General features: G+C 38.3%; 1 protein-coding gene and 2 long non-coding RNA genes across 4 annotated transcripts; 1 reads left to right on the forward strand and 2 right to left on the reverse strand.

Annotated features, from left to right (window-relative positions):
- The first annotated feature begins 421 nt into the window (after nt 1–421).
- On the forward strand, nt 422–185980 carry SHISA9 (shisa family member 9). The gene is made up of 4 exons (XM_054212582.1): nt 422–1103; nt 8324–8451; nt 166481–166636; nt 185610–185980. Exons 1-4 carry the CDS (start codon nt 496–498, stop codon nt 185978–185980), a joined length of 1263 nt encoding a protein of 420 aa, XP_054068557.1. The 5' UTR covers nt 422–495.
- Nucleotides 185981–246409: 60429 nt separating this feature from the next.
- LOC128914051 (uncharacterized) lies at nt 246410–264186 on the reverse strand. 2 transcript variants are annotated; one of them, XR_008468171.1, is made up of 4 exons: nt 264127–264186; nt 262802–262947; nt 255468–255562; nt 246410–246499 (listed from the first exon to the last, which is right to left on the reverse strand). It is a non-coding gene; the product is annotated as an uncharacterized LOC128914051 (long non-coding RNA). The 2 variants fall into 2 exon arrangements; XR_008468172.1 differs by lacking the exon at nt 246410–246499 and adding an exon at nt 253914–254025.
- Nucleotides 264187–269812: 5626 nt separating this feature from the next.
- Nucleotides 269813–279841, reverse strand: LOC128914050 (uncharacterized). Its single transcript, XR_008468170.1, has 4 exons — nt 279695–279841; nt 275392–275510; nt 274893–275078; nt 269813–269945 (listed from the first exon to the last, which is right to left on the reverse strand). It is a non-coding gene; the product is annotated as an uncharacterized LOC128914050 (long non-coding RNA).
- Nucleotides 279842–288358: the final 8517 nt, after the last annotated feature.

Below are 288358 nucleotides of genomic sequence, written 5' to 3' on the forward strand. Positions count from 1 at the left end.
CCAGGCAGGGCTGGGCGGGCGCCGTGGCCGGCTGAGGGAGTTGTGCGAGAGACCGTGCCGGGCTCCGCGGGGGAGTGGAAGGTGGGTGCCCCCGGCGGTGCGCGCCGGCACCAGGCGGCGCGGGGAGGCTCCTCGCTCGCCCCGCTCTCTTCCTTCCCGCCCCTGCAGCGCCCTCGCCTCAGCACTCCCGCCTCGTGGGCCCCCTCCACGCCCCTCTCGCCAGCCCCTTCTCCCCAGCGCGCTGCCCCGCGCTCCCGCCGCCACCTCCACCCCTCGGTACTACTCCTCCTCCTCCTCCACCTCCTCCTCCCGCCCGCTCCCTCTCCCGCGCACTCCACAAGTGCCGGCGCGCTCGTTCCTCCGGAGGGGAGCGGCGAGGGGCGGCGGAGGCTGCCCGGGGGGGCGGCGGCCCCAGCCCGGCCCGCGCGGGGCTGTCCGTGGTGCTGAGGGCGAGCGCGGGCTGAGCGGGCGCCCGGTCCCTGACGGAGCCCCTTTATGTTCAGCTCCTGGCGCAGCGCAGCATCCAGCAGCTCGAGCGGCGGCGGCGGCAGCATCGCTGAGCCGGGGCCGGGAGGCAGAATGGAAGGCTTTATTCGTCTGTTCTTCGGCTACTTGGTGGCGGACCTTCTCACACTGGTGTGTCGGGCTCAGGAGAAAACTGGCCAGCAGCTGGGGAGCTTCGTGGTGCTCTCAGGAGGAAACCACTCCAGCCTTGGGGAACAGCTAGACCCCTCTGAGCCACCTCCCACCCCGGACTTCTGCAGGGGCTACTTTGACGTGATGGGGCAGTGGGACCCCCCCTTTAACTGCAGCTCGGGGGAGTTCATCTTCTGCTGCGGCACTTGTGGCTTTAGGTTTTGCTGCAAGTTCAAGAAGACAAGGCTGGATCAAAGCACCTGCACAAACTATGAGACGCCATTGTGGATGAACACTGGGAAGCCTCCTTCCCGCATAGACGACCCTCTGCACGACCCTACCAGGGATAAAACCAACCTCATCGTCTACATCATCTGTGGGGTTGTGGCAGTCATGGTGCTGGTGGGGATCTTCACCAAACTAGGGCTGGAGAAGGCGCACAGACCCCAGCGGGAGCACATGTCCAGGTAAGGCTGAGTGCCAGGCAGCAGCATCCCCTTCCCCCCTACCTCCTGCCCAATTCCTAAAGAGGAGAGAGTACCCCATGTGTTCCTGCTAAACGAACAACTCCTGCCAGGCAGGCTGCATTGCCCTGCAAGGCAACCGAGAGAAGCCAACTTTGGAGAGCAGAGCTCCTGTGTTTCCCTGAGCCCAGGTTATCAAAATACATGCATACTGAGGAAGACTAGAAATATTTGTGGAGTGTGCACAGACAGTAGTCCATTTTTATCTGCAGTGTCTGACCCTCTCCCCAGCAAGATCCAGCAAGTGTTCCCGGATATTCTGTGCATGAATAGGAAAACAAAAAAATCCTGAGACCAGCAACACTGAATTAGAGAAAGCCTGATGGGTTCCCTCTTCCAACTGTTTCAAAGCTTGGAAAATGTTTTTACTTCTCAACAGAAGGATGTAAACAAATGTCATCTCACCCTCCCTCTCCAGCTGCAAAATGGTTTTGGCAGGACCTTCCCTACTCCCCCAGCCCTTGCAAGTGTGTGAGCTATTTGTAAAATTTCTAAGCTGTGAAAATGAGCCAGGGTGGAAGGGAAGAGGGAGACACAAAAAGGAAAAGCTACTGTAGAATTTCTTAACATTTTTGTCAGTTACTGTTGAGAGGTAAAAAATGGAATATGAAAGTCTTGTCTCACCCGTATATGTGTGTGTTATAGTCTGTATCCAGAGTGTAATGGCTGAGTTATATCAAAGAGAACCTCCCCCACCTAGAGTTAGGCATGCTGTGTACCATCTACTCCAGATGCTGGCTGCCTAGTGGTTGATAGGCAGGTGGGCAACTCAGGACAGAGCCCAATGGCTTTAACAACATATTCCGAACCCAAATTGTCACAGCAGTTCAAAATCAAGGCATAACACATTTGTCAAGTTTGCAGTCTGTCTGATTCTTTATGCTAATCCCAGGCACATGAAAGTAAAGCAGATGGAGGAAAGGCATTAAAAAAGGCAAATAGCTCCATTAAAGAATCTAAATAGGTTCCAGCATATTAGTCAACTTCAGTGATGAACTGCAATTAAAAGGATACCTTCTACTGGACATGCAGTGTGGCAGAAAGCTTCCTCTTGCCCTAACTGGTCATGGTGTAGTTTAGAATCTTTGAAGCTTAGATGAAAAGTCATCCTTTGAAAGATAGTCCAAGAGATCAACTCAACACCTTATTTTTTACTGAAGTTTCTGCATGACTTTTCGATTAACTGCTTATCCTGAAATGAACAGAGAAAGCCACAAAAATACTCCAGCAAATGCATCACCAGTTCACTAGCAATTACTTGCTATTTATAAACTGGATTATATGGTTATGCTTTTACTACCGAGGAACAAAGCACATTGCAGAATTTTAGTCAACGTGGTGTGTCAGTGACACTTCTGCAAAGATGTTTTTTGTTGAGCAAGGTATAAATTCTTTAGACATTTTGAATATTCTCAACTACTGAACTGAGAAAAAGAATATATGGGTCCCAATTTCTTTTTAAAAATCTTACTCTTAAACTACAGACCTTGTTTGGAGAAAGCTCTCCCTTGCTTCAGCCCCTTTCTCTAGTGTCTTCATGCAGGCAAAAAGGCAGGGCTCATAACAGTTACAAAAAACCAGAACAGAGTGAAGTTGTAGCCTTCCCTGCTTATATATGGCTTAAATAGCAAATATTTCTACTAGTAGAAATAGGACCTATCTCAAGTACAGGTGTGAAGTATTCTGAAAGGATATTCTGTCTTAGTTTATGGAAACAGAATTATAGGGGATTGGAAAATCATTCTGAAATCCTTCAGTCATGTATGCATAAAGATTAGGTTTCTGAAGTGGTTCTTAGAAGAGGTCGTCTGTTACCCTGATTACTTAACAGTGTCTGAGATCTTGTACTTTTCTTGCCATGAAAATGTTCAAGTCAGGATTATATAGAAACTTGGAAAGTCATGATCACATGGAAAAACAGTCACCCACTCAGTACACATAATAGCTAGTCATGTTCTGAAAAAGCAGCACTATAGCTTTTTTTTTAAAAAAAAAAGTTCTCACACTCCTATTACAGCTGTGGGGTGGGCTTACCGTTAATTTGAAAAGGAATTTGATGTGTGTAAATCCCTTCGGCAATCTAAAAATCTGTTCATTGAGTGAGGAATTGAAGTAACCTTTTTGTCCTCGAATGTGTGTTTAACTATAATATTCCATCCTAGCTCATTTTACACTACTAATGTTCTGAAAAAAGGCTGCAATGCTTAAGAAATAAATAATTCATCTGTTTAAACCGTTAACAGTCCCAACAGTTAAAATAATATGTAACCTATATTCATCCTCTTTTGTAACACTCATCACTATAATGTCAAAAAATCAAAACAAGAAAGAACACTTCTTATGGTTATTTTTCCTGTACAGAACCTTATTAATAAGCAGAAATATAATGCATTGAGAGTGTCCGGTAGGCCAAACCAGAAGTGCTAAGTGTTACTCCATTTTGGCTGGCAGCAAGAAACACATGGAGGCTGATTTGTCATCTATTTCCTTAGCTAAGATTGTCTCCTTTCCCTTCCCTAGCCAACGGCTACATGAAACACTTGAATCCTCTTCATTCCTATGAACAAATTCACCTATGGAAGGGATGATGCTGCTTATCAAAACAGACAATGCATAATGTAAACTAATCTTTTTAATGAGGGCTGATTTTTTTATAAAAGTGAACAGAATACAACTGGTGTAAGTTATACCTTTCCATTTTTGATTTACTAATAGTATTTTAAAATATGAACAGAGGCCTGACACATGGGAATAAGAACATGACTTATAAATAGGAAGCAAAACTGTGTCACACTCACTAGTTTCTTGCACTATTTAATCTTGCAGCCAGTGGATCTGCTGCTGAAGTAAGACACTGGTGTGTGTAAAAGTGGTACAATGTTAATAAAGGAAACTTCTCGGTCTTGGTGAGTGTACTTTCTATGCTCTCACCTTTCCTTACATTTTGTTTACTGCTATACCAAAACAAACCAACAATGCTCCATTAATTTCACTGAATTTTCCTAAATATTTGACAATGAAAAAGCATTAAGGAAATGTATTTACTTAGTGAAAACAATCCATGAGAAAAAATCTCTATTGGACAAGTCCTTTTAAGAAAAAAGAGTCAAAATTTGTCCTTTTTTAGAGAGCTTGTTACTTCCTTTTGTTTTGAGAAAAAAGGCCAAGTGTGGCACTGTTGACATTTTCTTTCTTGTTAGATCAGTGCTTTTCAGTAAAACACTCTTACTGTTGGCATGGAACTGTAAATCTGGAAGATGGAAACGGAGAGCGGAGTACAGTATTAACTCTACATGGCATATTTCGCTTTAGACATCGTTAGGATAATGTTTTGTTTATATCATTCTCCTCATTTTAAAATTTGATACTTGACATTAAAAGGAGATAAATATTTCCTTCAGCAACAGTGTCCAAGAACTAAGCAGTAATAGTAGTATCCAAACAGAGTAACTCTTCCTTTACCCTTCTGCTTTCTAAGAGAATAAGGGAATTAGATGGTGTATGTTATCGGATATGGCAAAAGGAATGCATGTGGCAGTATTGTGCCTAAAAGGAAACAGAATTGATCTGCCTCCTGAAGCAGACCTAGAAGTTCTGTTAGGCATATGAGGGCAGCATGGTCTTGCTGCTTAAGACTACATCAATGGGAATTCCAGGCTCCATCAGTTAAAGTGGAGAATCCTCTCTTGAAAATGAGTAGGAAAGTGAAAAGCTATACTCCTGTTTAATGGAGGAGATTTTTCTGTAAATAAAACTGCACCTTTTCCTTCTTCCCTGATCCTTGTGGAGAATGTGCGAACAAACCAAGAACTGAAAGGACAATATTTACAATCATGCTTGTACACTATAGCTCCTGTTCTTTTGAAGCAGTGCTTCTGACAGTATCTTAGCAGACTTCCACAATATTGTGAACTGTCTGAGCTCTTCTTTCTTCCTTCACAATGTGCTGAGCTCATGAGTTAAGTCTTTTGTTCATCATTCAAAAGGCATGTACCTGGGGCCAAAAATAGTCTGGCTTGCCAAAATCCTGAATTCTATGTATGAAATTATTTCCCTTATGGGTTTTGACCCAGTTTTGGAGGCAGAAAATGACAAGTGACCTTTCATGAAATAACCTATGTTTCAGCTTCTTCAAGCTTGTACCTATAAGCGAAATGCCTGGCTCCACATGCTTTATAACACCTGAAAATAGTATTACATATTCAAAGAGAAAAATCTTATGGCAAGAGAAAAGCTGAAGTTTTGTCATACTTGGGTAGTTCTGGGCCATGAACCCCTATGTAGGTAACTTTTGTAACACTGCAGTCCATATCAATACATGGGACTTAATGATATCACTACCTGATTAGAAGGTTATCTTGTATTTTGCATTTCCTTAAAAAAATCATTCAATATAGCAAAGGTGTCGATAAAGACCCTCTACGTATATATAATTTTTCAATGGGACCCACTCTAACAATTTCTTCAGATAATGAACAAAATCTATATGATGATACTAAGGTGAGACAAATGCATCTCACTTATCAGTCTTTTGGCCTGTGTGAAATTTTTCAAAGCAAACGTGTTCAAGGATTTTGTCACGTTCTGGGGCACAAACCTCCCTTTATCCATTTCATTATATGGGCAAATACCTAACAGAACAAAATGCAGGTACAACATTTCTTTTGTACTTCAGTGATACAACTGCTACACATTTTTAACTCTCCCTGACATCAGTGGAAGATAAGGACAAGTTCTTTGTTATACGAGCTATTCTGCCCTGAGAACATTGTACAACTTTGGCTAACACAATATAAACATAGGTGCTGCTAAAAATAGAACTTGATGGTGAGTAGTTCCTTTTTTCTTAATATAGTGGGAGTTGGACAGTTAATCCCTTAAAACTGCTTTGAAAAAAGCCACCCTAAAATGGTAGAAAACTTAGTTGGCATTTTCACAGACAGGCAGTAGTTAATCTGCTGTCATATGGGGTGTTATTTAAAGTCTACAGTGGACAATATTTACCATCAGATTAAGGGCAATGAGGAAAGCATTTCTGAAAAACCATTCTTACAAAGTTGGGAAATACACTAATCTGTGTATTATGAGATCTCACAGTTTTAACTCCCACATTGAAGTTAGGAACTTTCATTTGCTTTTCTTCCCTTCCCAGAAATGTGTCCACCTGCCCCTGGAGTTAGGAATAATATTGATGTCAATAATTTCCTTTATATAGAGACATATTTGCATAAATTGACTAGATATTCAAGGTTTGGATGCCCACTTATTTTAAACTCTGTTTTGCAACATAATGCTTTACTTTTGCATGATTTTCTACATACCTTTGTGAGGTCTCTTCTATTGAATTTTTATTATTCTGCTATGTAGGCCAGCTCTGCTATTTCTGCTGTATAAGCATTGCTTCAAATGGGAGCATTGCTCTGACACCATTAATCATTTGGTTACTGTCTTCTGACCTTTTACAGTATCAACAGTATTCTGTAACATGTTGATCACAACTGTAACTAATATTTTAATAACATAATGCTAGCCATAAACACAATGAAACATCAGTATCATTCAGCTGTGTACCAAAGCAATGCTCCTGCAATGTGAAAGCAAGATCCAGCTCAGAATTCCTCTCTGTCTGTAACTTAAATGAAGCTTCATTTTAATATTTAAAAGTGCAGCGCTTCTTGATCAAGAAATCATCGTGTCACAGTGGAGGAGCTAGATGTCACTTGCCATAGGTTTCACCAGTGAATGTGCTTATTTTTCTTTATTTATTGGTTTATAAGCTAGTCTTTCTTGATGCAGTATCTGGGACACTGTATATAATTTTGTAGAAAATTAAACTAAACCGGGCACAGTGCCCAGAAAATGCATCCATTCCCTTAAAAAAAAAAAAAAGCTCAAGGGATCTAAAAGTTAAAACTAGTAAAAGAAAAAGGAGCCAAGTAACGGTCAGTGATGTGTTGAACCCTGAAGATACTAGTAACACATTCCATAGCTTTCCTTTGCCTAAGGCAACAGCTTCTGCAGGTGGGCCAATTATTTTGTGTGGCACAGTAGTTCAGCAGGTAGCTAGCTATATGGCACATATACCGAAGGACTAATCCTGCTCCTACAGAAGTCAATGGTAAAACTCCATATCCCAGAATCACAGACAGAGTTAGATGTTGCCATGCTGAGAGTTTCAGAGCTTAAAACTTAGTCACTGACTCTGGATCCACTACCTCTGGATACAGGGGTGCGTGCTTATCTGTATGCCTGAGAATGGACTTATACTCAGCAGGACACTCGGCAGTGAAACTAGTCCTTAGAAAATACACCAGAGTGGGATGAATCTGTCTCTTTTTCAGGTATAGTTACTGCCTGCAGCTCTGCAGAAAAAGTCCATTACCAGCATCAGGTTGGGCCTGGCCTGGAGGAATCCTTTTGCTTACTCCCTCTTTGCTAGCATAAAGCTTTCATCCTGTGTCTGAACTGGCTTCAAAGCAGCAAGGAGTGTTCCTGTGGAAGCTTTGCTCCATCTTAATGACTAGGACACTCACAGAAGTTAGAAAAGACATTTTTGTTCTCCCCTTCTTGATGGGAAAAGCTTAAATCCCTGATCATGGAGAATGTTATGCCTTCTGGGTTTGCACATGAAAATCAGGTGACCTTTCAACTTTGGTGACATTTTTTAATGAAAATGGCCAAGACCACTGCACTGTGTTGTACTCTGTGCAAATGCACTTGTGAGGATTTATTTTGATAGGCCCTGCTGGTAATCTAGGTATGAAAATAACTAGACTGTGAAAGCTATAGAGAGGGGCTAGGTGCTGAGGTGCTCAGCTTAACCAAACTGGCAATGTTGCTGAGCACATGCAATGGCAGAACTCTACAAGCTCTCAACAAGCTTAAATTATGCTTCTACAGAGCCAAGACAGCTAAAGAACTTAATGTGTTTCTGCGTATTACTGCTAGCACACTGTCTAAGACAACATAAAGTGAGCCTTAGGTGCGAAGTCTCACAATGAATCTGATTCCCTGATTATGCTGTAAATGGAGCTGGTTTCTCCAGCAGACATTATGATGGACTGCATCTCAAACTAAAAAAAAAATAATCTTGGCATATATTGGTAATGCCTTACAAATTTTACAAGTGGTTCATTCTGGTTCTGGTTTTGTTTGGTTTTCAGGGCTCTTGCTGATGTTATGCGACCTCAAGGTCCTTGTACAACAGATCATATGGAAAGAGATCTAAACATTGTAGTACATGTGCAACATTACGAAAACATGGAGACCAGACCTCCTCCAAACAATTTACGTAAGTTGCATTATAACTTTATCAATATCTGGAATGCTGGTACTAAAATGAGCATTATGAAACAAATATTGCTGGTTTTCAAATGAGGACTGACAGTACATGGGTTCTTGAAAATTAGAAATGTTCTTTATTTCAAAATCAGAAATCTTTAGGATTTCCTAGTGCAAACAGTGCAATACAAAGATAAAGCCATTTTGAATAGAAAAATTAGATGATATATTTATTTTTAATTAGTTGTCTTGGTTGACTAATACTGGTTTTGTATCTTTGTCTCATTCTATCTGGTATTTTTGCTCAGCTCGTCAGGCTATGCCTTATTTTATGTTTTGTTATACCAAAATACAAATAGTTAAGCTTACAGCAAGATTTAACAAGATGTTTCATAGGTCTGTATCAACCAATAAGAAAGCAGTCTCATTAGGCTGTTATATCATCTCCACAAGCAAAATTGTTAAATACTTTCGTGAAGAGCATAAAGTTGTATGTGGTTTTCACTTTCTCATTTTTTTTCTCTCTAAGGGGAAGGTGAGAGGAAGATTATTATTTTAAGTTTTAAATAATATTTTTATTCTGTATCTGCTGTTACATGTTTATGTTATTGAAGGCAAGTGCACTTTGGAGCTTCAGAGGAAATATGGTGACATTTCAAGTTGTTCTGAAGTCCTAGTCAACTTATTTCTCAGTCTTGTATTAGACCACAGTACTGATCTTTCTCATGCTCAAATACATTTTGCTTTTGTGATGAACAGTTCCGCTGCAATTTGAATTTGGATATATATTTTTATTTTATATTCATCTATATCTTAAATATATATATGTATACAGGCATACAAATTATACATAATATTTTTATAAATTCAACTTCAATATATTTATAAAATAAAAGGATATCATTCGGGAAGGTTTAGACTGTTAGGCAGTGGATGGCTTTATTCTGTGCTGTAGATCAAGATAGATGTGCATTTTACTGCAAATATACTTTTACTACATTGGTATTTGTGTTTTGAAACAGTTGAAGTATATGCACTAGTCTTATCCTTATTTTCTGTAACTATAAAAAGCATAAAATTTGCTTATATTTAGAAAAGAATGAGTTTTATTTGGACTATACTGGGCAGTTATTGTGAGATTTTACTGCTTTCTTTTGGGGGAAGGGTGGAGAAAGAGCAGATTCATATGCTGCATTCACTACTGATACTTGTTTTGTGGTAGAAGCTGACTGTGATTTCTTATGCACATGGTTACAGAGTAATAGGAGAGAATTAAAGCTGTGACCTCTAATAAAGATACCACATATAGTGAAGTGTGACATCTAATCTGCCTGCCCTGCTCTCCAGCAAAGTACTTCCACATGGGCCTGTGCAGTTCTACACTGCAGAGGGGAAAATACATACATACTGCAGCATTACATCCCTAATTGTATAAAAAACCACCACTTCTGGAGGGGAACTTATGCTTCTCTCTCAATCAAAGGTGCCCTAGCCCCCTGGAGCTGAGGTGGTGAACTCCTGAAGGTGTGAGGAGGATGGGAATATGCACTATATCTCTCTTTGCTCTGTGTGTAAGCCCTTTGCTGATCTCTGTGACCATGTTTTCAAGAAGAAAGATGCCAAATGGTAATGAAGTTAGGGTGCAATCCTTATTTTCTCTTATATGTATAAAGTTTACTCGAAATCCTAGTTAACAAAGGAGACAAAATAGATTATTACTGCACTGATTATATCTAGATTTTTGTAATCATCACACAGGTATTATGCTTAAAACTCTTTGTATACTACAATATATGCATAAATCAGCAGATCTTTAAACTCATTGTTTCTTGGATTTAAATTCAGATTTAAGCCTTGCTTCCATAAACTCTTGCATATAAATGCAACTCAGAGCCACATAGTTACTGCATCAAGGAAGAAAAAAAAAAGATACATTTAATAATACCTTAGGATCTTGGCTTATGATGACCACAGACACCTGTACCACCTCTGTCTCAGAATTTGGCCCTCTGGTACAGATGGAAGAATTATATGTGGTGCTCTTGCACCACTGCAATTTACAACATAGAAGCACTACTGCTGCTTTGGAGCTATGTAAATCCATTGGGTAATGAATAGGGGCAGTCCCAAGGCTGCTTCACATGCAGCTCAGGCATTCCTGCCACAGGAAACCTCAGAAGCAAGCAGCTACAACGGTAACTGTTTCAGTCTTTAATCAGCCTTATGGATTAAGTCAATCATTTTAGTTTGTTCAGTACAGACCTTCAAGTGGTGAAATTACTCAAGGCATTCTATAACTGGTATTACATACATTTACTTCATAGCAAGTAGATCGTTATTCTATATTTGTTGCCATTATATTCCCTCATAAACTTATCTAAAACATCACTAAATGACCTACTAGAATTAGTCAAGAGCATCATAAATGATTAAAGTCTCTTGAGAGCATGTGCATTCATGGGGCAGAAAAAAACTTCATAACGAAAAATTAAAACAAATTTTCCAAGTCCAGTATCTTAGCAATTTGAAATTTTATAGTGAAGTTCTGAAACACTACTTGCAGAAACTATGGCAGGGCAGCATTACCTACTACTGGTGCTGGAAAAGTGACAGGCTTTTTTGGATATTTTTACAAGCAAATAAACCAGAGTGAATTACGGCTTTCATAGAAATTCTATTCCAGAGCTTTACTTATACAGAGAAAATGAAATGGTACAAAAATGTAGCATCAGACACTTTGATATGCATTTTTTAAGTTTTCTTTTCTAAGTTAACCACTGTCTATCTACTAGCCATCTCAAAATGAGACTTAAAAATTTGAGAGCCATGTACTTTTCACATTGGTCCATAAATATGAAGAGGCAAGGAGGAATTTCTTAGGCATTATGTACCCCTTCTGTATTGTGTCTTTCAGAATACTGAAGACAAACTACTGAATGCCAAACATCATTAAAAATGTCCTAATTTGAATGTTTATTTACTCTTTCTGCCCTCTTGAAAAACATTGTGCTGATGCTGCCAACCCATTCTGAAAGTGTTTATGAAGGGAAGCTCTGTCAAAATGACAAACTTTGCATGATCTCTGACACTGAAAATGAGTGTGGTTTTGTTTCTGGACTGTTTGCTATCAGAGGACAAAGATTTTCTAAGTTGCCTGCAGCTAGCACAGCTATTTGCCAAAACTACCAGTACAATGGAAGGCCACAAGTAGAGATCTCTTTTCAGTGTCTTGCGGTTAACTCAGTTTCTTGTCCCTTCTTTTCTGATACTCAGAAAGGAACAGACATATTGGAAGTTTGGAAAAACGTTTTTCATTTCTTTGCCCATGTGAATCCAGACAGCCTAGATGCTTTTTAGTAAAAGCTATTTTGTCCTTAGCTGTTGTTAGTTGTCATAATTTTCTTCCAGTACTTTACTGGAAGCGCTTTACTTAGAACTACTTTTCTGTTATTTCCCTTCATTCATACACATTAGAATGTAGCGGTGCTTTGTAAACAAGCAGCAGATATCTACCAAGTTTTCTAACATGGAATGTTAAATAAAATAAAATTTAAAAAAAGAGAGGACATTTAAAAGTTATATTAAAAATATAAAACCAAATGCTAACCATCCTGCAGAATCGGGGTTGTTTTGTTCATCTCTGACTTTCATGAATCTTAAGAAAGCACCAGCATTCAAGATTTTCTTTTTTCTTCTTTTTGTTAGAAGTAAGCAATTTATTTAACTTGTTGGGATCATAACATTGGTGCAGTGGGAGGCTTTGTAACTACATCCTCATTTCTGAAACGTGATTACTGCTATTATTTCTAATTCATAATCTATGACAGCAGAATGAAAAAAGTACTTAAGTTAGTTCTATCTGCAGTCACTTTTCCTAATGATCAGTAAATCTCCATTACTCTCTCCTCAATAATAACTAGCCTTGCACTAGTATATTTAAAGCATTTATGCAGACTCCTAAGATAAAGGTGACTTTAAAGGGAAGGCAATTCTAGATTATAGAGGTTTTAAGATGAAAAATGCTAGCTTTTAGTTAGTTTGACATGTATGGATTATTTCTCTGTTTTGAATTTAACATTAAAAAAAAAGAAGTGACTTGTAAACACACCACTCTAAGAAGGTGTTGCACTGTATCAAATGGCCAATTTTAATACTGGCCAGGGATTTGCAGCACATGTGATTAAAATGACTTTTTCCTCTTCTTAAATATATGCAAGGGAATAATGTGTTTGCTGCTGCATTTGATTGTCAGTTGTCCTGGATACTTACTGACTATAAATGCTAATGCTGAAAACAAAGCCAAGACATTTCTGTAACTGGTGCCTTATGATAAGTTAACTTTTGTTATTTCTTTGTTTCTGTGTTAAGACAGTAAGCATTTAAATAGGAGGGTATTATTTGGAGTTCTCACATATTAGAATAAGCGTTCTGTATTGCGTATTCCTGTGCTTTCCCCCATTTCTGTAAATAGAAGCGCAGCCTCTGATCTTCAGTGAGAGAAACTGTCACTAGTTTGACACTGTGGAAATACAGTTAGAATTTGCAAGATTTTTTTGCTGTCTCTTTCATCCCTAGTGAATATGCTTTTTGTTGTTGAATACAGTGGTTCTTGGCAAACTAATTGTTTTTATGTTTAACATACATAAACATATTTATATCAGATGATTCATTGTATTGCATTGCCTAAGCGTAATTCCTACTGTTGCTTATTGGAAATAAACATACGGGCATATCAAGAAAGTTTACTAAAGAGAAGTACTATTCTTTGAAATGCAAAGCTCTTGAAGTATATAAAACACGGTAACTAATGAAGTTAGACAGTACCTATTGGCCACTGAATTGCATAATATTGAAGAGGTGGTCATTGAGAATGTGCAGGTATTACTGTAACAATATGCTTCTGGTGATAGGGGCCTTGAAACATCGCTAAAAACCTTGTTCAGACAGAGGGCTGCAAAATCCAAAGGACTGCACAAATAACTGTATGTTTGGCCTTGTTGGTATCTTGGTTGCTTGAATACAGTAAAATGCTTTTTTTTTTAGGCCTGGCTATATGCATGGGTCTGGCCCAGAGAAACTGGACTATATTCTTCATAAATTTCGTCTGTTCGCCTCCTCACTTGGAAGGACAAAGTACAGTCAGAAAAGCTGAGCTGTACAGACAGAGCCCCAGCCATGTTTTACGAGTGAAAAGATAGACAATACTAATAAGTTTTCAGCCAAGAAAAAGATAGTTTTAGCACAGTGACAGAAGGAGAAGTGAAGAAGTACTGCTGATGGAGTGCTCCAAGACAGTGAAGAATGAGGGAGAATAAAATGTCTAGCTTAATTGGAGGATGTTCTTAGTTCACAAGAAACTACAGTGCTATGACAGAGGGAAGGGACTGTAGTCAGTAAGTATTGGGAATTTGTTTCCATTTAAAGCCTTAGTCTTCACTGCCAGTATGCAAAAACTCATTTTACTGGGGTTTCTATGAGCTATCCAGGAAGCACTTTAACACTATTCAAAAAAATCTGATAATTTAGATTAAATTCCTGAGCTAAAAGCTAACAGACTTAAGTTAACCCTGGGAGAGGGCTACTTAACACACTTTGATTGTAATATACAACAAGGAAGACAAATTCCACATTTAAGTTATACACTTTACAAAAGTAATCATCCAAGTAAAAGCCCACACTACTATCATCAGCCCTGTCAAAAGAAATACTGTATTTTTAAAATATAATTTCTGTTTGAGGTTAAAAGCTACAAGCTGCTTTGTCAATAGCTATCTTGAGACCACTTTTTAAACTACTTTAAATTAATTTCTAGATACTGACTTCAACTGAAATTATGCTACCAGTAGAACTTCAAAGCATTAGCAAATTGGTGATAGAATTTTTGTTAATATAATTACAGCTATAGCAATGCATTCCAGAGCTCCAAAGCTTCCACGCTGGAAACAAAATTTCCCATATAAACTTAGAGTATGAAGAGGCATTTCTCTTGTAACTCAGTCAGTCACTGTAAGACACTAATGTTTAATCAGTTCTGAATGTGTGTTTAGCCTCACAATCATTAATATAAAAAATGTTTCTAATTTACATTCAGTTTTTAATTCAGATGCATGATGCTGATTTATGAGAAGATGCTATGAAACTTCTTGAAACACCAATGAGTATTTTCAAGGAAGTTAATTACAACCTGAGAATGAGAGCTTCTGAGTTCATTTAGGAAAGACAAAAAGTAAAACAAATGAAATATCTAATTTTTCATTGTTTGATGTACATTTCATCAATTAACTTTTTTTTAAAAACAAGATGATTTTGAAAATGTTAATATATATCATACATGATAGCTTTTTATTAATAACTACACCAGTCTGCACCAAGTGTAATGTATCAGAACTCTAGCAATGCTTCTACCATACAATTAATTCTATACCTTTGGAATCACCCTGTTGGCTTAATCTGGCAAATGAGAAAAAAATCTAAAGCAAATAGTGAACACACAATTTTGCATGAACAAGGACTGAGGGATTGCATCCTGGATCTATAATCAAATAAACTGTGACCTTAACATCATTATGTATGTTCAGTGTGTCTCCTCTTTATTATAAAATATTTCTTGTCAGATACAATTTTATTGGAAGCTCTATGAGAATGTTATGCACCCTACCTACAATTTTAGTCAGTGGAATATGTTTTGAACCATATTGGGTAGGTCTTCATAAGCTCTGCTTCATATAACCATTTCCATTAAGACTGAACAATGAACTTTTCACTCTATCTTTCTTCATTTATTGTACAATAAGAACAATTAGATTAGATTGCTACCTTGCATCCTATCATTTACTTCTAGTCAGCTTTTAATTAAGATAAATTTGACATATCTTAATAAAAATATTCATCAGTGTAAAATGTATTTGGGAGAAATACAGTTAATCACTGACATTATCCTCTAGCGGCAATAATTAACATTATGGCAATAAAAATTATTTAGAATATATTTTTACACTTTATAATGTAGTTTAAAAGGCTGAATGATTATTTAATAAGACAAAAATTATTGTCATAACAGAAGAGAGCATTGCTGTAATAGACTATTATATAGGCAGCTTTGAGTCACACAATAGCAGACTTGAAAAGCACATATAAAGGATGAGACTCATTGTGCTGCCATTGGGGTGTAGGTTAAAGTACTTTGAAATGTTGCCCAATAGTACAGGGATGTATTTACCATCTACAAGATGAAAAGTTCGGTATCTAAATGTGGTTTGGCTTTGGAAAAGAGTTATGCATTTCCCTTACTTCCGTACTACCAGCATAATTATGTAATAAGGGTTTAGTTCCACAGGTGTTTTTTATTAGGTATTGATTTGTCCTGTCATCAAATACTCACCTGAAAACAAAAGCAGTGCTTAGAAGAATAAGCACCCTCTACTCTTTTGGCACTTCACAATCTAAGTTTTACTTACTAGATTGTATTAATGAGGTGCTATTCCCATTATATACTATGCAATTTAATGTCTAAAAATGTATTTTGTCTTCAGACAGGCACATTGAATAATAGTATTCTCAATGTTCAATAATTTCCAGTGCAAAATATTCCCACTATTAACCACAACTGTCAGCAAGATCAATCATCAATGCTTCATGCCTGTTGCAATCTTTCATTTCAGTGGGATTCCTGTTGTCAAAAACTGGTATAGGAGACAATGCCAAACTAATAGGAATCATATTTTGAAAAAACCCCAAGCCCAATAACACAGCCTTTTAATGATTGTATTCTGCCAGAGGACAGAGACTGAGATACTTTTTTATAATATGGCATGAGTCACCTCATTGAAAGGCAAAGAAAAAGCACCTTTTGCTTTCACTGTTGGTTTGCCAACACCATCACAAAGACAAACTACATTTGCCTTTTCCATGCCAAAACAATATCATTTTTAACTGTTGACTTACAGTTTAATCATCTTTCTAAATCCATACACTCCCACCCTCATATTTTGTCTCAAAACCCATAGATTTGTAACACAAATGATAAAAATATAAATTCATTAATACATCAGTTTTTGTCTATGCATTCAGGTGCAAGCACTAACTATTGCAAACATATATCCACAGCTAAACATACACATTTTTTTATCACTCTGGCTGTGTGAAACTTTGATATTTTATTTTAGATGTTAAAATGCTCTTATAAGAAATTCAACGTTCTGTAAAATGTCTTCCCTCTTCATTTTTTAATCAGTCATACCAACTTTGCCAAGCAGAATCAGTACAGTGGTTACAAAATAAAGTAGAAGAGGTTGGCTGCATACATTAAAAAGCTTATGAATACACATCCCAGTATTACGAGGCAATTGTGATATGATATTCAGTGAGAGATATTTTCATAAATTTCAATCTACAGTTTCAATCATAAATGATTTTCAGTACCTTTGTTCTATGTTCTCTGCTTTAAATCATAACTTTCCTTGAAATGTACACATCAGCTTTGACTCCAGTTTTATTATCATAAGGTAAAGTCAAGAAGGGAAGGGAGTGTGTTTAATATTTATGAAATACCTTTGTTGATTTTTATAATAGAAAAAACAGTTGGAAAAAATCTCCGGAACTATGATACAAAAATATATTGATAATCATTCCCAGATGATTACAATGTGGATTTTAATGTTTTCTTAGGTATTTTCTTAGGTGGTTTTCTTAGTTACCACATTTAAATAGCTTTTAAGAACACTTCAGTAATGTATTTTTGTTTTTAACTCATACATTCAAGAATCGTGTCCATATACCCAAGCGGAACGCTATAGCTATACTTCTGAATCTGTAATGAATTTGTAACATAATCTAAAATTATCCAATTGTCTTTTACCATCCACTCCTTACCAATTAAAGGAAATCCACACTTGATAAATAGTTATTTATACCCACACACAAGCATACACAAAAGAAAGCGTGCATGACAGAATCTGGACACCACTGGAGTTAACAATTTGTTTAGCTAGAAGTGTCCGCAATAAATTGTCTGAAACACAGATCTGTTTTTTACCCTGAAAAGTTTGTTCTCACTGTGTTAGTTCGCCTTTTACACTCTACAGCACAACCCAGGCAAAGAACCCCAGCCTTTCCTATGTAGACAATTGCTCTTCCAGGGCTAAACTGATCATTCCTTATCACTTTTGAACTGCTTTATTGCTTTCTCTAAAGATCTTCTCCATGCATACTAAACCGTGTGCTTCCCATTGTTGTCTCTTCTGCTGCCTGTAACAAGCTGGTCCTCCGTGACTACAAATACTGTTTGATAATGCTAGTTTTTGTTGTTTTAGAAAGTCTGTGGTCAGCTATTCTGGACAACATATGAAAGAATATCGCAACGTAGAAAACTATGGCAGATGTCTACTAGCGTTTCATCTTATCAATGGGGCACTGAAGATTGACTACTTTTAGCCATAAATTACAAAATGGTAGTAGATGCAATTCAGAGGTGGGGGTAGATACAGCGAGTCTCGCAACAAAAGCAGGATTTTGACAGTGCTCACAGTAATGGCTAGTTTAAGCTAGTTTAAGAATTCATCGTCTTTAATGGCTCAAGGATTTTACCCAGGGTCACTACAACTCACTTAGGACGTCATGTATTTCTTATTAAAGGGAATTGTGGTTTTATTATTAATCTTGAATAAGGAGAGAGATAAAGGGATATGCAGGAAGTTTATCTTACGGCTTCACGAAAAAACATTATACAGCTTAGAGAATTCAGTGTTGGAGAAGGAAAAATCCATGCTCGTTGCCAAGAGTAATAAAAGCTAGTCAGGGGAAATGCAGTGAAAACTACCAAATAATTTACCAAATTAAAGCCTCCTGAGAAGTGTTTTGAGAAGCCAGGAGGCTAGAAGTAGTTTCCATCTAGATTTTTGTTCTTATTTCAGGAAAGTTTGGGAGTCTGCAAATGAGGAAAATGTCCCAGCCCTTGTCACACAGGAGAAAGGGAACCTTTCGTGCTCTTCTTCCACGTTCCTCCCCTTTAGCAGCACAGCTGCTGTAGTTGAGCAACTGTTGTCACCCCCAGGATGCAGGACAAGCCTCTTGAAGGGCTTGTGCAGATACTGAAGTCTCAAACACTGAATCCTGGCACAAAACAGAATTGCAGGTGGCAGCTTTCACTTATGTAAACGGTCTATAATTTCTCTGGAACCTTATGTGAGTAGACAACTGAGCACACTGGAGATTTGTTTCACTGAGGCCCTTCCAAGTATGGAGAGATCCAAGTTAACACATTTGCGAGGGGTTAGTTGTCCAAGAGTGGACTAACTGGTCTGATAGTCTGGCCAGGTGGGTTTGGCCTACGTAAACCAATATGCTTGTATCATTGGGAAGCAAATTAATAGATGAGTTCTGGAGCATCCCTATGTTAAAAAGAATGAGGCCTACTGACGGTATTTTATAAACAGCTTCCGAAAAGGAAAACTAGTCCTTTCAGCATCATTCTCATCCAGCAGTTAAACTAAGGAAGCTGGTGGTGATTTATATATTTTTGCTCTTTCTTTTATAGATCTGAGGGCCTGAAGAAGTTGCTGTGCAACATGCTCTCAGCAATTCCTGCTGGGGACTGGGCTAAAATCAGGAATGTGATTTTTTCCTAAAATCTTTGCTTTACCTCATCAAATGACTAATTCTAGTTTAAAGAATATATTTTGCATTTATAATAATGGATGAAGCTATTTCTCATTTTTTCCGAAGCTGTAAGGTTGGAGAACTACATTTCTCCTATAGTAATCCAGATTCTTGTTAAAGTTTCAAGTTAATTTCTGAACAGCCAGCGGTGCTGTAAGAAAACATTCCTTATCCCTTGTCAAAACAAACCTGACCACCATTTCGATTAGAACAGTTTCAAGTTTCTAGTCATAGCTCTGTAGTTAAATTGACATGAAATACTTTACTTAGTTAACTGAACTCCTATAAGGAATTTTTAAGCAAAATTATTTACATTTATGATTGATTACTTCTTTCCCATCATTCTAACACTTTATTTTTCTTTGGTTCTTGCTTTTCCTGCTTGCTTAAGGACCTCCACTTAAGAAAAGAGGTCTGTGAAACAGAAGAGTTTCTCTTGGAAATAACTGTCCCCAGCAAAGGTCTTCAAGAAACCACAGAAAATCAGAAACAAAGCGTTCACTCTGTGGGATAAGACATTTGCAGAACGTTTTTGCATAGACATTTAACTAGAATAAAGATCTCTTTAAGAGTTGTAATAAGCAACATTCATTTATAACAGCCATCTCTTTATTCTCTAGTGTGGGTCTGGGGTTTATCTTGCGTCTGAAAGCTCTTGCATCAAAAACTAAAATTTTACCTTGGGAACCCAGTATACTATCCCTTAACCATGCAAAAGTATGATTGTGGTGATAGAGAGGCCAAGGGCCAAGCCTGGATAAAACTGTTTGTAGAAAGGCAGTAACAATTACCAGAAACTTCTGAATTTTGAAGAATATTAAAAGTAAAATTATTTATGCTTCTTTAAAGATGTCCACATTTTAGCAGAAATATTATAGAGGATAAGTATATAAAATACAATTTATATTATTAGGTTAGCTCTTTCTCTGACTTGTTCATTGTATCAATAATTTAATGCACCCATCTAAGAATTACCTAACTCATGAATTCTTTTTCTGACTGTGATCCTACACCTCTTATAGAGAGGAACTATATGCAAATAGATTAGGCTTATTTCCTCTCAGAGTAAGCAAATTACAATAGAGAAAAGAACACCAGTGCTGCAGGATTCTTTTTAAGCGCATACAAATGACACACTTTAAAAGATGATGATCTTACATTGTTATAATCTAGCGTGTTACAGCCATTAACATTTACTTGTGAAAATCTGGTTTGAAATATTTATTTGCAAGCTACACCTTATTTCCTAGATGACACCATTTCTACAAACATAGAGACATAGATGAAGATATCTCTGAAACCAGAGACACAGAGATACAGTTATGCTGGGAAGTGTGAATCACCTAGCACCCAAACATTTTTAGAAGGGAAGGCAAGTGGTCCATGAAAATCTGGTCTCTGAAACTTAGCTTTACTCTGCTGAAATTGTCCACTGGAATAACACTAGGGTTCCCCTTTCCTCTTTACCACCTTTCATGTCCGTTCATCACAAAGAGGAAAGATTGTGCCTCTCCACTCCAGTGCCTCTGTATCTCAATAACCCATACGCAATACCTCAGGTTCCTCTTGCATTTCTTGATTTTTGTCTGGACAAAGAATAATATTCTCTGGCTTTTTCAGAATTATCCATTCTGGTATACATACACTGACTGATTGGCAAACAGAACAAACCAAGCAAACAACTACAGAGTTTGTACTGCAGCCTTTTCTGTCCATTCAGCCGTTTGTTTTCCTAACAGCTGTAGAAATGTCTCATCCTTGTGATCTCAATAAACCAGAAGGGGCAAATGAGTTAAAAGTTACTAGAGGGAGTAACAGATAGCTAGACAAAAAAAAATGACATTAGCCTTGTTCTCTTTTAAGAACAATAAATCTAGAGTTATTTACTGAGTGCAATAATATGCTACAGGTCATTGTGAGCACGAAATATGGATCCAAAATGAAATAAGTATCAAGAGTCTGTAATCAGCAAATAGGGAGATCTAGTCATCAAAGGCTGTGAATACCAGGAAAAAAAGAAAAGAAAGCTAGAATAATCTATGGCACATCCCCTTCCCTGCGGATCAAAGAAGTTATCTATCAGGATGATGCCTGGTTTGTAGTGTCTAAATTAATTGTATAGGAAAGTTTGAAGGGAGTTGGGATATGTCGGAAGATCAGATCATAGAGGAAAATACAAGTTCAAAACTTGGCAGATGATTTATTAATAGCTAATTATTCCTATTTCAATTCTACATGATATTAAGTGTATGCTAGAAGCTTCCAAGTGGAAAATCCACACAATAGTTAAGGCAGTTCAAAAGCAACATTAATCCTCCTTTATGACTTGCAACACTCTTTGGAAAGAAGATATTGCACAGGTTCAAGCATGCAAAGTCACTGGTGTTAAGCAATCTGAGGCTAACTAGCAGATTACAAAGGGAGAAGCCCTAAATGCTTATTTCCCTGTGTGAAATCTACGTATGTAGAAGTGGATTTGCTTTCCACATATACTTGTAGCCTATATAGAGCTTGAGATCAGTGCACCCTGGAAGTTGGTGATTTTAGGGTGAGCTAGTAACTTTAAGGATACTCTTCTCATATCGTTACTGACAAGTCTTTTCAGCTTTGAAGGAATTAACAGAAGAGGAATAATTTTATCTTAACTATCATCCCAGTAAATGAAAACTAAAACATATGCATGTCATAGTTCAACATCACAGGCATGACTGAATCCTGACAGTCAGTATGTCACGATCAATACTCTATCATCTGAAGAATCCTTTTGAAATATTCTCATAGTAACTTGCCACAGATTTCACTAGATTTGACCTGTGTGAAATAATTGCAAGTGGTATGCAGTCTGCTTGCTCTGTCTTGCAAATTTGATATCCATGACAGCTCCTAACTCTGTCATTCTCACCAGCTTTTCTCTGATTAAGATTTTCTGTGATTAAGATGTGTACTTTTTTACATCGTACACAGGACTAAAACAGGCACATGCTTCCTCTTGCGTTGAAACAATTCCTGATACCCCCTCCATATGAAAAATGGTGAGGCCTTAGTCTGGAGCTATGTCTGTATAAAGCAAATCTGAGCTTCTTTTCAGTCTGACTGCATGCAAGCTGACTGCCTCTGAGCATCAGATTATCTTTGTGCTTCATATTGTGGAAAGGTGTTGCAAAAGCCAGTGCAGAGCTGGCTGTGGTCCAGCAATACAACATTATCATATTTATGGTTAGATACCTACAACTGGATAGTGTAGATTGCTGCTGCCACAGCTGTCTGAAGTTGTATCTACTGCTATCACTACCAGTCAGAGCAAACTAGGTTTGGCAAACTACAGTATACAGTATCAGCAAGACTGGCAGATCCAATTCACAAATGAGGATCAGCATAGCCTAACATAAAGAAATGCCAGATGAAAAGGTAACTTGCTCAGAGCGGATGTGTTGGAACGTATGGGATGAGAGAAGCTGTCAAAGGGAGATGACAATGAAGAGCCTCACTTCACAAGGAAGATGTCAGAAAGCACACAGAGGGAGTGGGTTCGATTTAAAATGCTCCAGAGATTCTTTTTTCAAAAAGGATTCAAAATTTCAGAACTAGGTAGTATGTAATGCCTGGACCTGCCTACATAGCTCACTCAACTTTCAAAGCAGACTGCTGTGCCTGCAGAACAGTCATTACCCCCATGGGTAAATTTAGCTGGACTGACAATTTGGCACTGTATAAACTAAACTTGTTTCGTAGATGTTTGGATGTTAACCATATTATATTTTTCTTTTTAAGCCACAGATAAATAATATCAGAAAGAGTAAGCAAAAATGAGCCTGAAAACCAAAGTAATTTTCCAACAATAGTAATAATAACTTAATGATTTACCCAGCTGCAACTCAAAAGCAGGCCAGGCAAAGTCTCATTCTCCGCACCCCGAGGAGTATCTAGTGGATGATACCATTGTTTCAGCTCAGTCTCTCTCTCATTTGATCTCTTTCTCGCCCATCAAAGCCTTTTTTTGCCTTCATGTTTGTGATTCTGCTTTTCTGTGCCTGACAGTTGTAATGAAGATATGCCACAGTTAGCGACAAGGCAAGTATTCTAGAAAAATACTGCCAGAAGAGATGAAATGAAATACCTGACATCTGTTTCTGGAAGTGATCACCAATATGTAAATTTATGTCATGGTCTGTAACTTACAGAAAAAACTGTATGTGTTTAAAGGTCATCATTAATTTAAAAAAATCAATGAAAACACTTATAAATGCGTGGAAGAAAATAACTCACTGTTAAAGTGTCATTGCAGCATAAGGATCCATAAAGGTGATATGGAAAAGACAGCATATGTTTGTCTCAGTTTCAACACCAATTCTAGCTGAAAAAGTCTTACGGATTTTTAAAAGCTTGAAGTTGTGCTACTTGGCTTAGAATAACAAATGTGGGGTTTTTTTAAACAAATAGTTGCATTTTCTTACGCACTTTAACATTATCACTTCAAGATACTGCAGCTCTCTCTATATGTTCTATGATGGAATATTACATTTCTCTTCTCTATCGAATTTCTGAATTTAGGCCACTTATGTACAAAGTATATGTGTAAGCTACCGCAGTATACATAGTAACATACATAATTACATATACCCTCACATATGCTATATAATATGCAATATGTATAGCACATTATGTTCTCAGTGCACCATTGACATTGGATCAAAAGGGTGAGTGGAGAGTAACATAATGCTTTTTTTCCTCAGCTGTGTAAGCAATCCTCATTTTGCTATTGCCTCACCTCTAAGTATTAGCAGGGGAAGAACCTGTTTGTTATTAATACACCTTTATAGGAATATATAAACAAAAAGCATGTTCTGAGAGATGTCTTTTCTAATATTATCTGTAGTTACTATTACAAGATTCGCTGAACTAACTCATTGCACATTCTGAAGCAAACAAATGTATTTTAGCAGCGGCAGCATGATCTTTTCACCCATTATTTACAATGCTTTATAATTATGGTAGCGATTAAATCTACAGGCACAGAAAAGTCAAGAAATGTGTATCTTCATACCTTAGGAATTAGTGCAAAATAACGTGAAAGTTACAATAGCATACTGATCCTGATACAAAACCGAGGAAAGTCAGGTATTGTCTTTCATTGTCTTTGACAGTCTTTGAATTCCATTCACTATGTTTTAAATAAATACGCTTGAGATGCGACAATATAATTTGTATCAGCATGACACTATAATAATTTCAGAAATATAATACAATAAACACTATCCCTGTTTACATAATCAAGATATTCCCATCTCATAATCCAAGGATGCTTGTAACAATCTGTTGTATCACTTACATTAACATTATTACCTACCCTGGGTACACTGAGATGTAATTTAAAACAGAAAGAACAGAGTATTGGGGATAAGGAAATGCTGATCAAAACCTTAAGGATTTCTAGAGGTCACAAACATCCTGGCAGTCTGCCAGGATCACAGTTGCTGACTAGAGAACACTTTCCAGTTCCCCTGCAACTCCAGCTTAACGCATTTATTAAAATAAACACTTTGAAAAAATTAAGAATTGGTACTAATCAGAAGCTCATTTTGGGGGGAGAATGGGAGAACCCTAAGTTTTCTAGTATCTATAGTGCTTCAAATAAGAGTCTTAAAATATTAAAAAAATGTAAAATGACTACCCAGACTAATTTATTAATTTTTATGCAATTCACTAAAGAAATGAGCTTAGTTAGCAATGGTGGTTCAAAAATCGGACATAAAATCTGAGCATACATAAAAACTCTTTCTCGTGAAGTGGATGTAGGCATTGACTAAAACATACTGTCGTGAAAAGAAAAAAGCCTTAAGGGACTGGATGGTGATTAAATAGAACTTTTTTCACATCTAGATCCCTAGTTTAAATACAGCCACAGTGAGTGTAACGGTGGCCAGTTTGTTAGTTTGCATCCTAAACTATCTGTCACTAGATTTCTAATCCTTGAGCATTAAATATTCTGGAGACAAATGAGTTTGCCAGTTTCTTAATAGTGTCAGTAACCTGTTCTCTTAAGCAGACAGACTTGCTAAAAACAGAGGTGAGAGTGTTTATTAGCAAATGTTTAATTTATGAACACATTTGGTCTTACCAAAGAAAAATAAAGGTCTTTTAACAGAAGCATGTTAGCTTTATTGATTGACTGAATTTCGGGTGAAATCGTTACTTGGGGGAGCTAATTCTGTGACAGACTGACAGAGTAACTGGGCTATCTGGTAAGGTGGAGGGCCTCTGCCTTCCTTCTCTGTCACTGTTGTCGCAACACGCTTGGGGCTAAAACAATGTCAGTGGTATCTAAGTTCCCTCACTGTGGGAGGAAGACAGAAAAGCAAAAGCAAATGGGCAAAACTGTGACCCACGGGCACATGCTCACATTGGCCAGCCTCCATCTCTGACCAACTCTTAGCTGCACAGAGCTTTTAAAGAACAAATGAGTTCTATTAGGTCTATGATCTATACAGACACCCCTGTATGATACAAGTCCTATAATTTTACTCAGCAGCTCCTGTAACCAGTGTGTGGGCTGTGAAGCCAAACTGCTGCTATCCTTCTGTACTGAAGGTTGTATTTTAGTCACGATTTTTTTTTTACTGATAAATGCTTGTTTAATTTTTTTTCTTTATTTCCTTTGGTATCATATATTAATACAAACCAGAAGTGTAAAATATGCTTATAATCCTGAGAGCTCTGTTAAACCCTAACTGATAGTAGGAAAAAGGAGAAGAATACTAATGGAAACAGTGTATACTGAAGATTTTGCTTTCATGCGAATGCAATTAGAGCTTTTCCCTTAAGCTAACAGGATAAGTAACTATATGAGGAAATCCACAGATACTGGAAATGTGCAGGAGGGGAAGAGTAGCACTTGCTTGGTGTTCAATGGTCCATGTGTAATAAGCTGGCAGTTCCATCTAGTTCCTACTGGACAAATGTCTACATCAGAAATTCCTGTTTCTCCCCTCCAGCTGTAGGTTTGGAAGTTTCAGCAGCAAAGCCAAAGGCTGAATTAAGAGAGACAGGGCTACATTTTCAAAGCTATTTTATTTTTCATTCTATAGATAAAGATACGCACACAAATAAATTCCTATCGCTTATATGGCACTAAGATTCAGGACATCAGTTAATTTCCTGAATATCTGTGCATGACTGGTCAACTCTCATGCCTTTTGCCAAATTATTCTATGAGATCTATTCTGATATTCTTAAACTTTGGTCTTCTAACAGCATTTGCCAACCTGATATAAACAGATTAATACTCTGTCTCTTGAGAATAAAATAATTTTTTAGAGTTTTCAGTAGTTACTCTGATTCCTGGAGGACAGACTTTTAATAAATGACATACAGGATGGATCGCAGCTCTAATTCATTTTTTAAAAGATGTTGAAATGATTCCTTAATAGTGGTAGTTGTTCTATAGAAAATGTAGCGTATACATAGTATAACACAAACAAGTAGTGAATACATGGTAGTTTGGTATGGCACGATTATTGTTGGCATTAATTTGGTGTGTCTTATTTTTGTTTTTTGTCTGCACAAATAATGCACTTCAAAACCCATATCAACACAACCTCTGCAGCAAGCCACAGTTCCATGTGGCTCCCGGACTTCTATATACAACCATCAGGAGACCGTCAGTCTTACTTTGATCCATAATATTTTAGCTTGATCTTGGCCAGGACGTGGACTGGTTTTTGTAATGTACCACATACAAACTATGGAAAAATTTGCCAGGCCCAATCCTGCCCAACTGCATGGCTTGGGGTAAGAAGGGCCAGGAACTTGGTGCTGTTGGCAAGAAGTTCCCTTAAATACCTAGAGCTGCACTATCCTTTTTAGGAACTGTAGCGAGCAACAGGGCATCGCTGAAGTTGCCCTTGTAACAGCAACCTCAGGTAGTGCTTTAACTCGCTAGGGACCAGGATGGCTGGCATAGCTTTGAGGCTGCTGTAAAGCACATCGTGACTGAAGAAAATACAGAATTAGGATGTAAATCGTGGAAACACAACAGACTCTTTTCAGCTTTTCCTTTCGTTATGGACAGTTCTTCGTGACAATGAAGTCTAAATACTATATATACAGTGCTATGGATTTATGACTCAACAAAAGCTAGCAGCAATCTTTTTTTTAAATCTTAACATATTGGAAAACAACACAATTTTTTAAAAGAATTCTTAATGGAAAGGCTCTTTTCACATAAAAAGATTTCAAACACTATATATGTTCTTCTTTCTCATGAGACAATGGCTGCTGACTCTCCAATGTGTTCTGCCACAGCTAAAAATTCACAATTCTCTATTGAGTCTGTAAATCTTTTCATGCCTGTTAGATTTTTATTGGTTTTTTGTCCTCCAATGTTCTTTCTAGTGCTTACATGTGATCCTTGTGTGCAGCTGATGTTACTGATCTAACCCAGAATTTATGCTTTTTGCCCTCAATACCTGCAGGTTTGAAACCACGTTTAGCATGGTTGGAATGGGGGACATTAGAATCATCCATCCTTTTATTGCTATAAATGGTCCCTACTGTATGAAATGTGTTTTAATTTGTGGGCAATATCTTGCTAACCTAACCGACTCCCACTTTCCTGTATAATTTCATAAACCTTAACCTCACTCTGTGCAATCTCTGTAATTGTTTAGATGCATAGTGTCTTGTCATTTGCATCCCATGAAGCTTTTATAACAATAGCAACTTCAATTAAACTATGCCACTTGGCTTCATCATACTTCCCCCAAAATATCTTTGCCATCAACATTTCTCAGAGTGGCAATTCTCCTGAGCTTTCCAGAATTTATAGGTCACAGGTAAAACAGCGCATTCCCTGCAAATGTTAATGAGTTTACAAACTGCTGAGTATTATAATGATAAATTTGATCATATTTCTCTACTGACTTTACACAGTCTTGGCACTGCAATATTTTTAGCTTATATCTGCTCTCAAAGGGCCCAATCCAAAGCTCATTGAAGTCAAGGAAAAGAGGTGTATTAAGATTAGCAGCTTTTGATCAAGCCTGAGACAGTCAGTGCTGTAAAAACATTATCTGTGCACATCCCTTACACACAACTGACATCTCCTTGCACCACTGCGAGTTACTGAATCTCATTTTCTTTAGAGCTTTCCACCTGATCAGGGAATCTATTAAAGTCCAAGCAGTCAAGGCAGCTGTCTTGAGTCAGATAATTTCCAGCTTCCTAAATAAAGGGAACTAATATAATATCTACTTTATGCCCACATCACTGTCATAACTCACATAGTATTGTGGAAGGTTTTCAGAGGGGAGGAGAGCAGAATGCAAGCAGCGGTGATTTCTAAAGGCCTGTCCCCGGCCAGTCGTCTTCCGCAATAGGCTCCCTCTCCTGCTCTTACAGATATTTTCACCAACCTTCCTGGGCACAGTTCACTTTACAAAGTAATTGCTGTAGCTCTTAAAGGTATCCTTTCATACCTACAGGGCTATAGTGCATACTGTGAACAGGGGAGAAGGCTGCTTTGCTGTTTAGTGTCTCTGTTGATACCGGTAGGAACAGAGAACTATAGTCTGGTATCTTTCCTGGGCATTTTAATATATTTACAGATAGAAAGGTGACCTTTGTTTAGAAAGTCTTTATTTCAGGGAGGTACAGTTTTTTGTTATGGTAAATGATGGCATTAATATATAGCATTTGAAGTGTTAGTTACCAGACCTACTTTTAGAGAGAAACAAAACAGTTTACACCTGCTTTGTTGAACAATCTTCTACAACAGGTTCACTTAAAAGTACAGATGACCAAACTAACATTTTTCAGATGTGAATCTCCATGAAATACAGACCAAATACTGAAAATGCCTAGTGGTAACATATCAACTATCCTTGTCACTGAAAAATGTGTCTTAAACACCAAAGCCCTTAGGTTAGTCTTCTATCAGAAGGTCAATCACAAAATCATTAAAGCCATAAAGGCAATTGTTCACTGTTACTTGAAGCTATTAGTATACATGTGTGAAAAAATAATATTATTCAATAGTTCAGTCAGATACTCTCAATTATGTCAAACTTTAAAATCCACGTGACCTTTTTTGGTATAGGATATGATTTACAATCTACCTTGCCTCTGACATTTAAATATGGGGTACTCTACCAGTCATTTATTTACCAAGATAAATAGAGATTAATGAAAGATGAACAAAGTAAAGTGGACTCTTACAGAAACAAATTAAATTTTTAGAAAGGAATGAATAAATAGGACTGCTTCTGGTTTGGGTTGCTTCCCCCCCACCCCCCAAGTCATTAATTTTACTTTTACATAACTAGATAAAAGTTACTCTAAGCACCTGTCACCTCTGCCAAATAAACTATTGTTTATTAATGAAATAAAATTTTATAAGGGTTTTGGTATCACACTGCTGAGTGTCACTTGTGGAAAAGGTTATTATCTAACATGCCTAAATGTTACCGTGTATACTAAGTCTTATGCAAGCATTAGCAACTTCCCTTCACATTACCAATGAACAAGATTTTTGTTGTTTGGTTTAAGACACTTGGTGGACTGCTTTGGAGGTCCACTGAACATTTAAATAATAGATTTTATTTTTAAGTTGAAACTGGTTTTGAAGTACTTTAGTTTGCGGGCCCTGGCATGGTCAGGTGTTTCTGAAATTCAACTATATGACTATTTTACAGTTTCCTAAGAGCCTGTTCTCATAGTAAGAAAAAGACATAGAAGATGAATGTTTCTATTTTCTGTTTTACATTTTTTGCTAATACCCTGGGAAAACGAGTAGCACAAGCAGTAGTCCTTTCTATGCAAAAATAATCAAAAAGCCTCCTCAAAGGACAATGTTAATACTTCCCTTTTCCATTCCAAACAGCTACAGTGATGAGCTAAAATACAAAATCACTTGTCCTCAGTATTAGACAAAACTAAAAATACATTTTCTGATGTCAGACTCATGTATTTTTCTTTTCTCCAAAGCATAAAAACACTGTGTACACTCCAAGTACTTTTTAAGGATCCACTGAAATGGCTTTTTCTTTTGACTTTTTCAGGGCATAGGATGAATGTGCAGTGAATTCACAGAAAAAGCTGTATGTGGAATTTCTGAGATGATATTGATAGGTGTAATTTATTTTTTATTTACAATTTCTCTGGGCCTTATTTTTCTTTTCTTTCCTGCTGTCTGAATTCAATATCAAATAACTTTGCAATCCCACAATGCTGCTTCAAGCTTTTAAAAAATGGACTACAGCCAATGCCAATTTTGGGCAACTATCCAAAAATTACACACCAGCTACATAGTGCAAAGTAACTTTTATTACCTTGGTATCACGTAGCCACAACTACTTCTTCTCCCCATTCCCTTGAGGAATGACTTCCTTGTCTGGGTTGCTCCCATCTAGGAAATGTGCTAATTGTTATTACTTTGCTTCTTAACATGAAATATGTTTAATCCTATGCCTGTTAAGTACCTGAACAGTAGTTTTGTTGTACATCATATACTGTTCAGAAAAGTAAACCATAAGCACTGTTCAAGGTAGCATATGGTACATGATCCTTTTAGCTCTTTGTTTTGAAGGTGAACTTCCAGAAAACGGCATTCATTATCTTCTATTTCTTAATGTATTAGAAACTTCTGTCCTAGTTTTGGAGAGATACTAGAGCCTACTGGCCACAATTCTGACATCTTTAAACACAACTTCATTAGGGAACTAGACAAGCCAGCAACATACGCAGCAACAGCTATACTGGCTGTTTCAGACACAATTAGAAAGTATGTTTCAGGTCTCAAAATCTCAACATTCACAATATACCAATCCTGATTTTTGGAAACACAAATAAATACCACAAATAACCTATTTCTCTAACATATACTTAAAATATAATGTATTGTGTATCATGAATTGTTTGAGTTAAAATAAGTGAATAATTGCATTTCATGAATGATCAGTGGATTTAAAAATAGTTCCAAACCAGTAATTTTTTTATACTAACTTTATATAGCAAGATAATTACATAAATGAGAACATTTAAAAAAAGTTTAAGGTCATATACCACGTACTTCTGAACAAGTTTATGGCTATAGTTTACTACATCAGTGACATTACTGTCAATTAATTGTTTCTATTTACAGTGGCCATGGCAATGCTTTCAATATGAAATATCAGAAGAATTATAAAAATGAAGAGGTACAAATATTTCTCAAATGATTAAGAGGCTTTTCACAAAATCTATAACAAGTCCATATCTACAACATCAACAGTCAAATAAACCTCAGACATACAAGTCTAAGATTAGCTAACAGATCCTCTGCTTCACAGTAACTGATACTTCACATCTTAAGGAAAAGAAAAAAAGCTTCATGGATTACTAACATTTCAGCAGAACACTGTTGTAAGTTAACTTTATGAGGCAATGTAACCAAAAATATTTCGGCATGTCTGATTCCATATTATATATGGCAACGGTGAACATAATCCATAAGCTGAATGTCTCCACCCAAAGCTCTTATATTTTTCTCCAGTCCTTTTCAATAAATAAGCACTTAGTCTGGCCATAGGCCATTAGTTCATAGGGGAACTGCTGCTGGTTCACATGGGAGTATGTAGGTACCCCGGTCAGTAGATACCTGCGATGCCCATACCAAAAAGCTATTCAGTAGGTCGTATTACGAGAGAAGTTGAGCTGGAAGTAGAAAACAAGACTTATGGAGTAAAAAGCATATGTTTACGTTGGGTTTAAGAACACCATCCTGCTCACATTGTGAAACACTAGTGCTTCTCCTCCAGCTCCTCCTGCAAAGCTAAGCAGAACTTTGCTTTTTGTGTAGATTTTGTTGAGGACTATGAGGGGGTAGTATGCCTTCCATTTATAGTACACCCACAGGTTTTGTTATTGCTCTTTTATTAAAGGCATGATAGACAGAATCATTAGCTGTGCAAATTATTTTCTTACATAAGGAGAGAGTGTCATGTTGTGATGGTTCAGGGGTGACTAGCAGCCCTGGTACCACCTGCTGCTGTGTGGGTACTCCCTTCAGCTGCCAGGCCCTGCTTCTGCTGCTGGGTCAGTCCATCTTTTCTCTGGATCACAAGACTTTGCAGTCACCCTGTTCCCATCATCTTACCATGAGAATGCAGTGAGTGGTGCCATGGGTCTCTGGCGAATCCCTCAAAACTGCCCTCTTGTGCATCCTGCAGTCCTATTGGTTTTTGGACAGGCAAATCTCCAAGTTTTCTGACCTAGGTCCAGCTGTCTCATGACTACCATATTTGCCATACACCATTGTCTCCTCTACAACCCTATGATTACAATAATCTACAGTAGCTCCTTTGAAACAACACACCATCCCTTAACACAAAAAAAAACCAGAGACACCTAGCAAAAATATTAAAATTATGCATGGTTTGTGTGTCTGGCTCATTTTTCTTGATACCTCGGTGACCCACATGCCCCAGGTATAGCCCAGGAAGCCTGTGGTTCAGGCAAGTTATATCCTTCTGTTCTTTGTGGATGTGATGCCACCAGACAACATTTTCAGCAATAACACGTCTCAGAGCGTGCTCCTTTCAACCCCTAGCCATTTTCCTTTTCCTGCCTCTTTATTGAGGAGTATCACCCTCCTCCTTCCCACCAATTACAACAGCATCGCTGCTTCATGGCTGTCTTCTCAGTCAGACTGAAGGGCTGCTATGACTTTAAAATAACTTAGCAAAAAACCCCCGTATATGTAGTTAAAGCTAGAATGGTTCCCTCACCTAGTCCTCAGCGTGGCTTCACAAAATGGGGCTGGAAGTACACCAGGGCAGCCGGCTACAGCTTGGGGGTATGAACAAGCTCTTTTGTTGGCATCCCTCCACTTTCAGCTGCAGGCAGCTCATATTTCTTCTGTAGACACAAGGCTTCTTGTCAACAATTTAGTGTCCTTCTGAGTTTGAAATATGAGAGAAACAAGCCTGCTAATCAGATTTGAGCCAGGAAGTGGGCACCCCTAAATTAATGGCTATTTTCTTAAGGACTCTTAGTTCTTTTAAGGACCTCTGATTTCCTTTCTTGCTGATTTCTCAATAGCTCAGAGTTAAACAAAGCAAATCCATTCACATATTTCAATATACAAATAGAAGTTGCATAGTGATAAAGTAGTTGTACATTAATCCCATGTTCTTCACGTATGTATACAGACATAATAGACTAGGCAAGTAATTCTTCCTAGAAGAGCTAATCAAAGGTTTTAATTTAATCAGTTCATTTTATGTTTATTTTCTTGTTTTGTCAGCCTAATATATGTAATAAAAATTTAATCTCTTCATTGTTCTAGTAATGTGAACCACTATTTTACAAAGAGTACTTGACTGACAGTCATAGCCAAATGAAACAACATACTTGCTTGCCCTCACAGGGATTTTAAATAACCGTTTTAATTCTATGCCTTGAATAAAATAGTTTTCCCTCAACAACAAACGAGAAATGTAAGGCTTCTGTTCATATTTTTTGCCCCCTCAGTTTTCTGATATTGGCTTAGAAATCTTTCAATATAAATAATTCCCAATATATGCATAAATTGTCTACTATGCCGTGGTTTTACTGAGTCTCCTAGGAGCTCTGTGAGGCAGGTAGTGGGAAAGGCAGTGCTATAAAACCCCCAAATAATCCTGTTTCTCTAACTGAAAACCATTAGCAATCATTAAAATAGTGGTCAATAGAAATGAGGTTTCAATCCAAAAGCCATAAAAAAATGAATGGGAAACAAAACGATTTTTCTTTCATGGCCAATGACCTTTCATTTATGGCCAACAGAGCACCACTAACGGTAACGCAAGCCTGAGAAACTACTGTAGGGCTGTACGCTCCAGCGCGACAATGCTTTGCCCATCAGAAGCTTTCACAGAACACACTGAAAATAAGTAAATGATCCCCTTGCTGTGGAGCCCATGGACGAAAAGAACTGTTTGCCTTGGTTCCTTTTATCTTGGAAGATGTAAACACGGTCTTTTTGATTATTTTTGTCTTTCCTTTCAGCCTATGCAGGCAATCAGGCAACCCTGGAAGGAACTCAGCATCTCAATGACCGCACTGTGGAAAGCGGATATTCAGCCTTTCCATGAAAATGGAAACAACGATGTTTTCTAAATAAAAACAATAGGTTCCTTTCTCCTTTTTTTTTTTCCTTGTCAGACAAGCCTTTCTAATGGCATTTTGATCAGTGTTAGTAACTTTTGAACTTACATTTACACCATCTTTCATAGCATTACCATGGAACATACTGGTGAGAGAGAATCTTCTTTCCATAAGGCTTTTCTAATAGCATATTTCATAAAGATATTGATTTTAATTAATTGAGCAGATTAATAGCAGAACATTAAATGCAATCGACTGATGGATTAGATGAAGCCCAATAAGCCATTCATAACTTACGCCAGGATTCAGACTAATTCAAGACCTGGAGAGCTGAAAGCCTCCTTTGTTCTGCATATAGCCAGGCTACAAGATGCAGCCCCTTTACAAAAACAAAATTACAAACCTGCTGCATTTCCTGTCAGAAAAGCTGCCTGCAATTAAGATCTTTGGCTACCAACAGTGACAATAAGAGTGGAAGTAGGAATACATTCCATGACCTTGAAATGTAGTCAGGTATCATTATCCCTCACATTTTATTTAGTGGTATGAAAGAATTAAGCCTGCTTGTCTCAAAAGGAAAAGTTCTTGAATATATATATGTAGTTACTTGATACTATTTGCATTAGCTGTATAAAATATATTAAATCACTAAATATTGTACTACAATGATGTGTGCACACACACATACATATTTATATATACATTTATATAACAATAATCCTATTTAGACTTCAAAAGATGAATTTAGCTATATTTCAGAGAAGTTACCAATCCATAGTCAAATCGTGCTACTTTATAAAAGATTTTTCAAACTGCAGAGTGAAGCAAGAGAAGGGCACTTTGAAACGACATACGTATTTAAAAATAAGACACTTCACTTCCTGCTGCTAATAGGCTCTCTGTTATCTTTTAGTGTTGCTATATAAAATTGTCTCCCACATTTTTCAACCCTGATTGTAAAAATGCTATTTTTTGCTTTGGCTGGCGCAAGATTCTTTTGCTCCAGCCTTTATAGATAGAACAAAAAGAACCAGTCTGACATAGAAAAGCTCTTAAAGACTCAGACTTACCCATAAGAAAACTGTCCCAGTGTAGGACTGCAGAAAGCATGCTTTGCAGAGTGTGCTGAGACAGCCTCCCCATGCTAAGTACTACAGACTGTGGAAGAAAAATGGGCATTGCAGCCAGCTAGGCACTGCCACTACACCTCTGCATTCCTTTTCTGACAAGCTGGAAGTCTTAACACAACATGCCTGTCCTGTGAATACAAGATCATCTTTTGCAGTGTTCCTAAGGTTCTTGTTACTAAACTCAATCCATTTTAAGACAGCTTTCCAACTCTCCCTTTTCCACAGACTCTCCTTGTTACAGAAAATGCCTATAATACCAGTAAAAATATGCAATCCAGGCACATTAGCTAGCTGAGCAGATTGAGACCACTGATTGTTATTTAACAACTTTGTACAGGTGCTACATAAAATAAGTAAATGATTTAATAGCTTGTAGGAAAAAAGTTAGAGGGCTTGACTTCAGTTCCTAAAGTCTTTATAACTGACTTTATGCTTTCTAGTAATGCTGAGCTTGTAATACCATTAGTCAGCTCCTTTTTTCACGGTACACTAATTTGAACACATTTATTATTTTTCCTGGAATATGTGTATTCTGCAGGCACAGTTTCAGGTCCTTTCCCATTGTTTTGTGTCGCTGTACTCCTGCGGCTGGAGATGGCATTTCTGAGAAAGCAGGTGTGTGGCCAGAACGTCCCCATGACTCAGTAATCTCTGGCTGCCAGAACTATCCCACAGGACTTTCGGCTGCCAGTTGTAATTAACTTTAAATCCATTATTCTTTTGTGAGTGGAAAAAAACCCCCAACCTTCCCAGGCTGGACTGAAGATACACCTACATAAACAGATCATGTTTATATATCATATGGAAGGGAAGAATGGTTGTATTAGAAAGGTTTCTCGGTATCAATTTAGAATATTTACAAGTGAGTTTTAAAAACCACTGCAAATAGGGATCTAATATTACCAGAGAGGAAAGAATAGTAGTAGAAATTTTTTACAGGTCACTTGTTTCAAGACTAGCTTTATTTCTGTATCGTGGTGCATAATAACACATGGAGGGTCTTAGTACCAACCCTTGCTATGAAGCCAGTTATTTCAGGATTTCATTACTTATTATTTTAAAGGAAGATATCTACATTGCTATAGCTCCTAGTCTTTAAGATGAGGAACCCATTTTTAAGGACTGTGGCTTCTAGAGCCTTTTCTCATACTTCTCGTACAGTTAAGGTTATGCTGCCTTTTTATCTCCTAGAAGTTGCACAAACACACCAATCAGTGAGAAATTAGAGAATATAAAATATGTTTGTGTCAATACCCTGGAGCTGAAGTCAATGAAATAGTCCTTTTTCAGAGTGGGAAGAGTTTTCTAACTCACAGAAAAAAAAAATTAAAAAAAAAAAAAAATCACATTGCAGTAGCCATCCTATAGATCTTCACATAATAATTACCTAAATTAGTACAAATTTTAAAAATACTGCATCCTTCAAAGTCTTCATACATACAAGGTGCACTAGACAATAAGCAACATATATATATAGTCATAGAATCAAAATTTAGGGTGGAAGGGACCTTCAGGAGATACCTAGTTCAACTGCATGCTCAAAACAGGTCTAAATAGATGAGGTTGCTCAGGGCCATGTCTGGCTATGTCCAGCTGAGTCTTGAACACCCCAAAGGACAGATTCTGTAATCTTGCTGGGAAACCTGTTGCAATTCTTAACCACTTTTCTGCAGAGTGGCAGCCTGCAGCTTGCACTGTTGCATGAGATTGCAAGACCTCATTCTTTCTCTTGTTGAATTTCTTGAAGTTCTCTTGAAGTTGCTCAACCCAATGCTCCAGCCTGTCCAGGTCCCTCTGAAAAGCAGCCCTGCCCTGCAGTGTATTCACTGCTCCCCCCAGTTCAGTGTCATGCATGGACTTGCTGAGAGTGTACTTCGTCCCATTCTCTAGGTTATTATTGAAGACGTTAATAACATTGGTCCCACTGCTAATCCGCGAGGGACCCCACTAGTTACTGGCTGCCAGCTGGATTTAGCACCACTGGTTACAAACACTTTGATCCTAACACTCCAGCTAGTTTTCCACCCACCCTGACTATTTATCCCATCCATATCTCATTAATTTGGTGATAAGTAGACTATGGCAGACTGGGACAAAGGTCTTGCTGAAATTAAGGTATACAACATCCACTGTTCCCCCCGTCTCTACAGGGCTGGTAGCCTCATCTGGGAGAGCACAATAAGGTTGATCAGGCTTGATTTTTCCCTTTCTAAATCGCAACTGGCTGCTCTCAATCACCTTCTTGTCTTTAATGTGTTTAGAAATTGAGCTAATCCTGGTAAAAGCCATAACTTTACCAAGGACCAAGGTGAGGCTGATTATCAAATTTATTACAATAAATTGAGTGGTTACTGTTTCACTTGCATTAAGTGAAAAAAAATAATCTACCATAGGATAAATTACTTAGTAAGTTTTATGTACTTTAATACTACAAGTCAGTGGCTTCAAGTATGGGAAAAAGCTACAAACCTGTTTGTAGCAAGAAACATCTCACTGACTGAAGCGGGATGGAAGCAGCATATTACCAAATATATGAGATAACCGCGAGTCAGTTAATTTCACAGACTGCTATAATGGAGGTATTTTGCTACTACTGTGCAAAAGTTATTGAGGTACTTTATTAAAAGGCAAGTAAATAACATCCCATTTCTTTTCTGAGGATGTGTAAATAAGAAACAGTTAAAAAAACTACCTAAATTACTGTTAGTCTTTGGGACTCATCCTGTAAAGTGCTGAGCAAACACTGAATAAAATTCTAATTAGAGTAATTGAGCTTTGATAACTGCTATGTCATTAAACATAAATTGGCTTTAAACTAATTGTATTTGCATTGTATTATGATTTCTATTAATGATTGCATTAATGTTTATACTCTGGAAACTCTTTTGAAGTAAAATATTAAAGCCTATACCACTTAATCTGAAGGGAAATGCCCTTTGAATACAAACCTGGCATGGCACTGGTGGAAAAGGTTCTGTAAAGGAATATGGTCCAGATCTTTGCTGTTTATGATTAAGAGAAGAGGAAAGGTGCCTGTCACCTTTTTGGGCTTCCTCCATTGTAGACAAGGGGAGCTGTGCATTGGTCTCTGCAGTGTAAATCAGGGTACAGTGTGGGGTTCCTCTAATTTGGGCCAGCTGCCACCAATCCTGCAGAGTCTATGGTGCAGCCTCACTAAACTGCTTGCTCTAACTATACTTATTCTGATAGTAAGGTGTACAGAGGGACCCAATAGTTTTAGATATAGTGAAAGACAGAAAAATCATACAGCCATTTTCCACTTAAAAAGCAGAACCGCCCACCAACCACAAACCCAATCCAAAATAAGGAAGTAAGACATGTAAAGTAGTACTGAATATATCATCACTGAACTACAAAATGCATTTCTTTTTGTGGCATTGAGAATAAATACCATGAGGTCAGTGCTAACACAGACCTCTCCTGTTGGGCAAGTCAGGAAATCCCTATTCCTTAGCGATGCCAGGTCCCATTGCCAAGCCTTATCAGCCTTGTCTAGAGGCGAGGGGAAGGCAAACAAAAAAACAACACACCAAACCCTAAAACCAGCTTTATGCAGTTTTAACCTGAAGGGGAGCCTGAGGCCGTGCATAGTGGTGTGTTCGGAATGGCTACCAGTAACTAAGCATTTGCTCTGACAATTCAACTTAACACATAAAGCCTCCTTTTGTACAGTTGGTCTTGCCTCATTTAATTTCAGTTGCTATCACCAGACAATAGTCAACAAACATAAGAATTATTTGCCTAGTTGGACTCAGAAACATGAAGCCTGTGTTGCTGTTCTTGTACCTGTGGCATATAGCTTGCCACTGCCCTTTGACCAAATTATTACAATTTCTGCTGTAAATTTACAGTACAATACAAAATGCAAGAAAAAGCAATAATCCTCTAAAAAACAAGTCTTTTCATCAACAGTCCTAATGTTGACCTTATTCACTGGAATATTTGCAGAAGGCAAGAACCCGGAGAAAAGAACATGGACACAATCTTGTTTAAATAATCACATGAATATTCATGAACAGGTGTGCATTATTTTCTAGTTATTGCTTCCATGAGGAAAATGATGCGAGTCATGAAAGTTCAAAAGCACACAGTAATAAAAGTATAAGGGAAAAATTTGGAGTTTAAAATCTGCTGCTTTTCTATTAAAAATGATTGCCTGAGGCCTACTTTTCAGGAGTTTACATTTCCAAATTCAAGTAGACTAAAATAAAATAATTGATTAATTATATGACAGCTGACCATTAATTTTGTTTCATAAACCAAATCATCCAATTTTCTGATTCAAATACATTGAATATTCAGTGGCATCCCATAATTCTGGAATGTAATGCAAGGATACGAAGATCGCTTTTTGTCTAAATAATTCTAAACAGCTGGATATCTGAAACTCCATTTGTTAAACACTCTAGCACATTTCTGAGAGTTTATAATACCTTACATGCTACAGGACAGATCTCACTGTTTCTGTCCTGAACAATTGCTGGTGTTCAGTATTTCTGGTAAGCCTTTCAAGATAATCCTAGTTTAACTCACTAACTGGTACCACACTAGTGCTGATATTTGGACTTCCAGAAATTTGGAGCCTGTTATCTTTTTGCCTAGGCACCTACTGCAAATATTTTAAACAATGAGCGTAGTTGCTCTGTAAACTCAGACCAAAGATAATCCTCTACGGAGGTGAGTTTCATCTTCAGGGTTTGGCCCAAAGCCGAAGGTGAACTTCTCTGGAACTTAGGCCTTGCAGGGAGGTTTTGATTTATACTCAGCTGGTATTCTCAGCCACGTGAAATGAGGTGAGGATGTTATTACTGTCACAAATGATAAAGCCAAAGGCAAACAAGGGAATTTTTTGACAAAGCGGTGCCTTACATTTTGAACTTTAAAGTGGAAAAAAACCCAGACAATGGATGTCTTATTTGCTACACATATTTTACTTGCATAGCTTGATTTGCTCTCTCAATATTTTTGACTTTTGAGTTTTTGACAGTTTTATAGTGAAGTCTAACTCATTCAAGCCACTGCATAAAGTGGTGTACAAATGAGGGGCACCTCTACCCCTGCTTCTGTGTAATGAATGATGCATTGCACTTGAGGCATGCAGGCAGCAGCTCTTGGAAATCTTGGGAGAAAAGTAGAGGTGGACATACTACTTAGCTAGTCTGATGCCTTTAAGATATGCTGAACTCACAGTGCAATTTACTGCTCTTGTGCATGCACCTGTATTTCTTTTAGCATGAGTTAGACTTACTGTAGACTTGACTTCCAGAGATCTGAAATTCTAGGATGATATGATAAATCAGTCTTTTTCTTCTTAGATAATATTTGTTAACATCTCCAAGGAAACTCACTGGTAAAGAAGCTGTGAATCTCCAGATGGATATTAATATAGAGGTGGAGTTGAAGTGGTGGAACCACCAAGTCTCCTAGCATTTTAAGAATGACAATTCAGATGTGCCCAGTGGTATAAGCATACCTTTGACACCTATTGAAAGGTCAGGCTGTCTTCATAACAAGACTTTCTTTTCTAGAATTATGCTGTATATTCCAATAGGAAGCTCTGCATAATTGCACATTATTGGTTATTATAAACAAATGTAACACAACATAACCAAATATAATACTGTAGTTTAAGTGTAATGACTTAATTTTACTCTTTCTACTTTGAACATCTGGCAATTTTTTCTGAAGTGCTATTGGTCTAAGAGAGCACTGAGAAGTTTTTTCAAATGAATACCTTGTATGTCAGAAATACGCAGTGTGGTTTACTTAGTTCATTACAGTGCTGTATGGAAGTCTAAGTGATCCTTCATGTATTCTTCAAATATGCAAATAGCATAATCCTTGTTTTTAAAGAAATAGTTACACATACTAATTCAGGATAAAAATGTAATCTTACTGCAGCCTGATGAAGAACATCAAACCTGCCTCCCTACACTATTCAGTTTTCACCAGAAGAGCTCTGTTGACTTTACTGAATTTAACCTGTGATTAAAGCAGTGTAGGAAAAAACCTGTGACAAATACAGCTTATACACCACAGATATAATAATTTATAATTTTTTCATTCAGGAACGAGGATAAAACACCTTGTAACAGAGACAAAGCTAGTTACTGCCGTTTACAAAAGGGACACATTAGGGCAAGGGATTCTTAAAGCTTACAAGACGACCAACAGAACAAAGGAATAGTGGGTGAAAAGTGTGCTATAAAAGGAACTCAGGAGAAGAGACAGTACAGAAGATAGAGTGCTGCTTTGGTGTCATGTCAGCCATCCCATTCTACAGTCTACATTCTAGAATTCTGCATCCCCTATATGAAAACACACAAGAAGATCTGCTTTCTGGACTGTATAGCTGTCAGTTAGATGAACAGAATTCTTCATAACAAATAAAAACCTACTATTTTGAACGGTGGTTTTAATAACAAAATGGGAAGTGTAAATGGTCTGTACAACGTTCTACAAAGATTAAAGGTGACAGAAATATGTTCGAGTTCAACAGATTGTCTTATGGTGAAAAATAACTTTGTACAATAGCTTAAGTGCTGAATAAAATGTTTTGTGACAGAAATTTCCTACAAAGGAAAAATTGAAGGAGGCATGTTTCCAGTGTAGGGTGCATATATTTGACATACTGTAAAATTCACAAGTATTTAATTGTTGTATTTGTAAAATATATGCAGTGAGCTCTCTGCCGTTTTCAGCCAGTGTCCTGTCTGATTACACTATTTTGAGCTAAATGTTTAAAAAGTCACAAGCAGCCTTTGCTAAATGATTATCAATATCAGCCATACCTACCTGATTATTAGTGACTTCACCGGCTAAAGCACTATGTGCTTTTGGAATATTTACCCCTCAGGGCATTGCTCAGGCTGTAGATACCCCCACATGACTTTTTGCTCGTTTGCAAACGACTACACAACTGGTGTGAGCCTCAGCTCTTGCCTAACAGTTGACATTTGATTAGCATCACTACAAGGTTTGTCCTTTTCCACTCCAGTGTTTGCAATACCCTTATATCATCTATATTTAGGAACTATAACAACTTCCATATATGTATTGCTACTTTGCATTGAAAGGTCTGTCAAAATCTCATCCTCAATCTAATAGGTACAGCATTACGTTATCACCCAGCAGCATGGTGATAGAGAGGGAAAACTACAGCTTTTCAAACAAAGCTAAGTTGAGAATAATTTAGTTTGGATCACAAGCTGGATCTACTGGTAAAAACTAAGTTTCATCTAACTTCTGGGCATTGCATTTTGTGCTTGTCTTTAGGAGGGAACACGAACATAAGTTTTTATAAAGAAAATAACGTCCTGCCCATAGTTTTCTGTCTTTTGTTAAATGTGTCATGACTGGTGGCTTCAGATATATCATTTTGTAAATGTAATTATTTTTTCATATCAGTATTAGGAAAGAAAAGTAAACAGGATTCAATCTAATTTATGAGACACTTTAGAAGATGATTTGAAGCAGACTGATTACAGTGTATCAATCTTAATTACAGTATATATAAACTAAATAATAGGAAGTATTAATCTGCTGTTTTCAGACCAAAGAATCAATACACAAAATGGAAGTTCATTTTTTCCATGCACTTAAGTCAAGAAATGAAGACAGCTTTATGTAGTTTTAGGATAGTTCTGGAATTTGACAATTGAATTAAAACAAGCAAATCCCATTCCTCCAAAATAAAAGCAGAAATCTTCAGAACTAAGCACTTGACTGCTTTTTTAATTGCATTTTTAAATCAAATCTATTTTTCACTTACTTCTTGCAATGCTAAATAAAAGCATAAATAATTTAACTGAAAAATTAAATTAAGGAGAATCAATTTGTGACAGATTTATGAAAGCATATAATGGTTCTTACACAATATTGAACAGCTATACTTCTTACCTAAAAAACAGATTTCACACACATTCATAATGAATGATTCCAGAAATATTACGCATTCTGTTTTAGTTCTCTGGTTCTGGGATTCCCTCTTCTTATTGACACCCTAAAACCATATCTGTAAAGCTCAGCCCTGTGTTGTGCTCTGCAGAAGACTCCGATTCAAACGTAGAACTTCCTGGTGCACAGGGAAGATATTCTCCATGATTTAGCCCTTAGACTTGCGGCCTATTTTTCCCCAAGTTTGGGATTGAAACTCTTTTCACTTGTGTTCCTCCTGGGCACTGAATACAAGTTTGAGTCCTTGGTCTCTAGGATTTTAAGACTTGAGGTCTTAAAATATATATACCACATATACTGTGCTGCTCTTTGTGCTCTCCTCCCCAGCACACCAGTGGAACAGTGAGCACCACCCTACCTGCAGTACAGAATGATTGGTCTCAACATGCAGCAGAATTTCTTAGAAAGAGAACTAAAACATTCAGGTTCGAGTTTCTAAAAAGTATTGTATAAACCAGCAACTGAAAACCAGGATTTCACAGTGGTTTGAAGTGGTAGAGAAAACGAGTCAGGTTTTTCTATAGTATATGAGTAAACAGAATGAACTGGAAATAATTTCCTGGCTTGAGGTCAAATGGTACAGTAGAGCACATGTCCACACAGCTAACTATTCTCAGATCTCAGACAGAGTGGCACCATCCAAACTGCTTGCTGGGAACAGTTTGTAGCCTGTGCTGTCACCCAACTCGTGCGGGTCGGTGCTGCCGGCCCATGCCAAGTCCACAGAGACTGTGCAAACCAGTGAACAGTACGGACAACTCTGTGCTAATGCCATGGCTGACACAGAGGCCCTGTTTAATTCACTGCTACAGTTTGATTACCTGAAGGATTCACACTTAAGCAGAAAGGAGGTCCAAACAGATTTCAACCAATGAAGTATAACTACAATAGCCTAAAATTATCACAATTTTAATCTCTTAAGAATTTTGTGGCTTTCTGGTATGCAGCATCTCAAGATATGCATGCATGTTGGGCCAAATTAATCAGACTCAGGGACAGCACATCTCCCTTTCTAGACCAGCTGGTGCTGCTAGATTACTCTATCAACACTAGATTATTGTGTGCCTTCCATTGCCCTCTGGGGCTGGCAATCATGACAAATCACAGAGACATGACCACAGTGCTGAACCTGCCTCCTCCAACCTGCGCCAGTCCCTTCTCTCCTCACATCTATTTACTGCCCCATGGCTTCTCTGAAGGTCAGCCATCCAGTTTCCAAAGCACTACGATTTTGTGACAAGCATTTGGCATTTAAATTGGATATTTATTTTATTTGCAAGGCAACACTTTTACTTTTTCTCTTTGAGAATTAGTTACTCAAAAATGTCAAAGAATTTCCAAGCAAAAAAATTATCTTTTTTCCTTTCTTCCTGTCTCTGTATCCACACACACAGAGCTATTTTTCTCTGTATTCTTTTCTTATACTGAGGATAAGTATACAGGTTGGGGTTATTGGTTCATTTGTTCAGCCAATTTTGCAGAACTGTCCTTGGCATTCAGGGACAAATAATTCTTTCCAATCAGCAAAAAGGAGACAATACAGATAATCCAATACTGCATTAGATTTGCAAGCAGTTCAAGGTCTTATCAGGCTTAAAGATCTTTTTTCAAAGACATGTAGGGGTTTCTTAAAGAAATATATAGAACATTATAAACTTGAAGTAATAGTTCTAGCAGCAGAGACAGCAGAGCAGAGGCAGTATATGATTTCCTTTCAGATTCTGATGACCTTGACACTGTAATTATGAGCAAACAGTCCATTATTGTTATGTCTTTAAAAAGACAATAATTGCCTCTAAATTTCTTGATTGCCAAGAAAAGGGATTTTGATGCTCATTTATCAATTACTTGGAAACACCTAATACCAAGGTTAGTTCCAAATTCTGAGTTCAATTTGCTGAAAGAAAAGCTGCCAGTACATTTTCAATCTACCAGCTTTGGTCCAAGATAGATCTTATGATAGCACTTAAAAAAAAAAAGAAAAAAAAAAGACATAGCTACCATTTCCTATCTACCAGCAGATGCAATTTTGTATTTTTTATGCATAATAAACAATTTCCCTGAACTAAGAGTGAAATACATCACTGAGTTAACATGTAAAGCACGAAGGAATTGCTTAGGAAAAGATACAAGGACTAGGCCTGAAAGTGCCAACCATCCTTTCTTCCTATTGGTTTTAGTGTTCAGCATTTCACAAGGTTTGACCAGGGCCAAATTAATGAACTGCATTTAAATACTTGTATTATTTCACTCCAGTTTATGGATGTCATGCTTTAGCATGAAGGGAAGCCTGAAGAGAATTGCATCATGAAGAGCAAGAGCGCAAAAAGTAACCCAAAACCCAATCAGATCCTGAAATTAAATGCTTTCTCTCTCTCCTGCCTGCTAATATCTGCAAAATTTTCTTTGAACTTCTAAACACAGATGAGATCAATTTAAAGGCAACATAAATAGAGGTGTCAGTCAGTGCCTGCTCTTGATCTGTTACAGTAGGTGTACCTCACTTGGACAAAATTCGTATTAATCTCAAATTCTCTGGGAAAAAGAAAAGTAGGTGTTGAGATTGCTTTCACCGCTGGCTTGTCCTGATGGCCAGCATAACGTCTGTGCATCAGTAATTTCTAAAGGCAGGTTTAGATGGAGCTGAACACCTTCCCTACTGGCAACATGAAGTGGCCAGACATGAATCAACCCCTGTCAAGAGCCTGTGTACTCCATGAGCCATTGTCTACTACAGCAAGTTCCCCCTGATGCACACACATGCTTCTTCCCTTTTTAATATTTTAAAAATAAAATGTTGAGGCTTTTTTAATTTTTTTTTTTTTTTAAGACAACACCCTTAAAATGAAACAAATGAAAATAAAGCATGAGGTGAGAGATTCTACCTCCCCTTATATGGCTTCCTGTAGTTTCCACTCCCTTTATGAATGGATCTTGCTCTTTTTCCATATTTTTATTGATATAGTATAAACCAACAATAACCCTGCTTAGCAAAGGTCTTAACCTGCATACTAAGCAGCTAGAGTTGTACCATGTAAAGCTAGATGCACCTGCTTCCAGGGAAAAGAGGTAAATCTGCTAAATGGGTTTATAAAGGTTCACTTGCTTTTGCTACACCTCTCAGTTCATAACTCTCAAAAGACATATATGGAGAAGCCTTCTTCAGGTCTGCATATTTGAAACACACTATGCATATTTCATATGTATATGAAATTTTCTGATTATTTGAATCATACATTTGAATGCTCTTACCAAAAACAGTGAAATATTAGAGTAAAATAACTCTTTAGACACAGATATTGTGAGGCAGACGCACATTTGCGGCTTTTTAACGTTTTCATAGTTCCTTTGCTTCCAACAGCCTGACTCGAACACTTCACACACAAAACACACAAACATGTGTTTGAAGTACTTTTTAAAATATAGACTTCTAGAACGTAGATCTAAACAAGAATTCTTTGGCCAAGAAATAGTCATCCCGTCTTCCATTTATGAAATAAAAAATGATCTTACCTCAGCCCTTTCTCTTCTGAGGGACAGAAATTTCCTGTTTCTGCTTGTAAAGAAACTGGTGTCAGAGGAGTTTCCAAAGAAATGACAAGCTGTAAGAAAACATATTCCTTGTGAGGTGAAGTTCGTAGTCAAGAAAGAACAATAAATTTCCAGGTCTCCTGTATTAAGCTTTTCAGGTAAAAACAAATCTTCTTGTACCAAAAAATAAGATTCAGACACTCATCCTGCAAAAAAATAAGAAAAGAAGGGTGGTTTCACATGTCATATTCAATTCTATAAAGTTGCTAGACTTTGCAAGCACTTGCAAGACATGAATAAGGTTTAAAAATCTCCATCCTTTTAAGGAGCAATTGCTTGTTTTAAATTAGCTCAATATTAGAAATAAGAAGGATTTTGCTTTATTTAAAGAGAAGGCTTAAATTGATTTAAAAGACATATGAATACTTTTATCTATGGATTCAAAAGCAAGTCCATCAAACTCAATGGAGCTGTGTCTTTTCTTCAGGCTTTGGATCAGGCTTGGTTGCCAGTTCGATCGCAAAGGCAGTGTTTGTACTGAGAGCACTCTAATGCTACCTTACTGCAAACAGCTACGGTTTTTAAAAGAAAGAATTACAACTCTCTGCAATGAGCAGAGAATCCTCAAAAGAGCGTAAGAAAGTTGTGATTCTGAGCAGATTTGTGTTGGCATGTATTCCTCTCATTTGGAGAGACTTTGATGTCAGGAATTGGGTGGGCTCAGAGCTACCATCCCTGCCATATAAAATCCAGTTTTGATCCCAAGAAACTCAGAGGTTTATCAGAGTTACGTAATACTAAATTATATCTTTTAATAAGGAAATCTGAAGTTAAAATCCTCAAGTTTGCACCCACTAGTGGCTTTCAGCATTTCTTATGGCCCTCTTATGGCCATCCAGGATCACACCTAGGCTTTTAACGAGCTCTTTGTTTCTTCTGTTGATCCTGGAGTTGATGTTACCTTCGACAGCATTGTTTGTTTTCACCAAAAACTAAGTTTGGCAGTTACATTCTACCACAAAATCCCATTCGGCTCTTCATAAAAGGGATAAGTAATACAACCTCTGTTGAAGACCCGATTCTTGTTCTTGGCTTTTTTGTCAGCTGGTTGTAACTGTAGGCAGCTCTGAGAAAAGCCATGTGCCTCAAGGGCTTCCAAAACTTTTGCCTCCCCTGGGCAAGGAGATACAGTTTGACTTAATGGTTCCAGATGGTTACTAGAGATTAGAATTGCTTAGCTATATTGCACTGATGATCATTCTCAGAGCAGGCAAGCAGTAATTAATTGATTCCATCTGTATCTACATTTGGGCAGAGTGTGATTTATAATGACCATTGCTACAAAGGAACACAGGGCATACGATTAACAAGTCAGCCCTGATGGGTTATAGGGGTTTTGAGAGACTGACAGAACTGATAAGGCTTTCCATAAGAACATCAATATACAAGTTAAACTACTGCAATGAAATTACTATAGCTTGAAGTTTGAATACAGTATATGTAACCTTGCTATGCTATTCCGCTGTAAGAATTATTTCATGATAAAATTTGTCCAAATACAGAGGCACTGAAAGTAGTATCTGAAACTATTGTGTAATTTCCAGCTAGAAGGTCACATCACCTCAGAGAAGTGAAGCAGTTTCTATTAAGGTTTACCATTTAAAATTGAACCAGAGATTCTCTGTCAGTGACCTATTTTAAGAAACACACAGTGCAACTGAAGTTGTTTTTCATTATTATTTTTTGAGTACCTATTATTCTGATAGGTTATTGTAATTACATATTCATGAAAGAAAAACAGAACTTTTCTGACTGCTACAGAGGTTCCAAGATTTACTGTAAGCAGGGATCTTCTAGAGATCAAAATTCAAAGACTGTTCAAAACTTAGTCTCATAACTGTCAATACCCATGGTCAGAGTTATGAGCCATATCGTGTAACATTCTTATTCTGATTCATTCAAGATGTAAAGGACTTTATAGGATTTGCATAAGAGTTGTCCAAATTAGTATTTTTGGAAGCCGTCGTCTTGATCTTGAGAAGCCCCACCAGAGAACCAAATTCTTCCAATTCACCTGCTTAATCCATAAAACAAGATCTGTGGACAGTTCCTTATTTCTGTAAGGCAATTTCTACGGTATTGAATTACACAGTTTTGATGCATTTCATTGTTTGTTTCCATAGATGTGGCTCATTGTATCACAAAAAAAGCATTTGAAGGACAAATGCAGAAATGTTCTTGTTAGCGGTGGCAGTTTTTTCTCAAAGAAAAACTTGCCGAGATTAGTACTTGAGTACAGTCACTGGTCCTAGACTGATGGGTGAATTTCTCCTTGTGAAGGTTGGACTTTGGTTCATCATATTTTAAATGGGTCTTTCTAAATATTCTATACACTTTGAATAGAAGTCTAACAGATTCTGTAAGTGGATTTACTTGATCACAAACCTGCTAAAAAGAGCCAGCTGAAAATTTGATACTTGAAAATAAGCTAACTATGTGAAGGCCAGCACTCTTAGTTTTACAAAGGCAAACATAGCTCATGCTATCATTTACCACTATTTTGCAGTCCCAGTACAAAACAGGTGACTATAGTATTTCAGTGTAGGCCTATCTATAATTAAAATAAACTTGCAAGTCATCTTTTCTGGCTATGCTGTAGTAACAGCTGTCAGATTGAGCAGCACTTTGTAAATCACCTTCTCTTTAACATGCAAGTGTTAGAGTTATTTATAACTATACCATATAAACGTCACAAAGGATGTTTGGTGATTCACAGATGATAACAAAGAACATACTGTGGGACAGACATAAGAGAGAAAGCAGCATGTTTTTTGAGACAGAGACATTTGGAGTTCTTCACACTATTCCTGAGCTGTCCCCAAGGGCATCAGCATCGCCACTGGATTGGACTTTTACTCACTCTACCTGAAAACCCAGCTCTGCTGAAGCCAGCAAGATTTTTGCTCTTGTTTTTCTAAGAGCCAAACTTTCTCTGATGGCTTTATGTGACAATTAATACTATATTACCATAGAACAACCAAGTGAAAATTTGAGTGTGGCAGGTTTACGTCAAGTGCAATAATTCCCCAGATTCTATCTACTTCTGAACCATCAGGTACTGCTGATACATATGACTAAGTGACATATATACTATTTTGCTAACTATGCTGTAGATGACAGCAAAAAACTGGCCCAGGAGTTCCACCAACCTGGGGAAGACAGGCAGGTTTAAACCTGTTCTGGCAAACTCACCTAAAACCGTGCAAAGCAAACATGTTTCTAATTGCATGACTGTGATCTCTTTAACATCAGGATTTTCACAAAGTTAGCAAAATTTTAAATAAAAATTTTAAGTCTGTTAGAATATCCTAGGAAATGAAGGCCCATGCTGTTTAAAGCTTGATAAAACCCAGCTTTCAAACAGATTGTCTCCTCTCAGCTTTTTGACCAGAGAAAGCATCCGCCTTGAGGACCTCAACACCACTACATAGAGAGCTAGCTTTGGAGTTCACTGTTAAATGTATAAGATAATTCAGGACAAATCACAGTTGTTTCCTCAGACTTTCAAAATCTGCATGCCCCTGACTCCATGGTTATATGTTGTTGAAGCATCATTGCAGTCTCAAGGCTCCTAGTCATCCTTCAGTCTCATATAGCTTACATACTTCAGAATGTAAAGTAGGTCTACACAGAGAAATTAAGGTAGTATAGCGAATGAGAAAGCAACAAAAATGAGGGGTTTTTTAAGAAAATAAATATTTATCAGTTAAAAATTAATTCTTATTAGTTGTTTCCAGTTGTAACCAATAGCACATTAGTATTTGCACTACTTTGAAATTAGTAGGGATATAACATTCTGTCACTTACAAGCATTAGAAGCAATTGTTAGAAGCATTCCCTAGCCACTGGGTGAATTGAATTCTCTGTGGTTGACAGAAGTAGTTTTGACTGTAATTACTGGACATGGCATTGTGGATAGCCAAAATTTTCAGATGGAAGACAAACTTAGAAATAGTATCAGACCTACAATTCATTGATGGCCATTACATTTTTCTTTATGATTATAATGTAACAGAAAAGCTACAGCTGCATCTAGATCTTTTTATTTCTTTTCAGCTGTAGATTTTTTTTCCTTTTAGTCTTCTGTTTTACTTATGTTTTATAGCAACTCTCAGAGAAAACATATTACAATAAATTTGTCTTTTCAAAGCACCTCTAAAACCTCATACCATTACTTGGTAGCTAATGCAAACCTAATCAGCTCATCCAGCATAAGTTTTCATTGCTTGTTGAAATAATAACTCATAGTTGCTCTTGGACAACGTAACTACTGTCTAAAAATTGCAAGCTCCAAACCCACCTATAAATGAAGTCAACAAACAAAAAAAACCCTACAGGCTTCATAAAGGCAGAAACAATCAATCAGATCCTGACAAAATAAACCATATAAATGTTATGTTTATTTAAATTCTTCACACTCTTTCTTTGAAATGAAAGGGCAGCGTCCACATATCCTTCACAGTTCATTAATCTTACCAGGATGCAATGGCATATTAATCAAAACTAGTGAAAGGAATGCTGTCCACAGCTGACTGTAATATACACAAGGTGTCTCATTGCATTTCTGTGGAAAAGTATGTTTGTACAGCAGAGTATCCTTAAGGATTTAATTCCAAACATAGGCATCCCCAGCATTTGCCTAAATAAGAATACAAAGGATCTTTTGCCAAGAATTCCTTTGTTTTACTTAAAGTAACTCGGTTGTTGAGGGAAAAAAACCACAAGACCAAAATCTGGAAAATTCTGTTACACCTCTTTAAATTTCACCCAGGAGTTAAATTATAACTTCATCAAGATGGGGAAAAAGAGATGGGATGGAGACATCTGCTGAATAAATGTCTCACAATTAAAGAAAAATCAAAATTAGTATTAGAAAACAGAGCTATTTGTACAGCTTGACAATTGAAAAATGTATACTAAAATACACAACTTTGGAGCGTAACCTGGAGTTAGCAGACTAACTACGATATAGGAGTTTGGGAATAATGATAACAGGTTCCTTGGCTTGGCTTTCTTGACTTTGACTGATGGCTAGAAATCAATACCACAGCTGGCATAGAAAGTAGTGCCATTGACTGTGTGTTCATTGCTTTTTCTGTCTTCAGGAATTAGATTTTTGAAGTTACATGCCATCAATCATTAGTTTAATCATTGTTTTGCTGTTTTACGTTTTATCAAGCAACAGGTATTGATCTCTGAAGTTTTTAATTTTTAATGCAGTTTTAATTCATAGTAGTTCTCTGCATTTCACCAATATATATATTTTTCCCCACACAATTATAGTTGCAAATAGAAGTCCATATAGCAAATCTAGAACCTGTCCATGAAGCAGTAACATACGAAGCTTTGAAACGCTTGCTTAGAACAAATACATTTTAAATATTAAGAGGCATTAAGTAACATCATAATAACAAAAACTTAGAACTAGACTTTAAAGAAACTATATGCATACTGTTAATTCTTGCAATACCATACTCCAGACTGTGTCTAATTTACTGTATTTGTTTGGTTTAAAAACTCTCCCTTTCTTGCCTCCTTCCCCCCTCATTTGGTTCATATTCACTTTGTCTAAGCATGTGTCTTTCCTAGGAGACCTAACTATTAGTCTTGAGCAAGTCCTGATAACAGGCACTCCTCAAACTGTGATTTTCTTTATGTAAATAGCACAGTTAATGTGCTTATGTTAATAAGACATTTTCAGTGCCTTAAAAAAACCCAAACAACCAGTGCAAGAAACCCTATAATTTTCTAGACTTTTCAGAATTAAATATAGGCATAAAATTCAGAATCCACTTCAATATAAGTATTGTGCTTTGGCACAGGTGTTGCAGTACTAAACTACTAAAGTAAAAACAAATATAAGATAATACCCTACCAGACATGAATTTTGATGATAGCTGCGTCTCTGATTCTGAGTTTCCATAAACAGCTACGGACTAAGGAAACCATTCCAGCCAGCCACCCAGACCCTGCAGAAGCACTCTCCCCACACTCCCATCACAATCCACCTGACAGACACCTGGGGCCTGTCTTTAAATTAGACTCAGCCAATCCTCCTTGAATGGGAGGCCTATGAAATCTGTAGGCATTAATTAAATCAAAATAGCATTAGGGTTCCTCTCATTTTACTGGGATTTGGGAGATCTTGGGAGTGAGCAGATTGACGAAACCAAGGTGCAACAGTTGAAAAAATCAGTACAAGCTAAAATATATTTATAAGAGTTATATGAAAACAAATCTGCAGTGTAGAATTAAGGTAATACACCAGGTGTTTGGGCTGTTTTAACTAGCCTTTAGAGTCTTTATTCAAGGAACAATCTGCTATTTGCAAGTGCATAGGAGTATGGAGTCCATACTCCCATTCTGGGTAATAGGAAGATTTGGAAACTAAGAACTTTTGCTTAAAATATACATATTTGACAAAACTAGAGCATATATAGGTGTAATTTTTTTATAATTTTCTCAAAAATTTAAAGAATCTGTTGATTGATATCTGTAGGAATATGTTGTATTTTAAATATTTTCTGTGTTTTTCCCTTTAAGAACAAAAATGGAAAAATATACTTAATTTTAGTTCTTGTGTTGCTGGGATTAAAGTTTAACCGATTCAAAGGATGTACATGCCAGAGAAGACTGTTTTATGGTAGGAGTAACTGGACATGTTTCCACGTTAATCTAATTGAAGAACAACTCTTTCTGATGGCAGCTTGCTCTTAAAAACTGTGTCTTAAATCCAGTTCCTCACAAAAGGAGAATTAGAGTGGGAGACTATGACTGTTCTGAAAGGCAGTTCACACATTGCATTACATTAGACTTGTTTTCAAAAAGACAAGAAACACAATCTCTTACGCTTTTGCTACTATGCTGTTTTGCCTCTTCAGCATAATAATAGGTGCATATATCTTATTCCTTGTAGATCTTTTTAAAGTACTAGGGAGTGCTATTAAGCAAATGCAGTAAAACAATGTAAAGCAGGAGTGCGAGGAATGTGGACAAGATCAACTCATGCTTTAGTCACATGAATCACTCTTATCACTGAATTGTTAATCTATAGTTTGGTAAAGAAACGTATTTGTTTTACATGTAGGACATAAGAAGGCATGGGGTCAAGTAATCTGTTCCTTACCTAGCATGGATCTTTGGGAAAGAGCCAGGAGCACTTACTGCTCTGGGACAGCTCTGCCGCTTCTTACCCCTGTGCTCAGAACGTTATCCTCCCTCCACTAGTCTGTAAAAGCAGATAGGAGAGGTGTCTGGGCACTAAGGAAGAACATGCCGTACCCTTTCTAAGTGAATGCAGGAAAGTGTCCGTGTGTGAGTTTTGTCTCCTCAGCTGCAGTTGAAGCAACAGGGTTTCTGCATCCCCAGCTCAACTCTGCACTCGTGGGCCCTTGCCTGCAGCCTCTTACAGTCAATGGGAGTCATTGCAGTGACTACACTGGGCTTTGAATCCAGCCCGGGAGAGGAGTTAAGGCTTCACTAGTCAGCGTAAAGAAAGGCTGAAAAACCTAGTGAGCAAAACAATTGCTTTGAAATATTTTTTCATTAAATTCTTATAGCAGGGGCTCTGTTATCAAACACGTGTGGCATAAGGAAAGAACAAGACTGTATTTCCCAATTCATGAATTGTCTGATGAGTGTTAGCCTTTCAACTACTGGGAAATAATTAGCCGATTCCCCAGTCAACAAAAAAAGTTGCTAAATAGCAAATACTACATAAAAATCACATTACATTTAGGCATGTTGAATGAAGAAATCTATGTTTATTCGTTACTGTAAGCATTTTTTTTCCTGTGTTGTTATATTTCTTTACTGTATGTTCTTCTGTTTACGTGACAGTGCACTTGTAAAACAGAGCAGAGATTTTAGCCAACTATTACACATAGATTCACATTAATTCATGCTGAATATTTTTTAAAAAAATCTATATTTCAGCAAGATGAATTTTTAATATGGCTAGAACTAAATTCTCTCATATGACATTAGGTTTTTTCATTCATCACCTCTACAGTTTCCTGCCTTTCAACCCTGCAGTTTATTTGTAGTTACCAATTTTATCTGCTAGTAACACTCACCCTTAGGTCCTTTGTACAACTAATGTCTTGGGGTACTAATAAAAAATTATTTGATTCCCTTATCAGAGATGTAAAATGTTGATGTTGCTCTACTCTTTCCCACAAAAAATGGGAAAAAAATGAAGGTCAGTCATTGAATGGAAACAAATATTCAAGAGAGAGAAGTGTTACATTATGTAAAGGATTTGGTTCTTGTCAAACTCCATTTGCTAAATGAAAAGACTTTTTGAAAAGTCTTGCTAAAAGAAAATGTTTTAAAGTGAAATGACTGCGGAAGTCTTCCTATCAAGTAAGATGTGAAGTATTATTGTTTCCCTTTCACAATCCAAGAAAATAGTTTCACTGATTTTAAGTTAGCCTCTTTGCTTTCAAGCACTGGACAAATCAAATGCAGCCACATAAAACCCCACACGCATTCTGAAACAAACATCATTACAGAGGCCTGGAGATAATAAATGCAAAACATGAATATTTAGGAATTAGGACTCCAGAAACTACTTGCCAGAGGTAAAATGGTTTGCCACAGACAAAGGAGATTTAAACATGAGTTTAAATTACTCACAGACGTATCCTCGGGCTCTGTGTCCGATTCTCCTTTGTGTTGTCCAAAGAGGAGCACAAATGCGAGCTGGTCTCAGCTCATCCTTATGCTACCAGATTTTTTTTATTGCATCCTTACTGGCATTCTGGCTTTTTTTCCATTTATCTAAGCAAAAAGTTTAGAAAAGTTAAGTAAGAAATCTCTTAATTTGTTAATTGGAACTATAAAAATACTCTTTCCATCCACAAAGAATCTACTAGATCTACTCCTCAGCACCTTTTGGCCAAGGTATCTTTTTAGTGAGTACAAAGAAAATCAACAGAAGAAGGAGCTGCTCTTCCCCACAAACAGGCTAACATGTTTCAGAAAGTGAAAGCTGTTAAGAAAGAGCACATAAGTCAAACATTTCAGATCTTAGTCAGTATTGATTTTCTTGGACTTTTTTATTTGAGGTTAAAAATGTTTTAGAAAACAAAACAATGATTTAAAAAAATGCCTGGACGTTTATTCAGGAAACTTTTCATCAGTGTTTGCTTTTAGGTGGTTCTTATATGGAACAGCCAAAGCAGGCAGTTGCCCAAGGCAGCAAACTGGGACAGTAAAACAGTCATTGCCCTCCTGCTTACTTTTCCTCTACCAGAGCTCTGAAAAAGAGACCAGGTCTGCTAGTAATGATATGCTAAAGATGTTACAAACTGATGAAGGAGGTTGTAACAGCCCACCTTACAGAATGCCTTTGTCTTCCGATGCGAAAGGATTAAGGCCATTTGAAGGAGGCAATGAGTCAGAGTTTGAAAAGAAATTTCATGCTGCAGATGGGAGATCCAAGTGGTCAGCCACAAACTCTGGTTGATGATCCCTTTAAAAGCAGTTTGCTGTGCTCCTGTAGAAAACCAGACTGTCCTTCAGGCAAAGCAGCATATACAAAATACGATACATTTGCTAAAAATGTGCCTTTCCCTCTTTGAAGCTGCCTGTAATTACATATCTAGGGAATAGTTTGATGTTTACATTTTCAAGTATATGGCTGGTTGTATTTAGCATAATATTTTTCATCTTTTCCCTTTCTTGTTGCACTCTTTGTGGTCATAAATGAAATTATATTATATTACAAAAAGAATGAGAATTGAGTGCAAGTAACAGCAGCCCTGAAACAAGAGGCCAACAACCAGCACGGCATTTTTAGGTGGTGGCCATCTCCCCTGAGCCTTCTGAAAGAGACGCCAGCTGTCTCTCTCTCACAGTTTCCATTCAGAAGAGAGTCTGGCTATTTCCCATGATGTCTGATGCCCAAAGGGATCTGCTGAGTAGCCTGACATCACTTCTTGGGGAGAAAAGCTGGGCAGCTGCCACAGCCTCTCCCCCCTGCAGCCAGACCAAATGTCTCTTGCTTGATAAAGCTGGCTTTGGGCCCTTGAGTTAAATTCTGCTCTTGGATTTAGAAGCATAAATTCTGAAAGCCTTAGTTGGTTTCAAAGGAGGTATTCCAGATTTACACCACTTTTCCTGTGATCAGAGGCCAAAGTGAGGTCTAGAGTACATAAAATAAATCCAGGCTTTTGGTCTAAATTTATAAGGCTCCTTCATAAAGCCTTCAAAGAAGATTTATCCTCTGGTTAAAAATACTTTTCAGTTGACTTCGTCCTTGTCGGCCATTGAACAACATCCTAAAAACCTTCTTTTGCCACTAACACAGCATTTATTATTTATATATGTGTATACATGTGAACAGTACCATGGAAATAATTTCAACTATAAATTTACTGTCTTCTTTTCACAAAATAATTGTGGCTTTATGATTTTTCTTGAATCCATTTATTGCTTTCACATACATTCTTTAAAAATTTTAATAGAGTAATTTATATTCTTTAGGTAGGTAGTTAATTTTCTTCACACAAATAGACTGTTAATGCAACTTTATGGTTGCAGACATGAGCTCCAAATAATGGCCTCTAGGAGCAATGTATTGACATCAGTGGGATTTGCGTGTGTTTCTGCAGGCCAAATGTCACTCTATGTTATTGATTTTGGGGCAATATTTGTTTGCACATTTTGGTTTTCAATATCTTGGGCATTAGAATTAGAGAAGCTTAATGATGCATATTATAGTTTAAGTCTCTGAATACTTAACATATTCATTAAGTATTTCCATATACTTCCTGGAAAAATTCCTGCTTTTTTGTCAGATCTTTTAATGAATGGTTAGTATACATGCTATTTCGTGCTATAACGGACATCAGCTGTTTGGGACAGCATTTAGATATCCTGGACATTTTTAAAGAATTATGCTATTGGCATGTTAGTAGGTCCGTCTCTTATTAAGGTTACTTAACACGGCTTTGTAAGAGCATATTTTCAGTTGCAAGCACTGAGAAACTTCAAACATGTGAGTTGTATTTTCTGTTCTGTCTGCTTCAGGCTACTTACCTTTAGCTACAGAAAGTTCCAGATGGAGCATTTCAGCCTTTAAAAAACATTTAAACTAGATAGGTGGGAGAAGGGCATAGGAAGTGGCAATGGGGATGGATAAAAGTGGGAACCCAAGGGAAGGCAACTAGTTTGGGAGACAGTTACTGGGAAGGGAAAAGACAGCTCAGAGGAGGATGGAGGAAAGCATTTTACCCACCAGTGAGGTCTGCATTAAAGTGAATGACAGAGATGAGTTTAAACTGGAGTCTTGAAAAGTGAGCTGACAGAGACAGAATAGAACTGGACAAGGAAGCAAAAACTGAGGAAGAAAGTTTTTGGAGAGACAGGACAAGTCTTGGAAGTGGTTTTCAGGAGGGCTTTCTCCATTACCTTCCCACAGATCATGGTGAGGCTAACTAGCCTGTAGTTCCCTGGATCCTCCTTCTTGAAGAGAGCAGTGACATTTATTTTCTTCCAGTCTTTGAGAACCTCTCCTGATCACCATGATCTTTCAAAAATAACAGATAGTGGCCTCGCAATGACACGAGCCCCTGCCTCGGCACTCATGGGTACAACCTGTCAGGTCCCATGGACTTGTGCACATCCAATTTGTTCAAAAGCTCCCTAATCTGTTCCTCTTCCACTAAGGGTGAGTCTTCATTGCTTCAGACTTTCCCAGGGGTCTCACGGACCTGGGATTTCCAAAGGATGGTCTTACCAGTAAAGACGGAGGCAAAGAAGGTTATTCAGTACAGCAGGCTTTTCCATGTCCTTTGTCACCAGGGTCCCGGCCCTATTCAGCAGTGGGCCCGTGTTTTCTCTTGTTTTCCCTCCATGCTGATATACTTGAAGCCTTTCTGGTTGCCCTTCATGTCGCTCATCAGATTCAACTCTAGGTGGGCTTTGGCTTTCCTAACCCCATCCCTGCAAGCTTGAACAAGATCTCTGTTTTCCTCCTGGGTCACCTGTCTCTGCATCCATATTTTGCATGCATTTCCTTTATGGTTGAGTTTAGTAAGGAGCTCCTTGTTCATCCTTGCAGGCCTCCTGCTGCCTTTGCTTGATTTCCTGCTCACAGAAATGGAATATTCTTGAACTTGGAGGTGGTGATCTTTGAAAATGAGGCAGGGGAGTTACTGGAAAAGAAAACACATTCCAAATGTTAAATGCTGCCTCAGAAAATCACATTATAGCTCTGCATCTGTCAAAGGTTTTCTGTCCTCCTCTCATTAAGCAAGGCACTTAAACCAAATTTTTCATAGCCATTCTTTTCTTATTTCCTAGGTGTCTATCCTGAACTTAAGTTCTGATTGACAGAAATGGTGAGCACTGTTTATTGCAACTGAGATGAATAACGATTTGTAATTTGAACATAAAGAGCTTTATTGTCCTAAACAGAGCATCTCAATAGCACACCTTCAAGTTAGGGGATACTTTTGACCTTCATCTCTCTGTGCCTCACTTAAATGCCAGCCCTTATCTCACAAGAGTTTGTGAAGTTAAATTAATTAGTCATTGTGAAGCCCTCAGGGAACAGTAGTGATAAATGAGACAGAAAAGTCTATGCAGGAACTATTTCTCTTCTGAGATGGTTTGAACAGTGAGAAACAAATAAGACTGGTGTCACACAGCATAAAAAGTGTATTGGAAGGTGCTGAACAGCTTTTTTTGAGAACTGTTCACCCTTGGCACTTAAAAAGGCAAGGGTCCTATGGAAAAAAGTTCTGAGAGATTATGAAATGTGTATGCATGAAGAATGCAAGTACAGCTACATAGACAATCTTAAATTTTGGCATTTTCCGATTTTAAAATGATGATTTTGCAAACTTTGAAGTGTTTCTACATGCAGTTGTGACAGTGTATTTGATACCTCAGCACAATAGGTGGTGACATCCGAAGGTTTTGTTGTTTGTCACAGCCCTTCAATTTTTCTTTACTTTGTGACTCATATTTTTATTAATACGCTTTCATTATTAACACTCAGAAGTTTTTTCACTAATGAAACTACAAGAGTATCTCTGGTAGCATGACGGTCTCATTAGAAATAACACGTTTCTTAGACAGAAACTGAATGTGGTATATAGTTAATTATCTTTCCGTGTTTTTCTCTGAAGCGAAATATATATCTTAAATGGTCTCTAATTACTCATTTCACTCAGAGCTTACACTGTGTGCATATCTTGATTACTGAGAAAATAAGGTAATGGAAAACATCTATATTGCAAGGAAAAATACATATTTCATTTTCATTAACATAATGCAACAGATTTTCTATAGAATTATGGTACTGTATGGTACTGCAGCTTTGTCACATATTTTGTTACATTCCTTTATTTTCACAAGTTTAAAGCTTGGCTATAAGCCTAAACTAGAAAATTAAAATATCAACACTCTCCCCTGTTATCTTTCCAAAAAATCAGATTCTCTAGTGACAAATTTTTAAGTTCCAACTACATGAAGTTTTCTTCTTTTCTTCTTTTTAAAAGATGGGACATGCACTTCTGATCCAATATTTGCCATTCAGACAGCAAGGTGAGAAACTTTTCTCCTATTCACTTCAAAGAGATTTAGAATTAATGAACTTCCCAACTGAGAATACAAGCCATTTGATAAAAATTTTGCTGTGGTTAAAACCCTGTTGAAACCATGGATTCAGCATGGTTTTACAGCAAGCTGAGACTGAAACAAATGGGCTGAGTCAGTGCCCCCATGCTGCTGGACCTTCAGTGCTTCTTCAGTCCATCTAAACACGTGTCTGTCTCTGACACTACTGTAAGGCTGTTGCACGAACGAACTTCTCTGCTAGCTGGAAATCTGCTTCTAATTTATCTGTTGTCAGTTTACAAACAACTGGTTCTGTGCTGTCCCTTCTTCCTCTATGGTATTTACTTTGCAGATATATTTTCCAAGAGTTATCACATCTCCTCTCAGCCTTCTTTTACTGAGCTAAATGAGCTAAACTGTTAAACTGCCTGTCACAGAATAGACTTCTTGTGCCTGTGCTTTTTGGAATGCCCTCTTGCACTCCCCGTGTTTTGAATTCAACATTTTGATATGGCTGTCCAGAATAACAGCGTAGAGAAAGTCTTTCAAATACTTTCCATAGAAACACTGGTATTTCCCCTTTTCCAGCTGCAAAACACTTCATCGGTACTTGTAAACACTGTACTGCCTAGTAAAATGCATGTTTTACACAGCTGTTGCACGTGAAGGTTTACAGGTGTCCTAAATCTAACATGTCCACATCTTTTTCCTCATCTGCTATTCCAGCACAGAAGAGGAGACTGGGACAGTACCTTGAAGCAAAACTGTTGCGAACACAAGCAATATGCAGTGAAACCCTGAACCAGACCTAAATTCTTCTCACCCAGAGTCAAAGCAACTCATTCTTTATTGCAAAAAAAGAGCATAAAAGAGCACATAAACACATAACATACAAGAAAATTATGTAATATTTAAGAATTCCTCTGAAAAATTATGATTACTGCCTAGAAATGCTAAGAGCAAAATTGTAGAAATGAACTTAGAGAAAGCCAGTCACATTTCTGCTGAATGTATTGGAGGGGTAGGGAATGGTGGGGATGGGAGCAGGATTCGAGTTCCGTTGCTTCTTATTAATTGTGGGATATCAGGAACACATGTAGCACAGCTCCTGAGGCAGCCCCGCAGTACTGCAGTTCCCTGCTACGTCAGTCCCCCATGAAGATTGCCACCTGCCCCTCTGCCAGCAGCCCTGGGTAGAGACTTGTGTGAATTACTTCTTGTGCCTGGAAGAGGCTGCATGACTATCTGCATCCTTTCTGTGTGACCTTGCAATCACCACCAGTGAAGAAAAGTTTATGCTAGTCTTTTATGTCATTTATACGCTGAAAACTATTACTCCGAATTGTGACAACTGTCAATTTTCACATAATTAAAAAGGGCTTGATGTAGCAGAAAAAATGAACATGTTTGTACTTGTGCTCGCTCCCCTACGCCCCCTCCCGAGAAACAAGTATTTCATTTGACCAGATTCTTTATGAGGGAAAAAGTGGTACTCAAAGATAGCTGGAATTTGAACCTTCAAGTTTTACCATGACAGTATAAAAAATAATTTCTCATTAAAGACAATAAATATCTGGTTGATGTCTCAGGTACTTCACAGTCTGAGATCTGTTAAAAATGTAACCAGCCATGGAGGTTTCAAGAGGAATCTGTATATATGGCATGCTCCAGTTGATGACAGAAATAAATCTTTTACATACAATGTCAAAGGCAGAATTCTTCAGCCTACACAGACACAATGAAAAGCAGGATGATCCTAGGTGATATTTTTAAGTCTGTACCACTATTCAGGATTACGCAATAATTCATTTGATTTAAGAAAACGAGAGATAGAGATGAAAAGACCAAAGAAAGGGATGAGGTCTTCACAGCTGCCCAGTTTATTAAAGGTACCAAAATGTTGTCTGAAAAGGCCATACAATTAAGAGAACTAAAGAACAGTGAATTTAGTGAACTGTGAAAAATATGACTGTTTCTTTCAAGTCCCGTAGGTCTCTTTTAACAGTTGTGTGAAACAATTTTCCTTTGTGGGGGATTTTTACATTTTTTAATGAATGGTTACAATTATTTTTATTCTTGATAAAAACTGCATATCCTGTGGGCATATTTCTGTCTTTGAGAAACAATTCTGAATGTTCACACATTTCTTTTATGCAAAAAAAAAATCACCTTTGCAAAAGCATTTTGCCACTGTCAACAGGTTTTAGTGAATTTTTTTTAAGTCAGTGATGATTTTGAACATTAAATCATAGAATCATAGAATGGTTAAAGTTGGAAGGGACCTTAAAGATCATCTAGTTCCAGCCCCCCTGCCATGGGCAGGGACACCTCCCACTGGACCTGGTTTCTCAAAGCCCCATCCAGCCTGGCCTTGAACACTTCCAGGGATGGGGCATCCACAGTTTCTCTGGGCAACCTCTGCCAGTGTCTCACCACCCTCAGTGTAAAGAATTTCTTCCTAATATCTAACCTAAATCTACCCTCTTCCAGTTCAAAACCATTACGCCTTGTCCTATCGCTACACTCCCTGACAAAGAGTCCCTCCCCAGCTTTCCTACAGGCCCCCTTTAGGTACTGGAGGGCTGCTATAAGGTCTCCATGGAGCCTTCTCTTCTCCAGGCTGAACAACCCCAACTCTCTCAGCCTGTCCTCACAGGAGAGGTGCTCCATCCCTCTGATCATCTTTGTGGCCCTCCTCTGGACTCGCTCCAACAGGTCCCTGTCCTTCTTCTGTTGGGGGACCCAGAGTTGGACACAGTACTCCAGGTGGGGTCTCACCAGAGCGGAGCAGAGGGGCAGAATCACGGTGATACCAGGATGGCCATTTGATCTGGGGGGTGGTCCCATGGCGCCCTGCTTGCCTTGCTCCCACTGGTGCAGAAACTGGTTATGCTTCTTGTGTGATATGGTCAGACCGGTGGGTTTGGTTTATTGTCTTGCTCCAGCTATGGCAGTCAAGTGCAGGGCTGCCCAACAGATAGCCTAGACTGCACTGATCCTATCGTTTGTGTACTTTACTATCCCTTTTTCTTTTTCTGCCTTTTACCAATTCCTCTGCCCTGGTCTCCTCCGCAATACCCACCTAATTAATTTTTTCCCCATCACTCCCAATTTTGCTACATCCATCCCAAATTTTCCGTTACCTAGCTAGGTAATCTTGGCCTTTTGTGGTCTTAGTGATGCCGTTACCTTGGTTCCTTGCAAGATGTTACTCCCACAAAGGTCTCCAGAACACCTCCCCAGTTATCTGTGAAGTTGGGCCTTTTGTTCCATTTCTCACAAAACTCCCTCTTAACCACCTGTGAAACCCAGCCATCCTGTACAACGCTATCTGTAACTTTAGTCATTTTCTCACACGCTTATCAATCACGTTCAGCACTTTCTCATGTAATGTCCAGTAATTTTCCACATCCTGTTCCCTTACCTAACCTCAGGCCAGGGCTTAGTCAGTGGCCTAGTTTTTGCTCTAATGTTGATTCCCTAAAATAGGTTTTCCGTATTTCTTTTTCCCATCCTTTACTCAATCCAGATGGATCTTCTTCAGTTTCCTTAATTTTCAAATCCCACTGCATCATTTACCTATAAGCTTCTTCCTTACTTATCTTCCCCCCTTGCTCAGCTAATCCGCTTGTTCTGTGGATTAGGGATGTTACAGGATGAATTCTTTCGTTTCACCTCGTCCTATCAGCCTGTTAAAATCAGAAGACAGTTGCTGGCCTGAAAGAAATTTATTTAACCGCATAAAGACTTAAGCAAAAAGAGGGAGTCTTACTGTCAGGCAGAAGCAAATGGAAGTGCTTATCTCAAAACCAGTGGTGTAGCACTAGTTCTTCTAGTACACATTCTTAACTAACTCCGTCTATTCTTGAGTACAGAAGTACAGACTGACGCAGGAGGATAACTCTATGCTTTTGCATGCATATTACAGGGAAGAGATGGTATTGGCTTAAGATTAAAAAAATTAGGTGTCCTTAACCTGAAGCACTTTGAAACACCTTTTTTTTCCCCACAAATTTCTACAATTCATGGTTCTTTGAAGGATTTCAAGTTAGGAACCCAAAAACTGACATATCCAAAATAACTAGAAACTCTAAAGATTTTGTTAATAACAGTGAAACATTATGGACTTGCTCTTTTGTATTCCCATCACAGGGCAGTACTGAGGCAGATACAGCACTCTGCATTACAGCTTTTTGTCACTTCATATTTACTGTCTACTCAAAGCTAGATCCAACCAGCACTCTAAGTCTCTGCCGTGCTGAGTTGAACACAGCATTCCAGCAGCAAGGAGAGGATCTGCAGAGTAGGAGGAGGCAACACAATGTGTTTGGAAGTAGATGTTGTACTGATGGGACTACTTGGGTAATTAAAGCAAGCAGGGAAACTGAAGTGATAATACAGGCATCAAGATGACTCCAGTGAATTTGAGATTGCTATATTGTGCTGAGATGAGGCTTGTCATTTTCCCCTTTTCAGTGCTCCCCCTCAAATTTATGCAGTATAACAAAGATTTGAGAAATTAATTATTCCAATTTCATTAATGTCTTCTGTCTATAAGCACACATTTTGTAAGAAAAAAAATGTAACTTTTGGATGGTCTGTAATGTTGTAGGTTTTGATGATTCAGAACTTTCAGTTGGTTTCATACAACTGAAATCTCAACTGTACCTTCAACATTCATATACAACCATATATTTCATTTCTCCACCCTACCTAAATCTTCTTTTCTTGTTTTTTAAAAAACAGTGCATTTTTTCCCATTAGGTATGGATTTACCAGTGCAGCATGTACTCCTTTCTGTCATGTCAAAGTGGAGATGGTTCTGCCTCTTATTCAGATGAGGCTGCATCCTACTCTGTCATTAATTATCCAGAGTTACAAGAACATCCCCTTTTTAACTGCAGTGTTAAATTTTGTGATATTCTGAACAAAACCGCATTAAAAGCCCCATACTAAATGCAAAGTAATGCTGTTCTCTCTTAAATGTGTCTGGAATTTCCAGTACCATGAACTTCTATAAATTCAAATCTCTTATTACTATCCCTTATTTACATTGGGCTGGGGGATAAAAATGGAATTGAAAACAGAATAAAATACATTTTATCATCTTATCTTCATATTCAGCATCCCAAATCTGCCTCTCAGTTCTCCCAGCCTTCACAAGAGAAGGCGGCTGGCATAGTAAGGCAAATCTCCTGAATAGGATGGCTTCAATGAGAACAAATCCAGAGGCACATAAGGCTTTAAAACTTCATGACAGCACGGTGTTCTCAGATACCTTTCATGGCGGCAACCACGGCATGGTAATGGGATGGTTGTAGCTTTGCCTAAAGCGATCCTGTTTCTTCTCTGAAGTCAGCTAAAAGCTAGATCAGGAAACTCCAGAAAAATTGTTCATTGGTAGGCGGGCAAACTGACATTAGCATTGAGTTAGGGGCCTTGGATGAAACAAACTGCCACCAGAGGTTATAAAGGACTGGAAGCTTTGATGTAGCTGGAGCAGGGCTCCTTTGTTTTCTGTTTGTAAAAAGCTCCCCTGTGGAGTTTTTGTTTGGGATGTTAAAATCTGTTTAACTCAAAGAGCTGACAATAAGCACTTGGGAGCAAAACTGTCTCTTTGAAAGTCTTTTTGCTGTTCAACTGCATTGGCCAGCCCTGCCAATTTATAGCTCTGTTAGCTCTCACTGCTCCAAAGGCTGCTTAAGCAAACAATTAAGCTTTGCTGATCACTCTGAGCATCAGAGTGGCACTTTCTCTATAGCCTAGAAGACACCCAGAACAAAAACATTTTTTTGCTCACTGTTCCCCATGCCACAGCATTAGGCAGCTTGAGGTGTCTTGTTTTAGTAGTCAAGGGCAACCTGTGCTTAGCAAGGACTTCAATTTCTGATTTATCAGAGCCCTGGACTAAGAGCAAAGTGAGCATTAAAGGCAGGTGTCGTTTTACACTCAATGTTCCTTGAGTAAGGCCAACTCTGTTGAATGCCTAACACAGTCAGTTTTGATCACTGATCAAGGTTGTTACATGATGTTACCCCCACACTAACTGATATGATAAGTATTACTCATTATTTCCAAAATAAACTAGTGTGGTCCCTGCCTCATGCTGACTGCGCTGGCTGCCTTTCTTTTGCAAGGACCTAAATGATGGGCACAAATGACTGGCTCACCACTGGCTGCACCTTGTGCATTTACTCCTGAAGCAGGAGAAAGGTTTAAACGCAGCATAACAACCAGAGAATATTTATCTGCTAAAGTGGTCCTCACAATTCAGGTGACCTGGGTGGTGGGATGCCTGTGTATCGTGTCAGCTGTCAGACTGGGAACTTCCAGCATGTGATTCAGCCTACAAGTACATGCCTGTGCCATCCCATTCCTACCTAAGGCAGTCTTATAGAATAAGACTGGGGATGTCTGTACAAGCAGAAAAAATTTTGCTCCAAGGTGTATGCCACAGTGTGTATTACAAAACTTACTAGATTTAAATGGTTGATAGATCAGGAATCTGTTGTGCTAGATTCAACATAACAATACAGAATTAAAAGATGGTCTGAAAAGTTTACTGTTTGTTCTTTTCTGAAAAGTCTTCCGGGGAACCGGAGAAATCTTTGCCTTTGTAAAACTGAAATGACTGAAGGATAAGCTCTATGGTTTTATATGGGAAAACATCTTTGAAAGAAAAGAAGCCAGACTTTGACAAGTTTTTGAACCAGTTCTAGACTTCATATTTAGTATATTCCATCTCTGCTAGATTTTAGACTGTCTTTTTCTTTCGGCCTGAGATATCTAGAATACTATCATTCCAGCCATTTCTTATGGTCTCTCCTCCACACTCTTCCCTACTCCAATTTATTCAGGTTGCCATGGCTGGAAAGTTGATGGGCACAGTGTAAAGAATGAGCATCTCTCACTTGCTTTGGTACCAGTATCACTTTTCCCCTGCTAAAAACAGTAAGAGAAAGGAATGATTGAGAGTGGACTTTCTATGCTGCAATTCTCTGTGTAAATGAGCAAAAGGGCCCTTTGAGTTCGCCTCTCTGCTCAAGTTCCTGTACAGATTTGTAAGCATAGCTAACTAGTTTTACTCTCCTGACAGTTAAAGAACCTATTCCCACTGCAGAAGACACTGGACGGAAAGTCACTATGTAGCAGTTGTTTGAGAAAAACAAAGAAGGAATGTTGCTTAATACAATTATTTTATACTGCTTTTATCTAGCAAGAATGGCAGCACTTTTTAGAACATTTGGAGAAGGCAGGAGGTGTTTTGTGGGAAGTAGTAATGAAAAATTCATGAAGGATTAAAAATAGTTGGATTTTTTGGGTTTAATTCAGAATCGCTTTATATTTCCCTTCGTTTCCTTCCCTATTTATATTGAATATAAACAAAGAACTTGTTCTAAAAAAGTTAGATGAATGGGAATGAACTAGAGTGAAATAACAAATAAATCCAATAATTTTCGAAGTAGGCAGTTAAACTCTGGATCGTATATCCACACCTAAGTGTCAAAGTGGTATGGTTTGTTTAGATATTCAGGCCATCCACAAATTTATTCACAGTTTCAAGGAATTTGTAGGTGACCAATTCCCTGAGAATCTGTCCATTTTAATTTTTTACCTGAGAAACGATGGCCTGAGACACTGTAGTCGCATTTAGCTTTGTCTAAGCCTTTTGCTGAGCCTGCACTCCTCCTCTTTCACACTGCTTGAATAAGGTGTTCCTGTAACACAGGGCCATGGAGACTGTAGGGAGAGGGATAGAGAAAATGCAAGAACAGATAATTGATGTTATTCTGAATCACGTTAACTGGAAGATCTCTTCAGCTGTAGCCCGCTAGATGATACCAAGAGGAGCACTTAATGTGCAGTTCTCTAGTGCAGGCACCCTAACGCACTCTTTTTACAATTATTCCTCCCAATTTACCCAGACATTTCCAAGCCTTCAAAAGACTGCAGAAAAGAGGCAGCAAGAGAATACAGAAGACACTGCCACTCTTTAAAGGCATGTAAAGCCCCTATGAGAAGACTGCCAATCCATTTTGAGCGAGGTTTACATGACGCCAGAGCACAGGGTGACAGGAAGACTTTTAAGGGGTAATTTCCAAACTGCTGGCTCTCTCTATGACTATACCTGGGCTTCTGCATCATGCCCAGTGGCACGGGGTTAGGTCTCAGAGCAGCTAAGCAAACATGCCATCTTTTTTCTAACTTTCTTCTATTAAAATCGAGTTGTATTTGGCCACAGTGACACAAACAAAAACTAGGTATTTGGTAGTTTCATATAAAGCTGAAATCAAAAGAAGAAAACTTTCTATTCCTACCTTCAGTTACTATTTCTCTGGTAACATGTTCAAGCATCTTTACAGACAGCTATGAAAAAAGAACCCTGACTTAGGATACTCTTTCAACCTCTAAATTTCAGAAAGGTTTCAGGGTTAATATTATTTTTGCTTGTTTTCTTTTTCTCACTATAAATACGATGAGCAGAAAGATGTTGCCATGGTGAGATTTTATAATGTACTTAAAAGCACTTGTTACAGTTATGTACCACAGAGCCACCTTCACTTATGTGTGAATTGTAAAGATACGTGAAACATCACCCCAAAGAAGCAGATAGTCTACTGTCTCAGATATTTGTAATACTTATTTAAAGGACAGATATCACAAATATTTTCACAGCCACTATATTATTCGGAGACCTATACATTTACAGCCAGAAAGGAGGAAAATCACTGAACAAAATCAATACACCTTACACCTAAAGTATCATCATTATCTGAAGTCCATCTTTATGGTAAACTGAATTAGAGATTACAAATGAAAAATAACACAGAGCTCGTGCAATTCAAGTTATCCATTGCTACGCCACGTGCTTGAGGACATTTTTGTGTAGACCCATGTGAAATACAATGGGTTTGCTTTGAGCACTATTTTGCCACTGCAAAAGGCAGAGTTTTCACAAATTACTGAGGTATAGCATCACAGATCCTTCTCTCGGGAAAGCAATAGCCTGGGGGCCAGTGCTGCACTTAGCTAAGGCTGTGCTGCTCTGAAAACAGTACACTCTGGAGCGGTTCCGGTGTTACCATGCTCTGCCTCCTGTCCATTTGACTTTCTTACTGACATCTGGAAGCCTAGTGGCAGGCAGCGTGCCCAAGCACTGCTGGTGGCTTCCTTGTTCCCTTGGCATGCTCAAGCTCCTGAGTACCCAGCAAGTTCTAATTTTCCTTGAGTCTGAACTTGAAGGCTCACTGTCTGCATAGCTTTTAAGTCTGAGAAAATCCTGGGGCTCATCTTAAACCGATAACATGAGCTTGTGCCCTGGAATTTCTCCAAGAATTTTAGAGCACTTAAATCGCTGGCACACCTGTAGCACGTCCATACTGCTGATTTGTCTGGGATAGAGCTGAACAGCTCCCACTAGAGAGGATAAACTTTAATTAACATCTTTTTTAAGTGAATATTTTAAGCAGTTGCAGTAAGACTTTCTCACTAGCCTCAGAAGGAAATAAAACTCATCCTGAGCTTATCACTAGCTGAAATAAAATGTCGTATCACTCTGAGTCCAGTTGGGAAAGGGGTAACAAAGCTCAAAATAGTATTTTCAGAGCCGGATACAGTTAGTCTGAAGAGGGCTGTGCAATTGCTTTCTTGTTATTTGAATGCTAGTGTGTGCCAAGCAGTGCTACTGGAAAGAATTAACTCCCTGCATTTCCAAAGAAGTGCCTCTTCTGAGGTTATGGACTCAGTTGTGCATCCAGATGAGCTGGGGCAACAGCAGAAAGCAGCACTTCTTGCACAGGCTGCCTTCACCTTGGATAGTATTTTGCACAGCTAGAGAGAAAGGGGTCACATTGATTTCCTTCCCTTCACCAGCACTAACTCTTGGCTCCACATCATCACAGTGAGGCAGCCAGCTCAAAATGCCAAAGTACTGAAGGAAAAACCCTGCAAAACCCACAGCCTTTCACTGCCGGAATTGGGGACTTCACAAGCTCCGGCAGAATGATGGTGATTTATACAGAGTTTATGTGGATGATGTATCGTGGCCCCCTGCACCAAACTAAAATCCTGTGTATACACACACATATATATGCGCACATAATATATTGTTGTATACTTTATGATATATAATACTGTACATATATTTCTGGAATGTGGTCAGATTTCAAAAGGTTATGTAGATTTTTGAAACTAGCATTTCTAAAAAGTAAACACTGCATTACTGCTTTTAAAAAGTGAAAAAGGTGCTAAACAGACTTTCGATACCAACCTAAAACAGTGGCACTTTCTGATAACATTTCTAAGGTTGCCTGGTCTGTATGCTGTATTTTAGACCTCTGAAATAGTTGAATTTAAAAAAAATATCAAATCACTGGTTACAATAATTTTCAATACTTATGAATCATTTAGTTCAAAAGCAGGTACTCAGTTAATGACTGTATGGGATATACCTCCTGTGAAGATAAAACCTAAACACTAATTATTGTTAATAAGTGGTGTTGTATAGTAAGGTTAAATATCCTCCAAAGGATTACAAACGGGTGTAAATACTCCTGAATGCCTGGGATCAAATGTGGTCCCAGTCTGAAACCAACAGGGATTGTACTGCTATTGCAGTCCAGTGACACAAGACAAAAACGTGCTCAAAAGTTAGGAGCTAAAAAGAACAAAACAATAATTTTAGGGGCAGGGATTGTTTTACTTGTATACGATGTCTCTGCGCAGATACAGTAAAGTCATCATACATGAGTGTAACCATCCCTACAAAGACAGCTACTACCATAGCTACATCCACAGGGGGATGTGGCTTTGCGGGTACAGTTCACTGGTAGTCCCATACAAGAAGAGTGCTTCTTTGTTTTGGTAAAGCTTCAGTTTCTACTTAATATTTAGCATTTGTCACCTGGATAATTACAAAATGTTTCTATAATCATGCACTATGGCCTTGCACCTTTCTTCTGCTAGAATCAGTAAGAAAACTTGTGTGGACCAGTCCTAAGAGGTCAAGGCATAGGGATGAAGTCCTCAGAGATCAGTTCAGATGCTGCTACCAGACAAATATCAAACATTGCATTTAATAACAGTCTTCATCTAACACAAATGAGAGCACCAAATGTGCCTAGAAAAACGAGCGTCACAAATTCTTTCAGTTTCCAGAATATATGCACATATCATAAAGAAACCCCAAATATATTTTGAAATATTGTCAGGACATCCCCAGTTTGAGACACAACTTTTATCTTCTGTCTTTTTACTGACAATAATGGAGTGGCAATCATTTTACATAGTATGGGAAAGACACTATCTATAGCAGATGTGTATAACAATTATTTGTTTAAAAACTTGCACATATCACAATAAACTGTTTTGAACATTTAGTAAAATGTAGTATTGGGAACTTTGAGAAACAAAGGAGGTTCATGTCAAACCAAGGTCAAGAGTGCTATCTCATAACATGCAGAGAGACCACAATAAGAAGAATAGCAATAGCCCTTTCCCTAAATTGTCCTAATTCACCCAAATCCACTATCAGTTTGATCCACCCACCCTCCCCCCAAAAAAAACCCAAAAAAACACTTTAGGAAATGTGGCTCATAGCTGTGCATTGTTGGGTAATATTTTCAGGTCCGAACACCCTTTAACCCTTCCCGATTATTTGCAGCCTTTGTTTGGTGTGAATAAATCCATTTATAGAGTGCTATAGCTAAAACAATAGGAAACTAGATCATGAAAGCAACAGGAAAATACTTTTAAAATTCCATCTGGACACACAAATACCAACTAGCAAGAAGAGGAAAATACAAATGAATAAACTGAAAAACAAGAAAGAGGAAAGATAAAGTGACAGCAACGGTTATGTAGAAGAAAACTATGCTCAGCAGGGTAGGAAGTTTTCAAAAGTTCAGAACTTTGTGTTTCTTTATGAAATATGTATAAGCAGTAACAGACCATTCCTAGCTACATGCAGCTGCATTTGAAGTATTAAACCAAGGACACTTTGGAGTTACGAGAGAATAGAAACAGTTAGAACAGATCTTCAAAAGTGTGAGTTGATATATTTTATTTATGGACATGAGTCTCAGAAATGGCTGCATTGATTTTTTTTTCCCCAAATTTTAAAATAAGTCTCTTTTGAAAGGGAACCTTCCATACAGCAGCAGAGTTCAGCGGCTTCAGTAGGCTGAAAGAGGGTCAGTCGAATTGCCGTTACACCCCGAGCAGCACTGTGGTGGCTCAAACCATGGCAGCACCCGCCAGGTCTCACAGTCAGCCTGGAGATTTGCATGGTGTGTTACTGGATAGCAGCCTCTTACTCTCATTTACAAACTACCTTCAAATTATGCCCTCTGCGTTCTGACTGCCAAAACCACTGAGGTATAGTGAAATTCAATTACGGGTTAGGATTTAAATAGTATGTAATTCTAGTCTTACATTTCCAACTTCCTACATAATCAAACACATACTTGACAACGTACCTTTGTCAAACTGGCTGTGGGTCCAGCTCCTCAGGAGGAGAAAGCATGACACAACTGACAAAGGTGAAAGGACATCTCTCTGTTATACTCGATAGGCCCTATTTATCTCTCATGCCCTCTGTCCCTCTGGAGGAGAGACAAATGTGACAATCCTTAGTTCATTCAAGATCCTTACTAATATGTGTCTGTGAAAGCCTTCTCCTCTGCTCTGTATGAGAGACTCTTTAATGTCTCTTCTTCCTCTGTTGTGGAAGAAAAGCACCTATACAAGAACACGAAGACAAGAAATAGCCATGTGGAAATTATAACAGCAAAATGGAATATAAATATGTTCCTGATTGCAAAATGCAAATCATATTTTAAGATTACTCTAATGCGGTTTTAAACCAATAACCCCTTTTAAACAGACTATTGAAATAACCATACGTATACATGCATTCAAATACATGCAGAAATAGACAGGAAAGAGAAACGCATTATATATAAAGAAATAAACCACCCTATCTCAGGCACGCACTTTTTTCAATTGCTTAGATTAAATCCAAACCATGAGCCATAGCATATTATATACAAGTATTTATGGATACACTATCTATTCTCACTGTGACGTACATGCACATTTTTGTACTCGTAATTTCTACACATATGCATTAGATATGTGCCCTATTTTTATCCTGTCGTACAAGTAAAGGAAAAGATAATCACAAAGCCATTTCCCTGACAAATGAAACAGACAGGAACATTATCTCTGTGGCCATCCATCTTGCGCGTTATTTGGCAAAAATGGCAATGTTTTTCAATATTGCCTTCCCCCCCCCCCCTCCCCCCCGCCGTGTTTTAGCAATTTTAAAGTATTTTTACAAGTGGAAAAACTGCACGGTTTTTTGCCCGTGTTTCATCCAGCGCGTTGCAGTGGGTTTCCATGGCTACGGTATGTGTGGTTGCCGTGGGGACGGCGCAGCCGGGGCTGGCATTGGCTCCCGCTCCGCCCCATGGCTGCGACTGAGGGCAGAGTCGGAGCGAGAGCGATGTGCACGTTGTAACCGAACGCCTGGACGCAGAAGTGTTTTGTTTGTAATATGCGAGAAGTTTAATTGAAAATTAAGTGGGTTCTTCTTTTGAAATGAGTTACGTGCTAGTGGATGAATTTTGCAGGAGCAAAAGAGTTGTGACTGCAGGGAGACAGGAAGTATGAAGAGATGAATTGAATAAAAGTGTTGCGATGTTTTAGTATCGGCACAGATTTCTGTGTTGAAAGCTTTGCCCATTTCTATAGTATTGATTGAAATAAGGATTACGATGGGATGCTGCTACCAGAATTGGGCAAGTGAGCAAAACCATCTTGAAAAGCGTATTGAAAAGCAATAGTACTAGAGCGTAGATTGCACTGCAGCAGCCCTTTGAAACAAAAGGGCTGTGGAATCTCGTCTGCCACTTTTTATGCAGGAACTCATCTTGGAATTAATCTGTAAGGCAGCATTGCTCTCTCTGAGGTTACCTCCAAGCAGTACACCAAGCAAGTTAGCATGTGATTTTGTAAAATGCACTAAATATTTGGTATCTTCAAGAAACTTCATCTTATCAAACTGCTGCATAGAGAATCACATGATTCTTTCTTTGCCCTAAGGTTTCTTTTTTTCTGTGAGCAGCTCCGTTTCTTCCACTAAGTTTTAGTGGATAGTAAACTGTAGCTGAATGGCAAACTCTTGGGGAAGACATTACAAAATCAAATGCAATGAGCCTTCAAAATGGCTTGGGACTCCTAATTGCTCTGACAATACTTCTGGTATTAGGATAAGTAATAACAACAGATTGGAAATGCTTTTGAGCAGAACAAGGAAAAATAACTGCTGCAAAGGAATTGGATAATGAATGCTGTACTAATAAAAGGTATCTCAGCTGCCTCTTATTGTGAAAAAAAAGTGTTATACAATTTCTCCTTCTTACCCAAATAGACTGATTCAAATAAGAATTTGCATTGGCTGACAATAATCAATATCTGTGTTTCCAGCCTCCTTTACAGATAACCCAGAGTACAGTGGATAGATAATTTATCTCTTACTAAGAGCTACAAAGAAATTCCATTAAATCATTGCAAGTCATTATCAAATGAGGATTTTGCCAGCCTTCCAGCAACATTCACTAAATCCATCCTGAGTACTGGCACAGCCGCATGCTGTTGGAGAAGCATTAGAATATTTACTTATTTTTTAATCCTTGCAAGAACCTCCCAGCAGAATTTCTGGGATCTTCTCACTAATTTTATCATTTCCACTTTGAACGCAAACTGCTCACTAGATGGTTTCCAGAACACACAAAAACCATGTTCCTGTTTGAGAAGCTGCAACTAAAAGACAGATCATTTAATCCGTTTAGAGGAATCAACACTGGACAGTTTATACATAGTTTGAGTTTAATGTAATCCAACATGAAATAAGAGTCAAATTAATTCCTTATCATTAGAAAGCCCAGCACTACCATTGTTTCTATGTTTCTAAAGTTGGAGCTTTGTTCTTTTTATATCTCATATTTTGGCTTTGACGAGCCAGCGTAGCTCTGAGAGCAATATTGCAGATGTCCTTTGTGCAACATGACCCGATCTCAAGCTCTTGCATTGCCTTTGGCAATCAACAGTGAAATAAATATATACATATGACTCAGTATTGTAACTGTGACTAGTATGCTAACCTCAGTCATTCTTTCTGTCTGTCTATCGTAGTTATTTCTAGGGCACCACACTATCTGAATGCTAAAAATTGTCCTTGACAGGAGCCGAACCCACACATGCTCGGTTTCTGAAGCAGCAGTGTAATTTCTGGCACCAGAGTGCCAGTTCTAATTAGGGAAGAATGAATCTCTCTAAATAAAATAATTGACCAGCACTGTAGCCCTACACTTGAAGTGGGCTTAAACCAAAACTTGGTTACAGTCTTCAAATTCTGGTAGTTGATCCAAATTTTTCATTTTTCCTCCCACCACCACAACTCATTTTTCCATTTTAGGATCAGGGAGGGGACCAAAAATACCGTCAAATACATATTTCTGGTAGGTCTGAAACCAAGAAATACAGGAAAACTGAGGAGTAGTGGGCTGCAACCCATATCCTCTAAATTTTATATAGCACTCCACGTAATTGGGTGCTTCTCTGGACATGTTTTAGATCCTCACATTAGTTATTTCTTAGCAAATTTAAATTCGGGAATACGCTCAAAATCCTAACTTGTTTTATCTTTGAAAATAGCAAACACAGGAAAATAAAACAAATACCATGTTTGGCAATAAAAATAATTGGTACTTTATATAGCATATTCCCCTAAGTTCAGATATGTTCATATTTTGATGATAATGGAAACATGAATGGGAAATAGGCAGAGACTTGTGCTCTTATAATTTTAGTGTGCTCTAAAACCAGTTATGTGTGTGTCATTACAGAGGAAAATTACTTGGCTTCACAGACCTTGTCTTCACTCAAAAAATGATTTTTTTATTGCAGGGTTAACATATGAAAGATTTGATGTGTTATAACATTACTGGAGAAGGGACACCTGTAGCAGGGGAGGTTAACACAGCATCTCCTATTTGTTTTACAGCAGAAATGACATATGCTTTGGTCATTTTCATGATGGGTTCAATGTTTAATTATTCTGTAGAAAAGGCACACCTTTTCCAGTTTATGCATAAGTAAGTGCTGTCCTAATTTGTGCATCTAGCAATCATTAAGGAGGAAATTTTGTGCAAATAAATTGGCTTTTTATATACCCAATGTGGTAATTAATATCAGATCTATATATACATTATGATGATTTTAAAAATAAAGACACATATTCTAAGTCATATTGAAGGAAACCTAGTCATTTTGTTCACAGTTTAAAACCAGTGAGCAACATTAAATACGCAGATTGGCTGTGGACATGTGCTTTTTCCCTAGACAACAGAGAGAGATGGAATCCTTAAAATTTTGATTGGGAACTGGAGGCGTTTTTGGAACATACATACTAGATGTCTAAAATGATTGCTTTGTTTTAAAATTTAAATTTTAACCTGTGTTGCATGCTTCTCTTGTTACTTTGTAACCCTCTGGTACTGTCACAATAAAATGGCAGTAACAAAATGACTTAAGAAACTATAGTTGTTATCTTCTGATAATATTTTTGAGACTGAGTAGGGAAATTTTTAGTTAATAATGCATACAAGTATAGCCTATGGAAAGAAAATCCAATTTTTGAGGTCAGGGCTAATAAACAGGCAGATGTGAACATAAGAGGAAAAAAGAAGCTTTTCTATATACATCACAATATATTGCCTGATAATGACCTGAATTTTGATAGAAATTGGCTTTCCTGGGTAATCAGGAATGCAATGTTTGCATGAAATCCACACAGTATTGTATTGCTATTGCACTGATAAAGTACCGATGTACTGCTTCATGCCCGAACAGTAAACTAGGCTGAAATAAGTCCTGCCTTCTTTACACACCTCCAGGAAAAGCTACCCATAGCCTTATCTATCCCTAGCCTCAGCTCATCAGTTTCCAAATTTGCCATAAGATCAAAGTCCAGGGAAGCTGATGGGGTTACTTGTGCTGGTGCAAAGGGGCTCTTCTCTAGGTCCCAGGAGGAGGAAGAGAATTAGAACAGACATAAATTACCTCCTCTTTTCACCTTCATAACTTCTTTACCTTTGTAAGTTACCTTCTTTTTTTCCAATAATATACAATAAACCCCCTGGAATTTAACAAAATATTTTCTAATACTGTTGAAAAAAAATTTAATGAGAAAGAATAACCAAAACAAAAAAACCAACCACTGCCAGTCCAAAGTGACTGAGGTAAGCCCTGGGGAAGTGCTCGGAAGCCCCGTGGGCCAGGTTTTGTGTCAGGACCCAGCCTAGAGGGAGTGTTCACCAGCTGGCAGAACAGAGGAAACGGGAAGGGATAATAGCAAATATTCACGGCACTAAATTTAAATGTCACTCATGCTGACATCTCAATACGTCAAACATTTTTATAAAGGTCTGAATGCTTAGTATCTTCTTATCAGGGAAATAAAAAAACCAAATTTCGTGATTTTATCAAATAATACATAGAACAAGTCCAAACCCACTGATCACAAGAATGGAATGAAAATCCCTTGTGTTTACAAAACAGCATAAAATATTATGCTAAATTTTACATTGCTGCAAGCAATAATGGAAAATATAAAGATCTAAAAAATATTTAACAATTCTGATACATGCATACACCAAGAGCACTGCTGTGGATAGCTCAGAGGTCTGGACATCACAGGAAGAGCAGCTAAGCTATATTAGCCAGGACTATCCCATCCAGATCTTTAGGCAAAGCTACTACCAATCTGATGCAGCTGCTTGTGCAAACATTCCATTTCTAAAGAGGCTGCATAGACAGTAAAATGCAAGTCAACATGAAACAATTACAGCATTAAAAAAATATACATTATTCACAGGTCCCATTCTCTTAACCATGGTTATAAGGCAATCTGTGAAATATTGAGTAGTAAAATAGCCAATAATTTTTTCAGCAGGGAAGCAATTGCTCCATGTGGCTCTGAGTGCCTTTCAGCACTTCTACTCCATATATTTAAAATTTCTTTTTTTAAAAACTATGCAGCTTCCTCTGTTCTTCAGATGCATGATGAGTAAAATCATTGCTGATGGAACAATCTTAGCTATTACTTTAGCTATTACTTCATAAATAGAAATTTGCCAATATTATTCTCTACTTGCATGCCCATTACATGAATGTGAAGATGAAAACCTTCTGGCTTTCTCTTTCTAAAATTTTATTTTCAATTTGCCTAAATTCAGTATAGATGTGGCAGATATTTTAATTACTGACAATCTTGAATTTGAAACAGCATAAGATGAGGATTCAAGGAAAGATATAGAAGGATGAGATGGTCAGAGAAAGGTAGAAATAAAGATAACTTTATGCGAACACTACGGAAAGGGAAAAAAAGAGATCAAACAAAATTACCAAGGAAGATGCTTCCAGATTTGAATGATGTACAGGGAAGAACTAGCAGCAGTTCCCTTAATTTGTAACTAAATTACTTCAGATAATATTTTTATGCTAATTGCATCACTCTATAAGCAACAAATCTTTTTCAGAGGACCCACCATCTCCCATCAATATTTATTCCAGTTGACATTAGGCTGATCTACTAACAGTGAATGGCATAATAGATCAAAGGAAAAAATAAAAACACAACCCCCAAGAAATCCAAACTAAATCAACCTCCCACTGCCCAAAGAACAATTCTGGTGATGGAAAGTCCCTTGCACAGGGCTGTCAGAAACAGCTGCAGCCAAGCAGTCCTACTGCAAGAGCGCATCAGAGGCAGGACTTCCAAATACAGCTGAGGTTTGCAGCCCGTAGCACACGTGCAGGAGGCTGCCATAGCCTGGGGAAACCGTGAGCACTAAATTTGTATCACCTTCATGACTGACAGTCATTCAGGTTGCAATAGAGCACACTGTTTTTTCATCTTGCACAGCAGCCTCCTGGACTGAAAGAGGGAGTGAGTCTTCTGGTTTCTCATCACTTGCCTATTGGAGAGGAGTAACCCCTCCAGAGAATTCTGCCACTTAGCAACAGATAGATCTCAGTTTTTTCAGTGTTAAAATGAGAAGACATTGAAGTGAACATTGTTCTTCTAGTGAAATAGTAAGATTAATTTTCCAGTTCATACAGAAGGTTTTGAAACAATAGTAAGAAATGTATAAGAATGAGGGATTCGTTACCCGAAAGTGTTTGGAAGTTCTGACGTTATCAGACGTTTAACTGAGCAGTTCCTCAAACTCCGCAATGCCATCAGCCAGATGTGGCAGCCTAGCATTCCAGGGCAGCACCCTTTGTAACTTTTGCACTTGAAAACTGAAATCATCAGTTAGGACAAAAAAATGAAGTTATTTGTTTTTCATGTATCAACATGCAGTGCCTGTGGCTTCCATAACCCTTCTATCTCATTCTCCCATGCAGAAGACGGAGCAGATGAGTAACTAAGGTCAGCAAAATCTTACCTCCCCTGTGAAGAATTACAATGAATTCTACAAACAAAAACCCCACTTAGGCACGGAAAAGGAAGACAAATGCATGTTTTTACAAGAGAAACACTCTTTTTTTTTTTCCTGAAAGCATCAAAAATCTCTTAGAATTAGCCACACATTTGGTGCTGACACACCAGGTTAGAAAAGGCTGCTAAAAGGAGCTGGCTGGAGTTCCTATGAACGATAAACAGACCAAGCGTTGACAAAAAGAAAGGTGGTGGCTTCCTGAGCCACATCTCTTGAGATGCAACCACACCAGCAGTGGGCTGTAATGTGGCGAGAACCTGAGCAGCAGCCACAGCAGGTGCAGAGTGGGCCCAGCCCCGGCAGCCTGGGGAGCGGGGAGAGAGCAGCAGCCGCTGCCTCTCAGGTTGCTTCTCTGCGGTGGGCTCCATGGGCAGCACCAGGCAAACGAGTGAATGTGAAAATGAGAAGACTGGGAGCTAAATCTTCGAGGCAATTAGCATAGTATAGTCTGGTTATCGCAAAGGGAAAATCTGTGTGGTGGAACGGAATGGAAAAAAATGTAAAGTAAGAAATGTCAAATGTCAGATTCCTCAGATTCAGTCTCAGTCAAAACGGCACTAGAGGATTTTCCTGCGGTAAGATGTTGGCCAGTCCTTCAATGAGCTTTGTGTGTGGCATTCCCACGCGTGCTGAATTTTCAAGATTGCTTTTCTCCCAATGGCAATGTCACAGGTCTTCTCTCAAATGTATTCTTTACAAAAATGAGCACGAACCCAATAGTTCACAATTGATTACGATTCCATTAGGAAACAGCAACATCTGCAAGTCTTACATAATCTAAAGACAAATCAATTCTAAGTATATTAGTACTTTTAACACTTCCAAATTCTGAGTTAAATGCTTTATAAATTATAAAATCCTCATTTAATTACTTTAATAAATCTTGTTTACAGATGAATGTGAAAATCAGTGAAAACTAATTCACTTTGACTGTTCTGTCTGCCGTGCTGACAAAAATAGAACAAATTTCTTTTTACTATGGTCTGGAAAGGGGAGGAAAAAAGCTTTAATTGAATATAATCACAATATGCTAGCAGCACATGTTATTTTCCCACTATTATAACTTGATATTTTTGAGGAAGGAATTCCTTTTATGGGAAAGGACTTTTGTTTCATTTATTATGGAAAACAAATGTTGAATATAAACTTGGTAACATATTTTATTTAATCTTAAAATATTTGTGTTTTAAACACTGTTATCTTTCTTATACTATCAATGTCCAAGACATTTACTGCACGAGTTCATCTGTTGGAATCTTTTGTTAACGGTTAGTGATCAAAATACAGATGGATTTGTCCAGTATGATTACAAAACATTGGCAGCCCCCTGGGCCACACAAACCAGTTAAACATTTTGACCTTGGCTCTCTAGAACCAATTTAGCAGAAAGGGAAGGACGCCGCTGAAGTGTGGAAGAAACACAACACATGATCATGAGTTAATGACACTCAGAGATCAACAAGTTCCCTAATTCACCATTTTTGTATTGTCCATATTTTTAATTGTCAACATGCTAGTAAGAAAACGATTAATTTCTACACTTTCAGTAAATAACTGTGCAAAATAGGAGGCTTCTTCATGGTTTTTGTAACTGATTCTGAACCTCTGGGTGAGATTTTCTTCCCTTTTAGGGTCTGATCTAGAGCTCACCACGTTCCATAGAAGGGTTCTCATTGACATAGCTGGAACAACGACCACCCTTTAATCCTTAGAGGAATACAGCACAAAGTTAGATGTTGATTATAAATTATAAGGACTATTTTCCACTTGGGCTCATTGCTGTTTTTCATTCTGGAACTCAGTTAAGCTGAAACATGCTGTACATGACATAATACAAAGACAATAAGAAGCAGGTTTGACTATACGTGCATTCATAAAATGTGAGGATTGAACCAAGAAAAAACAAATTCCATTAGCATTCTTTTCAACTTCCTTCCTGATACATTAATTAATAACTTACCTAGGAACCCAAAGGATACACAGATCCCCCCTAGATGGGTAGAAAACAGGCTTGTCCAGCTAAAATTAACAAGCACTACCTCTCCAGTAAATACCAGTATAAATCCTCTGGTGTGTGAGGTATGACTGAGGACAGGAATCTTAGTCATCTGTTTATACTGACATTCATCAAGAAAATACCTTCCAAATCTCTCTCTCTCTCTCTTTTGGAAGGTATAATTTCTGGTGTCATATCTTTCAGAAAGGAGGATCTCCACTGTAATAGCCTTTGTCATTTCACAGTCACGTAGACGCTCTTACAGTACATAGATTAAGAAGACTGAATCTTTCAATTATTGTCTTCTGATTTAACCTATCCAATTATTTCAACTATTGACTTACAAATTCTTATTGACCTATTCCACCTGAAGCAGATCTGTTGGCAGCACTGTCTTTATCAGAAGTGCTCCTTTTGAGGGCTTAATAAGAATAGTTACGAATACAGTTGGTTTCTTTCAACGCATTTGGAGATTATTTCAGCATACAGAAGGCTTTTTTCACAAATTAAAACAGTATCCAATTAATACCTGACATACTATTGTATATAGTAGGGCACAGCATACACACACAATATGTTTCCTAATTACTGCACAATACTATTAACATCACATTGCATGTGCAGTGTTATGATTCAAAAACATTTTAAGCAGCCTAATTTTCTTCAGGCTTGGCACAGCTCTTTTCTTTTGATTCCTGAAATCTGAACCCTGATCTGAGGAAGTGAGGGCTGTGGACATTTCCATTGTTCAGCAGCAAGGAACAGGATTTGCATTCAAATGAACGAAAAAAAAGAAGAGAAATGGTCTATAATTAAGACAGTGCATACAGAGATTCGTTGATAAAAACTGTAAAAGCTGATGATATTTTAAAGGAATACGTAGCAAAAGAGAGTTCAGACATGCTAAAGCCTTTCCAGTTAAGCATTTGACAGGTTACTTACTTTAATTGACCCAGTTGGAACCACTATACCTAATCAGGCTAACTCATGTAGTATAGATTAGGCTAAGAGCTGGATTTAGCTGCCCATAGTGCTATTACTAAGCTGAAAAATCGGGCTCTGCAAACTAAACAAGATCCTAGTGTTTAAAACATGTGTCAACGATAGATACCTGTTTAGAGCAAGGGAAGTCAGAGCTTTCAGAAATAAAGAACAGTGTAAAAAAAGTTCTGAAACTTGATATAAAAGATCATTCTCTTGAAAAAATGTTATGTTTGACAATAAACTCCATGAGGACTCTGGAGGTGGAAGGAACCATTATCACAAACTTGAGTGATCAAAGTTGTCCAGAAAACTGTATTTCTTGAATATGGTATGGAATAAAACATAATTAAATGGGACCAAACAGTTTATTCCACCAGAACTCTTGCCACTCACACAAGCTAAGACCATTATTTTGAAAAGGAAATTTGTCCTGAGAAAATGTAAGTCTGCTTTGCATCTGCAAGGAGGAAGAGTCGTTATTGGTCTGCAGTCACATACACCCTGATACATCAACAAATTACTTGGTGCTATGAAGAACATTGCTCCAAGCAAGACTATGCCATTCAAGGAACTAATAAGAATTTGAAACAGTAACAAGAGTGTTGATATTTTATAATCTTTTTATTCCTTTTCTTTTTCCTAGGAAGACACTGCTTTCTGCAGCAGGCAGTATGTGTGTGTGTTTTTGGTGTTAGTCTGTGTGAGTGCTTTCTGTTGCATCAGTCAGAGGCTATTAAGTTGTCATAGTAGAAAATCAGAGCACTATCTTTTAAAGGAGCATTTCTTAACCATTACTCAGGTATTTTCCTTCTCCTTGCCATCACGAGAAAACCAGGATCCTGATATTTAAGCACTGATTTCTTGTAGAATGGACCTGAGTAATTAAAATGTCATGATTAATTTTAACGATAGGCTAGAAGATTTTTGCAATAATATTTTTCTCCTATTCATGCATTATATTGGCTTGTTTGACCTTCTTACAGAGACAGAGTTGAAAAGCTTTAGATATTATTAATAGCCATTAACTCTAATTTCAGTGTGTGCAATACACATAATACTGACTGAATTTCTTAATCATTGCTCAGTTTGTACCTTGGGCCAGCGGCCTCTGAGGTTATTTTGCCCATGTGTAGTGGACAAGAATTTGCTATTTTCTCCCCCAAATAAAATCCTTTAGACCTGCTTGATTTCCATATATTGTTAGTTGGAAGCCCACAGAGGACAACCCAGTTCCTGTAAGGCTTTGGAAATCCTAAAAAAAAAAAAAAGACAAGCAGAGCAGTTTGCCAACATGCGTGGGAGTGTAGGGATATTGGCAATCGTGATTTGCTCAGCTATACTATTTCATTTACGTGTAGGCAAGTCTGTGCCTCACTGACTGAAGCGAGTAGGACTGTAGCCCACAGACTGTAGTCCTGCCTTTACCTTCCTATACCTAGTAAATAAATACAGATATAGCTAATAAGTAAAAAATACTACTTTTAAGAAAAAATGTATGAAGGAACCTGTTAAACTTATTCTTTGACAGTTGTGAAACTTTTCAATCCTCAAGCAATCTCACTTGGAATAATGCTTGCAGAAACTCTCCAGTGTTCCACTTAGATCAGATTTTCCTATTCCCAGTCTGGCATTTCTCAAAAAAATACTGCACATTTGTACTTTTTTCCACTTTGAGATTCTGCATAAAAGTATTGCAGTTTTCATAAATCACGCATTTGCAGTTGAATAAAAGCATCATTTGCTCTGCAATCCAAGCATTACTCCATCCAAGCTAATCTCAATTATCAGTGGTTCCTGAAAAACAGTGTTGTGGAGCTCTCTATGAATTGTCTCTATGATTCTTCTATCAGTTTCAGTTACAAGCTGGTTTTCTATCTTTCTGTGCTTTAAATTCAGACTATGATATGGCTGTTAGGTTTTTTTTTCTTGATTCAAACTTTAAAAGCAAAAAGATGCTTTAAACATAACATAATGTTTCTACTGAAAATGCATTAGCCAAAATAGCATTCAGTTCTTTCTTATGTAGACATGTTATTCTGCTAGGACTAAAATGAATAAAATGTGGAAACAAATCTGTTTAAAAAAGTTCCCAGCTTTGCCTGGTTGTTCAGTTATCCTTGGTTGTACTCTAAATTCCCCTAGTTTCATTTTATATACAAACTGATATGCAGAAAATTTAGATTCAGGTAAACTTGTGAAAGTCGAGACATCAGAGTTCATACTTTCTCCAGGGTACACTGGAATCGGTCTCAGTCCTGTCCTGGTCAGCACCCACCAGGGAAAACAATGACCATTAGAATGCTTTTCTTGGAGTGGTATGTTTGCAGTGTGCAGGAGGGGAAAAGGACCTCTGTGGTAGATGCAATACTTCTTCTGCGAAGGGTTAATGTTCCCTGGTCAGAATCGAAGCAGCATCTGAAACAGTTCTAGAAGCTCTGTGTGGCACCTGAAATGGCTTAGGTCGCTCTCTTACCTGGACACCAGAGCTAAGCACCCTGACAACCAGACCGACATTTGGCATGTCCATCTACAGCAGATACATCTGTCATGCTTGAACATGTTGAATGTCTTAAACAAGCCTGTAATTTTTTCCATTTTCAAAAATAACAAGTGTTTTCAAGCAAATGCTATTTGCATAGTACTTTGGGGAAATTTTTATATGGGAAAGTTAAGTGAATAGTCTGTTCACATTTGTTAAGTGTATAGGAAAGACAGCAGAGAAAATTGTCTGATGTTTTGATCACAGAACCATCCATCTGTTCTCATAGAAGACCATTATTTATTCATCTAGGTTTGGCTGTCGTTGTTAAGAAAGAGTAATTCACTCCTGAACTTTGAATGCTTCTTACTGAACTCGAAGATAACCCCCCATCAAAGAGCAGCGGAAAACACTGAGACAGTTTGTTCCTTTAAATCCTTTCCTAATGCATGCTTATATCTGAATTATCCTACTTTTCATTTCATTCAGCAGCTCTCACAGATACTACCTGTTGGTGGATTTATGGTAATCCCATACATTATTAACAACTCAAGTATTTTTCAGCAAATGAGATGTTAAGTATCATGATATTTGGAATAATGTAGTGCAGTATGTTTGAACATCCATGTTTTAGGACATCTTTCCATGAGACACTGTTTCTTCCACTGATATTGGAGAAATTGTATACAGACATTAGCTGCATTTAGTTTATATGAACACTGTATATTATAATAGCAAGACAACAATCAATCTACTTACATAAGGTACACATATGGGATTAGCAGCAGCCCTGTATATTTTGCTCTATGCTACTCAACTCGTCATAAGCAAGTGCACAAAAAGTGCACCCCACGGATGCCCTAAAACTTGAGCAGAACTCCACCTGTATCATCATTCCCTCTTGCTTGGTGGCCTATAGGTGATTTATATCAGTAAGTTTCTTTGTGCGTTTGTTCCTTCATTGTGGAGTATTTCCCAAATGGATATGAGATAGTACTATTTTACTCACTAAAAACATGGAGCTGAAGGTAAGTTATCATCTCATGTAAATCAGTCAAGCTCCATTAACCTCAGAGGAACCACATCAAATTAGCCAAGCTGAGGACCAGACCCTTAATTATTCTCTCAGTAATAGAATTCTTTGAACTTCTACCTTAAGACTATGACCGCTAGACAGTTTTTAAACCTCAGCTTTTCATAAGCAACTGGGATTTCACTCAGAGGAACTCAGATATCAAATGCAAATTAAAATGTGTATTGGGGATTCTAACTGTACACTTTGAACATCTAATGCAACATTTAGACTTTTGATTCTTGCTCAGTTGAAAATAATTTCTTTCCTTACCTGCATAGTTTAATTGAGGTTGCTTCTTTATAGAATCATAGAATTGTTTGGGTTGGAAGGGACCTTAAAGATCACCAAGTTGCAACCCCCCTGCTGTGGTCTGGGACACCTCCCACTAGACCAGGTTGCTCAAAGCCCCATCCAGCCTGGCCTTGAACACTTCCAGGGATGGGGCATCCACAACTTCTCTGGGCAACCTCTGCCAGTGTCTCACCACCCTCGGAGTAAAGAATTTCTTCCTAATATCTAACCTAAATCTACCCTCTTCCAGTTCAAAACCATTACGCCTTGTCCTATCGCTACACTCCCTCCCCATCCTTCCTGTAGGCCCCCTTTAGATACTGGAAGGCTGCTATAAGGTCTCTGTGGAGCCTTCTCTTCTCCGGGCTGAAGAAACCCAACTCTGTCAGCCTGTCTACATAGGAGAGGTGCTCCAGCCCTCCAATCATCTTTGTGGCCCTCCTCTGGACTCACTCCAACAGGTCCCTGTCCGTCTTATGCTGGGGGCCCCAGAGCTGGACGCAGCACTCCAGGTGGGGTCTCACCAGAGTGGAGCAGAGGGGCAGAATCCCCTCCCTCAACCTGCTGGCCAGGCTTCTTTTGATGCAGCCCAGGATGTGGTTGGCTTTCTGGGCTGCGAGCGCACATTGCCAGTTCATGATGAGCGGCTCATCAACCAACACCCCGAAGTCCTTCTCCTCGGGGCTGGTCTCCAGCCATTCTCCACCCAGCCTATGTTTGGGCTTGGGATTGTCCCGACCCACATGCAGGACCTTGCACTTGCCTTGTTGAACTTCATGAAGTTCACATGGGCCCACCTCTCAAGCCTGTCCAGGTCCCTCTGGATGGCGTCCCTTCCCTCCAGCATGTTGACTGCACCACAGAGCTTGGTGTCATCAGCAAACTTGCTGAGATGTACTCAATTCTACTGTCCATGTCACTAACAAAGATGTTAAAATTTATTATTTCTAATTTCAAGTAGCAGTAACAGAATTTTGGTGTGCACAGATTCAAAACATTAATTTAGAAAGAAAAAAATGCCTTTGCCCAAACTTTAAAATAAATTATCATGGTCCTGTTGGCTTTTAAGAAGTAAATGTCTCTTTTTATTCCTTAGAGGAAATAGCTAATACAAAAAACTTACTTGGCAACGGGCAAAAGAATAAGTAGTTCCTACGTAATGGCATCAGATAAACTTTCAAATTATGAAGCTGGTCATTGAATCACAGATTACAGAGTGTTCAAGTGTTACAGGCATCATCTGACCTGGGACTGCACATGCCAGGGAGATTGGGCAAGCACAGTCCCTTCTGCGTTGCCAGTTTGCCTTGCTCCCTCTTTGAGCCAGGACTCAGATTCCCTGACTAGCTTCACCACACTCATGCTAATTCATTCCCAGGTTCCTTTCTGAAATGACCAACTGGTTTTCTCTGAGAGGACACCCTGGCACAGCTGCTATGGAATTTTGCTCTAAAATCCACTGAACAGGGAATGTGGATACTGATCCTGCCATGTTCTGTTTGCTCCTCCAAGGACAGTTTCTCAGTAATAGTCCTTGGGCCCTCACAGCATACTGAGGGATATATAATACACACCTGGCATCATATGATAAAAGCACAGTCTTAAGAGCGTTTCAGGCACTTTGAATGCAAAAGACATATTAAATAGTAGTTATGTCCCCCGGTCACAAGGGTACTGCATGGGAACCACTTGATCTGCTTTGCTAACGAAAGATGTGAGGACTGATCCCCAGTGCCAATGCCAAACGGCACTCAGCAGCTCACAGCTATGCTGCATAGAGCTAGTCAGCTCAAGAGCAGAGGAGTCAGAGAAAACTAGCTGCAATAGTCTCTGAATTAGGGAGCAAGCTGATTGCTAGGAAATGGAGCAATCAAGGGCTAGTGCCCTGACTATTTTCAAGTGCTATCCAGGATGGATAGATGGTTTAACCCAGTAGTTACTAGTGCTGAGCACGGGAACATAACTCAGCAGCAAGGGTCCAAAAGCACAATACCGAAGCAGCATGTAAAGAATCAGAGATGTGACACATCCACTAGAACTACTAACACTAATTTAGGGCGTATAAGCCATGAGTTCCTATTTTGTTCGTGAAAGTAGTTACCCACTCTTCCAAGAGCAGTGTACACTAAAAACTAATCAGTGGGATGATGCATTTTAATGCAAAGTCATCATTTATGTTATGGAGGAGCACAGGACAGCTGTTTCTTTTGCAAACTATCAAAGTTTGTCTCTTTTTCTCTTGGTAAGGCAAAGAATAAGATTATAAAAATGCTGCTTAAAACTAATGAAATACTTTCAAGATTTACATGCTAAATTTAACTAGTATCTTTCTGGGAAAGGATAATTCATGTTTTAGAGAAAAGAAACGACTTCAGCAAGGCAAAGTAAAGTTTCTGATATGTTGCCATATATACAGCTACTGTTTAAGATGGAGAAGACAGGACCTGTTAGAAATGTAGAGTGGATAAGAACTGCAGGTCATCCTGAAAGCAACTATCAGGCTGCAGGGACTTTGCGTGTAGAATTCCTTAAGGACCAGTACAAGGGTTGAGCTTATTTGATCTTTTCATCAACAAAGATGTAACAAAAACTACGAGTATGCTAATTGAATCTGCAGATGACAAAAGGCGTGAAGCAGACGCCATATGGGAGATAGCAGATTCATGCAAGAAGAGGAGTGATCTCGAGGATTGAAATAACAAAAACCAGATGGATTCTGCCAATAGAATGCTGATACCTGAGGACTAATATAGAGTTCTGCTAAATTCTAAGGGCTATTTGATGACATATGATGTATTCATGCCATGATCCAAGGCACCACATAGGCTTCCTGGTTACTACTTGGTAAAACTCTGGTCATCTGGTCCTGCACAAGCAAGATATACTAATTCAAAGTGCAGAAGTGTGGAGAAGGACTACGAGAGAGGTCAAGGAGGAAAAAAAAAATCTGTTTTACAGAATAAGATTAAAAGGAGCTGGTGTGGCAATCCGAGCAAAATGACAACTGAACGAGAGGCAAAACTGCTTTTGGCATAAGTATATTGGAGGGAAACATCAAGTAGAAGAGCTGTTTGGGCTAATGAACAAAGTTGGTACGTGTACAAACTGGTGTAGACTGGCTTTGCATATGCAGAGGTTGCAAATAATAGATTTCTAATCAAGGAGTGAGTTCCTGAACCAATATCTCTATTGGATTATGGAAAGCAATTGGCCTCAAAGCAAATGTGAGCCATTTATACCATAGTTGCCTGAAAAAGAAAACAACTGGATTTGATAATACACAAAGTCCTATCCAATCTTATTTTCATGTTCCTGCCATGGTAATGCAGTCATGAGAGAGATGGTTTCATTTAAGTGCTGTAGAGTATTTGTGATATATGAACGTCCAAGTTCATGTCTAAAATCTTGGTCATAGCGAAGAAAATGTGAAACACCTCCTATTTAGAAGCTGAAACTCTCTTATGTATACACTTGGATCGATACAAGGTTATTTCATTCCTAAACTAAACTGAAGAGCAGCAACTTCTTGTCAGGACAAATTAAACAGAGGCAAAGATCTACTAGTTTGTGAATCAGCTCTATATGTGTCTCTTACTGATGCTGTACTTACTAAAAGCTAAAATAGCACAATATGAAACGGAAGCTGTCAGGTGGTTTATGCCCAAAATTCAAATCAAACTTGAAGGTTGTACAGAATGTCCTCCACATTTAAACTGTATGTATTTTAAATTCATAGCCTTCTTGTTGAGGGAGAAAATCAACTGGCAATAAACACTGCTTGTATTTTTTATTCTGCTACTGCAGTAACTACAGAAGGTACCTCGATTAACTAAAAAAAACCTACCCTGACATCATCAGTGTAAATGGAAAAATGAAGGGAAATTACTTGCATTTCTAAACAGCATCTGACACTGAGAATCCTCTGTACAGGAAGAAACCTCGGGATGTCTGTGCCACAGAGCAAAGATCCTGAATCAGTACTGACGACACAAACCCTGGGACTAGAAGGAGTCGTAGCAGACTGACATTGTGAACCAATTAGTCCCAATGCGAAATAGAATTTATATACCTTTACGCAGTAACACACACAAATATACAGTCACACTGCTTTTAGAGTGTAAGCTTACTCAGAGGTACCTCCGAAGCTGTGGGGATTTTGAAATTGAGCTCCACTGCATGAGGGAAACATGCCTAGTGAGTTCAAACAAAGGGAACTCTGCACTTGGATTTACCTTGAGTTCTTCATTTGAAATGTGTAGCTCAGGTTATTATCCACAGTTTGTCATGCACAGGATCCACTTGTCTGATCAGGAAAAAATGCTTTTTTGAAAAATTGCTAGATCTCTGTCCACAGGAGAGGAAGTGGAGCCATGAATCAGACTAGCCAGGCAAACCAGTCCTTTTTTTAATACTATGAAGATTTCTTAGGAAAGTTGCTGTTGTCAGACTTCCATTTTACTTTCTTCCTTTCTGCTGAAAAAGCAGTTTACTGTAACTCCTTTGGGATCCTGAAGATGTGTGAAGGTATGGCTTCAGTTAAGCTGCGTTAGTGAGAAGCAGAGGCAAAGCCCTGCTGTCCCTACAGCAAGGAGTCCTAGGTCAGGGCAGAGGCAGACTGCAAAGGAACTTCCTAGCATAGTGTTTGTTATGTTGTGTATAAAAAAGCAATATAATTTTCTGTCTTGCTCCAAACTTGCTGAGGAAACAGCAAGAATGAGAGAGAGAATGAGGGGAAAAAAAAAACATTAAAAAGGTTTTAACAAGGGAAATCCACACTCAACAGATGAATTTAGGGACAAACTAAACAAAGAACAGAGGTACCTAGAGGGGAATTTAGGCAGAATTTCAGCAATTAAATCTAAGGGCGAGAGCAGATAATAAAACCAGAAGAAATAAGCATTTTTCAAATGGAATTTATCATCCCATGTTCTGAGACAACTTAACAGACTCTTTCTACTTCACTGCAGCGCAAAGTCAATCAACTGTACTTAAACCACCTTCAGCAATCCAGACCGTACACAGAATCAGGATAGGGACTCTTTCCCTACCTCCTCCTGAAATTGTGCACTGTAAATAGGAAATACAGATTCAGAGGGAAGTCATGACAGTGATTAAATGTTAAAAGTTATAAATTTTGCAGTTGGGAGCTGTTGATGTAAATGGTGTTGGGAGCAGCACTGTGTTTCCTATAAAATAGGCTCTTTGCAGATGTCCATACGTGAAGTTAAGCCACAACAGGTTCCGCACTGCCAGTTCATGGTGTAAGATGAGGTACATGAACTGGCCTGTGAACAAGCTAACTCTTTACATTGTTCTGAGGGATAAAGAAGCGCTAACATTCCTTCAGGATCTAATTTACAACTATTTTAAGGACATTTTATGCTAATAGAGCCATCCAAGGGGCCTTTAATGTAAATGAGGCCCTGTGTCTCAGACACTATTTCAGCTCATGCATCTGTACAATAATAAATACTTAATTACCTTAATTGTTTTGGGGCCTAATTAATAATGTGTGTAAAGTGCTCTGAGATCCCTTGGATGAAAGACAGCACAGAAGAACCAAGCACAACACGTATTTTGTGAAACACAACGTTTTATAAACCAAAATAAAGCAAAGAACAAGGATACCAAACTGACAGGCATGACTTTCTAGTTTTCGTGTCCCCTTGCCTTCTCTACTGTGTGCTCCTGTTTCTTAACTCAGACTTATGTGTTTGAACAACTACTCCTATTACAATTGGACTTTATCGTCTTAGAGGAGAGGACAGCACAGGTGCATTCAAGCCTGCAAGTGTTGCAAGTAGAAATAAGTATTTGGAAAGCCATGGGCACAGCACTGTAGAAGGCCAAGGCTTTTGCTTTGTTGCTCTGCATATTCTCTGTATACTCATGCATGCAGTCTACAAGAGAAAAAGCCCGGTTCCCTGAATTGACACCTGCCTTGGCATTCCCGCTGCACTGACAGGAGGAGAGATGTGTCCTCTCTCCACTGAAATTCTGCTGGAGGGGAAGCGCCTTCTCTAACCTTTAGCAAGGTCAGCAAAAAGCTCCCTTTCACATCTAAGTATGGTTTGCTTCCCTGCCCTGCAGTTTATTTGGTCCTGTTCTCACAATTCGGACGAGTAACTATTTTTATGACCTCTTATCTCATAAAGGTAGCAACCTTAAGACATTTTCCAAACATTCTTAACATGTAAAGACGATTTAATTTTAAGAAACAAACTATATAATGGGAACATAGGAAGACAGACAGTTCCTGGGTCATCAAGGCCAGGATGTCTATCTATCTAGCGATTCATCCATCGAAAGAAATACAGCTCCATAAAAGCCTGAGTAATAAATAAATAATTTTAAAAAAACCTAACTAAAAGAAAACAACCTCCCCAAAAAAACCTAGAAAAAAAACCCCAGCCTGTTTTTTGAGTTTTAACAGATGTACCTATCTTATGGTCTTATGTGTATAAAAACAGTCCCAGTTATAAATGATCCATATCAGCTCCTGTTACAAAGTACATCATCGTGATTCAGCGGAGGTGAAAGGAACAGAGAGTACCAGGCAATAGAGTACACAGAGAGGCTTTACATCACACTGCCAAGGTCAGCCCCTTTGGGTTCTGTTCTATCAGCTATGATGCCGTGTCAACATGGGGAAAGTTAAGCAGGAAAGCAAAGCAGAATTACTAAAATAAAGATGTAAATTTAAAGTATCTTCAGTACAGCCTTGAGTTCATGTGGATACTGTAATTTGGAAATAAAGCTTTACTTGACCAAAGTAAAATTAATTTTTTTCTGATGATAATATCACAGGAAAGGATACATAAAGTAAATGTATGAATACTGCATTAAATTAATTTGGTCTAATTTTGCTTAGGTGTCCCTGTCTAGACATGTTTTTAACTCGCACCCCTGTTGTAAACTCATAGAACAAAAGCTCTTTTTAAATCTTTCTATAGATTTCTTAGCCTTTCAATAACATCAGGAGAAGACAGAAGTACAGTCATGTTCAATGACTATTGATATGAATTGTGTTTGGGGGAGGACTGATTTTTAAAAGAGCTGTAATTTTGTAGGTGAAACTCTTACCAATTGTATTAAACTAAATCAACATTTTGCCTCTTCAACTAAATGTAGATTTAACTAACAAGACAAAAACACAGCCCTCAGACAGTAAACCGAGAGTCACTGAAAAATACAGCTTGTGATTCTCCTCTATATATCAGAGTAACTGCAGCAGTTCTGCTAAACAACACACTCTTTTGTGAGAAGGGATAGAAATCACCAGCCATCGACATGATTTCATGAGATAGGGCTGTGTTAAACATTTCATACTGTATTCTGGACTACTGCTTAAATTATATGGGCTTAGTCACTTAATGGCTTTCTGACCCTTTTTATAAGGCAAGTCTGAGCTGCTTTCTGGCCAGCAAGTATTTATTTGACTTGGCAGAAAGTAAGGCAGTAACCCAGAAAGCTGAAGTGGTGAGAAGACAGAATGCAGAAGCAGGAACTTGCAGGCAGCAGAAAGGCCACCAGCGCCCAGCCCTCCCCAGTGACTCCCAGGGGAGGCAGTGACCACTGCCATGCTCATGGAGCAGTTAGGAGCAAGCTCACCCAGACACACTTTTGTGAAGCTGGCACAATACAGAGAAACCTTTTGGAGCTATTCCATAGCTTTCCAGAACAGTTTCACAACACGGAGTACGTGCAGGATTCTTTAAGAGGCAGTGATGAAGCGTTGAGCTTTGCTAAACCTCAAAAGATAAAGCATCCTATAAGGTTTTTGTATGGGCTGAGCAGGAAGGCTGTTCTCTTTCCAGCAGTCTGATCCCATGCTTAGTGAGGTTCACCGGGCAGTTTATATATTCACTCTGAAAGATCCTTTATAAAGAAAAACTCTGTGTTCTCATTTACATCGATTTGAATGAGAAATAATGATATGATGAGGTTAGTGCAGAACTCAGGACAAGTGTGCGGAATATCATTTTCTTTTATTATGACAAAAATGTTTAAGACACATCTGGTGATAGGGGACTGAATTTTAACGTAATACGCTATATGTTGGCTAGACAAACCAAAGAGAAAAACAGAAGGAAAGGACTAAAGAGAATGATCCTTGTGGAAGCAAGGTCATTACGTAGGATCAATGCCCATTTGGACAACTCACAAATGCTCCGATGCTCATATGTAATTCATTTGAGTGGTTTAAAAGACACTCGAAAATCGATACATGAACATTCTGTTAAGTGCTTAAGTGGATATAAGGAGCATGCATGCTGTTCTCAAGCATTTGACATGGTAAACAGGCAAAAATTTGCTTCACTAATGTCACCTGTTAGTGGTGGAGAGTATTTATATATATGGTCTCTTTTGGTGGAAATGATTAAACCTGTAAAATCTGAGATAAGTAAAAGCACAAGACTACTTCACCTGCTATACAAGGTATTAAATTATTGAGTAATGGAGTTGTCGGAGTGGTTTTGTGTTAACTGCAAGGGAGCCATGCTATTGCTGTTTTGTGAAAACCCGGGAGAAGGAGTAAAATTGATCTGTGTATTTATTTACCTTAGGCTACTTCTGTCACTTACCACAACTGCAGTGACATGAATTTTCTTTTCATCAGAAAAAGAAAGAAAACTCACAACATGGCAATTTTTGGCAAGCTTAACCAAGTACAAGAAAAGCTTTTCTTGTCACATTTCCAGGTCTTTCCATAGTGTTATCTGTGTAGTAGATGATAACAGCATGTGCCGTATACAGCTGCATCGTACAAACAAAAATACATACAATAGCAATTCTATGCTGAAAATTTTCAGTGGAAAGCTTTTTCTATCCAATTAGGCTGTGACAAAGAAGCCGCTTGCATTTTCAACTTCACAGAGGTATAACTGCAATATTTGTAGAGATCTGGAACTTAATTTATAGTGTAGATCACTATATGTAACATACCTCTTAGGCACCACTGATTCTTGTTGCAGCAAGAATCTAATCTTTTAAATCTATTTGATACATTGTAGATGTTAAAAAAAAGAAATAGACTCATCAAAGATTTTTTTTAACAGAAAAATAAATATTTATGACACTCAGTGCCTAGACTCTGAGTTTAGCTTAGTTGTATTAATCCTTAAAGAAGCGTAAGTCAAATTACGAAGAATTTTCTCTTGCAGTTGCAACTCAGACACACAGCATATAATCCTTATAATTAAACTTGGAAAAAGAAAATAAAGAAACATCAGTTTTGATTAAAATAAAGCCATCTGTATTTTTAACTTCCATGGGTAGTTTCATGTTTGATTACCTAACACATTAAAAGTACATTATATGCTATGTGTATTACTCTAAAGTGAAATGCTGTTTTAGGCAACTGTGGGGGGGGGGGGTGGGAATCACAGAAAGAAACCAAAAAGTTTTGCCTAATTCTGACTCTATGTACAAGTGTATATATGCAAACAGTACCCTTGAGATGAGAAATGTTATTCATGTGCTACAGTTACTTTTGTGTGCAAGTGTTTGCACCACTGAGGGCTTAGATGTCAATAGCTGTGAGGCTTTCATTGCGCATCAAAAAGCCCTGCACATAAAACTTGTTGCTGATATTTCAGACGCTGCTTGCTAAAGGTGCCCCAAATGCAGGTTTTAGTAGGTACTGTGATCACTGCTGGCAAGATACAAATACTTGTCACTGATTTCTGGACCGAACTGTAAATACAGCTGTTTAAATATACCACTTGCTTAAAGGAAGCGCACCTCTCGTACGTCTTGATGGGCTGTATTTTAGGATCATGTCATTCATTTTTGAGAAGCACAGTTCCGTCATGGACAGACAATTCTAAACATTGTTTAGTTTACTATAGTAGCTGTTAAACACAGTGAGGTTGATTCACTGCTGCCATCACTTTGGCAGCCATTTACCTCTCAAAACGCGTGCAAATAATATTATTCTGATCTGGTAATCTTCTAATCCACTTTGTTAAATGCTAAGTATCCGATCAGAGAACTATACCCTTGTCTTGGGGATTCCTAGTTCCGTTCAGTTGAAATCATCTTTTCTACCACAGCGTAATTTTTTTAATTTATGAAAAAATACTAATTTTATCCTAAAAACAGGGTCAGTAGAATTAATCTTCAAATCAAGAAGACTTTTTTAAATTTCAAAGTAATGTGATTATTTTAACTATGATCTTCCACCACACTATGTTTCATGCTTCGTAACTTGAAAATCAAATGCTACAGATTCTGTCCTAGATGAAAATTTTGATGTAGAAGCGGATATTCTTAAAAGTTAGTCTTAAAAATGTAATAAACCTTAACAAAAAGAATAACAACAAACAAAAAAAAGAGAGAAAAACCTAAAAATGCCAAACTCTTCCCCCCCAGAAAAACCCACACCTGAAATATCATAAGCTTTTTTAAAAAAAGAATTCAACATTTTCTTCGGATGACCATTTCATTGCACATAGACAAGAACATGAACAAAAATGAAAAAGTCGTATCTGTCATACAAACAAGACACCAAAAGGACCTGATCCCAGGCAAGGCTAACTGAGGAGGCATATCCAGTCTACTGGCATTATGAACATGAAAATTAATTTGTGCAAGCGTTTACAGTACAAAAACTAACTGCCAAACTAATGCAAATGATTAAACACTTCTGTTGCTAAAGATTCTCAAGGGCACAGAATGGCTGTCACCACTGTGGTATATATCATGAGCACTTCCATATTTCAGTATGAAGCTTCATCGTATTTCTCTCTTTCTTTTGTAGACTATTATTGATGTTCCCTAGAGGTGTCAAACACAGCTCCACTCCACCGCCAACTTTCATGTATATAGTATGGCACTTCTGCCAGATGATTAACGTTCAAATTCTTAAAAGTAAACGCATTTCTCTAGTTCAGATTCTGTACTAGGAGATCATATTTTAAAGAATGGCAGTTCTTGTTGCTTGCAGTTACTAAATGCATTCATCTTTATTTTTAAGGAAGGATTGAAATTTAATAATGGTGCATGGAGGGAAGTGAGAGATTTATTTACTTTGTTAGAAATGATTTATGGAAGTCGTGTTATGGAAGAGAAAATGACTGCAACTGAAGGTGAATTACTGTGCACAGTTTAACCACATAACATTTTAAGTACCTGTAAAAATATAAATGACAGCTTTAAGGTTCTGATGGAAGGAAACATAGTTGAGATTGCCAATCAGCTGGGAATGTACCAGGAATGTAAGTTTCTCATGAAGCTCAGACTAAAGCTAAACTTTTCCTTAGCTTCAAACTAATTCGATGGATATTCTTCCTTTTTCTCCATCTGCTATAACATGGAAAACTTCTCTTCTGAGTTTCTAACCAGAACTTTAGGAAAGATATTTTTTAGATAAAATATTTCAAAAGATATTTTTTAGACAAAATATTTCAAAAGACTCCTAGATCCCTGGTCACCGGAGCAAGCAGCAGTTGGTGAGTGCTAAAATTCAGACCTGTGAAGATTATTCCTGGGGCTACCTACTGTACACATGGAGGGTAAAAGACAGTTCTGTTGCCATTTCTTGTTAATGAAAGATTGAAAAAAGAGAAACTCATAAAACTGTAATGCAGCTACAGATCACTATGCAAAAGGCAACACGCAGCTAAGAACCATCCCAAGCACCAGCGCTTCCCAAGAGCGGCATTCGTACCGCTAGGGAGCGAGGAACAGGGCTGTCAGCGAGGTGAAGTGACAAAGAGAAATCCCCAACAGCCGGCGCAGCTCACAGCGGGACGGCGGTGGACGGTTATGCAACAGGAGGAGAAGAGCAGAGTGGTGCAATGCAGACACTGCCTCGACAAGGCATTAGTCCAGGGAGTTAAACAGTCAAAGGGGTTTCACATGTTTCTTAGCATTTGCTGATAGAACTTCATGTTGTTTCCTGATTAATTAAGGTCTTAAATAATTAATGAATTTCTCTTATTATTATAATGGTATCTCATCTGTGCTTTTGAGTGAGAACAGGTATGGCAGAAAGTCCAGGAATCGTCATTCTTCCCAATTTCAGCTTACAACAGTAATGCCCCTTCTCCTAACAAGCACACAGCAATCACAGATGTCAAGAACAGCTTGATGCAATATATTGGCACACTCCTAGGGAACGGTACCACCTGCCTTTTCATTCCTTCCAATGGGATTTTTATAACTTTGTTTCATTGTAACATTGTAGTTTCCTAGCAATATGCCAGGTAAAGAAAGATTCCACGCAGCATATGAGCCTTTGCTTCTGCTCTTTTACTTAAAGAGGATGTTTTTAACTGCTGAAAACCACCAGAAAGGCAGAAAGATGAGCAAAAGTGTTGTTGATGCCGTTATTGTTCAATGACTTGGAAAGGACAGCAGAGGGAGTTTTATCATCTTAAAGTGTATTCATGCTCTCTTTGTCCTTCTCCCTGATATGTACTTTAGATTAGCTTTTTGTAAGGGTGAAGAAATACTGAACAGAACAATTTTTTGAAAAATGTAAATATTAAGAGATGTAGGTGCTGGAATATGGAAGAAAAAAACTACAACAATGAACAGACGAGCTTCTGTAATGTATGTGAAGTCTGCAAGTCAAGAGCACAGATTGCATTTTGAATAATGCATTTTGTATAGAAAGCGCTCTAAATAACTCAGCAGAGAACACAGTGTGTAAGTAAGACAATTAAGCAATTTTACTGATTAAGCTATGGTCTACCTCAAAATGAGAGTCATTATTTACAGCTGAGATTGAACACTGATAATATTTATGAAACAACACATTTAAAGGGGACTGGAAGAAACCCATTTCCTTGTAATACATGTAAAGAGTACATCAGCCTTTGGTATGAAATAAACAATAGGCCAAACCAATCTAACCTAGATAAATAAAATGCATTCACATTCAAGGATCCTACCACGTAAGTGGCCTAATTACATTTTACGAATCCCAGGGAAATAAAACAGGAGCTGCACTCAGCATCTTTAAAAGTTGTATTGTTTTTATTTACGATGCCTTAAATGATATTTCTAAACTATGAAGGCAGCTTCAGAATTTGCATTTTGAGGGAGCGTGGCCAGTTCAATCAAACAACAACTGAGCTGGGGCAGTACTTTAGAAAGACAATATTTCTGGCCTCCCAGAAACACAAGCCTCTTGTGACTGCAAAGTTGTGATTTGGAGTCAAAGGTGTCTTCTGCTCTTTTTCCTAAATCTATTCCTAGCAGAAAAGAAAGCGCAGAGAGGTAAAGTCTCAGATATTTATTAATTTAAATGATAATCAGAAGGGGTAAATTGATGGTCTCTTCCAGAGTCTAGCCAAAGTAGGGAAATAGCAAGACAAAACAGCAAGGCAAACCCAATGAATTCTTAATGAGACGGAGACAACGGGTGTCTTCCTCTTATCACTTTAAATGATGAAAGACAAGCTGAAGACAAGTTAGAAAAAAAGCTTAAGCTATTTTATCAGTCAGTACTAAGTATCTGCTGAGCTTAACGGTTTAAAAACCATGACATGATATTTAACTGTAGTATTATATGATTGGATGCCAATAGCCAGGCACATTAGTACACCACTTCTATTGACATATCTTTGAATAGAGAAGATGGAGCATTGAACAATCCATATACAACATGAAATTATGAAATAAAATAATGAATGTTTGCTTTTCAAATTATATTTTTCATAATTTGCTGGACTTCTTCCATTCCCTATTTTTTTTTCTTGTCCAAGCTAACAGTTTTGGAGATCTTGTTATTTTGATTTAAAAATTCTTTTTTTGACCCAAAAATCTTTGAATCAAAAAAATTCCAATAGCTTCTCTAATCAGGATACCAGAAGGAAATATGAAATTCACAGAATACTGAGATTTACAGAGAGAGCAGTGCATTTTCAGAAAATGTAAACTAGCAGATGCCAGACTAACATTTAACCTTTCCATGATTTCACACAGTGGCGAAGACTAGAAATAAACTAGTGAAAACAAACTATCTTGAAATGTGTTAGAACACCTGCCTTGGGACTCTTCCCAATCTACAATTGTGGTTCTGAGATTAATTAACTTGGAAGTACAGCCCCAGATATAGGAGTTCTTCTGGATACCTTTTGTCCTATTCTGCAAATCCAGAATAGCCAGTCTATATGGCCAAAAGAAGGAAGATCGTTTCTGCTGAGAAATTACTGCTTCTTTCCTCCTGTGGCTGGTGGAGGAGCATAGTGGAAGGATAAGATGCATATCCACAGTTTCCCTGTGGCCTACGGATCACAGCCTACCTCTAAAAGGTTGTTGACAGAAAACTTTAAGTTATAATTACAATCAGGTTGGCAAAACATTGATGGGCTTTGCTGGCAATAGCACTTCACCCAAAACATCTGTTCGCATTATCATAAATTTCACTGGAATTAAGAAAATAATATTCTCAGTATCAGAAGAAGGCTGAGTCCCTCTTCCTTTTTTTTCCAGATTTGTATTTGATGTCATATATTAGTAAATATTTAATAGTCATGTGTTAATAGCTATTTTAAACATGTCTCTGCCAAGGAGCAGTACAGGAATTGTCAGTACAGCAAGCTGCTTCTTATACAATCACAGAATCATAGAATGGTTCGGGTTGGACGGGACCTTTAAGTGTCATGTAGTTCCAGGCCCCCTGCTGTGGGTAGGGACATCTTTCATTCTTGGTGGGGGGACACTCTTGAAATACAAAAAATGCATTCCAGTGGAAGTATTTACTTAAACGCTCCTTGAATAAAGAATGTAAATCCTTTTAGCTGGCTCACAATTTAGAAGACTTCAAAAGGTACCCTTTGAAGTTTAGAAAAGACCTTTGAAGTGGCTGAATATGCAAAAAAGAAATTAGAGTGTTTAGCACAAAATACTGAACTTCATTAAGTGTTTTTGTCAATTAGAAAATACAGCAGTTTTTGCATAGCAAAAGAAGAAAATTAGGGTATCCTGTTAAGGAAGACTTTAGATATCTCCTGACAGAGCCTCTAAAGTTACCTAAGGGCTACAAACTAACACACAGCCCCATTAGGAATACACAGACTGGACACAACACTTCCCTTCGGAGATGCACCTGGCTATCAGATTAGGATAATAGTTCATGTCGTTACTAGCCAATTTGGTACGTGCTCCTGCCCACAGGACAGAGCTGCAGCTTTCTAGTGTCCTGTGGAGTTCCCTTACCTGCATGTGTTTAGATAGGGCAGCATCTGCATCTGACTCAAACAGTTTGAGCTATGAACTGTACCTATGGTCATGCTCTGATAAATCTGAAAGCCCGTACTGATTTCACTTTCGTTAACTCCCTCTTTAGGCAGATGTACTTGGAGATGCATTTTTTGCATTTCATTAAACCTATCTTTTCTCTCTTTTGTAAATAAACACCAGTAGGCTTAAAGGTTCCTTATACTTCAGGTTTCAACTAATGGACTTAGTGAAGGAGCGCTGATAGCATCTAAGATGGAAACAGTGTACTGCCAGGGAACAGATACAAAGATAATAGGAGTAAACTTCTCAAAGAGTAAACATGGGGACGACTACTGGGATGAAGTCTGTGCACAAAGATGAACCATCTCCATATGCATGGTTAGCAAACCCATTGTAAGCTCTCACCCTGCCTGATAGAGGCAAAGCTAAATGTTGAACAATTTCAAGCTCAAGCCCTAATAAATCAGCATGTAGTAAACAGTACATCTCTTGCAGGGGGCAGATACCAAGAAGGTCCTTTCTTTTCTTGCTTATTCAGTTGTGATAATGCACTATGGGGGAAGAGTCAGAACTCTCTTCCTACAAGAAACCTTTAAAACAGAATGCAATTTACATTTACAGTTTCTGTCTATAACTCATTGGTAGCTATGAATACAGGAGTAGCTGGTAAATATTGTTATTTTGAACTGGAAACTTTCCCAACCTGTGTTTCTGTCTGCTTTATCAAAGCACTGAAGTTATATGCTTGGGCTGATTTGGTCTGCTGATTTTACAGCTTCTAATTCTTTCTCCCTTAAGTAAGACAGGGTAACTAAATGAGATCCATTTTCTGATGAAACTGCTTCCATCAGAAAAAGAAGAGAGATAAGAATGCTGTTATTGTTGATCTCTACATTGTATTGCTGTAGCACCTACATAATGATGATCAGGAGCTGTCACATTGAATACCATCTAGGCATAAGAAAGAAGCAACAGATGGATTCAGGAAACAAATGGGGAGTCCAACATAACAGTAAGACAATATTTGGTGAAAAGAAAAAGAGAGGTCAAAGCATACCAGCTGCATAATCACTCAAAATTTTCTGTCATCATATGGGAAAAAAGGCTTTAGGAAGGGATATGAAGGCAGACAACAATTAGCTCTGTGAAAGCTGATAGGAAGCTCGTGCTAAGCGTTAAGATCTGTGTTTGAAAATATAACAGATGAGTTATCAAGCTGATGTTACTGGTACAGGAGAGGTTGGGGGCTGATGTATTAAGAACATCAGGGCTGACAGGTGAGACAAGGATATGGCATAAAAATTATGTGATACATGTTGGAACATTTTAAGGTTTTTCCCAGGTGGGATCCCTTGATATATAAAGAAAAAAGTATCAAACATCAGTTCTAAAAGGAGGAAAACAACAACACAGACATGAAGAATCACTTGGTCTAGCACTGCAATAGGTAAAGTGCCCCTGATAAAATGAATACTGATCCTTCAGATTAATTTCTTGCCCGTGTTAAGAATATCTTTTAGGGAGTAGCCAACATCTACGTAACACTTGTTATGTCTGTTGACCGTTATAATACTTTAGGCTACAGCTAAAAATAGAATTGGCAGAGCTGAAAGGCAACAATAAAAAAAGTGATGTGTTTTTATGGTATTTTAGTCCAGACAAGAGTAGAAAGCACTGAATATTCACACAATACAAAAAAAGACCACAACATTTTCAAACCAAGCTTAACGATAGCTCAGATTAGCCTATGTAGATTTGAGTTCATGACAGAACCAAACCTTGGGAAGTTCAGATACAGAGGTCTAAAAATCTAAAGCTGGAAATGAAGATGTCAGAGGGTCCTCTCGTCATTGGCAAATCTTCATCCCCGCTAGTTAAAGATGAAACCCAAAACTCATTAAAGCATCAATCTATTAAGCTGTGCAACACACAATGTGCTTTTAGGCAATTGCCTACCACATAAGCCTTTACCAGCACCCACCCTTAGACATCGAGTCTTATAAAACTAACGAAAGATAAGATAAAAAAGATATTGGAAAGTAATTTTGGTAACACCAGAGGATTTTTTTAATGTTTCAACATTTTTACATATATTAAGAACACATATGTAACTTTGGAAAGTATACTTTCACAGATATTTTTGAGGAAAATAGTAAGCTAGCCTACCAAATGAATAAGGGAGTTGGTTATGACTTACATATATTATATAAATTAAGAGTTATAGGGCCAGAATCTCAGTTAATGTAAACTGTTTCAACTCCAGTGACTTCATACGTTACATGCTAATGCAGCAAAGACGACTTACACTCGCTGAAGACCTCACCCGCACTGTTCAAACTTTTTGGAGGAGTCAGAAATGGAAACACTCAGCATCTGAATTTGCCCAGTGGCATTTAGATCTTTCCAGGCACTTGGATCACAGAGAATACTATTTGAAGGACATAGATGATACGTTTTCGGTAATTGCCATCTTAATTTCTATCTGCCTCTCTCCGTTTAGGTATTTTTTATTGCTTCTTCCTCCTCCTGTCATTCCCACCCTCAGCCTCGGGGACCTTTATTTTTCTCTTTTTGGCTGGACCCCTTTAATAAGGCCATGCCTTGTTATTTTATAACTTCTGAAGTGGTCCCCTGTGTTTGGGAACATCTACTCTCCAAATCTGACTGCATCTTATGAAGGCAAAATATGAAAGTATTTTGACAGGATTTGTTATGAAGAAGGTGAAGACATGCAATTGAACTGGTGATCATTTGATCGCCTGAAAAGTAGTCATTTCTCATGTCACCCGATTAACCAGAGTAGATTTTCTGTGGAAAAATTAGCCCATTTACCCTTCCAATCCTGTTGATTTTTATAAGTTTTTGCTTGCAGATATCTTGATTCTTAAGAAATATCAGGTATAACTCTTCATATTATTCAACATTTGGAATATTATATGAAGTTAGAGTCATGTCCTACTTGCATTTATGTTACTAGCAGTTATGTCATTGACTTTAATAAATGCACTATCAGGTCCTGGTATATTAGTTTTGGTCGACCTATATGTACTTTTGTGTAAATGTACACAATACGTAACAGCTTCACTGAAATTGCTTTACTTTTTATACAGCCAAATTATATATTTCTGACTGCTCAGTCTCTCCAATTTTCAAGTCAGCTATATCTACTTTTTGACTTTCTAAGTTTGCTGAATCATTGCAATGTGTGAGTCATGCTCTGCATTATTGTATTATATTGTCAGATTTGAGAAAAGAAAAATAACACCATTTATCATAAACAAAGATTTAAAAATTTATCATATACAAGCAATGATTATGTATTCTCAATAATATTGCTTTATATCAGAAACTGTCACAAAAAGATTTGCCTGATTATAATAAAAAAGTTTAAACTCTAACCAAATAATTGATACATTTTTAGGCATTAATCCACCATTTATCTTTACCACATCTTAGACAGGAGCATTTGAGATCCCATGTACTTTACGAGGAAGTGAGGTTGAGACTTGGTATCCTAGGGCACATCTTTTCCACCTCTTATAGTGCTATATATGCTCAAGGTCAGCGACTGCCTGAATGTAGTAAGGGAAGCGACCGTTACTTTGTCTACAAGCCCAAAACGTTGAGAGTATTTTACACAATTGTTGTACCTAAAACATGCCATTTCCTTGAGACAGAACAGAAAAACCAATACTTAAGGGAGAAAAGGGGAACTTAAAAAACTTATTACACACTGGATGGTTCCCATGCCTCTAATTCTTTCCTTTTTGACTTCGGTTTCAATTGCTTTTTACTTTTTGGAATTTTAACTATTCAGGCTGGTACATAAATCTGATATAAATCAAGCCAGTTCTCCAATTCATGTTAGAGCCATACCGACTTTTGTTCAATGTGAAAATTCCACTGAAGAAATATATTCATCCATTTCTAAGAAAGAGGTGTAGGAAAAACAGACTGCTTGTCTCCTTAAGAAGATCCAGTATCTTAAACAGATATTTTTACATTTTAGGAGGAACACTAGCTTACGTCAGATCTATCAGCCCCACTCGCGTTACTCAGCAAAATTTTCCCAGACATCAGCACTATTAATCTGTACAATCTCTGCAAAACCCCTCCGCCAGGACCGTGCTGTGCCACCCGCGCAGGGGTGGTGGCTGAGCTCTCCCTTCCCAGCAGGTAAAGCACCAGCCATTCCACAGTACTCACCCTCCCTAAAGGCAGACACGGACTTTTCCACCGTGATTTCACTTTCTAGTCTTTAATAGTCTGCTGCATTTCTCAAGTATTATGTATAACACAAGAGGGATGTAAAGGACCCTACTTAACGAGATCCTTCAGGAACAAGAGAAAAAGAGCATTTGCTTTCCTCCCAGCAGTCAGACAGGCCAAACTCAGACTTACTGGGACAACGCAGCACTGAACAGGTTAACAGTTTCCTTCCTCCTCTCCCAGATTCTCTGCTATTTAATTAGTAGATATATTTTACCCCACTTTCACCTGAAAAGCTGAATGAACTGCCAGCACTAGGAAGACATAGAAAATACAACATGTGATTGTGTGATTAAAGATTATCTTTTAACGTATTCATACTAACTGGATAAAAGGCACTTCTTAATTTCTGCATGCTTAGTTTTGCAACCTTAATAATCTTTTAACATCTTTGCCTGTAGCCTTTTCTGAAGCAAAAATGTCTCATTAAGTGATAATTATCGAAGCGAAGATAGTATTTTAAACATTTATAAGGTAAGCCATCCTATACTTGTTGGTCACAGTCAGTGCATCCTTATTATGCCTAAACCAGCTTGATATTTATGCTATTACTAAACTGTTCTTGCCTTTTCGCCAATAGACAACCAAGGTTATTATAAGCCAGAAGAATGTTTTCAGCCTTACACTTCTAAGAAGCATTTCCAAGAAAGACATTTAGTCATAGCCTTGTGTGCAGCCCAAAGTGACAGTTGTAACAGAAATACTAATATGAGCAAGCTTCTCAGACTTTGACTAATTGCTGGCTGCTGACTGCTCAGTTTGTGAAGTCTGAGCTGCGCTACAAACATACATACAGCTCTGCAGAAATATGAATCAGAGCAAGAGCAGTTAGTTAAAAAATAATCAGAAGCTGTTAAAAATAAACCACGTGATATTTTTTGAACTTAATTGTCCAAAATTATGCATCTTCAGTCTTTGCCCTGTATTTAGTCACTCTTAGAACCAAACATGCATCAATTTTCTTTGTGAAAACAGGCATTTGTGTCTAGAGTCTTGATTTGCACGTGTTGGTTAAGGTTTGTATGCGGAAAATAGTAAATGGCATGTGAACACTTCTGGGTATAGGCTGTGATTTTTAGCTACTATTGAGATTCATAAATGACTGAAGTTGGACATAAGACATGATAAACAGCCCAGAACTAAATACCAAGATATCCATGAAAAAATATGCTACTAGACTGGAAAAAAGAGAGGATAAGGAAACAAGGAATCCGTCTGACAAGAAAATGGAACACCTCACCAGCTAAAACAAAGTTAAAGACTTTAAATTGTTAAAGTTAAAATGGCACGGTTGCAGCTGAACCCTTTGCTACTAGACAGAAAAATAATATTAACAAGGGCCTTACCAGACATTTCTCATAAGTTTTCTCTGTAGTTTAGGGAAACTCTTTGAGGAGTACTGACTAACATAAGGTATAGTCGGGATGCTCGAGGGCAGGGCTGCCACTCAGACAGACTTAGGATTGGGCTGGAGGACTGGAGCAGAGAGAACCTCAGGAAATGCAGCAAGGACACATGTGAAGTCTTGCACCTTCAGACAAGCCTCCCACAAAGTTCTGCTGGAAAGGATCCAGGGGTGCTGGTGGACAGGAGGCTGAGTCTCAGTGTGTGCCCTTGCCACAGCAAAGGCCCACAGTACCCCCAGTCTGTATCAACAGGAGCATCACCAGTGGATGGAGGGGAATGTTTTGTCTCCTTTAGTCAGCACTTGTCAGACCACAGCTAGAACAGCGCCCACCTCACAGACCAAACTCTCTGCATTATGGGAAACAAATCTGTTATTCCCAGAACAAAAAAATAAAACAAACCAGAAAGCTTGAAAGCTGCAAAATATGAAAGTGTTATTTGAGACGTGAACATTAATCCCTCAAGGTATTTTCCTACTTCATCCTCCTTTCCCCTACTTTTCCTCAGACTTTCAGATGTTTTATGAAAAGGATGAAAAATAATCTTAAAAGTTCTATTTCAGACCGAAAACTCCTTTCTTTCTCATTGCCCCAGGATATATTTGATTCCAATAAGCTACATGAAAAATCTATTTGGGATTTTCTGATACTCTCTCTGTCCTGACCTATTATTGTACCCTCTTTCAACACTTTGTGAGAACAGCAATGTAATAAGTGGATATTCAGAGGCTCCCTGCATACATGGAGCTCAGACGCAGCTGCTAACCAGCAAAATTCAGGTTATTGCTCACATTGAGAGGTGTGGGGGTTTTTTTGGTTGGTTTTTTTTTTTGTTTGGGTTTTTTTTTTTTTGGTTTAGTTATATAAGGAGTATTCATAGGAGGATAAAAAATGCTCAACAAACATTAAGTAAACCTTCAAGACTTCAAGCTTCATAGATAGCTGTCTTGTCTGACAGGGAGGGATAGAACAGACTTGGTCAGAAATTCTCAACCTGTTAAATTGGAACTTGGCAAATCATCACAACTGTTTCAACTCATCTTCCAATTTAAATTGAAAGTTTAAATTTAAATTGCATTTCCCCGCATTAGGAAGAGCGTGGCCCAGAGGTTGTTATTCTCCTCTACTTGGCACTGGTGAGGCCACATCTGGAGCGCTGTGTCCAGTTCTGGGCCCGCCAGCGCAGCAGACACGGACACCCTGGAGTGAGTCCAGCAAAGGGTCATGAAGATGATTAAGGGGCAATAAACACGCAATAGCAGAGCTGGGAACTAAATGCTGGTCCGTCTACCAAGATACACGTTTCAGCATTCATACACTTTAAGACTGCAGTCTATGTTTGGATGTAAAGAACTTGTTTTTTTTTTTAATGCAGCCTCTTCCTAAACTGTACTAGCCGTAGCACTTCTGAGATTTGAAATTGCTGATAAGCAGGGAATATATCCATGACTAGCAGGTTTTCCAGCTACCTGCATTCTTGTCCCAAGGCTCGTGCTAGCTCTTGGAGGGGGATCTTGTCGTTAATTCTTTTGGCGTTTCTCCTCACAGTATTATTTCCACGGTGCTTCTTCCTAACTGAAGGTCAGGAGTTAGTTTCATTATCTTGCAAAAGTGTTTGTCCTCAAACAAATACTCCTTGCCACCATCTCTAGTTATCTTGAATAAAGATATATGAAGTTGGCATGAGAGTGTAAGGAAGGAGTAAAGTAATAAATAATAGAGCATAAAATAAATATATTTGAGCACTGCAGTATGCAATGGGTCTGGGAGAATTTATTGCATTTTCGTTCTCTCAAAAAAATGCAGTTTTCTGAAAATAGCTGGGTGGCTACAGTCATCTGATTTTTCTGTGTGTTTCCAAATTAACAAATACAAGTTTTGTGTCACTTGATATAAAAAATTAAAAGCTCAGCTTAACAATGCCTATATGTATATTGAAAATGACTTTTCTAGTTCATTCTCTTTTTTAGAATCTTCAAAATTAAAAAAAAAAGTGAAAAAAATATTTACTGTCAAAAGATCAACATTTGGAATGAAATTGCTTTTTGTGTATGGATAAAACACTTTCACTGCGTTCAGTTCTCCTAGCTAAGCACTAGTCTCTCTGTTGTTCCATGTTCTTTTTTTTTGTAATTTAATATTTTTTTCATGTTTATTTGAAGCCTTTGTAAGGCTAAATACTAGAGAAGTCTTCATTAACATCTTGCTTATTGTAGATCAGCTCATTCAGTTATTGTCATATACATAAAAATCTATTTACACATATACGTATACACACACCCATTCACACAAAGCCTTTCTAGATATACTTTTGGGGAAATAATACATTCAATTAAGTTTTAACTCCTTTCAATATTCTTTGTATTTTCATAGGGATTTGAAATGTTTTGTTTTTAAAAAACCTCTTTGAACTCACGCAAGGGGATTAGCCTTTTAAATTGAAATCACACATTAGGTGCATGTGAATTAATTAGCTATGGAGAACCTTTCAAAGGGAATTAATTCCTTTGTGACAGAAATCAAACATCTCCTTTACAACAAGTTTTTTTTTTTTTACTTCTTCATATTGTTTTTCTCTTTTTGGCTCTTGCAACTACTCAAGTATGACTTTTCCTACTTAACCCGCCCCACTGGGGCAGAAAAGTAATTTGCAGAGAGACTTGACAATTTATTACACTGCACCAATACAAGCTCTTGCTTACAAAGACGCTACATGAAAAAATCCCACAATTTTGAACTTAAAAACCAGAGAGCCTAAATTGGATAGTCAGGACCAGCTTAGATCATGGTCATTGTGCAAAAATATGGCTATATATATGCAGATTTTAGGCTATATTTTGAAGGAAACACTGGGGCACTTTGGAACCCCCCTTACCCCTAGAATTTGAAATAAAGATGAATTTCTTATGAATTAAATTACAAAACAGTTATTTTATTATCAAGTATTCAGTGCCCAGTATATTATCACTTGGAATGTGAAGTATTGCAGGTAAAGGCAGTCACAGAATGTGCAGGCACCAACTCCTAAGAATTTAATTATTAACAAGCTTAATCTGTAACACACACCTCTCAAAAACCTTATTTCTTTTCTCTAAAAACACCAAGTTTTGCTTCCACTGAGAACAGTACCTTAGGTACATGTTCTACTTCGTTTCTTTCTTCCTCAACAGCCCAGAGAGGTTCACTGATCAGTGTGTAAGGCTTTTTGCCTTCCATGTGCTTTCTAATCCATTCCACAGTTCCAATTACGTTTTGGAGACCATCAAGAAAGCAGTCTATCTAGACTGTGACAAACAGGTCAGGATAAGTAATACTAATTTACATTAAAATACACATATGTATTTGAAATTATTTTTGACTAATGTCTCATGTCCACAAATATTATTCTTATTTTTTATTATTCATTTAGATATAAAATATTAATGGACTTCTATTCACAAGCTAGCTTTACTCTGAGCATCTCTTCTCAGGTAAAGGATGACAGTGAGGAAAAAATGTCCATTCTAATTTATTAAGCCTGATGTGGTTTATAGTTTAAAACGAGAACTTTTAAACTCAATAGAGACTGAGGTTTCAGGATCCATGATCTCTGCTAAGCTATCAGCCGAGTAAAAGATTGACTTTACTTCCAGTATTTCCATGTTGCTGCTTCTTTAAATCCACTATCAGTCCCCTGATCTTTCCTGAGCAGGACATTGGTGACCTCACCCTAATATTAACAGAATACCGTTTGAGACAGTGAGCTATCTCACCAGAGTTGGATAAGCAGGAGCTAAATCTTTGCTGCAGAAGGCAAAGGTGTCCCCATGGGCACACTCTTCCAGCTGGGCTAATTTAGCTTTCTCAGCAGGGTGCAAAATGTGAGTGTAAGGCAGGTCTGTCATGACCAGTGCCCAAGCTCTTACACTGAGCGTAGTATCCTGACATGATAATGCACCGGGCAGGGTTGACAGAGTAGAGCAGGGCTTGAGAGCAGCCCTGAAGAAAAGGACTTGAGGGTGCTGGTGGATGAGAGGCTCAACATGAGCCGACAGCGTGCACTAGCAGCCCAGAAAGCCAATTGTATCCTGAGCTGCATCAGGAGAAGCGTGGCCAGCAGGTTGAGGGAGGTGATTCTCCCCCTCTACTCCACTCTTGTGAGACCCCACCTGGAGTACTGCATCCAATTCTGGAGCCCCTACTACAAGAAAGATATGGACGTGCTGGAATGTATCCAGAGAAGGGCCACGAGGATGATCAGAGGGCTGGAGCACCTCTCCTATGAGGACAGACTGAGGGAGTTGGGGTTGTTCAGTCTGGAGAAAAGAAGGCTCCGAGGAGACCTTATAGTGGCCTACCAGTACCTCAAGGGGGCCTACAAGAAAGCTGGTGAGGGACTTTTTAGGATGTCAGGTAATAGTAGAACTAGAGGGAAGGGATTAAAGTTAGAGATGGGACGATTCAGACTGGACGTTAGGAAGAAGTTCTTCACCATGAGGGTGGTGAGACACTGGAACAGGTTGCCCAGAGAGGTGGTGGAAGCCCCATCCCTGGAAGTTTTTAAGGCCAGGCTGGATGGGGCTCTGAGCAACCTGATCTAGGGGGAGATGTCCCTGCCCATGGCAGGGGGGTTGGAAATTGATGATCTTTAAGGTTCCCTTCCAACCCTAACAATTCTATGATTCTATGTTAAAAATATGTGAATCCTTCCTACAAAATCCCACAGGAGGAATGAAAACTTGCATCAGGTCACAAAGCTCTTTGGAAAGACAAGTATGATAACATTTCAAAAAATCCTTCAAGTCAAATGCAAAATTTACATTCCAAGTATGGTAAAAGAAAAGGGAATTGCTTGTTGAGTTTACCAGATAAAAAGAACTGTTAAAAAAGATGACACAGAATTATTACCAAAGTTATAATTCAATTTGGAGCATAAGTAAAAATAATCTGATCTGCTTTCTTTTAGCCCTGTTTTTGTAAGTCTGCTTATTCTAAGAGGTTCCTGGTTTGAAAGAAATCCCTATTTTGACACTTTATCCTAGACTAATGTTACTTTGCCAGTCAGTCGTATTGTTTCTATGACATGCTATGATAAAACGTGTTTGGAACACATGAATTTTTAAAATAGAGTAGACAAACATCTCCCAAAGCTAGACCCCTTCAAATTCTGAGGAATCTTGAATGCCACGCAACTTGACTTTTTCTGAGAGGTATGACTTATGCCGAGGTTGCTGACATGGGATTTAGAAGTCTTATGTTTGATTCATGGCATAGATACAGATCCCAGATATGGTTCAGTTAGAAGTTATTTAACATCCTCAGTCTCGGTGTCCTATCTGATGAAAGGGAACAATCACACAAGCAAGTTTAAAAACTCCACTGAATATAGTGCAGCACTGAGATAAGTGAGGACGCAAATCAAATAGCTCCCTAGATAGTTTTGTGTTGATTTGGTAGCATTCCTTTTAAGCTAAGTAGACAAATATTTCAAAATCTGATCTTGTACAGGAAAGGAAGCTCTAAACTGCCTTGGTAATGGTCTTTTGTACTGAAAGCATTTCTAACCTGTCTCATGGATAATTTGCCTTAGTGTAGTAGAAACATTTCAGACAGTGCTCCATATTATAATAGGGTAATAGAGACAAGTTTTTTTCTTAAGTGAAAGCAGCAGCCAGCCTCCAGCAAGTGGTGAAAGACCCATGACTGCACAATAAACTAGCTTTAAAATAGAGAGGGAACAGCTATGTAGCCTTGAACAGGCAAGAGTTGAGTGAAAATACAAGAATTTCTTATTAGCCAAATTAATATTGTGCAGAGCAAGGTGATTAAATTAATTTTAATTGTGTAAAGCAATGCTTTTCCACAGTGGAAGAATTCCATAGACAGCTGAAGCATCGCTTTAAGGACAGCTGATGACAAGAACGCCACCACTCTCAGTGGATCCCTATTTATTAAAAAGTCAAATAAAAATGTGAAGCAGAAGAAGGAAGCATAGAAAAGTTATGGCATTTAGAAAAAAAGAAAATTGAGATATTCAGGAAAAGTTGGTGCGCTGCTTAATTCAGGGACAGTGAATTAACTCATGCTCATAACAAGAGAAGATGTTTAAAGAAGGAATGGATAAAATAGGACTACACGCATACAGGGATAAAAGTAAAAGGGAAATTAAGAAACAATGATGATGGACCCAGTGACCTTTGCTATTCCAGTAATTACAGTTATTACGTTCCTAAGTTATGCAATTCTCTCATGGTTGTGGCATGTATTCTATGAATAGGACCCTTAGTGTTAAAGTAAATCAGGACTTGCGCTATTTTTGGTTCTAAGCTAATAATTAAACAAACTAAAAAAAACACCCCAACACTCTACATTCAAATCCTTCCCCCATGCTTGAATAATAGAATGAAATACAAGCTGCCAAAAATGGAGATATTCAGACATGAAGCTGCTACTTTGTGCTAAAATCTTCCCTACTTCAGCAGGAGGGTAAGTGATTCAGGCTGGGTATTTAAGAACATAATGTTGCCAAAGCCATGGTTTCAAAAATGAGTTAGGCCTCAGAAAACCCACAGAACCCCACTAGATCAATTTAAAATACAGAATTTTTAAAAAGCATATATTTTGGCAGTTTTTTTTTTTCTTTTTAGATTTTTAAACTTTAGGATATACTTCTGTAAAACTTTCAGGCTTTTCTGTATAAGTAAGGTCTGAGCATCCATGCTACTGATCCCTCCCGTCCCTTCCTCCTCTGTAAATGAGTTTCTTCCAGAAAAGAGCTAGGATTCTGACATAAGTACAATTTCAGAAATTGAAGCTTTAGACTTCAGATTTTTAAAGACATTTAGGCACCTAAGTATGAAGCCAAAATTCTAGTGTGATTTTCTGCCTCTTTAGGCACTTGGATATTTTTTAAAAACTGTCCCCGATGCCTGTTTACTCATATCAGGGATGCTACAGCTACAGTGTAAAAGACAAGGGCACATTAGACCAAACAAAATAAATCTGGATACAAAAGTGTGAACAAAGCCAGGTGGTATCTGTATTCAGCAGAAGGTGAAAATACTAGGACAGTAATCTCTTTTCTTAATTCCAGTCCAGTCAGTTGTTGGAAGCAATCCTTTTAGAAAGCCCACTGTGAAGAGACTGCCAGCCTCTGTTGACAGAGTCAAGGTTTCTAACTCATGCTGAAGGGTTGCAGGGGGAGAGCAGAACCTATGGTACGCTCTGGGGAAGGACCAAGTCACCACGTAAAGGTCGTGAAGGGCTGGGAGGGGCATCACTCAGATGGGAGGAAGAAATTCAGATATTTTAGTTGAAGACAGGACAGATGAGCAGATGCGTCTTCTGCTCTGCTTGCTGCCTCTCTCTGCCCCACGCAGCAGAGAGCTGAAAACATTTTAGTACATCCATTTTACTCTTGACTGGACCACTTATTATTCTTTCTCGACATTGGTTAATGCATCAAAGTTAGGATCCTGGGATTATGTTAGATTACATAATAAAAAAATTAATTTTAAATAACAATAAAGTTCATTAGTGATTTTAAGGTAGTAATTAACCTGTATCACAGTGCTGCAGCTCCTGCGGTGTTTCAGCCTTGAAGAAAGCCGTGGGTTTCCCATTGCGCCATTCCCACCTCAAACATATGGCAAGATGCCTGAGGCCAAGACTTTACTGGGAGCAGGAGTAACTGCCAAAGGAGCACTTTGTCTGAACAGTTACAAAAGCTGGGCTCTGCTGAGTCATGTGTAACACACACAAACAACCTATTTTTCTCACTACAGAGTGTCTTTCTACTATTATTATATATTCTTCCTGCTACATGAAATGGTTTTGAAATCAATGGTGCAGAAGCTCCATTCATTTCAATAGGAATGGGTAAAAGACTGAAAGTAGTATGTAGAGCGATATCTGCTCAAAACCACTGAAGGAAGATTATCCCATGAGATGAATCAGTAACTCCATTATGTTTTCAGGCCAAGTTCTTATTATACAGTTTCCTGTTATAACTGTAACACAGATTCTCACAGAGTAGATCCAAAGACTTTACTTCAACACAATTAACTGTTATTTTATATTTACTTTTACCAGTTATTTGCAAATGGAGCTCTGATTGCTACAGAAGCTCCCAGACCTGATTCCCCACCAATATCTTTCTCCCTTCCTATCAGCAAATACAGTACTTACTAAAAGCACAGCAGATGCTTTTTCTGTAGAAATTGGATTAGTTAGAGGAATTGACAGTCTGGAGAATTTCCATGTTGACAGAGCCTTTTAATTGCACATGAATGACAGGGTCTGTGGAACAGGGCCTGTGCATTTAGGTGGGTTGAGAGGTAGAGAGAAAACTGAACAAGCACTTCACATCTTCTGTTTCTATGCAGTTTAGAAGCACTTTGACTATTTCCAGACCCTGTATCACCCATACAGAGAACTTTTTTAGGCAGCAAGTTTAAAATGCAAACAATATGCCGTATTATTTTTATTACTATTACGCAAGATCCTACTGAAAGACAGCAAACTTTCCATTAATTTCAATTACACCTTTCCATTTACCATTTTGAAAGTCAGTATGCCATGGCTGACTGCACAGAAAGCAGAGTCTTGTACAGTCATATAGGCTGGCAATTATATAATGTTACACATTAAACCAATTTCATCAAATACACAGAGTCTTTCAGGTGATAGAAAGATGCTAAGATAGTCCATGAGGTAGTCTGAAGCGTCAAAAAATGCAATTGTGAAAGCACATGCTCATCTGAAGTATCACATCTGATTTTGCGAAGTTCTACAGTAAATGTTATTGGAATATTGGTATGTGTTCCAAAACCCAGAAAGGTACAAATTCACCTCAGCTGGTAGTCATCTGACATAATATAATTCTTTATTGCTTTGGTTTATCTAGAAGGCGCAAAGCACTGCATTTCTGAGAATTCTGTTTTGAAATCAAGCAGTATATCAAAAATGACTGGAGAACGTTTAACATTTTTGGTAAAAGTTAAATGCAAATTGCACCACAATGACAATCTGCCTAGAAATTTCATGCCAACATGACATATACCAGCTATGATATTATTCTGCTTCCACTGTCACAAGAGATACCGTATAATATAATGCCATATTGACCGAGTCCTTAGTACAGCAGCATTTACAATGGGTGGCACTGTAAAATAAAAAGGCTGTAAACTTTATACCATGGCATTTTCAAATTGACAGAAGTGATGATTTAAAAGAACTGCTGCAAATATTACAGCTGCCCAAAGACATTCCAGGCAGTGAAACATTAACATTGGGAGATCGTTTATCTGGATAAAGCTTGACATTAACTTCTTTTGGCTGAAAAAATAAAAACTCTTGAGATGCTTTTCTGCAAAATGAGATCCAGATTTTCCAAACAGCTCAGCTTTTATCTAGACTTTCAAATAAATTAACCAGATACTAAGCACTCATTGAGAAAAATGTAGGCTGATAGCAAAACAAGACAAGATGCCTACCCTCAAACGATCTTTTAGTCTGCATTAGAAAAACTTAGAAAACAAGCACAGAAGTAGAGATGGTCAGACCTTTATGAAAAAATATTTGTATTGACACTGAAATCTTTCCTAGTATTCCTTTTTTTCAACTCATATTGTTTCTCTGATTCATATTGGATTCAGATACAGTTTTTGATATGCCAGATGAACTGGACTATGCAGCTGCTAAATACTCTGGGATGAAGATTAGACTCTGATTTCTATTTTTGCAACAACCACCAAAGGAAAAAAAAAAAAGCCATATAGGTTAACAAAAACTTACCATTTGTCATGAATGGGATTTTTCCATAATTTCTTATTTTAGCCAGCTTTGACTGCGGAACAGCAGGAGAGATGAAAGACAGGAGAGGAAAGGGTTAAAACAGAGGTAGCAGTTCTGCCAAGAACAGTGATCACACCCATGTTTGGGATAAGTAGGGTAATATTCCAATTATACCCACGCATTTTCCAACCGAACATTATATTGAGCGTGATGGGGTTTAGCTCATGTGCACACAGCGGGTATAATCCCATTCCAAAACTCACAGGTTACAGGAAATACCCATGACCCATAACTTCACATTGCAATACATTCTTCCCCGTCTTTTCCTTACTTCTATAGGACATCTCTTGATTTCTTATCAAAGAAGCAGATAAAATAAACAGCTAAAGCCTTTTATCAATATATTCTGCTGTTCTGTAAGAGTGCATTGGTAATAGTAGGAAAACAGCTGGGAATGTTCAACTCCTGTGAATGTGGATTTCATCAAGATTTCAGAATTGTTTTCCAGAAGATTTCTTAGCATTGTGTACTGCTCTGTGTGAGAGACATTTCAGGATAGAGCAGAGGTTTGAGAAGATGCAGATGTACTGAAGGGGTTTAGAAGCAACAAATCAAAACATTACAATAACTGTAGCACAGTGGTTCCTGTGCAACAAACAAATAATTAAAATGTTTAAGCCAGCATTTTCCAAACCACAGGAGCTGATTAGCTCCTTTTCTCTCCCTAGAGCTGGAAGAGGTCCAAGAAGGAGCAAGTGTATCACTTTCATTCTCTACACAGTAGCATCCTAATTGATATTTGGAGAGTGACATAGAGGAACGGATTTATTTCAGGAATGGGCATAGGAGAAAAATACTTAGGGGAACTTCAATGCCTTTTCTTTGGGCATAGTGACCACATCACCATTCTTAGCTTAACGACAAACACGTCATGAAATCTGCTTCCTTGTTCTCTGCACCCCGTTCAAATAAGCAACCTCCTCTCTGCCGTAAAGCCTAGACAGAAGCTAACCCTGAGCTGCTGAGATGCATATAACTCGCAAGACTGGTTCAGCCAAAACACAAAATCCAGACCCAAAGTTCCAATCTCACAAGACTAAAAAAAGAGGAGGAAATAAGGTACATAAGTGTTGCTTGAAATGGCCAATTAATTTTAAAACAAAAATGCTTGAAATACCAATGCATTCACAGTTTGCTCTAGGAAATCAGTGATGTAATAGATTTTTTATTGTTATCTGATGATAATATTTTATTTTCATCACTTACTATATTTACTGTATAGGACCCCTACAGGATTTAATATTATAGTTTGTTCTGCTACAGCAAGTGTTATCAAAAGATTTATTTCAAAATACTCTTCTACCATTTAAAGAATTTTAATAGTGCAGTAATTTCTGCAACATGACCTGATTTGGCCATGCAACTGAAACTCATAAGAGAAAAGCATAACCAGAGTTTGTTATATATAGCATGGTGACAGCTAAAATTTAACCAGAACTGACTTCGTTAGTTCTGGGTACATTTAAAAGAAGCTGGCCAACCAACAGGACATATATATTTATGCCCTTTTGAAGACTAGTTGGTGTTGTTATCTCGAATGTCTTCTACTCAAAAAAATAAGCTTTTTCTGGGAGGAGATTAAAATGTTGCCATGCAATGATGAACAATTGAAATGATGGCATTTTTCCCAGAAAGTGGAATTATTTCAGGATTTGCCCAACCAAAGGACAAATAAATTATTTGCAAAATCTTTCTGAAAACTTCAATTTGATCAGAAATCTCAGGATTCTGTTTTTCCTTGGTAAATGACACATTTTAAAATGAGAAGCAAAGCTCTATTTGTCAAAATCTGAATGAGTGACTGCACTTAAAATGTTTAAAAAATGTGAAAATGTGGAGGCAATACAGCTAATGAACCATGCAAAAGCATTTGACAGATCTCAGTTACTTACTGCTGTTTCTTTTGAAGAAAAAACAGAGGTGTTGTCAGGACTCATATACTTGAATAATACTGGTATTTGTATAGATTCCCCTTTGCATTTCTCAAGCTGTGTTTTATTTTTAAATCTAATTTTATAGAAAAAAGGTTTTCATTATCAAATTTCTTGGGTTAATATTTAATTAGATACCGTGGAAGAAGTCACTGGATAGACATTACTTCATGTGACCAACTCAGCCCATGCACTGTAGTATTATGCACTCATACTACCTTATGTAACTTGCATAATTACCTCCAGAATTGTGAGTTAAACATTAGAGCTTTTAAGAGATGTGTCAGTTTTCTTTAAAATTAAATTCTAGCAAAAGTACTTGATCAAAATGTTTCTGAGTAAGAATAATGAGGCAAAATTAAGATGGCACCCAAATAGGGTTAAAGAAATGGTATGAAACAAGAAGCAGGAGTGTTCCTTGACAACATCCACTGAGGAAATGAGTCCCACCTTCATAAAATTAAATAATTTAGTTAACTTACTTATTTTAAATTTATTATTAAATAATATAGTTAATGTATAACACTTAGGATAGGAACAGTACAAGAACACTATTATGTACAAATGTTGCAGTTCAACAATTACACAGAACATTTTTGCTATTAGTTCTTTAGGATTTTTAACTGGAAGTGTTTTTGTTGAACTGCATCATGAACAAGACAGCACTAAACTGCATGAAATAAAAACATTCATTAAAACTTCATGGAAACCTTGCAAAAAGCACAGCAAACAGGCATGGAAATGTAACAGCTGTAGTAAAACTGTGAAGTCCACTAAATGCAAGTCCGGAGGCTTGTATTACTGATTCACCCAAAAACTTTGAGTACAAGCATTACACATGAGGATACTACATGATATAATTGCCCTCTGAGAGCCTCTGAAAGTATTACAATAGATTTACTGGACCAATACACACGTCATAGTTACACTTATTTAATTTCCCAAGTGAGCTCTAGCAAAGCGTACTTATTTGAATAACACTGACAACTTGGAGCTCTAAAAGCTTAAGAGTCATGCAGCAATTTACCCGGGGAAACTTAGTTAAAACGAGTGATTGGAATTTATAGTCAAAACAGTACTGCAGCCAGTTCTGATAGGTCATGAAGGTGTATTGCATTCTGCTTTGGGCTCAGATTTGGTAAAATAAGGAAGCATGCGCGTTGGCCCATTCTTATTCAGGTCAGTAGTTAGAATTACAGAATAAATCAGTCTGGAGTGACCTTCAGAGGTCTAACTCTGTGCTTAAAGCAGGGTGAACTTAAATCCCGTTGCTCAGGATCTTGTCCAGTCAAATTTTCAGTTACCTCCACAATGGAGATTCTGCAACTCCTCTGGGCATCCTCTTAAAGTACATCCCAAACACTGACATTTTTTTCCTTACCAGAATATGTCATGTTCCAATTTCTGCTCGTTACCTCTTGCTCTGTCATTTTTCTCCCCTGAAGAGTCTGGCTCCACCTTCTCTCCACCCTCCCATCAGGGAGTTGAAGACCTCCTCGTAGTCTTTTCTTCCTAAGGCTGAACAAACCCATTCCCTCAGGCTCTCCTCACAGTACATGTGCTCTAGGCCTCTGATGGCTTTAGTGGCACTGCGCTGGACTCACTCCACTATGTCAACACCTTTTGTGTACCGGGGAGGCTCAAACTCTACATGGTCCAGCTGTACTTGCCAAAGTGTGAAACAGAGAGGAATAACTACTTTTAAAAACTGTTTTAAAACACTGCACCTGTCACAGATTTGCAGTGAAGGCTTTTGCCGCCAGGCCTATGGTGCCTACTGAACAAGTGAGTTCGTGAAGTGGCTGCAGTAGTTTTTGCCTTCCATCAGAGAGTGACAGAATGAGGAGGGGGAAAAAAACCCATCAAACTAACAAAAAAACTCAAGGTCTGACTTCTGAAAGAGATTCCCTTACAGGAAAACTGGCCAGTCAGAGCTAAAACTACTTCTCAGCTCTGACACCTGGGGTGGAATTCATTTTCCTAAACACAGGCATCTCCTATCATTTTGGACACCTTCCTTGGCCTGGCAGATAGACACAAGGCTTATAAGACCTCTGCCTTTCCAGAGAGGCAGCTGGAGGTGAGGCAGGAAACTCTCAATGTCAGAAATGGTGTCTGCAATGGCCACCTGTGGTTACTGCAGGTCAGTGTGGACAAGGGGTGGCTGCACAGACCCACCCACTGAGGACCACTATGACTTGTACCGTGTTCAGCAGCTACAGCTGCTACAGGGCAGGTTTATCTTTAGCACATTCACAGTGCATGGACCTAGTGTTGAACGTGGACAGCTTATTACATTAAATCCAAGCAAAGGTACGTGAGAAACTCATCAGTTGTATAAATGGCATAAAAAGCACAAACCCACAATTCCCTAGTTACAGCAAACATCATAGCTACTCAGTCTCACAGAAGAGAGAAAAAGGAGGGGAATGCCTCAGTCCGGTTGTAGTTTCTTTCCTCTTGCCCTGAAAGGGCTGGTATAACAAGGAGACTTCCCAGCTCGGGAATTCAGTTATCTCAGCTGACTCCACTGCACCAAGCCAGATCTGTGCATCTTGCACGTTTAGCCATTGTTTCAGAGTCACATCATGAAGACAGTTGCTCATAAGCACCTTTGACATTTGCCTTTCACAGTAATGTAAGTACTCTGACTATTTGAGTTGCTATTTTTTATGCTGCCTTAAATGACAGTAGTATCAGAACTGTGCTCTGAATACATCAATTTACAAAGAGAATCTTACTTCAGTAAAATTAAGACTTAAGAAGAGCTTACAGTAATCTAAAAATAGTTATTTATTCTATATATTTATTCTGTGTAACTTATTGTTTATGCTCAGTTTAATAAACAGTTTACAAAGGATGACTAATACCAAGTAGTTCAGACAGTAAGATGTCTCACAAACTACACATTCCTGAATAAAGCTCCTCCTGTTAAAAAGCTAAGCAATGAGTATAAACTCACAGACAAAAAATAAAAATCCACCCCCTTTCCTCCACCTCCGACCAAGTAGCTATATCTGAGCAACTAATCAATAACCTGAGAACGGAATACAAAAAAGGCACAAAGATGGTATACACAGATGAGAGAAGAAAAAGCATATTACATACTTATCTGATTACCACATGAATAACAGTTTCACGAGTACATCTCAAGGGAAGCATTTGCATTTTTAAAGTCTTAATCCCTTTTGTACAGTACCTACACTGATATTTTTTTTTGTTTCACAAAAAATTAGTAATTTGTGAGCATTTTAATTCCAGAGCTTCAGTCACTTTGAAAAAGACTTTCAATCAGCATACATCACTTCCTGTATATATATTTAGGATAGTAAAAACTAAGAGGAAGATGTATCACAATGCAGAAGGCAGGAATGTGTAACTATCCACAATTAACAATGCAGCCTATAATGGGTATTAAGCGACTACGGTGCACTGGTCACTCTTGGAGAGACACACAGGTGTTCTAAAGGTACTGAATCATAGAGGGTTCTATATAAATGTTGGAAATCTGGTAGACTTGATGTTTATTTCTTAATCCAGCAAGCATTCCTGCAGCAACGGTCTCACCGGTCCATACCTCTTGTCCAGAAGGGATTAATTAGTAAATAGTGATTCGCAGTAAGCTAGAAACACTTGTTAAATGTAACTATCTGTTTAGGTGAAGCTGCAGATATTTTAGTTTCCCTGTCAAGATCATATTCAGACTCAGCATCTTTTTAAAACCAAACATTCTTGAGGGCCACAAGACCACTAAAAAAAAGGCAAGGATCAGTGAAACTCCTGAGAGTTTCACTCACTTCCAAAGTTAATAGGTATATTAAAAACTCTTCCATCTGAACAGTTGTCTCTCTGAGGTTTCCAGAATTACTGAGTCACATCATATTAGAGTTTACAAAATGCTTAGGAAGGGATTTTAAAACTTCATTAATCTCCTGATCCCGTCTTTGCCATATTACAGAAACGTTTAGGGGCTGGCAGTCTCCAATAAAATAGCAAACTCTGAAACTGCAGCAAGTTACATGTGCTAAATCTATCTCGTCCTTTACATCTTGTAACATGCTGGAACACAATAATGAAAAAGCAGTTAGATAAATTGCATTTAATCTAATAAGTGTGCAGTCCGTTCTAATCTTTAAGGAAATTCAGCACGGTAGGCTGACAGAGCTGCCTTCCAGGACAACTGAACACCAGTTGGAGAGAAATATGTATTCTTGAGCTCAAACTCAGATCTGGGACCAAGCTGCTGTCAGAGCAGTGAAAAAAACAGGGGGCATTACTCCTGGCTTTTTTTCTTCCTGTCTCAACTATTCGTTCCTGTTATCAACAAAATGCCTCCAACATACTTAAGTGGTGCATATAGAGAAGCACGTGGATGCAAAATGTGCAAAGAATCCCTTCTTCCTCTCCCTGCCCATTACAGGAGAACTAAAACCAGCAATAAATCCAGTAAGTCTTTGCTATATGTCTCCTGAACTACTGGGCGAGAATGCATCTTCTTTTTTCCTTTCCTTCCTTCCAATTCAAATCTGAGATTCAGACAAGATACAGCCTTATGTTTGCCAATATATACTGCGTAAAAGCTGAGCAGCAGAGTTAGCAACAAAATACATGAGCTATTCCTAGCCCAATGCCTTATTCCAAAACATAGCATTTTTCCTCTCTTGCCTCCACATAAAATGGACATAGTCAACTTTTAGCGATGAATGAGTTACAAACATTATCTAATGGACAGATTAGGCTGCCATTCTCTAAACAGATGCACTTACAAACTCTACTGACCTTTGACAGGGAAATTGATTTCGCTAAACCACCATTTACTATGCTTCTTGTGCTTATCGACACAATAAAGCTGCAATTTGCCTCCTAGAGTTTTGTCAGTAACTGCAGCAGAATGTCAAGCTGCAGGTGAGCTCAAGCCCATCCTCCTCTTGCTTTGTTACAGTATCTGTAAATCTTGCTGTACGGAGCTTGAGGAAATGCATTTTGTTGAACCTAAATAGTGGGAAATTAGTCAAGCGCATAATGCTTCCCAAAGAGCAGTGATTTCAGGGAAGTAAAGTGAAACAAATATTTTGAAACTTTGCTCAAACCACTGAAAGTGCAGTAACTGCATCTGTATGGAAAATGTATACAGCTGTTGTTCTTTTTTCTGCTGAAAGAACCTTCCATTTTCTCTGCAAACGTAGAGTGGTTTTAGCTTTTCTGCTACGCAAACAGCCCTTTTTTGTATTTATGATCCTTATTCAGTCAAATACTGTCAAAAAGAGGAGTGAGGCAAGAGCAGATCAAATGTTAAATAGACTTGGTACGAGGCTGCTTGACCTCTCCTCCCTTATGGCTCTCTCTTTTTGCTTGATGCTATCCCATACCTCTCCTATAACAGCTTTTGTCTTCCAAGAATTTCCAGTGATCCCACAGATATTCCCACTAACACCTGACAATACTGACCTCGAACTCAGACCCCTTTCCAGTGGCTGTTCAGTTCCAGTTCAGCTGCCAACTTCTCTGTTGCTTCCTTAGGCCTGTGCAACTATTTTTACCATTAAAGAAATAAATGAACATGGGCAGGAACATTGCAACTGTAGGTATGCTAGTACCAGATGACGTCCTTTGTTAGTTACATTTGCTTTACTTTTTCCTGAAGTGTTCCTCATTTTATTCTTTAAACATTGTAACAGACGAATTAGATCTGCACAGTGAACTTCGGTCTCTCAGCTTCCTGCGCTCTTTTGTTCTCCAATTCATCTGCCTCAGAGTTCTCTACCAGCACCCGTCACCATAGAAACTGAGCACGTTTCAGTGATTATGTTTGGTGTATTATATAAAAGTTCAGATATAGTAAGAAAGCTTTACGAAAGATTTGTAGGTGGGCCTCAAAGATGATCAGCATCTGAAAACCCATTCTGCATACCATCACCTCGGGTTTGCCAGCTACCAGGACTTAGTTAAGCCCAACTGGCATGGTAAAGTGAGATCTGCTGCAGCAGTTTAGCCTGCTTGTCACTCAGAAGATTAAGATCAGGGACAAGAGAAGTGACTAGGAGCCAGGAGCTGGATCAGAACACAAAGTGGGATGTACATGGAAAACTATCTTAAGAAGACATCAGACCCCTACCTGCTCTTGAAAATACCGTAGCATCCGGATGAAGGGAGTTGCATTTGTCAAAATGAGTGGCGCTAGGACTGCCATCAGCATGCTGGCGATCCTGAAAAAAAGGTATTTTCTTTGTGGCCGCCAATTATTCCAATTGTTACTGCTGTCACCATTGCTCTCATTATGAAAATGGATCTTAGCCATTACAATGCAGCACTATCTCCTCTTAGTTATCTTACCTTAGTTGGCAGCTCATTTTTTGTTGCTAATACTGAAGCTCTTCAAAGGCCAGGCAGACTGTGCTGGCATTTAGACTCTTATCTACAGCCACGAGGCAATAGACATTTATGGTGGTCTCCATGTTATAGCTTCAGTTTAGCAAGGTGTTTAGGCACATGCTTGACTAAGCAGATGACTAATACCACCAACTTCAGGCTCTTCAGTGAAAAAAAGCCACAAGAGACTCAGCTCTGCTACTCTTACCAACCTGCCAGAAGTATTTGCTTGCTGAGAATCACAGTGTAACAATAAAATAAATACTAACGCAAATATTAACTGTGCAATCAGGCCCCAGGTATGCAAAAGAACTGCATGGATGGGCAATTACATCTGCTCTCACAGGACCCTGATGCTGCGCATAGGTGCTGCATTCCTGCAACTTGCCAAAAGCTGTAGGAGTAACACAGCTGCTCATATATTTCAGCTTAACAAAACAGATAATCTCAAGACTATTATTAAAATAATTTGAAGTGGATGTAAAAGCAATCCTTAATTAATGGGAATGATTCAGTGTGTACTTTTGTGGAATACCAGTCTATACTTATTTTTGAACCACAAGAAGAAAAATGTCAGAGTTGAGAAGTATGTTGCTTAATTCACCTTGTATGGAATATATTACTTAGAACAATAGGAAGATGGAGATTAAAAAATACATCTAAATAGAAATATATGTCAGTGTTTTCTGGTCAGGTACATGAAACTCCCCCAGTTTGGCACAATAGGTGTAGGAACACCAAGCTGATTTTTTATTAGAAGTAGATGATTCCACATGGGACATTTAACCTTTTCTGGAAGTATTTTGTATTGCACTAACAGCTTAGTTATTTTTTAATATCTTTTCTACACAGCCATTTTTCCTGAGGCCACTGTTGTGTGAGCCAAGAAAAAGCTTCACAAGCATTAAGTAAAACCAGAGGAAATAAAAAAAATACTATTTTTTGCTCATCTACTAATTCCCAATGAGTTAGACAGAAGTTCCATTTCACACGGGATGGTACTCATGTCGTCAGTAATTCACGACCCAGAATCTGCCCTCATCTGAGTTCCCTCTTTTCCACTGTGTAAATGAGAGCAGTCCAGCTTTGGCGGAATGAAAGTAGGAAATATTATTCTAAGCACTATATTGAAAGAGTTAAACGAAGGGGGAAAAGATAATATTTTAGTGCAGAATCCAAATTATATTAAGGTAAACAAGTCCTGTTTGTGACCATTAAACATGCATACGAAATTTAATAGGTAATTAGTCACAGTACACATATGCTAAATATTTTACAAAATAAAATATCTTAAGTAGACCGACATTTTGAACATTCATATTAGTGAAAGAAGTTAGTGTTCTAAGCAGCTGATTTTAAATATGTCTCGAAGGAAGAAGGTACTTCAGATATACGTTGAAAAATTATCCCACCACACCATAAAACAACAAGCCCTGGGTGCAAAATACAGCTAGATCAGTATCTGACATCCATTTTCTACTGGCACAAAGACTTTACAGGATTTAGGGCAATCAAAAATGACAGCCAGCATGTGCACTTAACACACCCTGCTCAACAGAATACACCACGATATTTACCGCAACAAAAGCAGAATTGGAATGGCAAAGACTAAGGATGTCTTTTCTGGTAGCAGTAGGAAAAAGGGCTGAAGAGCTCCTACAAACATGCATGGGAGAGCCTTCCCATGGCTCGCTCAGGAGAAGAATTGAGCCCAAGCTCAGAACAAAGCAGCCTTTGCTCAGTCATTCACAGAGGCAGCACAGGCTGGACTGGGAAAGGCAAGGCACAAGCAGCAGCAGGGTAATGGCACTCCCAGTGTAAGAGAGAAAGGACCACACTGACAAAAGCTAGTGAGGACTCAGCTGTAGCTATTGCTCTCCCATAAACTCCTGGAGTGCTGTGCACAGTCCCAGTTATCTTTCGTGCCTCTCCCAGTGCTGGGAACACAGGGTTGGTATCAACAGTCAGAGCTGTGCGCACTAATCCCTTTGGCTGCTTTTGCAAATGAGAGGTGAGACAATAACGGGGGAACTGCCCACGCTTCCTTCCTTCTGGAGGTGGAGGAAGCAGAAGGTAGAGTCTCTCCTCCTCTTTTGCTTTCCCTGTGTCCCTCATTATCCAGTTGTGATATGGGATGAGGGGAAGGCAGTTTCAACTTAAACTGGACCTTACACTGAAGCTCACTGCAATTGTCAGTGAACACAAAACCAAATTCCTTCTAACAGAGTAAGCAGGCTTCAGATGCCTGTTTGAGTGCAACAAGCCCCCGGATCTGCCTGTAGGAGTTAGCACTGCAGAAGTTACAGTGATGTGGACGCCAGTCTACCACCACAAACTACTGCAACCTTTGAGGCAGATAAAACCAGTTTGTTTACATATCATAGATATCTAGTGGATAAAAAAATAATAATAATAAAATCTTTCGATTTATACTTCAAATCGGATACCATATATTTGGTGTAAAAATTGAGGCAAAAATATTGGATGTTGTAGCATCACCTTTCCAAATACAACCAACTGTAAAGTATTTTTAGCAATTTAGAACAACAGACATGGAGGTTTACAACAGATCTGTGTCCCTTAGTGGTATTACTATTGTAACCTTAAAAAACTTTCCTAAAACTACCAGTTTCATTCTACTCAGCGCCTAACAACCATTTATTTCCCCTCTTTTTTTCCTTTATTTGCACTTAGAAGTAAACTGTATTGGCAATATCATTACAGGTAATCAGCAGTTCTGATCTCTGCTTTAAAGATGCAAGATCTTTTGCAGAGAATTTAATCAGCATGAAGCAGGCACCAGAAACTATTTGGGCAATATGCAGAAGGTGGACAGCTGAGAGACTAACTTTTCTATGTTACAAATGGGTGATTACAGGGCCTGAAAAAGGAGCAAGAGAAAGTAAAAATATCAGAGCAGGACGAAGACTACGTTGTAGAGAGCCTCAGTCTCTTTTTCTCTGTATAAGGGAAGATGGTGTGTAGGTCACTACACAAGACTCAGGTAGGAAATGAGCTCCCTAACTTCTGGCAAAAAGAGAGAAATGAAAAGTATGGAGTTGCAGGGCACTGCTGGCAATGCAAATCACCTACAAATTAAATGAGGCTGAATTTCCTGTAATGACATGGAGAACCTTTTGCATTACGCATTGGGAGACAAAGGGAAGCACGGGGCACAATTCAACTGTACAGTCCAAAGCAGAATAAAGCAGCTAGAATAAGTTTATTGATCTGAAGAGAAAGATAAAGCAATAGGTGCAGATAGGAACATTTCTCTTTGTTAGTGTCATGATTCCAACACATTTACTGACTGTCCAACTTAGAAATTGTCTTCATTATTGCCATAACACCATTCTACTTACACTCATTACTCACTTTGACACAGTGCACTCCAGATGCACAAAACACAAGGAAAAATAAAGATCACTTCCATGCAGTCTAACAGCCTTTTCATTTGTCTGCCTAATGTGAGGGACTGATTCTCCATTCTTGCTGATGGAGAGAAGGAACAGTAAGCCTGGATTGCTGAGCAGCAGTAAATTTGGCACTTGATGTTAGAAAGCATGATGTAACAGAGGTATTGATGGGTCCCTCTGGGTTTAGAAATCTTTTAGAACCCTCCTTTTTTTTGTGTAACAGCTTAAAACACAATCTAGTCACTCACCCAGGCATTTTATCAGCATTTACTGTGTTTAAGTGCAAGTCCACCTGCGACAGCATTTTGCTGCCAAGGATACCTGTGTCCTAAGATTCGCTAGACAGAAGACAAAAGAATAGTTATCAAAGGGCAATGCCAGTGTTTCCTGAGCAATAAAACTCAGTCTCATCAATAACCTGCACCCAGAGCCCCCCAAACTCTCCCAAGAAACAAATAAAAAATCACTGGCTGTTGAATCAAGGCTTGATAGGATTGCCAGAGAGAGCACTGCAAAGTAGAGAAGCTAAACAAAATCAGATGTTGTTCACAATTACGCAAGAATGAACAGAGCTCACTGGGGTTAGGCTGATTTCCTGCTATCTTCCTTATCATAGCAGGATTCTCATCACAAAAAATAACCTCATTAGATAGAGCTCTGCAAAAGAAAAAAAAATGATTCCACAAAGGAAAGCAAAATTCTATTTATTTTTTAGAAGGAAAAAGACCCAACAAAGCAAAATAAAACCATGATAGTATGATAGGCTCAGTCCTGCAGGTATTTTGTATAAAAACTTCTGATGCTATGCAGTACTTAAAGCACCCATGGGAACACACAGCATGTACCAGAAAATGAAAAAGGAAATGACAAAATAGCGTAAGTGAAAGACAGGAAGCAGTGCTGGGAGTGCAGTTCTTGTGGACACCTTCCGATCGGACTGTTACTGAGGCCAAAACCAGGTCCAAAGTTAGCGTGTCATCTACAGTTTCATCTTTCCCTGTGCTGTACACTGCAGTGGTACATCACTGATCAAAGTGGAGGTTCAGTTTCTGCCACTAAAAGATAACTGATTAGCACAGAGACAAACCCAACAGGAGGCTGCCACTGCCCTAACCCATGAATCTTTAGAATGTAAATATGCACCAAATGGCAAGTGCTTGGTTGGGACCTATCATGAAAGGAATGGCTCTACCATCAATATATATGATTTTGTCTTGCCATTACTGTACTATGCTGTATTAGCTATTGTGGTATGTCTGAACTATGGAGCACAATAGATGAATTATAACTGATACAGATGTAATTCCATAAATAATTTTCACCTTGGAAGCAGAGTTGACCTGCCCTTATCCTCATTGTTTTCCCCTCTTCCCTCTGTTGCTTTAAAAAAAAAACAAAGTAAACCCGAAAATTTCATGACCCATTTTACTGTGTAGACCCACAAACAGTTGCATCTGTGCAACTGTGCGGATGGTAAACTGCATCAATGACAAATAAGAGTCTGAGGAAGAGCAGAAGCATCTGAAATAGGCTTGGTGGTAATATTGCTTGCAAGAAAACATACCAAAGATGTGAGCAGAATTTTACTTTATCTTTTTCCTGTCTACTGATATGAATTATAACAGAAGTAAAAAGATGAACAGGTGAGAACCTCCAACTATGCCAAAATCCAAGCATTTGAAAAATGAACCAGGGGAAACACTCCTTGTGCATTAACTGTGACAGCATGTTAATCTTAACATACAGCTCAGGGTGAACAAACAAGTGCCGAGAACCTAGATGTGAATATAGTTAAAGAAAGAAACACTTAAGAAAACTGCCACATATATCAATTAACTGTTTGCTCAGAACAGATTTATTTCCCACCAAGCCCTCAAAAAACTCAGTTTGGATCTCAAAACAGGTACAGGAGAGAACTTGCTTTCTCAGAAATTGATGGAAAACTGGAACATTTTGTTTCAGAAGTTCTGTGTAGGCTGAATAACTTCCCTGAGTGATACTGAGAGGACCAGTATTAGAATTACTACGAGTGCTGAAGTTTCTGGTTGCTAAGATGCACTGACCTCTCTCAGGGAGCACACTGATTATCTGATGTATCGTTCAGAAAAGCAAGAATGCAAAACAAAGCCATTTGAAAATTAATATACAGCCCTTTCAGTGGAGGAGCTTCAGATGCAAGTGACTATAGCCCAGTAGGTAAATGTCATCCTCAAATAGGCATCAAACCCAAATCTGAGGAAATTTGTTATTTATTTCTGTCTCCTATAAAAATATAAGGTCTTGGTAATTCATGTTGGTTGTAAGTCTTCTCCCACCACTTATGATAACTATGCTTGGCAACTAATAGCATTTGGGGAGCAGTTTGTGCACATTCTGTATCAATGTTATGAAATTTGTAAAGCAGATGGAGTCTTTCTGCTACTGCAACTTAAACACCCCTGTGGCTCGTATTTGTCAAATACACACATTGCACAAACATCCTGATTGCCTCTGTCATCAAAGAAATCAATAATATCCTCAGGCCCCAGCAGGAGCCCTTCTCAGTCTTTCACAGCAGGTCATATTTCTGTGACTGAGGCATATGAATAGAAGGTTCTCCCAGAGTCGCTGGCCAGGCCATCCAGCATCCTATGGACGAACATTTTTGCTCGATAGAAGATTTGTCGAGGAACATTTTCAATAATAGTATCATATGAATAAACAGATGAAACACTGTGCTTTTACTGTAAATTTGGGTAGCCGAGCAAATGAGAGAAAGGTCCAGTGGGTGAGTGTATCGCCATTTTATATGCCACAGCTGTGTGGCTTCTTAATAGCTCTGCTCTCCACAGCAGAGCTTAAGATTTCCCAGTTGACTTTACTGCTATATTTAACTAACTAAATATAAAGAATACTTGACTCAGATTTGTAGAGTGCCAGTGCACTATTTCTCACAAGATATCCATGCTAGCAAATACAATTTATGCCCTGGAATAATGCTGTGTGATGTGTCTGGGTACATAACCCCAGAACTGCCCTTGGGGTTCTCCCCTTGCGGCCAGCAACATGCCGAGGGACGCTAAGGCAGGGACGGGGTGTTTTACTGCCCCTTCAGATACCCCCAGCCACCGTCACCAGGGAGACTCTTGTTCTATTAAGCAAAATTTCCCTAATCTAATTCTAGTAATAACATTTCCAACATTTCTAATTGTATAATTATCCACTAGACTAGTGACAGGGGAGGCTTATTTTTAATTGGATGGTAGCTTTTGGTGGATTTTTAAAATTTTGATTAATATTTCTCACTATAGTAAATATAAGTTTACTGAAGTAGTTGGGTTTTCCTTCCTTGCAGAGCTGAGTGTTCTGCCTCCTTAACTCCACCTCCTAGAGATCGCTAGTAGATGTTTTGTGTTTGCCCTTTTCGGGGGGAAGACCAGGCAAACCGCTCTGCTTTACATGTCACCTTTGGGATGCAACAAGACAGACTGGCCAGGGAGGTAACTTCTGTTCCTTGCTAATCTTGAGAAAAGAGTTTGTTCCTTTGCTTTGCTTGGGTTGCAGTAGTGCACAGAAAGGAGCAGCAGATGGGCTCCTTCTATTTCTCATATATGTTATCACTGCTGTACGCTTTCTTTTACACAAGGAGATCAAAGTAAATCACTGGGACAAGTATCAGCACAACTTACCAATTGCATTGAACTTCACATTTGGTTTATTTTTTTTAATGTTTAATGCTTTAACATTTTATTTTAACTAACAAAAATTAATATTTTAGTATGGGCTTTAGGTCCAATTTGTGACATATTCTGGCTAAACATGGGTCCATAAGAAGAACTTCCATTCTGGAGAGTGGAAGGCAGACTGTACCTTTCATGGGATTCCATGTCATCCAAATATCACACAGCAGTGGCCATTGTGCATCTGTTTTAGAAAGCATTCGCTTGAGTTAAGCCTGGGACTTGACTCAGATAAAAATGTGGTATCAGAATATATGACAAAATGACAAAAAAATACAAGAAATACCCTTAATGTAATGTGTTTTTTATACTTTTCATAATTCAACTGATATAAAGAGAGGCAGTAATAAAAAAGCATACAGCCATTAATACAAGCATCTAAGCATAAAACATTCTACAAACAAATCTTTAGCTCTCACTATACTGTTCCTCCTGTCCATCCATTTGTCCAATAAAGGGAAACTGCTTTATAACTAGAAAAATAACTGTCATATTGTAGGCTGTTATATTGTTATTTCTTCGTAAAAGTCCAACTACGTGAGAGCATTTGTAGAGTTAAGTTATATACCAAAAGATAACCTAAACATAACTCAAGAAATAAGTTCTGCTAGAAATTGGAAAAAGCAGTATCCACTTAGACAACAAAACACTACTACATGACTAAGGGCAGGACATTTAATCTTAGGAGCACAGAGCTTGAGGGTTTTCAGGACACTTGGAGGGAGTAGTGACAGAGCAGCGCTGAAGCTGAAGGAGAGATCAGGAATGCAAACACACTGCAGGTAAACCCCTCTCCCACAGAGTAATTGCCTTATCAAAACCGTGAATCAACCTCTGACTACTGGCACAGCCTAAGTATCTTTTTTTTTTGTGTGTGTTCCTCGTTTCTTGGTATTCATCTTGGGAAAACTGATAACATTTCTCCCTACCTGTGAAACAAGGTAATTTTTCTGAAAATAATGTGAAATCCACCAAACTTTTTTCCTAACTCCACTCATATACCTCGGGGAACTACTACTCAAGATATGACTGTATGTACTCTGATACTAAGATACATCTCTCCAACATATAATATATATTTCTCAATAACAGACTTCAAAAGAGCAGCAGGGCTTTCCTCTCCTTCCAACCTGTACTACTACAGTAACTTTTAGGTAGTCGCTGAACAGTTGGGGATGGCTCATAGTTTCCTGATCTGGTCAAGTACGTCTTCAGTAAGCACTTATGAATTACTTAGCACTCGTTTAAAAATTAAAACATCTTTGCTTTTTTAGAATAGCAGATATCTGACACTAGTGTGCCACTTACAAGTAGGAGTTGAAGCAGAGATGAAGTAGATGCACTTATGGAGAAGATCGCTACTTTCACTGCAGTGACTGCCAAGCAGGGGAAATGGCACTGGTAGATCATTCACTGCTGGGAGGACTGGGGTCATAACCCACTTGTTAGCCCATTAGCACTTCTTAGGCAACACTTTGTGTCTCGTGTTTTCATCTTCACAACTTCACCTACCCCTGTATAGAAGTCATCAATAAATGACTGGGAAGGCTACTAGGTTTGCAAAACTGATATGCTTTTCTCCTCTTCTGGTGGGAGAAGAAAAGATTCACCACTAGCAAAGGTCAGTCATCTGGGGCACTTCTTGCTTTTAAGCAGCAAGTATTTTCACATCATTCCACACAAGTACATAAAGCAGCAGCCAGACTTAAGCAATTAAGCTTAATTTCAGAAGTAGTTAAGTGGTTCAGAAGGAAAAAGGTTTTCTGAAGGAGCGTATGTGGACCTGCTGGAGGAACATGCACGCAGACTATCATGCAAAGAAGAATGGTTACAATCCATCTATTTTTAACACGGGACCTTGCTTTGACATGTAGTAAAGAGAAATTAGATAAATAGATTTCAAAGAAAACAACTGTAAGAGAAATCAGTGGAAGAATAAAGAGGAGGGATACCCTAGCAAGTTTATAAACTGCCTGTTCCAAAATGGAATCAAACTGTTGTACTATCTTTAAATCTGGTTTGATTTAAGAATGTTGCCACCATCCTGCCCCTCTGCAGTCTGTGAATAAGACTAAAAATCTACACTTCCTCACTTTCTCTTTTTCTGACAGTCAAGAGGTTTTGTTTTTTACTTAAAAAAGGTAGCATATTGTCTAATGCTGAATCTTAATAAATACTTTGTTAGAAAAAAATGAACTAAGTTTGACACTGAAAAGATATTTTCCTTTTCAGGACTCTTATAAATTCCCTATCCTCTCATAGTCCATCCTATCCCTAAAGGATAATGTATCAGACAGAAGGATAAGGAAAACAAGAGAGAGTTATACTAACGGAGAGAGATGCTCAGTTAGCCAAATAGGGTGGCTGCCTGTCTCCAAGATGTTCACTTTAAGAAATTCTAAGAAATCTCTAATAAAGAGATTATGTAAATTTCAATACTTACTGTTGCCAAAAAACATCAAACACTAACATAAAAGAGCAGGTATAGGGCAAATTTCAGTGTTTCTGAAATGCATCTTTCACATGCAATTGTTTTGTATCTATTTATACTTCGAGACGTCTGTCCCATTTACTTAGATACGTGCCAAGCCCCATGAAATGCTTTTCTGCTGTGTCAAGTTAATATATATATGCGTTGATGTCAAGTTAATTCAGTTCTCCACGTCCCTTCATACATGCTGTCAATCATCTTTATGATGTTTTCCTCAGCTTGCTACATCATGCATACCTGTACCTATCAACTAATATCAAAGGAGTGTACGGGCTGTGTATCCCTACTGGGGAAAAGGTGTACAGAAATAATCTTTCTTTTTCTAGAGAATACAGATTAATTATTTAAATATTCAAATGTATTTATAAATATAAACCACTTTTTTTTCAATATGTTATTATGTTTGGGCAGCAGCATTTCAAAACTGCAAGCAACAGTAGAAAACAGGGTTATCTCACTAAGAATTACGTTTTATTTTTTTTTTATCAGGGCATGATGCTGCATATAGATGCAGGGCTCTCATCTTTTGGGTTACAAGGATTTAGCATTCCACATAAAGCTTCTCCTTAGAGCTTTCTGCTTAGATGGACTATTCTGAGATTTTATTCTGCTATCATTATATTAATTATGAATAAAGTAAAATTCTAGAAAGAATGTATGTTTTACAAAACATATATTAATCAGGAGAGGGGGACTTTAGTCACACACCGACATATCAAGCTTCATAACCAAGATTACCACCAATCTTAGATGAAGGACCACTGTGCTGGAACACAACCGTGGAATTCCAAAGAATATATCTTTTCAGTTTGGTTAGGACCAAGTGATGTATACAAGCAAGCATAATAATATGAGCCTAAGCGCCTTTCCCAATGGAAAGACTCAGAAAACACCTCCCCCATATAGTCACTTAGCCCACTAAGAAAAATAAAAAAATCTTGTTTAGCATAGCTTTTTCGTCATTCTGTAATATTTCTGTATATAGTATCAAGAATCAAGGCTGCTACCGCTTTTTCCTTTACAACGACACCAGCTTAGAAACTCATCTCAGTTCAAGATAACACTCTAAAGCAATATGCGTAAGTGACTTCTCTCGGGCGATACAACAGATACAAGAATTGACAAAGGACCTGTTCAAGCTGTTCCATGGGAATTGATACCTAGCTATACCAAATGAGAGAAGCATGGTCCAGAATGAATGTGAGAACAGAATTTAAAATTCCTTGGGCTGCTGCCCACGAGGTGAGCCCACTCAGTGTGAGCACCAAGCAGATTGTGTCAGAAGAGTCTACGCTTCCGTGTTCATCAGTCTCAGGTGGAAAATGGAAATTTCACACCATTTCATTAGTTACGAAGGCAGTAAACTGGATCTTGCCCTCTAGCATCCTGGTTAACATGGAGTAACCAGAGAAGTCAAGAGAACTGAACCTGGTACTGGAGATAGGAGTATTTGGCCCTGATAGCTTTAGAAGAACCTCAATGACCAGAAGGAGCTCAGACACAGAAAAACTCTGTTTTGGCGAGGGAGGGGGGACTCTAATCAGTGAGCCTTCTTAATTTAAGAATATGTCCTTCCTGGAATAATTTCTCAGGGGTTTTGTTTCTTTGTTTTTCACCTTATGCAGAAGCAAGCTCTCTATCTCCTCCAAGCCCCAACCCTTTCTTAATTTTCTGCAGTGGGCCAGGTGGTGCAATAAAAATGGACAAACTCTTTTTGCATTATTTTAGGTACAGTTGAGTATAGGGCAGAAGAGCTACACTTTTTCCTCAATATGCCTCCTTGCTGTAAGAGAAGGAATCCGTGCCATCTCCATGTCCAATAGGCCAGGGTAAGCAGCAGTGACAGGGGAGTCAGAGCATTTACCCAGAATTAAAGCTGATTCAGAACTTCCGGGCACATACATATGTTTTCACTGAAAATTAAGATGCACTCTAACATAGTTTGTCCTCTTTTAACTTCAGCAAATTATAGGTTTTATGGGGGAACATTTTCCAAGGAGCAAGTGAGTTGTGCCGATGAATCTCAATTATTTGCTAATGAGATGTGTAATTCCTAAGTACCACTTTGAAAACGTACCTCATACTGTTTGAATGTATCCTTGTGTTCTCTAAGGGTGAGGCAATCTCCCTGAACCTTGAAATGAGCTGGTAGAAGGAATCAGCACTTCATGCTTTCTGGGAAAAACCTAAATCACATGGAGCTGTATCAAACTAGCAACTGGTGTGGGCAGGGAATGATTATAATGGTGTGAGGCTGAAAACTTTATTTTAGATTCCTGCGTAATTGCAACAAGACAAGAATCTCACTGACATGAGGCTGAGAAGAGGCAAAAGTGAATGTGCTGCCATTTATTTATTTTTAAATGGAACGGACAGTTCAGAAATTGAATGTCTGTGCACAGCTGGCAAAGCATGGCTAGAAAAATAATTAAAAAAAGGGAAGGGAAGAGGAGAGGGGGAGCAAGGGACAGAGACAAAGAAAGAGAGAAAAAGAGGAAGGTTACAAGTAAAATCACCACAATGGAAATGCAGCCTCAAAATACAGGATTACTAATGTGGAAGATGCACGACTTCATAAAAGATAACTAAAAGAACTAGAAATAGAATCAAACAAAAATAAAGTCTTATTATTAAGCAATCTGACAGTAATTATTACTTTGCTCATTGGTTAAGTGGGTTTGCATAGTAAATATAGTTTTATACATAAAATAAATTGAAACATTTTGGCTTGGTAATATTAGAAAAAGACAGTAACATCTGAAAGCTGAATGTGGATGCTATGCACTTCATGCAAAGTGTCTTCTCTTCTGATGTGTCACTGCTGTTAAAACAGCATGCCCTGAAAAAGTAGCAATCACAGGAAAAGTGAGAGGTCTAATAATTAATAGCAGTGATGTAATTACACAAGTCTGTTTCTTTAGTAAGAACTAAAATGTCACTTGGAACAAAGGCTTTGCAATAGACTGTTTAAACAAGTTAAATCAGTTGAAATAAGAGTGCTTAGAATGAACATTCTGAAGATTAGTGTTAGTGGGTAACTCCATGTGGCTAGAACAATTTCTTCAGTATCTGCATTATCCCAAGCAATTTTGTTTGGAAGTTACCTTGGATCGATTTTGCAGAACCATCGAGAGAGCTTTTGGGAAGTGAAGATCAAGTATCAGCAGATCTGAAGTTATTTTGAGGACAAGGCCAAGATATCTGAAGGAATCTCTCTATAATCACAGCTTCCTTTTAGACTTTGATACCAGCATCATCATATGTCAGTCTCATGTGTAAGTCCCCACTAAAAATTGGTCTAGAGCACTTTAACTCTCTTAGAGAAACAGAATTGCTGTGAATCTTCTCTCCTTTAATTCACATTAGTCCAAGTCTGCCCACACAGTAAAATTAAGTAAAGACATGTTTTTAAAATGCATGAAAAGAAAAAAAAAATTAGTTGTACTTGGTCTGAATTTGAAGGTGATAAATGCAGTAGATTAAAGTGAAAATACATTTATCCTCTTCTGTTTTCCATTTGCTAGCTCTTCTCACACACGTAACTTACCCCGCAGAAATCCGCAAAAACAAATTCATGCATGTTTTCTCACATTACACTTTTAAAAACAAATAACTGTCTGTAGGGTTAGCTCTTTCCCTAGGGCTAATTAAGAGTTAAACTACTATGAGAAGTTATCTTCGTAAATTATAGCTATTGTATGCTATTAAATGTCAATTACTGGGATAAGCTGATTCCTACTGCATATTTATTAAGATTAATTTACAAGGTGTACTGAAGGAATTATTGAACATTTAAAAAATGTTAATAGATACAATTACTAATAAATCATCCTGACAACAAAAAAAATCACTCCTGTTCTTCAGTAACACCATGAAGCTCATTAAATCTTTCAAATGAAACTATGACTGTTCTGTCAGACACAGAATTAGTGTTTTTCAGCTATTGCACTGAAACTGAACGGTCTCAACTGCACAGGGATGCTGGATAGTGTCAGTGTGGTAATTTTCAATATATATAAAGTGTTGTCGAGTCTCTTGCCTCTGGCTGGCTGCCATTTCTGCCTGCACTTGGTGATATCTTGCTGCCTTCAAAATTCCCAATTCATGTTTCTGCAGCTGGGGAGACCGGCCTGAAGGGATGCAGAAGGAAGTGCCTCTAGAAGTTAGCTGACAAGTAACGGCTTAGGAAATTCCAATATCAAAGTTGAAAAAATAATTTTCCAAAGTCATTTGTCAGAGTAGATTTTCAGCATTTATTCAATTTACACATGATAACATGAGGACACAGATGACTCTGCCATTTTGTCATTTACAAGCAACCCCCCAACACCTACAGTAGCTGTTCACTAGAAAACACAATGTCAGGGAGCTAGTTTTTTCATTTGTTTGTTCATTTTATTCTTCTTTTATTGCTATGACCTTTAAAAATAATTATTTGTGTGGTTTTCATTTGATCCTTCGTGAGTTGCCCTCTCATCTGTTCTTCTTTCCTTCTATTTCCTTCTAAATCTGTACACAACATTATCAGTGGGCGCATTCCTCTGATTTTTCTGTTGGCCTTCCCTTGAAACATATTTTCCTAACATTTGGTTCTCTATTAGCCTATGTCCCTGAAAACACTAGCAACATGATTAATCAGCTACTGATCTTTTTCTCCTGCTCCCTTTATTAAAACATTTGGAAGACTATTCTCTGCTGCCCTGGTGACTCCTCTGCAGCTCGGAGCTGGCAGCTCTAGTTGTTTTTCCTAGGGTAATTCATCTTCTTGCTTTCTATGCACAGTTACTAACAAATCAATCAAACTCCTACATTTGAATTTAGTAGAGGCCTCGGATGGCAGGCTACACTATTTCAACTTGTATCAAAAAGGGACATGTAGAAAAGAGACAGAACTGTTCCCTCATTTTGTTTGAATGGAAACAGCAATTTATTTAAGCCTACAACTGCCTGTAAATCAGAGGCATACTTCATAGAAATAGCACAATCTCTTTGGTGTAGTAATACTTAAATTTACCATTAGATTTTTTGGAGGGTCTGGATATAAAGATGAATCCCTGGGACGAAAGCATGACTATGATGATAAACTTGTTAAAGATTAATTGGTTATAAACACGGATACAATTAGGGAGTACGCAGACTAACAGCACATTATGTAAATATGGAAAACAATTCTATTTTAGGTGAGATGATTATTGTAGGTGACAGAATATGTTTCCTTTCTTTTCATCAGTCATGTCAAAGTAGCAGAGAATTTAACATATTTCACTATAATATTAGGACACTAGCATTAAGAAACCATTAAATAAAAATATTTCTCTGAGGTATTAATTAGAGAGGCTTTGGTTTATGCTCATAAACCTTTTCACATTCTTTTTCTTAGAAAGGTCATTCATAAAGACCTGAATGTTTGCAATTCTGGGTGCAAAAAACTTTAGCTAACAGGAGAAAGAAACTAAATGAAAAAAAAAGAAATAAAATGGTATTTTTCATCAGCTCTTATATGATACTTCTTCAAATATACAGCATATGGGAGAAATAAATGCAATTCTCCCCCGCCTCCTATCAGTTATTTGTAAGGACAAAAAATATGATCTCTGACAAACATAGGAGCCTTTTGCTCTTTACAGGCATTCCCAATGTCCCCAGCAGGCGCGGAGAGCCTGCGTTTCCCTCCTTCCCCACAGCAGCCACTGGAGTGGGTCAGCCAGGCAGGGACAGAGGACTCAGCATACGTGCAATGAATCTGAAAAGGACTGGGCAGCCTCTCCTCTAGGGCCTTGCAAAAGACCTCCTGCGGTTCCTTTGCAGCAATGCCTTTTTGCCCAGAGTTGAGCTGCATGGCTTTCTTTTCTGCCATTCTTCTCTCGTTACTCCTTTTAAAAAGAAGTAGAGGAAGGAAATTGGATAAAATGTGGATTCGCACCACTGCAACAGGCGCAATACTTGTTACTGTGACTCTGACCCCATCAAAATAGCTCTCACACTCATGTTCTTGTGTACGCTAGTTGAAGAAAAAGCCCAGCTGGCCGCCTTCCCACTCAGCCACCCTGTCTTTGCATCACTGAAACAATTTGCTATAGCAGACTGAATCATGCTCCCAACACACTGGGTGTGCCACAAGCACTTCCTCCTCTTCATAGCCTTGAACAGACCTTCTACCACTCCTGTCCTTGTGGTGGGACACAAGGATCCGAGCAGCTCTGCACTCATGTAAGCCCAGGGCTAGGAGACACCTGGTAATCCCCTATATTTCCTCTGGCTCTGGTGAGCAGGGTTCTGCCAAAATGAAACACACTCATCTGCTGGTCCATCCCAGCCCTCCTGGGCTTTCCCATGGGCTGTTCTGTGCCTCAAGGACTGAGGTCACATCCAACCGTCCATCTAACCACGGCTACACTGCTAACTGCACGTTAGCCAGTGCTGTGTCTGAAAATTAGTCCTGTAGGCCTCTGAAAGAAAAGCCATTCTGGTTTTGAAGATGCCAGTCAAAATATTCTGATAATGTTTGTATAGTGTATAAATAAAACCCACTTGCCATGGTTCACTTCATTCACAAAAGAGAATCTCACCCCTGGTGTATAATCTTTGGTGCATTTTCACACTAAGTTACAGGAGAGCAGAGACAACCCTTGACTGAGCTGCCTACAAAGTGCAGCATTCAGCGATTCAGTGGTGCTTCTCTCTGTCTTACAGTAAGTAATCTACAAGCGTGATAGCACGTTCCATAACAACTACCTGCACAACATGTAAGTCTAGCTGTACACAACCTCTGCTACCACTGCACTGTGTCCACAACAAAGGAGTGCTACATTGGCTCCAGAAAAGTAATGAAGTTTAATGATCCAATTATGCCTTTGTCTTTAACAAAATACAGAAACAGTTTTTTATACAAGTATTTTCTCACATAAGCATTGATTGGAAAAGAGATGATAATAAGTAAACCAAGAAAACTATATTCAGAAAGTCAGTTTCTAGTTTAGAATATTCTCCATTCTTGCTGATTATTGTCATTATTTGTTTCTAATAACAATGGGGTCCTGACATGCCCTCTCACACCTTTTCAAGTAGTAAAATTTGATTTGAAATATGTAGTTTCTTTCATGTTTGTCTTTTTCATTCTCTGCTTGGAGGAGGCCTGGCTGGTCTGAGGGCTTATGGTATCAGATACTGTCTATCACTCTTTGTGTTTCCTTCCTCTGTCAATTTAATATATTCCATCCTGCTAGCTACTATGAATCAGGAGCTCAATTTGGTTGGAAAGGAGTCCAAAGTGGTGAGCAAGTGGCATTACATAATGACCAGCTACAGCTGGAGTCTGGGTTACTGTTGTTATTGAGCTCTATAGGTAATAAATGTTTTCTTATTATGTGTAATACCCTTGTCTGTGTAGCAAGCAACAGTCTACACTGTTGCTGCTTATAAGCATATAGATCAAAGACATTCTTCTCACTCATGTATAAATGTATGTATGTGTGCCTATAAGCAGTAAGGCTGCATCCTTCCTGCTTCATCAACCAGCTTGGCACAGTGGGGTTCCTGGAACACAGACAGGGTCTGGTTTTGAACGTGTAAGCAACAATAATTGCCAAGATTACCTTTTTATTATCCTCATTATCTTAGTCACATGCATAGTTTTTTTCAAGCAGCCTTTTGTTTGTGAGGAAATAGAAGTAATTGGGCAGCTGAGAATTATGGGAGAAGGTATAAGAGAAAGCTTGGTGCTTATAAAAAATCAAAATGAAGCCTCTGCTTATGAAACAGATCAGCCACAAGTCTGGTGTCTGTTTGTGACAACTGAATTAGAAACATTTTTCAAACAGTTCATTCCTACATAAAGGCTAAACTTGTAAAGGTCAGCAGAATGCTGAATTATTTCCTATTAAGACTTCAGTTGCTGAAGGATGCTTTTCCAGTGCAACTACATTTTCAAAAGATTATGCAAGTTTGCTTATATGATTTTTTTCCTGCTTATGCATTTGCCCAGATAATATGTTCTGCATTTTGGGGTTGTTTTAGAGATAGTAGCTGCAAGACAGAAAAATTCTGGATACATATTATTGTTCAGTAATGACTGAATATGCATCCCTTTGTTGTTGTTTGCTACCAGAAAAAAACCCACAACAGTTATAACTGAGATAACAAAGTAATGAGAGCAGATTATGCTTTGTGCTTGGAAGGGGCTTGAAATTTCACATTTTGGTTTACTTCTGGTTTGGATGAAAACTAAGTATTTTGGCACTGTCTGCAAAAAGCCAGTCCAGCACTGAAGCCCTGGCTGTCCTGCACCTCGCTGGACGGGACACAGCTGTGGAGCTGGGCAGCCAACTGCCAAGGAGCTGCAAACTGAGAAACCAAAATCCCAGCGCCACATTGGCACACCAGGAAAGCTGCCCAACAGCCAAGAGCTGGAGCCGTCTCCCTGGCAGCTCGTCAGATGTGCTGCAGAGGATGAGGGAGTTGGTGAGCAGCTCTGAGCTTTCGCTTCCTCAACTGGGCAGGCAGCAGAGGTGCTTGGCAGATAAGCTGACAGAGACTGATATAACTTTGAAAACCTGTCCATTTTTCATTAGCCTTTGGTTAAAACCAAATTGCCCCTGGGTAATGCTTTGATCTTCACAAAGCAGCATTCTCCAGTCAAAGCATTTCTGACCAGCTTTAGCTGAGGCTCCAAATCACAAATTCCACAAGAGCTGGATGCCTGTCTCCATCAAACTCCTTCACAAATCCACTCTTCTCAGAGCGTCACATTCTTGGGATGCAGGCCTGATGCCATGGGCTTTAATGTGTTCAGGATTAGAGCCCAATGGATTTCACACTTAGAACAACCAAGAGATAAACAACAGCATTCTTTAAGGCTCTTTTAAAAATAGTCTGTTTCTCAAGACTTGGGACATGAGAAAAACATTATATTTACATGAATTTACAATATTTACATTTTTAGTCCTCATTTTATCCTTCTTGAAGAACCAAAAAATTACTAATGATTTATGCTATTTAGAGTGTGGAAAAAAAACATGAATAATAAATGTCATTAATGCCAGCAGCAATTATAATTGAATTGCCCACAGACATTTATTTCTGCTTATTTTTCCCCTCACTGATACTACTATGCGAAAACATAAATTCACAACTGAATTTTATATAATTTTACATAGCTAGAATTAAGACTCAATATTTCACTTACACAAGGGTCACAATACTTGTATTTAGTTGACATTCAATAGCTGTTCCAATTGTACGTTGTTTTGAAATCAGAACAATTCATTTGAGACTCATCAGTATCGAGCCAGGGGCTCGAAGTTTTACTATAGGCCTGCAGGTCTTTGCACAGACTCTTTCAGGTGTTTTGGAAAATAAAAGTGAATTTAGAATTTAACAAATCATAAATTATAGTCCCTTGTATTTGCTCAGAATTTTTCCTTTTATTAACACTTCTAGCTTTGGTGCTTTAAAAAAAAAAAAAAAAATCATACCCTGAATCCAGGATTCGACTGACTTGTTCTTGAGAGGGTAGTCAACCTTCCCAAGCAACCACTAATTTTACCTTAATCTTTCCAATCTTTCTTCCCTTAATTCTTTCTATGTGTGTTTTTAATTCTTTCTGTGACTATAACATTCGTAGAGTATTTACAGCTGTATTCCACCAACAGTATTTACAGCTGTATTCTGCCAAAGCTAAAATGTTCAAGATTTCCTATATATAAGGCTAGTAGCATAATACTCTAGCACAGTAAGTAAGCCACTGGGACAGGCAACTTGCATACATCTACTCTATTGATTAACCACGGGTCAAAGAAAGCTGGCCTTTCTTGTATGGCCAAAACTCCTGTAAGTTTTACTTAGAAAACTTTACTCTTTTTCTAGAGTAAATATATCATGCTTTCTTCCTAAAACCAAAGTGGCCGTAGTTTATTTCAAATCATTTTATAAAAGTGTCATTCTCCTCATGTTGTAGTTACAGATAAGATACGTGGACTATCAACACTGTCTGTGTAGCAACCACAGTGGGCAAAGTAACAATGGACTTCAGCAACCAGAGCCTTCAATCCTTTCTTCTACTGACAGTATTGCTCTCATGTAAAATCCATTACACTGTCAAAACAGAGATTTTCTAATGAACCAGGCACATATACAATCACTGGCTACAATATATCAACACATTTAAACATGTTTAGTGTTACACAGGTACGAACGTAGAAGTGGGTGGTTGCCTGGTTCACGTATAACTGCTGCTAATGTACAATAATTGCTGAAACTTTAGAAGTTTAAGCACATCTCTCTCAATTCTGTTTTTGGAAACAATCACAACAATAACATACAAAAGCAATATAATGATTTATATTATTAACAGGCACTTACAGCTATGTACAGCTGTATCATTTTGTGCTGCTGATATTGGCTCTGATATTGCTTAATTGAATTCTACCTAAAAATAGGTACGAACTAAAGGTATTCGGAGGAGGATATATGAAAATTTTATAACATGTTTTCTAGTGCCTCATGCAAATCTTGGCTATTTCCCTGCATAATCAGTTTGCGTGGTTGAAAGCTGAACTGCAAAGGGATGAATCCTGAAAACAGCAATTCCTGTAAGCAGTATTGCTGAAACCTGGGGTTTTCTCCAAACCCCACTGCAAACAATGAAAATGATCCACCACCAGGGATTACACTGAGGATATGTGGTCTTTATTCAGAAAAAGACGTAGGTGCCTTACGGTGCCATTGTGTGGAATGGCTTTAGAAGTTTAATATGTTGTGCTCAGGCACTTTTTATCAAATGGGTCCCATATGGAAAATAAAATATTATGGGTGAAAGCCTGCTCTTGTCCCTTCCTGCCTCCAACAGGGCCAGGACTTCACATGAATAATGTGTCTGTGTGCATGACGTGGTTAGGTGTAGTACCTGATCTAGCTGGGAACAGGCTGGCTTGGCTTTACGAGCACCAGTGCTGGGCTTGCCAGACACAGCTGTCCCTGCTGAGATATTGTATGCTGAGGCCCTTCTGACTCTAATGTACTCCTGCCCAGAGCTGAGAATTCACAGGGTCAGATTTAAAATGCAAAAATACTGCTTTTTTTCCCCTCTTTATACTGCTTGTGTTACCCTGTTATACACTAGATGACATCAGTGGCTGAGCAATGTGCCTCGCCGAGCAGACTGGTATAAAACAAACAAAAAGTCAGCAACCTTGCTGCTGGCAGAATAACTCACTCATTACAAACCACAACACCTTTTTTCACCTTCACTCCACAGAAAAGCCTCTTATTTTAATATCCTGAAACATAGTATGTATACTTTACTTGCAAAAAAATACTTCTGGAATAGAGGTGTTTATTTCATTGCCTCTTTCTCAATTTCGGGCTTAAGTGGTACTGTCTTCAACTAAGCAAAATCTTGCAAGCCGTTGTTTTAAATGCACAGTAGGAAGTCCAAGTATCAGTATGAGCAAGCACCATTCTCTAAGGAAACCTTGCTAGGAAGTGACAATAGATAACATTCTAAAACAAATAGATACTTATATACATCTACAAGACAGAGTGCCTACAACATCAAAACTGTCCCCCACTTACATTCCCTTTATCATAATAAAGGTCAGGTTCTTTCACCAATCTCTAGTCAAGTGGACTGATGCATGTATAATAAATTACAGAAATGCCCTCTGTGCCTCTATTATTTTGTGAAAAGCAATAGCTAAGCAAAGGGCACTCATCCACCCATGAGGAAAAAAAAATATAAAACATAACAGAAAAATCTTTATTCTCTTCTTATTGAATTTCAAAAAGAGACAGAAAAGTCCTATTACATTTTTTAGCCTCGCCAAAGCCAACCAGATTCATAATTGGCAGTTAAGCACATATTTATCTGCCTTCTGGGTCTGTCTCCAATAGGAAGAGTGAAAGATCTTGCAATTTATTTCAATAAATGCAATAACTGTTGACACACAGAGGAGGCATTCTTATGGTATTTGTACATGGGACAAAAGTCTCAGAGTTGTACAGCTTTCTTCATCTTACCCTGCTTGCAGGCAAACCACAGAATTTTGCTGCCACTTGGGAACACAAACAAGTTTCTTCCATTGCAAACATGTAAATAAAACCCTAATAAAAATATGGAGAGAAGCTGGACACACTTCTAGCTTCCAGGTTCTGTGTGGCTATTGCAACATTAATATCCATAACATTCAATGAAATATGAACAGCATATAAGTGCGCAATCTTTTTTTTCTCTATAATTTTCTGCAAGATTTAGGATTAAGGAGCATTTAGTTCCGTTGCCCTATTCTATGTCTGTGTATATTATGTTCTCTACTTTTTATATTCAGTTGCTCACTCTAAATTGCAAGGACAACTGCTGTTTAACAAAAGGCAAACTCTCTTTCAAAGTTTTTTTTCATTTATTTGGGGTTTTTTGACATGAATTCACCTAAGCACTAGAGGATATAATGAATCATTAGCAGTTATCTGTGGATATAAGCGATTCACCCAGATATGGAATTTAACCAAAAAGATCTTGGGGCTGAAATCAAACAGGGAAGTTACTTGTCCGTATACTTTCTGTGCATTAAGAACACAAGTTCTAATATAGGCATCTGAGTTGCTAGCTACAAAATTATACTGTGTGTGGATTGTACTGGATGTGGAAGGGCTCAATACTAAACATGCTGTATTAGAATGGCAGAGCCTTCTGTCTTGCAGAAAATATTGCTGTTGGTTTGCTTATGAAGTTTTGTCTAACTTGATTTTTGTTTCCACCTATTTGATAAAACAAGGCTGCTGCATGATATCATCATACATTTCAACCATTTCTTCCCATTGAAATCTGAAACATTCCTGCTAAACTGCCTCATGATAATATCTAATTTCCTAATCATACATGAATCCGTTCTGCCAGGCCAATGCAATGTGCAACGCTAGCTGCCCTGAAGTCTGTATAGACCAGTTAATCAAAACGAAAAAACGTTGCTGTATTGTAACAATTCTCCATCTGCAAATGCAAATAACATTAGCAGAAGTATATGAAGTGTTTCCAAAATATATACTACATTGCAAGTCTTTTGGTGATTTCACCATGAGTACACAAGGCTGTTGTCATGCAGTCATGAACTGAGGTACTGGACCCTGAGTCCGCTACTACTGTTTAACTAAGTGTCTACTTGTTTTGTCCTTGGAAGGAGAGCGAGAGGTAGGTTACTTTAACAATCAAGCAAAGGGATCACTACAACTATCAGCAAGAACCACCGTCAGGTGAAACACGATAGTTGTTTAATAGGTCATAGAAATATTACATAAAAGATTAGAACATGGTCCAAAAATCCATAATTAAGATACAGAACGGAAGGTGAAGTTATTGCTATGTCATTTATCTTTAATTATACCGGAAAGGAAGCATTAACACAGTATTTCTGGCTGTAAATACATAATTTCCTGAAGTAGCATTGATTAAAGTTGGAGGTGAAATATAATAAAGACAAAGGGAAACAAATTTACAGCATATTGAGTTTCTGTGGGAAGTTTGAGTAATGATCCATTATTGTAAACAGAGATTATTTACAGTAACACACTGTGAGAAGCAATAGTTCTGACAGAATTAATACAAGGATATAGCCTTTGGTCACAGAGGAAGTTCACAGGCATCCAAATATCAGAGCTTCCAGCAGGCTCCCCCGGGGGCAGGGACTGTGCCTTTTTCTGCCTGGCAAATTCTTAACCCATCAGGAATAAATAAATAATAATGAGATTGCATGGGAAAGTTTTCACAATAATCTGTGTAACACCGAAAGAGTTCATTGCTTCAGTCAGCTGTGCAGGAAGCTTCTTGCTCAGGAGCAACACCTTCCAGGCAGGTAACAGTCCTAGGGATGAAAACCTGACGCTGTGTGTCTAGCTCCTGTTGATATTGCTGTGCCTAGAATGTCACTCAGTTCTTCCAGAGGCTATTCATTTAAGCTGTCACAGATGAAAGCCCACGGAAAACTGGGGCCCTCAGCACCTAACTGGATTTGACACTAAGGCAGAGAAGGTTGGGACTTTGGCTTCTACAAGTTTTAGAGCACGACACACCTGAAGGAAGTGTAGAAAGGCTGTTGCCAAAACAGTTTTGCTACAAACAAGAAAAGAAAAGGAAAGCATACAAATCATACATGTGTGCACCTGGCAGGAGTCCACAAAGCCTTGTTCTTGGAAGACGTTCTGAGAAAGCTAAAGAGGCATCCAGCAATTCATCAAAAATAATATTTGGAGAGTAATAGTTTATAACTAGAAATGTCTGAGAACAGAAGCATCTATTTTACTTTTCCTTTTGGGCTTGTACTTTATTATTGAGATGAAGAACCTCACTGTAAAAGACTAGTGGGTGACAACAGCCCAGCTAATAAGGAGACAGAAATGATAACAAAGATCATATTATAAAGGGACATATATTGTCTCCCCTGTCCAGCCTGCCTTCTGACACATTTTACTTTAGGCAGGTAGCATCGGGCAGGCACTCAAAATCTGTCCTGGGTGTTATTCCCATGCCAAGAAGCTCTTGAGTTCAACAGCACTGTTAATTAGCATCATTGCTAAATAAAATGTCCCAGTCCCCCATTCATCATTTTGTATCAGCTAATCATGGTTCTTAAAGGAAATTACATTTGATGTAGCGGCACTGTAACAAATTATTGAAACCCAACACCCTGTATTTCTGTTTGAGTATCAATTTATCAAGAGGGAAAAGGTACAATTTTGAAAGGTTTCTCACATTCAGTAAACACATCCAACTTACCCTGCTGAAAGGTAGAGGACTGTGAGACAATAGCTTTTTATTTGGATTCTAATTAAATAAATGAAGTAAGATCCTTAAGTCAGAAATGTCAGTCATTACTACATTGCCTCATTTAGGACAGATAATACTGCATGAATACAGATACCAATGAGAGTGGTTATATACCAGTCTCAAAATAACATTCCTATTGTTTAATGAAAGACAGAACCAGAGCTCAGGGAACTGTCACAGGATAACAACTACCCACCTCTAGGGCACCAGTGCAAACATAACCCACATTCGTTTGCAAGGGACTGCAACTACTTTTTATTCAGTGGCTTTTGTAAAAACGGTTGTTGATCCCAGTCACTTTCCGGTGACCAAATTGTAAAACACAGCTCTGAAAGAGAAACTAATAAGAAGTTGATCTCCTCAGGAAGGTCAAAAGAGATGAATGGAGTGAGACGTTATCAGTGAGGTATGGGGCTTCTGCAGGAGGTTAGGGCATGCTGGCAATGGGAAGCGCAAATAAACACACTGACATGTGCGCTGTCTTGAGGGTATAAAAGATACTATGAATCTAATTCATCAGCACATTTGTAAATTAAACAGTGATAGGGTATCACTACAGACGATACGCTGAATTACTGCAATTCAGTTTCTAAATATTGGCCTAACTCCATTAAAGTAGGCGTTCATAAAATACGTTCAGACAGAGCTTCGGAAACGTTCTAAATTTGACTGATTCCACTATTCTTGAAAAGTCTCAGTTTCACTGGGAACTAAGTAAAGGCTAGCCTGAGCACTGATTAAAACCTTGTCCTAAATAAGGCAGTTTTCAAAATATCAGATCTACATTTTCACACTTTTGCCTCAACTTACAAATTATACAATGTACCAATTTGTAATGAGTCAGAGAGAAGAATGAATAGAATGGTAAGCAGAGACTGTAAAAGAAATAGCCTAGCAGCTGAAAGACTTCTTAATTATTTATTTTTAAATTCCAAAGAAAAGAAAAGAAACGGTTCAACAAGTAGTTCATGGAGGCCATTTTCTTCACTGTAAACTCACACTGTGGGAATTTATATTATAATCATGAGAGCTAGACACCTTTTATTTTAAATTGACTTAGCAGTAATTAGAAGCGAATAATCATCTTCCTCTATTTTCTTGGTGTTATGCCACAGAAGGGTGGCATATGCCTGTAACTTCATCTTCTCAAACCAGAAAAGTGAAAGTGAGAATAGAGGAGAAAAGAAAGAGGATGGGAAATGTGTTTGGTGTGACCATTCTAGACACAATGACGTCAATGGAAGTACTCCCATTCCTACAGCTTCAGGCTAGCTTGTCATTGTCATTCTTCTTCAGAACCAAAAAGTACTGATACATATATTTTTTACCTTCTCAGAGAAGGGGAAGCAACCTGTGTGGTATGTAAAGACAACAGCATATCTTCCTCCTGCTGTAATAGTCTCCTTAAATGCAGCGATGAAATGGAACAAGATAAAATGTTTGTGATGGAACAAGGGACCCAGAAGGCCTTCTCTGGCCACCTTTCCAGCATGGGCGGTATTGGCAGCCAGGACATAAAGGCCCTTCTACATACACCTTCAGTGATGGAGAGTGCTGGAGAGTGCTGGATTGGAGTGAGATGGTGCTTGTAATCTGCACTGAGGTAAAGTGAGCAACAGCCCCCAGATAAACTGGCAGGAAGAGGACAGGACTGCTGACACTGTTCTCTCTCTGTCTTTTCTTTTTGGCTACAGCTATGGTTCTGAAGAGACTGTGCTGGCCCCGCACAAGCCTGGGAGTCAGTCCCAGTGGTGGTGCCAGAGGCTGTTCCGGAGCCAGTGTACCTCTGCCTGGGCCAGGGCGCCTGCGGTGCCTGGCAGAGACCTCACCTAGCACCAATAATGCGTCTGGTCACTGAGACAGAGCAGGGGATGAGGATGGCTCCAGAGCCAGTTATCTTGGCTCTCCAGACATAAGGTGGAGGCCAAAGAGTTAGGCTGGAGATATTTTCATGGATCCATATCCTATTCCTGCCTCTCTGAGATAGTACAGACAGCTGCAGTGCAGATGTTTTTCAGGGAAATGTAGCACAGACAGCTATAAACTTGAAGAGAACACATGGCTGAAAATGCCACGCAGCCAAGCACTCATTCCCTGCACAGACTATAGGCAGGAGGAAGACACAGAAAAAGGTCTAATTTTGGATAATGTAGAACAAAAATAGGCAATAAAAAAAGAAAAGACTTTGTGAGAAACCTGGCAAACAGTACAATTCTCTGGCAGGAAGAACTGCAGGTCTCAGATATACCTCTGGCATGGCAGGATGGAAAAGGATGGTACATAAGCCATGAGCACATGCTCTCGGGACACTGATCTGACACAACGGTCCCAGCTGTAGTACTTGCAGAACTGATAACAACAGTGTTAATGTACATACACACTAAAAAGGAAAAGCATAGGGCACCTACAGCTCATAGCACAACAGTTCACACAAGCTTACATGCTCAGCCTTACATGAGTAATCCGTTCTGATTTCCACCGCTGGAAAGGTGGAAGCTTCTTCCAGCTTTCCCTTCACATCAGCTGCATATCTTGAAGAGTATTGTTGACTAAGCAACTTGCCTATGATAATGTAACCCATTATGCCTTATTCTCAGAGGAACAGAGTGACCTGTGCCTAGCCTACTGGAGTTATTTTGATAACTGCTTTCAGTAAAGACTATTCAGAAGGAAATATTTGCATTCTGGCTAAAAGGTTGTAATAGGATGGATAATCTCAACTTCTGTTCAGGTGGCCGAAGTCTTTCAAAAGCCATTGAAATTTCCTTCTTCAAAGCAATAGGATTTCCTCATTTATTGAAACATATGTTCATTGTTGTCCCTTTAACAGTAGAGTTACCACTGTACAAAAGGACGTTAAAATGCAAAAATAGAACTAGGTCATCTTTACACTGCACGTCAGTCTATGTGCATGGATGTTATTGATCACAGAAATTACATATAAGAGGTTCTTAAAATAACGTGGGGGTTGAGAACAGCAGCTATCCCAGTTGCCTTTTAAGTCTAAAGGTTGAAAATAAAATGGGAACGTTACTAAAATGGTAAAAAGGAAAATAATGTTCCTTTTGTTACAGGATTTTCTATGCTTTAATTATGGAAAGATTTTCTCTTTCCTCCCTTTCCTCCACTCTCATATCTACTTGGCACTTCCTTCAATAGGTCCGTATGTACATCATCAATAGAGAGGATCAAATAATGGGAGGATGGAGGAAGTCACCAAGTATGCTTTTGAATGATCCTTAAGATTACTTTAGAATGCTAACATTAAATGACATCTGGTAATACGATATTCATTTCCTTACAAAACTGCAATTTAAAATCAAATAAAAAACCTATGAATAAGACCCTTCCCCTCGTAAATACCTGGGTGATAATTCCAGAAAAAAAAATGTACAGATATTCTTCTGTTTCTCAGCATAGGTTCTGACATTCACAATTTTAAGTGCAAAAAGGAAAGTATTTTTTTAAATCTATTTTTCCATTTTCACCTTCTTCTTGTCTCTAGTGCCTAAGCATGAAACAAGCAGAGTTATTTCACCTCTTGCTGGAATGTCATCAGTAGCTACACTGGGAAACATTTGTGAGTAATGAGAAAGTTACAAACAAGTAACTGGTTTGTGGCCAGTGTCAAGTACAGGGCAAGAGTTACAACCTAAACATCTGCCACACACTGGTAACAATGCTGTGACTAAAAAGACCAGTGAACCCCGTAAGCTGACAATGTATGCCTCTTCTCAAATCATAGGGGGTTTTAAGTATGTTTTATTTCTGGTGAGAACGTCAAGCTCTGTAAACAGGATATATAACTTTTGGTCAGACCCCCTATCTGCAAGGTACCATGAAAACCTCTTTGCTAGGCTGTATGGTTAGAAGTTATTTACCTTAAAGAAAATGAGTTGGACACTTATCAGCTTTATATTTACTCTTATAAGATATACTTAGTCTACTTTGTTTGCATTATTATATTTCAAGTTTCACTTCAGAGGCCTAAAACAAATGAGATGGGCTAAATATATGAGAGAAGTTAAGAATATACCATTTCCCCCCCAAAGATAGCATTTTTCCAAAAGAAGCTATTTGTCTCATCTTCTGTCCCACCTGATTTTTTCCCCTGAAACTCTTGTGCATGTATTTGGATAAAACAACATTATCTAAACAGAAAATAATTTGAATATTGAAATAACAATGTGAAACACATCATAACTAAGCAGCTAAATGTTAAGCTATTATTCTACATAAAGGGTCAATCCAAATTACTGTGGCTCTTATAAATGCTTGCTTATATAAAAAGCTTGGTGTTGATTAAGAGAACCATATATAGGACTCCAAAATACTTATTTTTTGTTTAATTTTAGTTATTAAAAGCTAACACCTGAAGACTGAAATAATTAAATTGTTCCTTTTAGAAGACAGTGCCTCAGTATTCACTAAAAAAGGCAACAGTTTCAAGAAACTAACCAAAATTAGCATCAGAAAAGGGAACAGTCACACCTGAAGACAGGAAGGGCAGGTTTCAAGAGCACTTGGAAAAATTATAACATGTTTCTACTTGGTGGTCCAGAAGGATTAATCCTGCACACTTGGAGAAATGACTCAAGTCCTCCAAGTGCCATTATCTTTAAGAACTCACCCAAGGGATGAAGTTCTGTAAAACTGTCAAAATCAAAGGTGTGCTGTTGAATCTTAAAAGAGGAGAAAGAACACGATTAAAATCAGTTAGTAATCATTTAATTCATTAATTAAGAGACAGGGGAAAGGAAGGGAGGAAGGAATGGAAATCAACAGTTAATTCATCAAACTTCTTGCAGCATCTAGTCAAAACATGGTCATGAATAACAACTAATAAAGATTTGTCAAGAACAAATGGAGATAAAACTAAGCCATTTCCTTCTGTGACAATGTCACAGGTCCTTTGGATGGAGGAAAGATGTAGATATAATAAATCTTGATTTTTAATAAGATTTCAGAGGCTGTTTCTAGAAGGTAGATATAAATATTGTAAATGGTGTAAAAACTGCATTCAGTCTGCCCCCAATTATTCATATTTTTTGAAATGGAAGGATATACTGAACATATTTCTGCAGGGATTTGTTTTGTCTCAAATACTGTGCAATATTTTCACTAATGAGGAGGACGATGTGAAAGAGTGTACGTACACATATTAAATTTGTGGACAACACCAAGCTGGAAGGGGCTTCAAATGCCTTGAAGGACAGATTTAGAATTCAAAAGATCCTAAACAGCTGGAAAAAATGGTGCGAAAAAACCAAGGTGCATCCCTATTAAATGAGATGCAAGGTTCTATGCAAAAGATTAATCATCTAAACAAACACAGGATAGGAATGAGACAGTAAAAAGCAGTCTGACATAAAAGGATTTCTGTGCTTTAGGGGATAGAAGGCAGAAATGGATCAACAACACCATGCTGATGCCAGAGAAGAAATGGTCTGCTAGGGTGCATAAGTAGGTAGAGAACCTGCAAGATATGAGACATATGAGAAGATATGAAATGCCAAACCTCAAGAAATATGTGTTCAGAAAGGTTGGATTTCTGAGACTTTAATCATTCTGTATAAGACTGAAAGCATTCCTATTCTGTAGTGCAGAGACTTCAACATACATAAAATGCTGCAGCACAAGGGATAGTAATCATCTGCTCCCCATATCCTCGGAGCAGAAGAGAACTAATGGACTTAAACTGCCTTAAAGGAGACGTAAAACAGATAATAGGACAAGTTTTCTAATGGTGAGTATACAGGTAGGTGTGGGTAGGCTGTGGAGCACTTCACTGGAGGCTTTTTAAAAACATAACTAACATCTATCAAGAGTACAGGTAATCCTTCCTGAGAGGAGTATGGGATAAACGAGATAATCTTTTGAAAAGCCAGTCATTTGTGTTTTCTGTGATTCTATGCAACATGCATGCTACTCCGTAATCAGTAAATTTTGTTCTCCACTATTCTAAAAGGTAACAAATTATGCCTATTTCTCTGAGAACACAATTCTAATTCTTCACCGATCTTCTGAGTTCTTTCTCTGAGTTTTTGTTTGCTTAACACAGACTAACAAAACAAAAATGGCGCTTGCATATGCAGATCAGGAAAGAAGGGATTCATAACTGGATATTAGAGCTTCATGGTTGCACACCGATATATTTTCACCTCTAGATAGATTCTAAAAGAATAAACTAAATTATGCCAGAAAGGAAAAAGCACACACCTCTGCCATTGTTGGGTCAGGTATAGCATATCTGCCTTAAATCTTAAATCTTCAATAGCATTTGCCCATGAACAACGTGAGAATCCTGCAGGCAATTCGTTACCCACAAGCTACAGGCAGGAGACCACTAAGTTACTGCTTAGTCATAACAGTAAATAACAGAGACATGAAGTTGGTAACATGTTTGCTTTTATAATTTTTATACTGTCTAGTCTTTTCCTTCTAAACATTTGGTATATTGGGACAGCTAATAGACAAACTAGTGGAATGCCTGAAGTAAGGGAATTTTTAATATATTCAAGGTGGATAAAAATTTACACTTATTGGTCATCAATAACCATTATGGCAAGAGAAAACAGTAAACAAGGCATATAAACATTTAGAAGTAACATTAAATATTATAATGAGAGGCACATTCCCATGAAGTAAAAGTATATTAACTGTTGGAAGAAAAGTGATTTCATTGAAAGACAAAACAGGCAAAACAAAGCATCTGACCTGGCTGGTACATCTCAGAAGACTCTTTTTATTTCTATGAAAAGGTACAGTAGTGTTTGATTTCTAAAACAACTGATACCTTATGGCAAAGTGTAAAGAACGTTCTTCTGGGAAAAAAAAATTTCTGTCGTGTAAGTCAAATTTGCTGAATTTATCTTTTCTTAATTTGCATAGCTAAGGATATTTGCAGTGCTCAAAGTGTGTATAAGTGGTGGGTTTAATTAATTTCTCAACTCTGCTACTTGAGGCAAAAGAAGATGAAGAAAAGCAGAATTGTGGGTGGGAGTGAGAACACAGCACCGCTGCCTGCCCTCCCACAACTCAAGCACTGGAAATTGATACGAAAGCAGGGTCTTGATATCTCAAGAGTTCATCTGCTTATTGCCTTCTTAAAGGTTATAATCCTCTGTTTGTGAAACCACAATGTGTTGCTCTAGAGAAGATTATAATGTCACAAATCCTATCAGAGGATTATAAATCTGTCAGGTTGTGAGTAATTATGAAGGAAAAGCAAACCTTCAGAGGACACAAAAATAACCTTCATGAAAGGAGATAGGGTGCCACATAATAAAAGTCTACATGGAAAACCAACCTCAGACTGTAGTGCTTTTGCAAAGCAAGAGCCCAGAAAATATTACAAGAATATGAGTGTGACGGTACAGCACGGAACCCAAGGGAAACGAAAAGCAGGAGAGACAGGCTTCCAGCCAGTTTAGTCACAAGGCCAGTGATATCCCACTCCCACCCTCCTCGCATGGCAGTAAAACAGCCAACTGATTTCACAGAACTCTGCTCCTACACGCTCGGAGTCTAAGCAGAAATGAGGAGCCCAAACCTGAAACATGATGAAGGCCCCATCTCATAAATCATTGCGACCACAGAGAATTCAGCACCTCACAGCATCAGAGACTTTGTCTAGAAGGCAGTGGGAAGCTTCAGTCACCAGCTCTTGAATTTAACTGATAAAAAAAGATGCAGTTGTCTCTTTCCCCATTTGCAACTTGTCACACAGAGTTCAGAAGAGCTCACAGGCATACGATTCTTACATATATATATAAATAATTCCCATAGATTTAAACATAAAGGCGCAAGAGCACATTCAGTGAGACACAGGCCCTTTTACAGGAACATTGTGTGAGCTTCCCTGGCTGGACTCAGATGGCAGTGGAGCCCCACACCTCTTTGGCCACATTACTACTAATTTTCCTTCTCTTATGTTTCAATCCCCCCTAAAATGGTTACTCATAGAAATATAATCTCCGACTTTCACATAGGTAAGTGCCTGAAGGATGCAGACAGAAAATTAAAGGGTTGAACGGGTGAGGATTTATATTGCAAAATTAGTGCTGTCCTCATCTGCACTTCAGTTAAAGTATTGAGAATGAAGAGTCCATCTGTTTTTGAGTGCGTGTAGATAGTATTGCCTTCATCTGACAGCAGCACAGAATTCCACTGCACTGGAAGGAAACTAGCAAATTTTGCCATTTGAAAACAGGCACGGGGCATTGTTCAAGCAACCACAGTACTCTGACTGCACCACTCACTGACACAGCTCTGCAGTTTACCTCTCCTGCCAGGAGAAAGTCCGTTTCTCCTAAGATATGCACCAAGGGCAGAACACTGGATTTTATGACCTGGCTCCTTGACCTTCTTTACCATGTCCAGATGAGTGACGTTGTCTCTGAACATCACCTCATGAATCTCCCTCATGAATCTCCCTGTCATAAAGACTGCATCCACAAGAACCTTGTTCATCAGTGTCTCAAATTAGATCAACAACGTGCTAAGAGTTATTATGCCATCCTATCTCTTGACAATTTTCAACTTGAACCAACAGGAATTTTGGTGTCAGTCAGCACTACAATCCCTGCTGATATCTTGACAATTTTCAACTTGAACCAACAGGAATTTTGGTGTCAGTCAGCACTACAAACCCTGCTGATACATAAATGTTTGCAGCAGGGGATACGCTTCACTTGCCTGTGCTCCATGCTGTCAGCACAACCCACAACACCATTGTGTCAGAAGGAGTTTAATACCTTTTTGAATCTGACAGTGTAACTGAAAGTTGTTCCTGGGTCCAGCATTTTTCTATTTTGGGGGAAAAAAGCTTCTCCTCAGAAATCCACCGAGGATATCCATATGTGAAAGACCATGCAACCTCTACCATGGAGGACAGCAACAGACCAAGGGGTTAATCACGTAGGAAGTGAACAGAAAACATACAGCACTAGAAGTCAGTATGCTGAGAGACACTTGCGTTCAGAAGTACCATGGAGAATCAAGCGTATAGCATGTAGCATGGGACTAACTCCTACAATTGCTTGATAGGACAGGGGAAGGCACAAAACAGTATGTTTGATGACAGGCATTTACACTGTAGACTGTCACTTCCATTAAACAGAAACATTTTTTTTCTGGATGAAACGCCATCCCACTCATCTCAGATCCTTTTTGTGATGGTGATTAGACGGGTAGGTTGTCTGTGTTACAAGAATGTTTTTGTGATATGGTGCGGAGACAGAACAGATAACTGGCTAGCATAAATTGCCATGAAAAATATGTATTGTCTGAGAGCTATCACATTTAAGGAAAATACAACTACTCACATGACTTGTGCATCACTGATGAGAAAACAAAAAAGTCTGCATGTCATAAAGGACAGACCCTTGTAGGGATGACTTACGATACAATTATACACAAAATAACACAACTCCATGTGTTACTGTGGGTAGAACCTCATCTCAGAAGCTGCACTGCATGGCTACAAGTGTTGAGAAATGGCAGTAGTAATGATCAAAGCTTGGAAAGACTGTCAGATGAAGAAAGACTGAAAGCAGTGAAATTATTTACTTCAGAAAAAGAGACAAATATTTGAAAAGTGGAAAAAATATATAAAATAATGAATGGTACAGAGTTGGATTGTGAGCATCTGTTCTTGCTAAAATACAAAATCAGTTAAATTCCAAGGCAGAGAAATTAAGATTAGATAACCAGGAGTACTTTTTAATTTAGGACTTGTACTAGGTTGTGGAAAATTTCTCTGCAGAGCACCATTAATTTAACAAGAGCTGAAACACCATTTTATGACTACGTGGAGAACAAAACCATGCAGATTTATAACAGTTAATGCAAACCAAAGGCGGCACACACCTTTCAGAGACAATTTTGCATACAAATACCACTGGGGCTCTTGCACCTTCCTGTCACACATCTTGTACTGGACAGAGAGACGGACCACACATATTACATATCTATCTATATGTGCACAAACAGTGCATTATTTAATGGGTGCACAGCCTCATTTTGATGTACCAGCTATTGCCGACATACCCCTGTATGCTCCTGCATGCAATGATGCTCTGGATGTGAATAAGAATATCCTTTAAAAACACAACACTTAATGCAAATCTCAAGGAAGGGGCAAAGAATCTAAATAAAAAGACAATGGCAATGGCAATACAATACCTACAAAGAGAGAAAAAACTCAAGTTGTACAGGTGTAGGAAAATGCACACACACAAAATCCCAGGGAGGGTCAGTTCAACTGTATTGGGAAAACCTACAGAGAGGCAAGAGCAAGTATATAGGCCAAGGATTTGAGTTTCACCTCAAACAGTCTGAAAGAAAATTAGTTTACAGGCATAGTCAAGTTGTTAAAATCCCACAGCTTTCATCATATCTGGGATTCTTCAGAAATAGCACCTGCAGTTTCTGTTGGTGAGACTTGTAGGAATGAGAGTATGGATTTGCAATGCTGGATGAGCTAGTCTTATAATTAAGTATAATACACTCAAGAACAAAGAGGCAAATATGCATGTTGGTGGCAGTTCAGTTATAGATGGGAGGAGAGCAATTTTATACTGGTATTCTCTGATCACTCAGATCTGTCCTGTTTTCATAGATGTTATTTTCAATTTTAGTTAATTCAGGGCACATCTTTTTCTCTTGAGTATCTGAAAATGCTCAGCTATTATTATATTTTGCTTTGAATTTTCCCTTTTTTCCCCCTTGACTTCCCAGTCTTCTTTCGTCTGTCTTGTTCTCATTTCTTTTGTATGTGTGTCTGCAGGTGGCTTTTATAGCAAAATCTCATTCTGCTTTCCTGCCCTTCCCCCATCCTCTCCTGTTTTGTTACTACATCGCCTGTCTCATTTGTTCTTTTCCTTATGCCTGTAACTGCTCATTTACTAATAGATTCCATTCTGTGCTTATGGAGTTTTTCCATTTTCCCTGTCTTCAAGCACTGAGTCATTGACTTCATTGCTACAGAAAGGAACGAATCCCCAGGCCACTCTACAGAACAGGTTTCACTCTCCCATGGCTGAAGAGGAGGATAGTGGCTGAGCTTAAGGGATGTTCATGGCAGGTTGTTGGCTCTCAAACAGTGAACATGGCGATTTTTGTTAGTGGCCTTCTAGCATCCCTTCCTCTAACCCTGAGTATTTCCCATGACCCTGGCAGCTTCTTGACAAGAATAATCAAACTAGGTGAACAGCACAATATATTCTATAAACAACACAGGAAACAAACCAAAAAAACAAACAAAAAGTTGTGGGGCATTTGCCTTGTCTTACCACATTCGTACATGTGACCATGGTGTGTCAGGTGTTCCCACATTTGGTTCTTATTTGTATTTAATAATTGCTGAGATGCCCATTCCCTGATTTCTGAATGAAGTGCATAAATTAGATACGGCGCCATCTTAATTGGACAGAGTTCAGCATAACTACAGCAACCAGTTACATTATTGTTGTCATCGTGATGCACACTAAGGCAACTCCAAAATTCACAATCAGGGAGGGGTGGAAATACTCCAAAAAAAGCATTTTCACTTGAAAAATGCAGTAAGCTGTTATCTGTGACATATGGATACAAGTTTCAATTCCACAGTCTTCATCAACTACTGGGACTGTGACCAGAAGCTGATGCCTTAGCCGTTTCCAAAGGCTCATTGTTGGTGGCTGGGATGTAAAACCCACTTTCTCTAGCTATAAACTGGTTTTGGTGCAGCTTCCTTCCAGTTCTTATTTTCTGCTCCATTTGCCTCCCGCAAGCTTTTCTATACCTAGACCTCCTAAGGGGATAACAATCAAAAGCACTCTTCAGCATCTGAAGACCTTTTTTTGTTTTTCTTTTTTCCTGTATGTCTCATTTTCTGCCCAGCAGACATCTAGCATTTGTGTGGTGACCTCCAGCATGTGTTTTCAAACTCTTTCTTTTGGGCTGGTAGTAGGAAGACCTAACCACTAACACAACGTCCAGAATGACTCCTTAAAGTCTTGGGAGGTTATGAAGCAGCCTGGCATCATACTTCATTGCTCCAGCAGAAATAAGATAGGTTGTGAATATCGCAGGTTTTTTACTATATCACCATTGCTAATCAGGTCTGACTATTCATGCTAGAAGCTGCAGCACAAACATTTTTTTGACTCTTTGTGATGTTCCTATTCTCTGTCTTTTAAAAATAAATACATAAATTGGCAGTGGCACAGTGCAGCTGGTTATATGGAATATCATGCTGGACAATGTACCAGTGTCAGGTTGCCAAAAGTAATGTATCAGCACAGCCACAGCTTTCAGGTTAAAGTTGTCCCCATTCAGTGAAGCCAGCTATGTGCAAATACCAATCACAGAATATCTGGTTTATAAGTATAAAGGATTTAATTTGGCACTAGAGGTCAATGATAAAGCTGATAGGGGTTTTTCTGGTTAAACTTTCTTCCAATTGAAACCAACCCCTTGTATCCTAAAATATTTTGAATAATCCAATAGATTATTATTTGGTCTCCAAAATTTAACGCTTACTATTTTTTTCCAATTTCAGGAAAAAAAGTCAAAATCTCAAATGGAAAAATCTCAAATTTCACATTGAGATCCTGTGAAGTAGTTGTAGACAAATGTTTTTATTTCCTGAGACAAACCCTATTCAGCGTTGCTGAGACTGAAGCAGTATTTACAAGTATAAGACAATGCTGCTGAAGCCAATAGCTTTTTTAGTTATAAATTATGGATTGCCCCAGAATAGGCAAGGCAAGCCCTATTTAAAACCTCCTGGTTGCTCACGGCTAAGCCTGAGCTCGCCGCAGTGTTAGACTTACACTGCCCATCACCGTACCTGCTGCAGAATTTGCATTACACCATTGTTACTTCAATTACAAACTGAAGTTTCTTCAGTAGCATCCAAATACAGGTGAGTTTACCCATCATCATTACATAAACGATGTGCAGAGAAAACAACCTAAGTGTCCCATTTGCTCACTTATTTCTAGAAATCCAAAGATAAGGAATCAGATCACACACAGTTTAGCGAGCTTGCAAACAAATGCAACATCACCAGTTATGGCCAGTTAGACTAAAATTTAGTATGATTCAGATCTAGACAGACGTATATATCAAGCTGAGATTTTTCTTTTAGGCCCTAGGAGTGCATTCCAATGGGAGTCTCTTTATAAATAGGAATCTTTCTTCAATATAGTTCAATGCACTTTGCCAGTTTGGCCTTTTGCTTGATGTACTTTGTGCAAATGGCCAATTGAATGAGTAATTTGAACTGTGTCTTCTATGTGATGACTTAGTCTTGTGTAAGCATCTGGGTATGACCGAGGGGCACTGTGCAGTCAGTGCAACAGTGAAAGAATGACTGTCATTAATTTCTTGAAATTCATAATTCAGGAGAGTTCTGGGCTTTTAACAAGACAAAAGAGAAGTCAAAGATGAATTGGAAATGGAAAACATATTTCTTTACATCTTCATAAACACTCAAAGAACCAATCCCCAGCAACATTGGTAACCCAGCAACCTAGTAACAGCATAGTCTGCCACTGCACACCTGGATGAAAAACAAGTATACCTTGTTAATTTTCCCCAGTGCATTTCTGGGTTAACTTTCTTCACTATGTTTAAAGAGATGAATGAGTAAAAATGATAGGTCTAAGTAAGAGACAGAGGTAGAAAAACAGTCCTGGTTAACTACTCCTTATTTACATTGTCTTTGCAAGTCTCCACATCTGCAAGTCACTTTGGCAGTGACCACAGAAATACTCACAATACTTTCATCACAGTGAAATCATGATGTTTTGACAGACTGAATAATGAGAATTGCCACAAGGGAACTTCGTGGTAGTAGCATCTACAAAGTGCTGATTTACATCTACTCAGAAAAAAATTAGTGAATGTAGTGATAAAAGATTCACATCTTCCCTATACCACCCATGCTGGTATCTCAGAACTGCCCTCTTACTGAAATACAGCGGTGCTACCATCCCTCCTCAAAAGTGTACCTGTAAATGCAACCATAAGAGAGAGACGTTTGGAAGATAGGGATGGTTTGGAAATAGTGGTCAGTTATTTTATGGTTCAAGCCATTAGAGTAAGAGGCTTTCCTCAGATGTACTCTAGAAATAGAGTGGGAACAGAATAAGATTGCGCTAATTCTTGCTCTAAGACAAGATGAGCTACATCAGACATGCCAGTACTATAGCTGAACAGAAACTTAGAGAGAGCTTTTATTTATTAGAAAATAGCCATTCATTAAAATAACAACTCTTTTTGTGAAAGGGTAGACTAAACAAACACCCTTTCAAAGTAAACCTATCAAAAAAGATTCAAAAAGTGTTCCAACATTTTTTTGGGAATTCTGCAACAGAAAAGTTTCTGGTTTTCAATCCAAAATAACATTTATCTCTTTAAAAGTGAGACAACTTATTTTATATATAAATATACATATATATATTTTTTCATCATAACAAAATGTTTCTCCTGATCTGACACGGCATTTGCAAAAAAGAAGTCCAACTTCAGATTTAATTTGTTTGGTAAAAGAAAAGAAACACTACTGAAAAACTCTTCTGTTATGGGAAAATCATTTCTCATGCAGCGCTACCTACTATCCACAACCAGTTTGCACCCTATTAATAACCACTAACAGCAAGAAGATTCATACTGTTACTATTAGATGGTAGCACTTCTACCATTTTTCTTGAGTTGTCTCGAGGTGCCCTCCCAACTTGTTGATGTGTGTATGTGATGTGGTTACACCGCGCCACAGAGGCAGGGGCAGCCCCAGTGTGAGCAGCAGAGACTGCACCAGGCAGCAGCAACGGTGAAGAAGAACAAAGTGAAAAAATGCCTCTGGTTTCCTTTTCTCTCCCAGCAGTAAATCTGTTAACTGGCTTCAGAGCTCCTGCTCATGCACTTGGCCTCATTAACGTGCTGTGGAAAGCCAAGTGGCTCGATTCCCTTAAAATCCTGGCAAACTGCAGGAAAATTTGGCGCCTGCCCGATCCTGTGGGCAGTTGGGGGGTGGTCCACTCACTCCATCATAATAAGCCTTCTTTTCCCTAACTGCCCAGCTTTCTGCATGATCATAAGCCTGGGCTTGATGCTGTGGGAGTTACTGTAGTGTCACCAATTCAGCACCAGTTTCATTGCAGGAGAAAAACGCAGTCGTCTGTGATTTCAGAAGCCATGATAAGGTTCTAGGATTGACAATCAGCTCCAAATATCTCAAAATACACAGTCTGGTGAAAGACTCGGCAAAAAGGACATGCTGAGCATCTTGAACTCTGTTGAAATTTAGGTCTGCAAATAGAGTGCAGCATACGGTTCTGACCAAACTTTTTAGAGTCTGGATTCAAATATTAAAAATAACTAATAAACTATGGTATATCCCAGAAAGAAAGTATCCAAGCTGTATTCTCTACTATAAAGCAAAAAATCAACTACAGAATGGATATGGGGTGAGTGCTGGTATAAAACTGTACATAAGCAGTAATTAGCTCCTGATTTTAGGTATGTCTGCTACAGAAAAAGTTATCTTGGTATGATACTGTGATACCTACTGTCAGGGAAAATGAGAAAACATAAGGACAAAATGTAAGCTTCGAAGAAATTACCTAATGATAGTCATGAGCCAAAATTGCACATTCTGCACAGAGGGGCATGTCTAGAGAACACAATATAATGCTGTGCAAATAACCAAGCTGATTCTGGTATTAAAAGCAGTGTAACTGCATATATGCGCCAGCCTGCCTGAGCCTATTTAAATTAACCTGGGTATTTAACTCCACAGACAGTGACACTACTGCCCTGTATTCAAGCTACCTTGGAATAAACTTTGAGTTTTGGGTTGTATCCTAATGCTGCAGCAAATTCAGTCTTTGTGTTGGTCTCCTATTGTTTTGAAAACCTATTTTTTAGTTCAAAAATCTGTTTTATACAAAAGTTAGCACGTATTGCTACAATCATTCATCAGCCTTTAATCATGCCATTAATTGTCTGAAGTACGGGTTTGCTGTACTCAAACTCCCACTTTGTAATAAATAATGTTTTGTTGCATTAAATCTCATGACATATCCTGTCTAATCTGTACTGGGTAATCACGTTAAAACCTTAAGACTTTCTTTTTTCCTTAACGCTTGTTGATTTTCTTTAATACAGATCCACCACAGATGAATAATGTCATGCCAACATCTCCCCTCCTTCCTCAGATGGCACATCAACATTCATATCCCAGCCTGGGACAGATCACAAACCCATATGAGCAACAGCCCCCAGGCAAAGAGCTTAACAAGTACGCCTCTCTGAAGGCAGTCGGTAAGTAAGCAACACGATGCATGACTTCTTCTTTAGATCAGTATGTTGCATTTGCTGTCGTCAGCTGACATTCTGCTTCAAAGTTAAAAACAAAGTCTTGCTTATCTGGACTCCTTCATGATAGAATTTCATCCAGAATATCATTTAGTGGAAATGTATTAAAAATTAACAGGGGGACTACAATTAGTAATAAGAAAATTACATGTAAGAATTAGTAATCATATGGATGCGTGTCTATATATGCATACAAAACCACACCATATCAACTGTACACCATTTTTTCAGTAAGTTTCACGTATGTTGCATGCATAGTGTTCCGCCCTAGTTCTTTATGCCCTGAATATGCCTACCTATGCATTTCGGTATGTATTTTCTATACCTATCTGCACAAATGAGAGAGAAAAGCATCAGATATACTGCAAATTTAAAGGATATAATTTAGACACCTGCAAATACTTCCAAAAAGAGAAGATGCTTGTACACTTCCAACGTAAGAGCTTTCACATTTTCTGCAGGATATGCATTAGCATGTCACTGGAGGAATATTCTGAAGCCTTGCGATTTCAAACAATTACTGCATCATAAAGCTCCTAATAAAGATCCAGGTGGCGGGTATTTTCTGTGACTGATTAATGTCATGCAGTATTCTTTTAAGCAAATGGGGGAACATCCTCAAAGAAACAGTTGTGGGGAAGGAAAAGGACAATAGCGGGTAAAGATTTCCACATAATTTTCATATTGGAAGCATAAGTTGATAATACTTTTCAGGGGCTATAAATACCTGCTGCACAGCATGTGAAGACAGAAAGCCTTTATCATCTTACACTTCAGGCCCCTTCTAGACAATAATAAATTAAGAACTGTGTGTGTGTGTGTGTCTAGTCATAAACAGCTTCTCACTAACCCTTGCTCAGCTTACACATATGGAGGTTAACATCATTTTGCCATGAATTTAGAGCAGTATCACACTCCAGACAGAGCTATTTGGCTCAGAAAAAATGGCAGAACAGATGAGAAGATTCTGATTTAAGAATCTAGTATTCACCATGCAAGAAAAATTTTTCATCACAAACTGACATTCCTTCATCCAAACTTCAGGACCTCTAACAAAATGTACATCAAAGTTCCATCTCAGATCACTTGGCTTTGCTTTAGCTTGCCAGTTTTCTTTCTCACAAGTGGCATTTTTTAATCTGTTTATAAAAGACAAGGGTTAATAGCTTTCTGCTGAATTTTGAATACAGAGAATAGCTTTACAATTCCTTCTTCAAAAGGTGATACTGTGTAATAATGTGGTGATTATCACAGATTTATGCACTGATATCAGGCTTCTTTTTCAGATGTCAATTTAGGTCAAGCCAATCATCAAAGCTAAAAGGTACTTAAGCATAATAAAACGAGAGATGAAACACTCAAAAGAAACTTCTCTTATCTGCCCAAGAGACACTGAATGTACATTTTCTTTTAAAAAAATTATTAAATTAGAACTTAGACATTTCTTGGGTGTCTGAGTACAAGTTTTTAAAGCAGCTAGATTATAACCATACAGTTAAATCAACCCTGAAAGATTGTGCACTTCAGCTCCAGAAGTTGTATAATGCCTCTCAGAATCTTAAATTAAATTAAACATAACTTCCAGGGACATTTTCTTCCAGAAGGATTGCACCAACTTCCCGTGCTTTCCCCCTATCCTTTCTATTCCCCTCTCTACTTTTTCCCTGTAGATCTACTGGTCTTAGAGCACACTAGAGAATTTTTAGATTCAGGTGAATTTTCACAAGAAAACTATAAAAGTGCTGCATTGTTATCCAAGTTTTTTAGCAGAAAACAACAGAGATTTTGAAATTGTTATACATTCACACCTTCTGTCTGGACATACGGAGCAACAGCTAAATACGCTCTGTTTTTAACAACTTTCAGACTCTCAAGGCCATGATTCCTCCCAAGAGGCACCTCTTGAGTACATCCCAAGATCACAAAGCAGTTTTTCCATGATGCCAGCCAGGCCTGGGTTTATGACTACACCGACATCAAGCTAGCCAGATTGCACATTGCAGAGTTCATACTGACTTTATGAGAGCTCTGAGAGAAAACAGCAACTGGCCTACATCAGGCCCACCAATATAAATTTAACCTGACAACATCTTTTGAACAAATAGACATAGACTGAGTTCACCCTGACCTGGTATTCATGTCACAGAGCGATGGCATTTTTCATATCCTGAGATTCAGAGTTGCATTTTCTGATCTCCATAGCAGGTTAATGAGTGTGGGCAGTCCATTTCCCTTTGCATTCATTGATAGTGGCTTGAGGGTGGATTCATTTGCCACAACAGAAATTTAATAAGGGATGTGTTCTATATTTCTCCATGCATTTGAGGCAAAACATATTCATTTAAGTGCCTCTTACTCTTCATGCTCCCATTGTTTGGGTATAGTCCACTGTGCTTAATTCTCTTCTTTAATAGGGGGTGGGGGTGGAGAAAGAAGCATCCCTATTGCTTTGTAGCAACTGTAACTATAGTACATTAATATCAGTCATCATAATGTGGCCAGAAGTGGTAAAAAGTTTAGATAACCGAAAAAGTGATGCTTTACCAGAGGCAATATTAAATTAATTTCCACATAGCTGCTTTCTTCTAAACTACAGATGTCCTAAAAATTTGGCTGTCTAATTATAGATGTGAGCTACTCATCCCTCAGTGACTGGCTGCTGTGAAAATTTAGTTCATGGAAAAGTGGCAAGTCACAGTAATCTCTGTTCTGGATCGTGTTTGGGACCTGCATTAAATTCAATACCTAAGACTCAAGCGCTTGTAAAAACAAGAGACAACAGTGCCACTGCTATTAATTTGCATTGTGTTACTGAACAAGAACGACCAATCCCTTGGTAGCCAGGCCAGCTTGATCCCTAGGAAGCTATTTTAAAGCTACACCCTAGACTCCAAATCATATAGCTTAGCAGAGTGCAATTTGAAGCTGGACTGTTCATGCATGTATGGAATGCAACGTGTGCATTGCGGAGCGTCTGATTCAGCACAACAGAGAAGAGAATTGAAAAGGCCAACATGGATGTATTTTATTTAAAAAGCAAAATATTTTTATGTGAACCAATTCAAACTGCACAGCCAAACCCTTACACACTCAATGGAAGGGGCTGTTTTCCTCATTTCTTGTTAGGCATTTCTTTATTTGTTGCCACCTCCAGAATTCCAGAGGCTACTGACCAAACTCACCTTTTCCTCTTACTGTCTGCTGGCATTTACATCTCTGAATAACATGAGGACATTCTGTGCCTATTTTGTATTTTCAGATAAGTTCTTGGAGTACAACAAGGTAATAGTGAGTTGAGATTTACTTACTGTTTTCCTCACTGCACCAAAACTTTATTCTCCTTCTACCTTAACACATACACCACCAGGGAATAATCAGCAGAAGGTAGAGGACCCCTTGGAAACAAGACAGAGCAACACACACTTCCTGAAAGAACAGATAAGCAATCCATCTCTTAGCATCGCTAGCCTACCTGAATGACTTACAGGTGCAATCTGTTAATCCCTTATTTGTCCATTTTTGAGCCAGAGAATCTTTTTTCAACAATGACAGATCTGTCCCACTGAGGAATGTCAGAGGCTGTATCTGAGGGAAAAGGGTTAACAAGCTTTAAGACCAGTCCCACCAAAAGTGGTCACTGAATGTTGTGTGGCAATAAAGCACCCAGTGTTCAGATATTTAATTTTTTTGGTCACCTGAGATGACATGATCCTGGTTTCCTTCAATGCTTTTGCAGTATTTGATTATTTATGTGAAAAGTGCAGAAAGAGGTTTTTCTGCATAAATTATTCTTCTTTCCAGTTCATCAACCCTGTTTTTACTCCATGCTTAAATTGTTATTGCTCATTTAAGCAATCCTGACATGCCTAAAGCTACAAGTAGATGGAGATCTTATATCTAAACACCTTCATGAAATTCAAGTCCCACAACGTACAAAGGCAGCTCATCACAAATTTTTATACACATCATTTGGACACTCATTCAGAAAGCATGAACAATCCAACTTCAAATTCCACTCTGCTAAGCTGTAAGAGTTGGAGTCCATCCTGTTGCTTAATAAGAGTTTCCTAGAGCTCAAATTGGCCTCACTATCCTGATGTATTAGTTATATTTATTCAGTCACTCACGTTGTTCTGCAAGCCTGGCTCAGTAACAGTTAATTTTCTTCCCTGAGTTTCAGGGAGTGCAAAATGACTATCTTTCTTTAGAATTCTGCAAAAATTAAAAAATACCTCAAACCCGACTTTCTAAAGCCCTGCAGGACTGGGAGAAAGATCACTCAGCTGCTGGAGAGGTGCACAGACATACATGTAAACCCAGAGAATACAAGTATTTCTACAGTTTAACATGATTTTCTATTTTTCATAAACTTTCTTCTTCCCCTCTCACACACAGACAAACCTTTGAGGAACTGACTGGGCATGACTTAAGATGAGATAAATCAGCCAGTTAAAATTTTTGACAACCCCGCCTCCCCCAAACAATGGACAGAATTCCCCCCTGAAACTCAGACCCAGAAAGCCTTCAGTGGTGCTGGGAGCTGAAGTCTCCTGTGAGATGAAATCAGATCTAATTGATTAGCTATAGTGGCGCTAGAAGGAGGGTACAATTGGCAGCAGACTCCTCATCGCATCTCTGAGTCTACAGCTCCCAGCGTTTCTTGAAGCTTCACAGTTCTTTGATCCTAAAGGAAACAACAGACAGTGCTCCGGCTCTGCTTGCAGCTGCAAAACTCCAAAGCGAGATTCTGAAAATATGACACTCAAAGAATAAACCTCTCCTATTTAGGTCACTCTTACTATGTAAAAAATATCGTGGCTGCAAGTGCACCAATGCACAAGGCAACATCTCCCTCAAAAAGGTGAAGCATGTGAGAAAACTGTCTGATTTGTTTGTCCTTTACATCTACACACACAGAAGGATCCAAAGGGAAAGATCGCCATCAGGTTAACTCTAAAGTGTTATCCCTGAACCATCCCTCTTGTCTGATGTGAAATTTGGTGGCGCCTTCTCTTAAGCTTCAGATCTTCAATTTCCATAGAAATGATTGTGACTCTGCTGATACAAGATCTGTCTTATGAGAATAGAGGTGACTTCACAACTGCCCCCTAAGAATGTGATACCTATGATGAGAAGATGAGATTCTGTACCTTTCCCTATAGTTCACTGTGCTCTGCCTCAGGGGCCTCTGTACAAAGACAGGGAGGGCTGGAAAGAAATACTGTAACTGGAAAAATGGAAACACACAACAGGGAAAAAGGCCTGCTCATGCATTCACATGGGTTGATACAGTCAACTAGAAAAAGTAGAACTACAGAAATATTGGAGACAGTATGTTTGTGTTACTTTACTTTCCTATACCAACCACACCGTTACACTGACAGGTAAATATTCATGTTTCTTTGGAAGGGTTAAAAAGGAATTGTGCTTTTATTTCAAAGAGTAAATAAATTTTGAGCTACTACTTCCATAAGTAGTTGCACAAAAATGGATTAAAAAAATCTGGGACATGGGAGTACCTCCCTGGATTTAACACCATGAAAACAGACTGAGAAGTACAGATCAATGCATCATTTGTTATAACCAGAGAGTGAATCAGTTAACGACTTCATGTATCTAGAGGTATGTTCAGTGTTCAACACTGGAACTACAGACCTGTCTCAAGGAAGTAGGACATGAAAGCTTGGTATCTTTGTATTATTATTTACTTAGTCCAGTGTGGCTGGAGAATTTGAAGCTTTTCACTGTTCATTTGTTAAGGTAGTCTTTCATACTTTAATCCTGCTTCTCCTTCAGGCACAGGAGAAAAGCCAAGAAGTACTCAGTAGCAAGCCTCACTTTACCAACCCCCCTACTAGCACTCTTCCCTCAGCATTCCCATTTCCCAACTAGTTGAAGTGCCAGCGTCATTTGTTCCACCTACGTCTCCTGATGAGATCCCCCCAAACTTCACATCCTGCCCAGTGTGTGCAGACTTCCCAGACCTTTTCTTGCTTCTACTAAATCATTTCATCATTTTCTTTGTTATTTACCAAATTGGCTTCTGATACCCGCAGGCACTCTGTCATAGGTAAATAAAAAATGCTTGGGGACTCTTGATCCAAATATTTTCCTGTTTTATCATCCAGCACACTCATTTCTTCTTCCAGTGAGGTAGCCCTATTTTAATTATAAATATGTTGTTTGTGCAAAGCCTGAGTGTCTTGAGGAAGATCAGCTGCATCATTGACATTCTTTTACAGCTTTTTAAAGAAATAACATTTTACTTTAAAATCTACTGGGTGATACTCTTTCTGAATCTGGGGAATTCTGCTGTAAGCAATCAGACATCCAAGCAACCACTGACCATGCCATCCTTTAGTAAATAAAGAGAGCTGTGAAAAGGTAACTCTTCAGGGACATGTTGGTCTTAGCAGAAGCGACATCTAGGCTGCTGGGAGAAAAGTCCTTCTTTTACAAGACATAGTTTTAACACCAAAATAAGACGCTCTAAACATTTCCATCTATGTTGTCTCCTTTTTAAGGCTTTAGCAACACATTGAACTTGTGAAAGAAAGGAAATCTGACCTTTAGGTCCATTTAGTTCAGACTTAGTTTAGGACATGGACCTGTTGGAGTGAGTCCAGAGGAGGGCCATGAAGATGATCAGAGGGATGGAGCACCTCTCCTGTGAGGACAGGCTGAGAGAGTTGGGGTTATTCAGCCTGGAGACAAGAAGGCTCCATGGAGACCTTATAGCAGCTTTCCAATACCTAAAGGGGGCCTGTAGGAAAGCTGGGGAGGGACTCTTTATCAGGGAGTGTAATGATAGGACGAGGGATAATGGTTTTAAACTGGAAGAGGGTAGATTTAGATTTAGCTATTAGGAAGAAGCCCTTTACTCTGAGGGTAGTGAGACACTGGCAGAGGTTGCCCAGAGAAACTGTGGATGCCCCATCCCTGGAAGTGTTCAAGGCCAGGTTGGGTGAGGCTGTGAGCAACCTGGTCTAGTGGGAGGTGTCCCTGCCCATGGCAGGGGGGTTGCAACTTGATGATCTTTAAGGTCCCTTCCAACGCTAACCATTCTATGATGATTCTACGAAAAAAAGTATTATTTGTTTACTTAAGTAAACTTGACTTGCAACAAAGTAATCCTCAAAATTGCTTAAGATTACCAAGCCAAACCTGAATATTCATGTCACAAATATTGTGAACGCAACAGACTTGAACGAAATAGTTTCAAGCTCTGTTGTCTGTGGGTCCCTGTCCTTCTTATGTTGGGGGCTCCGGAGCAGGACGCAGCACTCCAGGTGGGAGTAGAGGGGCAGAATCCCTTCCCTCAACCTGCTGGCCACTCTTCTTTTGATGCAGCCCAGGATGCAGCTGGCTTTCTGGGCTGCAAGCGCACATTGCCAGTTCATGATGAGCTGCTTATCGACCAGCACCCCCAGGTCCTTCTCCTCAGGGCTGCTCTCCAGCCATTCTCCAGCCAGCCTTTATTTGTGCTTAGGATTGTCCTGACCCAGGTGCAGGACCTTGCCACTTGGCCTTGCTGAACTTCATGAGGTTCACATGGGCCCACCACTCAAACCTGTCCAGGTCCCTCTGGATGGCATCCCTTCCCTCCAACATGTCAACCACACCACCCAGCTTGGTGTCGTTGGCAAACGTGCTGAGGGTGCACTCAATCCCACTGTCCATGTCACCAACAAAGATGTTAAACAGCACCAGTCCCAGTACTGACCCCTGAGGAACACCACTTGTCACTGGTCGCCACTTGGACTTCGAACCATTGACCACAACTCTTTGAATGTGGCCATCCAGCCAATTCTTTATCCACCAAGTGGTCCATCTGTTAAATCCATCTCTCTCCAATTTAGAGACAACAATTTTGTGAGAGGTAGTGTCAAATGCTTACACAAGTCCAGGTAGATGATGTCAGTTCCTCTTCCCTTGTCCACTGACACTATAACGCTGTTGTACAAGCCCACCAAATTTGGCAGGCACGATTTACCCTTAGTGAAGCCACATTGGCCATCACCAGTCACCTCCTTTTTTGACATGTGCTTTAACATAGTTTCCAGGAGGATCTGCTCTATGATCTTGCTGTGCACAGAGGTGAGACTGATTGGCCTATAGTTCCCCGGGTCTTCCTTTTTTCCCTTTTTAAAAATGGGAGTTATGTTTCTCCTTTTCCAGTCTGTGGGAACTGGAATTGGACTGCTACCAACTTCTCAAATATTATGGAGAGTGGCTTAGCAACTTCATCCACAGTTCCCTCAGGACCTGTGGATGAATCTCAACAGGTCCCATGGATTTGTGCACCTTCAGGTTCCTTAGATGGTCTTGAACCTGGTCTTGTCCTACAGTGGGTGGTTCTTCATTCTCCCAGTCTCTGCCTTTGCCTTCTGTGGATTTTGTTTTGTTCTAATTAAACCCCAAAACTCAAAAGCTTTAATACTCTTCAGCTTTGTACATGGATACGTATCAACAGCAGTAGTGTGATGTTCTTCAGAATTACCCATGAATACCAATGACGACTAGTAAGACAACTGATAGGAATGAATCCCTTATTAACAATATAATATAAATAGCAGCAGTTATCTGTCTGCTATTTTGGTTCTGCAAAGGATGTTCTAAAGACAGTAAATGTGTTTAAGAGAGAAATTACACAGATAAAAGCCACAGAGATCATTGCTTTACTCCTACACATTCATACTATAATAACAAAGGGCTTGAGGCACAGAAGGAGTAAGAGCAATAACATGATTTGTAATGCACACATTTAATTTTTCCAAAAGTCCTTCCCCTGACAGCTTATTTGAAGAAGGATAAGAGGAAAAGAGAAGCTGAAAAAAATATGTGATATGTAGTAGCTATGATATTACAGCATCAAAAAATCACCATGAAACTATCAGTCTGTCCCATCGTAATGATAATATTAAGTACAACAAGTAGTTTTTATAGTGGGAAGTTTGCAAAGCTTCCTAGGCTACAGAAGGTGCTCCTGAGAAAAGTTCACCTTCCCTTGTAAGGGACCTGCCACAGCAGGGGAGGAAGATCTGCAACTCTGTGCTGTTGGTTCTCATTTTCATAAGTGATGGTTATGAATACAATTCCTAGAAAAAAAGGTAAAGGTAGGAGCTGAACACTCCGATACGGCAGAAGTCGTACGTGTGTGCACACTATTAAATATTCATTGAGGTGAGCTTCATTACTGATTCTTCCTTGACTGCCTGTCAGTCACAAATGCTTTTGCTTTACGTGAAGGCTACTCAGAGGGTTCTGTTTGGAGCAGGCTTTAGTTCTGCTTTGCCTTTGGGTTTGCCCAATCCACATGAAAACCTTATGAAACCAATTTTCTTCTGACAGTGCAAGTTTGGCAATTGCCAGGGAACACGGTTTCTTTTCAGTTTGACACACATCTCTGGTCTGGAAACCTCTGAAAATTATGCACAAGACTTTAATAATACAAATGGTACGCAGTCTTATAGGAGGGAGACAGGAAGAGAAAGAAAGGAGAAGAAAAAAACGGAACTGCATGTGTGCAAGTACAGCTATGGAATTACTTCTGATTTTTATTTCTCTTGCTTAATAACTTTCTCTTGAAAAGCGTTCCTTCTGGCAAAAAGAATAGAAAAAGATAACTTTCTAATAGAAACAACTTATGCCACAGCTAATTTTGGAAAAAAAAATTTTACTTCAATCCAGAACGATTGTTCAAAATTCTTTAAAATTTTAGGAGTTAAGAAACAGATCGAATAAAAATAACTCCTGCAAAAAATAGTTATTACATCATTGGGACTTTTTTTTCATTTAAACAGTAAAATTCAAAAAGCCTTCAGGCCTCAACCCATATTCAGAAATAGTGGTGTAAATCTAGTATGACACCAGTTGAAAGACAGCACTAAAACCACGTCTTAATTATGTATTCAGAGACCTGAACTGGGTCTTCTGTGTCCTCATGCAGCTTTCTGCATCATCACAACTAAGAGTATTTGAAGCTGTTTAAGAGTTACAACCGGCAGTATACTAAAAGAAACAAAAACATCTAATAAAAAGTATTAAAACTGAAAATTAAATTCATCACACAGAAGAATGCCAACAGCAATGCGTGAAAAAAATGAAATTAGGCTCATGCTAAGAACAGTTATTACAAATAAATGTGGTCAGGAATATAAGAGCTTTTTCAGTCAATGTTAAATAAGACAAATTGACACCTTAAGGAAAAACGCACACACATTTTCAGACACTGAGTCACATTGCAGAACGCTGTGAAATTTTTTCCAACGTGACCCACATACTACTCAGTGTGCAGCCTGCCAGGAGAGCCCACCTGGTTTGCAGTCCACTCCCAGGAGCAAGGCACACTACTGTGTGCAGACTGCCTGGATTTCTCTGACTTCAGTAGTAGGGCCTGTTATTGCACATGACTGCACAATTTTTCTGCAAACGTACAATGAAGTGGCACTCCTGGAATAGTTAGGCAGCCCTGCCTTTAAACAAACTGAAGGTCCTCACTAACCAAAAAGGTTACAAACAATTTCATATTACTGTTGATGTATGAAAGCACTGCTGCAAACTTTTGACACAACCAGATTTGTCCTAATTGATTTCCTTGAGAAGCATTAAAAACTACCCAGTGAAAAAGCAAGCAAGACTACCAAAGGAAGAACTGGAAGGAGCCTTTTAAGCAAATCTCCTAAGTGTTAACCTCTTTGGCTTCGGACAGCATTTTTAGAAAGCAAGCCAAACCCTCATTTTCTATAATCAGTTTATGCTGCAGTCATGCTTTATTCAGAAGTTAAGCATGACAGCATGACTCCTTAGTTCCTATTTCAAAAGGCAAGTTTTCTTACCATATATAAGGTTTCCCATAAAACTAAAACTGATAAATGTGCCTAAATGAGATAAAACTAAATAAATATTTCACAGTAGAACTTTTCATATTTATTTGCCATTGTAGATGCCATGAAAGGACATGAGCTTAGAGGCCTCTAGGAAAAAAAAAATGAAAAAACAGATTTACAGTTACAGGACAGCCACTGGCTGCATTTTCAAAGAAAAGTCAGAGATTTGAATACATAATTCTCTTAGACTTCTTTTACAATTTCATCCATTGGTTCAAGAATAGAACTGGCAGTCTTATTTCCTTCTCAAGTCTATCATTCACTGCAGGATACTGAACCAGCAATTTAACATCTTGATGCCCGAATTTGAAATGTTAAATCACTCGGAGGATACAACAAAGTAGTGTGATCTTTGTCTATCTGCATGCAACAGATTTCAGGTCTCCTGAAAACATGATGTGTCCACCATTTGTTTCCAGGTTGACAGAACCTATTGATTCTGGTAAATCAGAAAAGCTCTGTTTTTCTTACGCTGGTTAGATACAAGTACTCTGCATGTCATTGGTCTCTATGTTAGGTACAATATGTGCATGTCTGGAGTATTTTGACCAAAACCAAATCACGATATCATTGCAGCACTTTGCAAAATTGAATCATAAATATTGCAATTTAATACTATGTAAATCAATGCAGTCAACTGTACAAAGCCCAACTGGAAAACCCGTTTTACATGTCCAAATAGAAACCTGCCTAAATTCAAACAGTAACTAAATGTTTGTAAAAAGAAGAAGAAAAAATAGACTTTGCAGTGCTGTGCTTTTTTGGCACGTTGCCAGAAGAGGGGTGCTTCTGTTCACAGACATGTGGCTACTCTGATGTTCCAGGGAACTGCACCCCTGTACATGAGGTACCACACATGATGTCTGGTGCCTGAGGAGTTAATCAAATTCTGTCTCAGCATTCCCAGCCAAGCAGCAGCATTCACTGCCTGTAGTGGATAAAGAGAACGTTCCTGAGACTGGAGGCTCTACTTACCAAGTCTAATTACATTCCTATTCTAAACCATTCCTAATGCGTTTCAAAACCCAGAAATATTCTGGCCTCTTCAGCCTTTCAGAAACTGTCATGAAAGTAATCGATAGCAGAGAAGAAATGTTTGGGCCTACATATTTATGTTTCATCATGTCTCATATCATGCAAGTAGAATTTTATTTCACTGGGAAAGCAAAATGCAGTTTTGTCTCTGGAGGTGGACAAGTTCCTTTCAAACAATGTCTGCAGAAGAAAAGGTTAATATGTCTTTTCATGCTTGGTTTCTCTCCAGATCACTATAAGAAATGAGTAAATAGATAAAGTACTAAAGGGGGCTAGGAGAGGAATAACATAGACCCACAAAAAGTAGGTTCTACCAATATTATGAAAGTAATTTATGGGTCATTCCATGTATTATGTATTTTTCCTTTACTTCTATCAGTAACAGGGAATAAAAACCATGAAAAATAATCCAGACATAAAATATTATCTTCCTTTTCAGAATGTCTTAAATAAAGGCAAACTGGTATTAAAAGTCTGTGGAAAAGAAAGGCAAATATTTAGGACAGAAATCAATGGATTGCAGACCACAGGATTAATTCTGCATTCTGAGAGCTCAATACAAGAACGGAGAAGGAGTTTTTAAATGGCCTTCGCCCTTTCTTAGGATTCAGTATGGTTTAAAATTGCCCCATCTTACACACAGCCACGCCAGTGGCCCATGAGATAAAAACAGCCAATGACCAACCATGAAGTAGCTACATTCCTTCCTCTTGGCCACACTCAGATCTATCATATCATTCCACCCACTGCTAGCATTATATGAGCAGAATTGTGTCTATTGACGACATCTGGATGTATTCTGTTTTCCAATCGACTTCATGTTATGCAAAGCAAATTCTCTATGCTCCATGATGCCTGGTGAACCCCTTCATTCAAAAGACAGGTCATTAGTTATTTGTTTTACTGGATGGAACACACTTTTCAATGAATTTACTGGATCCAGTTCATACCTGGGGACAGCTAATCTGAACTCAGTCCATGTTAGTTTTTTCCCCTCACCCCCAAAAAAACTTGTGTTAGTGTAGAAATGATACTTCTTTGATTTTCAGATGAAGTCCTGCAAAAACACTCACATAGAGTTGGCTTATATCTTTGAAGGCTTTGAACATATTGTCTTAGATGCCAACTTAGAAAAGCAAATGAATAAGTAATCACACATTCAGACAGGATCAACAACAGCACCACGAAAGGCAGCATCCTAGTACTTCCCTGAGCAAAATTCTTGTGTTGCCTTTGAGCCAGGATTCATTACCCTTTTGTCTTTCCTTGAGTGTTCACTTTCATTACTTACAGAGAGAAATGTAAAGTTCCCATAGCTTCAGGTAACTACACTAACGTCTCAGCAAAGTCATGGCTGTAGAAGCAAAGCCTTGTTATAAACTATTAAATATTACATAGGCATAGCTTTACTGTTACACAGAAAACATCTACAAATAGGCAGTTAGTGTATTTTAGCTGTTATGTGGTGTGTCATTGCAGTCATTTCATTGCTATCCTTTCCCGCAGCATTTTCCATTGGCTTGCTTTCTCTATCTCTAGTCCTAAATTTGAAATACAATCTCTTTGTGGCTAGAATAAAGCTCTGCATTTCACAAAGTAGTTCTTAAAATATGTTCAGATAACAAACAATTCTGTGAAACATCTACTGAGAAACAAGGTTCCCTATATATTTTTGTATCTTCTGACTGTGACTGCAAGCTGTCACTGAAGCTTTTTTTTTTTTTAAATGTCTTTAGAGCTTTTATAAGGGCTCACTCCTTTGTGGATTGCTCTCTCTCACTTCAGAGGTCTCTTCCCACTCCTAGGTGCCTACTTTCACAAAAGCTGTAGGACGTAATCGTCTTTCGGGATTCTACACTTCTCCCATAGCTGTAAGAAGCGGTGCAAGAATTCAGAGCCATTTTATGGACCCACAAAGATAAGAGGATTGTCAATGAGGAAAAGAGTAAAAAAATACTGATTCAGCATTACCCGAAACCTCCTTATTTGGCTGTACTTACTACACAGAAATGCTTGTAACTGCAGTATTTTACAAGAAAAAGAAAGCATTACATGATGCTAATGCACGTTCACATGACTTTCTGTGCCAAAAGTGGTTACACAGCCACCTTGAAGACTACTTAACTTAGGGAGCAGAACAATATTACACAGTTTTAGGGCCACCTCTCAGCACAGATAACATACACTCAAATAAGCACACTGAGAAATCCTGGCCCTATTACAGCCACAGGATTTTTGCCACCCATTTTCAAGAAAACATGTTTTCATCCATGGTACTTAGTCTATAAGCAACTCACTGGTTTACGTGCTTTTGTTATAGAATTGTGGATTATGAAGGAATATGTGAAACTTCCAAGTTTGGTCATGGCCAATCATCAATCAGCCAAAGAGCAAAGCTGGTCTCTGTCAATGACAGATTTAGGCAGAATGGTGAAACCTGAATAAAAACATAACCACCAAAAGCCCATTCCTTTCTGGCCACCTCATCTAAATGAGCATAAACTCACCAAAATTTTCTTAGGCATTTCCCAAACAGCTTGGTAGCCATCACCTTTCAAAATCAAAATTCAAGGAATAACACAAGGGTCCCAATATGAGACATTTGACACCGATACTGGCAAAGTCAAGATCAAAATAAAACAGACGGTTGTGGTCACTTTAAGGCATTGTTGGATTCAGATGAGAGTGAGGAGTGGAGTGATCCACCTTTTAGATGATAGGCTCACGGCTGCACAACTGCTCCAACAGAGTGGGATTTAAATTACGTTCCCTACCCAGCAAGGTGCATCCCAGCTTCTGCTAGGATGGTCCACACCCAGGTTCATATCCTGATGAACTTGTGCTGTGGATCAGAAGAAAATTTAAGATTTATAAGTCTAGAAAGGCAAAGGAAGAGAACGCATCTCTTTATCTTAATAGTTAAGAAACTCAGCCAGGAGGGAGGGGTTCTGCTTTTGATCCTTACACTGTTTCTATATTTTTCAGATATTCATTTTATGCACAGCAGAAACAAAAGCCCAAGTTCTGCCCCCTTCCTGGCACATGCTTTAGGTTGGAAAAAATTCATATTTCAACATTTTTTCCAGATGAACAGCTACAACAGCAACTAAATTTGTGGGTGCATTACCTTAAGGGAGTAAAAACTTTACAAAAATATTGAAACTGAGAATATTTGTGTAATTAGCTGCCAAGACTGGAGGGAGGGAACACAAAGAATAACACTCAGAATTAAAGCCCGTCTTTTACTATTGCTCATTTGGCAATTTTGCAATTCTAATTCTTTACGCATTTTGCAAACACGACAGTGATATCTTTAAATCCTGTTTTACTGATTTATATACAGAAAACCAATGCAAAAGGCACTTCTATAGCACTTTTCATCTGAAAACTCAGTATAGTCTAGAAATAGCAATTAATCTTTGTAACAGTTAACTACCTCCTCCAACGTGTTAACGGCTTCTTTTACAGCTGGTGAAACCAAAGCAGAGGAAAGCTGGGTCATGTACCCAAGGTCACATAAAGGCACTATGTAACTCCAAAATATCTCTTTGCATGTGTAAAGTCCTGAGATACACAGTTGATTTTTAAAGTAGCTGGCATCAGGATACTATAAGTATGCTTTTCTTGATAAAATATTTGTTACGAAACCATGCTTAATATTACTTTTCTGAATCTTTTTTACTTTGAAAACCAGAAGTTAAAAAACATATTTCTGCACTATGCGAGTATCAGGTCACTCACACTAGGGCATAGCACACTGGTATTATAAAACCTATAATCTAGTCAATATGCAAGAATAATGACTGCTTTAAGGCTTGCCAAAAGCTCTTTTCAACAACTGAACAATTTGGTTTTATCAATGCTTTTTTTGCTACATATTTCCTACAATGGTATTTTCCCACACCCAATTCTGGTACATGTGCCTCTGTGTAAGTCTGCATGTGCATGCTGAAAGAAGACTGTTTGAACGAGGTTAAAACATTGGATAAAGAGGCTGACTTTCACTGTTAGCATTTAACTCCTAGGCATACATAAGAAATTCTCCAGCAAAACCCTGCAAACCATTATTTGATCAGGACAAATACAAACAGCAGCTCTCCCACACTGTCACTGCCACACAAAACACGTGCAAGTAGCCATTCGTCATGTTTGCCAGCTTTCTGCTTGACTTTGCTGACGAGGATCAAAGCCTGGTTTGTTCTTTTCAAGCCCAGATTCCAGACATCATCTGAAAAGTCCCTAGGAAGGGACTATGGACTAAACTAGTTAAAGAAAATTTAATGTAACCATATTTACAGAATTAATCATTTCACTTACTGTATTATCTTCCCTTACTGTATTATCTAAGAAACGAATAAAGAGCTGAAAATTTTATGTATAACATGGCATAAACAAGAGTAAAATCAGTCTCACAGATGTGTCATAGACACAGCCCTTCTGAGGCTGATTTCTTCCTTGCTTAATTTTTACATTGGGGGTGTTGCTCATATGCAGCAGTAATACAGTTTACTCTTCTTTAACTTCACTGTTACTTTTTTAAACAGAAGTAATTATTTACCTTGTAGCTGATCATCAAAGATCTTGGTTACATCATACAAACTGCTGCAGCTTAACAAAGATCAAATTAAAAGTACAAATTTACAATTTTACTCTATCCTTACATGAGATTAGCTTAGTTTTTAATTTTTCTATGCAAATTCAACCAATTTGAATGTGGAATAGGCAGACAAATGATCTATATTAGGAGCTGGACGTAATTAACTACATTGAATTTAAATTACATAAGCTAGTGTGACTTTTCTTATATAGACAACATCTAAGTCATAAGATAGAGAAGCTTGCTCTCCTAACCATCTGACTTGCAGTGCCTTTGATGTAAACATATATACAAATATATACTTGTGTGGATATTCACAATGCCTTTTCTGCAACTGTTTTTCTCAATTATTGGTAACAGACTACTGAGAAATTAGCAATACAGACTGCATTTCCCTCCTGTTTTTATTCCACTTGCATATAATACTGTTTTGTGGCATTCAGTGATTATTAACAAATTAAAAGAACAAGCCACATTTAGAACTGAAAAAAGCTCCTCCAAGGTGAAACAGGTGAAACTTTTTGATTATTCAGATAACAGATCTCTAAATGAAACAACTCATCCCAAAATCAAAGCAGGTTCTCTTCGTAACACATTACAGGTCTATCAGCAATTGCAACTGCACATCCTGTCCTGAAATTAGAATAGGCCATTATCTACATTCTATGATTTGTTTAAAACAGAAGACACCTGTATGCTACAGAAAAGCATTCACTCATTGATTAAAAAAACAGACAGATGGAGATGGGCAAAACATACAAAGCCTAATTTTACAGCACAGACAAGAGCAATTTCAGTTCATCAAAGAGGAAACATCTCGTTAATGACAAAACTAAGGACTTAAAATCAAAGTCCTGTCACACAGTCATTATACAAAACATGTCATGAGATGACAAGCAGCAACTGCTTTTAGTAATATTCCTCCCCGTTGAGGGGCCAGGACAAGGGGGATGCAGAACTGAAGCCTGATCTTGAAGACTAACGTGGTGCTCATGAGAATTTCACCACCTTGCATAAAGATCCACTTCAGAACTAGAGAGAAGGAGAAAATTCAGTGTTCAACAAAAGCCTCCTAGCAATACTGGGGAGAGAGAAAAAGAAGGAAAATAAACAAAAACAGTGCAGGGAATTATTAAAAACCTACTTACCATGAAGGCAAGAGGAGCTGAGCTGTATAGACAGCTACTTGTACAAGACTTCTGCAGAGAAGCCTTACATGGCATAGCTTCAAGGAAAATGGATGGATCTAGCCAGGACACAGCAAAAGTCAAATCCAGGCTGACACAATCATATATTCAAGGCACACCACTGCTGATTAGCACACCACTGCTGATTAACACACCACCGTGTTAGTTGATCTACATATTTGGCACTATCTTAAATCAAAATCTAGTTTTTTGAAGTGGGTAAATAAACCCTCTTTACGTAAAAGGCAAGATCTTAAAAAATGAAATTCAGTTAAGCTCCCCTTAAACCCTCATACTCAGTCTCAAAATTTAAATGAGTTGCTGGACTGCTGCAGAATGTCTTTAGCTTCCTGAGCATCGTTCATACTTTTAAGCAAGGCCAAATAAATACCAGCAATAACAACAATCAAGCTTGAGCAAAAGCATGCACTGGAAGAGACATCCAGGAAATCACAGAGGGCAAAATCCTAATTTGAGAACTGCAATGCACTATTTGTTGGCATGGCTATTGCTGTATTTCTTTGTGGTACTGGCCCCAGAAAATAATGTCAAAACCTGGAATTCAGGATTTTCATTGTCTGTAAAATCACAGGGCAAATACCTAACCTTCAGCAACCCAAAGTATTTTCAGCCCCATAAAGCATTAGTGAATTTCCAACCATTTGGAGCAACAGATCCCATTCTTCATTTTGCCCGAAGGCATTATTCAACAGAAATGGATCCACCTCATACACCACTGCATCTTACAACTGGCTTGGTTAAACACCCACATGACATTTTGCATTTAAAGATATGTGCTCTCATACAACACGGCATCCCAAGATGCCCCGATATTTCCAAGAAAGTCTGTATACTTCTGAACACTTCCTCAACTTCCTATACTTTGTGAGATGAGCAGCAGCAAGATTCATACGACCTGTCCCCATAATGTAAATATCAGCACAACCTGAGTGATTTGGGGCAGGGACAGTCTTTTGTTAAAGGGCATCAGGTTTTGTCTGCATATATGAAAAGCCTAGCATAATGGCATCCAAAAATATACTACAGAGAGAAAATAAGGGGTGGGAGGTGGCATGGGTTTCTCCTACTGATGTACCTGTAACTGTACCTGGTCCACAGATATAATTGTACATGACATACCGTAAACTGTGTAACATTTTTCTTGTGTCAAACTGATTTTTTTATCCCCTGTCCCTTTTAAATCCTAATAGCTGACAAAGTCAACGATGACTTCTACAGCAAACGCCGACATCTTGCAGAACTGGCTGCCAAGGGGAGCCTGCCACTCCATCCCGTGCGCCTAGATGAAGAGAGAGCTTACACGATCGACAGCGGCCTAACCAAACAGAACGGGCAGAAATCCAAAATTGCAAAGATCCACACACACCCATTAGGTTACAACTCCCACTACAAGACCTGGGATCCCAATGACCAGTCTCTTAGACGGCAAGCATACACAAACAAGGGGAAGCATGGTATGGGAGACCCAACGTTAAGCGACCCATTGACAACCCGGAGCCAGCATTACTTGGGCCCACAGCCATACTTCATAACTAACAGCAAGACAGAAGTAACTGTTTGAGTTTCTTTTCTTTTTTCTTTTTTTTTTTTTAATGAAATCCTTTAAAAACCACACGCAAATACACACACAACTCAAACACTCAACTGAAAGGCAAAAAATAAATTCAAAAATATAAAATAAAACTAAAAAAAGCAAACAGAAGGAAGGAAGGAACTTCCACCTGGACACTCTTGGTATCCAGCCAACTGTAGGCCGAAGAGTGGGTTAATACCATTCAGCAATACACACTGAAGGTTGAATTATAAACTCCATTTGTATTTCACAATGGAACACAAACCCTTGTGACTAAATTTTTTTACTTGAAACTAAAATCCATGATGAGAAGTAGCACAATCTAGAGAAACCTTATGTCTGCTTAAACATTTACACTACGTTCCTGCCTTGAGACAGAGGAAGAAAGAGAGAACAATATACTGTAATATATTATTTCAGAGAGGAATTTTCTATAAAACCTATTAATAATCACTAGACCTGTGAAAAGCCAAGAGCAAACATCTCGGTACAACCCCTAACATCTATTATTGTACTTTCACACCATCCTTTAGAAAGCGCAAAAAATATATATACAATAAGGGACAAAGACTCTTTCACAAGGAATTTATGAAGACTGTTATGATTAAGAGCATATGGGACCTTTCTGGCTGGTAGAGAATTCTGCAGGATGATAACAAACAGCAGAAGATTTTATTTCAGTTTACTTTGATTTGAAATTTTTGGGAACCTCCAAAAAAAGAAGAGATGTACCATATGACACAGAAAGCTGCTGGGGGAATAAGGGCATCAGAATATTTCCTCTCAGTCCTCCTGTTTTCGGGCAGATGGTAACAATTCTCACTTTGCAGACTGTCAGGACTTTTTCTTCACCTAAATGTTTTGCCTATCTTCAACTGCTTCAGACTGAAATTAAGCGTGGGTGGTGCCTTTACTGTATTACTATTGTTCAATGACGGTCTTGTTTCTCAAAGTGACCCCTCTGTTCCTTTAAGCTATTTCCTCATGTTTTGCTAAGGATGACAAGGGTTCTGCCCTGCTCAGTCTCCTTTGTTTGTCCCGAAGGGAAACTAGACTACATCTCCATGCAGTGGTTGCACAGTCAAGACTATTTAGTTAGCCCCTCCATTTTCCCAATTTAAATTTTTTCCCTCTAGTCTCTCATTTTGTATTTGCTTTTAGCCATGGTAGTTCTTCGTAGTTCAACTAAATGTTATATGGTATATTGTCTCTATCGTTTGGCTTTCTATAGTGGCGTTCCCTCTCGGTGGACTATTTGGTGGAAGAGGCTAACAGACTAGCCTCAAATGTCAAAGAGATCTGGGTTTAAACTAAACAAACAATTGGACTCGTGGTCTTGACTGTGGTTCTGATGAGCAGGATGCCTTGTTTGTACGAGTAAAACCACTCTTGAATTGGGCACTGATAGTAGACTCGCAGACCTGGGCCTATAAAGCTTCGGCACATCCACAAAGAGATAAGCAGAGTTGGGATAGGATGGTGGTGCTGCAACAGCCTGATGGCAGGCAACGCATTCAGTCTTTCACTTAAATTCCTGCCCTTCCCCCCAGACCAAGTCATTTGGCTAAATCCTAACTAGCTATCTTACTACAGTTGCGTTCTCACCACCTGTCAATTCTTCTGGAGATTAGTTTTGGAAGAGTATGCAGAGAGCAGTGAGAACTGTTATGTGGTAAGAAGAGTTGGAAGTGGCATTTCTTGCTGTACTCAACTGACTGGCAGTGCTGCTTCTTAGTCAAGGATGTAAGGGCTAAGAATTTGAAATGTGGTTAAACGGAGAGACCGATTTTTTAGCTTTAGATTGATTTGCATCCTGAGAGCACCGGCATCTCTCCATAAATGTGCTGGTAAATTGTATGATCATATGTTTTAAGACTATCAGACGTGGAAAAAGCCCACGGGACAAATACTTTGCACACAACCCAGATTCTTCACTATCTTACTTTTATTCCTTTAATCTTTATTGCCTTCACAACTGGCTGACTTAATTTGACCCTTTATGGAATGTTGCTGTTAATCCATATGCTTTAGATACACATTACAGCTGCACTCTAATTCACACAGGTTTCGTGTAACTTGAGCATATTTTATGTGGAAATATTTTAGTAACTGTATGTTCTGTAAGTAAACCCGTGTTAATACTTGTTAACTACAGAGTTTATGATACCAATAATACTTCCTACAATAAAATGTTTGTTTGTTTTTTAAGAATGTTTATTTGTAAACATATGTATTCACTATGTTAATATGAATTTCTTACCTGGCAATAAAACTGATTCTATGTGAATCCAACTTGCTGTCTCATTTCTAAACTTGTATCATTGAGCCAATTTTTGAGTATTAACAGAGCTTCTGGAGCCTCTCACTGCAGTCAGTGGGGTTCATCTCAGCACAAATGATGATTTGACTCTGCCATTGGTAGTCTCGTGAACAAGAGGTTCTTTAGAAAGCAGCTGCGTGTTGTTTGTGTTAGATATGTGCAACGCCTGTTACGTGCAATGTAACATAATACGCCAAGGCACACAAACCTTGCAAAGCGCTGTGTGCCCTGTAAGCCTCCAAGCATCACACACAGCTTGTGTCACTTGATCAGTTAATTGCAGTTTTGAGGAGAGAAAGACAAGGTAAGCATGTACAGATCCTGGTCCTCATGAATGCACGGGAGTTTTGCAATAAGCTTCAGTCACATCCTGGGATTGTAACTACCCAGTAAAAACAGATGAAACACTGGCGTGTATCGCTTCAAAATTTTTATATGTTCATTATAGAAAAACCTGTACACAACATCTGTGTACCTAGTCTTCTGGAACAGAAAGTCCTTTACAGGCTCTTAGTACAGATAATGGCTCATAAACCTGACAATGAATAGAACCTCAGAAAAGGACAGTGTTTGGGTAGCTTCTTCTCTTTGCTTTACTGCACTAGTATCAGGTGAATTTCAGAAGAAGAAAGGTAGATTCAGCATATCTTGCTTCAAAATCAACTTAGTGCATGACTTGATGACAATTCTGTAGACAATTTATGATTTCCAGGAAGACACAACACACTATCAGAAGGAAAGTGTCAATCCAGAAGCGGTTGGAGTTAGCTATTTTAAACAGTATAAAAATCTCATTTTCATTATATGCCTTTATGGGTGCCATGAAATAGTCTGTAAAGCCCCACTTCTGGTTACAAGAGCATTTCCCTGCCTCAGGCACAACTGCAGAAACAACCCCATTCTGCCAGGGGAGCCCAGGAGAAACATATGGAGTGCGGCCACAGCACCAGAAAAATTCTGGGCAGCCCTGCAACCCATAGGGAATCCTGGGGAGTCCAGTGGAATACAAGCCTAACCTACAGTAGACACAACTTACTGTTACAGCTCCACCAACAACCAATCCACATGTTGTTTCTATCAGCAAATTCCTGACTAGAATCACGGATGGCTTTGTTAGTGTAAGTGCCTCTGCATAGGCTTTCTTCCTTCCAGATACATGAAAAAAAAATGACTCCAAAACTCCCCCTGCATCTGATTTTATGTCTCTGCATGTTTTTTTCTGTTACGTTAGCCTGAACCTTTTGTCACCGTGAGCAAGAACTGCACTGCGTTCGCATAAGCATTTCTTCCATAAGGCTATTTGATATTAACACAGAGGCACTGCACAAACAAAAAAGCCTATTGCCAAGAAATAAAGATGTTCCGTATACAGAGCTGTGGAGTCTAAAAGTCTAAAGGTTATCTGTTTTAGACCCCTTTAGCCTGGAAACATCTCATGACTACATCTTTTGAGCATGATCCTGAGCTTACACAAACCGAAGACATGGTGACTTATAAAAATAGAGGATCAGGTCTCTTGACATTCCGCACTACCTACAAAGCGACTCCAGGACTCAGGCTTTAGATTTGATAGGTCTGGGAAAAGATTCATGCTTTGCTCTATTCTTATAGAATAGTTATTGAATTTTGAGTACTAAATAAATAACCCTAGTCCACAAATCCCTTTTGCACACAATCCTGAGCACTTTATTTAATCCTGGTCTCTATACTTGAATACCTGAAGGACTTCCAATGATAAACACAGTCTTTACTGTAATTATATCATCTTGCTATTTGGCATGGATAATTTTATTTTGCTAAAAACAGTTATGACAGGAAGCATTATTGTATTAGATTTTATCATCTCATCTATCACCTAGTGCTGACAATGTGAAAATAGGATGAGTACCACATTACTAAAAAGTGAGCATTGTTATTTTTATGAATGCAAAAGTAAAATTATTGCGTCTATTGATTATATGTGACTTCAGATAACTTTTGTCATTTATTTCAGCATTAATATAATACTTATATAGTAGTACAGATGCCATGCTAGCTTGGGTACGAAAGCTGTTTTTAGCCACAAAGTATTGAATGAAAAGTCCTGTTCATTTCAAGTCATACAGCAACTTGCCGTATGTATTGTTTCTAAAATACCATTACATGGTCAGTAAGAAATAGCTTCCAAAATACATTAAAATCCCAACTAAAAAAAATAACTAAAAAACCCCATATTAGTTCAATAACAAAGTTCTAAAGGGATAAAACTATTATTAACACTGTTAACTGTATTAAATATCAGGAACTACTCAGAAAATTCCTGGTAACTAATTCTCCAGAAATAAGACTGGTTTGTGAGAACGAAATCTGAGGTTTTCTAATTGTAAATAAAATTATCCATTTACCATAGCTTGGCAGAAGATGTAGCACGTAATAGCATTATTCCAAAAGTCACCTGGCATCATGACACCATCCCATTTTACAAGATGCACATTGCATTTACATTACTTTCCTATCAAGTTCTAACCACTCTGTCCAGCTGTTGCCCACTCGAAGAGGAGAGATGTACAAGATGATCCTTCATGCCATATTCTGCAGCTCCCACTAGGTTGCCCATAGAAGAGCACAGAATTCTAACCTGACAGCTTAGGATTCAAACTCAAGCTTATCTCTAGTGTTTGCCCAAGACATGAGCAGTGTTTTCTCAACAACAGGCTTAATGTCAAGGGGTGACATTAGAAGAGACGAAGAAAGAGACTGCGCAACGTGAATTTGTCATTGGCAGCTTGGGTTATTACTCACAGAGTGCACCTCTTGTAGCACTCATGCTCTGCTCTAGCAAACTGCACAATCAGCCCAGCTGGCTCTCCTGGTATACATTGTGTAGGACCATGTTTAGGAGGGCAACAGCAGATGAGTGTGACTAATGAGGGAAGATAAACTTCAATGTTTTATGCTAAACTACTAAATCAATTCATTTGAAAAATGTGACATAATAGCACATTAATCTCAGCCTACAGATGGGAAAAAAAGAGCCAGCAAATGCTATTACAGCTAAAACCCCAGAGGAAAACTTTCAATGTAAACACCAACATACAGCTCTAATTTGAAAAGTGACTGTAAAAACCCAATTCTTGGAATTCATGCTTCATGCTTTAGAGATTTCCAGACTCAAATTTGCTCAGCCTGCAAGTAAGATGTGTCCTCATACCTGCCATCTCAATCTGGAACACGAGTTTTAAACCAGGCCTTTCCTCCCCATCCAGCTGCATTAATGAAAGTCAGGACCAAATCAGGATACTGGTTATATCCTCTATCTGAAGAAAAGCTGCTGTCAGACAAATGCAGCTGATTGGACCTAGCAAACACTTCTGCAGAAGATGCACCATGAAGAATTTGACACACCTCGTTCAGCTGTGCTGGCCTTACCAGGTTAGCAAAACATAAGACAGATGTATTTGTCACCGGTGACGACAAATCACTCTTTTCGACACCAAAAGAAAATCAATGCTGACCCTATGGGAGTTCTGGGGATTCTCCCTATGCCAGAACCTGCCAAATAAGCAATGCCTGAACAAGCCAGGTCTCCCTGGATAGGCCCTCCTCATCCCAGGTCGGCTCTTCTGGCAAGATAACGGTGTTGCTTCAAGAGCAAGGCGTTCTCTTCAGTTTCATCTCTTTTATTTTTCATCTTCAGAACTTAGGGTCCCTTTCTGGGAAGCAGAAGCTATGGATTCAGGCTTACCTGAAGCTGAGTTAAGTCTTGAATCCCAATCTATCACTGCTGCTATGGTTTCACATAAGAGAATAGAATGAGATGCTACTTGTACCTAAGTGCATGAAACAATGTTATAATAGGTCTGGTCCTTCATGGATGCATGAAAAGGCTCTTTGTACTCATCTTTCTCTGCAAGTAACTTGACAGTCATTTTGCATCCCAAAACAAAATCATTTTGCAAAATGCCTTTTTTTAGTAAAGATAAGATTCTTTTTTTTCTCTCTCCAGAGCCTTAACAATACATTCACATTGTTACACACACAGTTGCACCTTGTCTGTTTAAGTCAACACTAGCTTCCTTTGCTTAACAACTTCGCCTGCATTTAAATTGTAAGAAGCATCACTGCTTGTTAATAGGAGTTGATGTTGAACTAGCAGAGTTCATCTTCTGAACCTGCACACCAAGCGTTGTGTGCATCCCTCACAATCCATAAGGCTGGGAGTACAATAGGCTATCAACAGTGAGGATTTCAAATCAAGAGAGAATGTCAGGCAGCGCCGCTGCTCAATCTGAGGTTCAGCTACGAATGAGAACTGAAAAATGGGAATAATAAGAAGCCTTTTCAGTGGTCATTGGCAGGGCTATTTTGTCAAGGAAGCAAGTCCTACCAAGCAGCAGGTATGTCATTGGAGCCACTAATACTCCCTGAGTAGAAGCACATTCTTTTTCCTGCATGCAGCTGTTGGCCTCATTTTCACTCTCAGGTGTTTGGGTTTACACTAACATTTTGATCACAGTAGTTATTATTTGAGAGACTTTTGCCAATGTTAGTGCATATAATTCCTCTGAAGTGATTGGTCCCCAAGGGAAAGAGCACTTTACCTGCTCCTTACTATTTCTTTAAGCAACAGAAACACTGCAAAAACATCATAATTGTGCTCTTTTTAGCTGCAACAGGTGAAGAGAAACTAGGTTTTGCTTTGTCCTTACAGGGGTAAGGAGAGAGCTCAAGGATGCCTATGTTTCTGTCTCTTTTCAAGGCAGTGTTATGCTTCAGTAGGGTTTTTTCATACATGCTCTGCAGGAGACAGCACTGACTATTGAGCACAGAGACATCCTGTTGACTCCCTCATACACTAGGAATGAAAGAAATCACGCAATTGGAAGACATAAAGACGGACTCGACTACTGTAGCATCAGTACTGTCTTTGCCATATGCCACGGTTCAGTGGCTACTTTCCACCACCCATTTGAAGATATCAGGAGAACTGCATGGTATTTTCAAAGCTGATGCTCTCCAGTGAACTCCTGCAGTCTTCCTGAGCATCCACTCACACCCAGCACCTCACCTGGGCTCTCAGCTTCCACACCAATGTAGTAGTCTCAGAAAAAAACCTTCTTTCTCTGTACACATGTGTATGCACACACATTTTACAAGATTTTCCACGAGTCACTTGACCTTTGGAGCCTGACTCCCTAAAACATTTGTGTTTGCAACACCATCAAAGTGTAACGCTGATTTGAAAAATCCACCATGCTTTGCTACATTTTAGGGGACTTATCTCACTTTTGAAGATGGGATCTATATCCCTAATTTAGTTTAGTGCTTTTGAAAATGAAATACTAGAGAATGTGACATTCTAAAGAAGTGACAGTCTAAACTTTAGGGATGAAAAGTGTCCTTTAAGGCTGTAATGTATTTACCATTACTGCTTGAGGAATGATAATACTAAGAATGATAGAGAGCAACTTGACAGGATCCATTAAGGCAGAGACAGCTCGTGTACGCTATTATGCACAAGGCTCTGCACAAGTCTGCCTATGCAGAACAACGAGTTCTGGTTTTTACTAACAGTGATTTATGAGTTTGGGGTTTTTTTCCCTAAGAGATGCATCTGAAAAGCACAAGGCTAAGAGTGCCCATAACAAAGATGCCCTGTTGAACACAGCAAGAGACACAACGTTGTACAGCATGACTCTAATAGCAAAGGCCTTGATCCTGTACTGCTGAGTTAGTGGCAGGCTTGTCAGTGTGCAGAAGACCAAAACCCACAGACAACTCACATTCGGTCTTTAATATGTAAAATTTTTTAGGCTCCCTTACAAGTGATTTTTTTCAGTCAGATACCAACTAAATATTATGGGAAAGGAAATGCAGCAGATAAATGACAGGCTTGCACAGATCTCTTGGACTCAGTCACTGTTGAGACTGCATTTTAACAAAATAATGGCTGCAACATTGCCTTGTAGCAAAATGCAATTATCCTGCCAGGATCTCATCTACCTGGTTGTCTTGTACCTTTGACACAGCTCATAAGTAGTAGGGAAGACTCCACTCTCAGGCTGTTGTTTGGCTTCAATGTGCACATTCAAAGTCCTTGTGAAAGACAGATGCTACAGCCATTAGGATACTGAAGTCTGCATAAAGTCAAAGTGCAGCAACTTTCTACAAACAGCATCAAAATATATTGAATTTTGAGGCCCAGTTCCAATTCTCTTGTGGGTTGCTGCATAACTTCTTAGAAACTCCTGCCTTAGACACTCTTCAGCTTCTTTGAATTTTAGTTAATATTTGGCTACTTACCTATTAAGATATTTTTCATGTTTCTACATAAAATGAGTGCCACACTAAATACTGGTATTCCTCATGCTGTTACTTCACTGTGTGCAATTAATTTTATTATTAATTGATGATTTTATTAGGTGAGACATTATTCTCCAAAGACAGCAGTATCAGACGACTATTCAGCAGAAAGCGCTTCTTTTTTCACCCCCAAATCTACTGATAATCTGTCAGTTATCTTTGGGGCTGCACTTCCTTGACAGGTTAGTAAAAATAGAAAAATTTACTTTTTGAAAAGCTCCTATATACACTATGAAAGCTATTCTGCCATTTTAAACACGTTTCTCTTCACAATAGGAAGAGAATACACATATATTTGCAAAGAGTGTGTCTGTGTGGAGTGTAAGTCAACAGGTGGAAGAGAGGGGACGCTACAATTAAGTAAAGAGATAATATCAAGTCTTTTACCAGTCTTTTACCCTTGCCCATATCTATAAGATTACAGCCACAACCACTGTACAATAACTTTCTCATATAAAAGTACTACAGAGGTTGAAGTGTAGCCAACGCGTTTAATCAGCTTCAGGGAAAGACGAAGTTGACTTTCCAATAATGACTTTCCAATACGTTCTATTGTATTTGTTCACTCTTCAACAGTGACCTTTTAGGATGGGTCACAGTTTCAGAAAAAGATGAGATACAAAACCGCATGGCTATTCTTTGTAAAATATTACTGTAATCAGTAGCTTTGAAAACTCTTCTATTGTCTTATCTGAAAATGGGAGGAACATGTACTGTACCTTATATACATATGAGAAAAGAAGAAGCAAAAAAAGAGACAACCATAGGCAAGACAGCATGATGCGCAACACCTGTTAACGCTGTCAGCATTACAGAATGCCAAAGAGCACATTACCAACATTAACAGAAGCAAGTTCGGATTAATATGTTTAAGCAGAAGGCATTACTTTATAAAGAGGTGATGGTTCTTTCCTGTCCTCTGCACTGGCTTTGGGGTTTGGTTGGTTGTTTCTGTTTGGCTGGTAGATTTTTTGTTTGTTAATATCAGAATGGCCATATTTCCATCAACAAACAGAAAACTGAGGAAAAGACAGATTATCAAAAATGTCCACTAGATCAAGAGAAAGGTTACAAAACCTAAGTCACCTAAGAGATGACTAAGGCTGCAGTAAGAAAAAAAGATATAGAATTGGTAGTGCTGCCTGATAATAACTACAGAAGTTTTACACCATCTGCTAATTTCCCCTTCGTCAGCTGCACAACGGAACCACATGAGAGACACCGTAATAAACAGAGGTATTTTTCCCCTCCTGGAGATCATAAGTCTCCAGAACCTGTGGCATATATGTTCACTTACACTCAAGCTGTTAATATATACAAGTGAGAAGTGAACCAGTATTTTTATCAATGTGGAATAGCAGCTGAGACAGACAACACAACCTCCACACAGGGACATATCCATATGTTACTCAATAATGAATGCCAGAAAAATAATACAGTGTTGGTGCTTCTTTTGGAGAGCTCTGCTCAAAGGCATTTTAACTAGAGGTCAAAAAAACATTGTCCGTAAAGACTCTGCAAAAACTGTCATAGCATGAGATCTTAGAAAAAAACATTTGGAAAGTACATGCTATACGTTAATCCCCAGACCTGCTTCTATTATCCAGTTAGGACATAGACTACCTCCTGCCAAAGCCCTGCTATGCATATACTATATTTCTTGATCTTTTCTGTTGCCTAGTAAAGGTTTTCGAATTTTCTGCCAATTCAACCCCTGAAGCACAGATGGGAATAAAAAGCACCTTATCTCCTAGCATACTATTCCATATCATGTTTTCTGCTATTTTCAAGCAGTACAATCTCCCAAGCTGTACGACATGCCTGTTTCCCTTGGGAGACTATTTCACATACACACAGAATCCTAATACCCCTCGTGAATATTCCTGTACGTAAGACTTGAAGCTGAGAGAGAGAAAGGAACCCTCTGCTCTCATCTGTGTTAATCTTATTCTTTCAGTAACAGGAGGGAATAACCAGAAAGCTGTTTTATAGGTTTCTCATCGAAAACTTCAGACTGACTGAGGTGTTAGCAGGGAAGGCACTTTTGGCACTCTGTCGGTGAGCACAGAAATTATCTCCTGGAACATCCTGATGAGATGTGCAGATCCTGGATTCACCCAGTGATATCCTAAAAGTCAGCTGCTCATTTCTAGTGGTAAGGTGTCCAGTCAAAAAGATGGCAAGTAGCAGTAGATACCATACATTTCATCGAGACTTCTGATTCTGTCTTGTGTCATAATTTTCATATGAAATTTGGGAAATGGGGGTTAAATTAGCTTACTGTAAAGTATGGTCATAATGGAATAACACAGTTATCAGTAAGCCTCTAAATAAACCACAAAAAGGAATCAAGCAACATTCTTCAAAAGTTTACTTTAAAATATCAAAATATATTTGTATTTCATTGCCTAAGTAAGTAAGGAAAAGTATTACATTTACAGGTAACTCCTGAGAGCTTAAAAAAGGAAAGCAAAATAAGAATAAAAAAGCATTCACCATATAGCATGGTAGTATGAAATAAACAGGATGGAGCACTGAGAACTAATGCACAGTATCACATACACACCGTTATTATATATCATAGGTAGGAATAATGGCATAGATATACAAGTTTCAGAATAACAGCTCAGGCAGCAGATGTGCAAAACACAGAGCTGGGAATTATAACACTATACAAACTGACTATGAGTCAAAAAAATCAGACAGGCCAAATAGGAAAATCACATAAAGTAATCTTCCCACTCTTCTCAGATGTGATAAAGCCCCAGCTAGAATACCGTACCAAGCCTTGGCCATCATGCTTCCAGAGACATAAGGAGAGTACCATGGAAGAGAAAAATCAGCAAGGTTATTGTAATCAGTTATTACTTAAACAATTGGTATGAATAAGCAGAGGTGTAGAGAAAACAAACTGTGAGGAAAACAATGAAAAAACTACAGTTGTTTATGCTACAGAACAGACAACTGAGGAGAGATATTATGTAAAAATTATACAATTTGTAACAAAGAGTCACTGAAAAGAGGATAAAACAGTTCATGTTTAGTGGAGACAGAATATTGAAAGAGTTAGGTCTCTTCTCCCAGGAGAAGGGAAGGCTCTTGGGGGACCTCTTCATCGTATTCTAGTACTTACAGGGTGGTTACAAAGAGGATGGAGGCTCTCTCTTTGCAAGGAGCCACAAGGAGAAGACAAGGGGCGGCAGGCTACAAGTTGCACCAGGAGAGGTTTCATCTCGATATAAGAAAGAAATTTTTCTACAATGAGAACAACCAATTACCAAACAGCCTCCACAGGGATGTGGTATAGTCCTCATCACTGGTTGTTTTCAAGATGTGAATGGACATGGTGCTCGATAATCTCATCCAGGCTCCCTTTTCCACGAGAGGCTGGACCAGATGGCTTTTCAAGGTCCCTTCAAACCTGGACTATTCTCCGAGTCTTCAGCTTCTCTGCTTATACCACTTGCAATGCAGGTAAGGAGTGACATATTTAAATATTGGTGTTGACACTGGTCCATTGATATTTAACAAGCACAGAGGATTTTTCTTCTTTTTTTTTTTTTTAAGAAGACACAATATAATCAGTAACTGACAATAAATCATGTTTTAGATGGCAGTATGGAGCTGCTTGCACTATGTATACTTTAGGTATACAGTCCCTACGCCAAAGATCTTATATTTGAAGTAGAATTACCTAGCAGACAGAAACTAACAGTGAATGAGTTTCGAGAATTTGTTTGATTTACACTACAGCAAAGTCAGTAATTGCAACCAGGATTCTAATTATATTCAGCCAGGCCTTGCCTCCCCAGGACACCACTGTGCTCCAAGGCTGAGATCCTTCTGCCACTCCTTAGAGAATCTGGGTTTTATCATTTATCTCAATGGACTTTAGCATTATCCTAGTAGAAGGGAAAGACTCCAACAGCAATTATAGAGTTCTGCTATTTGGATCACAGCATTTGTGAGAATAGTGCAAATGTGAAGTCAAGGGGGATCAAAGCATTGGTGAGGAAAGGGGCCTCAGATGTAAAGAGAGGGATCTGATTTTCACATTGTCTATAGCTCGTTTCACAGGGTAAATAAGCGATGCCAGGAAAGAAAAAAAAATAAATCACAAACTCACTTCAGAAGTATGAGGGGAAAAGAGAAGGAAAGACTCTGAGTGGGAAGAGATGGAGACTTAATCATGTAACAGGGGAAGATTCTGCACTTTACTCTCCGGCAACTCTGTAGCCTTCCCCAAACTACTTTTTCCCTCACAACTTGTCTTGATGGAACTACTGTAAAATGGGTGCCAACTCCGATATACAAATAACTGCAATCAGAGGAATGGAAATGTTGCATTGAGTAACATTTTCCAGGGGTTCAGTACCAATGAGTATTTTCAGTCATGACTTAGAGGACAGCCTACAGGGTATACATGCAGAAAGGAACTATTTTGGACTGCAAATGCTCATAAGAGGTGACTGGAATTCAAATGGTCTTGATGATCCAGGCTATTTCAGACCAGTTCAGATCAGCAACAGCATTCACAAAGTCCTACTAACATGAGGACACGAAAAACAAACAAGGTACGAAATTATGCACTTTCTGCAAAAAGTATTTTTGAGTTCTAATGTCATATAATTCTTCTACTCACATGGGTAAGGCTGTAACTGAAATAACATCCAGAAATTTATAAGTGAATTCCAGAAATGAGAAACAGGAGTGGCCAGATGATTAGAAAATGAAAGCATAAAGAAGAGGGCAAAAGCCAAGATAAAATAAAACTTTGTTATTTTAGAGAGCATTTCTTCCTTTTATTCTAGAGAAAAGACAGCTATGGAGACAGGATTATATCTGTGTAAAGAGGTGCTGAAAACAGAAAAATAATATACCCCACTGGAGACAGGAAAACAAATCTAGTTGGTGTAAGGACAATTTAGTCAAGTATTAGAAGAAAAACCTTTTGACTGGCGTGGAATGACAAGCAGTGAAATGGATTATATACAGAGGCTGTGGAGTTTCCATTGCTAAATGATTTTAAAGAAACATTGAACTGATTCTGTCAAGAATGATTTAGATATTGTTGAACCCTTCTTGAAGAAGAAAGATGGACTGGATGATCTTTGAAAGTCCATTACAACTCTTCTGCTATTTTTTCTTCAAGACCCACAGCAAAGACTGGACAGAAAGTCTATTCCCCTAGGAATCTGTTTTTTCTCATATTTCTTTTACCAGTTAGCAGCAGATGAAAGCTGTAATCAGTAGCATAAAGGTATCTGAAGTTTCCCAAAATTCAGTGTTGCTACACTGCAGTTGCAAATGCATAATGTTCCCTAGACAGACTTATACAGTAGCTAAAAGCGCATATATTTGGACACAATACAGACTGTCTGGAAACAAAGAATGCTGAGGCACAAACTATTTTAACTCTGTTATTATGTATTACCAATATCAGCTTCATTCATGCATTTGACAGTAGCTTTTTCATTCCTTGTCCTTACCTGGCAGTCAGCCCCAGTCTTTAAAAGGCCAAAATCCTGATCTCCAATATATCATCCCACACAGATGATGTGATTTCAGAGGTAAGGAAAGAACGTGCCTCTACAAGTCAGCTTACCACTACAACCTGAATAAATCATGCCTCTCAATTCCAAGAAAGCATTTGGAAGGGTAGAAGAGTACAGAAGGGAGGTAGAAAGGTTTTGAACTGAGAAGTAAGTTTGGGCTTCCAAAAAACATAGGTTTCATTTCCTGGTGTGAAATGGACTTCCTACATCATTTAGGATGCATCATTCCTTTTCTGTTGTATTAGTTAATTTTAAAAGTGGGGATAAAAATAATCTATGTGTAATTTGACTGTCAGTTCCCTGGGACAAATAGCCTAGCCCATACTATTTAAGAGAGAAGGGAGAGGAATATATTCCCAATTGCTGCCACTAGAGTTTGTATACAAAGTCAGTCCTGGGAAGCATGCATAGGGTTAAAGTTCCAAACAGATAAATTCAATGAGAATTTAGGCAATGATGTCACTGTGACCAAAAGTTGGCCTTAAGAGAAATAAATGGGCTTTCAGTATTCCCTGCAGTCATTTGCTGTCCCTTGGCACCAAGATGAAATCATAATGCTTTGTAATTACAGATAAAAGGGATTTGACATGAGAGCTCTCCAAACAAGCCAAACATCCTGGAAAGTAAAAAAAAAGACCCAACAACTTGCTTGCATGCTCATTCTCCAGACTCGAGAATAACCATCAAGACAATTTTCTTATTATTACCAGCTGTTCAGAAATCAGTACTAGATTCATTAGTTAAATCAGCGGGCTTTCCCAGACAAAAAGAAAATTATGGAAAGAGGAGGATTTGAGAATAAATTAGCCAGACGACTGTAACAATGTCACAAACACAAAATCCTACAGCTCTGGCATGTAGAAATTACACAAAAACAAATGCCACAAACAAAAGACACATTCCAAGCATAACTGAATAACTTAAAGTGTAACCTCCCATTCTTCTGACAGCACAGAGGATGGACTCATCTACTCAAGCAAAGACTCCTCTGAGAAAGATTACCGGGATGCAACAGAAAAAAATAAGGAAACCTTATGCACTGATATGTCTGTAATTTAAAAACAGCTCTAAATTATATATGAGGAAATGTTGCCATCACCTTACAAAGGACAGGATGAAAAAAGGTGGCCTAGGGTCTTTCTTTCCTTCCTGTTTTCCTAAACCAAGATGATAATGCATATGTGAAAATTCTACTGATTACCACTGTAACCACTGTTACAACAGTACACGTCAAAACATATTTAAAACAATTAGTTTGGGGTTTGTTAGTTGTCCACATGTACCCTGCGGGTAACGCTCTGAGGGTTAATTCTGCACGTATTTACCGTTTGGGGCTGGTTTTGAGTTCTGGGCTGCTGCCTACATCAGACCCTTGGCTGCGGCAGAGACGTTTGTAAAATCTAGTGAGACTGACAGAAGAGATTTCTTTCCTCCTTTGGGAAACTCCAGTGACCCAGGCTATTCCTATTAACCCACTACAGAGGAAAAGCACTATAAAATAAATGTAAGTTGTATTTATATCAAAAGTACAGATGTGCATATAAAAAGCATAGCCCAAAGTCATACTTATAAAGCATGCCTGTATACATTTTCTTGATGAAGTAGAAAAACTGTTTAAAAATCTAATTGCAAGTACCTCAAATTTGCAACAGAAAAAACCCAAGCATGGTAATTCTTTTCACAGTGAGCTCACCATTAGGAAATGAGGACCACATTAGGAAACCCAAGTTAGCAGTAGCTGTGATTATTTTAATTTTATCCCTTAAAGCCTTTCTGAAAAACTAGAACAAAAATTACTGTTTTCTACGATGAACTGTTTCCTTCCAGGTATTTTGTCTTTTAAATGTGAAATACTCTGGCTTTAATAATACAAACTACAGACAGGACTACAAACGTGCATCTGAAAAAGATGTAATCACTATCTAGTCTCAAACTTCACATAAATTTTGGCCACTAATTTTCTATCTGCGATGAATGCTTTCTTTGATGTTGTTTTGCCCTGCTGTTCCTCTTTGTATGAGAATAATTGTCTTCAGTTTTGTAAACCAATGTCATGTTCTCTAGAAGTAGAGTGTTGTGAGGTGTGTTGAAAGAGGATCATCAAACAGAACTTTTATTCTCATTTGAACTGGTGAGAATCCATCTCAACAGACTGTGGAAGAAACTCCTATATATGCCAAAGAAATGCTATATTTCTTTTTATTTTGTATTATTATTACCATCTATAGGCAACCATACTCTATAAACACTCTAGACCTGGTTGAATACAATTACATACAAAACATAAAAAGCAGCCCTTACAAGATACTCTGCAACTTAGAGATAGCTTGTTAATGTCATTACACTACAGAATTGGTCACTTAATATTTATAAATGTAAATGTAAAACAATTATTCAACTATTTCACAGGGAAAGTGTTGATATTTGCTGAATAGTGCTGGCAATCATAATTTAAAGGGTTTATATGCATGAGCTTGATTCTTGAAGAGAAACAGAGATTGCTAAAAGAAGTATAAATTGGATTAATATTTTTTAAATCATTGTAAATTCTAGACAAAACTAGTAAAAAGCTTCACAGCTGATACCAGCAGGATCGCTTTGGAGGTATTTATTTCAAGAAGAGGCAGCATCATGCCCAAATGTAATCCTTATAGACACTTTCCTACTGACCTCTATAAGGATTAGCTCACAACCGATGACTCTTTCTCAGCAAGGTATTTAAGCACATGCCTTATATCTGACACTTATCTGATAGTTAAGGGCAGAGTCTCTGGACTTAAAGCTAAACATGCTCTTAAGCATCCTACGGCACTGGGCTCTAGCTGAGAAAATATCTTTTTGAAACATGCGGAGTTATTTAAATCAAAAGGATAGCATCTGAATTTGCTGCATTACTTCACCTGATACAACAAACTGCTGTCTGCATGCTGTTTCTGGTAGAGTTGTTTTGCCCAATATTGATTTCTGTAGGAAGTTGATTGTGTTGCAATAACTGTCCTAACCTCAACCAAAAGAAGAATTACCTAAACTCTTTTATTCTGTGGTCTATCATAATATCTGATGTTGCATTAATTTTATACATTATTTACATAAAATATTAAAATAATATATAGTAGAAAACCTAGCTTGCATATTAAATTATTTCCATTTCTATATGTATCATTTTCCATTTCCAGTGGGCATTATATTCCCAGCAAATGAAACTGCAAAGTTGTAAGGCAATTGCAGGTAGACTTGTCAATATTACTAAATATTCTTTTTCTCTCTTTTTTTTTTTCCTTTTTTAATAAAAAGCCATCCAATAACCATTCTGAAAAGGGAAAAAAGGAAATGGGAGAGCAAGCGTCTGACTGCAAAGAGGAAGAGTAAAGTGAAAAGCCTTTTTTCAAGCTAGATCAATAGCTTATTCTAGTTTTCTGAACAAATGTGGTCACTGGTAACAAGTGGTGAGTTCTGAAAGGCCTCAGCAACTTAAGGTGATCTGGGATCACTTAGTGGATCTTCACAAATTTTCTTACTTTATTGACATATTCTTCCTGTTTCTGTATAATTTTAAATTTGAATTAATTTCTCTTTTTGGTGGTAGCTTCTTAATCTAAACAAACCTATTTTCAGATTCGAAGAACACATCTTTACTTCTTTATTGGGAAAAATTATCACTATAGCATTAATCAGAAGAAGGAACTGTACCATACATAAACACATTCAAAATGATCAATCTCTTCATTCTCTGTAAAACTGATGCATGGTAAGGGGTATATTGCTTAAAAAAAAAAAAAGGTGTAAGGACGAGACTTTGATCTGAGCATGAGATTTTTCTTAAACTTTTTTTATGGCTACTGAACTGAAAGAAAAGTTGCATTCTGATCCAGGAGGGAGCTTCAATGGAAATTCATGAAATCCTGTTCAATCTGGCCACGAAAGTTAAGAAGTATTTTTTGTCCTCTGTAACTAATAATAAATAATAAATGTAAACAGGCTGTTGTAACAGTCCCCTAAGAATGACTTACAGCCACCTAACTAGCCTATGAGCTTTTATACATGAGGTTCCTCTTGATTTCAGTATTAGTTCTGTGCTTTTAAAGGGTGAAAGGTTGTCTTTAATAAAATGTTTTCACTTCCACACATTTGATTTTCTCTCACCATACTTTATCTTTCTGTATCAGACTTCATGCAGCTTGCATGTGCTCTCTGGTTTTGTAAGCTCTAGCTGAATATACACCATTGGATAAAACATCATCTCTAGTTTTAATGGAAGATTGCAATGAAGACAGATATTTCATAAATGTCTATAAAGATTGATAGCAAGTCACAAAGAATTAAAAAAAAATAGACAGTATCAATCTACATAATATCATTCCCTGTCAAGAAATAGGCTATCTTAAGTGTTTGTAAACAGCAATATTATTCATGGTTACACCACAGTGTAATTGCTTGCTAGATTTGAATGAGGTTCCCCTGAATATAAATGAAGAGACAAAGTGAGGATAAAAGAAGCAGCTGAAGCTAGAAACCAGAAAACTTAAAATGAAAACGATGAAGTCAGATACACCTCCTTTTATTATACCTGTGAATAGGAATGATTACGTCCCTGCCCATTGCAGGGGGGGTTGGAACTAGATGATCTTTAAGGTCCCTTCCAACTCTAACCATGCTATGAATCTATGAATAGATTTATAACACTAGCCAGAGTGAAGTACAACGCAGAAAGAAAACTGCTTCCCAATTAAGTTCTGCCAAAGCGCCTCAGCCTTGACACCCAGTATTATTGGACAGTGAAACCCTAAGCCTCTTTTAAATAGTCTTAAAATTGCTTCAAACTGTATCAGGTGCACTGGTGATTTTTAGGAATACAGATGATTGCAGAACCCTCACAAATCTGTTTTCCCTTTGTGCTGAGGGAAATCTAATACCTAGGTCACTCGTGCTAAAAGGCATCAACTAGGCCCGCTATGTCTTCAGCATGTTGACTATTAACTGAAAATTGTAACAAAGAACAGAAGGGAATTTAATCTGCCATTGTCAGTGTGTTACAGTGATTGGGAGCAAACCCAAGCGAGCAGCAATGTTCAACATGTAATTCCCTGGTTCTGAAACTAGAGCATTAGGATTATGCCTAAACCTTTTCAAAAATTAACTGCTGAAAATGCAAGAAGACCAATATGTGAGGAGGTACTCCTGAATGGCATTCCCATATTGTACTGGGACCTGATCCACTACACTCTGAAGACAGGCAGAAACCAGCACAGAAACTCATGTTTCTCTGAAACTCATGAAGTTATGGAACTCTGACAATAGAAAATCTGGCCTGAGGCAACTTAAAATGAGACGGCAACCTCCTCTCTGGTGGCCAGTACAGAGATGATGGGAGACTCGACACGGCAAAAACAAAGGAGCAGCCCAGAATAGATGCAGCAAACTACTATTGATGAAAACAAACACGAAAAAAGATACTGTTTGTCTTCTTCCAAAATGAACATCTCTGTACGCAGAAGACAGTTGGAGTTTGGATTCCTCTAGACTAATCAAGGCTGTCTTTCTCCAATATGGACATTAGGACAACGTTAATAACAAAAGACAGCAGCAAAGACTAAGCTGAAGGAGCAAGGAAAATTTTCCTCCATCCCAAGAAAACCATATTGGAGATTGCAGTGGCAAACACAGACCAGTGGATATATTGGCTAACTTGTCAGTCCACACCACAGCAAAATTTCTATAAAGATGAGCTGAGCCGGTCACAGTTTTTCCCACTACTCTCCCACCTCCTCCACCAAAGAAAGAGTTGAATTCAGATTAAAACAATGTAGACTCAGACATTTTCTTTATGAAACGTGATTACTTTTGATTCAGTACATTAGAAAACTTATTTAATAATTTTGAAATATTTCTACTGCAGGCACTTAAACTTTTAAAAGTATTTTTATTTTTCTAAATTTAAAAATGAAAAGTTACTATATAGAAAATGTGGATGTTAATTTAACTGTTTAACTGACACTGATAAATCTGAAATTTTCTAAAAACCTGAGTTGAAAAATGAATATTAAATGGCATTTCTCCATGAATGTTTGTTTTGACATCTAGGCAATATTTGGCTATAGATGTTTTTCTCTTGATACATGTACATTTGACTCCAGCTCCTGACATAACAGTACTAGTACCTGAAACTGCCTCCATGTACCCAAACAGGATATTCATTTCATAAAAGAGTACAGCAGCTCATATACATTTAGCCTTCTTTCAACCTTTTTGAAATACAAGCAAACTTTTGAAAAGAATCAAAAGATTCTAAAAGCTTTCATTTACAGTAGAATATACAGTGGACTCAAAATTTTATTTTTCTACTTTTTAAACTCCAGTTGTACTTGTTTCCTTGTTTCTTTGTATGGCAAACTGCGGATTCATTCACTGTACACTGTTAGCTGTCAACTGAAATTACATTTTGTATTGTTCAAACCTAGACATGGCCTCCTTCTGTAATGACAATAAACACTTATTTAGAAGTTTCTGAGATCCTGTTTCACAACTTGTTCAAATAGAATGTGGAAAAAGGAAGCCAAAGACATTTTTATATCAATACTTGCAGGAATTATTCAGTACTTCAGACTCTACATGTTACAATTTTGATCACAGCAGATGATTTGCATAGTGTCATCTTCCAAAAATATAAAAGCTACTTATAAATACAACTACAATTGGAGCTGAAAAACATCTAAAGTTATTAAAACAGAAACAAGAAAAAGAATTGATGCCAATCGTACTGAGCAAAGTCGTAATTTTGGGATTGCAATGCCTTCAAAACTTGCTGCATTTAAAACAAGAAATTTTATGGCAGATGGGATTCCCAGACTTAGTTTTCAAATGGTGAGGTTCATTTTAATTTTATTCACTCAAATGTTAAATCTTGGACAAACATTGTTAAAAAGATTAAATCAAATCAGGCATAAAATTTTCAACAGAAACACCTGTGCCAGCTACAGAGTAGTAACGTTTGAATGATCTAGAATAATATCTATTATTAAAACATTATAGATAGCAAATGTTTAATCAAGAAGATAATCCTAAAGCAGTCCAACAGAAAGACGGGGTCAAGGGGAAAAAGCATTTAAATAGTAAAATAAGAATAGTACAAGATCACCCTGAAGCTTATCTCTCAAAATGGGCACAGAAGCTCAGAAGTAGGAGCAGTTTTGAGAATTGCATAAGAACAGGTGAAACACACTTACCTTATACTCACCTAGCTTCCAGCAGTCTGCAGTTCAGGATCTCCTGAGCCAAGTATGTCATCTTTCTATTTAATAATTCTCAGTGAATTCTTTATCTTTCATTACATTTCCCAGTTACTTTTTACACGTGTAAATTTTTAGGACTCTCAACAACCTGCAGAAAGGCGTTCAGTAACATTTTGTATTGTATGAAGAATACACCCTTTTTGCTTGTTTTGCATCTACCTCCTGCTAATTTCATTTGATGCCCTCCGAGCATTTTGAAAGATCAGTTGGACTTAGGCTGAGATGCAGTTGTGAACATAAGATTAACTATTCTTTATGGAACTTTACATCCATCCGTTTAATGTGTTATCCTTGTACTTGATGCTTAGTAAATGAAAATGTGTATTTTAAAAGGTAATTTAATTAAAGCTTAAAGTTACAAACAGACAAAAAAAGGGAGCAGTGCAGAAATGCTAGTACAGAAGTACTGAAGAAGGCTATACAGGAATGGAAACAGACAGGGACATACTATCTCCTAAACTAATCCTACTAGTCCCGTAGAATCCTAGACTAGAGCTTTTCCACTTGTGATCTGCAGGCATCTAAGGGCCTATGGGCTGCTTCTACAACCTCAAGAAGAGTTAATTAGGAGAAGCAAGTCTGTCATCAATAGTTTCAAATGTATTATGGAGAGGTCCACTTCTCTTAGAAAAATCTAACCTCTGATTTGAATAAGAGTGAAAAACCCATTCTAGTCAGAGCAGAATGGCCAACTGTGTGGAGAAAATAGTCATTAAGCTTGCTGAGTTACAGGAAGGCTAATATGAACTGTTGCACAACATTGTTTTAATACAATATCTAATAGTTAAAGGATTTTTTTATTCAGAAGGGCACACAATCTTTCCCTTTCACAGATCAGGCTGTACAATGGATCTTCCCCAATGTCAGGAAGCTCACAGAGGTGTTAACACTTTCCTCTTGATTTCGCTTAAGTCCCCTTTTACTCTGACACATGGTCATCCCCTGGACGTCGAGTTGAGAACAGATGTGAATTAAAATTTTGAAGCAAGATGGCCAGAGCAAGAGAAAGAAGTTTAAGGCTGTCAATATTATCGGTTCCATTGGTTACCTTCCTTAGCTTCACCATTAAAAGCAGAGTCAAGTTGCTCCTAAAAGGGTTTCTTTTCCAATGCAACAACTGACATGAATGAAAGGAGAAACGACAATACCCAAGTCAATGCAACGTAAGTTAATTAGCTTCTAAAGAACTTCAGAATGTCAGACTTTAAACTATTACGATAAATTTTATCCCTTTTCATTAAAAAAAACAAACCCAAAACTTTAATGTCCTTGTTTCCAAGGATCTCTGATGGGAATGGGAGTTTGGCAGTAGATCTATAACTGTCAGCCAAGCCATCAGGCATAGAATGTTACTTTAATAATGGATAAATGGCAACAGATTTAAAGTCAGCAGGTATGTAACCTAGGGACATAGAAGCATTAATTAAATCAGTAAAGGCAGGCAGAAGCTCAATAGGAAAAACCTGAACAAGAATTTGGGAAGCACTGATAAGGCTTGATTTTCTCTCCGCATAGCTTGTGCCTCCAGCAATTCCACCCCTAAGATGCAAGAAAGCTGCGAAACGAGCTATCAGAACACTTGTCAATCACTGGACAAGCTGTATCATGGTCAAAAGGTACTTCTAGGGCCTGCAGGAAAATAAAGGAATGAATATATGATGTAGGATTATCAGTGGCTAAGCAACTGCAGTTTTGACTATTGCAGCAAAGAGGCTTAAACAGAAGGGGAAGAGTGATAATGGATAAGTTAAGGATTATAATTCTTACTCTCTTTTAATTTCAAAGACTTTTTTTTGTTTCAATTGCATTTGCTAATTTCCATGTTAAGGGAGACTATCTATACTACAGAGAAAAGGAAGACCATCCTGCAAATTGTTACTTGAAGCTAGATCAGGTGGTGCTCTTTTTATTTCCAAATCCAGGGTTTTGAAAGTTACATAGGCAAAGAGAGGTACACACTTATCACTGGAGATGTGTGTTCCTCTTTGAGGAAGATGCGATACAGAATAAAAGAAGAATAACCTAGACTCAGAAGAAATCTGATAGTTGTCTCATTTATTAAACTATCAGTCAAAACTAATCTGAAGAAAGCCTTAAGAGTACACAAATTTTGTGTATATATTTTGTGTACATTGTGTGGAAACTTCTTGTTCTACCTACGGAAATACAATTAAAAATCCAACAGTCGATTGTCTAGATTCTTTGTTAATGGTCTGAACAAGAATGACTAGTAAATGAGAATTAACTCCCAACTTTGGTCTAAATAATCTGTACCTTATCAGTTCAATTTGCAAGCAAATTAAACACATCAGTACTTGTTCTCTGAATATAAATCTGTGACCTTACAACCATATGAAGAAGTGTTTTCCATTTGGTTAATCAATATGGAAGATTAATGCTGTCAGCTCCTTAGGTCAACTGAAACAAAATTAAGATGATGGTTCAATGGAAGATAGATGGTTGTTCACATTCTAATGTGTTCTACAGAGACAAAAATACTAGTCTGGAGCAGGAGTTTGTGTTTCTACCTCTACATATTTTTATTATACAAATGTAACACTTTTGAAAAGATCTGGATTCATATCAACTTTCAGCAACACAAAGAAGATTGTTCCACTCTTTAGAAATGAGGTGGAACAAAGAGAATAGGGAACAGAGTACTCTAGTAGTCAGAGAAATATTTGTCTTAGAAAAAGAGAATGTTTTTGAGATTTCACGTGCTCAGAACCTGACTGATCATTACAATTTCTTGAAAATCCTTGCACTTTACACATTATCTCTTCTGTTCTTAATTTACACATGCGTATAAACGAGATGGAAATGTAATATTACAGAAAAAGTAAATAGAGCATTACAACACAGCAGCTGAAAATGCAATTGGGTTTTCAAAGGATGATTACTTCAGATTTGTTTTATTACCAGTAACAGATAAAATATGTATCCAGTTTTCCAAAGAATGGGTCTGTCTTTACCAGTATGTGGACCACATCCTAATCTGCATTCTTAGTGAAACTGAAACTAATCTAGAGCCCTAATCTGAAAAAGGCATCTTGATTCCTAGGTTTTTGAAGAGGTGGAATAGGGCGTAATGGGCAGACCAGCGATGGAAAGAGCTACCTCAGAGTGACTAATGCAATCACCTCAATATACCTGAGACAGATGACAGATTCCCACAAGAAACCTTTTCTGAGATGCTTGCAGGAGTTCAAATGACAGATAGTTCCCATTTTCTTCTCCATATCTTAACATGAGGCCAGAAGAGGATTTTTTTCAGTGTGTAACTTTCCTATAAAGCCCTCAAACTGAGGGATAAGTTCTATGCTTCAGTGATTTAATTTATTCATTAAATATTTTGTATTTCATGCTACTTCCGCCTGCAATAACCCCAAGCAAAATTATCATTAAAAGTGGTGTTTGAGAACGGTATTTCAAATTATTTGCACTGCACTTAAAACCTAGCTGAATCATGAAATTCACTTAGTTTGGCTTTGATGCTGAGACTCTGAAAGAGAAGTTTTCTCACCAGTAGAAATCTTCTATCAGCGAAGAGTTTACCTAGAGAAAACTAGATCAAAACAATTCCAAGTGCTAATTATGTTCTGCATATGAAGTTGCTCCACCTTCATAAGCACAAATAATAAATGGGCAGATTTTGTAATAAACAACTTCCCCAACAGGAAATTAGAAATGTACTTCTCTGTTGAAGAGAAAATAACAGCAGAGCTCATTTTTAATTTACTGAAAACAATTCAGCAGTTTAGTCAGAATGGAAGAAGGACATTTCAGTTACAGGGGACTCGTGCATTGATAGCAAAACTAATCTGCATAGGCATGTTGTACAGATCTCTCAAGAGTCCAAGTTAGAGGAAACAAGATGTGACAAAATGGAAGAGCTGCAAGTAGAAAAACTGAAAACATTTGTGAAAAGGTTCAGTGGTCTTGCTGCAGACTAATCAATCACCTGGTAAGTATGTGATCAACACACATGGGAATTCCCAGAGTGTAATAACAGGTAGATAAATTGGGTGATACAATTTTGCTAGGTCTGCTGCTACAACTGGAAAGCAGCCATTTATTCTGGTGATGACAGTTATACCCTCTGGCCATCACCACTAATTAAATCGCTATCTTTCCTATTCCATTTTTTCCCCAGATATAGATGCGATCAGAGACAGAACAATATAAAGAAGGAACAGGAAACTAGATTTAGGTAATAATTTTAAAAGCAAAGTGAGATAGCTTGAAATATTAATGCAATCCCTTGAAAAACAAAGCATGCTTCTGCCAGGAAGACAGGTGCAACAGAGTGAGGTGATGTGTGTATGGCCATAATGATGTAATCAAAACCTCACACCTCTCATTTCTCCTAAAATTGCTAGGAAAATGCATCATGCACAGACAAATGGGAATAGTCTATGGATAGTATTTATCAGTAAAGAATTATCTACAGGTTATTACGAGTTACAATACAGCCTGTTTCAAAATTGAGATTAATTGATTTTGTTTCAAATACTCAGAGCAGTTCCTACTTTTTCTCAGAAAAGACAAGCACTCTTCGAAAAACAATTCATACTCACAACATCACTTTTCCAAAACCAAGGTCCAGCCTAACTCTGTGTGCATACTAGAAGTTGCATTCCAGTGCTCAAACGCTCTCCTCCCCACCACCATGCGTTTCCAATAATAGACACAAAATTTAAAAGAAAAATACCACAAAAATACACCATGACTTTCTTTTCTTACACAAGGAATACAGAGCTATGTGCAAATGGGGGCCTTACAATAATATAACTTTGAAATTAAAGCTCTGACACAAAACCAGCATGGCAATATTAATACGATTCTAGCAACTTCAGTAGTGACTTGCTCTCAGACACCGGTTTTACCTTTAACATGCAGTCCCGGTTTTAAAAATGCAACACAGTGAGAAGTCAAATGCCACTGCAAAGCGTTTCTGCATGTTATCCTTCTGCTGTCTGAAATACCCTCACATATGGAACATCCCTGGAGGACAGAAATCAGACAGTATCCCCAAAACAGATTCATACCACACCAGCATTGGTACCTTTCATTTCCAGAATGATTAAAAAAATGTAAACAAATGTATACAAAATGTATAACAAAAGTATTTTTTAAAAAAAGTGCAATAAAGAGCTTGAGGATTTTCTTTTCCTTCCTCAATGTAACAACAAGTCTTCTGTATGGTTTCTGACGACAGACTGCCTCCTAACCTCTCCTAGTTACAAGCTGCTATAATAGTAAGATCACTACAATATAGGTATGTTACAACAAGGAAAGGCTGTAGAAAAAGGACAGACTTGAAGAAAGGTTATGAAAATTACTGACAAGACTGAGGGATAACAAGTAACTGCAACACCCTAGTATGGATTGGCATGTGGTTGTGCCAGTTTTCATACAAAAAACAAAGTAACCGCTCTTTTCCTAATCTTTGCTCCAACACCCTGTTTCAGAGATTCTTGCCTGTAGAGACAGTTTAAATGTTGCTTTGAACTCTCTCCAGCTACTGTCTGTCCCTTTTGAGCAGGAAGTATCCATGACAAATACTTGGTTGACCATCTTTAGCAAATCTGAAGTTCATCCAAAACTAGCATTTTACCAGGATAGGTCTTTGTCCAAGCTGAGACCACTGGAAAGCTAAATTACACGGTAATGAAAAAAACCCAATCCATTCATCTCATACAGGTTAGTCCCCATTTAATTTTCGGTTCATTTTTCTCAGAGGTACTTAATGAACTTTGCTAGAGTGACGACTCAGCAGATCTTTGTGTCAGTGCCCAATGGGGAGTCTGTCCATCATAGAAGACAACGTCTGCTTCAGCCTCATGGGTCTGATCCAGTACAACCAGTGAGGCGTAAGGAAAAGGTGGACTCTTTGAATCCTGAAGCATTTTATAATGGATCATTATCTTTTATAGCCCGTAATACTAAGTCTTCACCACGAACTATCTTACTGCCTACTCCTTTGTGGAAGAGAATGGTGGCCTCCATCCACTCATATCCCATTTTTTATTTAAAAATAAATTGAAGAAAAACATGCAAAAGTCCCTCACTGCACAAGCATGCAAAAATGCAGAAAATGAATATGAGGAAGAAAAGCTTCAAATTAAAAGTGGGACTGTAGATCACTAATACAACTTAAAAAGTGAAATAAAACATCCAGTACTTAGGGAGTAATTGAATCCCACATTCGCAACCTAATGTCCTGGCACACTTTCCTGGGCTAGATCCTGGAGATGAGTTTTAGCACAACACGTTTCTGTGAGCCTAAGCAATGGGTAGAAGACACATAGAAATCACAAATGCCTGTTGCTGTGCTGGGCGTCTAAAAGGAGGGTCTGAAAAATATGAAAAGGTGTTCCTTGCACAACGGTGCCTCTACTGTGCAGCTCTTTGTTCACTCATACTTTTCCCAGGTAGTTCTCTAAGTACTTATATATCCTCAGAGGAATTTTGCAGCTTAAGACATTACTGCCCCAAGCTGTCAACCTCAACCTTTCCATAGAGGTCACTCACAACAGTAGCTTAACAGGAGATCTCAGCTCTCAGCTGAGAAAGGTGAGATGTGTGCACACATCCTGCTCTGTCAAATCTCGTATGCGCACGTTAACCTATGGCACAAAAGATGGTGATATAATGCCAGGAACTGCTGAAGCAATATTCATCAGAAGACGTCTGCATCCTAAACATGAGCCTTATCACAAAAGGTGTTTTAAAGCATTTTAGCTTCAGTATAGCAGGATATTAAACCTATGAGCACTCTGGCCAAAATTAGCATGAATATATATGTATGTAAGACAGTACTTGCTTAAGTACTTTGCTGAATTAGGTTTTAATACCTTACATATTGCTATTTCTAAAGCAAGTAATAAAAAAGGGCTAGAACATACCAGCACAGAATCCCCTGGGAGACCACATTAACTGAAACAATCACGTAGTTGACACATGATGTCTGTTTCTAATGAGGCATGCTAACTAAACAGAAAATAAAGGGACACAAGCCCTGATACTTCCAGATATAAAATAATTAGTCTCAGGACAGAAAGCACTATTACCCAGAGACCTCACTACACAATGGCTCACGGTAGGTTTCTTTGTGGCAACTATGGCCACAGCAGATACACAGACAACAGGTCTGACCTACTATGGAAGCTCCCCTGTTCTGTTTCTTTAAGGGACACATTTAATATATGTCCATACGTCTTCCCTTTTGGCTTCATAACTCCTATTAAAGTGATTAATGCTGGGGGGTGGTCAGATGGCTGGAAAACAGAAGGTTTGTCTACATGCAACTATTAATATCACCCTTTGTAAATTTAGTACACTTCTCCCTGGCACACAAATGTATATAAAAACAAGGCTGAGGAGCTGTCTAAAGAAATTCCTGCAATATTGGCTAAAATCAAGAAGGTGGTTGTGGCACTGGCACAGGGAGCTATCCTATACTCAATTCCCTTCTGCAAGGGAATACATTCCAGTAGTTCCAGGAGTGGCTACACTACCAGTAGTTCCTAAGACATCCATTTAATATTTTTTATTATCCTGCAGCCACAGCAGCAACAATTAATTCTGAAAGAAATAGTGCCTGAGGAACTGTAAAACTACACTGAGTTCTCACTGATCCTCAGTATGCGCATTATGATACACATCTATATAGGTACAGATATATGCATACTTTCAAAAATGTATCAATCTGCAATGCAAACTTCAGAAAATGCAGATCTGAAAGATAAATTAAAATTTACCTACATTTACTGCCATCCTGAAAGAAGCAAAACGTAAACATGTTATTAAAGGATGCACTAGCATGTCTAATTCCATGGAAATTAGCATATTGATAAAAAAGTAAAACTTTAATTCAAAGAATGAAGAGAGAACATTAATAGGATGAACGATAAACTTTAATGCAACATGGTATGTAAAACTGCAGGCCCGTTTTCAAAATTACTAAATGAGGAAAAAAAATACAGTCTGTTCCTGGGAAAAGATTGGTAATAAGCAGTTCTAGTTATCACACAAAAACTGTTGATAGTTTCTAAAACTTGTTAGATATCTTTTATCATTTGCAGGTATGTAGATGAAGGTTTTTCCTCCCATCCTTTACAAAAAGAATAGAAGGAAGTACAATTTTTTGTTACAAATACTGCTGAATACATTGGCAATTTTGTTTCTCTTAGTTCTCTGGCTACAGATTAAAACTGCAGCTGTACATTACCCATTTTTCCCTTCTTAGTCAAAACATTTCAGAGAATTTCCATTTCTAACTATTAAAGAAAACAGTTTTCAGTTTCAAGTTAGAAATACAGATGTTCCCCTGTTTCTTCATACAGTATTTTTTTGGATGAATTTCAACTTCAGTTTACAGGATGTTAAAATATTTTCATGTTATAGTTTGGTCACGAGCTGTCCAAATCAATCAAAGGTGAAATAAAACCCACCAATGATAAGGGGGTTTTTGTCCCTGATGCTGATGTAGAAGATGCACCTCCTGCAGAAGAATCATCAGCTATAGTCCTGAAATAATTAAATCTTTTTATTGTGAGAAGTGATGTATAAGCTCATTACCATGGTAACTTTATTTTGCATTTCACAAAGTTCTAACCCCGGAATTTCTCTGTTGCACCCACTGTACAATGCTACCTTGCCTCTGAAGTCACTGTCTACACAATGAGTTGCAAGAGTATGAGTTTTATTTCCTGTATTTACAGGTGCAAGAGATACTAGAAGATTTATATCCTTTCTCCACTTTGCAATCCTCTGCTTACTTCAGGTTTTTAGCTCTGCTGATTGCTTTTAATCAAGATTTCAATTTTAACTAACACACAGACATGTAGTCAAGTGATTCCCACAGTAATTGACCTCTCTGCAGTCCAACAAAATTCCTTCTTTGTTAGTTTTGTTGCTGCTGAGCAGAGAAAACAGATTCTGACCATTATCTACTTAACTCCATTTAACTCCACTTAAAAGAGCATATCACCATAGAGAACGGCATGGTCACATCTATGTCTAGAATCTCAGTTTCACAATTCCTTTTGAGAATCATTAAAAAATATAAAAACATCAAAAGCGTGTGCATGCGCACATAAACCGCAGACAGGAGAGAGGGTGGGAAACAAGCTATGATTTCAACCACTGCAGCCAAATCATTTTTCACTTGCCATGGTCAGAAAGCAGCGCCCATTTTATGTTTCATAAACTATTTACTTTACAGACAAAAATGACTGCTTTGCTGCACAAAGTACAAATACAGTGTTTGGTTTCTTTGTAACCCACTGAAGGAGTAATTTCTGGTGAAGCTGATTTTTATCATTTACTAATATGTTCCTAATAGATTTTTCTAGCAATAAAAGTGTACATGGACAACTCACAAAGATATTTTAAAAATGAAATACAGGTAAGACCTCATAATTTGGAGTTCATAATTAGACCTCCTCAACTAGAATCAGGCTATGCGCACTGCTCTCCAAAGGGAGCTTATTTAAACAGCACTCTCGCAGGTACAACTTCTTCCAACAGATTGTGGACATCACTGGATTTCCAAGCTCAGAAACCAAGTAATTGTTCTTGGGCATAGGACAGTTTCGGTTCAGGTGTCCTAACAACACACTAACGGTAATTCCTCAAGAACTGGCTTAAGGTCAGATAGAAGCTCTAAGTGAAATGAGTGTGACGACTCACACAGTTTAATGTCTAAATTGCCGTAGGTGCAGAGAGGTGACTAGTTGCATTTGGTGAAGCTCTACAGATGGCTACCTCAGCAGAGAAGCTTGCAGGATCAAAGCTGTGCCTTCAGGCTAAGACCAATGAACCCATTTCATGGATGACTTGAATCAAACTTCGATGCAGAAGTGAATCATTAACTCATTGTCTCCCTGTGGCACTAGTATTTGTAAGCCACCCCAGATAGACCATAGGATAATTCAGGCTGGAAGGGACCTCAAGAGGTTATCTAGCCCAGCTTCCTGCTAAAAACTTCCTTCTGCTCCTCTTTCTGAACCTTACACACACACACACACATATATATATAAAAAAATAACAAACTTACAAACGCATTTCATTACTGTATGCTGTAAGCAAATCCAGTTCAAGACGGAGACTACATTCAAGGATACTACTATGCTCTGAGTTAAGGAAAAAGTAGCCCTGCTGCTTTATGAAAAAAAAACCAAACCAACATCTCATACAACATCAAAATAATATGGAGCATAAAGTATTAGCTTTAAGGCCGTACTGGATTTTCTGTTAGTAGCAAAAGTGCACATAAGAGTTAACATTAAAAATTAAAATGAAATAAATATGCTCTCTAATGAACTAATATACGTGGGTAAGGTAACATCTGCTACTTTGTTTATAACAAATGTGTCAAACATTAGCTATGCCAGCATTCGTGCACATGTTCTGATGGAAGTTGGAGAATTTGCTTTATTTGTCCAGCAGAAAGTGGAAGATTTTATGTCATAGCCGAATAACATCAGACCTGAGAGCGCTAGGACGGAAAGGTAGAATTTTCTTCTTAAGCAAAGAGACAGCCCTTCTGATAACTGTTGTTAGTTAGTTACTACAGAAAAGGACTCTTAATTGAAGTAATTTGGGAACAAGGAAAGAACATATTTTTTAAGAAGTTCTGACCTACTTTCTGTCTCTAAACAAAATTCTAAGTAAGGAGTGATTAGTAAACTGCACGAGGTCAGGATTAACCCTGGGAGCTAATGTGACTCTGCTGCTTCCTTTGTGTTTCTATTCCCTTGCCAGATAATCCTAAAAGGAAAATCCCAGCATTTCCCAAGCCAGCCCAGATCTGCTCTCCCAGAGAACACAGGGGATATCCCCTACTTCTTCACAAGTGTCATCTATTCCTTTATAGAAAGTCTTCTGAGTAATGAATTTCAACGGATTTGTTAGCATCCACCTTAGACGGTAAGCAAGAAGATTCTACGCCAAAGCCTATTTTTTACAGTGGTGAGAATGTAAAGCCTATAACATGAAAGGTGCCCTTGAAAGGAGTTGCAAATTGATCTAATGCCCAGTTTCTTCTGTAACTATGTAAACTGTTCACAGACATTTATTTGCTGTAATGGATAACAAATCTTGAAAGCTTATTACATCTAGATTAAACATTTAACAAGAAACTAGACCAATTCCTCCATTTTGTTTGTAAAGTTCAACAGTCCATATTAACCAAAAAGTACTTTTAATTTGCCTTCAGACAGCAAAGCAGAAAGCTGCTGAATAATAGAAACACAAAACCTTGAGAGCCAATAAAAGCCCAAGATTTCCATCCCACTTGTCTGGATTCTTTTAAGATAAATCATGTCTCACAAGACTGGTAATGTGGAATAATTTTTTTGTTTGTTAGTTTAAGCTGTTTTCATACTAAATATTTCAGCTGGTTTATCCTGTTAATACTTTTTTATTTTTTTTATTTTTTTTAACATATTTGTCTCACTTTGGATAGACAGGAAAACAACTAACTGGAATAATCTATCATAATATTACATTCACTTATTATTGAAGAACTTTTCTATGAGGATTAAAATTGCTATGCCTGTTACTGCCTTTAAATGAATACCTAAGATGAATCTGTGGCAATAACCTATGGTAATTAACCCATGATAAATAACTTGGGTAAACAACAAAAAAAAACAACAGTGAAAACTGCATTTAAATAAGCACTTCTATTGTGCATGAAAATAGGGAATTTTATAACACATGATTTTACTCAAGAATTGGAATAGCAGCTGTCAAAGTTTTTTGGGCAATAAAGTCCTGAGCATATTAAGGACAGATGGATGTGAAAAATGGGGTTTTAAAAAAATATAAACTTTCTTTGTAGTATCTCATAGGCAATCCCTAGCTCTTCTTGAAGCTCTTTCTGCAGTTGTATATAGGGACTGAAAATTAGGTGAGAATAGAAACTTCAGGCTTGCCTGCTGAACATAGTATTGGCGTAGGAAGGTCTTGGCAATACAAAATGATCTGTTGCACATTCATTTTGGGGTACAAAAGGAACATTTTTTCATTCCAGGGTACTGAATGGCTACTACAATTTCCAGTGAAAGGAAAGGGTGCTCCTAGTGTTACCCAGCTCAGGGACACTGGCATTCTCATTTTTCAAAAGTCATCCTGACAGTCACTCTTACAGCACAATAGTGTGCTGTGCTGCTGCCCGACTGGAGTGCTGAATGCACGTGCATTGAGAAGGGAGCCAGACTTTCAACTCTACCCTGAATAGCCCATGGGCAGAATTCCACTTTCACATGGAGATCTCTTGGCATCAATGTAAAGTAGTTCTTGCTTGGGCTTCTAGGAAGAAGGTGGTACAGGAGTGATCCATGACCATCAAGACCACTATTATGAGTAATTAACAGCTCTTTGGTGGCAGGAGGACAAGAAGGTCACAGGCATTAAAAATTACTATTTAAGAAGTTTCTCACAGCATCTCTGAATATTATCTGGAATAGATGATTGTCACTCATCGACCATATTCTCATTTCTTGGCAACTTGACCCTCCCTGCTTTGCTGACAGTCTTTTCAAATTAATACTAACAAATTCCTACAAGCTCACAGTCACTGCTATTATGCTATACTTTAGCTCAGTTTCTTCAGGGAATTTTGTAATCAATGGCATTTTCAGAACACGGAATAGAAATTGTTTTGACAAAATATACCTATGAAAAGACTACCCAAATTATTTCATGACATTACCAAAATATACATGCTTTCCTCTACATCTAGCCTGCACATATACCTTCTAGTAATTAAGTCCACCAACTTTTCTTCTCTTTTATTCCAAGCCATCTGACAGTCCAATAGTATGTAACAGAACACTATGTTCCTCCCACCTGTCCCACATGGTACTTCATAGGTAACCATGAAGTACCCTATGAGTTGTTTATAACCTTATGTACAAGTACATTCCTATTTTAAGAGTTTTTCATCATTTGCTGGTTCTGAATACTTTGGGATATGAAAAATCTTTCATTTTAAATATCTGGACTTAGTAGGTACAGTCATTTCTGCTGTTTTTCGTTTGTGTTCACTGAAACTTCACATAGCATCCTCAGGAATCATAACTGACTTTAAACTGTTTGAATTCAAGTAAGTTTTTATTAGACAAACAGAGCATGCTTTCGGAATGCTTTCACATATCTTAGCTATTTTCAAATATTTCACAAATCTAGCTATTCTCCCCTTCATGATAATTCAATTTATGTATAAGAATACAAGATAATTTTTTCTAGTTAAAATGTTTGTCTCTTACCTGTCATATATGAAGTCCTGGCGCCACTGATACAGTCAGTAAACCTCCCACTGATTTATTTTGTGTAGGCTTCTATAATCTACACATAATTCACCCAGTCTTAGTTATTAATATCCAAATCTCTTTAACGGTTCTGCAAATATTGCCATTCTTCTAATCTCCAAACATCTAATGGAAATGCAAACAGCATGAATTAAAAAAACCAAATAGTATGCTCACTATAAGAGAAAAGCTGCAGTAGTAATAATTTATCTCCAGGAATCTTATTAAGCTATTTATGCTGCTGCTTATAGAAATTTAACATCAAATTGTACCCAAATAAACTAGTCCAGAAACTTTGTTACAACTTAAGGAATTGTAGGCAGTGCTTTTCTTGGATGAAAAACAAATTTAAATACAAGTGGTATTGGACTTGTATTTTTCATATTAAAATAATCCAGCCTAAGGGGAAGGAAAAGGCAACATAAGTAGAACTGTAGTCACCCCTTTCCTTTCTGTGCTTCCAAAGGCAGAGACTCCAAAACCCTCATGTCTGTTGCTGAAGTAAATCAGAACTGCTTGGCACTATGACCATTACCTTCTAAGGACAGTGTACAGGATTTAAGGGAATGATGCTAAATTTCCCAAGTATCAGAGTAATTTGATGAGTCTTCTGAGATGCAGGTGGAATGGCTGTCCAGCTGTCACTATCCCTCTACTTCTGCACAACAAAATGGAAATTCATTTCGAAAATCTTTTTCAGCGCTACAGATCACATACAGATGGAACTTGGTTCACAAACTCATTTCAAATGATAAACACAAAATGTGTCTCATGCATCCTACATGCAAACACTGCATTAACACTGAGGAAAGCTATCAGCAAGTTACTCAAAAGTTTAAATGAATTTTTTTTAAAATGAAATGTTTAAAAGTCAAAATGAAATTGTGCTGCTGTGGATCAACTATAAACTGTATTTTGAAAGAACTAGATCAGAATGAATTAAAAGATAATCTCAAACAATAAAAATGAGACAAGAAACAGCTTTTTTATAGCTATATGTTATAGATTTAGAAACTATCTGCTAAATTCTCCCCCTAAACCTGAAAAGCAGCATATATCAATGGGAAAATTGTAGGGGGAATAGATTGCGGCTTCAGAACAATTATCTAACTATAGGTGTCAGCAGAGACTCTCATGATTCTTATAAAACCATTCAAGAAGGGTCTGATTCAGGAAAATGCTCTGATATTCAGGATATCATTTCACAGGTACTGAATACTTAATGAGGATGCCTTCCTCAATCCTCTGTTGCATTTTCACTTAAAGATCTCGGTATAATAAGACTAACCAGAATAATACGACTAACCCATATTTCAGATGAATGTCTTCATCAATATGCAATAGACATGGGAGATCTGCAGCTGGTTAGCCAAACACACATTCTGATTGCCATGCGGCAGAAACAGAAATTTGCTGTCTTATGTCAGGGCTGCTGTGTTAAAATAATTTTTCACTGATCATTTGAAAGGATGAAAAACACCAAATCTCTGTAGTGAGTGTCCAAGTTCCTCTCTAGGAACTATTTCATAAAATCTGAAGAGGGTAGAGGGGTGGAAGTGAGTCAGGCTGATGCTAGAATGAATGATCCCTGAAGAAGAGCTCTCAGGATGCTTGCAAATATTCCAATACAGATTGGACTGTAGTGAGGAATCCATGTGTTTAAGTCCTGCCTCAAAGATCACACATGTAATCTGGCATTATAACAACAGATTCAACACAGACACTAAAGTTTACTTCATCAACACAACGCTTACGAAGTGTTAGGTAAAAACACAGGAAAAAAATATGCACAGAAGCACATCACAGACTCAACTGGCAGTCAAGTCTGGCAGAAGTCTATCACCTAGTGACAGCTTCCTTTTCTCTAGGTTGTTAGCATGATATAAAGAGAAATGAGTGAGACAAGTCCTGGGCTTCATTACTGTAGGAAGACAAAAATGATCAGCAAGTTGAAGTATTTTGATATAATGATCAAAAATTCATAAATATTTTTAAATGTTTTCAGATTGTTCAAACCAACTATATTCATATTTGATGCATTAAAAACCAAACTTGCTGATATAGACAGAAAACAGTAATAGGGAAGGTGAATATTTACTGGAAGCATCAAGGAAAGAAACAAAATTCAACTCCTACCTCTAAGTCTCCCACTGCCAGGTTAGAGGGAGATTTGTCTGGTGTGTAAGAACCATAATTGCAACCTCCTCCTTTGAGTTTGATGTTTATCTCCCTAAAACACACTGTCATGTGCTTGGGACATCTTAGTCATTGTGTATTTGTGAACACTGCATATGTCTAAAGAAAATATCATTGGTAGGAATACCATAGCCAGCATATGAATGTCACTACTTTGAGGTAACATACGCAGTGGGAAATCTAAACTGAACTAGTGGGAATCAGAAATGTGTAAAAAAAGTAGAGGAATGAATCATTCTTTTCTATGATTTCTATTGTCTAGGAAAAAACCCTCATATCTTCCTCCTTTCTAGTTTAATTTCTCTTTTGTTTCCTTCCACTTACTTATGCAGCTGGAAAAGCTACATAAAACAGTAGCTTAACCCCTTCACTGTAAAGTGTTTGCAAAGGTCAGGAAACCATAAGCAAAAAACTGTCTGAGCAGTTAGTAGGTAATACCTTATGATATGAGATCTAGTGGCTTTTATAAATCAGACATGCAGCTGCACAGTCTGGACCCCGTTAAGACTGTATTAGGTGTTTAGATGAGCTACAATATGGAGCTCTCAAGACAGTTTTGAATTTATTTCCAATATGAGAAGTGTGAAACAAGCCAACATGAGGAAGAGATTACATAGAACATAGTGGTTTTGCTGTTTATTTCATAAAGTAATTCCTTCTAAGGAAAAACATCTCTCCACCGAAGAATTCTCTGTTCTGTTCTTAGTCTTATAATGACTGTATCTACTGAACTCTAGTATATACACCTGTAAAATAGAAATGTAACCTTTCTGCAGGTGTAAAAACCTATAGAAGGTTTCTATGTGATGCTTACAGTTCAGATAACCTCTCAAAACAAACAATTTACATGAAGAGTTTTGGAAAATATGTTCTCAAAAGGACCTTCTCACTTGGGAAAAGGACAAATGTTTTTTGCAAACTAAAACTAAGTAGGATCATTGTGAGATAATAGATAAAGGGTCGTCAAAAACTCAGTTATTAATCACTGGCTTGAGAAAATCCTTGCTCAAAAACCAATGTCCACATACATTTCATTACTCACAGGAACATTGTGAGGACACTGAGGGTCTGTAAAATGTCCCAAGGTTTTTCCATGGAAGGTGTGGTATTCGAGTAGCATTCATACTGTCTTTACTTTTTGAAATTGAACAGCGTTTGCACGCAAGCCACAGGTATTTCCAACAGCAAAGTGACCAACTAAAAAAACTTAATTACAAAATGTTTCCTAAATGTTTACAATTATATCCACACAACCTTATAGAAGAAAGGGTAGGTTCAATTCCACTTCAATAAAAGTCAGGATATTTGCTGGAGTGAAGCGTATAGGCTAGACCAGCATCTTTCGGAGGGTGAAAATGAACCATCACCACCTGTTCTCACCAGCTCTGAGGACCCCGTGCATCACCCCGTAAGAAAAAGTGAGAATCTCTCCTTTTCTTCTTTCAAAAGAATCAAGAATGGCTAGCAAACAAGCTAGGCATTTCTAGCTCCTGTTGATACATATGGTTGAACCCAAGTCATAGCTGAAGAACAGCTTGTAAGAATGGACTGATGCTCAAAAACATGCATTTACAATTTATAATTCATTCTGAGTGAGAATTGAGTACACTGCAAATGTAACAGTAATAGCTGTTAATATCCACAAGTGCCCTAGCTCTAATGCTCCAACATGGAAAAAGATGCCGTAGTTGAAGAATTAAGTAATAACTTCATTTTGAGTTCCTTAAAATAATACTAGTCAAAGCATTCAAGCTGGTTTTACGATAATTTACCATGTTTCTCACTTAAATCATCTTCTCTTGATGTTTTCTAATAAAGACAGACATTGCAGTGACATTGGCTAGACCTTAGCAAAGTTCCCTCAAGCAAGAAAAACACAAGAAGACAAATCAGTTTAGTGCATGGACAAATTCCTGAAGAGTCCCTGTGGAAGCTTGTATCATAGACCTAATTCCATTTTTTCCCTTCAACTTGTTAAATAACTGTACTACAAATGCTAGAATACATTTGGGGAAGAAGGGAGAAATAAATAAATAAATAATGACTGTGATGATAATGCAGAGACAATTAGTCTCTGACTAGAGGTAAATAGGTATAAAATATATATATAAAATAGGTAAGGGAAGGAGGCAAGGGTCAAACAGACATTATGGGAAGTAATTTAAAATTGACATTATATAAAATCAGAAAACCTGTCTGATCAAAACAAAGTCCTACATCAAAGAGAAATCTATATTATAGTATGAACTCAAAAAAAGAAATGTTTTATGATATTAATGCTCATACCTCTGAAAACAGAGTGTTCTCTGCTTTTCTTGAGGATATAATTAATTCACAGATCTTTCTTTTACATCTGAAACTGAAGTGAAAATTCAGTTCGGTTCCAATGAAGGAATCAAAACGTTTTTAGTTTTTATATTTCATTATCTTGATCTCTTAGCTTTGCCCTGAAACATTGCCAAAAAGTATTCAGCCTTGGTATCACAATTCCATTCACTCTCTAAACTATGATAAAATTCATTAGCAAGCTTTGCACTTGGCATGAACACAAAAAACATCTACTGGTCATTTTCTCTGGGTGCGTAAGAACACTTTCTGTCAGCTCAGAGCAAAATCGTTCATGCTTTCTTCAATCTGACCTTTGTCGGTAAGGATAATATATGAACTATTTGAATTCAGGAGATGGGATTTTAGAAAGATATAGCCTTTGTACTCTCAAATATTGCACCCCACAAGAGTGTGCAGACTCAAATTGCCATCACAGCACTTAAGGATCTTAGAAAAGCTAACTACTTTAACGAAGTCCGTGAATTTGAAGGACATTGATTAAATCGCATAAAAATATGTAGGTGGTTTAATTCATAATTTAAATAGCTTATTTCATGTGTATTAATTCACCTTCACTGTAGTTTAGATCAAACCAAATTAAGACGAATTTAATTATGAGTAAGGTTGCCTATATAGAGATTAAACATTGTTTAATCTGCTATAAAGAATTCAGTCCCCGCATAGCCATTCTTGCAGGATGTGCTTACATATTATATTCTCCTCAGTGGCAAAACTACTGTAAGAAATGTCCACGTCCCTCTGACATCTTTTGCCCAATCCAGCGGTACTTGTCCCTCTACACTGCAGTTTGTCAGAGACAGTTTTGAAATGATCCAAACTGAAAATAACTTTCTGAAGCAAAGCTGCTGCCAAGAGCAACATACAACACCACCTCAGATTTGGCAGCTACACAATACACAGCCAGAAAAGCTAGGCTGACCATTCATTGCATTTCTTTCTCTGTATTGACTGATTTTTGTTATATTTTATCCCCTTCCCCCCACTTTTGGACATGCTGACATTTTCTTTGCTTTAATTACTGCAGAACATTTTTAAAATACTTCTGCAACTTACATTATTTAAAACAGTAAAAAAAAAAAAAAAGGAAGTTTTAAAGAGCTTTCTCAGATTTGGGATTTGATCATAATAGCTCTTCTGATCACAGCTTTCTCATTTCACGCAATACACCTCTGTGATACGTTTGAGAACATAGTAAATGCTATCCTATTGGGCTCATCTCTGGTTAACTACAACCATACCACAGTGCATGTGAGCACTGGGAAAAACATCCAGATTATGATGCTCTTGAAACATATTGAAGTCACTGAAAAAAATCACCTGTGGTTGCTGTTCGCATTACAATTCTTCGATGCTTCCAAATTCACACAGTTGAGGACCATATACATATAAAGCAGTCACCACATTATAACATGTAACTGCCACGGATGCTTCAAAGGTCTGTTAGAGCCCATTTTTCTTTGAACTGCAGTGCCTGCTAAAGTACATGCAAATTTCATTGAAGTCATTTTTGATTTTAGCTCAAAGCTTCTCACAGAGAACAAAATATATAAAAGACATCATGCTTACCAGATTAAGGGTTCCTGACTAGAGCTAAAAGAGCTGGCTCAAATACAGACGGAAAACACAAAAGTTAAGCTTTGATTTCTGTTGGGATAGATACACGAACTTATCTACATTCAGTTCTACCTCTTCAGTTTCATCTCACAATATATTCTAATATACAGGAGGATTCTCTAGTCTGCCTCACTGTGTCTTCGTATTTGAAATCTGATTTACAGCAGTGAGATTATGCAGATAACAGGCTGATACTTCTGGGCCATGTGGCATAAACTTCAGGCATTCATATATTTTATATATTGCTAGAGTTGCCTTCGCATTCAAGCTGAAAAGATGCATTTCATACAAAACTTGGAGGCAAAGGCAACTCTAGCAATATATAAAATACATGAATGCCTGAAGTTTATCCCACACATTTTTAGACAACCAGAGCAGACACAAAAGTACCTATCAGAATATACAGGTTTCCATCACAACTGAGTGTTTTCTTTAGGTTTAAATAAATACCAAGGCTGTTTCTCAAACTCTGTGCTATGCAGAGGCACGTAAGTTGTTTATAGGCTGAATCTGAGCTATCTTGCTTTAAACAGGGAGTTGGAATGACCTCCATAGGTCCTTTGCAACCTATAGTGCCTTGCAATTCTACAAATAGCCATAACTGATGGCAGTATGTAATTATAAATCAGAAGTGACACCTCTCAAAGAGGAACTGCTCTGAGATCATGATTGTTCTATCAATGCTAGTTCAAAACTTCAAGTAAAATACAACCAACTGAATCTCTACCTGTAACTGTATGTGCCTTTTTTCCCCCTGATTGACTCTGCCACATTCAACTGTGACACAGGGGATGGTCCAGTGATCCAGGAGGCCTGCATGTTTGACTATGCAAAGGAAGCCTTGTGACTTGTCACAATTAAAACCGTCAGACAAATACAAACGTTGACAAATGGAAAGGAAAACCATCCAATGTTATTATGTTAGGTTTCTCCTTGTGCATGTTTAACATCAAAGGGTGAAACAGTGTGCACAGAGCTCCAACACAATCAAAAATCCTTTGTATTTTCCGTATCAAAGTCACCACAATGCTGCATCTGTATTCCTTTACTCGTAGCTTTTACAACAAAGTGGTTATTAAATTTGCCATCCTACTTGCTGCTCACAGAGAAGGAATTTTTAATCAAGCCCCTTAAGCAAGGGGATTTAGTCCTCAGCAAACATGTGAAGATATATATACACAAGAGCAGTGCTCAGAGTGTAATGCAAAAAAACAGTAAGCTTGTCTAGTCTGAGTTCAGACACAGACACATTTCTCGAAGAAGGCTCACTGCATCTTTCTTTTGGGTTTTTTTTGGTTTGTTCAGTGGGGGAGGGTTTTGGGGGGTGTGGGTGTTTTATTTTCTTTTTCACTTTTGCAGGCATTGTCACGTATATGTCCAAAGCTATTATCTTTCAGATAATATACCAATGTTTCCCTTTTCGTTAAAACTTTTCTTTTGTGGGAAAACATACCTGAGGCAAAATGGACAATAAAAAGTTTGAGGCTTTGACATCTCTGTCATTACTGGTTCTTTTCAAAGTACAGTGCTCAGCAATGTTCAGGGAAGAAGTCTTGGCTATCACTGATTTTAAGTAAGCAAGGTTTTCCAGAGGCTTTTTACTATCTCTTATTCCTACCTTTGCCTAACTTTCTCCTGATTAAGATGAAGAGTGTACAAAACAGATTTGTTGTAAAGCAATAATATCTAATGGAGGAAAACCACCACCTGATGCCAGCAGAGCTTTTTCAGTAGTAAAAGTCTGATTTATGGTCTTAGTAGAGAGCAATTTCAGGTAGAGGATTCCCTTGCTGCTGGAGAACCTAAAGTCACAATTTCAAGCCTACTGTGGCACTTTCCTTTTCTCATGAAAACAGCTGTAAGGTTTACAGAGGTTTGGCTCAAAAGAATCCCTTGGTGAAATCATATTTTCAGCTAGTGGGTAACTAAAATCTCACACGGCATTAACAGAGTGTTCCTCAGTTGGAAAACACAAGACTAATTTTAACTCTCATTTGTTTTACAGCAAAATAAGTCAAAGACTTTAATACTATTATAAGCAAATTAGGTCAGATTCAAACAGCTTGCATTGCACAGGTTGCAATAATCAGAATTCTATGCCTTTAATAGATCATCGTTGTGACATTTTTACGAGAATCAATATCCTGGTTAATGTTCTCCTTGTATCATTAACTGCCCTTCTACAACAAGTCCCCCCCATACACCCTTTTTGTCATATATGGATCAGATCTTAATGTCATTTACAGAGAAATAACTTAGTTAAAATGAATAATACTTGAAGCTACTGAAATAATTCTACGTTTACTCAGGCAAGGGCATTCAGAGTCTGGACCGTGAAGTTGAGTTAGTGGTTTACTTTCCCTATTGCTCCTCCTGAGGTAATCTTTGAGACTTCTGCATTCCAACAGTGGAAGCGTCAAAAATATTTTACAATAACATTACTTTACTAATTGAACATTTAATTATTATCCAACTAAATTCACTGACAGTGCTCTCTAAATACTTAATGTGAAATAAGCAGCATAGGAAACACTAGGTGGCTCAAGTTTTCTAGGGTTTCTCCAATTATTTTTGTTACATGCTTCAGTCAAGTTGTATTTGATGATCTGTTTCCTAATCAGAAATCCAGCCATCTTTATGATAAAATAATAAAAAGGAGAATATCATTGAATTTAACTGGAAGAGAAAGTCGGTTCAGTTGCATTTTGAAATCTATTTTATGTATTTTTCAAATGAGCTCATTTGCAAGCAATGATATGCCAGTTTCTCCTGCTTGTCCCTCATTTCTCTGTCACCCATCACACCAGAAATCATTACAAGATCAACATTTAATCACATGGAAATTAAGGTCACTAAGAGGCATACAAAAGAAGCCACTCCTTCATGTGAATAGGGAAGCTTTCTATTTGTTAGGTTATCACGCTGCTTGAAAAAGCTTATCATTTGCTCACAGAAAAAGTCATAATTTGCATTAAGGAAGAATCTCAGCATGCAGTGTTGATAGCAAGGTTCCACAGCTGATCTCTGCTGCAAAGCCTGCCACAGGAGACCAGGATAAAATTTTATTTCAGCTGAGAGCTGGCTAACTGCAGACCTGAACACCCTCTTATTTTATAAGTGCACACAATTCATTAACATCAAGGTTCAGCAAATAACAGGAGATTTTGCTGCCCTCCTTGTACTGTAACCCCTCAAGGGCAATGGGTTTTCATCAGGAGAAATGCTGCATTCCACAAGTGTGAGATTTCCTGTGGGGCTGCAATATGCTTCAGGTACCACTACTGTACATCTAGAATAATTTCACTGCAGTATAAAGGGAGTACCAAATACCAGAAAGGTACAATCCTTTGTGCTGTTGTGTATGGCTAAATAAGAGGCAGTAAAAAGAAAGGACTCATATTCGGCTCCCACTGTTCAATGTTAAGGTTAAAGTATTTATAGTCAATTAAATAAAAATACTTTCCAATCATCGTACATAAAAAATGAAGCCTACTTGTTGGAAAGCAGAAATGGCAAATATACTGGTATCTTTCAGTAACTGGTTTCTGCTTCCATTGCAAATAATCAGATTTGGAGATTAAGGCAGCTAGAAAACGCAGCTTCGATACAGCGTCCAAACACCAAAACTGACATCCAAAAGAAACATCAAGAGACACTGCCCTCTCCACCTGCAGAAATGACTATAGCACAATTCTGTGTGTTTGCCAGTGTAGGCCCTCATGAAATTGGCAGAGAAGTGGCAGATCCTGACATTTTAAATGAGATGAAAACAGAGAATGAGACTAATGAAGAGGTGGAATGTGGGCAATAAAAATGTACCCACATCACATCTGCCAAGTAAACAAAAGAATGCCTGGTACCTCAAGCTTGGGTACTGAGAATAAGAAAAAACGCACCAAGTTAGCTCATGTGTGCACCACAATAGACAGCCTTAAACCAACAGCCAATTTCCTGGGACAAACAAAGGTTACTGACTGCTAAACCTAATTTAAAACAAAACAAACCCAAACCTATCTGGAACAGAACTAGATAAGCATGTGCATGAGGGAGGTAGCTGCAGAAGAAAAACCGCAATATACTTGATACTGTTCTGTGTCTTCATACTTTAGATCAGTACCTTGGTCACTGCGCAGAGTCTGAGCAAGTGAAACATCCCTAATGAAACTCAGAGCATTTATGACTCGCGAATTAGAGATTGGTTAAGCTCAGTCACCTCAAAAGAGAAAAAATGTAGTAGCAAGACATGAGAGCGAAAAAACAAACACACACATAACTACTCCCAGCACCACTGCCCCACCTTCCCCCCACTCCCCCACAACGCCCACATCAAAGTTGTTACGCATAAGGTCAGTCTATGAATCCAGTAAAAGGTTACAGGAAAGTGCACTTGTATCACTACTTTGGGGAATGTAACATGCCTTACTCAATAACAGATGGCACATGCCCAGGGAATGAAGGACAGCAGGCACAAGCTCCCTTTCCCCACACTTCTCTCTACAAGACCACATGCTACGCCATCAGTTTCCTTCTTCATTTTCACGCCTTCCCATCTCAAGGAAGAGTTTACTTTTATTGCCTCTGAGGTAGTAAGTTTGTCTGATGTGGGGACTGCCCGTTTGTTATGCTGACAAACACCGCTGCTGTGTCTGATCAAGGCCTCCGGGTGCTACCTGCACTACAAATAACTTATAAAAATTCTTCCCTGATGACAGATTGTTATCAGTTTGTGTTGCCAGGATAGTTCACTGCTCTCCAATACCTCTTAGAAATAAAGGAACAAAGGTTTTAAGCATTTTTGCTTCTTTCTTTGTAAGGTAAAGATTGGGGGTGGGGGGAGGTGTAAAGATGGAAGAGCAACAAGAAATTAAAAGGGCTCTGGGAATCTCCTTTTTCACCCCAAGCCTCAATCAACTCTGGGCCCTTCACACCCTGTTTACCTCCAAGAGAAGGTTCCCCCTTACTAAACTGATGGAGACTTTGGTCTTTAAGAGCCCATCCTTAGCCAGCGCTCCCCTTCCTCTAGAAGCGGAATATTTTCCCCCCCACCCTGACCAGTGGGTAAACTCAGATCATCTCAACAGGTCTGATTTTTGTCCAGATGCCAAAACTGTTGTCTTCCTCCAAGGCCAATAACAACAACAATTAATCAGAAGCCCTCCTTATATCACAGCCCTAGTTACAGAACTTAGATAAAACATTTTTAAAACAAAAAGACAAGTGGTTTTGGTTTTGAGGGTTTTTTTGGTTGGCTTAGGGGGTTGGTTTTTTTTGCAATTGCTTCAGATTCATCTGTCCCTACATGAACTTAATCTTCTGCACTGAAACTTCATAGCCTACAACATCTGGCAAAATAACATGCATTATCACCTTTTGGAAGCAGGAATTTTGAATTCACCTGTTGCAGGGTTTCTTGGGGTTGTTTTTGTTTGTTTGGGTTTTTTTGGTTGTTTTTCTTTTTTTTTTTTTAAACTTGCATGCACATAAAAACTTCCAGGAAAGTCGCCCCATTGCTACTGAGGATTACTTTATTCTCTCTACCCTAAAAGGAATTGCTTTCACATAGGGAGTTCCTATAACGCAGGACAGTTTTTCTTTGTTGACCAGATTACATAAGTATTACCAAAAGGGAGGTTATGGCATAACATCATCAACGACATTAAGAGTTACATCCAAAGTTACAGAGTTCCTGTTGATGACTTTTAGCACTCATTATTAATTTCACCCATTTCTCTGCAGTGCATAAAATTCTTATGTATTAATTCATTCAGATAATCTAAAGTGTCTTCCATACAGAAGTCTTCATGGGAAAATTATTATTTATGAGGTGTCAAACGAACAGTATTACAGCTGTAAGGGACTATTTGGTAGAGACATAGGACACATTAAATTTTAAGAAACTGACACGCCTTGTTAATTAGAAATGCCAACATTTGACATTTTTATTCCCAAGAATATTGATTTATTATGGATCCATTTAATTTTGGGGAAAAAGCTGATGCTAGGAGTTCCAATTCACAGTCCACTAAGTTAGACTTCCAACCACAGTGCAGTACAGTTTCAGATCACCTTATGTAGAGCAAATAGATATCAATGAAATGCACAGAGCCCTGTATATCTAAAACTCTGAGTAAGCACTGCTGTGTAAAAGAACTGATTTCCATCCACTTTCTGATTCCACATTTCCCACCTGGGATTGCGCAAAGCACTTTTTAAGCAGTTCCTCTAGTAGCTAGAAGAAAACTAATGCTTTGCCACTCAGTAGACAGAGATATGCCAGTGACCAGCAGTTGCTTTTCTTTTTCGTTTTGGTTATTTTTGTCAAAATAAAAAAGATAAGATAAGAATACAAACAGAATATACACATTCCTGATTTTCAAAATTATTTTTATACCTGGCAGTTCTATCTAAGGAGGGCTGTAATGCACAGTGAACCGATTTCCTTCTACAGCTGTGTAATACCATCATAAAGCAGTAATCAGACAGACTTAGGTTGGGTTTTTTTCCAGAAATCTTAGTATTTCCCTAAACCAGGATACTTAAAATATTGGAGCAAAGATAAGAATCAGTGTAAAAAAAAAAAAAAAAAGAGGAAAAGCCCATTGATTTCAACAATGCTCCAAATTTATATTCTTCCCTAACCCAAACATATAACAGTGTTATATGTGACCAACTTATAGCCTCCCAATAAATTAATCATAGCGGTCAATAAATTCACACAACCATAGTAACAGAGATAATAGCAATTCTCATGTCAACATGGAGTTAAAGTGAGGAGGAGAGGGTGAGATACACATAACTTGCCACTGACCAAAGAACCTACACTAGGACTAAGAGAGTACTTCTTGACTATTGAGGACAGTATTTGGAGGGTTTCGGGCCAAAGGCCATCAGCAGTGATCCTTTCAGTCTGAGTAAAACAAGAGCTGGCTTATTGATACAGCTGTGTCATAGTTTATATGAAACTTCTTGTTATTTTTCAACATGTAACAGCAAGTTTGTGTGTTTGACCTTCTTTGTCATTTACGTGGAACATGAATGCTTTTGCAAAACAAACACAGCAAAACCTGCTCATAATGGGCACCAAAGGGACTTCTACTTTTCAGCTCCTTGTAGCACATGGTTGAATAAAGCAGGGTAATGAGATTCCAGCACTCAGACAGCTGAGATTTACTGACTGTGAGAAGTAGTGCTGCCCCCAGTGAAGAAAGCAACTTAAACAGCTCTGGCTCCAGGGGTACCTTGGACATATTGACACTGTCTTCATGAGGTATCAGTAAGCCATGTTCCCCCTGTGCAGGATGAACAGGCAAATTTTCTGCCGGGGTGAGGTTAGTGTGGAAAGAGAGTAATGGAGAGACCATTTGACACATCTGGAGCATGTCTCGGCTTGAATATAACATACAGGAAGAGAAGGTTCAAGGCGAAGATGCAGTAAGAAAAGCAAAGGAAAAAAATAGGGCAAGAAAAAAAAAAAAGAGAGACATAATAAGGAAATAAAACTAGAAGAATATTCCACAATTAGAAGCAAAGAACTAGTCTACAGACTCCTCTTACACCTTTGTAAAATCCAAATTATTGCAGGTTATTCTATAAAGAACTGTTGCACTATGGCTATGTCTGCACTGTACATTCACCTGTGTCCCTACAAGTGTTTTTGCTCAGATAACAATCCATGAATTTATTCTTCGAGTGCTTGCTGTCATTTGATTGCAGAAGTTGTTCAATGTCCTTCTGTATTTAGAAATAATCCTTAGACATTTGGCCCACAGAATGTTGCGATTTATCTGCAGAGACACAGGTGAGAATAGATCAAGTGACAGCTCACCAACACAGGAGGGAATCTGTTCAGACTCCACGCCAATCATATGGCCTAATTGTGCAGCAGACTTACCTTTAGCTGCATCACCATGGTTATTTCCCAACAGTTCGTTTTGGAAGAGGTGCAGGAAAATTTTACAAAAACAAAAAAAATCAAGCTTTGTGAGAATTTTCCTAGACACCACTAGTAAATATCAAAAACTGCTGAAGGTAAGTGGAAGATGAAGGCAACAGAAAGAACAAAAGGCATAGCTTGTCTTTTTTTTCCCACTGATGTTCTGAGATGCCATTTCAAAAGGGTTTATCTCGAAGCATGCAGACACATGCTAGAGGCTGGGCATAATTATTTAGACTCACTGACTCAGATGTTACCTTTAACTGGTTTGTCAGTTGTCATGCACCATCTGACAATCATGCTGAAGAGATGAAGTACAAGCAAGACTGCACGTGTACTTTCTAACTATAGTGCTGTATATTGCACCAAAGCGACTGTCAAAGACAAAAATCTAATGCGCAGCTCTTCAGGTAGATTTTTCTACTAGTAAGACATGAAACGCTGGCCTTTTATGTATCTGGATTTAAGATCAGAGACCTGCAGAGCTACCATACTTATGCTAAGGTGCCAAGGGTGTGAAGTATTCAGAACCTTTAACTACATTTTGCTGTCAGATTATGAGGTCATATCAAAGAAGCTTTTGCACAAGTCTTCCCTTAACAGTTAATCTAATCTTAACAGCCTACATATTTCAAGTCATGATGTGTTTATAAAGCTGTAGATGTCACTAATCTGAAATAGTTTGCAGACACTCTGGAGGGACAGAATCAAAATTGTTTTGAAATCTGTTCATTGAAGAACTGCATCCTTTCCATGTGCTCCGTGACAAAAACAATCAAGACTGACAGACTGGAAAAATCTCTTGCTTTGCTGCAAAGACAGTGATGCCCTAGTATCTGCTAAATTAAGCCCACCTCTGCACGTATTTGTTCTGCTCCACTAGCAGGAGGTAAAAAAAGGGAGTCAGAGTGATTTGTTCTAGGCAGCACTGAACTGTATCTCAGGATATCTGAATTCAGTAAGTACAGAGGAATTTACTAATTTTTTTTTTACAGTTCCTGTAAATTTCTACAGTGACAAACATTAAGCCTTTTAGGAAGCAGAGCAATGAAGCATCACTGCCTGTGAACAACAAGACTTGAATACTGCAATATTCTTGGTTCCATGGAGTCACCTCAGCCATTATAAAATAGCACACTACGGACACTTATGTACCTATGTTTGATCATGTTTTCTAAGCCACTTCAAAGAGTTTCAGAACAAATACTTCGATAAAGTGACAAAGGAAAATCCTACATATACAAACTGCATTTACAATCAAGACCTATACTGCTGCTACCGTTGTTTAGACTTGAAATACAAGGAGTAGAATTTAAGTGAAGCTTTAAAGAACAAAGTCGCATATAATCCTAATATAGTTTCGTGCTTTTCATATATTTCCTGAAAGAGGCTCTTGCAATACTCTTAACCATTTATTTAACACTGCAGCTATGCCTAGTCACTATGATTAAGGGAGATAAACATATTCAGAATAATTCATCTACACTAATTCCTACAAGGAAAAGAAAATGAAATTAAAATAACCCCTGCATTTTAGGCACATTGGCCCCTAACATACACTAAGAACTATAAAGTGATTACAGTTGCTTAGAATATCTTAAAAAGATACTGGCAGAAATATTTCTAACTTCATTTAAGTCACCAAATCATTGAAACACAATTCTTTGCTCAGGAAATATGTTAAATGTCTCTCCATGAAAACAGGGCTTGAAGGGGACAAAAAGGCACCCTTTTAGCTGAACAATTATGCTCCTAAGTGTTTTTTGTTTAGGAAACAGAAGTCAAAGTTTCTGAAAGTGGGCCTGAGGTAGACATACCAAATTATCACAGCTAATTCTTTTGATAGCTTTGAAATGTGCCAATTGAATCAAACTTGATTTCCTTTTTATTTGACTAGTTTATAACTTTTCTTCTGTCAAACTAGGGAACACTTCTAAAGTCTGCACTTTTTCATAGAGTGATCCATAATGCTTGCAGTTTACATCTGCACGGAGGGCACATACAAGATAGTACCTCACAGAGATTTCCTGTTCTATGTTTTCTGTTCATGGTGTTAAAAAAAAACAAATAAAAACCAATAACACTACCAGACTTCACAGTAAAACCAGGAAAACTGAGCTTCAAAATTATGGGTTTAAAAGTAGATGTATCAAATGCACAAACAAAAATATGGGAAGCCTTAGCATACATACACACCAGATTACATCTATGAAATACTACAGACACTTCGGAATATGCAGACCACGTAGATCCTAACAGTAGTAACCAAGGCAGCACCTGAAGAGGTACAGCAGACAAAGAATGTGATATTGTAACATAAAACAACTGTTAAGAGCATGACTGAATCAGCTAGAATCCTCTGGTGAGAAGACGAAAATTGTTCTTTCTGTTTAAGTTACCTCATTTTCAAGGAGGAAAGCTTCAGACTAGCATAAGGGCAGGCAGGCAAAGAGGTAGAGAGCAAGAGCTCAGCAAGATCTGGGAATCTGCAGTTTATTCAAAGACCAGGAGACTACTGAGAAAAGTAGACAGAGTTATTAAGGGTAAGAGCAAAATACCAGCTCTGGGGTTGACCATCAGTGTTGGATACCAAGAGCTATGAAGGAAATCTGAAAATACTACCCTCTCTAATAAATTTGGCAAACAATACAATAGCGAATAAAACCAGAAAACGTCCAGATACATAACGGGACAGCAAAGTATCAAATTATCACTGAGAATGTGCTGGAAATGCATGCCTGTTTCCAAAGGTTCCCCTAGAACACTGTCAGGCTGTATTTTCAAATTAACTCTTAAACCACAATTTCTTCTCAGGACAATCTCAGATTAAAATAGGGTCCATTCTATTTCAGATTGCTTCCTATCCACACCTTTCTTCTCTCTAATATTTAATCAAGGTGTGAATGTTGCTGTATTTCTGATGTAGCACTGTCAAGAAAGGGAAACAGAATTCGTAGCCTCAAATTTAAGTTTATTTTACTTTATGCTAAAATCTCCTAGTCAACAGTGATTTCACCTGCTTTGTCCCCAAAGGTGTTTAGTGAAAGGGAAAAATCCTTTGTGATGGCATCTGTGACAATAAAGTATTGGTATGCACCAGAGAAGCAGCATGCCAGCCAAAACACATGCGAGGCTGATTTCCCCCTCCCTCCCATTGGTATCTAGCTATTCCTGTTGCAGAGCTTAAGCCAGGCTACAACAGTGCCAAGCTTTAACTACAGATGAATTCTTTCCAATATATTTTTCAATGTCATTTCTAGACATATTTTTACATTTTTATTGCAAATTCAATTCCCAGAGGAGCTCAAGCATTTCGCAGACTTTGTGAAGGACTGCACCTCAACAGATTGTTAACTTTCAGAGTAAGAGGGCAAGTAAATACTTACCAGTGGGTGGCAACAGTTATGGGTAAAGGTAGTTTGGGACCAGTACCTATCAGAAAGAGGTCTCTAATATACGTAACTTCATTAAAATGTAATTCAATTCTACCAGGATATGAGCCATGGATTTTATAGTGTCATACTACAGCACTTCTTGACAGACATTTTGTAACCACATTGGAGTTTCATAGTACGAGTTGTTAAGTTTAACATGTTAAACACATACAACACCAAATACCTTACCTGAACTCAATTAGGGATAGCATACATTGTCACACCTTTGCCATATAAACACGTCAAGTTTGCAAACATAGAATGATTTAAGAAGGGTCAAGCTTGTGATAAGACATTTACCATGTTTGAATATAATTATACATTTTTAAGAACTACTTAAAACACCTAGTCTCCTAACATGTTAGGACAGATCTTGCTCCATCTTTCAGTGGACACGAACTCCAAGTAAGAATATCAACTAACTGAAACATGATTACTCTTTTAATACGAGTTTTGGCCTTTTTCTGCAGCAATATATTCAACATTCAATGCAACAAACCACACTGTCTCCAACTTACAGATATTAACAGTTGAATCATCACAAGGTATCTTTGGATGGGTATATAAAGACAGACTGCATAAAAATTTCACAAGCTGTTTTTCAAATTTAAGCAACAACAAAAGTCCTTGCAAAATAACAAGTTAAACAAGCAGATTCTTTAGTTACATGCTTTAAAAAAAAAATCATCCCCTGAATCTCATCTCAGTTCAAGAGAAACTAAAAAACTCTTTTACCTGGGAATTCAGTTTGCGTTGTTCTGCCTTGCTTCCAATGCCACTGCCTCCTATGGGCTTCTTTTTGTAAGAACCTTCCAGTCATCGGAAGTACAAAGTCCTAGTGATAGCAAAAGTAAATAGATTAAACATTTTATTATTTAAGGTAATGAATTCATGTTATATTCTGACAATGTAACTTACAACAACCAAAAGAAAAGTATCCTGGAGGATATTCAAAATGTCATATCAAATTAAATCTACAGGCAAAACGTACCCTTCTGCTTTCTAAATGCAGAATGATTCCATACTGAAAGTGAACATCCCTTCAAAGGAAAAAAAGCTGACACAAGGGACCCAAGTTATCAACAGATAGAGGGAACAGTGAATTAAAGACTTGGAGATTAATCAAGATTGGGAAATGTAATTTGGATGATAGAGTATCTTTGGGGTTTTCATGAAAAGGAACATGAGGAACATATGGACAATCAGTGTCAGATTAACATCTAAATATGATGAGATCACTGAATACTCATGCACCTTTCAATACTGTTTCATCACACTATGCCTAAGAGGTACCTTCCAAATAATTCCTATTAGAGGATGAACTAATTAACTGAGTAGAAAGACATTGAGAAACTCCTGTCAGTATAAGCCAATGATTAAATCTGGCACATGGCTTTTTATGTTTTTGAAAAATAGTTAGGTAAGGTTTTAAATTAGTGTAGATTAAGTAGAGATTTACAGATTTCAAAGGCTTTCTAACAGTTTAACCATTTAACAACTTTTTTGAATCTTCAATAAAATACTACTTGATAACAGATTTTAGTCTCCTCTGTTTCTAAATCCAAAGGCAAGGAATAATACCTCCCTGTTTACAATTTTGTCTTGAGAGAGAGGGGAAAAAAAAAAAAAGTACTTCAATAAAAAGCAATAAAGAAAAACAGTTTCCTATTCACAGGAGCTAATTATGTTTACAAAAAAAAAGAAGAAAAATTCAGAAATTGCTTTCAGTAAAATGCAAATAGTAGCAGAGGGAGATAAATAAAAACCCAATAGAATTGCTTAGTGTGATTTTGCAATCACAGCTTTCAGAGGCAGAGAGCTGAAAAAGAATAAAAAGTTGCTTTCCAATAACACAGAAATAATAATGTTACAACTAGCCAGTAAACAGAGGCAGAAAATGGGTAACTAGAGGAGAGTGGCAGAACCAGCTTTTAGTGACATAGTGATAAAAAGGAGATAAAAAGCAGGAGAAAACACTGACGCAAACAAGTATTTGTAAACACCAGATGAAGAGCAGCTGAAAGCAATAACTCAGGCTATAACATGGCTGATAAAGCAGCCTTGCAACATTCTAATCACCTACACTCCCAGGACTCCTTTTTTTTGTGAGGAGCAAATAACTCATTGTTTTGATAGAGCAGTAAATTTCATGCATAATTTTGAAGTGCTGAAATAAGACGCATCCCTTAGGAAAGCAGACAGTTTCCAAGTAATTGAGAAATGGACATTGGAAATGGAATTACAATGCAGTTTGGATAGAACAATTCCCATATGGAGAGATTCCTGCAGAGCGGGACGTCCTTATTATTAGGCTCCTCTTGGTGCCCAGAAGCAGCATCGCTTCTACTGTTTGACTCTGCACTGGTAACTTCTGATCATCCTACCTCATGTACACGGGAAGGAGGGATGTAACATTACAAAAGAACAATCAGGTACAGTTTATAAGAGAGGATGTACAGGCTTTATAGAAGTCTCCCACAGCCATCTACAGGTGCACATAAACTTCGACAGAGGATTGCCAGAAGGTATTTGAGCATCTTAACTTGCTTCCTCCCTAAAAAGCAGGCAAGTCTCAAACAGGTTTTACATATAACCGTGCTACCACCCATACACTTTGCCAAATACACCCCTCAGAACCCACCTAAAGGGCACATAGGTCTAGCTAATAAGGGCAGGGCAAAGCCCAGAATGAAATGTCACTTCAATATGATTAAAAACTGTCTCTAAGCATTTGTCTTCATTGTGTTTAAGTGATCCTGAAGTACAGAGAAGTATGTGGATGGACCTTGGGCCAATAATAAATTCAACAGCAATAGAGCCTCAGAATGCAGATGCATGACATAAACGTGTTGGAAACAAATTAGATGCAATAAAATAATTGAACATTACTCTTCATACAATTAATTTGTTACTAACTGACATTAATTGTACCTTTCCTCTCAGATTTCTGTGAAGCTATTCTCAATCACATAGTTTCTAATTTGCCTGAAGCCTTGTGAGGAAGCAGCATGTGCAATAACACAGGGCGATGCTTCCCATCGCTCCATGCTGTTACATTCTAAATGACTCCTCTTTGCACAGCCTCATCCCTCTTTTCTATACATCTGTAATAGAAGTAGAGCCTTTACACTTGGTAAAGGCTTTTGTCATCTACATACTGTATACAACAGATTAAAGCTAGCATCAGCACAGAATCAGAATTCATAGCTTTGAGAAGGCATTCCAGTTTTTGCTAAAAATATCCCTGCATACTCGCATTAACAATAACAAAAAATATGAGTCTGCTCTATGAGCATTCAGCTCTAAAATTGCCCCAGATCCTGAGAAACAGCATGCAATTAAACTAACAAGATCAGAACGAGAACAGAACAGGAATCAGATTTCTAAACCTCTCTGGAGGGTGCCATATCTGCACACATGTTGATAGGACTATTCCCTTTACTTTGGTGATTATGCTGCAAACTGTTTATAACTCTTTCTTAGACTAATAAAAAATGCACTTGAATAGAGCTTCACCCAGTGAGAGCCTACAAGTTCTTCTTGCACAAACTTTCCCTGTCATTAAAGAGATTCCTGTTTCCACTGACCTGTTTGGTGGTTTTGGATTTTTTTGATCGTTTATATGACAGTAATATTTTTTGGTGTACAACTGACAAAAGCACATCAAACATTAAAGATGGCAAAAGATTAAGTTTTACCAGCTACCCCTATGTCACAAAAGCTATCCTTTGTCAGCCTCACCTCCATCCCTGGAAAGATGATGGGACAGCTCATTCTGGGCGTCATCTCAAGGCATGCGGAGGAAAAGAAAGCTATCAGAAGTACTCAACATGGATTCACCAAGGGGAATTCATGTCTGACTAATCTGATAGCCTTCTATGATGGCATGACTGGATGGATAGATGAGGGGAGGGCGGTAGATGTGGTCTACCTTGACTTAAGCAAGGCATTCGACACGGTCTCCCACAGCATCCTCATGGGGAAGCTTAGGAAGAGCGGGCTTGATGAATGGACAGTAAGGTGGATAGATAACTGGTTGAAAGACAGAGCTCAGAGGGTAGTGATTAGGGGCACAGAGTCTAGTTGGAGGTCAGTGACGAGTGGTGTTCCCCCGGGGTCAGTACTGGGTCCAGTCCTCTTCAATATATTCATCAATGACCTGGACGAGGGGACAGAGTGCACCCTCAGCAAGTTTGCCGATGACACAAAGCTGGGGGGGGGTGGCTGACACACCGGAAGGCTGTGCCGCCATCCAGAGAGACCTGGACAGGTTGGAGATCTGGGCAAAGAGGAACCTTATGAAATTCAACAAGGGCCAGTGTAGGGTGCTGCACCTGGGGAGGAATAACCCCAGGCACCAGTACAGGTTGGGGGCTGACCTGCTGGAGAGCAGCTCAGCTGAAAGAGACCTGGCAGTCCTGGTGGACAACAGGATGCCCATGAGCCAGCAATGTGCCCTCGTGGCCAAAAAGGCCAAGGGCATCCTGGGGTGCATCAAGAAGAGTGTGGCCAGCAGGTCAAGGGAGGTCATCCTCCTCCTCTGCTCTGCCTTGGTGAGGCCGCCCCTGGAGTGCTGCGTCCAGTTCTGGACTCCCTGGTTCAAGAAGGACAGGGAACTGTTGGAGAGGGTGCAGCAAAGGGCTACCAAGATGATTAGGGGACTCGAACACCTCTCTTATGAAGAAAGACTGAGGGATTTGGGTCTCCTCGGTCTGGAAAAAAGACGGCTGAGGGGGGATCTTATCAACACTTATAAATACTGAAAGGGTGGGTGTCTGGAGGATGGGGCCAGGCTCTTTTCAGTGGTGCCCGGGGACAGGACAAGGGGTAATGGGCACAAACTTGAGCATAGGAGGTTCCACCTAAGCATGAGGAGGAACTTCTTTCCTTTGAGGGTGGCAGAGCCCTGGCACAGGCTGCCCAGAGAGGTGGTGGAGTCTCCAACTCTGGAGACATTCCAAACCCGCCTGGACGCGTTCCTGTGCAGCCTGCTCTAGGTGACCCTGCTCTGGCAGGGGGTTGGACTAGATGATCTCCAGAGGTCCCTTCCAACCCTATGATTCTATGTGGTATTTTGGTCACCACAAAATTCTTTATAAATTGACTATCATCCTCACCCTTATGAATTCAGACTTGTGCTTCCTTAGCTGTAATTAATTCTAAGAGAAGTCAAGCAAAACACAATTAGGTGACACTAAGTAAGTTTTAGGGACTCATTAACCTGTCATTCCATATGAATTTTGGTTGTTGACTGTACCTAGTGAAACTGGGGAAAAACCCCAACAACTCATAGGGGTGTGTATGCAAATTTTAAGCCTTATTAAGCACCAATCACATATTAGAAGCCCTGAAACATAGCAGCAGGATTTCCCTGTCTTGCATCATTTTGACTGATAGAAAGATTTGGACATGGTGCCTACTGTTGTTCTACAAGGAAGAAAGTATTGTTCCATAGCGTGTTGTGTGTGATTAAGCGTTCTTTGTTATCCTGTGCATTTTTCTGCAAGATTCCTGCCAATTTACTGTAGCAGTAAGTCTTCTGCAGAAGCTGCAAATGGAAAAAGAGCTGTAACCTATGAAGCTTTTCCCTACTGGTACTTGTAAGGCTCTTAGTGAAGAAAAGTCAGTTGAGAGAACTCACAACTACTCTCAAATTCCAAAGCCAAAAATGAAAATTTGGCAGGTATCAAGTTATAACCTGCTGAGCTTCACTCTGCATTTTTTTAAGGTACCAGTGCTCCCCTGTGCAGGGACAGAAGCCTGCCCCACTGGCACATCTTTTTGTAAACTGTCCAATTCAAATATTTTCATTGGGTACACGCCATTCAATTTGAGTAATTATTTTTCCCTCCCTTTAACTAACCACAATTTGCTGGTTCAGTTGAATTTACATTTTCCACATGCTCTTGAAAAGTGAAGATTTGAATATTGCTGTTGCCACAAATCAGTTGGCCTTGGTTATAGTTTAGTTGTGTCTTGCTTTATTTGTAAGGGATTTACTAAGATGAGAGGTACACAACAAATATTCCTATACCCATTGGAGCTGCCTTCTGCCGCAATATTTAAATCTTTGGTACATATTTCAAGCATATATGCAAGTTTTATTAAATTTATGTACTTAGTCAAGCATTTAGAGGCCCAACTCAAGCTTAAAATTACCAAATATTAAGTGCTAGATAATTCTGTAATCTCCTATCTCTAAAACATGCAGTTTCCTTTTGATACCTAATCTTTGTGTCTTTAAAGAGACATGGAGCAAAACAAGTCACATATCATGTGTTTGATTAACAAGCTACTTCATCATTGGCTGCATACATTCTTTCACCCTATTTTAGAACATGCAGGTAGACCATAGCAATGCTGTTTTCCTACTGGTTTCTTACTGGTCTAATCCACGTGGAATTATTTCCAAAGACAGTCTCTTAACTGAGTTCACGTCTTTTTGTACAGCAATGTTAATAAAGTATCTAAAGCAAAGCAGAAAAGGGACTTGAAGCAGTGGGTCAAAACCCCAGAGAAAGTTTTAAGAATAAGGTTGATAGAGGGACAAAATCTCTTTTTCTTCTGCCATCCACTATAGCTGGGGGAAAAATTCAAAACCAAGATATTTTATACGAGATTAAAGTCCTTCAAAAGTCCTTTTGAAGTCATAACACAGCTGCATACAAGACTGTATTCTCTGATTTCACCTGAGTGTTTGTGTGGGATTTCACCTCACTGTGGAGTGCAGGTCTACCCCACCCTTGTAATGTAAAGTTAATTTTTCAGATCTTTCACTCCTTCAGTTACTTGCAAAGGTTACAACTACACTAAAATTTCCCTTAGTATTAGGCCAGCAACACTATAAATATTAATTACTTATAAAAAAACAGTAACCTAAAAAATAAACCTCTGACGTTCATTCTCATCACCTATGCTTCATAAGTGTTAAAAAAAAAAAAAAGAAAAACCAAAACAGAATCAAATTTTATCATAAGGATAGTGCTGAGAAGAAGGAACTATGATTGCCAAGTTGTAAAAATGCTTGAATGTTTTCAGAGGCATAGTCCTGAGTCACTTAAGCATTTAATTCCTATTGATCTTAATGGAACTCAAGCACTTCTATTCCTTCGTTCATCTGAGACGTGCGTTCTTAAGGCCTTTCAATCATGGTGAAGAAATGTACCCTATCACTTGCTAAATAAGTTCACTCTAGGTCGTATTTATGTCAGCTTTCATACAGGCAATGCTAGCAAAGAGAACAGCAATCATTTTCATGTAGCTTGGGGCTTGAAACAAGCTCTCACTTATACAGGAGTAAATTCAGGGTAATTCCATTTACTTCATTTGATTGGATCTAGCCTCTTGCCTCTGACACTGCCTGTGGTAAAAAAAAAAAAAAAAAACTGTACTGTAACATTTTTTTCCCCTCCAAAATAAGACTGCATTTTAAGGAGAATGCTTACTAAGAGGAATGTCAAGTTTTCACACCGCTTACAGAGATTGCTAGCCTCTCAATATGGACATTTAAGCACAAGCAACCAAAATTATTGTTTTGCAAAACGAGAGGGGGAAGTCATGCACAGATATAACAGTTACTACAAAATACCTTCCCCTTACACACACAATTACTTTCCCTTCTTTGCCCCCCAAAAAAGAAAATGGAAGTCTAAACACACAAGTTGCCTGTAGGTATGTCACCACATAAACTATATTGACAAGGGCAGAAAGAACCATGCTAAGGATTAGTACTCCAGCAGTTAAGAAAAAAAATAAGATAACTCAGATACCTAAACGTCTTTCCTGGCATGGTAAATTATTTTTACTTTTTTGTTTGCTCTGACGTAACTATTCTCAGCAGTAGCCTGCCAGGCAGGAGCAGGTGTACAGCTGCTAATGTGCCAGGTAACACATTGCTGAAAAGGGGAGCCAATTTTAAGCACTTGCAGAACACCTTTTATCACCCCCTTAGCAGACTTCCAAGTTTGGCATATCTTTGCATCACTACTCTTTAAAATGTTGGCTTTTCTAATTAAATACACAAATATTCCATAATAACTTACTTACTGTTCCCTGTGATAATTATTCTTTCCACTGAAAATTATGGCAACTGGAATCCTCTGCACAGCAGCACATACTGTGTACGCCAAGAAAGAAATCAAAGTGTGTCATCACTGTTGATAGAAGGATAAATATAGTTGAAGTCAGATTAATATTTCCAAGATTACTCATTTCTACTTCAAAAGAGAAGCAAAGATCATGTGCAAAATGACAGCTACCCATCTGGGACTAGAAAAGTCACCATATGGATGTCTTTTTGCTAATTATAGATAAATTTTTGAACTAAGGGATTTAAAAGTAGGGATCTGTCAGTTCAAAAATATACTTCCTCTCCTCCCTCATTCAGGCAGCGCTTTGGTGCTGGCTAATCAATTAAGCAAAGCATCAGATCAGGTAGATTTGCTTCACCTTTAAGAAGGCAGTTTTCTCCTGCTTTGTGTAGTATACAGTCACATTTGTAGCTCAATTAAAGGAAGTTTGTTACAATGATTCCTTTTTTTTTTTCCCCCAGATCAGAGGCACCTCTATAATCTGTTAGCACAATGGACCACATATAAGGCAGTCTCATGGCTCCTGATATTACTGCTTCATGTACGATATCTCTACCTGAACTACAGCATATACTCCTGAAAAGTCTCCCAAGTACATGAAAAGATGTTTCAATAACATAATTATCACCCAAAGTAAGTTATTCCAAGAACAATTACTTCACATAAATTATTAAGTACATATTCCTAACGTTGTGCAAATTGGCTCCTCTTCCATTATAAGATTATTTTTTTTGTTGTATTTTGTCTGCTGAATTGACCAATTTATCCTCTATCAAACTACTGAATTGGTTGCATGTATTTGTAGACCGATCACATTGTTCTTCAGTCTTTGCTTTAATACACTAATAGAGTGGGCTTCTTGACCTTGGGAGATGTTTTCTGTATTTTAAGTCAGGAAAAAAAAGCTCCTCTAAACCCTGCAGTTTTTGGCCTCCTTCTAGAGCTGCAAACACTAGATGATACTCCAATAGCAATTATATCAGTGCCAAATGCAGAGGCTGCACAGTCTTTTCATGCCTGCTTAGCATTTTATAGCATTTATACATGGATTGCATTAGCCTTTTTCTCACTACAGTAGAAATTAACTTCAGCCCATAAAGGTAGCTGATGTGAAGAAAACTGCGTCCCCAATGGATGGGGAGAAATAGGCTTTTCCAGAAGACCACTGAGAGCACTCATGCTATGCTCATGACCCCTGACAAAGCCTCTTTTTCCTCGCCTCTGTTGAGTCTAGTTAAGGTTAGGCAGGGCAAGCACATAGGATGTCACCCCTCTCTCCCAAATGGGCTAGGAGTGTGGGGAAGAGCTAAAAAGATACAATTAAGTTCTGACCAAAAGCTGTGCTCTTCACTCCTCTCCAGAGGAGTTTAAGATACAACATGCATCTTCATCTGTAGTTTACCCATACGAACCCAGTATGAGTTCTGGTTAACATAGAAGAGATTTTTTTATGCTTTTCTTCTCCTGTACTGGTAGAGTCTCACATTCTGTCCGTCATTAAACCAAGCAGCTATCACTCTTACGCACAGAATTAGTCCTTGTACCTGCCCTAGACACACCCGAGCACCTACTTCCTGAAGATTACCAACAGTCACCTTTGATACCTACACACCAGTGGGACTGAGGATGAAAAGGCAGATAGAAATGGTAATTGCACCTCATCTATTCAGTTTACTGCTTGGAAGACAGCAATTTCACCTTGCAGAGTCCCCAGCTGTCTCAGGAGCTAGAGCTTCCAGGGAAGCACGCTGCCTGCAGGATCAGGGAAGGTGCTTTCAGCAGCTGGTGAGCAAGGGCCTATATTCCAGCTTCTCCCATTACCTTCCCTCATAGCCCAAGGGGAAAAAAAAAAGTAATGAGATAACTGCAAGAAATCGATTACTTTACTTACATGACTTTTAATACAGGTGGCAATGATCTAGCACAATGGCCATCTACTGAGTAACAGAATTCTCAATTTGAGCACTAGTTAAGTAATCCTTTATCCCAGGTATGATTCTTGTCCCATCAAGGAGCTAGCTTAACACAGCGTGATTTCCTTCAACTATAATGCTACACCATTTAACTACAAGAGTAAGCTCTGTCCTCATCACTGAAGCCTTATTTCCAATCATTTTGTTATGAGCAACTTAGTAGCTTATACTTTATCCATGCCATGAAATCTGGAAGTTCAACCAGTCTTTTCACTGTTGCAGTCTCACTCCCAAACAAAGCTTCACAGACATTCCCTTACAGATCACAACCTGCAAAATCATCTTACAGCACTTCCGTCTCTATTAGCTTCAAGTTTTCCTCATCTTATTGTGTTTTCCACCCTTGCTTTCAAGAAGTAAGATTACAGCACGCACATCATTTAGTCCTTCAGCTAAACCAAAGAACCTACGCTTTCCTAGAAAAAAATGCAGGAAGATAGTCAGCCTTCCAAAGGATCATCTACAATTCAGCTTTAAACTCAATCTGACATCCATCCTATGGACAAGAGTAGTAGTTTCTCTCAGCAAAACAAGGGTATGACAATGCACTAAAATTCTAGGCCTATGTTCTGAGCTATTTGCTTTTAAACACAAAACTACCTGCCTCTGCCCTACTCCCTCTCCTCACACCACCTCAGCAGTCATCTTAGTGTATAAGCAGCTACCACATTCACACTCCAGCTGACACCCGAGGAAGAGCTTTTCCCTTCCCTCATACCCTAAAAAAATACCAAGCAGTCCTTCCATTATCGCTCTCTATTTCTCCTAGTCTCAGCTGTGGCTCTCTAGTAACATCCTAGCCCTTTAATGTGCTTCAAAAATCACTTACAGAGAAAGCAGTTGCACTCCCACTCAGCGCGTGCACAGCACAGCCACCACAGCCCAGCAGCAGATGGACCCCCCCAAAGCCCGCCAAAAGTTAGACAGCAGGCCACAAACGCCTTCTTTTAAAAATTCTCCATGCCTCCCAAGACAGGCTCCAACTTCTCCAGGCTGACCACTGCCATGCCCACAGACACAGCCTCCAGCCCAGCCACTTCACCCCAACTGCCCACAGCCGGCCCTGCCGCCCCCTGACAGGAACCGGCTCCTCCCTCCCCCACCCACAGAGCCAGCTCCTCATCCCCCTCAGCTGTGCCGGCTCCTCATCCCCCTCAGCTGTGCCGGCTCCTCATCCCCCTCAGCTGTGCCGGCTCCTCATCCCCCTCAGCTGTGCCGGCTCCTCATCCCCCTCAGCTGTGCCGGCTCCTCATCCCCCTCAGCTGCGCCTTCTAGAATGGTCTTTTGAAGACTCAATTTAAATCCAGGCCTCCATATTTGTACAAAAACCTCAACTTTAAAAAAAGAAAAGGGAGGGTGGTTGGATTTAGGACTTGTAGCACTGAGCTTTTAGATACATAGCTCTGAATTAGGTCTGGAAACCTTAGGTCTGTAGCACTGAACTTTTCAATACGTAGCTCTGAATTGGGTCTGGAAGCCTTAGTGAGAGGCACAGAAAGGCACAAGGAGTCACAAGGTCCTTCACTATTAGTATGACGATCAAAGAGATGCCTAAAGGCAGCATGAACAGAAACATTCGGGATAAGCTCCTGAAAAGCTCACCTTTCACAAGAATCAGTCATTTACGTGCTACTGAAAGGCAGCATCTGCTTCCACTTGAAGTTTGCAAGGCCAAATGTGAAAAAATTTAAAGGTTTGTTTTTGCTTTGAAAGATCTGTGGTCGCCATCTCTGCCCTGTTGTGTTCAACAGAGCGCTAATCTGCAATAAGGCAGTCAAAGTCAAGCCTCTTTCTTATCTGAAGAATTAACAGTAAAAACTCCCTTTTCTCACCTTTCTGGAGACCAAACTATTTTCATGACTCACCTATGCCTTTCCTTACCCCTTCCATCAAATCCATACCGCTCTACAGAAAGTAATGTCACATTTATGGGGCTGGAGAAAGGGAGCAGAACTCTGCCCTAACACGAGCGGGGCCTGCTCCGAGGTGAGAGGGGATGGGTAGGCAGAAACTGCTTTAAACACAGCATAAACTCCTGTAGCCACCATTCTGGTTTTTTGCCCTCCTAGGCTGGATTTTTAAACCAGATGACTGTACACTGGATCATACTTTAAAGCAACTACCGCCAAAACTTACGAGCATTTTAGTAAAATATCTAATTTTTTTGGCAGCTGATACATATAGCGAACTAACTTGTGGGATGGTAACATCCCATTTACGTATTTCCCAGAGATGTCAATGTGTTACAACAGAAATCAGGTTCTTTGCTGCTTTCACCTGTTTTGCTTAGTTTGCTTAGGATGGCTTCTTTTGCATTCAGCCGGAAGACCATCAGGACTGAGGAAGAAATTTCACATGGAGTTCCTACTAAAGAACACCTTTCCCAATTCCCCAATGCTATCCTCTGTCTTAACGTGAAACTCAGGGGAAGAAAGGAGGAAATCCCTTAGAAGAACAAACAAAAAGAGAATTTCGCCTGTCTGCTGATAAAACTATTGGTATTGACGGAGTTAAGGGATTGGCACAATCAAGTTGTTTATCTGCTGAAAATGTGATGCACAACGTGAATCATTACAATTCCAAAGAAAAGAAGATATATTTGAAAATGAACAACAGCATATGCTTATGCTTCCTTAAAATTAGCTGCAGGCCCCTTGTTTGTATCCCATGATAATACCAAGCATGAAACAAAAGAAGAAAGTTTCTATATTATAAATTTCCTTTAGGAGTGAGTCCAAAAGTGCATGGGTATGCAATGAGCACTGAACACATCTGAGGTTCCGTTCTACCAGAACTGCTAGTAATGCAGCCACTTACATACACTAACTAGAAAGTTTGGTGCTTTAAATGTAGATCTTCCTTAAGTATGGAACAAGTAATGTGAATTATGGTCCTTTTGATACAATGATAACTTTCTAAATACATCCAGACATATTTAGGAGAACAGGATGTAAGGTAATCTGTCCATCCATCAAGACAGTTTAGCAAAAAAGGTACTTCGGAACAAATGACATGGGGTGCGTGGTGGGGGGGTGTTTGTATGCATTATAAGTGTACAAAATTTTAATCACAGACAAATCGTGCATTCTGGTGTACTGACCCAAATCAAAGCAATTAACAGGCATATACCCTATACAGCATGCTATTATACTACAGAGTTACTGCTATTATATATATATACACCTAAGGCAAAAAATGTTTGCAAGCAACTACAGAATGAAATCATCAAATCCTGAACAGAATGTTAGAATATCAGTCCAGATGAAAATCAATATACTTTATCTGAAAAGACTTTAATAAAGCCACTCATGAATTCATGGCACGTTTCTTTGCCTTAGCACAGACTAACAAATATCAAAGCCGTTAGAGTATGTAACTTGAACAACCAATAGATTTTCTTTCATAAAACTTTAATTTGTAAGGGTTCTCTACATTCAACCTACCACTCCAGTCTCCTGTGGATATCTTAAAAGGAACTTATTTCTTACACCATGCATTGTGCCATATACCATCTGTACTAAGTACCACCTCTAACCTGTATTACAATAATGATTTTGCTAATAGGTTATTCTGATGACTTTTTTTTTAACTTCATCATTAAAGAATATAAAGAAAACGGAAGAGCCTCGCCTGCATGAAAGAAGGATTTGTTTCTCTGCTCACTATAAATAAGATTTTGTTAAGTTTCACAAGATGAAAGGTTTTCTCTTTTCCTTAGTAGGACATTTCTTCCCTAGGCAATATTCTCAAGTTTTATGTTTATACCAAGTAAAAGAATTCTTATGTGACATCATATATGTCCAATGTGCTTTGCAGACCTGTAGTCACAAAATGGAAAATAACGCACCTAACAGACTGACTGAACAACAGGAATTACCTTCAGGCATTCTGATTGTTTGCACAGCAAAGAAAAAATAAAAAAATCAGGGCAAGCTGGCAGCTCAGCAGGCTCATTTGCACTCTGTGGGGACTGGGCTGGCACTGATCAAGAAGGGGTGGCCTAAGACCTGTCCCTCGTGTAGAGCCAACACAAGCGGAGCTGCTGATGAGGTGATAAAGGTTCCAATGTGGCACTACCTTGGAAATGTGTTAACGCCAGCCACCGCGGCAAATATCAGATGTCAGCAAGCATAAGGTGCTTGTAGGAGGGCTGGCAAATGAAGGCCTCTCATTAATCTCTTACAGATGAATGATGCCTTTGCTACAATCTCACACAGGTGTTTAAGGAGCCAACTTGTCTTATGTTTATTATCCAGAATACGAGATCTTGCACTGAAATCAGCGAAGATGCCACTGGAGATGTGCTCCCACTCTTCTCAGTAGAATATGTCTTGATCTTCTCTAGCATAGCTAGAGGAGAGGAGGAAACTTCACAGAGGGAACCTATTTCTACTATGCAGTAATCTAGAATTTCATAGTTCAAATAAATATTAAGCCCAGCTTCTAAAAAAAGTATAAATCTAGTCTCAGTAAGTACTGATTAAGCTTTTAAGAACTCCAAGAGCTTTAATTGTGTATTTTCTTTTTTCTTTTTTTTTGTAATGTGTGCGCAAATGCAATATTATGACAATTAACATCAGTTTCTAGCTTCAAGCCATTGCTGCATAGGGCAATTTCTCTGATGACTAGATTCCAATGAAACAGTCTACACACTGTCCATTGCACAGAAAGGTGAGATCAAAACCCCTTCCTGCTCTTATACTGATAAAGTGCACTGCGACATGCTACACATTTACATCTAGGAGGATCAGAACATTTGATTGCTGCTGTTTTCTGATTAAGTCTTTGAACTGATGTGTGGTCATGTAGTAGAAAGTTATCATAATGCATAATCTTGTGCAGCAGACTCCGGACTGTGGAACAAGTTTTAGATTGAGTTGACACTATTATGCTACAAGATGTTACTATACAATAACACAGTCTGACCTAGAAAAAAAAGTAAAGTTTGACCTGGCATTCATGTCACTGACAAGTATGGATTATGCCACTAAGAGCTGCTGGCCTTATCCCTTTGTTTACGAATATAGCCCAAGTGTGGATTTCTACAAGAAGCTCAGAGAAAGTTCAGCATAGTTTTGCAGATTACTGAAGCCAAAGCCATAATTCAGAAGGCACGCTGTTTGACCATTTATTCAAAATGCACTTCCAAACCCTTAGTTTCATCAGGAGTAGTGAAAAGTTAAGGCTGCCATTCAAATAGCTATGCCTTGTAGAACAATCTGTATAAAATTATCCACGGTTTTGATAATGATACAGTGTTTAATGTCAGTGGGTTAAACCACAATTCCATTTTTGTATAATCACTTTAACAAAGCATTATTCTTCATTGGCATGTGACGTTGCTATGATGGTCTCAGAAAGGGAAGTCAAGGGCTGCTATCAAAAGCATGAAGCACAGTGACTGTGCTTTAATACACAATGTTTCAAGCTTCCCATGAAAATTTAATAATTTTTGGTGTTTCAAAGAAACATCTGACTTAACAAGTGCATGTGCCATTACTCACATGTATTTAAGTGTGTGACATTGTTGTCATTTCTTCTTCTATTTCCACCCTCTGAAGAACACAACAGAGAGAACAGAAAACTTCCCCCAAAATATCTTCTAGTCCCTACAGGCTGAAGACAAAACAAAGATAAACATACACTTCAAGGAATGAAGTCATTCAAGAAAATCGTAGTTTAAACTTTCTTCTATCTCTTGCTACTACAGCTGTTACGCAACAGACCAAGATCAGAAGAACAGCAAAATGGAAGACAAACCCTGAGTCAGTACATATGTGTGGCTTAAAAAAGTGGGTCCGAGTTCAAAAATAGGTAAACTACTCAGATCTAAATAACGTATAAAAAAAATAAATCTCGACACCCCAGAAAATTATCAGGAAACCAAGAAGCAGATAATAGGATTGTTCTGTACATTCTGTCAGTAGCCTTTTCTCACAGGATATAAGAAATTAGCTTTTCTAGCAGATGGAGAGAAAGGAGGGGCACAATACGTTCTCTTTTTGAGGAACCTTCTCCTAGAAAAGTAGTTTGACAGGTAGGTATAAGTTCATATAATTTACACATTACTATAGCTTGGGTAAGTGTAGCCTATTAGTGAAGGATGATGTAACCTATGTGACAAGAGGCTTGAAACTGAGGAAAGATGAAAGAAGATGCAAGATGAAAGAGCTACAGTATGTGATGTGCAACTTACACCATTATTCCTATCACCCGTTTCCCCCAGCTCTCATAGATTAGGAGTGAAACACAATCTGCATATAAGTATGAATATATTGAAAGAGCCATAGGCAGCAACCAGGGGAGCAATGAAATTGGACAAGTATTTGAAGGACACTTCAAAGAGTTTTACCCTGGGGAAGAAAATTTGGTATTTTTTTAATCTGTTTTATTTCTTCTTATGGTGCATTTGCACTATAAGAAAAAACTATTTCACCTTCCTTATGTGCACTGAGGAGCAAAACCAGCAAATTTGGGAGATTACCTATTATATCTTGGGGTTTATTATTCAGTATAAGAAAAGTAAACTTCAATATTTCATTCCAATTTCCACCAGAAGTCATTACTACCTACTATTTTATTCTCCAACTCTCTTAGAATTACTAAATCATTCCATCACCCTGGTTGGCTTTTTTATTTACTACCTTTAATACACGGCTAGTTGGAAGCCCTCCTTTCACAATCTATATTTAGAATGTATATTCACCAGATATAAAAAACATCAGCAACATAACATTTTACTCGTTGCGTTTAAATGGCATTTATCATATGAAGCTCTGAAACCTTACAGTTTCATATGTTACAGAACTTCAATAAAAATTCTGAAAAAAACCTTTCCAGATGCCTATCTGTAACTTCCTGCCCAGTGTTTACATAAGCCTCCAGCAGGTGAATAAATGCCAGATGAAAATAACTTTTTCCTGGAAAAGTTCTGGAGCCTTCTACTGCAATATCCAGTACCCTGCACAAGAGCCTTTGCCATGGAATGAGCTAAAAAAAGCAGCAACTATTTTACTGGCAGGATCGCTAAAACGTAACTGTTCACGTTATGCACTTACCTTGTTAATAGTATACACCGTGCTAAAGAAGTTGGGACATAGTAAGTGATTGAACTTCTGTCTTTGCGTCACTTATTAGCTTCCAGATATAGAACCTGTGAGAGCAGGAATAAGGTGGACAAAGAAGATTCAACATCATGTGCTAGTGCATTACATCTAGCTACATGACAGATGGTTATAAATCTTTAAACTTCTACAGCTGTTTGCAAATAGCTAACTCAAAAATAATAACGTAAAAACTGCTGTAATTACATTATTTCAATGTTCGTATGTACTTATACACTGGTGTGTGAGGAAACTAGGGCCCAACTCCATATAAACTCCAACTTATAAGTACTTTTTCCTCCAGCCTATGTGCCGTTCTCTGATACATGGTGCTTATCCTCTGCACTCCCCCCTCCTCGTGGTGCCTTAGATCTCCTGTGTCTGTGGGGAGCTCTTTCTTCCTCCTCAAACATAGCCCTAGCAGTGTGTGTAGCTGTATAATACCCATCTCGTTTCTAAATATTTTTGCAGATCTCCAGGATCTCGTCACTGAACAGCTTAGGTAGTGACAGAAACAGCTAGAGACAAAATTAGGGCCAACATCTCGTGATCATCCGTGCCTCTATAGGAATCACTAAGCTAAGACATTTGAAAATGTTAATTTGTTTTGAGGACCACACTTTTAATTTTTTTTTTGTTAGCTTGTTCTGATTTTTTCTCCTGCATACTGCAACATTTAAAGGACATTAAAGCTTTTATAACAGTTAGTGTCTCATATCAAGGCAAAAATAATATACTTTCAGCTGCTTTGTATGAAGCTTTTAAAGAGCTTTTATTATCTGCAAACAATAATTGACAACTCAAGACAGAATTACTACACGTGATTTTTTCCAAAGGGTAAACAGATTTCTTTCTTTTATTTTGTCATTCTTTTTTCTCTCAGTATACTTTGCCCTTCTCCCTTGGGTAGCCTCCAAACTCTGACTTTACATCCCCTATGTACATACTAAGAAATCCACAGTTTAAATCAATAAAATAATTCAGATTGGAAGGGATCTCTGGAAGTTATCCCATCCAGCCCCACCCACAGCAAGGCCAACTTCAAAGTTAGATCAAATTGTTCAGGGCCTTGTTTGATTATCTCCCCAGATGGAGAATCCACAATATCTCTGGGCAACCTGTGCCAGTGTCGCATTGCCCTCACCATGAAGCATCTTTTTCATTGTATCTAGTTGGAATTGTCCTTGCTTCATCCTGTGTCTATTGGCTCAGTCCTTTTGCTGTGCACGTCTAGAAGACTCTGGCTCTGCCTTCTCTATAACCTCCCATTAGGTGATTGAATTCAGCAATTAGATTTCCCCCCACCTTGGCCTTCTGTTTCGAAGACTGAAGACACGTAGGTCTCAGTCTCCTGGTACGTCATCCTCCAGCTCCCTGATCATCTTCATGGTTTTCAGCCAGACTGGCTCCAGCATGTCTATGTCTTTCTTGTACTGGGGGTCAAAATGTGAGTGAAAGTTAAGTTTGCCTCGGCTTCCTAACATTCAGCTATATTTAGAGTAAGCAAGGTATTTAACTTCCAGTTTTCTCCCCGTATCTGCAAGCCACAAGGAATTCTTGCCAGTTCTGCAGCAAGATAGTATTTTAGGGAAAGGCCTCAAACACGATGAGTTTCATATGCATTTAGAGCAATAGTAGCAGAGGTTTTCCACAACTACCTCAAAAATCAAATAACCACCTTTTCCCCTTTGGGATGCATACATATCCCATGCATCCTGGGATGCATGTAAAAATAATCCTAGTCCAAATCTAAGAAAAGTAATATATTTAAAGCAGTATATAATGTTTAAGAAAAACACAGTGAATTAATGAAGGAAAATAACTCTCTCTCTAAAGGTGAGGTATGTTAGCAATCCATCCTCTCCCTTTGTCTCTTTTTCTGCCATATGTTAAAGTGGCCTATCAGCAAAGTAGCTAATATATTTCCACAGCAGGCATTCTATAAAACTACTGCATTACACATATGAAGGTGCTTGTGAGGCTCACCAAATAGAACTCTGGTCCAGACCTGAGAGGACATCCCTAGTTTGTATTCAGTTTACAAACTGTTCTTTGAGTACAGATTGATTTTAAAGAAATGAGAAAAAGACCAAATGAAAAGTAGTAATGATTTCAAGTCTGATCAATCGAAAGTAAAGGTTGAAAATTCATTTACCAGTCTGTTCACATATTTGTTCTCTGAAACAGCTCTCAAAGGAAAGGGCCTAATAAATAACATTTAATCATAGATTCAGGGTCCCTATACAAAAAAGCATAAGAACTAGAAACAGGGACAGAAATGTTGGTCACGGGGGGACAAATACATCCCCGTTCTAATTCTAGTGGAATCTATAATCTTGAATTGGATCCATAGAATACAAACTTGAACAGATATTTCAGTAATAATTCGGTAGAAGATTTTATGAAAGAATAGTTATCAATAAACATCGAGTGTGAGTGATAATAACAAAGTTCAAACTGCCTCAAAGGATCTTCTCTGAAATAAATAAAACTAAGTCCCTGTTCAGAAGTATACTCCCGTAGCTTTGGGAAATGAAAATCTAACCTCTCTCATTAGCCTCCTAAGTAGCTTTTCACACTTGCAAATTCTCAGGAGCCTTTGTAACATGGAATCATCTGTACTTTTAGAAGCTAACGTGCAAAACAATTACATGAGCATAGCCCGGATCAGTTAATCTGGTGTTTTGTAATGCCTTCAGCTTCAAGCACTAATTGTTCAATGTTCTGTTCTCCAGAATATATTCACAAACAATTCCCATGAGCCTGAACGTCCTTGCTAATTACCCCAATGATATCCATTCCTGCTCTCCTATCATCTAGTTCTGTGATTCACCTCTGTTACTCCTACATGGCTGGTCTTTGCTGAAGTCTGACATCCTCTTGATCTAATCCAGACCCTCCCTTCTCCCCCCGCAAGAGACCGAGTCCAAATCACCATAATCTTCATTTCAGAAAACAATAAGTCTGATAGAGGAAAAAAAAGCAGTTCCCTGCGACAGAATTGTAGGCTGCCAAGTCCTCCTGACAGAACGTATATATTCTGTTCCACAAGACACAGGTATAAGGGCAAGGTGACCCGCTTACTCCAGGGCATACTTTACCCAGCTACTGGGGCTTTTGTAGGTGCAATCACAGCATCAACCATTTATATAAGCAAAACACAACCCATCAACCCAAATAACATGTTATCTTGTGGAACACTAACAGGAGAGTATCATCTGTCCTAAGGGTGAAATAAAGCAAGTGTAAAGTTCATATTACATACTCTGTCTGATTTGTACACCTGATCATCTGGACCATGATTCTTGATCCAGGTGAGTCTACAGTACTGAGAAAAGGTATTAATGATCACCTGATAAAGCCATAGCTTAACGTTGAAGGAAGATGTATTGATAATTTTGTATGCCCTTGCAATAGGCAAGTATGACTGTGTAACTATAGCAAGCTCTTACGGCACAGTGCCTTCTAGAAAAGTACTGCTGATGTCTCGGCTGGTATATTTAAAAACAAGATTGACTGCAGGCTATTTATAAGTACTTATGCTTGTGCACACTAAAACTGGAAGAATTTAAACTAAGAAAATGCACTGACTTCATGTCATTTGTTTCTCCTTCAACAGAAAATTGACCAATCCCCCCTCAAAATTCCCAACAGCTAGGCAGAGGGAAAAGAAAAGGAAAAAGAGTGATGTGAAAAGGCAGCTAAAACAAAATAACATTTTTTCAAAATTGCTTTCTATCTTGGAGAGATTTTAAGATGAGCAAATTTGCTTTCTGATTGATTCCTTATATTACACCTGGATCACTCGCCTAGTCCTCAAGCAGAAAAAGTGAAACTCAAGAATACATGAAACATTTTCATATATTAGATAGTTGAAAATGGTGTGGCACAACACTTCCTTTTTATCTTGACTTGAAGCTTTATTTATTGCTGATGCACTACATTGACAATTGTCCTAAAAATCCCTACTTCATGGGAAGAAATAAAAGTACAAAACTTCATTTTCACAGAGTGAACAATGAAGTCATGTGCAAAAGAATGATGGTAAATGCACAAGACTTTCAGACCAGAACATTAGAGAGATTTTTGAGAAACAAAAATATGTACGAAGAGTGATACTTAAAAGTTCTTCTGACAGCTGGAGCCTTCTTGAGTCAAGATTTGACTTTCTTGAGTTGCTGTTGTGACATTTAATCTCCCTGGGTATTCTGTAGCTCTTTTGCTCTCTTGGCGCTTACTTTGCTAGGAAACCTAGATGGCCTGAGGTAGGCTACAAAATATACTGTTGTACGTAATAGTTTAATAATGTGATAAATATTTGCTTCAGTTATTGTGCCTGTGAAAAAAACCTTGGATGTTTATTAGAAGTTGTCACAAAACGTCAGCACCCAGATAATATAAATATTATTACTTTGATAAAATTACCTTAAATTCCTGATAAAGTATGAGGACATGAACACTCAAATTCATCTCTAGTTTGCCTTCTGGTGTAAGAGGCTGGGCAGCATGATTTGGATGCAGGCAGAAGGAGAGAGGTTAATGGAAACAACAGAATGTTTGGAAATCTCAGTGGAATTGGAGCAGTAACTACAGATCAGCCTCTCACTATAACTGTTTTCACCTTGTACTGCACTTTTTGATTGTCATACTTTATTTTTTATATTGACAAAACAGTTTTTTGCATTAGACCATCAGTCTGACTGTGGTTGTTAAAGGACAGTACTGCAGCCCAAGGTTGCTTACTAAATTGTTAACATCACTAATATAACTTTTAAGTCCTTACTGGATTTGGAACATTATTTTTATCATTTGCAGTATTCAAAAATGAAAACAGGAAGTGTGCTACAGACAGCTTGTCAGCAAACGCAGAGAGATTCAAATAATGTGAAGTTCCCATCTTAAACTTGCTCCTAAACTATTGGATAAGGTCTTAATCCCAGTGTTACCAGGCAACATGTTTACAAAATCAAATGTAATTTTTATTCTCTGTGAATGTTTTGAATATTCTGATCTCCAGTTTTTGGTCTCTTCCATTATTTGCTCACTGTAATTACACTCTATATTTGTGCTCAGTACAGTCTAAAAAGCTTGATTTCTGTCAAGAGTTTTCTTTAGGACAAAGCTAAATCTATGATGAAAATTAAAGCTTTTGAATAAACAACCACCTGGAAAGACTGTGGATGATGAATTAATCCAAAAGATTTTCTAGGAAGGCATTTCATGATGTTGGAATAAGATTTCTGTTTCTCAAAGATTTTATCTTCACTGATCCCATTCACTCCCTAGACCAATAGCTTAAAAAGAATCCCAATCACATCGCAGTTTTACAAAGGTAGACCCACAGTCCCAACGAGGGCAAAGCCCACCTATGCTAGTTGAGGTACATATACTGCATAAGGAAGAGCTCTGCGCTCTTACACGAGGCTTTTTTTCCTTTTTTTTTTTTTTTAAATTCCTGCTACATATGTGGGACAAGAACAAGAGGAGCTTACGCATGTTTTCTCCAGGTGGGACTGGTGAAAAAGCTAGAGACTGAATGTAGAAGATGCCCTCATTTTCAGAGCTGGGTGAATACTTCAGTTTGGATTTTACTTTTTTACTGAAAAGACCATGTGTAAGTCAGCCAGTGCTTGGCTGACCCAAACTTGTTTCCATTTCTTTCAAAATATTTCTTAATTTTTGGAATTAAGAATTATTATTTTGCCCATATTATTCTCCACCCTACAAATAAACCGAAAAATCATTATGTATCAGGTTTTCCTCGGCTCCAGTCTATTGCATTAGTCACAAGACTGGTCTTGATGTCTTGTTCAATAAGCACTCGCATTTCTGATTTCACTTATGCCAAGTATACTAGCATGCCTGATTTGGCTTATTTTTAAGACAAATTTTCACATTAAATGTGATTTTAAAGCAAAATCAATCAACCCTGTGTGTTTGTAACGGTTCACAGCTTTTGTAGTTCTGTTTGAAAATGTATCAGACTGAAATACTCCATGTAGTATTCACTCTTTGTTCACATTGTTCCTTTCAAACATGTCACGCGAATGAGAATAGTTTGTTATTGATGTTGGCCCATTAAAAAATCTGTTTTATGCTTACAGTGGCTGTGGTATATTGAGGCCACGGAAAAAAATACAAGCGAGACCCACTTTCCTGTTTTTGAATCTGCAGACAATATCCATTTTCTAAGCATCAGATAACACCATCAGACCTCTGAGCTTTGCTTTTCATATCTCAAACCTCTAGTCAATGTATGAAGAAGAAAAAGTAATGCTTAGTTAATAATGAAGGCTTAAGCCACCATTCAAAAGAAGACTGAGTGACTTGCAAATGCACTATAATCGGTAATCAGGTGGGGAGGTTATCCAAAGTAACTGATTTGTGCATCTGCTCCTGCCCATAGAAACTTCACAGCATTCTTATGCCTGAATTTCATTTATACTGCCAAATCAACCTCAGTGTAATTATTCTAATTTTTATTGAATATGATGGAAGTATAGCAGATGCAAGTTGACACATCATTTTATTTCCTTCTGTCTTAGTCATGGACACATATTTTAAACCTCTATGCAAAAATATGGGACCTCCATTTACCACAAAAGGGCATGAACCTCTGCCATTTCGAGAACTAAATTTTGAAATTCAAACAAAATGAAGTGGGATTCCACTCAGCTGCACTAAATCCAAACTTCTTTTTTTTTTTTAATTTATTTTCACAAAACCACCTGACAGTCTTTCCTCCTTTTTTTTTCTGTTGCTACCAGTTTAATATCACCATACGACCTATTTGCTTAAAAAAAACAAAGAATAAACAAAACCCCACTCAGTTCTTTTAAAAAAATCTAGCAGACTATTTTCAAAACATAGAAATCACAGAAAAAATTACAGATGTCTCACCTGGTCTATGCTTAACTGAAACTTAAAAATGTTGTTGCAATTATGATTTTATATTTTAACTCTGAAACAAAAATTACTAGGCTTTAAAAAATAAAATGGCTGAGTTATTAGAGTCTGTGAAATGCCTGCCGTGCCCAGGCAGTAATGTTTTCTAATGTGTATGTCTATATCAATATAATGACAGCACCATGCTTCAGATCAACTGGATACTAATTACAGATTTACCTGATAGACTGGAACGGCTCCCAAGGAGCTGTTGCACTCTATTTAGCAAGTAAGTGATTCTCCTAAAAGCTGCGTAAGGACTTGTAATGCTAAATAATCTCATCTGGATACCATTTTGTAATACATTTTTTTCAAAAATAGTTTTGATGAGCTTCATCTAATACCTTGCAAAGATGTGGTAGGCCACTGCAGATGCTTGGAGCTCCAGACACTGGGGTTTTCCTTGAACCCACAAAGTCCATTTGCACAGAAGAGAGATTCAGCCCTTGAAGCAACTCCTCAACTGTCAGATCTAATGTCTCCTTTAACACTGTGAAAAGCAAGAATTCTCCATTTCATGTGTTACGAGAACTAGGATACATGCATTGAAATTATGAAGCAGAATATTCAACCAAAAAATTAATTCATTCTTCAAACAACACACTATTAAATTTTGAATCTCATGACTGCAAGAAACTGTGGAAGCTAAAGGAAAAAGTAGGTTCAAAAAAGATGAGCACAGGGAATGCAACTAGCAGACCATTAACATGCTCTGGATACAACCTTAAGGTCAAGAGTGATCTAAAGCTCTAATATTTTGAAAATAAGGGGATGGGTTGATGGAATAATTGCTTTAAAGACCCTAAGTACCTGCTACTGATTTTTCACATCCCTGAAGCAGCTGAGGCTGGTGTAGAGCCCATAGAGTGTATGCTAACTCCCACTGTACAGCATAAACAATCCCACCGCATCTTGTGGGAAGGTGCTACTCAATGTGAGCAGAGTATCAGGTTGTGAGCTGTAATCATTGTTTACACAAACTTGGAAAGCCTTAGAGAAAGACTAAAAAAGACAATTTTTAATGAACACTCTTCGAAGAGGTGATTAATTTGTTCATGACCTGTTACTAAAAATGTAATCAGTGAAGTGTAAAAAGGGTTTTATACTCAATATAATTGCCTGCCTATAATGTAATGGTAATAATGAAAACACCTACAGTAAAGGCTTGTTAACTCAGTGTGGGATATACGATCCCTTTTGCAGTTTAAAGCAGAGAAATTATTCTGAGCCAGCATCAAGAAGAATTAGACACTTGCTTACGCTCGTTACATCTTTTTGTTTCAAAAGCACAGTAGCATAATCAATTGTTCCCATCTCGTTTGGAAAATCAACACTTACAGTTCCTATTATGAATCATCGTTCTCCTTTCTATCACTTAAAACAAATATGTTTTGCTGTTCTATGATTGTTCTTGTCTTTCAGGTTTTTACTTCTGGATAATAAAATGCAGATCACTAACTAGGCTAAGTAATTTGGTGATTTCTGAAATATGTGCCCTGGGCAAAGAAATGAAAATTACACATACACAAAAGAATTAAAACACAACACAAAATATTCCACAGTTTATAGACGTGGTATTAAGATTACGTTGTGGACAAATTCTTGTCATTTACCTAGGCTGTTTAATATCTTGCTCTAAAGGAAAATTTGACATTTGTCTTTAACTTACATTGCATCCAACGTGGTAGCAAAAGCCATTGCACTCTTCTGGATCTGAATTCAATCACTGGATACTGGGAGGAAAAGAAAGAGAATAGCTGAAGAATTCTGAAATCGTGGCCGAATTTTCATAAGTATATGGCACTTCTTACTTTTTACACTGTAGGGTTTTTTCCTGACATTACTCAGGAAAAAAAATATCTACAAATGGTTAATCATCTATAGCTCATCATTACAGATCAGATTCTTACTTCAGAACACTAAGTAGTATCTTATCCCTTCACGTTGAGATTTATTCAACAGAACTAATCTGAAAATAACAGAGCATTCAACATCAGTAATTATAAGCCTGCTCGTTCATTTTCCACAGATACTTCTGGGGTTTGTTGCAGTGATTTTTGGCTTTTGTTTTTAAAATGACTTGTAAAATGTACTGATAAACATATGGCAGTGAAGTAAGTCCAGGCAGCAGATCATAGGTGACAAATTCTTGGAAAAACAAGTGAAGGCCAGAAATAGCCGGTGCTGCTAGGAAGAATTCCCTGATCCCAGGGAGCATAGAGTTTTATATAAATCTTGTTTTGTTTTGTTTTGTTTTTTACAGGGTGTAGGTCTGTATTTTGCTAAGCTTTAAAGGTTCAGATCTTCCTGATTTGCTCACAAATAATCACAGCAGAAATAGCTCAAGAAATTATTAATAGGAAGCTCCAGTTTCTTATTATTGCTGACTTTATCTAATTACTGCATGTTGCTTTACACTCAGATATACATACGTGCATATAAAAGCCTTACGCCTTCCCTTACAAAAAATAAAATTACAATAACTCCTGCAATCAGACTGGATGTAATAGGATTATCTGTTCAATCTATTCACTAAGTGCTTCCATGCATGCTTCTTCAAATCAATAGTTACACTTAATAAAGAACTGTAAAATGCATAGCTATTAAGAACAAGGAAAAAATTAAAACACTATGTGCTTTTGAAGTTTATTTTCAGTAAACAAAGTCTTCCCTTCTTCTGAAAAAAGAAAGGAAGAACACATTATATTTTAATGCTACAAAAGCTTAAAAAATGGGATTTTCTAAGGAATCCGAGGACATCAGGCACCTATTCCCTTAAGCTCCTTTGAAAGTTGTAGCATTTATCTTCAGAAGTGCTTACAGACAGCTGGAGAGAGGCTGGCTGAAAGGATCCCATCAGGATTTTGCAACCCTGAAGTCATGTAAATTGTACCACCCTCTTGATTTTCTGGAGCTTTTAAGAAACGTAGGCAACACTTCTGTTGCAAAAATCACAGTGTACCCCAGCATGCCCTATAAGGCTGGGGGGGAGGAAAGCACATTCTAAGCTTAAAAAAGAGGAGGGAAACATAAGAGAGCAAGATTCCCCAGGGGAGGCAGGTTATCTGCGAGATGCATGGGAATCGGCCATCCTGGAGCTGAAAAGGCAAGGCAGGACTGAGGAGCAGGGGACAGCTTCCCTGGTCTCCTCTGCCGGGAGTCCCTATGCAGGGAAACAAACAAATGATGAAAACTGAAAAGGGTTGTGCCGAGCTGAGAAGATTCACTATGAGGCTTAACTATGTACTTCTGTGACCTAGAGCCAGATCTCACCATGGATGGACGTGCCTCATAACCCACCCCAGCCTGGGCAACCCTGCCGGGAAGGGCACTCGGAGCCTCTGAGAATGGCGCGAGGGGCAGCCGCTGAAAGCTGACAGGACTGGGAGAAACTGCAACAGGGCTGAGGAAGCTGGAGACAAGACAGCCTTAATCTGTACCTTTCAATATTAATGTTGTGTTAATACAAAACAGAGCTGGATTTGGGACTTTCACAGTTGTTTTGTACTGCTGGGGAAAACGGTCCCAAGGATCAGTTGGTTCATATCCATTGAAAGAAGGGAAAGAGAAATGAAGGCAGCAGCCCAGACAGCTGCGAGGGAAAACAAGCAAGATGAAAATCATAAACCATGGTCTGCGAGGGACTCTTCTGTCTAAGTCTTATTCCTAGTGATAAGCTGATTGTAGTTCTTTCCCGTGAGCATTCCTACCGCACCAGAATTTGGAAGCAAATGTTCTGGTTTTTTCCTTAGAAATTTGAACCAAATATATTAAACAGAACTTCTTGCTTAGACACAGTATCATGATTAGTGAATGGACACAAACTCAGGCTTTCAAAAACTGTAGTTTGGAAGAGGCACAGTATATGCTTCTAATACAGTTTTGTTAAACAAATGGAGACGTGTGAAACCTCTGACTAATTCAAATTGATTCTTGTGCTGACAATGCTATATGTTTATAAAGACTTATGAATTTGTTTTTATAGCTCAAAAGCCACCAACTGTTCCTCTCAAAGTCTGGCTATCTTTGTTCAGTGTCTGTATGGATAGAAAGATGAATTTTCCAATATATGATTTGCATTTTGGCGTTAAATAAAACAGCTAAACGGTATATAATACAGTACAGGAAATATATACACTTTCAAAATTGCAGAAGTGCATTGAGCATATGTCTCAAATGATAAGAAAAGTTAACTGATCGTATATTAAAGGTCTGATCCTTCTGCAAGACATGCTGCATTTGATCCCCAAAGAAAGAAGTTCAATAAAGAAATATACACCACCGCATGATAAAAACAGTGAAGTCAAACGCAGAGAGCTCCTTTCATGCATCATATTTGATTGTCCTGCTTTGATCTGTCAGGAACAGCAGTGACAGCTTAAGCTTTAAAGCTTTTTGACATTGCAACAAACCAAACAAAGCCTAGTTGCACATTTTGGAATTTATTTTATACCACCCATATCTAAAATATAAACAAAATAGGGAGTTTTCGGCATTCTCAAACAATAGCAGCCACTGGGGACTGTTTCCTGAGATGATGTTTTCCTCATCTAAGGATTCTCGCTAGTTGAGTAGAAAAAACATACTTGATAGCCAGCTCCAGCAGCCAGGCTGGCCAACACAATCATTGCACATTCTGTCAGCACATTTCCTCCCTTCAGCTTTACTTCTCCAATCTTTTTCAATATTGTTAAAATGAGCAATCATTCGTGATTCACACTCCCAGAAAAGGCAGAAACCAACAATTCCCAATGGCTATAAATTATTAATGCAATTGTGCCAATCACACAGAGCTTAGTGCTTTTAAAAATGGAATAAGATTATCTGCACAGTTATTTTCAATCAGATTCATCTCTTATTAGGGGGCATTATGCATATGGCTTGCTTTCAGAAAGCTATCTTCTTTAAAAAAGATTATTGCACAGTCATTTCTTGTGAAATACTATGCTAGCTCTACACTTAGATACCAAATCAATTTTTTGTTTCAGGAAATAATTATATGTAATGGGTATTTTCTTTTGTAGATCGACTGATTCTTTCCAATGTAAAAGCCTGTTCTGTTCTCAGTTGTTATTCCCGTTCAAACCATCCCTGCTTTGAGTTGGTCCTGATTTACCCCAGTCTAGCAAATATATAGGCAGATCTAGTGGCTGCAGTATAGCATTTTTTTGCTGCCATAGCTGTAACAGGCTGTAATAGAAAAGTTTGTAAGAGTAACTGTGCAATGTATCTGCTAAAACATAGTTGGAGTATATGGCTGTTTCAAAAATTACAAGTGAGAAAATCTTCCTTTCTGGTACACAAAAATTTTAAAAAATCACAGTCAAGAGCAGCAGAGATTCAAAGGACTTAATTATAAACGTCAATTCTGCGGAATCCAGAAGGTGGTCAAGGGAATTATTTTCTTTGTATGTTCTCTCTGAGAAACGCTGTTCAAATGTTTGATAGATTTTGGACTCTGTCCTGGCAGGCTCTGTACTGGAGGGAGTATGGAAGAGACTACACAAACTGGAGACAGAGGATGATTTTATATTTACTGTTGCATCTTGTAAGAGGTTTTTAAAGTTGTACTCCCAACTCGATAGGACGTACTCAGATTATCCCAACATCACACCATGGTGTCTGGGACCCATCAATACACCGAATGCAAAGAAACTGCAACCAAATTCAGAGATGCCTCAAGTTGCAGGAGTAGAAAGTTATTTTTCTATTCCCTTGAGTATGCCTGGCTAGCAAGGTGGCATCTGACCTGCATTATATTCAGATAGTTTGGGAGCTGAAATACTGAAATCACAAGGCTAAAGACACTGATTCAGAGAACATAAAAATGTTCCATGTAATGGAACTTAAATATATTCTGAGTCAACAAAAATGTCAGCAGAAGATTCTGGCACATGCTTAACTGCCTTACTTAATCCAGGCCAAAAAGCAGCTCTCACTTTCTAAGACCCTTGCTTTTTGCTCTAAGCATTAGATTATTTTATTTCTTGCATTGATGGAAAAAGTGGTCTTTAAAGCACTGAGCTGTCAAAATACTACATCAGGATTTTGCTATATTATTTTACATATTTCAGCTCTGTATTTCAAGTACTGGCAATCATCATATTGAACACATCTTCTACAATATGGAGAACTGTCTGATTCTTGCGGTCTTATGCCATGGTGCCATTTAACAACATGTATTCCCATCTGCGAATTTGCTTTCTGGCATTTGGCTTGTACTTTATTTTTCCCATCTAAAAGTCTGGCAATAGTTTCTCACTATTATTCTGATAAGAGTGTGGGTCAAACTCATTCCACTGTGAATGTGCATTTGTACTTGCCGAGAGTGAGTGATTGATTGGTATCAGGCAGAAGTGACTTCTCCTGTTACATTTCTGGCATGTTATTCTGTGGTTAATCAGTTCTACTGAGTGTCAGTCAAACCTACCAGATGTGACTCTAATGGATGGCTGCTAGTTGCCTGATGTCTGTTTTGTCACTGATGTGGCTAGAGTGCTCCTGAAAGTAACGAGAAAAAAAAAAGGAGGGGAAGAAAGAGAAAGAAAAAAAAAAAGAAGAGCATGTATCTTAGCGAGTATGAGGAAGCTGTATGTAGAAAGTAGCTGTATTTGTATATCTCTACTTTTAAATACTGAGTCAGCTGATTTTTTCAATAGAAATTAATCGCAGGACTACCTGCTCTTGTTTAATCAGCAAAGATTCATGCAAAAGAGTACTTGGGATTTTTTGGTATGTCCTTTGGGGGGTAAAAGAGTGTTATTATTAACTTAGTTATTTAAACGCTTAGCAGTTCTGGAACACATGCATTATGAATAATCTTCACCAACACCACAGAAATTTACATCACGACTATGCCCTTTCGGCTGAAGCAGAGTCCCATTGAAGTAAACACTGTCATGAAGACAGAAAGGAAGATTGTTCTCTCCCAAAAGAAGCTTAAAATTCACTCATAGTGAAGGACTGAAATTCTTTTCATTTAATTAAAAATCATAAATCCATCCAGTTTTAGACACAATATGAGTCAAAGACTGCAACTTGAAATATCCCAAGATTCCTTTTCCATTCTGGTTTACATCTGAGGCTGGCCCTGGAATTACCAGATATTTGACAACCAGGAGACTGGAACTTACAGCTCATATTTATGACGGATGTGGTGAGATTAATCAAATTGCAGACATTTAAGTATAGGGATATTTATTCAAATATAATCTGTAGCAATTGCGCATCCCATTCCACTGGATCTAAACTTTATTTATTGATCTGAACAGACGTGATACAAATTTTTAACTAAAGGCCAATTGTTTTATTGTTGTTTAAGATTGTATTATACTGATGTTTTACTTACCATATAAAGAAACTTCTATTGTGTATTTGCCAAGCTTTGCAGTAGCAGTTAAATCTGCTGTCTGCACAGTTCCCTTATTCTCTTCATTCATTAGCTTCAGTAATATTTATTTCAGCTGGATTTGGCTTCAGAAAGCCTGCCTGTCATTTGAAAATAAAAGTAAAACGTGTAACACTTGCAGCCAAACTCTGCTCATCCTATTCAGTTTTACTAGAACCAACAAGATCACCAAAGTAGGTGCAGCACTAGAACTGCTTGTTATGGAGTAGAGCTGAGTAGTGGAATGAAACAACTTCTTTCTAAGTCTTGAGGCCCATCAGAGAGCAAACTTCGAAACTACCTCCACACTTTACAGTTTTAAGGAATTAAAAACATCTTTGGAATAAATGAATCTCAAAGTTCCGGATGAACTTGGTAGGTGAGCTTGTTTCAGGAATTGCTGCATATAGCCATTTTTGTTTTCTGGCCTTTTTTTTTTTTTGATCTGATTTTTAATATGGTAGAATCGATTAATGCTAGTTTCTGAAACAGAAATTGAATCCAAAATTGAATTTTCTTGGAAATTCCAGAACATGTTCTTGTCCTAAAGCAAATCTATAGCTGCTGACGGCCGACAAGATTTATCTTCAAATCTACATCTAAGTTGGAGATTAAAATGATGCACATGATGTCTAATGGAGAATAACAAGAAGGCAGTTTTTCTAAAGTTACAACTTCAAAGATTCTTTTTATGTTGTTTTTAAGCAAACTATAACTTAAATCAAGCGTGAATAATAAACCTGGTAATGAGAATGGAGATGGTAATTGTGCTTCATTTTGATCACGCAGTGAACGTGACCCTTTCTCTTCTGACACCTTAGAAAATATAGATATACATCCAATGGAAAACACAAATTGACCTTAATTCCCCGACCTAAAACATTTATATGCCTTTGTCACTTTTAATTTTCAGTGAAAATTACATAGTATCTTACACACACCCACAAACAGCATTGTGATGTTTTCCTATTTTATTAATAGGTCAAGAATAAGTCAAGATCATAGCCATTAATCCTAAAACAGTTGTTCTACAGAAGCACATTTCCTAAACTAGAGGTGAACTTGGGTTTTTGGCACTTTTCTGATTGGTGCAAGTGTTTTGCTTTTCACGTTGCTGAGATATCATTTAAAAATAATACGTTAAAGAAGGATTCTGCGGAAGAAAGCCTGCCCTTACCTTCATCATATCTTCCTTAAGCTAAATTAATGATACTGATAAATGTAGAGAAATTATTAATTATTGTAAGGACCCAGAATTCAGCAGATATTATTTTTACAGCTTCTTACACACTTAATATGTGTAAATGTATGTATGCGTCTGTATATACGCACACAACACACTCCACTTTTTTTTTACGTGTGACTTCCTTGCACCGTAAACAGACAAAGTCACAATGAGCTGTAGCTTTAATAACTCCTTGTAAGCCAATATAGCACAGAAATTTGGCAAGCAGGATACAGGATATAGATAACGTTGATAATGCCAAGAAAAAGGATCTAGAAGTGATTTTAGAAAAAAGAGCAGTTTGGCAGTAGGGATATTTATAGTACTGGAAGCACAGAAGAAACACGAAGCTAAACTTAGAAAGTCAAAGGGACCAATTAAGGAGAGGTAAGGGAAATACTGTGGTTATAACTGAGCCTCTCACAAAGGCAATGATCACCTTTATAATGTGCACAGCAACGCTCTCTTATATGTGCAAGAAAAATGGAGCACTGAACAGGAGAATTTTACACTGCATAAACTTCTATAAAGGGGCTAAACAAAACATCACAGAGCTGACTTCATCCCGTTATGAATTTAGGGAAACCATGTGTCCACTCAATTTATCAATTTACCCATCCCTGCCTATGCTGTAACAGCAGTTCTACAGAACTTAATTAACTGGTACCTGTAAAGTACTGCAAAGTTAATATTAAAGCAGCTAAGCAAGTGCAAACTATTACTATTTTTAATATGGAGACCTACTCTGGAAAGAGATAAAAGTTTTACTGCACATTTAGGAATAGGTTAGGCCCTTAAAAAAATCAGTGACGAAAAAAGCAATCTCAAACCCCATCCCCGCAGTTTTAATTGGGGTCTCTCTTAATTTGAAATCTGCAAGGAAAAAAATAGCTGAAGAGATGAAGCATAAAAGAGAGCAGTAAGCATTTTGTACTGTATGTAATACTTCTTGAGTGCAACTAAAATACAAAGCAGGAAGAATAGCAAATTCTAGCTCGTCTATCAAACCAATTCCTGTCATATTAGTGTTAGGAAACCCTTTTTTGTGTTCTCAGATGTGGTCACTACCACTAAACAAGTTGTTACAAGTGACAGAAGCTTGCTGTGGGAACTGCACAGCGTCAGTCCTACTCCCCTGGGCAATGCTGGCACTGCATGAAGGCCGGGGTCAGATCCTTTACTGGAGTATCCCACTCACGTGGATCTGCTCTGCTCTTCAGCAGACTCTGGTTCTCACAGGGAAAGAGACCATTACAACAGAATATCTAGTAAACATGTAAGAGGATATTAACAACACATATCTATGGGAGAACACGAAAGATACTCTCTCAGTACTATTGTCTCAGCCAGTGACAAGTATATAGGTAGGCTCCCAGACAAATCTGCTGTTAGACAGCTACATTCTATAGTGCAGAATCACTGCGCTGGTTTAAGACTCAGTCCTTAATGGCTTTCTGACAAAACTTTGGTTGTAGCTTCAGCGGCAAGCAGACATGCCCTTTCAAATTGCCACTTTACTTTTAACATCTTCATTGCAGGCTACTACTAGTATGCTGTTCGTACTCCTTTTTTTCCTATGTACACATTCTCATCACAAAAACAACAACCTGCTCTAACAACTACCATTGAGCAGCTTCAAACCACTTGTCTTTTGCATTTTTTTACCTTCCTGGACAGTTGATCAAGTACAGGAACACAAGCTATTTTCGTTGGACCCGCAATATTAATAATGAGATTTCAAAACATGTCTAAGGATGGTACTGAGGAAATGTATCACTGAGGCTGACTTATTTCATAAACTTGTCAAGTGATTTGGTCACTGCATTTAAATCAACATCTCCAGAAAGCTGGTGGACTCATGTCAGAGAAGATACAGATGCTTTTACAGCTCCATAACTGTTTTGTTCCTTAGGATGCTCTAAGTTTATCACAAGGTCAGAAAGACGGGATAAAAACTTCCCACAATGAAAGCAAGCTGTTAGGTTGTGTGGTAATGCTGCCAATGCAGTGTCACTTTGGGACTGCCTTTTTAAGCTTTCTTTATGCTTGTTAGGTACTCTGTGTTTGCCAGGTTGCACTCTGATCAATCCCACCTGCTATACCTGGTAATTCGCATTCTTATAATCTCTCAAATTACACGTAGAAGGGACTGGGTGCATGGGTTAAACTGCTCGTCTTGAATATTGCACGAAACAGCCTGCTGCGTGAGTTGCAGATCACGAAGTATGAATGCTGAAAAGATGTATTGCCAGTATGAAAGTATAAGCAAGGAATTTCTTAATCTAACATTCAAAAATCTTCAGCCTCATCATGTTTATGGCTAAAACTTCTTTCAGGTCTACAAGTCTAACCATTGAATCAGATAGGTTTGCTGGTAAGTAATCCCAGGCACTGGTAGGAGCATACCAGAAATCTGCCTCAAGGTGTGTCTTGTAATAAAATGCAAGTAAATTATGAGAAATATAGGGGTTTTTTTTGTTCTTACTACAGTTAAGGACACTGAATGATAGCACTTAAATTAGAGAGGATGTGTTTTTCATTCGTTATCTTGTGGCAGAACTAAAGTGGTTTATAAGCCTCCTGGCCTGGCTGTTTAGCACTAGCTTTTATCACGTTTGCTTCTCTACAACACACTTCTAGCAAGCTGTGTTAGGTACAATTATAAATCTTGATGAACCTGCATACTAGTCCCTTCAAATCATTCAGATCATCCCCTCTACTCCTCCACATGCCATCCTCACCATACGTGAGCATGAGTAGCATTTCTGAATGTCATTTGGGTTACCATGAAGGCCTACTAGTAAGAAGATAATGCTTGCAGTTAAAAAAATTTAAAAAAATTTTAAAAAGAATAAATCACATACACTGGATAATGTTTTACCCACACCCAAAATTAATTATATGTTGCTATGAAATCCAAAACTCCAATAAAAAATTAAAAATGAAACATAACACTGCAAGAATTTTCATATTCACTAGCAAACAGCAAAAAGTATGATTCTGGAGATTCCCCCACTCCTAGGACCAGTATTTTTTAGATTTGTTGATTTTCAGATTACAGACACGAAAAATAATGCAGAGTGTCCAGGCACAGAAACAAGCATCCAGATGCTCTACTCACATCTTAATTAGTGATAATTAGTCAGTAACCTGGAATATTTAAAGTATCACATATGACAAAAGATTATTTCCACTTTGTGACTGCTCTCTAACTGCTTACTTAGATTGATTAAAAAACAAAACCCAAAATCTTTCAGCTGCCTAGGTAACACATTTTCTGATGTTCATTGCTAAATTTTTAGATAGTATTTCTCAAGAGATCTTGTGTAATTAAAGAGGTTTTAATCACTAGGATCCTGTAGTGAAGAAAGGCTGTTAAGGATGTGGCAGAGCATGCTCAGTACTAGATAGAATGTAAAGGTATCTACAGATCTTCCTCGGGGGTGTTCCCTTCCGCACACACAGACTATCTAACCTAGCCATGCAGGCAGCTCTGGATAAACTGCAGAAATAATATCACAATCTACAAGTTCTCCTGTTTTAATAAATAAATGACCTACTGCTAGATTGCATCTCCTGCTGTCTGTTCAGCTGTATGTTAGTACCCTATGTCACTAAGCACCCGGCCACCATTGCCACAGCATCAAGCTACTTCACAGTCATTCATGGATTTCTTTCTCCTAATTTACACGTCATTTAGCAAGACATCATTCCTTATTTCCAGTTGGAGAATTGCAGTGACAAAAAGTCTGTGATTAAATTGGAGATTCAGCTCCTGCCTCCCAGGCTCAGTCTACAGTGCTGGTCCCTGGTCCATCCCTACCTGGTTTCCTCTTCTGCCTTAAGGAGAGGACAGCATGTACGAGTACTCCATTGCTGAGATAACTGGAGAGGGTTGCTCTCAAAACATCCTGCAGTAAAGTTTTTCCACAGTTCTGCCACCTCCTAAATCATGTTATTGCACAGAACATTTTGTGAATCTTCTGTACCAGCAAGAATTTGCAATCACCTGCAGTACATGAGCACACAAATAAAATTTATTTCAACTTTTAGGAATAGTGCTAATGTCTTAATCCCACAACTAAATACCACAAATCAAAGCAGCAATTAATCATGAGTGGAGACCACACAGCTGAAGCCCACCACATCCACACACACAGAATCAGAAGGAGAGGAGACAAAGGAAAACAGAACATAACTACACCCCAGGTAAGACTTAGACAGAGATGAAGCATAGTATAACACCCCTACACTTTGGTTACAGACATGTCACACTGCAATCAAGGTTGCACTTTAAAATCAGCATGTAATATATAACCTACCTGGGAATGAATTGCCGGCATATTCGATGGAGTTTAGAGGAAAAATACAGTGGCTGCTGCTGAATTCCCAGGTCAGAGGCCTTGCCCTCTCCAAAGCTGGAAAGGATACAGATGCGGTGCTAGAATGAGAACAGAGAGCAGTTTAACCAGGATCCAAAACTCTTTCCAGTGAGATTAATTGAAAAACTCCTGCCCGTTTAAGTGGACTTCAGCAAAAATGACTCCTGTTTTGTGGTTTTATCATAAGTTTTCTTAGTTTTCACATCTATTACTTATTTTCTAAATTGTTTTAGCACCCTTCGTTAGGCTGAAGGTACTGTGTGCATTTGTCATGTTTCCAAGAGGCAAACTAGCCTGTTTTAACACGTATATTACAAATTATGTATTATTATTGGGTCAAGAGTTTCCATTAGCTTTTATGAGACAAAAAAACCCTGTGAGTTGTAAGACATGAAATAATTTCTTACCTCTTGCAGAAGAGAGGTATTGGTATAGATAGCGACGGTGCTCTCTAGTTCTGTAAAGCATGGGTTTCACCACTATTTAAGTCCTTGGCCTTTGCACTTCAGATAGGTATGTTCTGCAAGCCACACAAATTTCTAACCAAAGCCTGAGTTCAGTATGTGTGTAATATTTCTGAGTCCCAAAAGATACTGCAACATTTGGTACAGCCAAACATCTTGCTTAATTCATTATTCACTATTTAAAATTTTGTCAGTATTCCAGGCATGAAGTGAAAGAATAAAAAAAATAAGATAAAGAAGTTAAGCAATCACACACCATCATCAACAACATAAATAAATCAGAAAGCCCATATGCTGAAATTCATGAATGCAAATTACATGACGAAAAATTTACACATAATAGAAATAGCACAAACCCCACGATAAAAGCACGAAAGGGGCACATTTCCAGTGAGTAATTGCCACAACTATTAACGCCAGTAAGTGCATGTATTTGTATGAACACGTAGCTTTATCAAGTGTGACAGTAAACATCCCTTCCTGATGCTTCCTGTAAACTTCTGCATCCCCCTGGAAACACAGTGGTGATCAGGGACACACAAAAAGCTTTTCTGTCAAAGCTCCCCACCAAACCCTACAATTTATGTAGCAAACTCTGTGCTCTTCCCCTCACAAGACCACTGAATCAAGAGAAAATTCAGCCTTTTCCATAAGTCCTTGTACTCCAGGAGCTCCAGAACAGGACTGGCAGAGAGCTGAGTTTCAGTATTTTGACCTGGGGACAAGGGCTGCATTTGCCATTAGACAAAAGCTCTTTGACAAGCCTCTTGCAGTCTGCACAAAGAACTAAGCAGCTTTGTAGTTTTAGCAACCCAGCTTTAGCCTTTCTTTGTCTTACATCAGTGATACAGTGGAAAAGCACCACTCTTGCTTTTTCTCTTAACGGATTGGATTGACTTAAAGTTACAAACCTGATTTTAGCTCCATAAGGATACTTAGCAGGTACGACAGGAGTCTAAGAAGCAGCCTGAGCCTGCAGGTGGCAGACCAAAAATGTCTGCTTTGAGGCAATGGGAAGACATGGAAGCTTAAGGGGACAGGTCATCTATGTAGGAGTTACAGCAGAAGGTGCCCCTGTATAAATGGGCGGTAGCCACCAAACAAAAAGGCATTGATGTCAGGTACACTCAGAAAATGAAACTACAAGGCTTCATCAGCAAAGATGCGTACCACTGATGTGAAAGTACAAAGGATTCACAACTATTCTCAAATTCAAAATACAGCTGATTGCAAATCATGAAAGTGCACTTTACTATATCAGTTTATACAAACCTTCAAATCTGCTCTGAAAGTATACAAAACTTGATAGGGAATTATCCTCCTCTGAAAGAATACAAAACCCATGATACTGGGTATTGATATACTTATTGAAATTTTTGCAAGGAAAACTCTAAATATTAATTGCTCTGTGCTGTCACTGAATAAGGTGTTAGCATACCAGTGCTTATAGGGAAATAGGATTTTAATAATAAATTCATTATACAATACAAAGGTTTTACATATTGAAAATATCATCTATCCCAAAAGTTAGGTTTTGTTGTTATCTGAAGAGATGGACTAAAATTAGTGGCAGTGTATTAATAGTGCCACAAAATTGGAAATTGTAGGTAGGAAAAAAAACAAGAGAAAATAGGATGTTATCAGAAACCTGCAGGCTAGAAATCTACCTTTGAATTCCTAAATGTGTGATAAAAAGAGTTATATAACATGGTTAAAGCTTGATAAACAAAGCCTGTCTGCTCAGGAAGCCAGAATTAGACCATTTGTTTCCTATAAGGAGGAATGTTTAAAGTTATTTCTCTGTCAACGGTAAAATTGTGAATAAACCTAATGAAAAATATAGACTCTGTGGGAGTAAAGAATATGCTTGGCTCTAACTTCACTTTTGTTTAACTACAGAAGTACTGCTAGTTAAATGTTCCTCTATCTTAAAATATCGCAACTGGTAAGATAGCTCTCTATTCTAATCACACACAGAGTAGGAAAAAAAGGAAGTGGGGCACTGAAAACAAATATCTTCTTGGTAGTCTAACCACCTTCATTTGATGAAAATCTCTTGAAAAGAAAATCAGCTTTAGCCAGTTTAACAGTATCCTAGTTAGCTGTTAATGACTTGTTGTAAAACTACCACTATTATGGGAAAAGTGTAAAGCTTTTAAAAAATGTATCAGAGGTCATAATATAGGTTTACGGCATTCTCTTTTTTTAAAGTGAGTGAAAATAAGGGTCATGGATAGCTCTCACAAGCAGGATTCAATCTTTTAAATACTTCCCTAACTGCAGAATATGGCCACTTCTGTTGTGCAAACACTGTTTGAGTGTTCAAACAGCATTGTGTGTATGGGATGAAAGGTATTATTTTATTTCTACCTCTTTCTTCTGCTATGCACATAATCTGAACAAGTCCAACAGCATATTTAGATTTCTCAGTCTGGAAATGAGTTTTGTAGAAGTCACAGCCATCCTGACAATGGACAGGCCCATTAGAAGAGGCATAAAAAGTCTGATCACTCCTAGGTTATTGTTTCTTACAAAGAAGGGAGCGAAGCTGCAGACTGGGGAAGAGGCGGTGAACAAAAGATGAACATGAATCAGCAGTGCACCCTTGGGGCAATGGATGCTAACTACACAGTTAGCAGGAGCATAGGCAGCAGGTCAAGGGAACTGAGTATTCCCTTTCATGTAGCACTTGAAGGAGCTCAGCTGGAGTACTGCCTCCAGTTGTGTGTCCCCCAGTACAAAAAAGACATTGACATACTGGAGCCAGTTAGTTAGGAGGCTGGAGCGCATAATGTACCTGGAGATGATGAAGTCAAAGCCGAGGTCTTCTCGGAGACCAGCAAAAGGTCAGTAGTGACACAGCAAAGACAAGTACAACCAGATACACCAAAAAAAGGATTTTCATAGTGAGGGCAGTCAAACATTGGCACAGACCTTGAAGGTATTTAAAACTTGTCAGAACTAGACCCAAAGCAACCTGATCAAGCTTTGAAGTTAGCCCTGCTTTAAGCAGATAACCTTCAAAGGTCCCTTCAGAGGCCCCTGTCAATTTAAATTATTCTATATTTTTAGTTTGGATATAAACACAGTGTTTCAACAACACACCATATATCAGAGTACATTCCCTCAACTACTTATAAAATAAAAGGAACTCGGTAGCAAGAATGTACTCTCATCATTGTCCAATTTTCATTCGTGACTTTCGTGTACAATGGTAAGATATATCTCCACTGTAACGTGTGGTAGTATTTCTATAAAGGCAAAAACCACTATATTCTAAAATCACCATTTTGCAGTGATCCCAAAAGAACTGTTTAAAGGAGTTACCTAAGAGTTTAGTAAGTATGCAAATAATAATTTCAGCCAAGCCACAGAGAACAGTCAAGTTCTGGTTTCCTCAACTCGACTGCTCCTTGAGATCTTTTCTGTAGTACAGCTACTTTGAGAGCCAGCATGTCCTAAGATTATGGCAAAAAGAGGTGGGAAACAACATGATTCCTTTTCCAATAAAGAGGGAGGCGAGGAGGTCCATGGAGCCTGCAAACAGCAAGCCATGGAAAATCCAGTTCCCTGAGAAATCAATGGAAACTGTATGGGGATTCCAAAGCTCCATTTGGTAGATATATTTTTACTTTGTTTCTGTTTTGCTGTCATATTACACACTGTTGAGAATAGGTTTCAACACATCAGCCACTGTAAGTCTGAGTCATTACAATGGATGGAGTTACTTTCTTGAAGAAAATATAGTGAATGCAATTTAACTCTTAAAATATACTCACAGCTTGGAACTGCAGAGGTGTGCCAGTTTAACTGAATGTGTGAGCACGAAATCTTCATGTGTTCTTGTAGTGAAAACCCTGCTGAGAAAGCAGTATCACCCAGTGTGCCATAGCATTCTCGGAACAGGAACAATTACTTGTGTGAATATCACGACTCACTCTAAGAAAGCAAATAAGCACATGAAATAATTGAGTAAGGAAAGCAGTAGGAGGTTGATGTGTAAGTACATTCTTTGCTAAGCAAAAGCTGCACAGATTAAGTCCTTCTGAATGTCTGGAAGTCTATTTGAGCTGAGCAGTCCTGATCTGCATGACCTTGTACGACTACCTAGGAGTCAACAACGAGAATATTATGCATAGCTTGAGTATGCTTCAAAAATATAACACAATTTGTCTGAATCATGGATTTTTAGAAATCAAGAATACTCCTAACAACCTGAAATATTTTTTTTCCGAGAGGGGTTGTTTGTTTATTTATGAGTAAAATAATTTAAATAAAATCACACAGGCAGCTTTATAAATACTGTATACAATCAGAAGTAGGCAGACATGTACTTTGTTCTGATCACATTCCAAAAGGACTCCGTTTTGGAGCTACTTTGCAGGGAACAGCAAAATACTAATCAGATCTATATGTTTCATAGCTAAAATAATACAGAGATTGACATTATTTTTAATATTGTTTCCTTCCTACCACTTATATTACCAAATCTAAGTATCAGGGTTACCTCATTAGCCTAAACCAACACTCCTTTAGATCAACAGAAAGACATCCATAGCTTTCACTGGATTTTGAGCAATTCTTTGTGAAAGCAAAGCCACTGCAGCGACATTTGTGACTCTGGCTGGTTGTGCCAGGGCACCCAGCATGTCCCCCTGCCCAGGGCCAGGCTGCTGGTGCCCATGGCTGCAGCAGAGACAGGGCAGCCACGATGTCCCCGTCACGCTAGCCATGTGGGGCCAGCCAGGGCCACCCCTGCACGGACAGCTGTGTTGGCTGAGGGCCGGGGCTTGGCCCACACCGCTCCCCCCGCCAGTGGTGCCAGCGGAAGGAAGAAGCTGGTTTCTTCTCAGGCTCCAGCTCTCTATTCATCAGGGCAGTAGCTGGAGAAATAGAGAGAAGCTTGGCAAGTAAAGTATTTATGAGGTTATCGTCCTTCTATGACTTCCTTTCATCTGGTTTTAACATGGAATTGCAGCAGAGGGTGGGTCAGGCCTGCGCTGGAGATTGCAGCAGACCCAGGCTGATGATGGGATTACTCTTTCAGATGAACTGATAAACTGTGGTTTGGGAGCAGCCATTGAGCCTTAAGACATAATTCCATTAAATTAAATCCAGCTTTGTGTAATAGATACGTGCCACTTCAGTTCTAACTTACGCATAGTCTTTAAACAGAAAAAAAATAATCATTCAATGCTTAAAATTCATTACAGAATAATAATTTAATTGTAAGTCAAAAGCAGGATTTAAGTTTGTTTCCGATACAAAAAGGTATTTATAGAAATCCAACAGGGGTGTATGTGTGTCTATCATGAATGGAGTGAGAGACTGTTTTATCTACAATGATTTGTTTCAGAATTTCTTTAAATATTTTTCCACTACCCATACTCTGACAACTGGAAAATAAACACGATGATGATGCATTACCATCCTGTCAGTAAATTAGAGAGCACTGTTGATACAAGTATTCATAAAGATCTGCTAAAAGTTGGTTTATGCCTGCTGGCGACTTTTGTGTGTCTCAAGCATGATGATGATTTTATGGCTTGGGCTTTTAGAAATGTCTTAATGAAATTAAAAAAAAATATTTTGCCCAACTTTTTTTGTTCCATTTGGGACTACTTCTAACACTCATTTATTTACAGCAAGACACATTTACCTCCTAGAACTGATACGTTATTTAAGAAGTTTAAAATGGATCTCAGCAGAGTTCTTAACAGAATGTGAATATTACCATGTTACCTACCTGTGTTTTCTCACAACAGACAAAATCCTGGGCAGAACTTGACGGTTAACAGGAAGTCAGCTGAAAATTTGTATTTGTCCTCAAATTATTTTTGAACCAATAATAAGCTGCAGAGCTTTATCTTGAAAATTATGTTGGGGAGAGAGATTCACACTTGTGACAGGAGCAATCGTTTACCCAACAGCTCTGCAGGTGAGCTCAGATCTTTTTCTTCTGCCTGTGGGCCCTTAACCTACTTTTGTGCAGGGGGTTCCTCTCACCATGAACACACCAGTTATGCTGGAACGCAAGACGGAACTCTCAGTCCTTCTCCTCAACATTGCTCCCCTTTGAGTTAATGGCAAAACGTTCACTGAAACCAAAAATGGAACTCAGTTGCCATGTACCCGGGTGTCCAGATTGCATTTTCTTCTTCCTTTCTAAACACCCAGGAAGCCAGGGCAGAACCAGCTTTTCCAATGGCAGCTCCTCTCGCTATGCTGCACAAAGGTAATGACCCCATTCACAACTGCTGTTATTCATTCCTACCCTATTTGTGCAGACGCTGGTTTCACTTGAACAAAATGGCACAACCAACCACAGCCTGTCCAAGGGAAAGCCTCCTCCTGCCCTGAAGCCATTCCTTTGTTCCGAGCCTCTTCTCCCTCCTCACCCCCTCATTTAATCTTATCTGTTCTTGGTCTCACACCAAGCTAAAACTGTGCAACATAACTAATATATAAATTAGCAACAAATATTCCACTGTGATACTAGATCAAAGTTAGAAGGACCTGCTTAATTTCAGGGCCCACTATACCCCTCAAGCAGTCAGGCAGGTGCTGCACCTTACCCCGCCTTTGCACATCTCCCCTCACCATGCAGAGGTTTCCCAGGGATATTCGCTGCACAGACCTAAATACTGAGACTTCAGCACATCAGGAAATATTAGATCAAAAGAAGAGGGTAAGAAATAAACTGACATTTTCCACACAATAAATAGCTTATCATTAGCATTATATAAAGTGTTATGACAAACTCCATTTTGGAACTATTGACAGGAGCCTGGAAGTTAGTCTTTAATCATGAACTTTTTAGAACTGCCTTTGAAAAGGAAAGTCTCCATTCTTGCTTTGGCACATCTTTTTCAGTTTTGGATTTACTGGCACAGAAATTAACAAAATCACAAAGCTGATCTTCAGTCATCACCCTAGGCCTTTTTTCTATCTTTTTGGGCTGTTCAGACTTTAGAGTTACTTTGATGCAGATAATGGAAAACTGTTACTCAAATCCTTCCACTAACAGGCCCTAGTTCAGAAGACACTTTTCACTGGATCCCAAGTTAGTCAAGGCTATGAGATCAATCTGCCTTCTTTTAATTGAACTTCATTTGAAAGTAGTCTAGAATAGACTAGAATTTCTGAGGAGAGAAACTTTGAGTTCGTGGGCAAAATAGACTAAAATAAAAGGATTTGTTAACAGATCTACTCCCTTCCAGTGACATTCTCACTGGCTGAAACCTTTTCTTCAATCATCCTTTCTAGTCCAACATATTTCCATGGTTTCTTGGTTTCCGGTAAGCTCTGTAAGCTCCTTCTTGATTACTGTGCATGGAAAGTGCTATCTGCCATCACCTCTAAGGCTTGCCTGTGACCTGTGTTTCTAAGAGGTGATCCTAATCATTGTCTACACTCCTCACCTCTTTCTAGCTCTCTCCCATGCTTTCTGCTCCAAGGTCTTGCAGAAAGCTCTCTGAGCTGAGAACACACAGCTACTCTGCAGGAGGGCCCACTCTGCTACTCCACTGGCCAGTAGGACCAATACATGCTAGCTGGAGGAGATGCTAGGAGCCAAAACCGCCAGGCTCTTCTACAGAGAACAATGACTGCTGCCACCGTATTTGAGCCCTCACTTAATTATAATGATTTTAACATTTACTTTTATCTGAAGGTGTGATCAAGCATTTACCATAATGGCATCACTCTCCAGTCTAAGATTAAGTCTTCCTTTCTAACTAGGTTTATCTGCCTCCTGCCTTTAAAATAACCCCTAAGATCTGCAGGGCCATAGCAATGTGACTTAAAATGCCAAAATAGTACCCAAGTCCTCTGAGCCTAAGACATGCTCGATGAATGCCTAAAATCCAGCACAAAATACCCTTGATGGTGATGGCTTTTATATAGTAATTTAGCAATTCAAACACAGATCTTCTACCTGACACTTTCTTATTATTTCTTTTTTCTGCTTTGTTTTATACTCCTGCATAAGAACTAACTAATAATTCTCATAAATCTTTAGGGTAGGGAAAAATTGTCTATCTCATTATCCAACAGGAATGGAGTCCACGAAAAAGCTGACCTGATCAATGACACGAAATGGTTGTCAGAGTCAGACTCAAAATCCTGTAAGAGCATTAAGCAAATTGGTTTGTTGGACAACGCCTAATGCAAATTAGGAGGAAAGCTCGATTTGGAGCTTGCCAGTTCACCATTTAAGTTAAGCTCAAAACAAATCTAAACACTAGAAAAATACCCTCATAGACAACTAAGATGAACAAATGGTTTAACGATAATGCAGCAACCAAGAACCTGGGATTTGAGCACTTCTGAAATTAGTTGATAAGATCAAACTAATATTTCTCAGATACTTCAGAAACCAACATACCAACATCCATATATAACACTCTTTAAAAGTCAGAAGAGGCACATCGTGAAAGGTTAGTATCTTGAACATACTCTTTTCTGGTTTTCAAAAATAGGCTGTAACTAACAAGCATTTACTCACAGAATATAAACCTCTTATCAGTTGCCTCTGAAACTAAGCTCAGTGAACCCACTTGATATAAACTTCAGTATTTACAAGGGCTTACAAGATCAAAATCAATTGTTCATACTCGTGTTCTGAACAGTGGAAAAAAAGAGCTTTTGAATTCTGAAATTTTCACACTTTTAGTCTAGTAATCAAGAACAGTAACTGCTGGTATTATAAAGATATCAGTATGCTCCTGATGGTATGTTATATTCTCCTCCCCTCCACAATTTTCTGGGGGGGAAATTTCAGTAAAGATAACCATAGTATCAAGCAACCTGACATTCGGGGAAAGAAACTAAACGTAATAGCATTTGTACTCTACTGTTTTGCTTAATCTACAGATTACACTTAGGTATTGTGAAGGTCTAGTTTCATTCCATTTACTTTGTGAAGTGAAAGAAATCCCTACATTATTCCTTCCCTGATCATCAAGTTCTCAAGGAACGAAAAGACACTCATAATTATTGCAAAATAATTCAGTACAAAGAAAATATAATCATTAAGCAAATGTAGACGTGTTTTTGCTCTCCTCATACAGTTTATAACATTTTGTATTACGTGCTCGATCAAGAAAGAGCCACGTGCCTGTTCTACAAGATTGTAAACAAGCAGAGCACCAGTCCTAGCTTCCCATGCTCTTCACATCTTCACATGTGCAATGGCCATCTGACAATTTGACCAGTAGCTGTCGATTCATCATCTCTTCATCTTTGCCAAAAGATTGCCAAGGTAGACATGTATTTGATTCTAGCCATAGTCTCATTTTTTTCTGTTCGTTAAAAGTCTGCCTGTCCAGAAGATACTGCTGATATGGCTGAATGAATTTAAGCTAGATAGCTTGTGAGAAGCTTAGCTGTGCTTCTTATGATACATGTAAAAAGCACAGCATTGGCAAAGGAACAGGAATAGCAAGCTGTATTTTGATTTCAGTGATCAATAGTAGAGAAAGAGAATGCCATTAATAAAAATTTTACAAATATAGTGACACACAACTAAATCTCAAGTGCCATTAATATCTATAACTATGTATTTAGAACAAAGTAATTTATTCTTATTCTTAAGGATAATGAGTCCGTAATCATTTATCTTTTCTATTCCTATGAAACACTAGAAATCCTCCATTCAGCAGAAAATTGCTTATAATCTGGCCAAATTACTGAATGTAAAGTGTTCTTGGACAGAAGTTGGCTTCTTCATCACCTCCCTCTTTCAAGAGGAAACAGAAAAGAGTTACTGAAAACATTTTCTAATAAATGGCACCACTTTAACATGTCAGCGTGGAGCTGATCAGCTTTATTAATACCACTACACTGTGGTTGGCCTCCTCCCTGCGTAACATTTCAATGCTGAATGCATTGCAACAAAGGCTAACTATTTATAGGAAAGAAAGTGTATCACTGACAAGCTTATCCCCTTGCTGACTTGCTTCAGTTTCCACTCCTTGGTGGTTTTTTTTCTTTGACTTGATGAAATCCCCTTCCAATGGTTCTAATGTACATGAAGCAAATGATTTTGAAAGGCTTGTAACAGAACATAAACACAGTTTTCAAACCTCGAGACTCTTAATCTGAGCTTTCTAAAGCTTACAGGTCTTTCAAAACTCTATCAATGCTGCCTGAAAACGCACATAAATCCAGCCATGTAAGGAGAGGTTGCCATGACAGACACAGTGGTAAATCTGAAATTCTCCAAAATGTTACTGTGGCCTTCAACCTCAGGAAAGCATCTTTGGATGTGGGGAAGACAATACTGTAACACCAAATAAGTACATGAGAGCCTCTTGTTCTGAATGCTAGATGTTCTTCTACTCTTAATCAAGTCACTTACCTTCCTATCAAGTTGACTTAAATGTTTTTTCACAGGGATGCTATTAGAGTCGCTTAAAGCAAAGGAACTATGATGAAGTATGATAAAAAGGACAGCAAAAGTGCTATTTAAATAAAACAGCTTTGTAAGAACTGCTTAATCATAAGGAATCAAATCAAAGAACAAATCAGCAAATCAGGCATCTTTGGCGCTTGCTAGATGAGAGTTTTATTATAAGCATCAGGTGAAACAGGCAGAGTTTAAGGATCTTTTATTCTCTAGAAGAATAGAAATCTCTGCTCCTTAATTTCCAAGTTGCTAGAGTTCACTGCACAAGAAATATGTTTAGCAAAATATGTATGTTTTAATACTTTTCCTTCCGCACCAAGGAAAAAAAAAAAAAAACCAAAACCTTCAACATTTTCAGGGAGAGCATAGCAGACTTTGCCTCCTCAAATATCACATCAAACCCTTCACCTCTTAATGTGTCTTGCTTGAGTTTTTACTTACTGCAAATATTTAATATTATTTATCCTAAAGCCATCCTTGTACATCGTGATGCAGTGTAAATAACCAAATATTCATTCCTTCTGCTGTAGGTGATTTGAAATTTTTTTTCTGGTTATATCTCACATTTCCCCCTCCTAGTTTAGAAGAAATTACATTTGTCAAGAATTGGAGAGACTGCTCCTTTCTATCAGCCCTTAAAATAATATCCAAAGCTTTGTGCAACAGCAATTAAAGAAAAGATGAGTTCTGACACTAGCCTTATTTTATATAATTGCAAGAGCAAATGTGAAACTCAGATGGGCCTTGTTAGTGCTAAATGCACTCCTACTGACTCCAATTTGTTTTGTTCTATTAATTTATCATCTTACATTTGGAACGATTTTATAGTCTGCTAGGAAAAGGTCTCAGAAGCATAAAGCAGCAAGATAATAGAATGAAGATGCAGCTAACTGTGATGTTTCAGAGCAACTTGAGTACTATTTGTGAATACACTATTATTCTAAACACAACCCTACAGCTTTTTATGCCTACAGCATATACAACATTGTTTTAGTATTAACAAATCTGCCAGTCTTGGTGGCAAAACTCATTGAACCCCATCCACATGAGCTTGCAACCCTTACTACAAGTTTGGCTGGAGAAGACCTTGCAATTTGTTCATCTGTAGCTGACGTGTCTTTGCCTTGATCAGCTTTCTTAAGTCTATCCAAGTAAATCCTTGAACAGCACATGCAGCAAAACAAAAAAAATATCAGGACCGCACAAAATGGTGAAGGTCTTTTAGATTTAATCTATAACTTGCTTGCTAATTAGAATAAGAATATATATTATTGCAGTAAATTGGAATTGTGAATTAAGTTACATTGTGATGCTTTGTTACTTAGACTGAAAGCCACGCTCAACATTGTGAGACCTTTGGTCTGCTTGACTGGTTTCGGGATTCTCACAATTCATGGCTTTCTTTTCATACCAAAAATGAATAATGTGTTGCTTCATGCTTTTATTATTTTATCTATTAAGAATCCCTGCCAGCTACCAGTAAACAAAGACCACGTGAAGGATATTGTGATATATGGATACTTCTGCTTTCCAAGATAACAAACAAGTGTTCAATAGCACTATGAAAAATGGGCATCTACCGGTAGTGAGCGAGAGGCACATGAGCTGAATGTTTAACATCCTCCATGAACTTCTGCAGCACCCACAAAAGCACCAAGAACTACCAACTCAGTTACACCTTACTGATCAGAGCTATAAAAGACAGTAAAGAACCCATAAAGTGAGCTGAACTGGTTTTCCAGGTTTGGGTGGTTTTTTCCTTTTATTATCACCAGCGGTCAGCAAAGGCAACTCACTGGATGGCACAACTCCCTCTGAATAACTAACACCACATCTCCACAATATTTGCAGGCTCCACGATGCTAGAGATATTGTACCAATATCTCATCCAACTATGGTTTTTAGTTAGATTCCAGGCACAATCAGAAAATCTGTGTTATTTATTAGTATCTTTTCTACCTTTCAACTGGAATTGTCATGCTCTTTTAATCCCCTATTTTATTTAACTACATTTTTTTTTTTCTTTCTTAGCACT

The sequence above is a fragment of the Rissa tridactyla genome, chromosome 8 (assembly GCF_028500815.1).
Source record: "Rissa tridactyla isolate bRisTri1 chromosome 8, bRisTri1.patW.cur.20221130, whole genome shotgun sequence".
In the NCBI taxonomy this organism is placed as follows: Eukaryota; Metazoa; Chordata; class Aves; order Charadriiformes; family Laridae; genus Rissa; species Rissa tridactyla.

Excerpts from the sequence above, each read along its gene's own strand:
- SHISA9 (XM_054212582.1), top strand. The coding sequence starts at position 496 with ATGTTCAGCTCCTGGCGCAGCGCAGCATCCAGCAGCTCGAGCGGCGGC. Across the intron at positions 1,104-8,323 it reads CAGCGGGAGCACATGTCCAG|GGCTCTTGCTGATGTTATGC; the intron begins GTAAGGCTGAGT and ends TTTGGTTTTCAG. Across the intron at positions 8,452-166,480 it reads ACCTCCTCCAAACAATTTAC|ATCCACCACAGATGAATAAT; the intron begins GTAAGTTGCATT and ends TCTTTAATACAG.